Here is a 263,401-nt window from a genome sequence, read left to right as displayed (position 1 = left end):
AAAATTTTTATGATTCGCATAAAGAGGAGCCCCTTCAAAAGACCTGAAGCAGGGATCCCACAACCAATATGATTGTTATTGCTGTGGGAAAACGCGACAATAAAAGGGCAATTGCAGAATAAGCGGGCAATGACTCAATTAAATTCAAGTGGCGCACGAACTCTAACCACTGGTCACTTTCTCTCATTGTAGATTTGGGACACAGCTGGCCAGGAGCGGTATCGGGCGGTGGCGCCCATGTACTACAGGAATGCCAACGCTGCCATTCTGGTCTTCGATCTGACGCAGTACAAGACCTTCACGGAGATCAAGTCGTGGATTCAGGAGCTGCACCGCAATGTTCAGGATCCGATGATACTGACGCTTGTGGGGAACAAGATGGACATGCAGGCGCAGCGAGCGGTTTCCCGGGAGGAGGCATTCGTGTTCGCCACCTCCATTGGGGCAACCTACTTTGAAACCTCCACCGAAACGGATCAGGGACTCGAGCAAGTGTTCATCTCCACTGCCCAGGGACTGGTTCGCCTGGCGGACGAGGGCAAGAGCCCATCGCTGCGCTCCTTTGAGTCGACTGATTCGCTGGCCTACACCAACACCAACACTGCCTTCAGTCACACGGTGGCCGCCCTGGCCAGGAGCTCCGGCAATGCAGCATTTCGTCTGCCCTACGTGGACATTGGCTTGGCGGTGGAGGGCGAGGACGTGAAGACCAATGGCGTGGGGCGGCTGGAGACGGCGCCGTGGAGCATCGAGCACATTGCCCTCGGCGAGGTGGAGCGGCCCAGCTGGTGCTGCTACTAAGATCTATCAGATCCCCAGGATCCATATCTGTGAAAGAACCAATGTGATTTTAACAGAAGCAGACTGCAGTTCGAATATGGGCTCAAGGGCCAACCAGCATCGTTTAAGCAATCAAGCAATCCAACTCCAGAAATGCAAAGACCAAAAGCAGCCGCCGCAACAGCAAGAAGCGAACTTGGCTTGAAGCTATGTATTAATACACTGATTAGGCTAGATCCACGATCCTCTCGATCCACTGACAAGGCGCTGGGATAACCGCTTCATCATAATCTTAGTTCTTAATGACAGCTGTATACAGCAATTGCCGCGTGCATATTATGACTTTATACACTTGTTTCGCTATAAGCCCATTTGACTTACCAATCCTAAGATTAACTCACAAACACAAGGAGCAGCACTCACGAAACACTCACCCACAAGACATTAACACAAACACCAATTCATGTACAAAGCATTTTATACTGCATGCCTATAATAAATGTAAATGTAATAATGTATTTCGGGTGCTTTGTCATTTCGGGGGCGCCACGCCCCCAGTGGCGAATCATCGGGCCAATGGCAGTGCAAGTGCATTAACTTGGCCATTAACGCGGCATCTTAACGTGTAATTGGAATTTAATGCCCTCATAACAATGCCAAGGGTTACAATTGTATTGGCTCCACCGGCCCCTAATGCCTTGGCATTAAGTTTGCCCCCAGAAGCGTGACCCGGTATTTTTATCAACCCTTGTGCGCCACTTTGGGGCTTTGGATGAACGTGCGTTGTGGATTTTAGGAAGCAATTCCCGCGAAGTTCGTTAGTGAAATGCTTCTCTGTGATTTCTGTGAATGAATATGATTTCCTAGAAGAGCGTTTCCAAAACGAGTGAGCATCCCGTTTAATTATGAAATTATTGTTCAAACAAAAATGTAATCTAATATTTTAAGTGATTAAGCAAGGAGTGGCTTTTCTAAAATAAAATCCCGGAATGCGTACATTCGAACGTTCGTATGACAGACTAATTGAAATAAAATCAATATACGCCACTGGGCAGCCCAAGTAAAAACTGAATCCATAATGAAATTCTCCACGGCGCCACTCGCTCCGGAAGCAGGCAATTGATTGCCCATCGGGAGGCCAAATCGAATGGGTAAATGTGGTCGTCAGTTGGCTGGCAAGTTCATAAAGCACCGAAAGCAAGCTAAACGATTAGCTAATATACATAACTTATGGTCAGTTGAGTCCTTATGTATAAATAATATGTGCAATTTAGCGTGAGATGCCGGCGACGAAAGACACCGAAACTCATTCAAGTGTCATCAGGCAGCCGGATGGTTCAGTTTGCGGGTCCTATATAGCCATAGCCACAGCCATACCCATACCCATAGCCATAGTCGTAGTCTTAGTCGAGGCCAGCTGGACTTCCTGGAACTCTGGGACGCGGGCTGTGGCGCAGTCAGCCCATTGATTTGCCATTAGGGAATGGCAAATGAGTTGGCGCTGGCTCGTCTGTATCTGTGTGGGTGCACTCAGCCGGAAGCGATGTGTGTGTGACTGAGTGTGTGTGTTACTGAGTGAGTGTGTGCAGAGATGCCTGGCAGATAAATCCGTGACTTACACCCACACACGCACAACATACGTACCTCAAAATCTGAGCGGCTGCTAATGGTGTTTAGACGGCTTAATGATGTGGAAATGCATCAATGTAATCAAGGTGAGACAGGAGCACAAGCAGCATATACATATATATATATACAGATATATACGAATCCTGAAGATATCCTGCGGGCGTGGCCACACAATCTCGGTCTGTGTGCAGCCGGGTTAACCAAGCAGCCTGTTGTCCGAGCAAATTGCTCACTTCAGTCAGGAGCCTGTCAAGGCGCCTAATAGCCCCATGTGCAACACTAGCCATTAGCATTCTCTGACTTTGATTGCTGCCCCTCACCTGCTGCTGCTGCCATTCACAATCGAGTGAAAATTATATTACTGACTTCTTTGAGCACACATGGTTTCAATCACTCCTTCGAATCATTGAGTTTTCAGCTATATGAAGTGAAAAATTGGGTTATTTAAGGCCTTAAACAGCTGGTGAGGTGAATCCTTTGCCTTGCATAACATATATCACATATATCCTTATAGTTTATAAAGTAAGCAAACACCTTTCAATTGACCAAATCCATTATGGCTCCATTTAGTGTGCCTGCAAATAACTATATTTGAGCTCCGACTTACAAAGAGCTGACAATTTGATCCCGCCTCATATATGCAGATTTCTATTTGCTTTTAATGCCGCCTATGGACATGCAGTTAGGCGGCTATGGCCGATTTTGGATGCCATTTTGGGGCCATATTTTTATATGGAGAGCATGCATATAAATCGAATTACACGTCCTGCTGGCATATTTACGACCCTCCCATGCATATACAGATATAGATATGCGTATATTTTGTCGACGAGCGTTAGAATGTCAAATCTACCAAAGTTCTCAATGCCACATAAATTGCTGCCACACAAACACACTCACCCACATACACACACACACACGCAAATCAAGTATGCAACAGAGAACTGCATGGGTAGCCTTTTTTGCCACCTTAATCACACTCAACAAATTTGGGTATCGGGTGCCACTCACGCCGGTCACGGCGGGTACTTGCAAACACCCGCTCAAAATATTCGGGTGTCTGCAGGCACCCTGGTGTGCGCGCACCCGAATCAATGCGGCACTCTAGGTAGCGGGTACCGATCACACTCGCCACTCGTAACGAAGGGTAGAGAAGGCAAACATGCAGAAAAAGGCAAGTGCCCAAAAAGGGATGAGTGGCAAAAACACTCATTTATTTCTCGGAAACACCCGGGTGTCTCGCCAAACACCCGGGTGTCTGGTAGACACTCGAGTGCCTGTGGTAGCATAATTCCTGAAAAACGATATTATATTATACCCAAAATCTGAAGATAGCCTCTTTTTTTGCATTCTTTTTACAGAAATTTAAACAACACGAAATAGACTTTTCTTTTTTATATATTATATTATTTGCTTTGTTAAAATTTTTAATATCGACTTCCCATATTTATCTTTATAGATGTATAATTTTAAAATAATAATAAAAAAATTGTATAATAAATAAAATTGTATAATAAAAAAACAAGAGAAAAAACAATAGAAATAGAATAGTGTTAATAATGTATAAATATTATTTAATAATATATAAGATTGTTTTTTGTTAAGACATTAGGTAGATCAAAACGCAAAAACATGTGCCCGACCTTTTTCTTGGGTGTTCCCTTTCACCCTTCATTTTTGAGACCGTCTCGCTTCCACCCATACACATTTTATGCATACAGAAAAGTACCTGCGGCCGATCGTTGCTTGCGCGTCACTCACCCTAAAATTTGTTGCACAGCAGACACCCGGGTGTTTTTGTGCAAGTAGCAAAAGACACCCGGGTGGCAAAACACCCGGGTGTTTGTCTTTGCTGAAAATAGAGTGTCTACAAACACCCGGGTGCTGAAATACCCGGTGTTTACCGGGTGCACTTAGGGTGCCGGTGGCTTGCTGCAGTTCTCTGGTATGCAAACGAAGAACGTTTGTGCGACTGTGTGAGGTGTGCGAGCTCCCCTTTGTTCCTTCGTCCTGCCAACTGCACCCTCCATCCTCTATCCTCCATCCTCCATCCTGAATCCTTCGTCCTCCATCCTCCATCCTCCATCCTCCGGCCACCCTTCTACATCCTACTTTCCACATCCAGCATATCCGTTGCCATCGAATTTTGAATATTTATCAAGCGCCTCGCTCGGGGCTCAGTACGTTCACGCTTTTCTGATGCATACTTTATGGCGCCGTGTGCTAGTGTGCTGGTGTGCTGGTGTGCGTGTGGACGAGTATCTGTGTGAGTGGCAACTAGTTGGCATTGTTAGGGATCCAGCTGAACTTCCACTGACCTGCACGGCGCACACATCGTGTGCAGCGGCTTTTGTGCACTAGTTCTCTGGTCCACAGACAGAACAAGCAAATTAAATTCGAGTGGCGAGTAATGAATTCTCGGCGCTTTAACTTTTAATTTATTCGCCATTAAAGTGACATCTAACCACATTCCCTGCAGAAAGCAGTCATTCCTGAAGGGAAAGTTATCATAACTAAATTGAATTTCCTCTGGGATTATGATGCCAATTTAACAATTATTATTAAATGCCTGGCTAGTATGCAATATTTATTAAATGCTTACCTTAAGTTATAATAAAGTCGTACTACATTGATTTTCTTTTCATCATCGCTATAAAAAGTGGATGCATGTTTATTCTGTTTATTCACCCACAATTCAAGCGGCGTCATAACAAATTGATTTTCCCACAACATTATTCGCATTATCGCATACTTTGCTAGCAAATGCGGATCAAGATAGCCCCAAATCCAATTTTCAGCGCTCGAAATCAAAGAGCTTTTCCGGTGGAAATGTGTTTGTTTTCTCTCTGCGCCGGCAAGTGCGGCAAATGAAATTCCGTTTCGATTTGGCATTATGTTTTAAGTACATACCGGAGAAAAGGGTGTTTGCCACATTGACAATTAATCCAGTTAACATGCAATCAGCATTTCAATCGCAGGACTGCAGGCAGTCTTAAAGGCAAACAGACAAGGCGAATTTGCTCCTGGAGATTCCTTAAATGCCAAGATGTCGGGCTGCCTGCCTGCAAAGTTGGTCGCCAGCCAGATGCTGAAAGCAATGCAGCGACATGGAAAATACCACAGCGGCGAATGCACAGACACGCAGGATGTGGATGTGGATGCCAGGACGAGGCTGAAGGATGGTGTGGAAGGATGCGGATCCGGGCCTTCGGGGCTTCTGCGCTCAAGATGACGGCGCTGCGGGCCAGTCGCTTGAGTGGAGTGTCCTCGTCCATGTCCCCAGCCCAAATCCCGAGTGCATAGACAGATGCTGCAGCTCGAGCTCAAGCTCAAGCTCACTGAACAAAAATCAGCAGTTTTTCTACGTAATATATGAGTAATTTATAAGATCGGGTTGTTACTAACCCAAAGTGCTTTATATTCGAGTACAACTAGCACACAAAGAGTGTAGATTTCAATTTGGGTTCACTCACAAGTTTATTTTCAGTGTCTGCGCAAAAAGGCAATCTCAGCCGGGAGCAAGGAAGACAACCTGGAGGGGAGAGGGAGTGGAGTGTGGCTCAGACCAAGGCAATCCAAATGCAATTTAGTGTCATTTTAATTGAGCTGCCCAGGCAGTGTCTTGGGTCTCTAAACGCATTACCCCGAAAAAAGGACGCTCGCACGCAAAGTTGCCACAGAGTTATTTATGGGGACGCATAAAAAAGCAGTTGAATGTCACTTAATTCAATAAGTGCCACAAAAGTGCAATTGTTTGGTCATAAATTGTCCTGGAATCCAAATCGAAGCAGCGTACTTTGCTGCAGGATTTCAAGGATTTTCTTCGTAACAATGTGAGACAATTGAGCAAATGGAGTTCCTGTTTGGTTAGTCCTAATTGAGTTGGGTGCGTTGGTCGTGGGTTAGACTCGAATCTATTTATCATAATTTGCCAGCAAATTACTTTTCGCCCAACACACAGATGGTGTTGTTGCCAACTCATGTTGCCAATTTGGAGTTCCAGGTAGCTGGGCCGCCAGGAAAATGGCTGCTGAGCAAATATGGCAGCCATTATCGAGATAAGCCCACGCCACGCCGCGCACACAGCTGTAGGCGCCCCAAAACCAAAGGATCCTTCTCGCAGGGCTTAAGGACACCATTTGTCTAGACGAACTCCAGCTCGACTTGGATTTACCATACTTTTGCGTTGCTACCCTGCAATCTGTGGTTGGCAGCTTGATGTTCAGAAAAAGCAGCGAGTTACTCAGCAGATATATGAGTAGTTTAAAAATATATTAAAATTTGAAATATTCTTTAAATTAAGCTGAACTATTTCTGTGCACAATGAATCACATTTTCAGTGGTTTATATAAACTCTGTCTGCGGATCATCGCTGTTAGCGGTTGTCCAATTACCGGAATCCTTTTGGCAGGGTATCAACTGAATGTCGAACACAATTGAGATAGCTTCGGCATCCTTTGTCCGCATGCCCCCATATAATTTCCCTGCCACTCGATGTGCTGTCATACGAATTGTGAGACGTCACTGTCACACGAGAGTGAGCCATTTTCCTGCTGTTGTGTGATGCCAACACTTTGGATTGTGTTTGTGCCCCTCTGGGTGTCCTCCTCCATCGGGGTCCCGTATCCAGGATGCTCGCCCCACTCGCCCCCCGCAGAGCCATTTGCCATTTTTAATTGTTTACCAGCAAAACAATAGGCGGACAAAGCTTTTGTTTTCCCCGATTCCGATTCCGATTTCGATTCCGATTCGATGCGAGTCAAGAGTGCTCTGCGACAAAACAAAAACACGGCTAAAAAATCGAGGACGAAAATAAAAATAAGAATAAAAATCGCATGGCCCGCAACAGGTTCGAAACGAACTGAAACGGTGGGCTTTAAGTTTCAAGCGCCCAGGACATACGACCGAGTCCTGAATGACCCCTTGAAATTTTCGAGTTCGCCGATTTTGCGTCGCACATCATTTGTCTGCTGACTGGGCAGCCATGAATCTGCATTAATTTTTCTGTTTCCCGGCTCCACCTCTGGGGAGCCATGTGTGTGCGGGGATATAATTTCGGGTTATGGCGAATCGGTGCACATGGAGGAGCTATTAACAGGCCCACACAGCTCCACACAGACCCCAACTCAGCCCCAAACGCAGGCTGGTACCTTGGCCGACGTCTTTGTCTTCGGACTTAATGTTAATGCTGTGTGCTTGCCGGGGGTTGAGCATCGGGCTCGAAGGACCAAGGACTTCAGCTGCTGGTCAGTGGGTGGTGCTGACGTTTGACATTGACTGGCTGATAATATAAATATCATTGTTGCTTGCACATAATTAAGCCGGACAGTCGACAAAGCCCTTCAACAAACGCACATCTACAGTGGGGTAAACTTAGCAAATTAAAGTTAAAACCAAATATAACCTTTGCATTTTAAATGGTTTTCATGTTCCTTATTAAATGATGAAATCAGTGTATGAAATATGTAAAAATTTAATTATCTTTGTAGCTTTCATACACAACTGAAATCCGAGACAACGTTGCGTATGAGCAATATAATGTTTCATACTTTTGGATAGTGTTAGTTTGCAGTGTTTCGCTGGGCCACCATTCGAGTGCCAGCCACTGTCTAATATTTGATTGTGTTTTTAGTCCTGCTGCCAGTGGCTTTAAGTGTGTTTGTGTGCGTGCCAGGCTGGGGATAAGTGTGTGTGTGTGTGTGCGCTGTGCCCTGGGAAATGGGAAATAATGCGCCTAGTGCCAGCTCCAGTTGGCAGTTTGTTGGCTTTCAGCTTTGGTCGCTAATTAAGCCTGTTTATCGAAGTAAGTTAGCTGTTCAACTTTCGCTCCAGAGCCCCTTGTTCCTTGTCCCTTGCCCCCCCCCGTCCACTGCCAAGATGATCGGCTCAGTTTAGTTTTATCAGCTAACTAAATTAGCTGTCTGGCGCTTGGCATATGTATGCAGTACATGTGAGTGTGAATGTCAGGGTATATAGAGTGCCACAGGGTGTGTCGGTGTGTAGGTGTGTAGTGTCGCCACAACTGAATTGGGAGCGCTTCTAAGTGCAGTAATAAAGCGATTCTGGTAAATGCCGCAAAGCCTTCGAGTTCGGCTCTAATTGAGTAAATTATCGGGGGAAATGAAAACGGTTGGCCAGATGCGAGCAACTTTGTGGCAATGTCTTGCTGATGTGTGATGTGTGGTTCTCCTGTGTCATTTGCCTGCGGAATCAGGCTAAAAAGTGGCTCTGCGGTTTGCTTTGTTTATGACAATTTATTGGCCGCCAACATTAATTAAACGGCAATCAAGGTCAGGAAACCGCAATTAAATTGCGACCAGATAGTTGAGAAAAACCATTCACATGCCAAGTGAAATGTGTGGACTCTGGCCAACCCAATTTTCCGCCCAAAAATGGGTCGTTTGTAAGCCCTGTGAAGTGAACTTCACCTTTGGCCAAAAGTTTGCACACTGCATGCAGTTTATTTGCTTCATTTGAGCTGCTGACTGCATGAATCGAGTTTCGTACTGGCTCTGCCAACTATTTTATCCACTGAAATAAATCGCCGATTAAGCTTAAGTGGAAGCAGCAGCAAGTTTAACTACAGGAAAATTGAACCCATACTCGTATTCTGTTGGAAAAGTCCGTGCCATTTGTATTTTTCCCATGTCTCCAAATTTGCAATTGAGTACGAGCATTGCGAGAAAAAAAAGGCGTAAACATGAAAACAAGGCAAAAAAAAGAAAATGTTGAATGGAACTATTTCCGGTCCATTGGTTGGCAAATATTTGCTACATTTGTTAGTCGTGAAAGCGGAAGAGATATCTACAGAAACTCACGACAATTGTGTCAAGATAAATGTGCCCAGCGAGGCGCGTGATTATTAATATTATTTTCCAATTTTTACCCAAATTGCATACTGAATTTGCTAGATTTTATTCCATTTCAAACCATTGAGTTCCGAAAAGAGCTGCAAACTCGAGCACAAATGGAATTCGAATCTGAGTCCTGGGAGTCGCTGCGCAAACAGAAGGCAATGAATCAAGTTGAGGACCGGAGCCACTGGGCAAACAATCAGTGCCCCTCTGGACAGCTGGCTACTTCTGCTCCTGATCCCACACTGAACTTGATTTGCACTCTGGGGCCTGAGCACTTGCTCCTGTGGATGGACGTTGGACTTGCTTGGTTCCCCCTCTCCCGACAGAACTACTAAACTAATGAGTGGGTGGACTATCACTCCACCCAAAGTCATAATCACATGCACACAGACGAGGAGCAGCAGGTGCATAAGTCATGAGGCTTTTAGGGGATGGGCTGGAGGGTGCCGACTGTAATTTGCTATTAATGGAGCGCACAGCCGAGAGATTATGAGCGAATTTCAGAAATTATAAGCTCTAATGTCAACCAATTAGATGTGCACTGGCAGAACACCAGCCAAGTAATAAATGGCACAATTCACATCATTCTACTGGCATATTCACAAAGGGATGTACTCGTAGAACCCCTTTGAAGCACGATGTTCATGAGTCATGTCTTCAAGTGTGAAACTATGTTGAAAACACAATTCGCTCTTATCGTGGCGCTTGTGGTTACTAATGATGAGCAGTGCTGTCCATTTTTAGACAGATGCGAGTCCGGAAAATACGCCCCCGGCTTGTTTTGCCTCAATGATAAGCGCAAAGTGGTGGTTCAGGCGAATTTCGCTAATTGGCAGGCGATAAGCAAAGTGTCCGAGAAAAGGGGAAATGCATGTAATTGACTCTGCCGCCGCCGGGAGGGCCATAAAAGCAGGTGAGGAGCGGCGGGTTCCGGCCACAGTTAACGTGAATCTCGACCAGCTCGAAGACGATGGACGCGAAGACTTTGATGCTGCTGAGCGCAGCCGTGGCCATATTCGCCTGCCACACGATCGCACAGCCACACTACGTGGAGGAGGATTCGGAGGAGGATTCGGAGGAGTGGTGTCCGCCCGATGGCAACCATACCAACAATAACAACAACACCAATAATAATCCGAATAGAACCGACCACGACTCCGCCCTGTGCGCCAATTTCCAGCACATTCGCGATATGATCAATCAGACGGTGCTGCTCAACCTGATCGAGGTGCACTACAATTGCGACCTGAAGTTCCGCCGCGCCATGCGGTACTACAACACGCCCGGATTCGAGAAGACCACCCAGCAGCTCACGGATACGGCTGCCTACCACACCGTGCTCCGCGAACTGCAGTCGGAGAGCGTGGATGTCGCCGACATCGAGACCGTTGCCGATATCTTCCACTGCATCATCCTGCCCGTTCGCAAGCCCGACCGCAACTGCGACTGCAAGGCTGTGAGGCACCACACCTTCGTCGGCGACCTGCTCGCCATCATGCCGCAGCAGGAGGTGCACGACTACGTGGCAGAGTCGCGGGCGAACCTCACCAACTTTGGCAACTTCACCCGGGCGGTGGTGTCCAAGGAGTTCCAGGCCACGCTGAAGGCCAACATTGTGAGTACTTCTTGTCCTGAGTGTCCTTGCCACTCCACTCGTGCTGCATACAATAGGCTGAATGCAAAGCATTCGCATCATTTTATTCACACGAGCGTGGCAGTGTAGTTTCCACCGCTTGGTTCCTCATTCTTGCCCCCATTATCCTGCAGAACAAACGCGACGTGGTGAAGCCACTGCGCACCCTGCGCAAGAACGGCTGGAACATCCCGGAGCTGCTGCGCGCCATGCTGACCATCTTCCAGTGGTGAGCGGAGTGTGGAGTACTCAGTGTGCCCCCCCATTGTATGTAAGCCCAATAAAGCAACAAGTGAAAGGAAAGCGTTCCGCAGAGGCACTCACGCTTGACACCTGTCCATTTCTGGGTGTGGGGTTGGGAGGTTGGAGGTGGAAGGTGGAAGGTGGGAGTGGGCGGTGCAATTAACACCCGTTGTGCCCGGCAGGACATCAACAAGTTTTCAGAGCGGCCTCTTCGCCTTCAGCGGACTCCAGCGTCCGCTGTAATTGACATCCATTCGTGACTGCAGCGGAAGTGTCGAGGAAGGAAGGATTCGTGTTGGAGATAATCAATCAAAGACTTTTCGCGTTCTTTGTTCTTCTCACCCCATTTCTGCTTCAGCTCATTTTCATTTCCAGGAAAACCTCAAGTTGCCGAGCGTTATCTACAAGTTTCTTGAAGCCACTTTGCATTATTAATTGGGGAGCTCTTGAATGTTTGAAGCAAGTTCTTTGAGTCGCGGAAATCAAAGTACACATTTTGAAAGGCGAATTAAAGACTTCACAGTAGTATTTCCAGCTTATATCTTAAAGCCTAGTAGTCACCGTCCTTACTAACCGTTTTGTAGTTGCGGCCCCCCGTCGACTGCGAGTGCTTTCCCATTGAGGACAACCCTCCTCTGCCACTTGGGTGTCCCAGCTGGGTATTTGATTTGCCATCAGTCTTCCGCATTTTAGGCCAACGTATTTCAGCCATCGACGGCAGTGGCTTATCGGATGGTTATCGGGATTTGTGGGCCGCTCGGCGGCACTTGGCAAACGAATTAAGACTCGTTACACTTTCATAGCTCGCGCTCAATTTGCGAGCTGCCAGCTGGCGGGGGGTGGTCCCCCAGCTCCTTTGGTCCTTCAGCAAGGACCCTACCTATGCAGTCGTGCAATTTGAGCGGCACAAATGCCTGCTCATGGCAATTGATTTATGCCTGCGACGTGACTTCATTTCGGAGCAGGACACGGATTTGGATTCGCATTCGGATGCGGGGCTACAGCACCTGTTGTCGTCCTGGCTTTTATTAAATTAACAAAGTAACAACCTTACTGCCGGGCGCTTGTGTGTGGGCGTGCCTATCCTGTGCAGGCCAAAGCCGATGCCATTATGCATTATAACTGTATAAACAAATCGTGAGCGTGCCACGCCCACCGCCCACGGCCCCCGCCCGAAGTACGTGCCTCGCAGAGCAGCCAAAAAAACCCACTCGAGTCCTCGAATCTGGCAGCTCCAACCTGAAACGTGGAACGTGCACCATGGACCGTCCCCCGGCTCGTGTTTCAATCAAGTTAAATGTTAATGAATTACTCGGCATCGAAACAAGGATATGCTGACAGGACCAAGCAGAGTGGGTCCGCCACTTGTTTTTCTTTCTACACACTCCGGCTTGCCCCCCGCCTCCAGCTGCGGTCGGGCTGTCTAGTGGCGAGGTCCTTGGTGACTTGGGGAGGCTCAGGCCAAGTCAAATAAATAAGTGTTATATGATACCAGAGAAAGTTTATCCTTGACTTGGCTGTTTTCCCCCCATGTATATCATTAATTTTAAACTAATTTAGTAATACTGTTTTCAAAGTAAGGCACTCAAAGGAGTTAAAGGAGTATGCAACAATATGTAATTTTCCATAGCCTACTTTTAGGTGTTTTCAAAGTAAGGCACTCAGAGGAGTATGCAACAATATGTAATTTTTCATAGCCTACTTTTAGGTGGCTTATATGTAAGAGCTGGCTGTTTGACCGCAATCGGTGGTCTTCAGTAGCATTTAAGGGGTATCCAGCCAGTCGAACCTCCACCCTGACCGCAGTCGCTTTCACTGTCATTGCCTTAGCATTGGTCAGAATGGAAAGACGTTCGCCTATCTGCTCGTGAGCCCGCCTGTCCGCGTCCTTCGTCCTCCTGACAGCGAACAGGGGCGAAATAAATCGTTGCATACTTACGTGGGCAAACAATTTGCGCCCTCGTCTTCGCCTGCGAAAATCGAGAATGCGGGCACTACGCGTAGCTACGTGTCATTGAATTCATTACGCCGTCAGCCCTGTTATTTTTTCCATTTCCTCCGGGCGCATGCAGTAGATTAAACGGGCAGAGACCAAAAACACCGGAATAGTGAAGCAAAAAGTGAATAAGAAAAACAACAACGCAGCAGCGATTTGCCTGTTGAAATGAAATAATTAATTAACGCTGTCGTTGCCCGAATCGTGATTTGCTTGCCAAACAACGCCCGTGTGTATCTGCGATGTGTGCACACCAGCGTCACACCAGCAACACCAGTCAAAAGGTCGAACACTATGCAAATGGCAAATGGTGTGTTTATTTGCATTCGTCACTAATAAGGCTGCATTCCGGCTGCATTTTTTGATGCATTCCGACAAGAAGATGCATCTGGCGGATGCTATGGCGATAGACTCGGCAATCGCTTTAAATCAGACCAGTGTAATTAAGCCGTCGGAGGGAAATCCAATTATTGCATCACTTTTAATGAATTATACATCCGCAAAGCGCGAAACAAAAAATGCACTGAAAAGGGAAAATTAATTAGTGAAATGCCCTTTGTGGTGAACCAATATTAGCACTGGAAAAGTATTTAACTCGCGAATAATACACGAAAATAGATTAAAGCGCTTTTTTAATCGCAAATTATAACAGATATTATAATTATATTCGAATTATACAAATAATAATGTGCCATACTAAGCTGCTTGATTTATAAATCAAATTAAATCACACATCTATTCAGTGTATGCCCACATTTTCCGCATTCCCTGCGCCCCTTGGGCCCAAAGAATCGCTGGCAAATTTGCCATTGCCATTGCGCAATTGAAGGAGAATCGTTAGCAATTGTTGGCTTGATTTGTTTTCAAATTTTATTATGGTAACGAACGCAGCTTCGTCCCTGCAGCTCGGCGACAAATGCGATTTGAGTCGATTGATTTGCACCAACAACTCAGCAGCTCGATGGCCAAGTGCAATGTGCAATATGCTGGCTCCTCAGCCTTCCTAGGACTCGGCGCCAAATCGAGTTTGGCGAAAGAGGAGCAGGGCTATTTATATATTCACATATACATTTAATTATTGCATAAAATCGAACTCGCTTTGCAAACTAGCATAAAACAGCAGATAGAATCGCCTGGAATGGCCAATGTCCTGTTTGCTCCTGAGAGCAGCTCCTTTTCTCCTCTTCGAGGGCCATTACTTTCGCTCGCCCTTTGTCTGGTGCCATTGGGAATTGGAGCTGGTCTGAAGTGCGCTAAAATAATGTGTTTCGTTGATAAAATTCTTCCCACTCAGCGCTCTCATAACACTTCGGATTTATGGCCCGTGCTATCGGTGCGGTGCTGCTCCCTCCGACGAATCCGAATCCGTATCCCAATCCGAATCGAATTGGGAAAGTGAAACCGCACGGGCCAGTGGCCATAAATAAATGTGGAGTATCAGCTAGCAAATCTCATTACTTGGACCCCGGCCATCTTGGCCGGCGAGGAATCGATGAAGCTCCCAGCTGCCAGCCAGCCAACCAGCCAACCAGCCAACCCAATCCCGCCCAGAAGCCGCTTATCTGCGGCGGGAGATTGGCCAGCCGGAGTGCATATCCCGGATACGAATTCCCCAGATGAATAATTCGACGCATTGCAAGATTTCGCAGTGGCAATTCGATTCGATCGGCTTGGCACTCTTAACGAGCGTGTTTAAGTGAAATTTGCGGCGGCCAATAATGTATAAATTAATAGCCTTCGTTCGAGTTTCGCGAGTGCGAAAGGACGCAGGACATGGCAGTTGTGATGCACTGATTTTCGCCAAACGTGAATTATTTAATGAGCCAGTGGAAGAGTATGAGGTTTACCTGATGATGCGATACTCTGAGCACTTGACAATGATTTAAGTGAAGAGTAATTTTTGTTGTTGATGAATGTAAATTAATTTAAAGCCCTTTGTGCCCGTTTCTTTTCGCATTCGCATTCCGTGAAATGTGGCAGCCGACATAATAGCCCAGTTTAAATCCATAAATGTTTTACAAGTGAAACAGCTCCTCCAGTTGGCAGCAGGCCAATGCATTTTCCGCAAAAAGAGCCACGAAAAGTGGCAGACAATGGAGAGCAGTGAAAAATGTGAGGAAACTATAAGTCCTCTGCGAACTTTCCGAATAATAATGGAATGGCCATCTTTGGCAAATGCCCTAATTATCAGTTAAAACGCACTCTTGCCACACACATCGGGGCACTGGAATAGTTTTGACCCTGGAATAACTCGGCATGAGATGAGCTCAAGTTTGGCCAACTCCAGCCAGCAGGAATATTATTATTTTTTCTGTTGACTCTTATCTCGGCTACCAACTACTTTCGCCGGCTCTGAGGGGGGAGAGGGGTTTGCCCCCTCCGTAAGCCGGAATCCTTGTGGCCTCCAGAGTGGCCATGCGGGCGTTGCTTTTCTAACCAGCGCAAATATTTTAACCTACAGGCCAGGACAAAAAGCGGAAAAACCGGGCCAAAGGAGACTGCGGGTTTGGCCAAGTAAATAAATGTTTTCGAGATAAACTGGCGCTTTGTGTGCCGATTCACTTGCCCTGCTCCCCACTGTCCTCTGTCCTCTGTCCTCTGTCCTGTTTCGCCTTAAAGCCTTAAAGTGTTCGGAGTCGCAGAGTTTTTGCACTTTGCATGCAAACGCTGAAAATCCGCAGCATGCCAATATGGCAGCTCCGAAAGTCGTCCTTGTGGGAACCCTCGATTGTGTGTCCTGCTGGCTACGTGACTTTGGCACGCGTCGCGTTCCGTCTGCTGACCCACGGCCATTGCCCATTGTTGGTCATTAATTTGAAGGCAAGTGTGTGTGTTTGGGGCTAAGCCGTCGAACGCGCGCCTTTCGTCACCAAAGCCGCACGCGTTTAGTGGTAGTAGTTCGTTTGAACTACAGGGTGATCACCTCAGTGTCTATAATGGGTATCCAAAGGTATGCCTATCGAGTGAGCAGTTACTGATAAATATGCTGATGCTCTAATACCTTTTATGAGCAAACCTATTACTAGAAGTGAGCGCCATGGAGCACCCTGTGCGGGCATATGCTCGGACCACTTTGTCATCCGACTCACGTAGGGGACGCACGTATGGCAGCCCCTGAAAGGATTGTCCGCGCTCCGGTCAAGCCTGGCCCGCCCCGGTCCTTGGCCATCAGCTCGATTAGATGTTGTGGCCTGGCTGCGTCCTTGCGGTCATGTTCTGTGGATTCAACCTAGCTGACCGTCTGGTCTGGCTTTTTCCCTCTCAGGGAGTTTGGCAGTGGGAGTGGGTGGATTGGGATGACGAGCGCTCGAAGGGCTGAGAGGCGTTAAAAAATGTTTTAGCAGCGCATTTTTGAGGTTAACAGCGCGCACGTGCTGGCCAAAAAGGAAAGGGGTTAGCAGGGGTTGGTTAGTGGGGATTTGGCCAAAAGGTGGCGACAATGGCGTCGAGTGCTGAGAAGAGCACTGGGCCAAAAGATTTATCAAGCCTGGCAGTACGTACGTGATGGCAACAATTGTGTCAACCGCCCGAATGCCAGAATTCTGGACCGCCGTGAAATATGAGGAATATGGAGAACATGAGGCATATGTTTGAGTGTGTTTCGCACTGCCAAGTGGGGATGTCTTGTAAATCTCGATTAAATCTCCGGCCGACGTGTGCTCCTCGGAAAGACAAATCAACTGCAATCGTCGGGGCATAAATCCTAATTCCATTTTGATTATCTGCCTCCGGGGGGCCGAGTGGCTTTGGGGCAATCGCTGCAGCTGTCCGGAGGCCCAGCAAATGCCTAATGTGGCTGGGAGCCACTGTTATCTGCATTGCCATCGTATGCTCCTCTTGCAAATCCCAGAGGCAGAGCCGACTCCTCCACTGTCCCCAAGTCCCCATTTCCCATTTCCCAGACGAGCATTAACGAACATTTCCTTTGCCTGCACAGTGAGAAAGGATACCCTTTGTCATGCCAATGAGTTAAATCTATTCAACTTTAAGGTAACTTCAACCGAATTCAATGAGATAAATCTATTCAAGATGGTGCTTCAGTTAAAATCAAGTGAGTATTTACTTGAACGAATTGTAGGTACTTAATTGTTGCAGTGCCAGGTAGCACGATGCAATCGAAACCCTTTGGATAACCGAAAGTCAAGGCAAAACCTGCTCCATTGAATCCGTGCAGCCATTAACATTTACGATTTCGCATCCGGGGGTCACCCTCCCCTCCTCTCCCACTCACACACTCACTAGCAAACCAGATGTTTGCCATCAAGGATTGGATGTGGATGGAATCCAGGTGCAGGTTCGGTTCGCAGATTGGTAGGCGTTTAACTGGCGATGGCAGCTGAAACACATCCTGTGATATGTGAAGTGAGGGAAATGCAGTGCAATTCTGGAAATCGACGAGGACTCTCTATTTGTTTGCAGTTTATCTGGCACCGGGAGTGGAGTGGAGCCCGTTGGTCCGGCGTGATCCCCTTAGTGAGTCAGTGGGCCGGAAAGCGGCCAAAGACTGGCAGCCAGCTGGGGCAGCTTGTGTCTAAAGTTTTGCATTTTAATAGCCTCTTAACTGCCGACCATTTGCACAGTGTTTGCTTATGTTGCCCCACAGGTCGGAGGCAGTGGTGGTGGTGGTGGTGGTGGTGGTGGTGGTGTCCTTGGGCCGAGTCCTTTTGGCCAGGTGTGGCTGGCCCCCTGCCCCCTGAGATTTGCATGCGATTGCATTTTCAACTTGGCCAATTTTCGGTTCATTGTCGGCGCTTAGCCCCGCTTCCCCTGGAGTGAACTTGGATTTGATTTCGACATCGCAACGCATGCATGTCAGTTGGCTTGGGTTTGGGATAGAGTTTGTGGCCAGTAATAGTTTAATTGTTCCTGCAAGCAACTGAGGTTGCATTGCTGAGATGCCCAAGTGAACCACAATCTGGCAGCAGGCCGGCCTTTTGGAAATTATTGTGTACCTTAGCTCAGCCAATCGCTTTAAAGCGATTGGTTTTTGGAGCCCAGGCTGCTGGCCTCATTAAAATAAGCTTACTTAAGCTAATTCGGGCTATCTAGTTATTCTTGTTGCTTAAAAATAGATAAACTACTTAGCTGCATGACATCGGGCTTAAAGTGAATGGATGTCAGGGGGACTTTGCATGGCCTCTGCTGGCTGCTGTTTTAATGACAGCCATTTGGCTTGATGTGTGGCCAACAAGCGGAGTTCCATCATCATCAGGAGCACTGCTGCCAGCGCCAAGTCACGTTCCGGCTTGAATTTTCCTCGCTTTCCTTCAAGTTTTTCCCAGCTTCACCCTGCTCTCCCCACTTTCTAGCCGCTTTTCCCGTGCAAGATTCGTGACGCGACGAGATGCCACGCTAATGCACGCCCTGCAAAGTATGCAATAACTCTGGCGTTGTCTTAGGGGCACCTGTGCATGTGTAGGTGTGTGTGTGTGGGTGGGGGGAAGAGAAAGGATTCACTGTCATCTGTCTATCAGCAGCATTAACAGCTTTTACTTACTACATGGCAGCCGCTTTAACACTTGGCTCAAAAGCAAATGCGACCATCTAGGCCAGGGAATGCCGCGATTTTTCAGGCATGCGACAAAATGTTTGCTTAATAACTTCCTGCCACCACACTTGTGTTTGTTGCCACGCATCCAGCGGATGCCACTACAGCCACCACATGAAAGAAGCCGCCGGGTAAACAAGTAACCCCGCCCCGCCAGTCTGGGGCTTAAATCCTTTCGGCTATGGGTCACCCTTTCCTGTGGTCAGGGGGAATGTGCGAGGAGCCCTTGGGATGCCCGGCACGTTTTGGTTCCTTGGAAACTTCAAACTGCCGCCGGTAAAAATCAAATTGAATTAGCCCAAGTGAAGGGTAAGCGAGAAAGTGGTTTCAGTGCGTTGAACGTATTGATTTGCGGTTTATTCAACACAATTCAGTATTAACTTAGAGCTAGCTTAAAGTTAGTTTCATGTTTCAGTTTCTCAGTTTCACTTAGTTTCAAGTTACAGTTTTAAATATATACATATATGTCCATTTCAGATGATTAATTAGGTGGGCCAGCTCTGATCGTGTTGGGGAACGGTGCCCAGGCTCGCCTTGCAGACGGGGCACGAGTGATGGACCTCGTTGAAGCCGTCGAGGATGCAGGGTATCAGCCAGCATCCCATGCCGCAGGTGGTGAACAGCACGATGCCCGAGGCCACGTAGGCGATCGTTCGCCGCCGCACCTTGGTGGTCGTCTCGATCTCGTCGTGGCACAGTGGACAGATCATCCACGTAGATGTATTCCGCGGGAGCAGCGACGTGGTGCTCTGCGATCTGCGTGGTGCCCAGCCCATGGACTCCTCATACGAAGGCGGGGGTGTGCTGGGCACCAGGGCGTAGGAACTCATGTTTCTCACTCTTTCACAGTCTCAACTTGTTTCCACTTAATGTTTCCACTTAATGTGTTTCACTTAATGGAGCTTAAAGCAAACTAGTTTTCTGTATTAGCGCACTGCTGAGTTCTTGATAAGCGACTAATAATACTTCCAAGAAAAGCTACACCCGGAACAAGTTATATATAATTTTAATAGTTTCATTTGTTCCCAAGAATATGTATTTGACATATTTGAGCTTGTTTAATCACTTTACATATCACTATCACGTTTAAGCCACTAGTTTAAATATTACAAGCACTTTAAATACATTTAAATACATTTAAAGTAAATGCCACTTTAAAACAATTTCTTTAAGCACTAAGTCCGGATTTGCGAAAGGCAACCACTTAAGGCGAAGGCTCGGAGTAAACTGATTTATGCACTTGCATTGCTGAGCTCTTTCCACTTTTGATAAGCAACTTCGCAGAGCGCGAATAATATAATAATTCTGTGAAATCGTTGAAATTGTTTCGACAGATTACATTTTCTAGGTAACGAATGCAAATGCAATGGGAGGAGAAAACATACTGATAACATGCATATTTCGATTATATTACACAACTTTTAAAGAGTATAAGCTACGTAGTGAAGGGTACTATATGTTTCGGATATTTACTATTATTGCTTTTAATTCTTATCGCTCGGGTTTTTAAGAAACTCTTTGCATGACTAATCTGTTAATAGCTATGAAAGTTATGTGGAACAGCTTTAATGGCACAGAGCAACTGAGCCACAGAGCACTACCTATTTTTCATTCATTTTACAACCCTTTGAAGCTGATAATTTACCGCCTTTCTTGGCTATAAATTAAATTCTTAATTTAATTAAAGCCAAGCGAAGGGCGAAAAGCCGAAATGGATTCAATCAGAGGCAAATTGCTGAATCTCAACTGTGCTTTAAAGAGCCCCCAAGCGATAAATTCGATTTGTGCAAATAAACGAGTACACCAATCGGCATTTAGCTATTAAGCCCACGAATTTGCATATGTGCCACAAGACGCACAGTCATCGCTTGGAATTCAGTTGGAATTCAATAAATGCGAGACTCATCCATCACTGTCAACTTGAGCTGCATGCGGGCCGAGCTTTAATGTCGCCTTAAACGCTGCGCTTAAAGCGCCGACAGAATGTCAACTGTGCCGTGTGTTGTGCTAATGAAATATGGACAACACACACACACTCTCACACACACTCACTCACCCACACACACGGGCAAAGAGACACAGACAGACGGCGACTGGGAGCATTGCGTATACGCAGTGGTGAACCGGGTGGAGTTGAGAAAATGTGTGGCAGCAACTTATCGATGCTGTCAATGAATTTCGGAGGCGAGTGCCTGAAATGAAATTTTTCCTAAGGCCAGTTGCACATGCTGGCAGGCAAAATTCAAATTCAAATTTTTCGAAAGCAATTACTCACGAGGCTTTGATGTGGCTGCTCAGTTGCTTTGAACTCCCGCCGCCAAGCCCATAAGATGTATATAAATACTTGTGTGTATATATAGAGCAACAAAGTGGGAATGCCTAGAATGCAGGCACATTTTCGGCAGCTATTCCAATTTTGAATGTCTAGGTCTTCCTAGATAGGTCCTCCTAGGCTACTGGCCGAGGTAACCGAGGAGTCCTGTCGCCAGAGAGCCGCTCCTTTTGCGCCCTTTAAGCGCCTTTATGGCTAATTAAATGAAACTGAACAGATCCGCCTTAATTGCCGGCGTCAGCAGGTGTATTAAGAATTAATAAAAACGTAGAACTGCGTGGCAATGTTCAACGTTCATGGGTTTTTATTGTTTTTTATTGACTGCCATGTTCCAGGGCTTTTAATTAACTTTTCGTATTGCCGTCGCCATGCGAACGGATTTTGCGGCAAAGCTTAGGGGTAGAAGGGTTTAAAGTAGCGCGAATGTGGCGAAATTTAAAATTCTTGTTGTTGCTGTATTTGGGTATTACTGTAATTTGGTATTTGTTTGCGCCGCACCACATGGCGTATGATTAATGCGCCGACCGGGACTCGGCACATTTCATTAAATAAATTGTAATTTATCAAAAGCTATTCGCCCCCGGACCACAACCAACAACCAACAGGCAACGAGCAGGAGCCAAAGCAAATCAAATAAATTACAGACAAGTTGAAAAACTTTGACCATTAAATGCCCCAAACCAAATACGGCCAATGACGACGACTTGTAGTTGTTTTTTTGTTTTTTTCCAATCCGCCGGCCAGTTGTTCTATACGCCCCAGCATTTCATTGCAATTGATTTTTGGTGTCAGCTGCACGCTCACCCGGAGACAGACATGTCCTGCCACCAGGACCTCCAGCCACAGTTCTCTCACTGCCGCCGTCGACAAATGCTGTGATGCTGTGATGCTGTGGTTGCGGCTTAAGTTTGTCGGCAAATTGAAAACTTTGTTGGCTGTGGGCTCTTGGTTAACTTGAGGCTGCGAGGGCAAAAAATAGCCCCAAAGCCCGAGCACATCAATACAACATTTTTCCGTCGTCATCCCCTAACTCAACCCGATTCCTGGCCGATTCCAGCCCATTCCAATTGCCAAATAAACAACCAGGCGAACAAGCCGCCAAAACCAGAGGGCTCGGTCGCCTGTTGTGGCCATCCTGCTGATTGCATTAACCACCCAAGATGGAGTCAAACAATAACGAAAATCGGGGCAATCGCAGGAAGTATCGAAGCGGGAAATACCCTATCGCCATGCGAAGCAGGATGTCCTTTGGGTGGCCAGAGTGTTCCAAACAAACAGGAGTTATATGTAACTTAGAACGCAGTTACTTGCATATATATTTATTTAGCATATTCTTATTGATTAATTAGCAAAAAGCGTATAGAAATAAGGTAACAGATTTAAAAAGAAGTCCTTTGAGCCGTTAAGTGCGTTCGAGGACTCAGCTGCAAAGCTATTTCTAGCCAACCAAAAATAGCGGTTCTTAAGGTGGCCAAAGCAGCTTGCTTTTAATATAAATAAATAAACAGGCGGCTGTCCGAATGGCAGGCAAATCGCAGCTCGAAGCCCAATCCGTTAATAGAAAATGGAAACTGGCTCCAAATCCCCGGCAGAATGGCTAGCCGAAGTCGCCTGCTCCCGCATGGCAGGCGCTGTAGGAGGAGGGGGTTTTGGGCGGAGGATGCAGCTGGACCGAGACGGTCTCCTCGTCCAGCTGGACGTCGGTGCTGGAGAAGGGCGAGGCGCCGGTGATCTGGCCGTAGAGCGGCTGCATCACCCGGATGGTGGCCACCCGCTCGCGCCACGTGTGCCAGAAGTGCTGCTTGAAGAGGTGGCCGCCGAACTCGAAGATCATGGGGTGCTCCAGAATGGCCAGGGGCTTGCCCAGCGGCTGGACAATGTTCAGCATCATGAGGCAGCGCGTCGCCTTGCGGAAGAAGTGGAAGCGGATCAGCTGCAGTGGCAGCATGCTGACCAGCTCGAAGCTCTCGATCTCCGGGTCCTGGCCGCGGTCCAGGAAGCCCGGCTCATCGCCGTACTTGGAGAAGTTGTCGCAGCCGAAGAGCAGGCGGTTGCAGGTGAGGCCTATGTGGTACTGGCGCAGTCCCACGCCGCGGATGTCCACCAGGGTGAAGGGATTCTCCACCAGCACCGGCTCGTAGATCTCCTCGTATTCGGCGAGCAAAACTTTCTGCACTCGGAACATCCCCGCCAGCGACAGCGACAGCGAGTTGGGCCGTAATTTAATTGAAATGTCAATCAAAGTTTCGCCCGTCTATTTGTTTTCTTTGAGTTGTCAACTGCTGTGGATTCCCTGGCCTGCTGCGGCATCGAAAACTATCCGGCCAAGTCGATTATATCGTCGCCATAGCCATCACCATCGCCATTTCCATTGCCGCATCACCGAATGCAAATCACTGGACATCCGATGTCATGGCAGCGTCAAGTCTCAGTCCGCATTTGAATTTAAATTGGCATTCGCAGGAATGGCGATGGTGGCAAGTCACTTAGTATGCCTGATGGACTTAAATGCCTGCATTAGGTGCACTCAGTGGACGGCAAAGCGAAGTCAAAGTGAAGTCCAGGCAACTGGTTACCTTAAAAAATGATGAAACATCAAGGAAAGTATAAGCTTATCCATTTTTGATTCATACCTTTGCATGCTCTTGGAGAACAGCCAACAGCTTCAAAGTGAAAGACTTGCACTTTAATAATTTGAGAACCCCGTTTTACGGCACTGCACCTCATTGAACATCCATTTGCGAGATAATCACTTGTTGGCGCTGCTCGTAAAGTTCACCAATGCCCGACTTAAAGGACATTTCATTTCCGATATTTTCCACCCGGCAAGGATCCAACAAGTTGGCAGTTTTTGCCATCACAGTTCCCTGTTCGACATGGCTACAAGTTCCTGGCCATAATCTTGGCTTATGACTGCCACAGAGCACATCTTTCGCTCTTCTTGTTCTGTCAGGGCAAACACTTTTAAAATATTCTGATTTATGACAAACTTTCACCGCCCGTTTGCAACTTTTCGCAGTTGCCATTTGGCACTTTCCACTTTCAAGTCCATGTCCTTGCGCTCACCATTTCCACCATTTTCCCCGGCTGCCGGCTGGCAATCGGTGGCGGAATATAAAAGAAAACTCCGGTCCTCGCGGGATGCGGGCTGCGGGCTGCTGATGCTGCTCACTTTGTCAGCCATTTAATTTAGCCACGCTTGCAATTGCCATTCCAATTGCACTTGCAGTGGGAAAGCGGGAAAGCGGGAAAGCGGGAAAGTGGGAAAGCGGGTAAAGTGGGAGAAGTGGGGAAAAGCTGGGGAAAGCTGGCGAAAACTGGGGAGTTGGCTGGGGGAAGCTGGCGGAAGAGTTGTAGTGCGAAGTACTGTGTCAAGTGGCATCTTTGCTGTTTCCAAAGTAATTAGTTTGAAGGAAATTACGAGTGCGGATGGCGTCGTGGATCCAGACGTATAGTTAAACATAACTTATGGCTGTCCTGCTCCTCCTGACTTATCGCATTTCCTTTCAGGCATTTCTCCAAATACTGAATACTGAATGCCTTGCTCCTGCTAATTTGGCCAAATGCGACAGGGCATCTCAAATTGCATCGCCTGCTTCGGTAATTCGCCATTGATGAAGTGTGGTGCAGGTCAACGTGGAGCTGTCACAAATCACATAGGACACATGTATCCCTAATGAAATCCTTGCAGTAGCCATCGCATCCAAATGAACAAATGTCGTCAGTGATGGTGGTGGTGTGCTTTGCAATTGGGGAATTAATTACAATTTTCTCGTTTGGCATGTTTATGATGGCACTCTCAATTAATTTCAGGGCTCGTTGAGCAGCCCACAATGTATTGTGGTTGCTTTAGGCCGTTCTATTCGGGTTTACACGTGCAGCAGATTGCAAACTACCAGAGTCACAAGATATCAGTCTTAATAATTAATTCAAATATATTTCGACCATCTAATGATTTGGCTTACCACGCATGAACCTTGTCACGTGTGCTCCAATTAGTTTGGCCTTGTGTGAATTGCTCAAGTTGCTTACCATGTCGTTGGGGCAATTAATGCCGTAAATGTATTTCATTGTCCCGATCATGGAGTTTTCCACTGCCACCAACAGTTTGCCCATTTGCCCATTTGGCCATTCAGTTTAAGTGTCGATAGCGGGGCGCTAATGGTCATTGGCTTAAATAGTGGCCACAAGCTGCAGTTTCCCTTGAATCGCACGAGTATCTGACTCGCTTCCGGTTGGCCAAACACCTGTGTTGCGTTTGAGTGCAGCAATTAGCTAAAAGTAGCGAAAGCACGCACGCCTGCACTGCAAAAAATGTCCTGTAACTTTAAGACACTTAACTCGCTTTGATAAGTAGAAACTTGAGTTCAATTTCCCAGCGGATGTTCTACACATTCTTTGTTACTGACTTCCTGTTCTGAAGCTCGACTGTGTGCTTCGGTTTCTCGCAGTGTACCAACACACACACGCTTGAGGCAAACCAGTGCGTGTGTGTGTGCGTGTGTGCTTCCTTGTTTGCTCGCTTTATTACCGCCTTTGCGCTTTTCATTGCAAACAATTCACGTTTTATTGTTAAATGCGGCGCAGGATAAGCAAAAGCAAAAGCAAAAGCAAAAAGCATAAAGCACGGCAGCCGCTGCTCATGCTTTTGTGGATTTGCGAGTGCGGAGCTTTGCGGAAGCGGAAGTGGCTAGGAACTGTAGTGCGGATGCTGGATGGTGCGGATGTGGCCATGGAACACAGTTTCCAGCCTCTGTGAGGTGTGCCCGCCTTTGGGCTGTGCTTACTTTGTGGCTCAAAATGCGATATTATGCGGCCCAATTTGCGATTTCTACATATGTGGCCGTAAAAACAGAGCATGACAAAAAATTAAGTACACGCACTCGAAGTGACTTAATTTAATGGCTCCATGCCGCCGAGCAATAATTTGTGCTTATGCTGATGGAGCAGTAGTAAAAGCCAAGCCAAACTACACGAAACCCACAAAGGCCGAGCTCAGCGAGTCACTGCAGGACTTAAATCCGGAGCCAACTGGCAGGGACACTCAAAGGTAAGTGAAGCAGTAATTGGCACTCTACTTTCCTCTTCATCCCTGCAGTTAAACTCTCATTTACTGGCATATCCTTTGAGCCGAGGGCCCTCGACGGCGTTTCCCACATGCCAGCAGGTCCACACTTGATGGTGGCTTCAAGAGCGGATTTAACCGATGTATCCGTATCCGTACGAGATACTGTCGGAGTGGACTCGAGAGAAATCGGTAGGGCCGTTGCATATGCCATATGCCGCCAATGAGTCAATGAGCCGGATTTCTTTGAGGCCAGTGACTCGATTTTATACCAAAGATGGCACGGATAGTCAACGAGGAAGGTCATGCCATTCGCACAGCGTTTGTCTCCGGCAACTTTTGATGTCAGCAAAGTTTCGCATTCTTATCTCAATCTACAGCTGCCGACTCACTGGCACAAGCAGCCATTCGTGTCCTTATTCAGGACTCAACCGCCAGGAGCCAGAGCATTTGGCGCTTATCGCACATCTCATCCCGAAAATGGTAACCGACACATTTGCACAATTGCTCCTTGAAACTGACACGTCAAACACGTCCAAACGTAAACGTAAGTAAGCACGGGAACTAAAGTCGAATGGGCCAGGCCATTCCGGGTGCCAGCGAATGGCTGTATATCCGTCCGCCTAGAGATGGAAACTTTGTGGAGCCGGTGAGAATGTATCTGCAGCATCTGCATACCTTTGAGTTGGCCAATAAATACGGCCAATTGGGTAAGTATGCTGGATTTTATATTTACCACACTCGGCGATAAAAATGGCATGTTTTACGGCAAGTTATGAAGGTGTCTGCAAGTATGCAGCAAAGGAATCCATGGAACTTGTTGATTCTCTACCAAAACTAAGGCACCTTTTAAATTGAATTTATGAAGCAAGGGATTTATAAACGTGGTACTTGAAACGTGTCTTATTTTTGGTTGCAATGAATGCATTATGCGGCCTTTTTGTTTTAGTTTACTGGTGCGGTAGAGTTGAGTGAGACTCCACTGCCTGCTGTCGGAGGCACCTAAGTGAATTGGCCCGGAATGAACCAACATTAATTTGATTTGCTAGGCAGACTGGCTGGCTGGCTGGTGGTTAGTCCACTCCAAGGATCACGAGCTCATCCCTAATGCAAATGCCCTGCACGGTCTACACGCTCTGCACCTTGGCATCCTGTCGTTGTCGTTTCCTGTTCCTGTCAGCCGGAGACTGGGATCCTTGCACTTGAGGCAGATTTAGTTTATGCGATGGCAACTTTCTAATGCAATTCACGTGTGCACATAAATGCAATTGTGTGGGTGGTCTGTGCTGGTGTGAGTGTGAGTGCGTGGCTTCAAGTGTCGGTGAGCATATTACACGTATTCAGAACTTGAAAACTTTGCCACTTCATATGCGCAATGCTGGGGCATTAGATTCAATGTCCGTTGGAAGTCCATTTGCGTTGAATAGCTGACTGAGTGGGGGTTTCTTACCGAGCTTAGGACGCATTTCATATGCAATACCAATATTTACACAAGCTCTCTGCCAGCCAAAAATAAAAGCCACACCCACATGTGTGCGAAAGTGTCCTTGGAATATTTGCGAAACATTTTTGCAGCATATGCTAAACGGATTTGGCTGGGCTCTGGGATTAAGTTATAACTGGCCCCAAATATTTGACAGGCCGAGAGTCTAACACAATAAAAAGCAATTAGAATCAACATTTAAGGACAACAATTAGGCTTGCGCCATCTCATTGGGATTTGATATTTGGGGTAAATATTTCAGACTCTGAGCAAACACATGTATTGTTGCCATTTAAGAGCTTTGGGCACTCAATACAATTACTTGATTGAAAAATGCAAACTTTCAATCATGGCTCGCTTATCAAATGTATATTTTTGTAGAAGAACAAACATTCCATCCACTGGTATTGCTTATCAAAGAAGTATATAAAGTTATACCTCGATGACTGTGGCTATTTGCTTCATGTGTATATTTCAACGCTGCTTATCAGCATTTTTTAAGAACTTTGCGGAATGAAATACGTAAATTAGTTTGTTTTCGGCTTTCGGATAAAGCGGTTGCTTACCACTTTGAAATTCAAAAATCTATTGAATCTGTTTCGGTTCTGAAAACATTGGCAAAGTCATACAAGTCGAGATATGAACAAAACGAGTGCAACCACAGTTCCTCCCACTTATGAGGAGGCAATGGGCTGGATTCCATCTAAGGAATGTTCGGAGTTCCAAGAGGTTAGCACCCCGATCCTGATGCCCTCTCCGCCGAACCCCGTAGAGATTAGGAGGAGCACTTGCCCCACCAAATTAATACTTTTGTGTTGTTTTTGTGCACTCTTCTTGACAATATTGTGCTGGATGATCTTGACTAGTATTGCATTGTAGAATAAACAAAAGGAATTGTACGCATGAAACATTTTACAATAATAGACAATGTGGATTGGATTTGGCATGGCGATTTGATTAAAAAATTGAGACATAAAACAAATTCTTTTAATATCCTGTGAGAAGACCATCTGAAATGAAAACAGCCCAATTTGTGTCTAGACTGGAATGGATCTGGCTAATCTTAAATAAATGGCCTACTTTAAGAAGCTTTTTACTTTTACAAACTGTGTGAATTGGCTGTGGATTTTAAAAACAACCAAAACCTTTATCTGGAAAAAGAAAATAATAAACTATTCAACCTGGGATTCATTCAACATTTTTCTTAAAACTATTCAACTTCGGTAAGTTGAACTTCAGGACCAGTGTACCTAGCCAAATGTACGAGCCTCCGGAGAGCCGTATTTTTCGGCTGTTGCTAGACCGTTTAGGCCATTTTGCTGTGGCTCTTACCCCTTGTGTTATTTGGCTCAGAGGCAGCTGCTGTTAATAAGGTGTTGAGCAATTTTATTTTATTGGATTCCAGCACCAGGCGCCCATATCCAACACATATCCCACCGATCCGGAGGAGGCTCCTTTAATTTTAATTGGCTCCACGCCCAGCAGCACGTGTCCTTGCCGGCAGCATGTTACTCAATTGGCAAGTGGCCTCCACCCAACTCCACCCAACTCCCTTTTCCTTGTGGGCTTTGTTTTTGGCACACATATGTGTGTGTGTGTGGAGTTTTCCGCTTTTAGCTGCTTTTTTATTCGCAGGCACTTTTTGAGGGCTTGCCAGGCCGTTAACATGTTCTTATTTAATGCCGAAGAAATTGCCATTGGCATTTATTGCCGTAATTAAGAGATGGAAAAATCCTTGAAACGCTTTAGACCGGGCTCAAAACAATACACTTGGCCATCAAAGACCATCGGCTGTTGAATATATTTCAGCTCCAGTTGGCTTCAGTAACAGCTTCAGCTTCAAGATTGTGCAATTTTCCGGCTGGCAAAAGAAAAGCAATTTGTGTTTTCTGGTAAGTGCCATATTCTTTGTTTGCAAAAGCCAGCCTCCCATTCCCTTCCCCTCACTCCGTCACTCAATTCGCTTTGAAATTTATGAGCCAGTTTCCACTTTTGGGGCAAGTTCCACCTCCGACTTTCTGGCGAGCCTGCTTCTGCAACAGGCGTTTAATTAAACGCCCTTAATGGCACAGCATTTAAAGCATTTAAAGCACTTTAAAGCACTTTAAGTTCAGCATTTTAGTTCGCTAAGCACAGACCACAAAACTATATTCATATTTATAGCGGAACCATTATGGAGAATCACTTGTGTTATTTAATCAAATCAATGGAATCACTTCCAATTTAGTTATCCAGAACTCCATAAATATGCACGCTTAATGCAAAATATCCCATTTTAATTGCACGCATTCGCCGCACATTTCGCAGTAAACGCTCCACGTAATTGCTCCTTGCCACTTGCCACATGCAACGCATTCGCATTTCGAACTGCCATTAAAAAAACACTCGACTGCTTTTGTTTTGCCGGGCAATTAAATGAAAAATAGTGAATGCCCGCCATGCAAAAATGCCCCAAAAAATGGCAAAAAAGTGGCTAGGCGATATTTCGTGTTAATAAAAACAAAAATCTGTTCGGTTGCGAAGCGGAAAGTGCCTCGATTACGTCTGCGCTGATGTCAGCGGGTTTTCCCACTTGCCCCTGAATTTTCCGCTTTAAATCGCGACAGTCATGCCACTGACGCATATGCTGAAAGTTTAATTAATATTGTCACGTGCTGCTGGCACTGCGAAGATGGAATTCGTTTGCAACTTACACCGAACAGTAGCAGCATACATATGTGTATGTGTATATAAATATTTTATGTTTATTCTGGCATATCTGATGAGGTGTAATGATTGAAATTCAATTTAAAGAAACTCGCAAAACGTGCCGCGCCCAATGAATTTTCACTTTTCCTGGGCCAGGAAAACCTGGCTGCGAGTGCTTAACATTCACTGCACGCCGCCTACACACGCATCCTGCTGGGGATGTCCTTTTCGGAGGCTGATGCTCGCAGCACTAAAGTTGTCTGCTGCCTGGCTGCTGAAGTTTAATTTGATACACAAACAAACAGAGAACAAAACAAACCCAAACAAAACGAGGAACAGGGCGGCACAAACAAAACAACATCCGATGGGGCCGTAAAACATTTAAATTAACGTCTCCTTCTAAGCAGCATGCTTGCAAAGGACCAGGACCAAATATGTGTGCCCGAGTTGAAAAGGCATTCCGGAAATGGCAGACATAAATGGCAAAAAGGGTCACACGCAGGCATGTCCATAAAGATAAAAACCATAACGTGCTCATAAAGCGCAAAGAGGCGCCAACACTTTCCCTCTACTGCCCCACAATGATAGATAGATGCACTGCAAAAGATTGGTGGTAAGTCTGACTGTTAATGAAATGAATACACCCAACACCTCTGCAGATTTTGAAGTGATTCAATAGCTGTTATGTTCTGTTTTGTTTCAGTGCAGACTCCTTAGCATACTCACCCCGCAGTGCACGTCGAGTTTGTACCCCGGTGCGTATACTTAATGAAGTTGCTAGGAGATAAACAAATCGTTTTGTGCCGAAATTCCAGAGAAAGAAAGACTGCTCGTAGGTGTACATTCAGTAGAGTCGCCATTTATTGGATTGCTTTAAACAAACGCATTTAATGCACATATTTTCCAACTCAATAACATCAACGCTTAACTACAGTACGTGAATACATGCAATTGTTGTTCCGGCCTTTTCAAGCGACAACGCAGATTTCGCAAATGTCATTTCGGGTGTTTGGTTGTTAAAGTATTAATAATAGTGTAGCTAGGTGTGGGACATCTAATTAATGCTTACTGCTTAACTGTAGCTACAATTATGTACTCACTATATTCGTTTTGGAAGGTATTGTGTGTGTGAGTTCAGAGGAGATATGTGTATTGTACAGCTCACATCAACACATTTTTCATATTACACAGTATATTACAGAGTGGCCATTATGAACACTGGGTGTGTGTGTTGGTGTCTGTGTGTGTGGTTGGGCTACCATTTTGAATAGATCGGCACTTAAACATGGCTTAATAAATATGTATAACAGCAAATGCATTATGAGTGCGCCAATCATTTTCATTGGAAATGACTCGCTGCGATATTCAATTAGTAAGCAATTTAGATTTAATTATCTACACACATGAAATGTAAATTTTATTAATATTCTATCGAAAACACATGACTTTCAGCGAACTCCATCGCATTGTTGACTTTCGCGTCTGCGGTGTGTGCCAAATTCAATAAATTCACAACATTCGGGGCTCATTATAGTTGCAAATCATTTTGCTTAGCAATGCAAATCGCAAAATGCCTGACTCCTCATCACTCCTCTGAAATCACTTTCGCTGAAATCGCGTGTTTTCGTTATCGTTTACTTACTTACGCCTACATTTAGCTAAATCAATCAGTTATCTAGTTAGTTGTACAAATATAATTTAGTAAAGTCTTTGATAATTCAACTGGCCTAAGCTTAAAACATGTTCGATTGCTGCCAGCCAATGCAAAAGCTGTTCGGCAACTTGAAGTCCAAGCCTTCAACAATTTCATTATTTCGGCTGCTGCAACATCTGCAACGCAACTCACATATGTAAGTGTGAAACAGAGTTTGGAATTGGAAATGGGAACAGCTCCGCATGGCTGGCCAGGATTCGCTCTGCATTCTCTCTACACGGAAACCTCTTTGGTGTACTTGGACCGATCGTTCAGATCCAGGACCAACTTGTCCGGCCGCTTGGGACGAGCGGAGGCGCCTCCACTGCCGCTGGTGGAGTTGTTCGAGTTGTTGGACACATTGCCCAGCGAGGGTGCCAGCTGATCGCTCTCCTCGGCTGCACTGGAGTACAGGACTATGTCGTCCGTGGAGTGGGCCGCCTTGGTTCTCGCCTCATCCTTCTCATCCGCCTCGGCGGCTTCTGCGCTTCTGCGGTCCAGGAGCTCGGTGCTGCGGGATTGGCTGGGCAACTGGCCGGCGGGCTGCTGGCCCAGCTGGGGATTCTCCTGGGCCTGGGAGTAGCTGCCGCTGCGGCGGCGGCCAGTTAGCTTGTACTTACTTCTACAGTTATCACAAATTTGATACGAAATGCTGAGCTCGGCCTCCAGCAGATTGCGTGGCGCCCGCTTGCAGCTGGTCGGCGGCGTGTTGGTGGCCGCCGTGCGCACCGTGGGCCGCCGCTGGCGCTGGGCCGCATCCTGGTCGAGGTCCTCCGACTGGGAGCACATGCACTCCAGCTTGATGTTGGCGAAGCTCAGGCTGCCCTCCTCCTTCGGCGAGCCCAGGTGGTCGCAGGCGCTGCGCGGCGGACAGCAGTAGTAGTGCTCCTTGGACGCGTCCAGGCAGCGACTGCAGATGATGTGGCCATCGGCCGTTCGCCGGAGCAGCTGCTCCCGGAAGTCGTCGCCACTGAGCTCCGTGTTCACCGCCCGCTCCTCGTAGGCCGCCGAAGGAGGCGTCGAGCTGGGCGGCGTCTCCAGCACCATGGTGGGTATACTGGCCCTGCCACTGCCCCGCCCATTGGAGTTGTTGTTCTGCTGGCTGTACTTCTGCATCTCCACGTTCAGCGCCAGCAGGGGCAGGGCACTCTGGCGATTGGCGGCCGAGTGGCCATGGGCAGTGGCGCCCGCCGCCGCCGCCACCACCATCAGGCCGCCGGGGGTCTTCAGGCCGTCCAGCAGGCTGGAGATGGTCATCACCGCCACGCCCTTGGGCGGAGCCATCTCCTGGATGCGCTGCAGCTGCATGCTCAGCTGGCGGATCTCCTCCAGCGCCTCCTGGTCGGACAGCTTGGTTTCTGGGCAGAGTGGTTTTAAGGAGAATAGAAGTCTTGTTAGGGATGTAATAACACAATATGGAATATATAACTATTTATATTCTTAGTTTTCTTTGTGGCTTTGTAATTAAAGTTGAGCAGTTAAAGAAAGGTCTGCGATTTGAAGATTTGCGGTCGGAAGTCAGTGGTCTTTTGTGTTGTGGCAGCCCAAGGGCTAACCAGAAATCGCAACAAATGTAGTGGAGATACGATCTGCTGTGGAAGTGAAGGCATGAAGGCATGAAAGAATGAAAGCCTGAAAGGCGCTGTTTTCGTGGCGCGTTAAAAAGCGAGGCGCCTCCTTTCCGCTGCCAACTTTTGCACTAAAAAGTTGCCAGTCCATGTCAAAAGTTTCGCACTCCCCCAACCCCCAAAAGCGACCCCACATTTAAATGCGTAATGTTTGTAGCGACTGCGGAAGTGAATGTGAGAGTGAAAGTGTAGGTGGGGGGAAAGTTGGACGCTGTTGTGGTTTTGAGTTTGGCTTGGAAGAGTGGCAGACTTCCTCGTCGCTGGCGGAATGATAAATGGCCATTCAATTCGGCTGAAAGCCTGTCGGTATGATTTAAGCCAAGTCCACTCCGAAAGATATCAAGTTTCAAATACTAGCGGAAAAACAAACAAAACTTCAAGCGTAGAACTTAGCGGAAAGTACGACGGATTTCAACTGGTTTTGTGACCCTTCTTTCCGTTAAGTGTATTAAAAGCAGACGTTATTTTTTGTTCCCACTGTCCGATGAATTTAGATTTATGGCTGGGAAATTAAGCGAGCGGAGCAGTCGACGCTGGCCAAAATTGAATTTATTATGTGTGCCCCTCTTAGTATGCAACACGACTTTCCTTTTGCGCTCGCGAGTTATTTTAAATTCGCCACACAGACACAGCGCGCATATGTGTGTGTGAGTGTGTGTGTGGGTAGACGGTTGAGTGTTTGCTACTTTGTGATTGTTCAATTTAAATATGCAAATTGAGAGCCGCTTAAAAACACGCCCAGCAAAAAGCAGCAGCAAGGCCAAGCGGCCCAAACCAAAAACAGAAAAAAAAATGTAAATTTAACGCACAATTTACGCAGCCACAAAAATGCGCTACGTTTTGTGTCAAAATAGAAATGCGAGTAATAAAAAATTAAATAAAAACCTCTTCGCCGGCCTGAGAGCCCATAAAGCATTAAAACATAAAGCGAGCCTCCCTGGCAATAAACTCCTGGAATTAAAAAGGTTCGCCATCAAACCGAATAGTCAACATTGCGATAACAAAGGCTGGCCAAATGGCATAATGGCCAAAAGGAGCCAACTCCTGAAGTTGCCAAAAAGAGCCTTCTACTTCTTTTTCCCTGCCATTGAGATTAAATTCCAGTTTATGCCGGGATGTGCATTAATTTATGCAGCTCAAATACAAACATGGATCTTTTTCATTGGGCTTCCTAAATGGAATAATAAATTGCGTGCTCATGACTAGAGCTTCTTTTAAATATTTATCTAAGTCATAAACTCACAAATTCACTATTCAATAGGCGAAAACATGCGTTGATAAGCAAACGCAATAATAATGTTTATTTAAACTTTTTCCAATTAAAACTGGTACTGAATCTTCCAATACTCGTCTATATTCGCAATGCACTTGGCATTGAGCGTTTAATGGAAACCCAGTGAACTTAGTGAACTTAGTAGCTTCAGGTTAGAGTTTAATTTCTAATCAAAAGTTATTGGCCGCGTTGCCGTGGCATCCGTGCAATATCGTAGTTCAATTACAGACTCCTCGCAGCCCCAAAGTTTTTCCCACGCAAATGGAAATTCCCCCGGCGGCCAGAAACGTGAGTCCACCTCTGGGTGGGAATGGCTGGTCTGCTTGGCAGCCTCATGGGTGTGTGTGTGTGTGTGTTCCTGGATGCCAAGCACCCAGGGGAGTTCGCATAGTTGTTTATACATCAAAGCCAGCGAAGCGGTAAACAAATATGGCGTCGGCGGCAACTTGGCGGAAGTTTTGTGCTCCGGAGCTGCTTCCTTCCGTGGGAACACGAGCACACTGCCACACGAACACACTGCCACACTGCCACACTGCCACACTGCCACACTGCCACACACACACACATGAATCGCGGGTTAACCGCAGCCAAGATTGCTCTGAAGAGAAGCTCCACGGCAGCAGCGGCCCATAAATCAGCATCCCGGGCTGTCAACTGGATGTGGCATGGCTCATGTCTAGACAGCTCCGATAAGCGTGCCCCTGACGCCGCCTGTCCCGCTCATTTTTTAATTTGCCAAATAATACGCCATAAATAACCGTCAGCGCGGGAGAAGACTTTATCGACGCTACACTGCGGCAAAAAGTGGCAGTTGCACGAATAAAGTTATCTACAAATCAAGCAAAAGTTTACTTGCAGAATCCCATTTTCATAAATGATGAGGAAACGTGGAAAGCGGAGGAGCATATTGGCAAGAATTAAATGGCGGTAAGTAACTTTGATTTTCTTTCTGTGCACCGCAGTACACTGCTCCCCCTCCGCAGATCGTTTGTCAAGTGGACACTGTCGTTTGTCATAAGCGTCGATACGCAGAACCATTAGGACAAATGGCCCAATTGCCCGCTATCGCACTCCAATTCACTCCACTCCACTCCACTGCAATCCAATCCAGTACAGAGCACTCCAAAGGACTCACCTGCTGACGTGGTGGCCGCCACCGGGGCCGTGGAGGTGGTCACCGAGCTGGGATTGGCGAAGGTGCGCACCTGGGGACGAAAATTGAATTTGGCCCCCGACGCCTTGGTGCCCATGCCAATGTTCTCCTGGTGCGACTTGCCGCTGCGCAGCACGATGTACACCTGCGTCAAAGTGGGGATCTGGTATCACGGCAAGGCCGGAACAGTGGCACTGGGACACACAACTCACCTTGCTGCCGAAGATGAGGGCCAGGAGCAGCGTCACCGTCAGCTGGGTGTGGCAGAAGAAGATGATGTACAGCAGGTCCGGATTCGCCGGCGACTGCAGGAAGAGCCTGGATGTCGAGGAGTAAATCAAAATCAAATAGATGTTTCAATTAGTATGGAATGGCTTATGTTGGGAAATCTCAGCTAATATCCACATATATCTGAGTATGGGGAAACCACTCACATGGACACGTTGAGGAAGCAGGTGAGCAGGAACTCGTTGTAGATGGCCATCGATATGAAGCGGCTCTCGTTGAACTCCGACGGCGCCTTCCGCACCATGATGCACAGGCGGACGCCCCAGGCCAGGAACAGGACCTCCACTGGCAGCGGAAATAGAAATGGAAACGGAAACGAAGCAAAGGGATTAGGTCCATTGTGCACTTTGCAGGCTGCCCCAGCTTCACTTTGAAGTTTAATTACCAAAACCGCAAAACAGCTGGACGCGAGTGCGCGGAATATCATTAGATGTGAAATGGGTGAATATACATTTTCAGGGCTGCCGGGCTTCGCTTTCTATTAGCCGCAACTATGGAAATGCCAAAGTAGTTTTTTTTGGGTTTTTTTTGTTTTTGGACAACTGTTCAACATGCAATTATAAATGTAATACGAGCTTTGGCGTGTAGCCAAGTCAAATGAAGTTACTTAGCAGCTGGCTGCTGCCAAAGTGCGTGATGAACGCGAGAAGCGGCGATAATTGCTGTGCGTGTGTGGCACAAAAAAGAGCAGTTGCACAGTTGTTGCACAGTTGCACAGTTGCACAGATGCAGATAGAAGCACTCCGGGTCCTTTCTGAACTTTTTTAATTAAGCGTCCTGGCAAGTGGAACGCAGTTACATGCAACAAATCCGCCCCTGCGCAGCTCCAACTCAGCATTTGCCACGGATCTGTGACGCCAGTCGGTTGGTTAACGGAAAAATCACTTTTGTGCGCTCTAGGGTGGACCTTATTGCAGCTGAAAGTCACGAATTTGCGCTAGCGAGAAAACCCATTTTAAACGAAGTTTATTACCACTGAAATATGTTCCTTAAATTGAATCATTTCCCCTAGACGATAGCATGACAACAAAGTTACTCACAGATCCATAAATTAAAAAGTGTTTAACTGCTGATTTTAAATTTCTCCGAAATGAAACCATGATAGTTAGCCCTTTGACTGCTGAAAGCAGGGCAAGTGAGTTCCGAAGCCCCAGCAAAAAATGGGGAAATATTGATGTGGCTGCAGAGCTGACAGGAGCAGCAGGTGTTCGACCCACTGTGCCGGTTGGCCAGACAACGATGTCATGCTGCTGCACTTTGCAGTTCGCATTTTCCATTTTGAAGCTGCTCTGGCTTTTAATTTTTTTCACTCATGCATATGTGTTATGAGAGCCTAGTGGCTTTTTACCATCTCCCAGAGACAGAGCTCGCTTTAAGTGGCATTTGCGATGCCAGAGCAACTTAGTTTGAGCCCAGTTCCTTTGGGTATTCCCAACTTACTCGAGGTGAATGTGTAGTCCCACCAGTCGGTCTTGCAGAGGAACGCCTTCAGGTCGTCGGCGGTGCGTCCCACCACCACGTCCGGCGGCGAGACGAGTGTCCTGACCAGCAGGCAGGTGCCGATGGCTCCGCAGATGATGCCCAGTCGCTTGAGCAGGGCGGCGTCCGTGATTTTCACCGCCTTCGCAGAGCGAACTCGGAAAATCACCGATATCCTGCGGTCGGCATAACCAAAAGGATGGGATAAAGACTGGGAAATACAGAAGAGGGGATTGCGCATCCTTACCGCCAGGTCTTCAGCATCAGAGCTCCGTAGGTCAGCGAGAAGCCAATCTCGCGCAGCCAAATGCGCGCCGTGCAGGTGTACAGGTTCGGATTCGGATACATCACAATGTTCTGCGGGGAAAAACATGGATACATTGGCTTAAATCATGGTCTTCTGTCAAAAATGCCCAGGAAATCAATAATTTCGAAAACACAAGTGCAAGCTAGCGTTTGTCATTAAAGTGGCGGTTTACAAAGACCCCAAACTGAAAATCAAGCCACCAAGCCAGCGTGACAATAGGCCAACTTTGATGAAGCGGGCTATCAGGACAATAGGTTATTTGGGGCATCTATATTGGCTTCTATTTTCGGCTATCTTCACGCCTTGCACATATTAAAAAATCATAAAGCAAACTGTGCTGACAGGCACCCTCGTCCTGGCCCTCAGACTCGTCTTCGTCCTTATGCTCAACCTCATTCTCAACCTCATTCTCAACCTCATTCTAAACCTCATCCTGATCCTGATTCCGGGCCTTTGTGTGGTCGTCAAGAGCCACTCATGGTGGCCAAATAAATCTAGCACACATAAATAAATGCTGGGACAGCCACTGGCAGGATGTTCGATGAACTGCCGCTTAAAGTTGTTTATTTGGCCGGCATGCCATTAGAGTTCCCTACGCCGGTCATAAATCAATCAAATTAAATTGTGTAGAAATCGATGGGCTCTGGGTTGAAGTGGTCTGTTTGCCGCACGCTTTTCTATCTCATTTTTCAGCGAATGCAAATTTCGTGGCTATTTATGGCTTCGAGTGCCGAATGGCTCCATCAAGTTGTAATAATGTTCAACAAAGCCGTTTGAAAATGTTTCGAATCGGCTTGCGAATAGAGCGAATGCATTCGCTGACTCTTAATTAATGCGGATTGCAGTGAAAGCGAGCGTTTGCAATCGAAACTGAATTGCTAAATTATTGTGTGTATGCAGTCGATTGACTAATGGAAAAGGCCATCTATTACTTACCGTGCAGTAGATGAAGAATGCTCCCAAGGCGATGACCCGCAACAAAGCCGGACTGGCGGCCCTCACCACCTGGAAAACAGAAAACAGGACATTTCCAATTAAGCACTCGCTGGCAGAAAGTTTGCGAATTTAAATTGAAATCGTTTAATCCGCACGATTGCCCAAGGACGCAGGGAAATCTCCGCAGGACCCGATGTCTCCAACTTGGCCAGGATGTCGGATGTCGAATGGCAGGATGTCGGATGTGGGATGTGGAATGGTGGGTGTCGGGCGGCATGTTTAGCGCCATTTAATTAGTTTGGGCACACACTCACACACACACACACCGACTCGCGCCCATCGGGGACTTCCCCGGAGACACAAATGCGACAGAATCGCATTACGAATGAAAACAGTTTAGTTGGCTAGTTGCCCTGGGAGGCGGACAAGTGGAACGGACTGGGGCTTGGCAATGGGCAAGGGCATTCGAGATGGGGATGGAGATGGGCAAGGGGATTCAAGATGGAGATGGGAATGGTGATGGTGAGATGGGGATGTGGGGATGTGGAGCTGGCGGACAGACAGCACACAAATGTCAGACTGCGACAAGGGAACAGAATAACTCACTTGCCGCACCCAACAAGTATTCACTGGCTACAAAAAATGAATATGAATATAGTTCAAGTATGAATGTGGGACATAAAGATGGAGCATAAATTCAGCAGCTTATAATGCACTTTCATAAATTGCAGAATAAACATGGTTTACCTTATCCAGGAGATTGTTTTCAGTGCATATATATTACAGAAAAATGCGAGTAGCTGAAATCCGAACGGCACAGACAATTGGACGCCGGCAGCTGGACTTGTGCTCTGGTCTAATGAGTGACCGAGCGACACTCAAGTGGAGGCCAGGACCTGCTCCTACTGCTACTCCTACTGCCGCCCACTGTGGGGGACAGGAAGCAGCCGGATGTGGGCGTGGTCGGCTGTGCGAATGTTTGCACTTCCGCTTATGCGCGACAATATCCGCTGTCCTGTTGCCTTGTTGGCCTGTTGCCGCCTGTCATCGGGCTACTGGCTGCCAGCTGCCAGGATGCCCGGCATCCTGAACATCCTGACCATCCTGGCCATCCTGGCCATGCTGCACGTACGAAATTAACTCGATTCTAACAATGGTAAGCCGCTTAGCGGCTGAATGATGACAGCAGCTTAGGTTGGCCCGCCCGGGATCAGCGCTATTTGACAGTGCGCACCGATAGTCGCCACAACAGCCAGTAAGCAAGTGAAAATAAAATATGGATGGAGCGTTTGCGACTGGCCGGGGATAATGCCATTGTAATGGCTTTACAATTTGGTGCGGATTGTAAAAGATTCAGCAAGGCTTTCAATTCCACAACTGTGACTTGCTAAGGAGCTTTGTAGCTGGTAGCTGGTAGCTTGTAGCTTGTGAGTTTTTGCAAGCAGATTAGAATGCTTTCACCTCGTCGGGAAATTCGCATTTTGCTGACCAATTAGTTGAGCAGCAGATTGCGTTTGCAGATGCCAAAGTGAAATGAATTAGATTGCAAGCAAGCAGAGAGAAAACATGGAATCTCCTTTAAAGGCATAAAGCGAATAAATCCCCTTCTTAAAGCACTTAAAAGAGAGTCTTAAAGTCTTGGGACAACTTTAAAAGGAACCTAAAATAGCTAATTGAAACTGGGAAATCTGTTGATATGAAATCAGGCACAACTCGGCTGGCAGCCCAGAGATATCCGACTTAGAGCAGATCTAAGATGGGACTCCGGGGGACTTACCTTAACCTGCTGGTAGCGAAAGGTGAACCAGGCGGCCGGGGGCAGGAGGCCAATCACGATGCAGGCCAGCGCCAGGATGCTGGTGCGCATTGGCCAGTTGAGGGCGGCGATGCAGGGCGAGGAGTCCTCGCAGGAGTCGCAGCCCTCGGCGCAGGGCAGGCACTCGTACTCGCTGTTGCTGTTGTACGTGGAGTTCTTGCCCTAATACATATTTAATGAGAATAAGGCTCTTACGGCGGCACTTCCATTCGCCATCGGCCCTATTTGGCATACGACTGACTTACCAGCATCAGCTTCTCGTACTCCTCCTCCAGCAGGCTGCCGTTGAAGAACTTGTGCTGCGAGACGATGTCCGGGAAGTAGAATCCCTTGCGGCACAGACATTTGTAGGAGCCGCGCCGGAAGCCCAGTCCCATGATGGCCTCGCACTGCGGAATGGAAATGAAAATTAAGTGCTGACTGCGAAGAATTCGGGTGTCTACACAGCGAGGAATTCCTCATTGCATGCTGGCTGGTATTTAAATATGGCAATCAAATTATCTGGAACCTTAAGTGTTCCTAGAAAGTGGTTACCACTGCATACTTTAGCGTACTTGGATGCTACTCGGAAATATTCTGTGGCCTCATCAAAATTCACATTGAGTTGGAACGCGTTAAAAGTATGCAATGTTTTAAATTTAAAGCTCTTAATTTCTCTCTGTGTAGCCCGAGTGACTCTCACCATGGTGGTGCGCTGCTTGCACTTGTCCGTGCCGGCGAAGATGTTCAGCGGTCGCTTGGTGCCCGGCGTGTGGCGCTGCGGACACTGGTCGATGTCCACGCGGCGCAGGTCGATGTCGATGCCAGATGTGCCCCTGCGGGTGGGAGAGGGAGAGGGAGAGAAAGCGTGGAGTCAGCAGAAGGCGCTAGGAGTTTATGTTATTAATTTGTCAGCTTAACAATCGACTGGGCGCCACTTAAGCCAAATGGCGCCATTTATAACTGGATTCAATAAGACCGGTGTACCGACAGCGGCCAATATTTATGGACATGGTCGTCCATGGTGTCCATGGTGTCCAGTTGGTCGGCCCGTCCTCAGCGATAACAAACAATAAATTCCCGCTCTGATTGTGCATATGTCTAGGGCTCAGTAGCTGGTGGGTTTGGTTTTGGATTTCGCACAAAAGGATAAAAGAACATGCGTGTTTGGTTCCGGCTCCCGGAGTACGGAAAAAATAGCAGAAAATTATTTTCTTGCTGTCCTTGACGGCTATGGGAATGGGAATGGGTTGGCCTTGTCGTTTTACAAAGACATAAAGCCATGAAAAGGGTGCACTAAGCCGTCGACCCCTCGCCAGTAGTTGGAGTCCCATGTCCTGCCTCCTCAAAGGTCGCCCTCGGCAATGGGCAGCCACCCAATTACACGCATACCTAAGCAGAATCCTGGCAGGAGGCAGCTGGAGGCAGTTGGAGGCAGTTGGAGGCAGCTGGAGGCTCCCGGCCGGAACACATGTAGAGTTTTACGCATAATCTCGGCCTGCCTACTCGTCCGCATTTTCACGCCGGAGCCGTGGCCATGGTCTCCTCCTTTCGCCTTTCTCCTTTCTCCGGCTGGGGAAAGTTTGCTTGCGGCATTCGCCTTCGGGGTTTTAAAGTTACAGCAATTTCTTATGGGTTTTCAATGAAATAGAAATGGAACATTTAATGTTGCGGCAAAAGTGCAGTATGTCTGCACTTGAATGTGTGGCCATTGAAGTGATGAAAGACTTTCGCATGCTTGCTAGTTTTATCTTTGTTTAAGAAAACATAAATCTTTTGAGGACCGGAACAAAATCAACTTGAATGCCGCCTGCTCGTAACATAGAAACCTGCACAAGCTCACTTTTAAATTGAAAAATATAATGGACCCCAATTATCGAGAAGGGCGGCTTTTCGGGCAGGGTGATTTCCATTTCGTTGGTTCAAAGAGAAAAGTTTCACATGAACTTTCGTCCTCGTTTTCTTTTCAATAACCCGACTTTCAACGAAGGCCACCCACCGTCGACCATAATGTGTTTGTCCCGGCCATATCCGGTGGCCCAGGGATCGGGTAAGGATGGGATTCGAATGGCCGGGATCGAAGTGCCGTGCTGGTGCCTGCTGTCAGTTAATATTGACATATCAGTTTGTATTTATTTGATTGTTTCTGACAACTTATTGATTGCGAAATTCGGGACGAAAAAGGGACCACTGGGAAATGCACAGCGGCGGGACTGGCTGCACAATGGCCATATTACATTATCGTAATGATTATGTTAATTCCCAGGCAGTTGATCCCGACGCCTTTGTATCCTGCAACTGGCCGACTGGCCAGTTTTCCTCGTCCTTTTTGGGCCAAGTTCGGATGGATGTGTGTCCTTGTGTCCGTGTGTTATTCCACATTTCTTATTTGCCTTTGCCCAATGCCATTTATTTGCTGTGGTTTCATTTTCCCTACTCATGCCGTCGCCCTTCGTCTGTCTGTCTGTCTGGCTGGCTTTGTTGTTGACAGTTTTTGAAGATAATTTGTAAACGGATATTAGAAAATAAGCTGATTGAGCCGACCGAACGAGTTTGTCCCGTTTCCGTGCCACAAATAAATAGATATACATACCCATATAGAAATAGAAATAGATATACGTGTGTGTGTCTTATTGATTTATTAGTTTGCGCCTTGGGCTGCTGCCCGATGCCTGGCGATGTGACAATGTTTGCCTATCTGGCGGATACTTGATTTATATGACAAACGCCTTTTCGAAGAACTCGGCCTAATGCCTACAAATGAGCCATAATCGAAAGTTGTCTGAGGCCGAAATTTGCTAATGGCTTCGGCCAGGCCTGTTGAATTCAAATTAACTGTGACATTTTGCTTGCATATTGACTTAGATTGGTACCTCATGTAATGGGCTCTGATTAAATGCTGCTTGGAGTGCACTTTAAGGTTGGGATAACATGAAATCACAGCACTTTTGGCACTGGATTAGGGATGCGGAGGAGTGCAACTTGTGATGCGGAGCACGTGCAACAAACACGCACTACGTGAGTAAGTGAAATGCATCTGTAGAGCTTTTCTTGCCGGGATTCGCCCTAGTCTCCATAGTCTCCCTATTCCCTTCTGTAATATATATCCAACATCCTAATACCCGCCATACATGCACGTGCCAGCTATTTAAAACTGGCGACAGCAGTGTTCCCTGGTTGCTCCATTTGCGAGTTCATAAAGATGGTGGTGTTCAGTGCCGCGTAACCAAAATATGGCATCAACTTTATTGCCACGAACGTAATACGATGTACCATCACAAGCAGCCAAGCCAAAGCCAAAGCCAACAGCAACAGCATCACCAACCAAACCTATCCACCATTACGCATCCCGGTTTGTTGCCAGTTTGTAAACAACTCATCTGCCGTACCAGCGCCACATTACGTATACGCCATGCGTGCCCAATTTTCGGTCGTGGCTGCTAATGCACATAATCAGGTTTGTAGTTTGCACCTCGCTGCCAAAGTGAGCAGTGCTCTGCTGGCAGCATCAGTGCTGGCACATTGCTACTTCAAAAATTATACTTCCAAATCAAGAAGATTTCAAATAGAAGTAATATTTAAAATAAATTTAAACGGAACTACTACCCTATATATTACGTTTTTGTTTAAACTTTTTATATGAATGCTTGACAACTTGACTTGTGGTTGGTAATTAAGCTGCTATACTTTTAGTTTGCACTTGGGGTGATGACTTTGTGTGGTGATTACTTCAATTTGCCACCATGTATTTCAATTACCAAAGATGCAATCGCCTTTTGACTGGCCGGAAAATGGACGTGGTGACAGCTCTGAGCAAAGCTCTTAATCTGCCATATTTGCCAGCCAGCTAGGCGGCCTTCATTTGCAAACTAATTTAAAATACGGCCCGATGACAGGCTACCAAAATGGATGTCAAACCTTTTTGGGCGCACGAGGGGCGTGGCAATATGGCTTAAAGCGAGGCCACATTAAAGCCAACAAATGGTAAAGGCAGTACCTGTATCTACGCAGATCTTTGGAACTGTGGAGCTGTGGAAGTGGGTTGCACATGCAAATCCATAATCAAGCACACATTCAGTGCCTGCCGCCGACTTACAAAGGCTGGCTTATTGCCTGATATTTGATATTTCCGTTTCCGTTTGCATCATTATGCTGAGTCCCCAAGAAATGGGTGGCTAGGGTGGGTGGTGTTTGAGCCATATTGCAGCATAAGTCAAGTAAATACAATGCTGGGATTACAGACCACATTCGTTGCCCGTTGGCCCCGTTTAATATTGAAACTTTGTCGGCGCCCGCAGAGTTGTGAGCGCTAAGCGAAACTTAAATGAAATCAAATAAAATTATTGCCCCAGCAGGAGGTCCTTGGTGGCAGTGGCAGGACTCTCGTGTCCTTTCGCAGCGGGCGCCTAATGTGATTTGTGCCTTTTAGCGCCCGTTTGGCCAAATAATTTATAATAAAATTAACTCTAACTTAATGCGGATACTTATTGTTCGGCTTCGCTTGGCTTTCCTTCTTTTTTTCTTGCTTTTCCGGCATTTCCGGCGACGAGCCTGCATATTTCATGCAATTAAGAAAAATGAGCCAGCTACACACACCGCATAGCAAATGAAATTAATTAGCAAGTTTCCGCCACGCTCCTCGCTTAGTGCTCCTTTATTTTTCGTGCTCCTCGCTGCCGCCGCAGCGTAAACAAATTAATTTCGCCAACTAATGGGAAACTGATAGCAGCACATTATTAACACGAGCCGGACACGGACACGGACACGGACATGGTCACGAGTGTGGCGTCCCGACGACTGCTGCAGCAGGCGGTTGGCGGAGAAGCCCACTTTGCCCGGAGCTACAGCTCAACTTTGCTCCTTCTGCCCCCCAGTTGCCCGCCGTAAGCCGCTGAAACAAATGAGCTTTGTTTGACGTCCTCCGGCTGCCCCACTGCACTGCATTCCATCCGACCAGGCTAACCATTCGCAGTGTGCAGCTGCCACGCGGTGCAAACTAGAATGAACTAACGAACTTTTAACATTTCACATTAATTCAGCACGACCGCTACAGTGGGCTTGGCCCACTGGCCATGTGCTTTTGTTTATGTATTTAGCTAAACTTTTAACAAATAAATAAAAAGGGTGTCTGAAAGAGCGAAAGAGCTGTTTTTGTTGCATACTTCTAGGCGCATTCATACAGCATATAAAATGGCATAGTTAGGTACTATTATATTGGTTAATAGATAAACTCATTCACAAAATTAGTTGATTTTCCTACAACTGCTAGAAATGTCCATAGAATCTGGAGCATTGGCTGTGTTTTCCACTCCGACAACCGGGACAACATCTTCCGGTCGACCCACCGTGCCTCCGTCCACTTGGGCGGCCAAATTTATGTTGCAACTAATTGCAGGCAGTTGCTGGGCTTCCGCCAGCGGCAGACAGCTTCCTTTCCACAGCAGCCGCACAAAGCCAGAATCCTGCGACCTCTGACCCCTGACCCCCTGAATTTTGCCAACGGCTGCGCGTGTGAAATTTATCGAGCGTGGCAAGTCATCGAACACTAAGTAGGCATGTGTGAGGGGGCCAACTTTATAATTGATTGCTTTAATTAAATTTTGAAAAGTCCACCTGCCGCCTGGCAGTGCAAATAGCTCTGGAAAGAGCATGTAGCATCGCTTTCCTCGCCGGCGTGTGTAATTAAATTTTAAACGCTTACTTGAAGCGAAGTGAAGTGCTTGCAACAATTACGGAAGCCATTAGCCAAGGTCCCGAAAGGGGCGGCAAGCTGGGTGAAATATTAGCAAACAGATATGGTCTCCAAGTGGCTCTACATCTCGTTTCTGCTGCTTGCGGGGCTTGCAACCTCGCGGGGCACTTTATTGCGCTCCGAGTCGCCACAACGGCAGTTGAGCTGGTGGCACAAACAGTACTACCAGTCGCTATGTGAGTACATATATATTATTATATATATAAATAAATAACACAGTCATTAGGAGATAATACGTTATAAATTAAAAGTGAAATGGAAAAAATGCGTAACAAATAGCACGAGAAATTGCATTTAATTAAAACATGTTTTGTGTGCTTGTTCAACTGCCCGCAGCCAAACTCATTTCAATTAAATCATTTTGAATGCATATGAATGGCGTTTTCGATTGAGCATCTTAAACAAAATCAAACCAAACATGTAAATAGTAATTGCGTTTTGCAGGGCAACAGAGGCTGCGGTTCACAACCACTCCCCGGCCAGGAGCCACTCCGGAATCGGATGAGACCAGGTTGGTGTATCCCTGCTACTGCTACAAGCCAAATCCCGAGGGCCTGGCCACCGCCAGTCCGGTGGAGCGGCGGATGGTCGAGACCAAGGAAATATTCTTCTTGAACAAATAGCACAGCTCGCAGTGCGGTAATGAAGTGCACAACGAACCATGTACAGTTGAAATAAACCAGGTAAAGTGTTCATTTAGAAAAGTAAATAAACTCGTTTGGGTTTTCCAGTAAATCTGTCTAAGTCCATGACTTTAAATCATTGCTCTGAAAACGCCTGATGACTTTCAAGACAACCAACCAGTCAAAAGCCATTTCGGTTGGTCGAGAAACAAAAGCCACGTAATCCTGGCCACTACCCCTACCGACACTAACTCGGCCACTAAGTGAAAATAGTTTGTTGGCCAAAATGTGCTTTGCTTTTGCTCTGCTTTTACTCTGCTTTTACTGTGCTTTTGCTTTCGCAATCTGCTGGCTGCTGTCTGCTGTCTACTTTGCTGTTGTCTGCTGCCGGCCATTGATTATTGCGAATTATGCATGAAGTAGAGTGGAAGTGCGGACCGACTGCCACGCCCCTTCTGCCCACGGCCACGCCCACCTCCAGTGCGGTGTTTTGTCATAAGTATGAAAGGGTTTCCATAGTTAGCAGCTGTCATTAGTGCGATGGCTGACAGCCATTAGCACTTACTTTCACAACTTTAATTCCAGAAAGCGTTTTAGTGGATCACTTCGTGGCCATTGTGGGTGCACCACTAGTTTTAGCTATGAAATGGGAAAATTGTTTTATTTATCAGTTTTAGATTTGTTGATCGTTCCGAGTTCCGCCAAACCAGATAACTATAACTTTCCTTAACGCGAAATCAATCAATTGCAAAAGTTGCCATTGAGCAAGCAAAAATACGAAACTATTTCTAAGAAATGCAAGATGGGAGGAAATTATTTAAGCCCAGATACTTGAAAGCGTAGAAAGTTTTTCAGAACTCTGTTTTGGGTCGGTGCGTGAGCGGAATGTGCAGCCAGTCAGTCGATTTGGGGAAGAGTGCCGAAGTACCAAAACTTCAACTCGGTTGGTGGCACATTGCACGTGCCACACTGGAACTGGAAGCCCAAAAGCCCGAAATGGGCGCCCAAGAGCAGCCATTCAGCAATTCAATTACATGGTCCGCTCTAGACAAAAGCCAAAAACTGGCACTCGCTCAGTTTTCCCGACTTTTCCGGCTTTCCATTCGCCTGTCGCTGCCAGCGACTGCCAGCGACTGCTCGCTGGGAAATGCTGGGAAAACTGCACTGCTCGGCTGGCACTTAGCGCACCATTGCACTTTTCTTTCAAATTTCCCATGCTGCGAATTATTTATAAAATACTCATCTGGCGGCATCCGTCATGTGCATGTACTTGCAGCACTTGTGCATTGTGCCCCTTGCACAGCCAGCAGAAAAGGAATCGTTAATCCTCGTGTGAGGGATGTGTGAATGGATGTGGGGCAAAGGTTATGCCAGATAGTTTGGAAAACAATATATCTATATAACAATATATAATATCTATACATAGTATATATGGTTTTGGTTTAGAAATGGTGAGATGTCAAATGCCACATTTATAGATACCCCGTGATTATACCAGTGGTTTGATTAGGCAATGATGGCCATACTTACTTGAAGTGGTAGGTGCCGTTCTCATACCCGAAGAACGGCACCGTGTAGGTGAGCATCCAAATGTTGCCGCCTCCGCAGTCGTAATATGGTTTCGACCATCTGCCGTCCTCGTATTTCACGGCCAGCGTGTCGTCCTCGATGCGCTCCTCCGTGCGGTTCGAGTAGAGATGAAAGGCTGCAAGGATACGTAAGGATTTCAATAGCGTTATCCATTATGCAAGCTGTAATTAGAGGACCCAGAAATCGATAGGCAGCTGGCTATTCAGTGCACCCCGAGAAATCAAGGGTAATTTTAATAATCATTGGAAACTGCTGCTTTCAAGTAATAGGTAAAAGCTTCAGCTATTTCGCTGAGTGCTTCACCTTGACTGTTGGCGTTGCCTAAGACAATCCTGCGACTAATGACTTTATAAGTGCAAACACGTTGCCTTGGCTGACTCGGGACTTCTCTGATGAATAAAACAAAAATGACGCGACATTAAAAGCAAATCAAAGGGCCAACACTGCCATATAAGAACCCCTTCAGGCGAATCTCCACTCTAGAAGTAACAAATCCCCCCGGAAAGATGACCAAGTACTTCTTCAAGCGCCTGCAGACGGCGCCACTTGACCAGGAGGTCAGCTCCCTGGATGCCAGTGACTACTTCTACCGCATCACACTCTTCATGGGCTGGACACCGCCGGAGGAGGGTCTGCTCCGCTGGATCTACTCGCTGTGGACGCTGACCACGATGTGGCTGGGCATCGTGTACCTGCCACTTGGACTGTGCCTCACCTACGTGAAGCACTTCGACAGATTCACGCCGACGGAGTTCCTCACCTCGCTGCAGGTGGTCATCAACTGCATCGGGAACGTGATCAAGACGTGTGCGACCTACTCCCAGATGTGGCGTTTCCGCCGCATGAACGCACTCATTTCGTCCTTGGACCAGCGATGTGTTACGCCGTCACAGCGTCGGACTTTCCATAAGATGGTGACACGGGCCAATCTCATAGTGATGCTGTTTCTGTCCACGTACCTGGGCTTTTGCTTTCTCAACCTGTTCACTTCGGTGTTCGCCGGCAAGGCTCCTTGGCAGCTGTACAACCCATTCGTGGACTGGCAGGCTGGCCGCTGGCAGCTGTGGATTGCCTCCATCCTGGAGTACTGCGTGGTCTCCATTGGCACCATGCAGGAGCTGATATCCGACACCTATGCCATAGTGTTCATCTCCTTGTTCCGCTGCCATCTGGCTATTCTCGCCGATCGCATCGCTAATCTGCGCCAGGATGCGGAGCTCAGTGAGAGGCAGAACTACGAGCAGCTGGTGGCCTGCATTCAGGATCATCGCACCATCATACAGTAAGCCCATGTGCTGGCTATTCTTGTTACAATAGACGAACCTTTGCAGGTGCTCACAAATCATTCGACCCATCCTGTCGATCACCATCTTTGCCCAGTTCATGCTGGTCGGCATTGACTTGGGCTTGGCGGCCATCAGCATCCTCTTCTTTCCGAACACCATCTGGACGATAATCGCGAACGTGTCCTTCATCGTGGCCATCTGCACGGAGTCCTTCCCGTTCTGCATGCTCTGCGAGCACCTGATCGAGGACTCCGTCCATGTCAGCAACGCCCTGTTCCACTCCAACTGGATAACTGCGGAGAGGCGCTACAAGTCGGCGGTTCTGTATTTCCTGCACCGGGCTCAGCAACCGATTCAGTTCACAGCCGGCTCCATATTCCCCATTTCGGTGCAGAGCAACATTGCGGTGGCCAAGTTCGCATTCACCATCATCACCATTGTCAACCAAATGAATCTGGGCGAGAAGTTCTTCGGTGACAGCAGCAATGGCGACATAAATCCTTAGATCCTTGGAGTGCACTGCAAAGAAAGGCGCTTAACCCAATATTTGCACCCCACACTTTCACTTTTGTAGTGTTGGCACATCCACTCAGCTTTCCGGAAGTGATTACACACTTGAGTGCCGTGTAGTGATAAGAAGCGAAGCCGGCTCGAAATCTGAACGAATATACGCCGAATTCCCATTACCTTTTGAGTAACTTCACTGTAATCATTTCAGTTTATATAGTTATACCCATAATTTAAAAGTAATACAGCAGTTTAAAGGCGCCCCTTTAAAGGTTCAATTCAATTGGCCTCGCTGATTGGTTTATTAACCGGGGCAGCCAGCAATTAACTATTAAGCCGGTTGACAGTTGACAGGCCTGCTTGCACCTCAATTATAAATCCCCTTAAATACTTAACACCTGACTGCCGTTGGTCTGCAAGTCTAATTACAGACCGCAGACCAGCGATGGGGCGTTCCCGCTGGCCGGGAATGGAGCACCTGCTCCATGGGAGGGCATGGTGTCCGGGTATAAAGTGCAGGTGCTGGCTGCGACCAGGTCAGTGGGCATCATGACGGTGTTCAGGCTGATCCATCCGGCTCCGCTGACGGAGCAAGTGCAGTCCCGCCAGGGGAACATATATCTCTACCGGGCCATGTGGCTCATCGGGTGGATTCCACCCAAGGAGGGAGTGCTGCGGTACGTGTACCTCTTCTGGACCTGCGTGCCCTTCGCCTTCGGGGTGTTCTACCTGCCCGTGGGCTTCATCATCAGCTACGTGCAGGAGTTCAAGAACTTCACGCCCGGCGAGTTCCTCACCTCGCTGCAGGTGTGCATCAATGTGTATGGCGCCTCGGTGAAGTCCACCATCACCTACCTCTTCCTCTGGCGCCTGCGCAAGACGGAGATCCTGCTGGACTCCCTGGACAAGCGGCTGGCCAACGACAGCGATCGCGAGCGGATCCACAACATGGTGGCGCGCTGCAACTACGCCTTTCTGATCTACAGCTTCATCTACTGCGGCTACGCGGGCTCCACTTTCCTGTCCTACGCCCTCAGTGGTCGTCCTCCGTGGTCCGTGTACAATCCCTTCCTCGACTGGCGCGATGGCGTGGGCAGCCTGTGGATCCAGGCCATATTCGAGTACATCACCATGTCCTTTGCCGTGCTGCAGGACCAGCTGTCCGACACCTATCCCCTGATGTTCACCATCATGTTCCGCGCCCACATGGAGGTGCTCAAGGATCACGTGCGCAACTTGCGCATGAATCCCGAGCGCAGTGAGGCGGACAACTACCAGGACCTGGTGAACTGCGTGCTGGACCACAAGACCATACTGAAGTAAATGAATATGAATGTTGAGTGCGTTCCTAAGTTATTATCCGTGTGTTCCAGGTGCTGTGACATGATCCGCCCCATGATATCGCGCACCATCTTCGTGCAGTTCGCGCTGATTGGCTCCGTCTTGGGGCTGACCCTGGTGAACGTGTTCTTCTTCTCGAACTTCTGGAAGGGCGTCGCCTCGCTGCTGTTCGTCATCACCATCCTGCTGCAGACGTTCCCCTTCTGCTACACCTGCAACATGCTGATCGACGATGCCCAGGACCTGGCCAACGAGATCTTCCAGTCCAACTGGGTGGATGCCGAGCCGCGCTACAAGGCCACGCTGGTGCACTTCATGCACCACGTCCAGCAGCCGATTATCTTCATTGCCGGCGGCATCTTTCCCATCTCCATGAACAGCAACATAAGCGTAAGGTTTCCTTCGGCGCTGCTCAACTTTCAACTTGCCCCTTCACATTTGACCCCATTTTAGGTGGCCAAGTTCGCCTTCAGCATCATTACGATAGTGCGACAAATGAATCTGGCCGAGCAGTTCCAGTAAAATTAGCTCACAAAAATGATTCCGAATTACCCTGCGCACCCATGAGCCCCAAAAAAAAGTGAGCCCCCCCCCAGGAATTCTTTATGAGCGTGATTTGCATAAAATGTGTATATGTTGTGGCTTATCTGGCAAGATTTTGGCTGATTTAGTTGCTAAATGGTAATGGCCAGGCCAAAGGATGCGACTGAATTCAGTCGGACTGAATTCGCAAATTGCGTTAGCAGACGGAAATTACAACAGCCAGACGAGTCGACGATTCAAACAACAAGCAGTCTGGGAAAATGGGCTCAGTATATCCTATGGAGAGATGGAGATTTGGAGCCGGAGAAGGAGAAGGAGAAGGAGCAACCACAGGAAGTACATATAAGCGTTTACATATTGTATGCGATTTTTATTTAAATTTTATGTTAAACACGTGACTGCTAGCCGGCGAAAAGGCGGAGCACGAGCATGCTCCCATATAATACCATAATACAAAACGAATCGCCCAGACTGTGGCAAAAGCAAATATTATGACATATTTTTGCGGTTTACTTGCCGCACACGCGTCATCATATCCCCCGCCAGATAGGAGTACATAAACATGTAAAGTGCTTTGGTTGGGGCAAGATGGATGAACCCCGATATGTGTTTGTTTGCACTAGACGCACGGGCATATTTACAAATATGTCGTCCTTACCAACCAACCAACAATGGTGAGGCAAACAAGCCCGAAGGAGTCTTGCTCTTATCAAACTTCCTGGACAGACGAAACGGTCAGAAACTCATGTTCAGCTTAGTTTATTTCGCGGTTTAGCTACAAATACTTAAGTATGGAAAACATATTACATTTATGTGAAACAAAACATGGTTTAATTATATTTTCAGCCTTGAGTGCGGATTGTAGCAATTGGCATAGTCTTGACCTAAACTAAAGTGCTCTCTCAGTAATTACAACCTTTTAATGTGATCGATTCACTTTTTTCGCCTAATTGCAGCTCATGCTTGCACAGCATAAAGCACAGAGCATAAAGCAAATACTCATATTAAATATATCATTGGTATTACACGCACTCAATCAATTGATGACTTTTCAAGCCTGTCTAAACATTGGCGTTCCCATGAGCAATTAGGCTAAATTACTGTATTAAGTGCACTCAAATCGACATTATTAATCATTTTGCGAATTTAACAACCATTAAAGTGATTTTGCTGCAGCTGAAATGGCTATTAAAAGCACTCGATTCGAATTGATTGTGCACTTCTATGGCGGATGTGGCAAAAAATATGATTAATTATGCAATGAAAATGTAATCACTTCGCGAATTGGCTTTTTTCGGCGGCAAATAAAAAGGAGAAACATTTGCCTTGTGCACCGCAAACAAATATTCAAATTAATTGCGCTCGAATAGGCCGCAAATTGGTTGTGGTGTTAGTGACGGCCGCACTCCACTCCACGAGTGTCCTTAATGTCCTTTACAAAGTAAAACATTCTCGACTTTCCAAAGGCCAATGCAAATATGCAAATTGGCAGTACATTCAGCAGCCCATAAATCAAACTTAAAGTTTATGCGCTAGATAAATGACCCGATGTCAAACAGGAACCGCTTTCGCTTATTGTTAGAGTCACAAATATAATTTCGCCAGTTTGCTTTTTTCCACCAGTCTTTTCAATTTGCGAACAAGCGAGTGTGGACCGAGACCGGACTTCTATGCCATCTATCTATGGCAAATAGTTGGCTGCCAGCCTGCAATCAGCTTTTGGCTGTGCCAAAATGCCATTAGTATGCATGGGCCATGTGCTATGACCACCCACATTTGCCACCCGCTCTGCGGAATGTTTGTTTTCGATTCCATTTGTTTTCCCTTGGCCACGGAGGACATGCTGAGTGGGCGAGTGTCACAGCCAAAGTCAGGCCAAGGGGGCAATGGGGCGGGGGAAAGATCGAACACACGGCGTATACGTAACATACACATATTTCAGCGGCATCTCGTGCAATTTCGCCCATGCAATTTGCAGGCCTGAGCCTGCGGCCCACTACGGTTTTCCGGATCTCCGGATACGGGCGAAGAAACGTGTGTGTGTGTGTGTGTATGTGGTCACACGGAGCAAAATACTCACAACGTTATCTTCAAGGTTATGTATTGCCCGGGTGAAAGGCCAGTGCAGCCTGTTTAAAGTGCAGAAACTATCGGCAATCTTTGCATTTTAAATGGAGTGTTGTTCTATGTGCTGCTAGCTGCGGCATTTAAGGGAGAACCATTAACGCAGTTCATCCTTTGTCTACAGGAAAAATATAAATGCAACTTTATGTGCAGTATCTTTAAATGGATATAGAAATTGGAAATCCAATTCGCTCAGTGGATAGGCCGGGGAAGTACAGAAAAGCCCATGTAGTGGCACCACCGCGGCATTTAGTATTAGTTGTAGGCAAGCAAACAAATAATTTGCATGCCACGGTTGCAACGCGTTGCACACGCAAGCCGGAAAATGGGGAAAATGGGAAAACGGGAAAGCCAGCTGATGGGGAATGCGGCTGGCTATGCGACGTGGCGTAACCGTAACCTTTAATTTGCAAATTATTTTGAAATGTTGCGGCGCGCTCGTGTCGAGTGCATTTTCCGAAGTTATGCAAACTGTTGGACAAGTGAGTGCCAAGGATGGGTAGGTTGGGTAGGTTGGGTAGTATGGGATACGGCAACATCATTAAAATTCATTAGTATGCCTTCCATCGCTTCGCCTCAAATATTGCAGATTTAAAGGGCGAACTGCGCGAATGCTGTATATTCCGCGCTTTGAGGACGTTGACAAGAAGCCATCGTGGCGGGTCTTGCATAAAATTAGCTTTCACGCATCACCGCCAAGTACGGACAGGCTTACGGACAGGCTTACGGACAGCCTTGCGGACAGCCAAACGGACAAGCATGCGGACAGTGATGCGGAAGGCCGTGAGAATGGATTAGATGCTCGGCGGAGCAGACGGAATCCAGCTAATTACAAACGGAACTGGTGCATTGACGGGGTGTGGTGGAGGGGGGTCAGGTAATTTCCATTTAAAGTGGAGTTGCCAAGTTAAAGGGAACCCACTGCGACTTCTACTATATATTATAGCTTAATTGTTGCGCTGTCAGGCGACATTTTCGGGCCCTCGGCCGTGATAAAGCCGGGTAAAATATACGCAATTAGGCAGGACCAACAGGATTCGCAGCCAGATGTCTGGGCGGTGACTAATGAAGTCGCAGATTAAGGCTCCCAAAAATAAACATTCAATGCCTGTATGCCTGTGCTATGAGGCGCTGCTATCGGGCTGACCCATAAATCAGGGAAATAAATCAGATGCGGGGGACATGCCCGAAATACTTACACTTGAGATACTGCTCGTTGCGGGCTATCACCTTCTCGGCGTTCTTGCGGGCCAGGAAGAACCACTCGGAGGTGTTGCCCAGATAGTGGTACTCCATGGCCAGATCCTTGGCGAACACCGCTCCCAGATTCGGCGGCGGCAGGCGGTAGGCGAAGGGGCAGAAGAGGCCCGGCTGCGCGGGATGCTCGTTCCAGTCGAAGCAATTTCCGGCCGCGAATATATCATCGTCGAACTCCACCATGGACAGCACGGAGGCGTGCAGCAGGTTGACATCCTCCTGCACGGAGCGGCCGGTGGTCTTGAAGATCCTGCGGAGACAACAAGCGAGGCATACGTCGGATATTAGTTGCAGGCCAGGGAAAAGATGGCAATTTATGGCCCTGGCACAGCCAGGAAATTGCATTCAAAATGCATGCGGTGTTCGGGAAGTGCAAGTACCGAATGCCTAATACCCTCGGCATGGCAGGGAAGCCAATCGGAAATGGAAATTAAACTATTTGCCTCATTAGTATTCAGCCTATCTATATGTATATATAATCTAGGTTTGCCTTACAAATATACAGCTAAATGCTTAGATCCTTTGAGATCCTTTGTTGCTTAATATTTTGAAGAGGTCGTTAACCGATTTGCCACGAAACCATGTGGGCACGTAGCTCGTCTTAAGCCAAACCCCCTTCTGGGTGGCAGGGCATGAATATTATAATGTAATAAGTTTTGAAAGTGGCTCAGTGGACCAGTGAGCCAGTGAACCAGTGAGCCGGTGGAGGGGGAAACCCCCAGAATTGGCTTCCTTTCGTTCTTGTTGGTCCGTCATTTTTATTATATTTATAACCCGGCTGCGGGGGCTGGCGGTTTGGGGGCTGAGTTATGGCCCGCTGGCTGTGGCAAGTGCACACTTACTGTGCGAGTGTAGGCGCGTTCAAGGCGCATTCAACCCGCCTCAAACTGTGCTCAAGTGCGCTCCTGGCTTTCCATTGTCTGCGGCCCGGCGCAGGATGTCCTCCCGCGCATCCTTGGCCCGCCGCCATCCTGCCACTGGCTGCTGCCTCGAAAGTGGGTAAACGAGAAAATTACATTGAAGCTATCTGCTTGGGGGGGGGGGAGGTGAGACCTCTTTGCCTGTCTGTGTAATATTAATTAAATTGTTGCCAGTGCAGACGAGGCGCAGAAAAAACGGGTGCTGCCAAAGAAATTGGCGCAGCATCGACTTCAATTCCATTTTCCAATACATTAGCCAGGAGCAATGCTACTGGAACTCGCGACTGCCGCATGTGACGCACTTGCTAATTGGGCGTGGCTCATTAATTCGCTGGCGGGCCTCATTTGTAAATGTCAAAGGCATTTTGTCAGCCAAACCCCCAACCACCCATCATCCCACCAAATCCATGCGAGTAAGTGTGAGTGTCCAAGGACGTGGCGGGGCTCAAAAGTCGCCTAATGATGATGGTGCCGCAGACATTGTGCGCTGGTGATAATGCTGACTTAGCTGGGAGCTCGACATGGAGTTGACAGCATTTTTCCACCAGGCTCCCATTATTTATGGCCAAAACACACACACACCTACACACACACGCTTCCGACATGGCCAATAATGAGTGTGCTCATATCTCACCGTAAACATTGCATGAGGCAGCATCATAAGCGCATAGATTTAAAAACTGTGTTTACTTACAATTTCTTTATTAATAATAGAATTTTAGTATGCTCTTCGAACTACATATATCACTTTTTTCTGTAGTGAAGATAATTCAGTATCAGCAGGTTGGTATCTCCACTGCATCCTGGCACATTTGTTTACTGTGCAGTCCTGCAAGTCCTCGTTCCCCAATTAACATTCTCCGCAGACAACTTGAGTTGCCGGGGATGCTTAAATAGTTTGGGACGCTTACAGTTGCAGTGTTGCCTGTTTTCCGGCTTTTCCACCCCCCCTCCGCCCCTCCCTTCTTCGAGACTGGAGACTGAGACTGTGTCCTAAAGTGTGCTAAAAACACTTTTCAGCACTTGAGTGCTGGGAAAGAGGTGAAAGCAAGCGCAAAACAAGCTTCAGGTGCCGGTGGCCAGGACGGCGGTGAGAACGGAGGTGAGAACCAGGACATGGGGATGCAGGAGCAGGAGCAGGTAACTCGGTAAGTACTCGAAAGTGCTCCTCCCTTTTGGCCTTTGTGTCCGCTGTGTGCGCTTTTGGAGCGGAGAGGGTTAACTGAGTCGCAGGCTTAAAGGTGCGCTTAAAGGATACGAGCCACGTAGCAACCTCCTATGATGCGGTTGCTTGGGAACTTTTTTTCGGTTAATGCCCACCTGCGTTGGAATTACGCTTACGCAGCAGCTGCATTCGAAAGTCTGACGTTTAATTAAAAATATGTTGGCCATCACTGGGCAGGAAGAAAGTTATTCTTTGCTGCTTGCAGCCCGTCAAAAATGCCCAACTACCGCGATTTCGAGTACCTTAGAGGCTGTTTCGCTTATTTGTTAAGCACATGATGCCAGTGAGCCGTGAATCGCCTTGGAAGTGGAGAAGAAAAGCCGCCTGGCGGCACTTAAGCCGCTTTTTTTCTATTTTTTGTTATTCTACGCGGGAAGGCCGTTGCATGTCGAGGATGGAATTTCCACGTCCATCGTTTTCCCTTTGTGGGCTCATGTTTGGGTTCAAGTCGATGGCAAGGCTCTATTGATTTCGAAAATAATGCAAAACAGCACGCGAGCCGTACAAATAATATAATTGCCCGGCCGTAAACAAGGAAATTGAATTCCTTTGCTGCAGAGTGTGAAGAAAAAATTAATTATGCAGGGCAAATGAAATATAATTTCCAGTTTCGGCACCTGGGGCCACGAACTCTGCGGAGGCGCAAAGGACGCAAAGGACACCAAAAAGTCCTGGAGGGCACTTCAGGCTGCTGGCCGTGTCCTTTTGGCCAAAGCCAAAGCCTCTAGTATCCTTTGCCTTCCGACTCCGACTGCGTGTCGACATCTTAATTGAAAGCGAACTGCTCCGGTTTAATTATTCAAAGCCAGGACACTTTGGCACATCCTTAGAAAAGCAGCCTGACTGACTGGCTGACTGAATGACCAACTGACTGACTGACTGAGTGACTGACTGGCTGAATGGCCGTGATGATGCTGCTTCCCTGGGCGCCTCAGACGACGCCCTTTTCGTCTGAAGTTCGCCTGGGCCACCCACATTTGTTTGCCGGGTGCGCTTTTAATGGCCCATAACGGTCAAGGCTTCTTGCCAATTTTAATTAGGCCATAATTAAATGATCAAACGGTGAGGCAACGGCATAACTGATAAGATACATATTTAGATACGATTCTGTGCTAATTACCTTCCGTGAATTATGTTTTCTTTCTTTCCATGCCTGTGAGAGCTTATAAAATTATGGAAAATTTCTGCTTTCCATCATAGAGCGAATTCCACTGATACAATCTCTTTTGTAGATTAAAACTCGTGCCAAGCTGAGACAAGTGAAGAACTTAAAGAGTTATGTGTCAAATTTGGCATGGAGTGCTGTCAGCCAAGTTGGCATCGAAGACAAAAGATCAAACGAAAATCACTGCCAAACTCACACGACACGACAGTGTTCAGTGTTCAGTGTGTGTGTGTTCAATTAGGAAGCCGGAAAAGGAGTTCAATTAATTAAAAGTTACCCCATGTTGGCCCAGTTTGTGGCACTTTGCTGCTGCCTTTCTGGCTTGTTGGCTTGCGGCTAATTGAACCTACAGGCGACATGTTTGCTGTTGACATGTTTATGCTGGCCAGAGGACCAAGGATCCGCAGGCCCCCTTCTGTACTCTGGGCCATTGTTGAAAAAATGCTTTTTGATTTAGTCCATTAATTGCTTTCAACTTGCTAACTTCTTTTCAACGCACTTTGCCAGCCCGATGATTATTATTATTATTGCAGGCGCAGAGTGCGAGGGCGCAAAGTTGCCAACCAGCCAAACAGCCAAAAATGTTGGCCAAAAAGTTTCCCTTTTCTGATTTCCTGCCGCCGCGCATAATGAGTCGAGTCCTTGTACTCTCCACCAAAAGGACCAACTTTGCCCGCCTGTCTGTGGCTCTGGATTGTGGCTTTCTGGGCTTTGAGCTCTGCCGTCTGCGTTCCGAGTTGCGCGATTCAAATGCTTTTATTGCGCAAAAATAGACTCGGAAAAAAGGAGGCGCTGCAGCGGCTTAAACGTTACGCATTCGCCGCGTGGGCCAGCCACTTGAAAGCGCCGAGGCGAAGGACTTGTTTTCGGGCTACACTCGACAAGTTTGTTAAGCTGTTAAGTTATGGCAACATGTGTTGCACAAAGCGCGCCAATGCGCTGCACTGGCGTAGTTGGCAAAGCCGCCGAAAAGGGGGGCTGAAACATTCACAGACGACCTACCATAAGTTGGACTGCTGCCTCGTGCTCCAAACTCCCGGGCTAAATTGGGCTGAAACAGCGCTTAGCGACTAAACTTGCAACACTTTGATTCAATTACTCGAACTGGAGGCATTCCGAAATGCTCTTTGCAAACTGAAATTGAATGTGAGGCGGTTGGCTAAATAACTATTGCAGCTCTAATGGAATGATGAAATATTATTTTGCCGAAATGCAATCAGAGAAAGAACATTTATTTTAACAAGCTCATAAAGAAGTTCATAATACAACTAAAGAAGTTAAGAGCTAAAAACCTAAGCAAGAGCTAAACAAGCTCATAAAGAAGTTAAGCGTTAAAAAGCCAAAAATACAGAAATCAAATGCTGGCGTGTCTGGTCAGTAAACGGAGGCCCCACTGTAACCTGTGAAATGCGTCAAAAGGGGGAATCACCGCAGCCCGATTCGGATGCAGAACCAGAACCAGAAACAGAACCTGCAGCAGCAGCATTTGCATGCAACATCGCCAGCAGACGACGACGAGTCAGGCGCAGATGTGAGTGGGCTGGAGTAAACCAGCTGGAAAAAGGGCCGCGGCAAAGTGGTGCTGTGGTGCAGTGGTGCCGCGGTGCCGTGGTGCACAGGTTGCAAAGAAACCGAACCACCCTAACCCACCCCATCCGCATTCGCATCCAGGATGCTCCAAATGCCGCCGCTGGCCTACATGGGCATGCATGTCCGCGTCAGTGGCAGCAACATTTTCAGTTGCGGGTTTCCAGGCGGCGGGCGGCGGGGCAAGAATGCACATTAGGATTGTTTTGCACAAAATGAAAACAATTTCCATTTCGGGGGCTAGACAACTGCATTCTGTAGCGGCCAACAATAAAGCTCGGTGGGCGGGTGCAAAGGTCGGTGGGCGTGGCTGGGTGGCAGGTTGCAGGTTGCAGGCCGGCTTGGGGCGCAAGGAGGCAGTGTTATTAGCACCACCCGCTGGGCAAAAGCCGAGTCGAGTAAATCAAGCGGCACAAAGTCGCAAAGCCCTGCACACTGCGAGAAATCAAGTGGCAAGTGCATTGCAGTGACCTCGTTGTCAGCACAGAGAGAAATGTTAGTACTATAACAGAAATATAAGCGGAAATAGAGATACACCAAATATTAATATAAAATTTAAGATGAATTTAAAGGATATTAGTTGTGCATATAAAATGCATATCCTTAAAGCCCCAAGGACATCAGGCATTTTTCTCGGTGCGCAACCGTTTCCTGAACATTGACTTGCATAGATATTTGTTTGCTTCCGTTTGAAGAGAACTTTTGAAGGATGTTGACGATGACGCGGCTCTGGGGAAGGGAAGGGGGGAGTGGGATGGTAGTACTCTCCGTGCAGGATCCGCCTTTTGGGGGTGGGGGTGGGGATGTCCTTGCTGCTGTCGCGTTTTATTGCCGCTGGCAATTGGAAACTGCATCGCTTATGCAGATTTCAATTTCGATTTGTTGTACGAACTGAACGAACTGAACGCAAACGGCACTCGAATTCCAAAGGCATTGCGAGTTGAAACAAGCGACGACTTTGGCAATAAATTATTTGCCAAGTTTATCGCCGAACTTCCGCTGGAAAATAACAAAATCATTGCCTGGCAAATAAGAGAGATGTGCACTTGAACATCTCGAAGTCGCTGAAGCCAAAGCCAATGCAAAGGCAAAAGGAAAAGCCAGAGTTGTAGCAACAAAGGAGGTTGGTTTTTGTTGGCAGAGTACAGGCAACCGGAAACTCAATTTCAGGACATGGAAAAGCAGCAGGTCCTTCGCACGATTCTCACCTTCTCTCTGCGCGACGACAACACATTTAAGTACTTAAAAGTTTTCCGATTCCATCCGCCACATTGCCGCACTGCCACACTGCCACATTGCCACACTTTTCCACTCCATTTTCCCACCTCTTCGGCTTTTGTGCCGTGTGTGCCGAGCTGAAGTCGCTTTTCCTTTCTGTTTGCCGTCTGCACTTTGGCGGCGTGAAGGCAAACTAACGAAAAGTGGCCAAGGCAAGAAAACAATTGAAGCTCGTAATTTCAACTTGAATTGATATTGTTTTTCCTGACAGCCATTTAGCCCGCCCCCCGCCTCCCCGCCCCTGGCTCACCGTCTACCTTCAACCGTTGTTTTCCTTAAATGTTATCCTTGTTTTTGTTTGCGCAACAAAGTGAACGGGAAATGCCCTAACCAAAAAGCGAGCGGCAACACGAAACAGGATCCTTCGCTGGCAGGGGGCGATAACAATGTATCACTAAACAATAACTTCAATTAGTATCTATCTGTGTAGCCTTTTCCCTTCGCTATTCCTTAGCTCCTTTTCTTTCCCCTCCCTTCCTCCGCTTCATTTCTCTTTTCCGGGCGAGGGAAAAGGGAAAAGTTTTCCGGCCACCCTTGATTATGTTAACACAAGCAAAACTGATTAAAGCGGCTCCTGATTAGCCGCCTGCCCCTCCAGAAATTATGAACCCGTATCTCTGGCCATGCCATCAGATTTATGGAAGTCAAGCTGGATAAATCAAGCGACTGGAAGTTCAGTCCCAGCGGCCACATTTCCCATTGAACAGAGAGAACAAATAGAACAAATAATGAAAACAAATGCCTGGCATATGACACTAAATGCAATAATGTTGATCCCTCGCCAGATCCGTGGCCGTTTGCAATTTAATTTATTGACAGTGAGACTTTGACATTTTATTGCTCCCCAGGCCAAGTTACGACATTGTCCGCTTTTCCCATTTTCCTCGCTTTTCCCAGCCTGGCTTTTCCGGCCTTTCCCCTCTGTCACTTAATTTGTCAAGCTGCTCGTCGTTTGGGTTAATTGTTTATTTGTGCGTTTTATTGACAAGCGGCAATTGTTCCTTGGATTCGTCAGCTTGTTGTCCTGTTGTCCTGTCGTCCTTTCTTTCTTTGCGGCTTTTAACAAATGAGTTTTTCGCCAACAAATGGCCTTGATTTCCTGGCTCAATCAGCGCGCAAAAAGTTGTCATCTTAGCTGCAAAATTATGTCATCGGAATTTGGTGACCATCCAATATCCAATGGCCTGTTGCACGAAGCCAAGTTGGCTTCCTTTTTTGCTCACAGAAAGTTTGCTTTTTTGCTGATTTCTCCATTGCTATTTGCCACAAAGACACTCAAGAAAAACAGAAGGACATAAATTCCAGGTCTAATGTCCGCATGGAGCACATCCCCATCGGCATTGACACATACGATGCGTGTATGCAGGCCAGGACATTGGGACATCGGGACATCGGGACACTTGGACTTGGACTTTGGAACACAGGACGCAGCGCAGAGCACACAGGACACAGCACACAGGACTTTGGAGTCCGAAACTTTGGTGCTCGGACTTCATAGCCAGATATGCGAAATCTGATGAAACTTTGTGTTTATTGTGCCTGGCTGCTGGAGAGCAGCAGAAGAAAAGCAGAGCTCAAAAAACATGGCAACTGGCCTGGCATGTCCTTGCGATTGTCACTGGGGCGGTTATCCTGATACACGATATACTGCCAAATCGATGATGGAAGCGGAATGGACACACACACACACACACACCACATCAGGCTGGTCAGTTTGCAAAGCTTGGACAGCTGGAAATTCCAAGAAAAACCAAATGAATTGCCATCGTTTTGGTCGTCCAGGTAAATCAATGTCCACCACCAGCTGGCCTTTCTTTTGGCCACAAGAATGGCGCAAACTTTTTGCCCGGCACGCCTGCCACGCTAAGTAATTGAACTTTTATCAAAAAATTGCACGCAGCCAGGCGGACGGGAAAATCGAAGGAAAATCGCAGGAAAATCGCTGGGAAAGCGACGCTAGTTCTGCCAACTAGGGCCAACAAACGCCGAGAGCCACAGGCAACAAGAAAAGCACATTATGCTCCTTGTTGACAAAGGACACGGGCCAATCTAGATGAGCAGCAAATGGCGAGTATCTGCTGAAAATTGAACCCCGAGCAATGAGCGATGTTCAATGGAAAATGGAAAATGGAAAATGGACTCCAATCCCTACTTTTGTTTTTATTTCCGCATCCAAAGTGGGCTTTAAATATTTCATATTTTCGTATTTTTCTGCTATAACAAACGGCAATAAATTGCACTTCGATGGACATGTCTATTGTGTAGAACATGATAAATACAATTTTAAATGGCAATCAACTATAAATATGTAATGCAAGTGTGACTAAACGATGTTTTGCAACTTATATTCAAATAAATAATTATTAATAAATGCTATCTATTCCATGAACATACGTTCTAAAATGATGAATCACCAATTTCTATTTCATTTAATTTTTAACTGTCAATTTGGCACTTTTCGATTTTGTGTAAAACTTGTGCTGTATAACTGCGAAGGAGCACCCTTTTGGGGGGGAAAGAAGGACCATGCCAGTGATCAAATTGCAGTCCTCGGATGGGAAGATTTTCGACACCGACATCGAGACCGCGAAGTGCTCGAGCACCATTAAAACCCTGCTGGAGGATTGTCCACTGGAGGCGGAGAACGACACCCTCATCCCGCTGCCCAATGTGAACTCGGCGATCCTGAAGAAGGTGCTCACCTGGGCCGAGCACCATCCGGAGGATAGTGAAGAGGAGCACGAGGGCGAGGCAGCCAGACCCATGGTGCAGATCAGTGCCTGGGACGCGGAGTTCCTGGCCATGGATCAGGGCTCGCTGTTCGAGCTCATCCTGGCGGCCAACTACCTGGACATGCGGAATCTGCTGAACGCCGCCTGCATGACGGTGGCCAACATGATCAAGGGCCACACGGCGGAGGAGATTCGCCAGACCTTCCACATAACCAACGACTTCTCGCCCTCCGAGGAGGACTTGCTGCCCGTGGCGACGGAAGTGGCGGAGGAGGAGGAGGACGAGGCCACGTCCACAGTGTATGGCGACATATAAATTAGGAGTGAATATGGCTTAATAACTTTTCGAAGGCTTCAGGACAACTCAGACATCATGAACTGATAAACAATATTACAAATATAATCGGGTATAACGCATTGGGATTGGTTCTCATTCTACCGGGATTTCTAGGATCCTGAATTTAGCTAATATCAGTGTTCTAGTTCCTATAAAAATAACCCTGCAGTTGTATTTCGACCCTCAAATGACCTTCAGGGAAAGGACCCTACTTTCTTGGCCACCACTGTGTAGTGCCAAATCCATTCCCATTTCCATTCCCAATCCCATTCCCATTGCCACTTGCATTCGCCAACCGTCTGGCCGAAAAAACTTTCGATTGGAAAAGTTTGCCATGTGAATATGATGTGGGCAGAGGAACTGGCGAAACTTTGTCCGTGACGTCCACTCACCTGGTCAGCATATTGGCGCGATTGACGGCCACCTCGGCCTCCACCCGGAACCTGTCCTGGGCATAGCGGTCGACCACGCCCTCGCCGAGATTGAGCGAGGTGCCGGCCACGCAGTTGGAGCCCATCAGGTGCTGCTGCTCGATGTACTGCAGGAACTTGGACACCAGATCGATCTTGCTGTCCCGGGCGTTGATCACGTCGGCGGTTATCTGGCTGGACTCCATGTTGTCGCCGCTGTCCTCCTCCACATCGCCAATGACCAGCTGCTTGGTCTTGTCATCGATTTGCGCATCCGGCGGATAGCCGTCGTCCATGGTGACCTCGGAGGTATCCAGTCCGGCCTCGGAATCGGATTCGGAGTCGCCATCGCCATCGCTGTCGCTGTCGAAGCTGATCTGCTTGACCTCTATGCTGGCCGCCTGGGATCTGGCCTCCGCCTCCGGTTCCCGCTGCGCCGCGTCGTCCATCCACTCGGTGGTGCTGAGGCTCTCGTTGAGCGGCAGCAGCTTGCCAAACGGCTGACCCTCCTGCTCCTCCTCATCCGCGTTGTCCTGGGCATTTGCGTCGTAATCCGATTCCGAGGCGGAGTCCCGCGTTATGGTGCCCATGCGCTGCCAAGTGCCATTTACCGGCAGCAGGCGGGTACTGGCGATTTTGGGCTTTTGGGGGGGGGGGGGGGACGTAGGAGCCTCCTCCTCCTCCTCGTCGAGCTCCTCGTCGTCGTCGATAGTGTCTTCATCGTCCTCCTGGTAATTGGCCTCATCACGCACAAATTGGCGCGCCTGCTTGACACCAATATCCGGATCACCTGTTGGGGCCGCCGTAACGAATGAGCTCTCCAGCTCAATCTCATCCGCCAGCTGCATGACCTCGCTGAGAGCCGTGTCCTCGGTGTCCTCGGCATCCTCGCTGGTGGGACGACCCTGCAGGTGCTCGGCCTCGGCCAGGCTGCGGTGGTTCTTGGGCGGATGGCGGAGGCCCAGACTTTTGTCCACACTTTTGCGTATGCTCTCGTTGATTTTCTTCTTGTGCAATTTGCGGATTTTGTGCGTGACGGGAGCCTGGGAGGTGCCACCCACACCCGGCAGCTGTGTGGGCGGGATCAGCAGCAGGCGGGTGGTCCCAATGCCACCTCCACCACCACCTCCTCCTATGCCACTCCCAATGGCGCTGCCACTGTTGTTTGTGCTGGCATGGAGGAAATGCGACCGAGAGCGCCCGTGGCGAATGTTGAAGCTGTCGCCCGTCATCAGGGCATCGGCTTCCGCCTTGATGCGGTTCCGTGGCGGTGGGGCTCCAGGACCCGCTGCTCCTGCTCCTCCTCCTCCTCCTCCTGCTGCTGCTGCTGCTGCACCAACGGCTGCCTCTGGCTGTGAATGCAACTGCGCGTGACCTTGCATCGCCCACAAGCCCATCGCAAACAGCAGCTGCACAGCCTGCGGCATCCGCATCCACATCCGCATCCGCATCCGCATCCTGGGGCTCTGTTTCTTTTTTTTCGGGACGCTTTGAGTGCACCCCTATATCGCTTAGTTGCGCTCGCCTTGATTGGCTGATCAGCACTTTGTGTGTTGCGGTTATCGATTTGCTGCTCAGCTACCTTTTGCCATTTTCAGTTGTCAAAGGCCAGCAGGAGTACATCACGCATCCGCAGCGTGCCCCCGTGCCGCCGCTGATTTGGGCGGATGGTCAGGGCGCTGGCGCCCATTTCCACGCGCCACCCACTCGCTTTCCACGTGCCCGCTTACTGCTTTTCCGGGGAAAACGCTGAAACGGAAGGAGAAAATCCAGTGATTAGCCCCCGACAGTCAGGAATACGATGAATGGTGATGAGCTCGATGGAATGAATTTGGAAATGGCAGCAACCAAAAAAGTGTAGACAAAATACGAATAATCAATGGAAACATCAAAGCTCTTGTGCGCACTATTCAAATCAAATATTTAAATAGTATTTGCGCACTTAACCATTCAGATGTATTAATTATTCAAATATATCAGCTCGATTTTTAGACGCTTTAAACTGTTCAATTATTAACGAGCTCCTGGCAAAACTACAGAGTACTCTGCGTCAATAGTTAGAGTGTATTTATTCTACCGTGTGAGCCGCGGATTCTTATTAAAAATCTGAGATATCCTCCTGGGAAATGAATTTCGCCCTGGTCTTTTATTTATTTTACCCCCCAAACTGCTTTCCCTTTGCTGCTTTTGCGTTGTGCGAGAGCAAGAAAAATGTTTTCTTTGAATAATGTTATTTCTGTGTTGCGTACTTTCCCTTCCACAGAACTGAAGGTCGCGCACTTTATTCCGAAATTCAGAGCAGCGAGTTACGAGTTAGCGTAATCGCACTGCCGGACATGGAGGATTGTTGGCTACAAAGGCAACTGGGGCAACCAGAACAACAACAAGAACAACAAATTGTGCTCTCAAATTTGCTGTAAGTCGGCAATTAAAAATTTCCGCATCTAGGCGGCGGAAAAACAACACAACTATATGATTGTTTTCCCGAGAGTCGTCGAGCAGGGGAACGCGTAAATTGCGCATACGCCGCGTGGCCGCCGCATTGTGGCAGCCGAGTGCCTCTAGCACGCAAATTAAACGCGATTCGCAAGAAGTGCGCTTGATTGTCAACTGGGGAGAATTCCGCGGAAAAAAGCGCGGAAAAAAGGCAGCCAAGTGAACATAAATAAAAGTGAACGGCCACAGCTCGCATAAATATTATGGCGCTAACAAATTATACGCCATTTAAATGTAATACTAATTCTGAAAGGAAAAATCCACTGAAATCCACTTGCCGCCTCCAGATTTCCGTGCGCATTACGATTTCATACTACGCAATGAAGAAGGCACATTTCCTGTGCGGGAACACAAGAATACTATATATTTCAGACACCAGACGACACAGGAAGCAGCAGCAGTTCTAATTTCGAATTTTATGAGCCATAAAAATTTCTCAGAGGCGAGACCAAACGTCAACAGGCACACAACAAACACAATGGACTAGAAGTTGGGAGATGTGAGGCAAGGATCCAGGAACCAGGAGCCAGTATCCTGTGTCCTGTATACAGGGTGGGCTGTGGATGAGGACATAATGGCAGAGCAGCAAGAGTAATTGCCACTCCAGCCACATGGAGGTGTGACTTCCACTTTTGAGCCAGGGATCATGCGCCACTATGCACGATTAGTACGGATTTATGGCAGTTTATGGAAGGCTTTTAGGCTTTAGTTTGTACTGATTTTTATCTAATTGCTTAAGCTCTGATGTGGATAAATGTTTGCTTGAGATGCGAAACACTTATGAGGCTTTAAGATGGCTCTGCTTTAGTTTCTATCTTCATACATACATACTAGTTTCATTGTCAAGTTTATATTTGCGGCTTTATCCTCGCATAAACATGGTTTGCGAGTTCTCTGACAAAAGCTATGAAGAGACCATGAATTTGGCATTTGCAAGTGTCGCGGTTTGGCAGTGCAGGGACCATTCCAATCGAACAATAAATAAACAATTGACGTTCTCCGCGCTCCTTGGGGTGTGAGGATGTGAGACTGTGAGGGTGTGAGGATGATGGCTTCAATTATTCATAAAGGCCACGGCAAGTCAAACGGAAGCCCGACCAGAAAAGGACATCTAAGTCGGGCTCTTTCGCCAGGGGCTTTGCTGTCCGACAGCAGGAAATGGAGTCTCCGGGGGAATAGTCCCATATATAGTCCCACTGTTTGATACCGGGCACGGGTTTTGGTTGGACAGGGCTAATGCATTACGACAAACGGGCGGAATACGAAAAGTGGAGTACGGTGGACTGCAGGGGGTTAATGGTGACACTCTCATGCACTTAACCCGTGACACCCAGCAACCCAACAACCCAACAACCCAACAGACCAACAACCCAGCTCCAACTCAGCATGCGGGCAGCTGTGAACCCGTTGACAGCTGAGCTCCCACTTTTCCAGGAGCCAGCCCTCGTCACAGGTGAGTGGCTGGTGATGCTGGTGACTCTGGTAACACGACCTCCACACGTGGACCCGACTGTTTCAAAACTAACAATCCAATTTCTGGCAAAGAGCAGTTGCATCTGGGAGCACGGGGCGCTTAGTCTGATTAATGCCCACGGCGAGTCCTTTGCCCAGTCGACTCCAAAGGAATTGGATTGTCCGGGCGAAAAGGCAGCCCTTCCACATGGAGATCAAATATCATTCCAGTGTGAACTCAAGCAAGGAAGCTATGATTTATTGTTTCCTTTTTGGATCATTTATAAAGTTATTTGAAAGTTACAAGTTAAAGTAGCTCCGCATACACAGACTTCTTTAGCTAAACTTCAGTATTGTTTCCAACTTTAGTGCACCTTTGATTTCTTTCTGTGTGGCCCCACAACTAAACCTTTCGACATGTCCTTGTTGTTGCTCAGGTTTGCCATAACCATTCACTCAGGACCTAAACACAACCTGCTCTCAGCCTTTTCCTCCTTGCCACTCCTGCAAATTTATGCAAACACATTAACAAACTCAACGCATTCGCTTTGCATGGGCCAAACAGCAAGGAAGTGTGTGGGAGAGTGTCCTTGTTGCTGCCGGTGACAAAGTTGGAGCGTTAAATGAAATTCGGGTAATTTTTCTGTCGTTGGCAACGAAAGAATGAAATGTCTTTTGCCAAAATAGCAAAAGAAGCGGAAGCGGAAGCAAAACCCGTCAAAAGAAGATTCCAGCAACGCAAGGATTCGATTCCACGAATTCGGGATACCCTTCAAGTATATTTACTCTTGTATACAAAAAGATGAAATAGCCAAGAAGGATCATTATATGATTTATGATAATTTTAAGAAACCTTTACATCTTTAAATATTTGTGAGCTCCAGAAGTGTCCTGCTGGAACAGAAAGGACAGAAAGCAACCCTCTGCTGAGAGTATCCGCATCCCTTGGAAAGGGTATTCCGGAGGCGGTAATGGAAATGGCGCCCTCTGCTCCGCTTCATGCCCGTCGTCAACTCATCAGCAGGACCACCTTTGTTAGGTAATTCACATTATGTGTCGGCAATGGCGTCAGAATAAAAAAAAGAAAACAAACGAAAACACAGCGACAAACATGGAGCAGCAGCAGCGTGCCAGGAATACGAAAAAATGACATTTGACTTTTAAATTGGATAATTTTTCTGGCTGCCTGGCGGGTTGCCAATCAACGAGGAGCGTTAAGGATGGGAAGGGATTCTGTCTGGCTGGCAGCGCATCCAAATGATATGGCATGCAATCTAATTGATTTTGATTAGAAGCTGATAAATGCACAGCAGACGAAGAGATGGATTATAAGTTCGATTTCTTGCGAAAACAGTGCCTGCAACACACATGCAACACGGTGGCAACATTCGATGTGTTCTGCCCATTTGCATACAAATGATGCAGTAAACCCACTTCCACGTCGAGCTCAGCTGGGATGTGGAATCGGTGGAGCCACTAGTAAGTACTACGAGTAGCTACAAAAATCACATAAAACGCTGGCAAATTGCTGAGATTATGAGCCACTTGGGCCCCGGCTTCCTCGGCTTTCCTGCGAGCTGGAAAAATCGGGGGGAAAATGCCGTGTGCGCTGCGTTTTTATGAGCTGGCAAACATGCTTTGAGAATTTATGAAAATAAAAATTGCACAAGCAACTCTTGTTTTTTGCTGTTTTGTTGCTGCTTTTCTCGTTGGGCGGCGAAATGCTTCCTTCATTAGCTTCTATTTGTGGACACAACCGGAGGTTTGTTCCAGCTAAATCCGGAAGTATTTATTTATTTATTCGATGTTGTTTTGTGTACTCTGCAGCTGCGAATACTCGTCTTCCATGCAAACACCTACATATGTTTTTGAATCAGGCGAATTTGTTCGCTCTTCTAAAAAATCTCCCCAAAAGGTTATGTGGGCTAAAGTTTGCTGTTTGATAAGCTCGAATGCTTGCTAAGAAAGTTGCCAAGAGTTCTCAACTTGTTTACAAACCCATTTTACCATTTCGTTGGTTAAATACATTTGCATCGAGAGAGTTGGCAGTTGGAAATGCCGAGCAGGTATTTGAAACCTCCAATCATATCTCAATATTAACTGAGCATCAAAGCCCGGTAAATCACACAGTAGTTTGCAGGCCCCTGGGATTAATTTCGCTTTAATCAGATTCGGAACAGACTGCCAGGTCTGCGGAACAGCAATTCGTGTGCCAGCAATATTCCAGCATAATTGTTTTCCTCTGCCGAGCAGCACTCGTGAGTGGAGTGGAGGATTCTCATGCCCCAAATGTGTGTATGTGCTGCTTTTGTTTATCCAGGCCCAGCTCACATAATGGAATCCCCGGAAAATGAATTCGGATTTGCACGCAGCTTTAAGACACGACGATAAGGATGCCAGGATGGCAGGATGCCGCGTACGTGATGGCTGGGTAGCGAGTGCCAAATGGCAGATTATGTCGCCAGACATTAAATCACCTGCGCAGGTAAAATATACACGCGATGCTTAGGCAAAATCAATTCTATTTATACGTGCGGGCATAAATTGCCCGGTAACAGACTTCCACGGAACTCAGACGTGCTCCAGCTGCTCCAGGGGCTATGTGGAGGCACAAAGGATATACTAGTAAACAGTGTATATACTCCCCAACAAAATGGAGCTGTTGTCCTAATCCCGGCTTACAGGGAAAGAGAATACACCTGCGAATCGGAGAAAGTATTTATTTCCAGGGAAATTTATAACCGGAATTATGTGCTCAGGCAATGCAAACCAAACTTTGCACACTTTGCACACTCCCACACGAAATGCGAATTGCCAAAACATTAACTTTAGAGTTCCCAGTCCAAAAATTGCTATACTTTAGAGCTCCCAGTCCAAAAATTGCTATACTCGTACACACACAGTGTCCTTTTCGTTGGCACTCAAAATGGAAAACTTATCGTGCACCGAATTAAGCGGGGATTATGCTAATTATGTGTTTTGATTTTTGCGAGACGTATTTTGAATATGAACACAACCCTTCAAGGGGCTTAAGTTAATTGGGTTTTCGTCAGTCACTCTCATTATGATAACGAATTTAAAATATTCAAAATTATGCAACGAGTTGCTGTTGGTCAGCAGTTAATCTCTGTAAACAGTGGCAGCAAAAGTTTTGGCCACTAATTCATGCCTCAATATTGGAAAGCGAACGCAGTTGACCTTGCCACAGTGGCAGGTCAATAAATTCAGCGGCCAGACTTCGTCTAGCCAGCTGTGGAGAGCAATGCAAAGGAAATGGCAAATTACGCATACGCCATGTGGAACGCGGCTTTAACTTATTTCCATTGTTAATGGACTGGCTTTGCCTTGAAAGTTTGCCCTTTAAGCGGCTTCCTAATGGACAAAGTGTGTGGCCATAAATTGCCGCAAGGACTTCGACTCGGCTGAAAAAATAAAGAGCGCATAAAGTATAAATATAAAATAAATAAAAAGTCAGTAGTGAAAGTCAAGGCAAGGCACAAAGCTCAGTCAAATGGAATTTGCCCTAATTTATGGGCCTCGACAGCATGAGAGCCAATATAAAACATGACGTTGCCCTTTTATTGACCAAACAGACCAAACAGACCAAACCAGACCAGTTCGAAAGGCAAATCATCAGCAGGCCTCGTCAAGCGGAGATGCCCCAAATCCCATTTGCCCCAGCTCCCCGAGCGAATCTCCATCGATGGGAGAATCGCTGGCGTTGCCAAAATCTGAATCGCACTAAAACTATTAACTAAGCTATCGACCAGAGTGGAATCGTAAAGATACCCGGATGACGCCAGCGCGGCGAAAAGTTTAAAGCCGGTCTGCGGAAATAACAAATGTTAAATGCTCATCAATAACACTTCCTCTTACTCGGAAGCTGGCTGAGTGCCTGAATGCCGCCTGCTCCTCGTATTTTTTGTGCTTTGTTGTGCTGTGTAATGTGATTTATGACATCGTTCTTTTTGTGGCCGATCACTGAGCGCTGCTCCTCGATGCTCGCTCATGTATAAGTAATCAAATCCAATTTCGTTAATGGTCTGCGTCGTCGGTCGTCGTTTGGATTGCCAGCTATCCGTTTAACCAGTGTTCCACCGATTTGGTGTGCCGAAAATGCATAAACTTAAAGCCGAGTTGCCGTACAACAGAAAACAGGCAAACCTGTTTTAATTTCCTGCCCGTGTCAATCAATTTCCAAGGACCTTCGCCGTGCAGCGCCTGTCTGCTTGAAAGAGTGAAAGTTGTGGGCGGACTGACGCACACGTGGATGCCACTCCCATTCCCTTCGTGCGAATCCGTGAATGGCCATGTATCTCCATCTGTTACATAACTCTCGGTTTATGCACTTCTATCTCGATCGAAGGCACCGCCCCGCCGCCAAGGGTCATTCTCATTTGGCTTCGCCTTTATCGCAGCTCGTAAATTAATAAAAGCGACGAACAAGTGAGCCGGCAATCAACGCATCAACTTGGCCCAGAACACCGTACACCGTGCTGGGCTGACGACAATGGCGTCATTAAATAATACAGGCCGCACGGCGAAAGGATACTCGTATCCTTACAACGCCAGCCTGAGTGTGTGTGTGTCAGTACTTGAGCACACGCACACACATATGGCCAGGCCTGAAAGAAGGTGTTTTAGGAGCTCCTCCTCTGGATTCGACTTGAAGGTTTCTCTTGGAGGTAGGAAGCTATCTATACTCTGATTTTACAACAAACTTGGAGCATTTTGAGTTGAGCATGTGGATCATTTGACAATTATTTTCAGTTTTAGCTAAATTCGTTTAATGTTGATTTTCTATCCACATTTCTTTCGTCGCACATTTGCTTTTCGTATTTATTATTCAGCATTCTTTGTTATTACGCTCGATGTGTGTTCTTCGGTTCGCTCATTATCGGAAATATCGTTTTTCCATCCCGGGCATATCTGCTTTCATATGTTTTTCCCCCACCCAATAGTTTCACTTCATTGCTCGCATAACATCCTCTGGCGGACGCATACCCAGCATGCCCATTCTGTCGCCAGAGGACTGTGTGTGCTGAAATAACCGTGGGTGCTGAAATAACCGAGCCAAAATGGGGTGTGGGTGTGGCTGGGTGAAAGTTGGAGGCATGGGGGGCATGTGGGGCAGCAGCCACGCCCACACGCACGACTTGTCAGTCAAGTGACGGTGAAATGCTTGTCTTTACTCCGCGCCACCAGCCACCAGCCTCCGTGGCATTGTCCTTTGGACCAGGACGACCGAGGACAGAGCACAGGGGAGGGGGAGGAGGAGGAGGAGGAGGAGGAAAGTCAGGCTGATGGGCTGTGCGGGTCACACACAGATGACAATTTAAGAGGACCGTTTTCGCGAGCGTGTCCTTGCCCCAAAGTCTGCATTCAGCTTTCAACATTCAGCCGGCAACCTTGACACTTGACTGTTGCTCAAGTCGCAGCTTCAATTGTCGTTGTGTGATGGAGGAGGGGGGAGGGGGTGGAAGTTGCAAGTCTGACAAATGATACGATGCCCGTGGTGGCAGAAGTTTCGCAATGCCAAACTCCATCTCCCCAGCTGATTGCAGACGCATCCTTGCCTTTGTCTCCGCGCAGGCAGCTTAAAAGTTCCGCTGACAACTGTCGCCATAATTCACTTTTACAGGACAACCGGGCAGGCAGGCCTTACCGCTCAACCAGAACGAAAACCAGAACGTGAAGTAGAGGGAAAACTAGAGGGAAACTAGAGGAAAACTTGGCAACGACACTTGGCCAAACAAGTTGCAGGGAAGGCGTCCAGGGAGGCGGGCCATAAAACCTGCCACCAACCTCCGCCATCTCAGCCTTCTCCGCTTTTGGCCATTTGTTATTTAGAGAACTGCCGCAATTGTTGCCATTTGCAAGCGCTTCAATCACAGACAGGCAAAGAAACCTCGGCTCAAAGCACCTGCTGCCTTGGGCTGAAACAAAAAAATAATGGAAAAGAAAAGAAAAGTGCCGAGGGAAAGGCACAAATCATCTGCAGGTAGAGCGGGGAAAAGTCGCAGAATGGACTGGCAGCAAAAGCGAGCTAGTCGCCTAGATTGTAACTCAACTTTGGCATTCGATGGCAATTATTCTGTCATTCGTTTCCTACACTGACCGCCAAAGGAGTGCTCCCCGTGGAGGAGTCTAGCATTCAAATGTCCTTTGGTAGAATATCCTTTGGATCGAGTTGACAGTGAAGGACGTTGAGTATTAAATACTAACTTTTGGCTTACAAATGGTGCGTATGAACGTAGCATACGATATTTCTCCATAAACGAGAATCTGACCGAGGGCACTCAATCAAAGCTGGAGAGTAGATGACCTCCTACCTTGCTGACCCCTAATTGATGCTCAAAGGCGTGCAATCGGGCAGATCGGGCCCATCGATACCCATTAATGAGTGGGTGTGCGAAGGCACGAGGGCGTGACTTTAGCAGGCCGTCAATCTGGACAAAGCCTGCATTTCAAATGGCCTAAATAATTGATTTGCTTTGGCCGCACCGCAAACGAGGCGCGTTTAATTAACGTTTAACACGCCACAATCATAACTAATTTAACGTGATTTTGCGGGCGTGTCGGTGGACAAAAAAAAACATCTAAATTGTTAAACAATGTGGCGTGTCAATCGGTGCCCACCAAAGGATCAACGTTCCCCCATTTTGGTGGCCTTTTTAATTGGTCCGCTGCTCTTCGCTCGTTCAATTAGATTGATTGCCCATGGGGCTTTGCGAAATGAGCTGTGAACACAGTTGTCCCACGTTAATTGGTTGCATGTCCACTGACCAACTCAAATACCCAGGTATTTGACTGCAACTTTGTTGCAAAGAACTGCAGCGCCCAAAAGTATGCAACCAAGTTTCGGTTGCAAATGCGCGGGTTGCTCTGCTTCTTTCTTTTTGGGCAAAAGGAGGCATCCTTCGAGCGGAATTAGGGAATGCTCGAACTCGTGCCCCGTACATAATTAATAAGTTGCCACAGTAAATCCGATTTAAGCCGATTTGCCAGGCTTTGGAAAGACACAAGCTTGCAGCTCACACATTCTGAAGTTTAGTCCCTAAAGTTCAGGGAAAATAAGGGTTTAAGTCCTTAGAATACTTAAGCCATTCCCATTCTTAACCTATATTTTAAGTATATGTTTTTGATAACATACTTGACCAGGATCTCCAGCCAAGTCAATCTCGGGAACTATAATTTCTGCAGTGTTAAGATGAAGCGCCCACCTGCAGAGTAACGAGTATCTGATAGTCGAGGCACTCGACTCGAGGCATTATCACTTGATTTTAATTACATTTGCGAGGCTTGTGTAAGTGGTCAAATGCATTAAGGTCTTAGTCAAAATAATAATTAAATGAAACACACATCCACAGCCTGCCCAAATACACTGAGCGCACAGCAGCTACGCTGTCGAAATGTTAAATCCACTTTAAAGCTGCAGTCTTGATTTAATTACACTTTGCTTGTTTTCAATGTACACACAAGTGAATAAATGCAAACATGCCGCCTACGTAATTAAATTTCCGAAAGGCGGATTAAGTAGATGTCCCGCACATTATGCAAGTCCAGTCACCGATGGACCAATGTGGATACATGGGGAAACCACCGGAGGTCCTTAGGAAGTGAAAACCAGATCTGTTTGAGCGCGAATCTCAATGAAATTTGAGCCCAAACACGTGTAGCTTTCTACGGCTTTACTTTGTTGTTTGCCCCAAATCCGTGGCGGCCAAGTCCGCGCCAGGAATATCTGTTGAATTTTAGAAGAGCCTTTAGAAAAAAAAGGACTTTGCAAAGTAAACGCCGCGTAAGTGGAAGGCAAATCAGCTGCCAACGCAGAGCGTTGGGTGTTAGTATCTGCCGCTTTTTCCGAGTTTTGTAGCTATTCGCAGCTTTTTCGGCATTGTGCTGCTTTTGTTGACAGTGAAACACTCGGAGAAAGTGGGAAATACATCATAAACCTCTCCGATTCATCTAATGCAACAAAGGAAACACTTTGAATTAGAAGCGAAACTACAACTATTACTATTTCTATTACTATTATGTAAGCTTAGAAGACAATAGTTTTGTGTGCAGCCAGGGCATGAAGCAGAAACTTAAATTTCCAACTTATATTTCCATGTCTATGCCACTGGAAAAGTTTTTGTTCCGAACTCTTTGCCTGCACATTTCTCCGACTGTATGCAAATAAGTAACTGAAGCTGACAGTGACACCACAGCCTCCTCGCATCCTGCCATCCTCGCATCCTGCCATCCTCCCATCCGAATCCTTCCAGCCCTCGCAGCATGGGTCAATGGCGAACTGCAGGCATCAGCAGGAGGCTGGGCAAATTTGCATTCATAAAGCAGAAGCGCCCAGTTGGACCATTTGTATGCAAAGTAAAGTATTACTGGGCGGCTGAGTGGGGGGCAAGTGAAAGTAAACAGCGGCTAAGAGCGTGCAGGTAAATGCCCAAATTAAAACAATGACTTGGACTTGGACTTGGAGCAGAAGCTCGGGATTTGAGGATGGCAATTAGCGCGAATGAAGCGCATAATAAGTCGTTCGGAACCCCGAACTCTGGCACTCGCACTTTGCCAAGGAAATGTGCTGACATCAAAGAAGCATAATTTCTTCATTTGGCTAAATGGCGGCGAGTTAATTGCTACGCCGAATTTTCGAACCAAACAAAGAGAGACTTTAATTAATTGGCCGAAAATAAAGGTTGGCCGAAAGTAAAGGAGAAGTTCCGAGTAAAAGTCAAGGCACACACGGCGTATGCGTGATTTCGGTGTGCCTTCCAACAGGATTGCTTCATATGGACAGGAGTCCTGGAGTCCTGCGCCTAATTAATTGACTGGCGGAGGCCTCTAGGTGAGCTGTGCACCCACTCGTATTGCTGTACTGCTGTATTTGCAGTCTGAAAATAATCTCCCAGCGGAAGATAATGAAATTTATTATTTACTTTCGCTGGGGCAGCACTCCTGTGCGGCCTTCGAATCCGCTGTCAGCAGTTCATCGACTGGGGGGGTACTACATTTTTATGCTTTTGTTAACTCATTTATAAGCCGCACTTTTTGCTGGCCTGGTTCCACAACGTATGTACGGGTATTCAAGTACTCAACTGCCCCATGAATGCGCACAGCTGCAGGTGTACATTCGAGTCGCACTGAATGCGATTTGCGTAAGCTGTTGTCCGAACAATGGCATTACGTATACGCCCAGTGGACTGCCATTTGGCCCACAACTCTCGCACAGGAGCAGCAGTCAGAGGATCAGGCAAAAGGCACAGATAACCAATTGGTTTTCACAGTTTTCATTTGCTCGGCCGGAAGGCACGGTACTTTGTGGTTAAGCCACAGTTGCCGTTGACTTTGCTAGATTTATATGAGGCTTACACTAGTGAGGATGAAATGAACATGTTTCCTTTCGCCTACATACCTTTTAAAGGCTACTCCGCGTTAAGTTTATTTATAGGTGGATTTTAGTTTATTAGTTTTCCACTCTCACTGCACAAAACTGTCGCTGCCCTTGCCGCAGACTTGTCTTAAACCACTGGGATCACTGCACCAAACACGCGATCTTGGCTCGCTGGAATCGGGATAGTTCTGAAAGTACCTCCTGGAACCCCACGATGCATGCACAACCACGCCGCGACGCGCTTCAGAGCGAACTGCCAGGCGCCGCGCGACATCGGAACTCCAGCCTTAAAGTCGGCTTCGTTCGCACGCGAACTCACCACGCCCCGAAACGAACGGTAAATCCGAGCGCTGGCGACCCGAACCGTTGATTGTGGGTCTGTGGACCAGCAGCAGCAGCTGAGCACCGGAGAAAGTGAAAGCCTGGCCGCCACCTTGGAGATTGAGGCAGGTTAGTGCCCGCTCTCTCTCTCCCTCTCTCAAACTCGGGCGCTCTCTGGTGAGAGCCTTCCAGCGATGTTTCTGATTAGACTGGAAGCGGCGGCTTCGCCTGTGATAAGCCAGACTTTGGCAGCGCACCGTAAACTGTTGCATGCAACTCCGATAAACTCAAATTAGTCATGGGATTTTTATAAAACTTTTATATTATATATTCTTAAAACAAACTAATTAAATATTAAAAGCTCATAAGACTTCTAGGATTAATAAAAATGGTTACGGTTTAATGTACTTTCGATTATCATTAGCAGAAAACATTACTATTACTTTTATCTTACAAGTATTAATGTTAGGAATCTTAAGAATACAAAAGGATTTCCAATCATCTAATGTAGAAATTCATTGTAAATTGTTTTAGCTTTGATTCAATTTCTTCAGGAGCAATCTTACAATAGATTAGACTTCAACTAAGGACCTAGCACATTTCTATGTTTCCTGGACATGCGCAGCGGTGAGGCGCCTGGTGCTCAGCTGTGCGGCATGTCCGGCATTCCAGTGTGGTGAGTTGCGAGTCGGCAGACCGTGCTGATAAGAACGTACTGATAAGAACGCACTGCGGATGCAGCTGCGTCCGCTGCCCGCGAGCAACACGTACCGCCTCCTTCATAAATGGGGTGCAATTGCATAAGACTTTCATCATCGCAATTTGCGGTCCCCCAGCGGATGCAGCGCGGTTTTCTCGAGGGGGGGCAGTCGGGGGGTAACCGCAAAATGCGCAACGCTGCAGACGCAATTAATGCGCACCGTTTTACAATTAGCGACCTGGCCCAATTATGCAGCTGCCACCCCCTGCACCTCCGTCGTGAATCTTGCACGTTGTTTTTTTTGTCACTGCAAACGGCTGTTAATAGGAAATTCATGGCCGCCGTGTCCGGTCGCTGGGTCGATGGGCTCCACGGCACTTTTCCCCCGGCGAGCACGTGGATGGGTGGGTTTTTGGGCTTTTGGTTTTCGGTTTTGGGTTTTCTGTTTTTGGGCGACTGGGGGCTGCCTTTTAATTATGATAATTACATTGTTGTCGTTCTAATTTGCTGACAGCAGCTGGAACGAGGCAAGTATGCTCCCCTAAATGCTCCCCATTTCGTGGCAGCTAATGTTGTATGCAAGTTGCACGTGGCATGCAAATGGGGCTGCTGGCTTCCGATGGGGTGCTGCAACTCAAATTTGTCGAGAAATTTAAACAGCAAATTGAAGTCATTGGGAAATGATTAAATCACAACTAACTTAATATTTTAGCTCTTTATTAGAAAGAAACAAATTGTTCTTTCTAAATTAGATTCATGTTGTTAACTATAGCATTTGCAAAATGTTTATAATATCACTCATTATTTTGGAATTTAATTGAGTTGCTGCCACAATCAGAACAGGCATCACATTTACGCAGCGGAAAGTGAGAAGCAAATCTATTATTTCGAAATGTATACACAATTGGCAATTAGTTGGGAATTTGTCGAAAAGTCAATCAGTGATTCAAGTTTCCGCTTAATTAAGCCCAAATTAACAGATCAAATTTAGCGCCTTACCAAATAGTCAATGCACCCACATGCGACGAGCAACTTGCGGCATGCGCCGTAATTGGGTTATGGCATCCGCATCCACATCCGCACACGTATCCGCATCCACAACTCACACTTGGCAACGAGGGATTTAGCATACAGTAAATGGCAGACAGAGTGTGACAATGTCGCTGGGAATTTTGTGGAAAAATGCAACAATTAAGACCTTAGATTGTGCTCGAACAGCGAGCTGCGATGCATCTAAATGCATACTCCTATGTGCGATGAGGTTGTTTTGCCGCCCCTAACTCCGCACCCCCTTTTCCCGCTTTGCCGCCGCTTTTCCGGATGTTGGTGCTGCCGCTTGGTGCTGCCGCTTGGCCCGCTGCCATTTCGACGTGCATGCAACAATTTATGGGGCTGTCAACAATATGGCAACATGTTTTTTGCTCGGCTGCGTCTGGACATGCTAATTGCATGCACCATGTGGAAATATCAAGTAAGTCCCGGATCGGCACTGCAACTTTTACGTAGCGAATAATTTAATGCGCCATAAATTCGCATGTTCGCTTGTAAAATTGTAAAATTGTAAAATGGTAAAATTGACAGCGAGTGCGCCATAAATTCTGTAGCATACTTTCTAGCGCGCGTTTTGAGCGGCAAAAACCGCTGACAAAAGCAGCAATGCAAAGTGGGTCGAAAACGATAATGGAGATTTATGTGCGCCGGTTTTATTAATTATGAAAGCGACGAAAGCTTTGGCAAACTGCTCACCTGAAACTATGACACGTGTAATTCCGCATTTTAGTTGCCATTGTTGAAATCAGCATGGAGTGCACATTGTTGTACAACAAAGTCGTCACAGTCGCCGCAATTTTTGACAACTTTTCCATTTTACCTTTGTGCGGCATTCATGATTTTTCACTTTTCACATTACAGCGTTTATTTGCCGAACTAGGTTTGCTTTGTTTTTGCACAGCATCGTTTTGCAGCTTTAAAAGTAGGCTATTAAATTTTACTACAAACGAATTATTCTTACCTAAACTTGGATGCAACTAAACTAAGTGGTAAGGGAAGTGAATGGGAAGCCTGAGCTCATCGGCAGGTGGTCTAATTTCTAATTTCTAATTGAGCTGACCACGCAAGCCTAATTACATAATTGGGCAATCGCAGCGATTGAGCCATCACCAAAATGCTACTTAAGTGGGGAGAACCCAAAATTAAGGCCGAGACTTCAAGGAACCATGCCAGAGGTCAAAGTGGACAGTCTGGAGTTCTTCAAGAGCCACTGGACCGCCTGGCGATACCTGGGCGTGGCTCAGCTGCGGGTCGAGAACTGGAGAAACCTATACGTGATGTACAGCATCCTGTCGAATCTGCTCGTGACCCTGTGCTACCCCGTGCACCTGGGCATGTCGCTCTTTCGCAATCGCACCCTCACCGAGGACATCCTCAACCTGACCACCTTCGCCACCTGCACAGCCTGCTCGGTGAAGTGCCTGCTCTACGCCTACAACATCCGCGAAGTGCTCGAGATGGAGCGGCTGCTGAGGCTCTTGGATGAGCGTGTCGCCGGTCCGGTGCAGCGTGGCATCTACGGCCAGGTGAGGGTGCAGCTGCGGAATGTGCTGTACATCTTCATCGGCATCTACATGCCGTGCGCCCTGTTCGCCGAGCTGTCCTTCCTGTTCAAGGAGGAGCGCGGTCTGATGTACCCCGCCTGGTTTCCCTTCGACTGGCTACAGTCCACCAGGAACTATTACATTGCGAACGCCTACCAAATAGTGGGCATCTCGTTCCAGCTGCTCCAGAACTATGTGAGCGACTGCTTTCCGGCGGTGGTGCTGTGCCTGATCTCAGCCCACATCAAGATGCTGTACCAGAGATTCGAGCAGGTGGGGCGGGATCCAGCCAGGTGTGCGGAGAGGGACCTGGAGGCCTGCATCACCGATCACAAGCATCTTCTAGAGTGGGTAGCCTCATTGTAATGCCTTTTTTTTCTATTCAATATCCTTTATCTACTTTTTTCCAGGCTTTTCCGCCGTGTGGAGGCCTTCATTTCGCTGCCCATGCTGATTCAGTTCACAGTGACCGCCCTGAATGTGTGCATCGGCATAGCCGCCTTGGTGTTCTTCGTCAGCGAGCCCATGTCGCGGATGTACTTCATCTTCTACTCCCTGGCCATGCCGCTGCAGATCTTCCCCTCCTGCTACTTCGGCACCGACAACGAGTACTGGTTCGGGCGGCTCCACTACGCGGCCTTCAGTTGCCATTGGCACTCGCAGAACAGGAGCTTCAAGCGCAAAATGATGCTGTTCGTGGAGCAATCGCTGAAGAAGAGCACCGCGGTGGCCGGCGGAATGATGAGAGTCCACCTGGACACGTTCTTCTCCACCCTCAAGGGGGCCTACTCACTGTTCACCATCATTATTCGCATGAGAAAGTAATAGTGCAGTCCACTTTGTGAACTGGGTTTGAAATAAAACCTAATGAGATTATTCAGGAATTTGGCTTTTCATCGAATCTCTTTAAAACAGATTAATTTCCACAATCGTTTTCCACTTTACAATGATTGCAATTGACTTTTCCTCAAAGACCTGACCCTAATCAACGGCATTGGCAGCCGGAAGCCATTTGCCCTGTTCGCATGCAAGATGGCTGCCGCAGTACTTCCGGTCCCTCAAACGAAGCAGCAGAAGTGGACGACAACTCATAAAGGTAATGAAAGGAATGAGGAAGAATAATAGCTCGATTATCTCAATAGATTTTGTGCCTTTTATCCAGTTGCCGGCTTATTAAGTATACGCCACGTGTGCTGCACTGGACGCTTGCTTATTCAGCAGCGAATCCATCAGCGAATTTGCATAAGGCAGTAAACGAACAAATCAATTGCTTAGCCCGGCTAACAGGACTTGATCCGAATGCCATTGCCCGCTTCCTCTTTATTTGCACAACCGATGGGACATTAACAGACTCTGCCCTCCGTTCGAATCCGGATCCGAATCCGGATCCCAGTTCGAGTTCGAGTCCGAGTCCCGGAATCTCCGCCGGAGTCCGTAATGCGCTTAAGTCGGGCCAAAGTCCGCGCTGGATCTGCAAAGTGAACATTGTAAAACGGAAGCCCAAAAGGGACCCAGCAGCTAAAATTTATAGCTGGCAAAAACTAAAGAGCATCCTGGGACAGGACTTTCCAATGTGCGCGTATGCGTGGGTGTGACTTTGTGTTCCAATCGATTTGATGACCATGTAGCCGGGCATCCAAAGTTGATTTGAATTTATTACGGAACGCATTTGCTTGTGCAGGCCGCCTAATTCCCCAAGCCGAGCACGTACCGGAGGTCCTGTCCCAGTCCAACTGACCCAGGACATGCTTAATTTTTAATCAAAACAAACAACAACTCAAGCTGCTAAAATCGTTTTGTTGAAGTTCGCCACGCCGGAGTTCTGTGTACATTAAGCGAACTCAGCTGTTTGCCCTCACCCGGAAATTGTATTTGGTCACTTGGCCCATTTCGTCCATTGCGTCGTGGGTACCTCGTCATCGCCATCATCATTTTCCGTGCTCATCGTTGCTGCCCCACATCAAGCAGCAGTCTGCAAGTCAGGAAAGCGGTTACTTGAGAAGTCCATTGCACTTGGGGGAGATGATTCAAGTGAGCTGGCCAGTTTCCTACACTGCGAGAAGTGCGAGTGCGCTCTTTAAGTATCCTCGAAGGAAAATCCCTCTCTTGCTGAACATTCCCTTTCTGTTCCCCCAAGACAGCGAGCTGATTTCTGGCAGTGCAGAACACTCAGATGAAGTGGCTCATTGCCCACATCCCCCGTCCGAATGTAATTTGTTGCTAAGCAGAATGTTAATGCGGTTGCAACAGCAAGTGGCTGCCGCCCGGGTTGCTGTGACAGCCAGGAGTGGCGAGTGGCAAGTGGATGAGCCTGGGCCACAAGGATGCCCGTGCTGATGGGGATAAAGGGAATCCTTCGCTCTCCGCCATCAAGTGCTTACGCACGTGAGCCACTCGAGCCGCTCGATGAGGAACCACAGAAGCGCAAACAGGTGCGGGCAGAACTTACTGCCCTATCGGTTGGTTGGCCAACTTTTATATTTAATTAGCAACTAAATAAATTCGGCTAAAACTGTATGCCAACTGTAAACAGCCAGCTGCCCTGACTCGAAATTAATAGTTGCCCACATTCGAGTGAGCGGGCGCAGAAGTTTCAAATTCTCGAAAGTAAATCAAAAGAAAAACGGCTCAAACTATCGCGGCGAAAGTTTTGCCAATGGCTTAACTTGGCCAACAGCCACATGCGACCTGAGGAGGGGCCAAAAGGACCAAAAGGACATCTGCAGCGGTGTACTCAAGTAAATTACAAGCTTTCTTAGTGCTGCGATATTTAACCGCAGCTATGTTGGCTTGGCTTTTATCCTGCACTCAAAAGAAATGGGTGTAAGTATGTGTAAAGTAATCAGATCATGGGAAAATAATAGCTTAAAAACATTGGTTTATAAGCTACCATAAAAGTTTTGAGCAGTAAAGGTGATTTTTAAAACTTGCAGTTCTAGTTTTGGGGGTAAATTTTCTTTGAGTGCACGGAAAACATGGATGGATCCATATGGTCCCATATAAAGAGGCAAATTTTACAGCCGACATAAGAAAGTCACTTAACGTGGGCAATGGCACATTAAGTGAGCGATGAGGGGTGATGTGGCGAGTGAAAGTTCATTTTGCTCGGGCCATGTGAGCCGTGGAAAATGTGCAGAGCCAGAGAATCTGCCAAAATTCAAGGATGTGGACGTGGAAGTGGATGTGAATGTGGATGTATAATCTGGAGTGGGCGGCAGGCGTCAGTGAAAACATTTTGCCTAAACTATGCCATTAACATACAAAACTTTCACAGCAGGCGGCCTGTAAGCGACTGCAGCCCTCTCTTTCTAGTGCTTTAGCCCCCTCTCTTTCTCGCCGAGGCACGTAAATACTTGCCCGAAACTTGCACGAATTAACAACAAAAAGTTCGTCCTTGTTGTGTGACGGAAAACTTGGATAGAATAACACAAGACTGCCGCTGGCAAGTGACAATAACACAACAGCAACTATGCTGCCAGTGCGCGAGCGAGACGGCACATGGCGTGCGAGCGAGACGGAGCTATGCAGGCTTACTCGGTTTCAGCACTGGGTGGGGGTGCTCCTTGGGTTCTTGGGGGTTCCTGGGGGTTCTTGGGGGGCCCAGTGCCAAATGTCAAACAATTTGCGGTCTGCTCAGTCAGCAGCCTTCCCCCGTCTCTCACCCTCGAATCCCGAAAATCTGCCCAACTCTTTCACTCCTCGAATTACCACCACCACCCGCCTTCCCGCTTAAAGCCTGGCTCAAAGGCCTTCGGACCAAAGTATTTATAGCTCAAAACTTTATGACTAGCAGGCCATAAAAAGCCGCCCCTCCTCCTTCCGCCCTCATAATTGCCGCTAAAGAGTGTTTGGCGTCCGATGTGGATTGTAGTCCAACTATAACTCATTACGGCTAATGAGCGTTATTTGCGCCCCGACGCCCAGCAAACTTCTACTTCTCCACTCTTCTACTTTTCTACTTTTGAGGCGATGAGGCGATGAGGTCGAAAATTAGTTTGACTTCTGGCAGAGAGAACAGCTCGAAAATGCACAAAGACGGGCGGACTTAACTCAGCCGAAGGGATTACGTTTAATTGACAGCGACAACAAGTGACAGACACTGTCGACAGAGAGAGACGGCAATAGAAGGGGAGACGGCGTCAGAAAGAGAGGCACTGGGCGGACAGAGCAGGACAGCAGCAGGCCAAGCTGCTCACGTGGGCTCGCCGCATTTGCAATGTGCGGGCAGTGAGGGCAAATCCTGTAAACAGTAACTGATTTAATTAAAATCGAATGCATTTTCGCTTACATTAAAGTAATTGGGGTTAGAGTTAGGAGTTCCACCACCCATTATGCTGATTTCCTGGGCCAAGTTCAGCTATATTTCTCGTTTTAGGCCCACGTGATTCCTAGCCTGGCATTCAGATCCAAAAGTGATTAAGATATGAACTTCTTGAGAGCCCAGAATCAGTTTTATGCTCATTAATTTACAAAAAATCCTGTGAAATGTATGTACTTACCCTGCCAAACCTTTCGGATACTATCACATTGCAAAGTTGGAAGCGTGACCCCCAAAGAGCCGCATCAACCCACAATTACGAGTTGAATGATCGCCATGAATCCTCCGGCTGAATGAGCTGGTTACGAGCAGTCCGCGTCCTGCGTCCCGCGTCCTGCGTCCTGCAGTCCCGTTTAATCACAGGTAACTCGGTGCCGTTGAAATGCAAATGGGCCGAATCCGCGCTGTGGCAACAAACGTGGCCAGGAGGCATTGCGGGCCACATATGCGGAAAATGTGGATGAAAACGCGAATAAACAGCGAGTACGTGGTGAACCACGGCAGTGCACCAAGAGAAATATCTACCTAACTTGCCATTCGATCTCTTTAAAGCAAAATTATCGCACTTAAGATAATAAATCCTAAATCTAAATATAATGTGATAGTATCAGTCTAAGTTATTTAGAAACCAAAGATCTTAATAATGTATTTTCCATCGATTTGCCCCACAAACGCTGCTATTTTCTTGCAGTGCCTCTTTGCACAGCGTGCGCAGTGGGCGTAGTGTTGCCGGGGGCGTGGCCGCGCCACGTGCAGCTCTCGACAATTGAATTTTAAAATGCCGCCGAATCGCAATGACAATAATGAGCAGTTAAAGCCGAAAGCTGCTGGGGGATGGTAACAATTATGCTGATGAAACGTGTACCACACCCACCCACATCCTTGATGAGCCCAATCCGATTGCTCAGCCCCATCGGAAAGCAAACAAACAAACAAACAACAAACAATCGCGTGGGGCTTTTATGGCCTTGCTCGACTGATAACAAGTGATTAAATGTATTTTAAGCGCGTTTTAATGCGCGTTTCCGCTTAATGAGCCGTTTCATCTTCAAGTTTCTAGCTCTTCTTGCAAATCGAAGTTATCGAGAAAAATGTATACCAAATTCCTTGAACAGCAAGTAACAGGTAGAAGAAAGCCTTTCTGACCATATAAAGTATTATATACTCGCTTTTTAATGCTAACTTTGTGGCATAAAGTTCAATAGTTATGAAGGAGCATCTGAGCAATTTGTTGAATGCACTTCTACCGAAATGTTTGAGCAAAATCCGCTTGGAACTTTCATTTTCGCAAGTTTATTTATGTTGGTCAATGGCAAAAGTTACAAACTGAGCCAATCTAAGCTGGCATTTCGTATGGGAAACTTCCTCAAGTATCACACAATAATGATTTTATTTTCCAGCGTTTTCCAAACAGTTTTCTTTCTAATAAATAAACAGCAAAACTCAAAAACTCCATGTACACATTCGTGGCGACCTTGACATGTTTTGGTTTGGTGACTTGCCCACGTCCGAACAGATAAACATTTGTTAAAATGACATAAAATTACACGACTGTCGGCTGACAAGGGGCAATTTAAAACTAATTTTGCGATCATCAAATGCCACCACAAGCAAGGCAGATGAAATAATTGCACAGATATGAAGATAAAAGCGGACTCGACATTTCTAAAATGAAGTAGGGATTCAAATGGCCACTAAGTTTATAAGACGAAAGATTTGTATATAAGTACATAACTCATCAAAGTTATTCTTTATAAGCAATGTGAGGTTCTTCTACTTTTTCTTTTAAAATCAATCGGTATTTTCCCGAATTAATGGGCTGTGTCCTAAGTAAAAGCATTGGAATGGCCGGAATTAGTTAATTGATTCTATTGAAGCCCAAAGTGTCATTTTGGCCGACTGCTTTTGCTTGCCCCCAGCAAACACACTTGAGTAAATGCCCCACCAATGCCAAAACCCAACCCAAACCAAGCCAAACCAAAGCAAAACCTGACCCCAACTACACACAGCCCAAGATCAGATGAAGTCGGTGTTTAAGGTCACAGCTGGCTGTGATTAAAAGCTGCGTGCTGTAAAGTACAGTGAACTTGAAGCGTAATGCACGAGATTGGCACAATTGCAGCCGGCGAGGCACTGCAACCAAAAGCAGCTAAAGTTCAACTCAGAGCTCAGCATTACTGGAGTATACTGCCACATAAGCCAATTCGTTGCACTTCAAGTAGAAACTTAACCATATACATAAATCCACAGGGAGCTAGTATAGCACACTGCTTTACAGAGTATCGGTTAGTCGAGATACCCACCCAGTAAAAATACTCATTTTCGGACCGCAATATTCGGGATAAAGATGATGAGCTCGCACTGGAGTGTATTCATTTAAGATAACCTTGCTGATTGAGGCCGCACAACGAGGATGGGGAGCGAAATGGGGAGCCCACGCACAACTGACCATAATTGAGATGCCAAATGGCTTCACGTGTGTGCCGAAATCTCCACCTCCACCCCCCGTCCCATCCCATCCCATGCCAAATGGAATCCATCTGCGTGAGCCATTCAGCACCCGGAATTCTCCGTTTATTCAAACATTTCCGGGAACCACAGGCAGGAACCTACTTCCGCAACAGGATCACGTACGCGTCCAGGACCAATAATTGTCCTGCGCAGCGAAAATTGGGAATGCATAGATTCTGGGTGCGAATTAAAATCGAATTTGATTTCGAGCAAGCCGCCGAATCTCGCCCAGAATCATTAGCGATTGGTTTTTGGTCAAATGGTTTCGTCACACTCTGATTCACACGGCGCATTGGTGGCCAGCAATTTAATCGCTGGTTCAATAAATATCAATAAATTTCGCCAGTAATTTCCCCATTTTGGCATAAATAACAATACTCTCGCCCGTGTGAATGCCAGTTGAGTGGATTTCGTGGACCAAGTGACAGGTCAAATAACTATACTGTTCGCCGGCAGTCAAGTCAAGTGTGAATCCATTGCAAACACGTACGTATACTCCTCACACCCACCTCGGAACGGGCCACGCGGCGTATGAGTGATGCAGCTGACTCATCCGCCCCGTAGACCAGGTGAAAGTGGTGTGCTCCAACCTGCAACTGTGGTTTCCGCGACTCGCGTTGCATGGCAAATTGATTGCCGCATATGCGGAAAGGAAAGCTCCCAGCCGGCAGCCAAACTCAAACAAACGTCAATGCCCCCCAGTCGATAACCAACCAGCCCACCACTGCGAGTACTTGCTTATAAAATTGATTTACTCGCGGGGCAGGGGCAGCTTCGCTTATAGCCAAACAGCAAACGGCAAATAGCCAAAGACAACTAATCAGTCAGTCAGCTTGGCACAAGTGTTGCCTTTTCGCACCACTCGACCGCAGTGAGCGAAAGCGTATTGAGACAAAACCAATGCACCGACTGGTGGATGCCCTAACTTGAACTTTGAGAAACTTAACCTTTCAGGTATTTCTACTTATTCGAAGCTATAGCTTCATATATATTCTGTGAGCTTTTGTATGTTAATCAAGCTGTTAGCATTAGAACCCATAGAACACACTTTGTGTGGGGTATCTTTGCCAGTGTAACTACACTGTGCACTCCACTTGCGAAAGGGTTTGATCTGCGCACGCGCAACGCGCACGAAGAACAGCTGAGCTAACCTCCTCCCCTCCCCAGAAAGCAGCTCCCCCAGCTGCAGCCCCCCACTTCCCAAGCAAGATACCTCCACCCTTCCGAGAGACCAGAGCAAACACGTTAGGCGCCAACGAAGCCGAGAAACTCGCCTGGCAACCCTCTCGCCGCTGAGAAGAAGCAGAACACAAAAAACAAAAAACAGAAAACAAAAAACAGAAAAAATCGAATACAATAAGAAGAAAACAAAACGTGAGACGCTTCGTTGCCGGCTTGAATTGGCCAGAGCTTCGCGAGCCAGGCTTGTGTATTGTGGCTCGGAACGCTGATCCGTGGCTGGGGGTGCGGTGTGCGGGGTGCGGGGTGCGGGGTGCGGTGTCTGGTATGTGGTGTGTGGTGTCTGGTGTGTGGAGTATGGGGTCTCTAGTGGCGGGTAAGAGTCTCTTAAGTGCTCGGCTCGGCTCAGCTCAGTTGCGAATTTCATACAACACGAGACGGTTGCCTCCGAGCGGTCGGCGTTCTACACTCGATCACTCGACACTCGAACACTCGAAAACTTCACTTCGATTCCGCAACTGAATTGGCCAGAAACAAAGTCACAAATAAAAGCAAAAGTGCGCAGAGAAAAGAAGCTTCGCGATTAGGCGGAAATTAGTCGAGCAAATAGTTAGTTATTTCAGTCGCGAGTGGAAAGTGGCTGGAATACCTCGCATCGGCAGAGTGTCAATTGAATTGAATTGAGTGGCCAAGATGATTGAGCGGCGCAGTCAGCTGGATAAGGTAATGGCCACTTGCAACACCGCGTACTTGTCGAAATTCTATTAAATGAAATGGCTTGCGGTCTGCCTAATATGGCTGAAATTACAAGAAACTTCTCCCTTTGTCCGGCGCTATTTACGCAACCTTTTTGCATGCGAGACTCGGTTGTTGTCTGTGAAAGTTGCACAAATTCAAACTTTAAACAAAACCTGTGAGTTTTTTGCGAATCTCGTAGTTGCAAAACTTAATAAATTCCTAAAAACAATATGTAAGCAAAGTCGGCTAGCAGTTCTTAACGTAAATACAACTATGGTAAACTAACTTTGGGGCTAACAACTTTGTGGAATGCAAATGGGGGGATAGAAAATTATTTGAAAATAAATTCAGCACTTGAAGAGGTATGCTGATATATATATATATTTACAAGCGAATCATTTGTAAACATAGCATTTCTTTAGTGGGCTAATATATTGCTGTTCCTGCAAAGCAAACACTTGAATATTGTATGCTCAGCTATTAGATTCGGATAATTAGTATAATTTATTAAATTATATTTCAATTAGAAGCTTGGCCAGAGCTTGTGTGATATAATATGTGCCATCAGGTTTCGGTGACTCTATTAATTGGTTCCCCAAACAATTCGATTGTATCATCGGGCAGCAGGGTATCCAAAATCCAAAGCCAATCCAAACCCATGTTACTCAAGCTGTGTGATATATGATCCCAACGATACAAGACACAGAACGTATTTATTTTCCTGATTGCGATCATCGCAGAGGGTTTAAGTGGATTCGCATAGTGGTCGAAGCTCCGATTCAGGTTTTATTCTGGGCCCAGCACTCTGATTAATCAGCCATGTGCGAGTTTTCCTTTCAGGTTCTAAGCTTCTGCCAGATACGAGATACGAGCTCCGCCGAGTATCTGTATCTGTATCTTTATCTCTATAAGTATCTGAATCTGCGTCTGCTGATATTCTGAATATTCGCAAAAGCGAGTGAGTCGCTCGTACTCACACACTTGGGAAGTGACTCAGTCGCAGGCTCATTTGCATTTGTTTGGAGTTAAGAACTTTTGCTTTTGTTTGGCCGCCAGTCGGGGCTGCGAAAAATGTTTGGGCTCCAAATTAATTATGTGCGTGTCGAATTACGTAAGATGTTTTGTCTGCGAAGCGAAAGCAGCCGCTCAGCTGTCTAATTTATGCGGATTCCCATCGATCGCTTCGCTTACAAAGTATTCAAAGGTATTTAAAGCGCCGCACGTCACCGAGATCGCCAGTATGCAGCGGAAATGGCTAAGTATTTTTGGCCAACTGAACGATATTAAGCTATATATATGTAGCTATATATAGCTGCACGTCAGTGGATCTGCGTCACTGCGCACGCCCAGCTGCATTCATATGGAGCTTTAAGTCGGCTCTGAATGAATCGCGATTAGTTCTACATTCTTCGCCGTGGTCCGCGTCACGTAGACTTCGATTCTAAGCCAATCTAAGTACTCGTACTTATACTCATACTCTCACTCATACTTATAGATGAATACTTTGGGAACCCCGTGGCTTAGTTTCTGGGAAAAACGCGGAGAAGATCAAGTTATATTATTAATGAGGCTCCCAAAATCCAAATGAGCAATTGTCTAATTTCGAGTGTAAGGCACACTAATGACTTTGGTTCCCAGCGGGTTGCAAATTACTTGAAAAAAAACATACAATACAAAGTTTGTAGAATGGAAGGCTTTCAGTTGTTTCTTCATCTTTTAAATTTGAAAATCCAAAGTGCTGGCTTAAAACTGACGTTAAAGCCATCAAGCAATAATTTGCTAATTTCATTATGACATAAAAATGAAGGTATTTTTGAATGTAAATTGCGTCAAGTTATTAAAAAGTTTTATTATGATACTCGTACTAAATTGTATTCTATAGAAGCCAAGGGGTCAACACACGTGCGCCCAATTAAATTATACGCCGAATTAAAATTAATAAACGCAGTCAATTAACGCCTTAGTGCACTCCCTTTTGGTAGATTTAATTAAATGTAAAGTGCGAATGCATTTAAAATGATTTCATTTTATGAATCACTTAAATTCCATTTCCATGTCTGCAGCCAAACTCATAGTGACCATAGTGGCCATCGTAGAATGCAAATGGGATTCGTTCTAAGGAGAATGTACATTTACATGTGAATAAGTAAACATATCGCCTTTTGCCAGGCAATCGAAACAAAGCGAATTAATTAAACCGATTTCATTGGCGTCGAGTGTGTGCGATACTCTACTCCTGTGGGTTTATTCGATTCCGCTGCGAAGGTGGCTGCTTTTGGCTTTAATTAGCCGCCTGATTAACGATAGTTGGATTGGATGATGCCACCCCCTCTCCGCCCCCTTGCCACTCGTTGAGCCCTCTTTAATTGCAGCTAAACTCTGCGAATGAACCTTGTTCATTTCTCCAGAGCACTTGGCGTATTATCTCAATTACGGGTTTGCTAACCGCCGCCACTCGAAACAATAACAAACTTGGCCCGTAATTAAATCAAATCCGCCCAGAAGGGGCGGCAAACGTTAGCATGGCAAATACTATTACTCTAGTGCCTATGTACATATGTATCTATGTACATACATATGTATCTATATACAAGTGCGAACATAAACAACAAACGCCGAAGCCGCCAAGCAAATAATCAAAGTGGAAAGCGAGAATATGTGGTTATTGCTATGAGTATCTCTACTAACGTTTATCTGCACGTGTACGCTTCTTATTTTATTTTTTACCGAGGGGGGTTGGGGGGGAGAAGATGAAACGCTAAAAATATAAAAAATATCAACCGATTCTTTCCGCCAAAAGGTCACGTACGAAAACAATATCGAAACCCACGCCAAAAGCCGAAAGCCGAAAGCCGAAAGTCAAGAGCTGCGCTCCAAACAAACAGCGAAAGCAAGAAAAACGCGTAATGAAATTAAAGCAAAATCCGGCAATCGAGCTTACAGAACGGTAGTGTTTTTTTATGGGTGTGTGTGTAAGTGTGTAAGTGTGTAAGTGTGTGAGTGTCGGTAACCCCGGGCGAAGTCAGGGCCCTCTCTCTCGTTGATTAGCATCGGGTGGTACTGTTACTCCGTGACCCTGAGCAATGTCAGCCAGGGGCTCGCAAAAAGGGGGACACCTTATATGCTAACTTCCCAAATAATTGAAGCAAATTGTGTCTTTAACTCACCTTTTTCTATAATAATTGAAGCCAATTGTGTCTTTTACTTACCTTTTTCTATAATTAATCTTTGCTATTAAAGGGTATTTTGGGTTCCGAATATTATGGTACTACTTTCACTTGCATGTTTTGTTATTAAAGCTTGTTTTTTTGTGATTTCAATTTTGTTTGCAATCATTTTAAGCCAGCTTTAAACATACGTTCAATTAAATTAATTAATTTACCAAAACCCCCCTTGTATTAAGCTCTTCTCGAGCCCCTGCTGCGAACAGCTGACACCCATTTAAACTTAAAGTCCGACTTAAATTTGAAACACATTCATACGTACGTATGTAAGTAAGTAAGTAAGTGTGGCCAGCCATAAAAGAGGTGCATGAATCGTTGAGCGCCAAATTTGATTGTTGCTTTGTTGTGTTGTTGCTTTGTTGCGTTGTTGTTGCCGAGCATCGTTGTTTGGCTATTCAAATTTTATGCATTGTCAGCGGACAACAACAAATGGTGCTTCAAAATATGTGAGGGGGGATGTGGGGGGTGGGTGTTGGCGGTTGGGGGCTGGTCATACAGTTCAATTTAACGCTTTGCGAGCCGCTCGGCCATTTGGTTTTCTAGTTCAAGTTGAGGGTCAATAGCTGCTGCGGGCCTGCATTTGGCTGTTTGTTTGCAATTTGTAAAATTGGCAGACAAATATTGATTGGCCGGGCCAAAAAGGCGCATGTCTGCTTATCGACTGTGCGAAAATCTGCCAGTTGCTGCCCCTTTCCCCCTCCACAAAATCCCCACCTTCAAGTGCCCCACCTCAAATGTTTGTATTTAGCCAGTGCAAACCGTACAGGCAGCTCGAGGTGAGGTGTTCCTAAGGGCGAAGTCGGTTCAGCGTGATTCACGACCAGGTTCAATGCATCATCGCCGAGCTAGCTACACAGAAACAACAAACTAAGTGAGAACTAATAGTTTTAAACCTAATTCTGAAGTGTTTCATTTCAACTTGGAATTTATGTTAAATTTGGTTGGCTTGAGTACAGAACATCTTTCGTTACATTTATTTGCACAATTAAGGTGCGATTTCTGGCAGTGCAGCGACTTAATTCAGTTTTCCAAAGCGGCGGGAAGGTTACGTCCACAAAAGGGGCACTCGAGTCTCGAGAACGGCCTACGGAATGGGAAATAAATTAAACAGTGGCGGGGGAAAGGGGGGGTCGAAGTGGGGGCTACACGTGACTTGCTGTGCTGTGCGGCAGATTAGTAATTTATGCACAAGTAGACCGACCAGCAAACAATTATTCGGATGACTGACACACAGTCATTCCACACGGGGCAAAGGTCCTACCGCCCTTCTGCCAGGCATTGCATTATTAATTGGCCAATTGAAACTATCGCTGAGCAAGTGATTTGTGGTCCGCCGTCAAATCGCTTTTTATTGGGGTAGATCAAGGCATAATCGAAACAGGTTTAGCTCAAGAGATAAACAATCGCTAGATCTTCGACTTGGGCTGTAAGTTTATTTCCCTATTAGCTAAATTTGCTAAATGATTGATTGCGCTGGAATAAATATTATTTATGGGTAAGCCTCTAATCGCAGAACGCAAATTATACGTATTGATGCAGATTTATGCAAATTAGCCTTGGTAGATACAGTTTCTTGCCGAATTCACTGAACTTGTTTTACGCTGGATTCTATTTTTGGCCACATTCGTTAGTGTGGATTCCAATCTAAAGATCACTCTTCCACATCCGTCATATAGTTAAGGATCTATTAAGCCGAGCTCAATTAGTATTCGTTATTCCAATACTTTATGGCTTTACGTGTTCCTTGTTGGCAACCAGATCTGCATATATTCTCCATATCCGGTTATCCGGTTCTCGGAGGGAGTGGAGTTCAAGGCGGTTCCGGTGGCTCCCAGGTGCAGTTTCGTTGTGCACCCAACGCCGCTCCGGCTGAAAGCCATATAAGTTTGATGGCCGAAACGGCGGAGCAATGAAACCTGGTCTGGGATCGAAACTCGGTCAGACAGTTGAGGTGAGCCACTTGCCACTGATCCGCATCCATTGAAACCGGGGACTAAGTACACATAGGTGGGCACGGGTTCACTGAACTGCCCTCGCTGAACGCCTATTGCTTGGCATTGGGTGCGAGCGAGAGGGCGCGAGTATGTGGGTCAGGCCGACAATTACACTGAAAGTAGGCGGTCAACTTTTCCCCGAACCCGTTTACAGTTAGCGGCGGCAGATGCTGAGAAAGCTGCGCACAGAAAGAAATTCACAACTCTCTTTCGCTCTCTTCGCGCGATTTGCACAGTTTCACATTGTCGGATTAGCAGTAATGTTATACTCTCTTTTAGTCCAGTGAAGTTAAACTTGTCTGCCTCTCACTTGAACAAGGAAATAAAGTTATTTCTTTGGTTGTTTTCAAGCATTATAAGCCATTCAGACCTCTGTGTAGAAAGTAGTTATTGCTCTCGCCTTTCTCTTTGGCATCAGCCAACGTACGTACACATTGCAATTTTGGAAATAGCTGATATTGTAACAGCTCGCGAGATCTCTTACTCTGTTACATGAGCAGCGGGAAAGCAGAGAGTGAAAGAAGTGCACTATCTCCCTCGCGCCCCCATGGCACAATGCATTGCAGTCGCTTGCACATGCAAGCTGTCCAGCTCGCACTCAAGTGCAAACTTTTACATTGCAGTGCTGGAGAGCAGATGTGCTGTTGCTCTCTTCTTGTAACGGAGGCACGCGTGCTATAAAAGCGGCGCATGCGCTGCGCGTTTTCCCCAGTCGCGCAGCTGCACTCGAAAAGAACACCTCGTCCGGTGATAAGTTCTGCCGTTCTGCCTTAAAAGGGGAAACCGTCTCGAAATCACTGCCAATTTGACGATGCGAACCACAACGACGACGCCGCAGCGCGGCCTCTACATCACAAACGAGGTGAGTTCCTGCTTCGCCAAAAAAATTAGCCAAAGTCAGCAGTACAGATGGAATGCGAACATTATGAGTCTACTTCTGATTCTGACTCTGATGCTGACTCTGATGCTGATGCTGAACTCGATGAGTGGCACTTCCAAACTGGCTGCTAATTAGTGCTGGCTCATTAAAAGCGAACCCGGGCCAAACAAGCCCAGCTATTGCTCGCCACTCGAGACCGCTCTTCAGAAAAGCGGGAAAGTCAAAAGCCAGCAGGGGAACCGAAGAGCAGCGGCGAAAAGTCGAGCAAACAAATCTGGATCTGAATGCCCGGCTGCCCCGTAATTGCGAAACAAAAGCCCCATTTACGCCAGGTCAGATTTGCCGTCCGGAGCGCGAATATCCAAATTAATAATCAATGAAAACAATTAGGGCGCCGAGTGCTTTCCGGGGGAAAACTCGTTGCTGCTGTTGGATAAGGGCTTGCAGCACCCAGAAGAATCTGGCGCAATATTGGATTTGAGATGATTAGAATAAATTAGTATTCATTTTGGCGGGCAAACAGCTGGCGGGCAAAAGCTTAAAGAAAGCAACAGTAAAACGCAAACAACAAATACACAGATTTGTTGAGCCGCCCTGCGGGCAACACGAATGAGAATGAGAAACGAAACAGAGGCTGAAACAAAATCAAATGCAAATTATAAAGAAATAATAATAATAATGTGGCTAATTATGAGTGAAATTTCAGGAAATCAAATAAAAGCAAGAAGAACAAAACGCGAAAACCGGTCAGTGGCAGTGGCAGTGGAGTGGAAAACAGACTGGAAAACGCTAAAGTGGTCAAAACGAAGAGAAGCAAATGAAATTATTCAATTTATGCGGGCTTTGTTCTCCAAAAACTTAAGCAATAAACATCAGCCCAAGCTTAAGGGTTAGTTCTTTACACGAACCAAATAAGAATGATTTAATAATACCGCTTTAACCATATACCATATATCATATACATGTACATAGTGGCCAATTAGGAAACGCGGCGAGCTCCTTGCGGCTTTCCATACAAATCACTCAGGTGGCCGAGCGGGCTGCTGCGGTTACCTCATTAGCAAAGTTAAATGAGATGGTGTAATGCCCTCGCCCACTAATATGCAACCGAAACTATAATTAAGCTCGAGTGGCGACGAGGAAGACTCCAATTGCCACCTACCATACCTCTGCATCTGCAACCTGCCACCCCCACGGGTTGCAGCCCACTTTGTTGGCAAAGTAATTAACGCTTATTGGCTGCGGACAAACAAGAAGTTGGTGGACTGCCAGCCCCAAGTACACTCTGCTTATTTTCGTAAATTCAATCTTCTTTTCGCATATCTGTATATGCATATGTGTGTGTGTCCTGCCATTCGGCCACGCCCCCGCCAAATGTGCGCCTTTGTTTGCTTGCCGCGCGCTTAGACTTCTGTTTGCCCGCGCCCAATATTTGCACGACAATTTTTGAGTAAGAATAACAAAAAGATTTTGCGCGCCCAAGTCAACAGCGATTCGGTGGCACAGCGAGTCGAGAAATGCCCACAGATTTGTGTGCCGCGCTGCGCTATCGATGGCAACAATTACCAGACATCGGGGCGTATGCGTGATACAGCTTGTCGACATATCACGCATACGCCACGTATCTCATATCTTATAGCTCGTACCTCGTACCAAACGTATGCAAACGGAAACGTCTCGGCGAGCCAGTGCTTTTTCTATTTTGGCCAAGTCTGCAGAGCTGGCTGAGCGTAATTCAACTCGGCCAGCTGCAAACAAATTCAATTTGCATTGCGAAATGTAAATGCATTGGTCAGAATAAAATCGCATATTCAGGTCTGGCTTCGAACCACTCTCCCTACGCCCACGTTTCGTGTGTCCTTTATTTTGTGGATTTGTTCGGTTTTTGTCATGCAAATGCCAGCTCACATTCTTACGCACAATTCACCAAGTGAGTGGGTGTATTCGTTGGCTGGAATGAATCAAAAAGGACACTGCTCGAGTCTTTGAGCTCTGGCCCTGTAATTTATATTTGCTGGGAATAGTTTTTACGTTATTTTAATTGCACGTACGTTACTGTGCCGAAAATCTCTCAATTTGTTGGCAGAAACTGGCAGAATTTTCGTTTTGTAAGCCTAAACCTATTTGCATTTTAAATGGTCGCAAAAATGTGGTAATTGTATGGAATATCTAAGCAATTTTCAATACATTTTCCCCGGCACTTTTGGCATAAATTTGCGAGCATTTAAAGAGTAAATAAATAAATGTATGACAAATATCAGCTCCAATTGATATGCGCATGATTATGCCAACGGAATGAAATATTCCCCCTTTTTTTTTGTTTATGGTCTCTGCAAAAATAAAAACTCTATTTTTCTATTTTTCTTGTTCGAGTCCAGCGAACACGAAAGCCGCATTATCGATGTGCTCAAGTGCAAAAGTACAAAGCCAACAGAATCTTGTGGCCAGCTGGGGTCACGGCTGAGATTTGTTTAATTATTTGTTTAATTAGGCGGCTGCATTTGTGTCAGGGCTGCCGCAGAATCTCCGCTTCGCCTAAATGCCATTTGAGCAACAATTAGACAATAGCAACTGCAGGGTTAACTGCTCGAGCCCCTCCTTGCCACACATTCATGGAGTGTCATGGCCCGGTGGACTTGCTTTCGACCTGCTCTGCACTGGCTGCTTTTATGTTGCCATTTTTGATTGCTGTTTCACGAATTGCTGCCCAGCCAGACAACTCAAAAGCAAACACAGCCAGCCAGCCATTGATGGCTCTATTTTCGTAACTAAATGCGGGCTGTGTTTGGATTTGGATTTAACCTTTCGCCTTGGACGGACGACTTTCGAAATGCTTGGGGGGGGCGGCGTGGAAATTCACTCACTGCCAAGTGGAAAAACTCGATGCATCAAACTGGTTGCCCGGCCTTGGTCTAATCCACATCTCAGAACCTCCAGCCAACCAACCAACCAGCCAGCCAGTCAGTGAGCCAGTGAGCAACAGGCAGCAGATTCTGTCGCGGATCTCGACTGCGGTTTCCAAACTTGATACGCGACTCATTGGCCTACGTTGCAGCCATGGCTGCTGGCCAGAGTGAAAATCTCGCCGCTGCATTCGTGCAACTTGACTTTGCAGTCACAACGTTCTCGTCCGCGGCGCACCAAACAAGTGCCGTTCAAGTGCGCGGACTGCCAAGATCAATGTGTCGCCAGCATGAGCTTCAACAATGATGTGGGCTGCACATGGCGATGACTCGGCTGGATCTGCTTTTCTGACGCTTTCCCCGCTTTCATCTGCTTTCAGATACTCATCACCGCCATGGACCGCTTCGTCTGGTTTGTCCTGCTCGTGGTCATGTCCCACCTGGTCACCGAGTTCACCCGCGTCTCCGGATATGCGCGTGGCCAGCGCCACGAGCTGGTGCTGCTGAACGATGTAAGTAGCGAAACCTGATCTCGGGCCATTAAAATGCGCACTAACTGGCACGCAGACGAAAATGTGCGGAATGCTCATCCAAAAATGTGTGCGGTTTCAATGGGATTCACAAAAAGAGTTGCTATGTTGAAATATTGAAATTAATAAAGTGAATACTTGCAGACGCTGCTGCAGCCCATGCCCGTCCAGAACATGGTGCTCTACCCCAGCCAGGAGTACGGCCAGTACCAGCAGCGACCCTCCTCCGCCGCCTCCTCCATGGGAGCCATGAGCAGCCTGCAGCAGAACGCCGCCTTCCTGCTGAGCAGCTTGGCGGCGGGCGTGAGTCCGGGAAATGGAGCAGCTGCAGCAGGAGCAGCGGTGCCCGGCAGCAATGCGGCCATTTTGTCCCTCGGCGACAGTCAACCGGCTCACACGGCCGAGAGCACATATCCCATGTTCAGCCTGCGCCCCCTGATCGACAGCATTTTCGAGGTGAGTTCAGCTGCTCCGACCATGTCCATAAACGCTCATCCGCATCCTCCGCAGATTCCGATTTCGACGCTGCGGGCTGTCAACAATCTGGTGGGTCGCCTGACCGGCGGATATCGCCAGGCGCCAACGGAAGTGGCGCAGAAATCCGTGGCAGCTGGAACGGCGCTGCCATCGGGCAGACCAAACCCCACGCTGAGTGCCCATCCCAGTGGGCCACAGATGCGCGAGGAGCTGGCGTAATCTTGGGCGCCACTTTAGCCAGTAGTTGTGCGTGAATGTTGTAGTTTCTGTCAGTGTATGTTTCGTGTGTATTGTGACCCTTGTGATATATGTATGTGACTTTGCTGTAAGCCTAGACTAAGGATATTTATGTCCAGCCCACAAGAAAATCCCAAAACAAAAGTATAAGAATATAGAATAAATGTTATTTCTAAACGTAAAATACTTTTTTTTTGGTATAAAAGAGGTGTAAGTAAATGTTATTGCAAATGCTGAACTAAGAAGTATATTAAAATACATATATTAGTTTTTAAGCTCCATAACAGCAGACAATTGTTTACAATCCAAAATGAATTGAATACAGCCCAAGGGCGCTCTATGAAATATTAACGTTGTTGGGATTTTTTGCCATCGAGTATTGTGAAAACGTTGCATACTTTTAGTCCGGGCAGCAAAATGTTTAATCTCTTCATTGGCGATTTGCATAGGTCGATGAAAAAATGATATCAGTTATTTCATTGATGCAATACTGCCTGTTCAATGGCACTCAATTAAAAAAATTGTTTTTTCGGCATTTGGCAAATATTATGACCGATGGCGAGTCAACAAACGCATATCAGCATCAGCACTTCCCCATCGATTGAGCATTATGAAAAGGTTATCAACGCGGAGCAATGGCACTTCCTCGAATTGCATTTAATCAGCTCACCTACGCAGCGGCAGTAAATGAATTCAATTATTTTTAATGAAATTTCAATTAGGCACAAAAAAAAATAAAAACGCTCGCGTAATTAATGGGGAAAAAGCAGATGATGAAAAGAACATCGAGTGATTTTCTTTTTTGCCAAACTAATCATGCGTGTTGCAAGGGACTGCCGATGAATTGGATTTAATTATATTTCAGCTCGGACCCTTTTCGTTGCCATTTGATTTTGGCCATCGCCTCGCATCGCATTCTAAATTATCCAGCACGTGCGGATTTGGATTTGGATTTGGCCAGAAGTGGGAGCCAGTCCGGCGGAATCACATTAAACAGGCGGCTCTGTTTGTCATTTGAATACCTAATGAACAAAGGCGGGTTATATGGGAAATGGTTGGACAGCGGAGTCCGAAATCAGCGAGGCGAACTGGAGAAAACCCCAGAAGAGGAGCACATGCCACAGCTCTAATGGAATCTCTGGCAGAAGCCAGATACCAAAAGCCCGACCATTCAGCTCTTATTAATTTATCCGGCTGCAATTGGCAAACCCAATTTGCCTGCAGCTCCGCTGAAGCGTGAAGCGAAATAAAAGCAAACACACCGCACTTATGGCCCAAATTCAGTCAATTGCACACCGCTTTAAAGGCAAACAAAAAGGGGGCGCAGGGGCGTGGCAGCCCCGAAACCGGTTCGCAAATATTGGCCAAATCGACTGCACTTCAGTGCGGCCCATGAGTAATGTAGTAGTTTTCCAGCCACTGTTTGTTTGTGTAATAATTGCGTTTGGCGTGGAAAATCTAAAGTGGATTTAGCTCTGATTATCTCCGAAGTTTAATTGATTGTGCATGACAGTGAACTTAATTTTATAAGCGAACGCATGAGAATTTCTTTTCAGTCTTTGCCTAAACCTTACATTTAAATTCGCTTTCTAATTTATGCCTTTTCGCCAAGATCTTTGCCACCTCATTGTCTGCTTGGGATATAAAGATAAATACAAGTTTAAGATCACTCAGGAGTTTGACATGAAAATCTTAAAACTTGGCTGTTCTTCTTACAAAACAGTTCGTCGTGCCTGAGTTGTTGCCAAATTCTCACCGAGTTGTTAGCACAGGTGCCGGCCAGGTGCTAATAGGTCGCCGAAACAAAGTGTGGCTGGAAGTTTCCGAAAATCTTGCATCATCGCAGCACTGCAGCGTCCAGAGTTCCCTCGCTGCCAGAGATAATGGCATATCAACATACTATATGCCATGCAGGGGCAAGAGGAAGCAGCCAGAATCCTATATAAATAGACCCTGCCCACTTGATTGCGACACATTTCCAGTTTTGCGAGCCATTACAAGTCTCCAGCTCTCCTCGCCCCGCGCCAGAATTCAAGTTTAAGCCCGACTCAAGCCACTCGACCACTCAGTTCACAGCGGAATCGCGTCGCGACCACAACGGACAACAACGGACAGCAGCTCGGACTCGCCAAGTGAAGTCAAAAGTGTCTCAGAAACAATAACAACGGAAGGCGTCTAGGAAAGGTACGGCAGAAGCCACTGGCTTGTTGTTAATTAAACAGCCAAGTCGAGTTCGCATGTGAAAGCCGCACAATTATGCTGGGCCGCTCCCTGCAAAAGTGCGAGCAAGAATGCGAAACCAAACGCGACTGGCATACAAATGGGAACATTCCCAGAACTGATTCCGAGTTCGCATCTTGTCTTCCAGGTGCGCAGTATGTTCGTCCTACTCGGAGCCCTCTGTCTGCTGCAGACGGCCAGCTTGGTGCCGGCACAGGTGAGTTTCGAAAATTAATTAAGGCTCTAACCGCCTGACACCTGCCATCTGCCACATGCCACCTGCCATCTGCCAACTGCCACCAAAATCCAAATTCGAGTTGCATTGTTGGCCAAGTGCGGTTCGAAATTAATGCAATTACCCGGCAGTCAGTCGGTTATCGGGTGACCAGCCTCCGGAATACCCGAACACACAGCCCATTGGCCAGCTAACCAGTGTCTCAATAATATTCCAACCACAGACAGTGAATTCATTAACTTTATTAATAGATCACTCGGTGAATTGCATATTTTGCAGAGAAAGAAATAATCAGTTTTCATCACAAACTAAGGGAATATATCATGTGATTTAGTGGGGCTTTTTTAAAGAAGTGAAGGCAGAGCCACATTTTATTTACAATAACTTCCCACTATTAATACTTTTAGTAATTTCTGGATATTTAAAAACGCTGAGTGTTGAGTGTTGTATAGTCACAACCTTGATTTGCGAAAGTGAAGGCCTGGAAATGTGATTTTCCTGCCGGCTTTCAACGAGATTACTCGCAACTAGAATAGCTGTCCATCTGCGTCCGAGTGCGAAAATCAATGCCATTTGCATTGGCATGATTTCGACGATGATTTTGTTTTGCAGCTTGTGGTCAGTCGCAAATGGAGGGAAAAGGTTAAAGTGCAACATTCGGTTTCGGCGTGAACTTTGCCACATTGCCCAAACCGCAATTAAGAATTTTTAGTGCCTGTAATTGCGGGCCAAGGCGAGGTTTTCTTACCTGTTTGTATTACCTGAAATTACATGGTAAGTTGAGCTGAGTACAACTCAACACCATTCGCTTATCATTAGTATCGGCCTCTACTACTATGCATCATTTTAATAACCACGAAATCGTTACCGCTTTAGTGGCCACCTTGAACTTTGCTGGCCCGCGCTAACTAACTAACTAATATCAATTTAATTGCACTTTTCACCAGCCATTACTCATACGCAGTGTTGCACGCGCTGTGAAACAGCGGCGGTATTTTATGGTAAATGGTAATTAAAGGCTTAAGCCGGAAAATCATGGCTATATTGTGTTCAATGGTTTCTATTTCATTAGTTCGCGAGCTCATTGAACAGGTAATCGAGAATACATACGATTCTTGCTTAAATGTTTGTGCTAAACTGACTTGATTTAGTTGAGGCAAAATGTTTCTAGTTGTTTAGTGCTTTTCCCTCTTGGGAAACTCTGTTGGCCAAAGGAATTTCCACACCTTGTGGCTCACACATAATATTTCAAGTCGCCTTCATCTTTTGTTCGCTTTCGTGGAGATTTTTTGTGCCCGAAAAGTTTATTTCTATTTGCGGCCCGAGGGCAACAAGAATTTAGATTTTAATCAACGCATGCATGAAATTTGCATTTGCCAGCTAAGTGGAAAATGGGGAAAATGCCGGGAAAACTGTTGTTTATGTGCTGTGCAGGTCGTGGGAATCGAAATTAAGAGCACACGTAAAAAGTCTTGAGAAGGGTTTTCCCGCCAGCCAGCGAAGGATACAATTCGAGGCGGCCTTTCCCTGGAATTCATGCAAATTACTGGCCATTCATTCCATATCGCAGGTTCCCTTAAGAAATCCTTTCACTGCCTCCTTTGCTTATTATCCTTGGGGGTCATGAACCGAGCTTATGAATTTTGGAAACTCCGGCCAATCTTTAATCTGCCAACCGCACAAGAGCACCATTACTGTCAACTTGAATTAGCCGAACACAATTGCGGTGTTTTACTGCCAATTGCGATTTTTATCCGAGCCATGAATGGCCAGCAAATATGGCGAGTAAATACATTTACTAACTGCACAAATTTCACAGTGTTTCACAGAATGATTTGAATGGCAAACAAAAGAGCTGCATACACACGGACATACATACGATTAATTTACATTTACATGTTGTTTACAGAACAATAAAATAAGTCAATTAATTTACGCACACATTTCGCAACTCATTTCGCTCATAGCAGCGAAACACAGACATGATTTGCAATTCATGTTTTGTGCTGAGTGAATGTTTATTATAACGTCCGACTGGCTGGTCTTATTACATTTTAATTAAATAAATTTAAATGGTGGAAAAGCAGTGGAAAAATGGCATTTTTTTAAGGTGCACAGCAAGGCAAATAGTTGCATAGTTACATAGTTACCAACTTACATAGTTGTCTGCCTCATTTCCATGAGATTATAAAAACCCGACAGCCTTTAAGCGACATCCAAACTTCACAACTTTCAACTTTAAATACTATTACGTTGTTCAGTGCCAGTTACAAAGTTTTCAGCGCAAAGAGCGGATAAAGAAGCTGAAACCCATCATTACTATAGCGACAGTAAGTCGTAGGAAGTGAAAACAATCCGAAGAGGTCGATTCCACTCGAGATGGCTTTGAATACAGTTCAGTTTGTACTTCAAATAAAGCTATCTGCTACTTACTCATATTTTACATACAGTTACAAGTAAAAGGAATTTGAAATTTGTTTACTTAAAATATATGAATTCAAGCTACTATTTGTGCTTGTTATAACTGGAAGACATGTGGCTTGCACAGCTGAAACTTCTCCATTGAAAGTTCCAATTGATATTTACAACAAATGGCTTGGGATTATAGCCAACAGCCTACAGGTCCACTCCGTAGATGGACACCTCGAGATGAGCCGCTTGTGGCCGCTCCTCGGAGTCCCGAAGTCGCCGGCAGTGAAGCACCACAAACTGCTGGCCAATGCCGCCAGCCGTGAGAACCGCCTCCGCTTCAGCCGCGCCGAGATCCTCCACATGCACGGCCGTAATCCGGTAGTTATCGCTGGCATTCTGCCGGAGATTCCCAAGGAGATTAAGCAATTTGCCGGCCAAGTGCCTCGGCTGTATAGCTCACCTGCGAGCCGTAGGCCACATCTCGACCGGTGGCACCCGGCGCCAGGTAAACATCTTCGGTGTGCAGCACGCTGGCGTATTTGTTGACATGACCCCAGGTGACCGAGGCGGCGTTGCCGAGCAGCACCTGCCCAGGTAGCAAACAGAGCAGCCACATCACCCACACCAGCCACCTCCACTCCCACACCCACGACCTTGTCAACATGGCAACATGTGTCCGCCCACGATTCTCTGCTCCTTTCGGTTTCTGCTGCGCTTCTGTGCTGATGATTCGATGCTGACTCTGGCTGACTCTGGCCACCACCTCCGCCGCCTCCTGCTCCTCCTCTAGTCGGCGTGTGAAACTCAAATGAGCTGCCGTCGGAGGTTAAATATTGTCACTGTGTCGCCTGGAAAAACTCTTATCGGCGGCAGGTGCGGTGGGCTCTCTTTCTCTCATTGACGATTGTCACACTTCTGATACTCTAACTAACTAACTAACTATGGCGGGGTATATCAGACTGCTAAGCGCATATGTTACTTACTTGCTAACATACTTTGATAGGATTATTCACACCTTCATAAATGATCTTACCTTGCAGGCAACTTGACACATTTCCTACATATAAGATACATTTACATATATATATATGGATAGCATAGAAGTTAGTGTATTATATAGAGTTAGGGTGTTCATAGTTCCACATAGCACTAGTGATACTTCACAGCACCTATGTGTTTGCTTAGCTCTGTTGTGCTGCCTGTTAACTGCCACAATTATTGATAACTTCTTTGGACTCCGCTCATTCGCTGTGCTCATTACCTGTGTGCTCCACTATCCACTATCCACGCAACAGCACTCGCCCAAGTTCTGCGTTATCAGTGGATCGGTGTTTTGTAGCTTGGTGTAATGCCAGCTTATCTGTAGTTCCCTACGCTCTCTGTGATGACTGGCGAACGGGCTGTGCAAATGTTTATCAATGTTTTGGAGCTGTACAAATATCTGCGCTGCAGAACCTTCAACCTTCACCGATTTGAGAAATTCGGGCGCTGGGAAATTCCGCTTAAATTGATTAACACAGAGCGGCACAAGAAATGTTTACAAACTCGGTTAAGCGGGCACAAAGGGTGTTAGCCCGCTTTTCCGGGGCCGGCCAAAGTTGGGCAACAACTTTGCAACTATTAGTGAAAAGGCGGACAAAACATCTTGGGCCTGAAAAGTTGGCCGGGGGCGCAACGCGAAGGTCGTGGCCAACTTTGAATAGCATTAAGTATACGCAACGTGGCCAGAACTTTTGTGCTAAAGCTCTCACATTTTCCGCCCCGCAGCTGTTTACGCTGCGCGATGGCAAGGTGGGCGTGAACTTCGCAGGATATCACGCAGATGCAGGACTCGGCGGACTCCTCACCGGCAACTCTGCCCACGGCGGACTCAGCGCCTCGGCCGGAACTCCGTGGGGCTCCCGGGCAGCCGCCGGGCTGGGCGGCAATCTGGACGGTGGGTTCCACTGCCAATTGATTCGATTTACATGCCGGATAACCCGCCCCCTTCCTCTTCTCACCCGCAGGACGAGCAGCCGGCGTGGGCTACGCCGCCGCCCAGGCCAATCCCTCGGTGGGCGCCAGTGCCCTTCTGGGCGGCAGCGCCGGCGAACACGGCTACATTGGCGCCGAGGCCCACAGTCCTGGCCGCACTCTGATTTCCTCCTCGCAGCACACAGTGCAGCCCGCATATCCTGCTGATCCTGTGCCCGCCTCGCCCGCCTCTCCCACCTCCGGTCCGGTGGTCACCAGCTACATCCAGAAGGTCAAGCCGCCCAAGAAGTACGCACAAGATGTAAGTAGTCGCAGACATTCTTATTAAAAATATATAAGAATCGTGCATTATTATCTCCATGGATTATAAATTGAACCTTTCTTTATTATGCATTTCCATAACATTCAATACAATTTTGAAATGAAATCAGGACCGTGCCTAGTTGCTTTTGCCGAGCTAAATACATATTTAAAATTATTTCATGTTAATACTTGGTAATTAGGGCAGTAATTTTAATGAGATTCCCCCTGTTTTCCAATCCACCCATCAATATGGTTCAGCCAGCTTACGTTTTATTCCCGAGATAACTTTAACAACAAGTTTGGAAGTATGGTAATCGACATTTCAGCAAGATGTTTACACGGCTTCCGAAAGTATTAAAAGTGTTTTGCTCGAAAGTTTTGCGCATCCTTTCGACTCGAAAAGAGCTTAAAAGATTTCCCACAAAAATTAAAGCTACATCATTTCGCTAGTAAAAATTAAAGTGGCGAATTCGGTGCTTTACGGCTTTTCAATTGCGAAATTCCTGGCAATAAATCGCCGACTAGTATTTAACTAGGGCGTGCGGTTAAATATTGATCAACGCCCCCGTGTCGGCCAACCAAAAACAAGCAATCAATCCAATCCAATCGAATCGAATCCAAACCAATCCAATCCAACCCAACCAAATCCACCCGCCATTGATGTTTTAGCCGGACCGCAGTGAAATCATTGAAAATCATGTTAAAGCGGCCGCAGATGCCGATGCGGTGGATAAACACCCGCTCTCCCGCCCCACTGCCACGCCCACCGCCCTGATAATTGTCAAGCGACCACGCGCACATGCAAAGCGCCAGCGACAGCGGCAACGTGTCGTATACGTGATGCAGCAGCAGCAGCAGGAGCAAGAGCAGCAGGAGCAGCTGGAGCAGCAAATTCCGGATGAGGAAGCCCAAAAGGACGAGCCGCAGTCGACCGTTGAGGTAACACCAAATGCGGTGCGGACATAGATACACAGATACAAATACGGATGCGGATACAGATACAGATACTCGTACACCGGCACACAGCTACCCGCTCACACACACGCACGCACACACACACTGCGGCACTCTTAAACGCAAACAAATTGTTTGGCTTTTCGGTGGAGCTGGCTGCCAAAACTTTAGCTTTGTGGCAGTAATTTTATTTGAAAACATTTGCGGACACTGTGGGCGTAGAAATTGGAGGTGGAGGAGTAGGGGTCAGCTGCTACCCAGCATTATTATTTCCGTGAAATATATTTTAATACAATTTTCATTTACAACCCCCCCACGCACCTGCTGCATGTCCTGCCCTCGTCCTTTGAAAGTAACTGCCCCCCCAACTCACGCACACCCCTCCATTCGCAGGCGAGAAGCGATGCCAAGGTGGTCCAGGCGCACAAGTACAAGGCTGTCCAGCGACCCCTCGCCGTGAACAATCGCTTCCTGGCACCGCAGGCCCAAGGACCCGTGGGACTGGCCCTCGATGTGAGTATGAAATCGTGCAGGACACTGCTTATCCTGGCTCGAGACAGAGTCACCAAGTCAAGCAAGCTACATTTAAATAGAAAACCTGCTTAATAGCTAACTTGTAATGAAAGCAGCTGAATACTTCATAGCCTAGTGAAGAAAAGTATTTTGTTTTTAAATATCTAGAGGGTTTCAGAAACGTTTTAGAGGGTAACTTATAATAGGCAAATTCTAAAATATGATTATAAGGTTAAGTTCATGGATATATAATACATTGAATAATATGGCTTTACTCCACACTTAGATTCCCATTGGCATCCTGCGCTCCCTGCAGCAATCCTTGGGCGCCCTGACCGGAGGAGCAGCTCATCAGCAGCCGGCGGCTGCAGTTGCAGTGGCAGGTGCCCAGGCCAACGCCCACAATCACTAGAGATAGGAGATATAGTTTGGTTTGCCATTAGTCACTACCCAAAATCAACCTGCGAGCTGGGAAAGCACAGTAAACACACGTATTCAGGGAATCGAAACGAAAAATGAAAATGGAAAATGACAAATTCAGTATGATGCAAACCTTTAATAATCACTTACATTGCTAGTCTACACATAAGTTGTTTGATTGCGAATAAATACTTTTAAGGGTATTCCACTTGTTTCACTTACTTAACTAATGTGTACTTGGACTAACATGTTATAATTTATACTCTCAAGATTGCATCAGAAATTTAGAATAAGTTCGCTTTTGGACTGTCCATGAGCTGAGCCATTTACCTCCGGCTTATCTGTCCATTATAAAGCTGGTCAGAGCACTCAGCTGCTGGCTTTCAAGTGTTTGCTTGGTGATTACCCAACAACTAGAATTTGGGGGTGATTAAAAGGGTGCTGCCTGCCGCCATTAAATCAAGTGCCGCAACATAATGCAGGCAAATGAATCGAAAAGGCAGCCCCACATGGCGAGGCGCCACATTTCGCTGGAAATTCGCTGGAAAATCAAGCTGGTCGCTCCGGAAAATGGCGAGGCACAGGCCGCCATCCTGTTTATTTAGGAAATGTGTGAGCATGTGGAAGATGCAGACCCCAGACAAGATATGGCACACCCACTAAGTGTGGGCCAGCAAAATATTTCACACTCTGCAACCGCAGGCACTCGGCTGCCCCAAATTTAGATGGCGTGTGGGGCACAAACTGTGTGGAGCACAAACTGTGTGTGGCTCGCACCTAAACGAATGCACGACACTACTGGGTATATGTATGTAAATAGTGTACATGCATTGTGTGAGTGTGCTTAAATACTCGCAGGACTTTTATGCTCTTAACCCTCGAAAGTCATGGCTTTCATGGCGGTCACGGGGGTCAGTTTGCTCAGGTCCTGGCCGGTGGTTTAGTTGCCGCTATTTAAATTTCTTAATTACTGCCTGGCCGAGAATTTATTGGCCGTTAGTCGGTGTACTAAGCTCTCAATGGGCTTCCTCCTTTGCTCCTTGTAATGCCCTTGTGATGGGCACATGACTGTGCAACAGGCTTGCAGCTTGCTGGCAGTTTGCTGCATGAACAGGACACGTTAAATTAAATGAAAACAGGAGGAAACAAGCCATTGTTGCTTGCCATAAAACATGAAAGGGGATTTTTTATGCCTCAGCTTTGGCCGGATTAGAGAAAGCCCATCGGATAGACTTCAATTTAGATTTCGAAGGCTGTTTCAGCTAGAGCGCATTAAAGGCTAATCAGAAACTGTTTCAGTGGGCCTCTCACAGAACTAAAAATAATTTCTGATATTAAAGTGGCGCTACATCAAATAAAGCTATAAATACCTGGTTTAATTTCCTTAAAGTTGCCTGCTTTTTAATTTTTACTTTAAATAAACAATATTTTTATTAAACCCATGCGCTGAGAGGAGAGCACTAATGGCTTTTTCGCGAAACCGAACTTTACAATGCTAATTTACCAAGAGCAACAAGCGTGAATAAATACATTTTTTGTAGCTGCTGCTTACCTGGAAACCGTATTTCCAATTAGCCCAGAAATGAGCAGCCATACATCACTGTAATCATAAGTAATATCCTTGCCAACTTTGCAGGCGCTCGAGTGAGGATACCACGCACATAACTTAAATTTCTTTAAAAGCCACAAGGCCCCGCAGATATATGGCCTATAATGTTATGCATATAGACACACTCACATAGTTGGTTTTTTATGTGTGGTGGCCCAAAATCAACAGGACGTTTTCTGCGATTTTCGCTGCTCTTTTTTCCCGGGGAAAAGCAGCCGCAAGAAACGAAGCGGTGAAAAACCAAGAGCCCGGGGTCAAAGGCGTCCGAAATCGAGCTTGATTCGTGGGTCGCGGTTGCCTCATTAAATTTAACGCACGTGCCGCACAAATTATGTTTACCCACACACACACAGATGGGCACTCACACACTGGCCAACAGCGACCACATTTAAACATTTTCCTAATTTGGAGTTCGGCACAAAGAAAAACGTTAGTGGAGAATTGAAAAGGTTCTTTCGGTTTTTATTTTGTCTACAATTTACGTGGGCCAGCAGAACGAATGAATAGGTGGCAGGTTAAATCATTCAACAAATGTGCTCACCCACATCCACACACACACGCACACAACACACACACGAGCAGAGAAACCGCACACACTTGTGCTTATTAAGTTGCCTTCTTTTAAGCGCCCGAAGGTAGGCAACATAAAATTTGTGTAATTTGCTGGCAAGGACCGTACTCCAAATTGAGCTGTGGACTTTAAGTTGCCGAGGAATCGAATTTCCCCAGCATATTGGTTCGTCACGCAGCTTAATTACAGAGAATCAAGTTACCTGCTCATATGTTTTGATTAAGTTACTGACACGAAAGTCCACGTTTAATTGAACGTAAATGAATCATTTTGCAATTGAATAAGGATATAATTCGAGTTTACAGCAGTGGAATTCATTTATAAAGCTACTTTTCGAGTAACGAAGCTCTCCCCGATTAGTTATGCCCGTAATCATGTTTAAAATAAATTTGACTATGCACATTAAGTAGTCCAAACAGATTGGAAGCTGCGAAGCCGTAAGAAAATCGTTGCCGGGACAACGCTGCGTATGCTTGCTATTTAACTTCATCGCCAGGCAGGTAACTGGTAACTAACTGCGGCAGCCATAAATATTCAGTGGCCCGGCTTACGCAGATCGAGTGCATAACTGCTGGAGCATAAATATTCATAAATTCCACAGGACCTGCTGCGCCAGCTCCAAAATGGAAGCAATGCCGAACTTCGAGTCGCCGCCGTCGCTTTTGATTAAAGTTTACCGTACCTAAGCGGCACAACTGGCTGTCCAACCAACAAGCAAACGTGCCACCCGAGTTCATGCGAGTACATTGTACACTGTACATGGCATCCAAGTATGCGCTGTCTGCATTATTAATGAGTTGACTCCATTTAATTGAAGCAATGTGATTGCGGCCATTGCGACAGCTGGCAAGGGGGCGGTGGCTGCGTGGGCGTGGCCCGATCCGGACGGACTGACTGAACCCCTGTCTTTTCGGGGCATATGCAAATTCGGCTTGCCACGTGCCCCGGGGCACCAGACTCTCCGCCCCCGCCACCGCCCCCGCTTTCCGCGGAAGTCCACACCGTGCTACAAATGTCAACATTCAGTTGTATAGTGAGCGCGAGTTATATCCTGTGGATGCATGTGGCTCCACCGCAAAACAATTAAAGTTTCCGCAGGAGAAATGTGAATTTAAACTGCATGCTAAATGGAGAATTTTATTTCATTAGCACACCATGCGCTGAATAAGCGACTGTCAAGGGTATTGATTCATAGATAAGTGTATCTTTACTACTTCAGAAAAATCTTTGGGTATGCAGAGCTGCACTCGTTCAATTTACATTTGTAACTTTGAATATAGCTATACAACTTTAAAACTATTTTATATGTAAACCTTATTTGCACACACATTTAAGGGTATTACCCTCTTCGATATTCATCGCCCAAGGCACTTTAAATATTTTATGTTGAAACGTAAATAACCTCAACCGAAGGGTGTTCTGGGAACTTTTGTTTTCTGCTGATGGGGCAGTGAATAAAAGGTGAGGTTTCGCCAAAAGTACAGCCCAATAATTCGTGTGCGGAACTGGAAATCGTAAACCCTCTTGAGCTCCAGCCAACCGCAAGTTCTGAGAACTCTGTCAACAGGTCCTTGCTGCAATCATTTGCTTCCTTTGCTTTCTTAGCTTCCTTGAAATGGCGTTTAATGTGCCATATTTTTCATCGGAATATTGTATTGAATGTTGTGTTCGAAAGCGAGCGATGGAAATTATGGAGAGCCCCGCGATAAACCGCAAACCCAAACCACAAAATCCCTCCGGGGCTCAAAAGACAGTGATTTAAATCCGAGCCAAATAATTTAAGGCTGCGGCTAGCGAAGCGATTGAATTGCAACAGCTTTTGGTGTGCGGCACCTCGGAGAAAAAATAAACTCCGGCGTCGAGTTACGCTGAAAAACACGCCGAAATCGTGGGGCAAAAAGTGTTTCCGTTTCCGTTGTGCAGTGCCTTTCGGTAATAAAATCATAAATCCCCAGGCGCAAAGTGGGCATACAGCAGGTGGAGCAGAAGGGGAGCGGAAGGAGCGGAAGGAGCTGCCGAAAATACGGAGCTCGGGTCAGGAAGCGGAAATTATGTTGGCCCGTCTTGGACTTAACCTTTGTCTTCCCCGCTCTTTGTGCCCGGGGTTGCGAGGATTCGCGGCCATGAATGATTGCAGTTTAAACTCGGCCAAGCTCCCTGTAGCACTTTCGCGGAGTTTTCCTTGTGGAAGCCTCATTTGTGATGCTCCTTTCGGCTTGGCAACATTTTTATAGCTGCAACGGCGGCATAATTAATTTCATTTTACGGCGGGGCGAGTTGGCAAAAATGCATAAAGTCAATTAACTGAAAAGGCAGCAGGCGAGAAAACAAGAGCTCCCCGCTCCTTGCTTCTGGCTCCTGGCTCCAGGCCAATCCTGGGCAGGGAAGCATCCCGGAGTAGCGAGGCGAAATGATGAGCTTGTAGTGGCTTAACAGGGCATGCCGTAAATATCTCAACGGGTCAAAATCACTGGTTCCTCGGCGAGAGAAGTCCATTATCCCAATGATAACTTGCGTACTCCGAGTTCACAGAGGCTGCCGAGCGCAGCTAATGAAATCCAATTGAAACGAATTGTTTCCTGGACGGGTTCAGTTTTAAAATGGTTTTAATTACGTTTTAATTGGAGGTGGCTTTACGCATTCCTTGAGTTGTTAGCATTTTAAGTGCCATAACGCAAATTTCATAAGCGACCATAACTGCAAAAGGAATCTTTACAAATAAAACATAGATTTGTAGTTACTTGCAGAATGACCTAATAAATATTACATAGGTAAGGCCTCGATAAATTATAATCCAATAATAATATGTATATTGTTAATAATTCGATCATAAATACATTCCGATACATTTAAAAGTGTTTTTCGATGTAGTTAATACTAATAAGACCTTTTATTCAAGTAATTTATCATAACATTTGTTTAAGTTATCTTTAAGGTGGGAATTCAAATTTTGAAATTCAACTCAGTGAAACCGTTACAGCACGCAGCGTTGCCACCCTGCAAAAGCCCAAGCTCACGGCTGGCCACTCTAACAGCTGACTGTTAACAACAAAGGAAAACAATACGCGACCGGCTTTTCATTTTGCACGCATTCTACGAATTTCCCTGCTGAAACAGCCCCTCGAGTGGAAAACAAGCAAAGCTACTGACCTGCCACATCCTGCAGCCTTCGCATGAAATGAGCCAACACGAAACGACTAAGGGAAAGCGGTAAACAAGGAAAATGTGAGTAGGTGGCGGGGGTGAAAAGCGCCGGAAAACGCGGCAACGTTCAAACCGCTTCGGATTTTCCACTCCATTCGAGTGGCAGCCGAGCAGCAGAAAGGACACGCGCCGCGCACCGCTGGGCCAGCAAATCCTAAGACCCAAACAAACAATAAATCGCAGCGCCTCGAGAAAAAACGCCAGCTAACGTCAAGTTGTGTTTGCTATTTCAGCGCCATGGAGGACTTTGCCAGCATAAAGCCGCACAGTTCGGTGGTCAAACTGGCTTCCTGCCTGGAGAAGATCTACGCCAAGGTGGTGGAGAGCCGGGAGAAGCAGGTGCCCGAGCACCAAATCAAGGAAATCGAGTTCCTCAAGGCGCAGTGCAAGCACGACCACATGCAGCTCAGCCTGATGAGCTGTCAGACGCTGGTGCGCCTGGTGGATGAGGGCGTCCTGGAGGCCAACGGAGTGCAGAACAGCCTGCTCTCCATGCTGGCGAGCGCGAGGTGAGGACAACGGAACGGCCATCTGGCCAGAGAACCCGCCCACGACCCACATACACACACATACTCACGTGTGTGGCTCGATTCCGCAGGGCGCACCTTTGAACTTCCGGAGCAGCGGTCTGCAGCAGGCGGGAGGTGGAACAGCGAACAGCAGGACGGCTGGCGTGCTGGTCTATCAGGCTAAGTGGAGCGCAGCGATTCCAATTGCGAAATTGCCCACTAAGGTGCATAAATTAGCCAGGCAGAGTCTGCCCGACTGCGTGGATGCAAACAGCGTGGATTCCCCAGTGCAGGCAGTTAATTAACGCGCCATTTAACGCCTGCCACTGCCACTGCCACCGCCAGCAAGTGCCTCCAACATTGTTGACCCTCCTTCCGGCCGTCGACGCACGCAATCCCTCGCATTTCCGCTGGACGCGTGCCCCAAAATTAATTGCCCAGCACTTGGCACGTCATGTAGCAAATGCGCAAATGAATTATGGCTCCGAGTTGATCCAAAATCCCAGTTGATTGGCATTGACTCGGTTTCCGCTTGGCCGCAATCCGCAGTCGTCCATCTTGTGGATCAACAGCGATTATGCCTGGGCCGCCGTAAAAACTATTAGCATTAGCCATTTCCCGCCACGCAGCGCTACACCCACATATCATATCCTGCAGCCTTGACTGGCAAATATTTGATGTATGCAAAGCCAGTGAAAAGTCTGGCATTGAACTTGAAATGTTTGCGGTGCGACGAAGGACGAACAGGCGGTCATGTAATACCGGAATTAACCTTGATAAGCCAGTCCGGTCCGGTCGAGCTGCAAGTGCAGGCAAAAAGGATTGCATATTAATTGGCCTGCAATTAGAGGCCAAGCCCAGGCGACTTGTGGCCACAGCGTGAATTGTAATTACCTCGTCAAACGCAAAGCGACTTGCTCCACCTCCGTCCTTGACTGCTGATTTGCAGCTGCTACTCCGGAAGTGACTGCTAATCGGCTGACACAGTCGTTCCATCTTAATGGTTGCAGGCATTGTAAACGCCTAAAAGTGTCACTTCTAGTTTAAGTATCTTAACCTGTAATCTTAATCCTATTTGAAGTGGCTACCTTACACCAGAACTTCCTGATCCCTTTGCTTCCAGTCCAATGCGCTTCGCCATCATCACGGAGAGCATCTTGGGTCTGCAGCTTTTAGGCCTGAAGCGCAGGACCTCGTCCCTCAAGGACCAGGAGTCCTATCAGTGCTCTTATGGCCTGAAGACGCAGCTCCATCCGCTGATCTCGCTGCTTCAGCACTCCAGTGCCAACATGCACGATGTGGCCAACAAGATCATTGGCATTTGCCAGCACCACGACAAAGGGTGAGTTTAACCTAGCTGCGGGATTAGCAAAGCGTGAATTAAATATCTCAACTACATTTTCAGCATTCGGGACTACAGCATAGAATACCTGAGACCCGTGTTTCTCTACGTGCTCTGCAATCCCCAAACGCTGCACGACGTAAAGCCCATTTGGACTTGTGTGCTCAACCTTAGTGGAAAGCAGCCGGAGGCGCGAGCTCTGATGCAGGAGCTGCTGGCGTGGAGCAAGTTCAACAACGCGAACACTTGCCTGTGCACCAGCATTCTGGTCATCGAGGCCATCGACCACTTTCTGCAGCGAGAGGACCACGCGCAGTCCATCGATTTGGGAATCTATCAAGCCTGTCTCATCAAGCAGCTTGCCAATTACGGAATCGATCCGCGACCCAGTCTGCAGTGCCTGCTTCGAGTGCTCCATGCCACGCGGGAGCACACGAAGGACCACTACCATGTGCTGCTGGTTCTTCTTGCCGAGGTTTTGCACGTTCTGTCGCCTTTCTACCTGGCGGATCTGCTGCGCATCATCGTGTTCGTGGTGGTGCAGGAGCGCTGTGGCCATGAATACATTCTGAACATGTGTCTGGACGGAATTATTCAGTGGATGTCTCAGACTGCATTCATACCCGCAGAGGGCTTGGCTTTGGCCCATCAGATAGTCGAAAGGGTGCTGGACACCGAGAGATCTGACCAGGAGGCAGAGTTGATCTCCACCAAGCAACTGAAGCCCGCCCATATGCGCAACTATCACCCGGACATTGCGATCGCCTTCGACTTGGCCACATTGGTGGAGTCCTTCGACGCCTCCGACAACCAGGATGTATTCGCCTTTGTGGACGCCCTGAATGTCAAGGCCAATTCGGTATTCTGCCAGCGCCTGCACCTCTTTCTGCGCGCGCTTTTCCTATCGAAGAAGCCGCCTGTGGATTGCTGGTTCAAGATCTACGAGGTCATATTGCAGATCATTAAGGTCAACGAAGACATCGCCTATGATTTCCTTATGACATACATCTTCAAGCTCGCCCACGAAAGCAATCCCGAGTTGCAGCTGGAGCTGCTCAGAGGATTGGCCAGCTTTGCCGTCTGCAAGGTAAGAGGTGCCACATATACTCCTTATAATTTAATTAAATATATTGTATTAAGGACAATGTACCCATGATACTCAACACCATACGAAATCTCTCCACCGAGAACGGCACATTCTGCGTGGATCTATATGTGCGCCTGTGGCGGGTGGAGACGCGTACTTATCCCTTCCTGCTGAAGCAGATTGCCCAACCACTGCCGGACAATGACAAGCGCTGGGAGCTGCAGATAGCCCGCACCCATGCCATGCGGGAGATCTGCCAAGAGAAGTAGCTTTGAAATTACCCCAATCCTAAGGCTTTGCTGATCGACTAACACTCATTTCCAGGCCCACTTTACATGGCTCGGAGCTGCTGCCGCATCTCAGCAACACCCTCAACCATTCCTCCGATGAGGCGGGTGATCTGGCCACGTCCTTGGCCTTGGATGCCATATACGCGTTGTGTGACAGTCACACCGTGAACATTGCTTCCACCTGGCAGGCACTGGGCAGTAAATTCCGAAACGAGCTGCGGCCGCAGACGCTGAAATCGCTGTACAGGCTCTTCGGTCTCGTGCCACTGCTGCAGACCCCCACCCTGGAGTACGAGAAGCTGGCGGATGATGCGCTGGAGCAGCTGTGGCAAGCCATTAGCCGGCCGGGCACGGATGCTGCCCAGGTGCGGAATGCCCTCGTTGCACTCAAAAACTACGAACCGGGAGTTACCTTGAACCTACGCCACATTCCAGCACAATTTCGCTTTGAAATCGTTGGAGGCGGAGTGGGAGCTGGAGGTCCCGGCGGTCGAGAAGTTGTGGATCTGCAGCAGGAGACGGTGCCCGGCGAGGTGTGGGTGCAGCTGCTGCAAAAGATACGTCCGGAGTGCGGAGATGCCGCGGCGGACTTGATATCCCATCACATTGGCAATGAGATTGGCGCGTTTCGCAGCGGAGTCTACCGCCTGCCCGAGGGTAAGCCGGAGCCACGGAAGCTGGTGGGCTTGTTTGCCACCAGTCCACTCCGGGCTGTGACCAACTATCTGGTGAGCCAAGCGCGCTTTGGAGATTACGTCCCAGAACCGTATGCCGTCACTTTCGCCCTGCGGTCGCTGTCGAAAAAGTTTCCCAAGCCCATTCCGCCGCTGGACTGGAGTTGCCTCACCAGCTTCTTCCACTTGTCCTTCGATGCGCGAAAATATTGCATCATAATTGCCAAGAATCAGGCCGTTAACTCGGGAACCGCCAAGCGTCTCCTGGAAAACTTCCTGATCGACTTCGAGCCCAATTGCTTTGAGGAGGATCTGTTGCTCCTCTTTTCATTGCTGCCAGAGATTGCGAACAGCGTGAGCCTCCAGATTCTGAAGAACTTTGCAGAGAAGGTGGCTGTCTACTGCTTTAAGGAATCGCAGATAAATGACTTTGTTGAAGGTATGTTCGCTTTGATTTGAATGAAACATTTACTGAAGCTTTTAACGTCTTCCCAGGATGCTTGTTCGAAAAGTTCTTGGAAAGCGTCAAGTACATCTTCACCGGCAAATGCGACATACCCGAGGTGCTGGACGTTTTCACGTTGATTGTTGAGCGGTACATGGACTCGATGAATCTGGACTCAAGGCTCTTCGAACGCTATACCGAAGTGGTGGCCACACTGCATCCGAATGCCATTGATGGTCTAACGACGCCCGCCAATTGGTGGGAGACGCCGGTGGGCAAGCTGAAGAAGGCGACCATCATTCGATGCTATTTGGTTTTGTACAACGAGAAGCTTCCAAATCCTCTCAAGTGGCTCACCCCCATAATTGATGCCTATGAGAAGCGAGCGGAGGAGCGGCCCTTCTTCTACCGCCACCTGGTAGCCACTCTGTACGCTTTTGCCAGCGATGAGCACTCCAGCAACTGGATAGCGGAGATGTTCCTGGAGATCCAAATGCTCTTGGCCGAGGGCTCCAACAAGGAGAAGGTGAACAGGGCGCTGTACCTGCTGGACATCTTCATCCTAGCCGTGGACGTGCTCTCGGGCTGTGCCGTGCTGTTGGGCAGCGTGGATGTGGTAGCCACGGACGATAAGCAGCGCCTGTCGCTCTTCCCGGAGAGCTTGCAGTACCTGTGCGATCACATCTTTTGGAAGGATCAGGAGGCTAAGGTTTGAAACACTCCCGTTGTTATTCCCTACAAAATACCAATGAGAATCCTTGCAGATATACGAATTCCTCTTCAATCTCTATAAGCACACGACCATGCCCTCTTCCTATGCCGATGTCTTCAGGGAGGCCATCGTCTGCTCCCGAAACAAGCCCTATTTCGATAGCAAGGGCGTCTGGACCAAATACGTAGGACTACGTAAATGAACACGACGACCACTCACCGCATTTAGACCCTCTCCGCCCACGCCTGAAGTGCACTTGAATGGCTAGAACCAACCGCCTACCGTCAATGTTAGTCAATTTTTGATAGCCATCGCGTTTGTTACTTGTATGTGTTTGAACTTTAACGTACATTAAATGCATTTTTGCGCACAACATTTGAATCTGCCAAGTGCTGCCAGATGGGCGCAAAGTGTGGCCACTGATACCCGTCGAAAGTCGATAGCTTCGGGGGCAGCACACCTATCGACTGCAGCACACCCCTAGTTCGTACAATCGCTTAGAAGAATTTATTATTATTCCGGAATAATTACAAAAAAAATGCAATAAAACAGCAAACACGAGTGCATTTCTACCAAACTAACGGGTATCCCTTGCCTGATCTTGTGAACCGGTTGTCGAATCAGTGCAAAGTGACTTTGTTACTCGTTTTCAGCCGAGGCAACAGGAAAACCCAATCAAAACGTAAACAATGGACGAAATAAAGCTCGCCAAGGTTAGTTATCAGCTTAATCAATGCGATAGGGTAAAATGCAGCCAGGGTCATCACTCGGCGACCACTGTGAAGCACCTGGCCGGGACGCCGCGAAGGTGCAGTGAGTCATCCAACTGGGGGGCTGGCCACACGGAAATCGATGGAGTGGGTGCTCCACCTGCGCCCTTTCCGTGGGAAAGGCACCGGCTACTCCGCCCACACAGGTGGGAGCTCCTCCCCGGGAAGGTGTGAGCACTCCCAGATATTCACGTCCATTAATATGGAACCAAAACATGCGCATAGAATGCAAAAGTAAATAAGCCACCACCCGCTCTCTCTTCCCAGCAAAGTCAGTCAAAAACCGCCCACACAGCCTCCATTTTTAACCGTGAAAAGTCGTTTATCTAAATCAGTGGCAAGTTCTCTCGCCGTCCAGAGGGAAGGTTACATACACTTCTGCCCTTCGACGTGGCCTATTTAACTCGGTTCGTGTTGTGGCCGAAGTTGATGGGAATCCCGCCTCCCCGAAATGGGTTACTTATTAGGGCAAGTCTATAAACATATTTGGAACTTCGCCCAAATTTGCATGCCAACACCGACTATAAACATAAATACCCCTTTGAAGTAATGTAAACATTATAATTAAAGCGAAACATTAGTTCTTGCAAGGAAACATCTCGTATAGGTAATGTGGTTTTTCTACAAAATGTAGTTTTAAAGTTACACAAACTACTTATTAAAGAGCTGTTTTTGTGGCTTATAATAAACCATTAACTTGTTACATAATCATTAGGTATTCAAGTTGAATATGCTAAGACTTTGCTTAGAATCAACCCAATCCTTACAGGGTATTTCAAAGTAACAAACTGCCCAATTTGTTCTCTCTCCGTTCGAGAGAGAATTTCCCCTGGCAAATTTCCCCAACACAAATCGTAGCGCGCTTTTAAGCGCGCGCATTCGTCGCTGGCAATTGAGTTGCAATCCATCGCTCGACGGGAGCACTTCGTGCCGCGCCAACCAAACTACACACACTCATATTCGTGTGGGAAAATCGCAAGAAAAAGGGAAAATCGCACAGCAAATCGCAGTGTATAGCGCGAGCTTCGCGCTCGTGAGGCAGGCGAAAAGTGAAAGTCCCAAGCCCTTCGATTCCACCCATACAAACTCGGTTTGATTCCAATCGAGTTGCCAGCACACGATTGCTGCTGATTCAAAATCAATAAAGCGGCCATCCCATAATGGACTTCACCCGCTTCATGAACAAGTTCAACGAGATCGAGCGCCAACTGTCCCCCACCTCCGCGCTGCGCCTCAGCTTCGACAACATTTCGCCGGAGACGGAGGAGCCGCCGGACGGCAACAAGAGGCTGTGGGGCGTGCCCGTGCCGCCCTTCGTCTCAGAGAAGGTGGTCTCCTGGATCGAGGAGGAGTTCAACGAGGCGCCGCTCTTCTACAACGGCAACAGTGTGCTCAAGAAGGTAACCCGCACGCTTACTATGCAAATCCTGGCGAGAAAATCGTGCTAATTTTCCCATTTCACCGGCTACTGCCCGGAAAATATGCAAGTCAGCATCGAGCACACAGGCAATATGCTCGGGGCTGCCAAAAGCTGTCTTCGCCCCCTTCCCGAAACCCCTTTTCCGATTTGGGTCATGTGTGGGAGCAGCTCCTGGCCATCCCGACTGCATCCGGGCTTCGACTGCACGTGCGTCACCACAATCACTCCTTGGGGCAGCCACAAGTCTGACAGATTGTTGCAGTGTCAGCGGGACACTCGGGTCCGGAGCTCGGTCAATTAATGGGATGGCTTTTCCATCAAAGTCGCAAATGCAACTGCCATCGGCTGGCAAATTGCACTCGTACATCAAGTGCAGGCCACCGGAATGGCAATTGTCAAGGTTTCCCCTGTTGACTACCAAGGGATTTGGAATTAATTAAATTGAATTAATATCGGCTGGTTTGTTCTTATTTGTGTGTGTCTAATAATTTACATTTGAAGTATAACTTGAAATACCATTAAAAGTTTTTTATTGATTCTCTTTGCATTGGTTTTATGGCTCAGTTTGTTTGATAATCAGAACTTCCGGCGTACATTAAGTATGCGCCACGTTGCCAGCGAACTGATGGCCATAATTAAGCTTCTGCACTTCTGCATGTGCCACACAACTATAGTAAATCGAATAAAATTCGCGTGCATGGGTGCAAAAACATAAATGAAAGGAGGCTTAAATCATTATCCTAAATCCATAGACCGTTTCAATATATGATAAGTTTGCTTGAGCGACATATCCTGCTGATATGCAAGCTTTAAAAGGTCGTGCCTTTCAGCGACCTTAAAGTTCAAACCATCTACCATCTATGAGCTCAGTTGGGTAAATTGGTTTAGCTTATAGCCAGGCTTCAATTTGCATGTTCAGCTGGCTGCCCGCTGGGCGGGAGTAATGAACTCCCACTGGCTAAATCAGGCAATTAACTAACCTTATCTATCCCGACAATGGACCCGGCTCAAACAAAGGCCTCAATCTAAGTGACATGAAAGGAAATTAGTCCGATGATGAACGGCTCTCGGGAAATGGAATATGTTGGCCTCCTGGGCAATAAAAGCCGGCGCAGACAAAACGGAAAAAGGGAAGCGGTGGCATGGCCTGGAATGAAATGAAGTGAGGGGAATGGGCGGGGGAATCGAGCCTCTGGCCTGGAGGACCATCAAAGGAATTAATGGGCCGCTGGTCGGTTGCGAAGCAACTAACCGCAAGGGGCACTACATGTGCCTATACTTGGTTGGTGCTTTAAAGTTGACATATCCTCGGCTTTGATGAATGCTTGATGAAGCCTCCTTTCACTTCAGCCGGGGATTCGCTGAAAAGTTGATTGAAAAAGTTTGCTCCTTTCTTCATACAGTTTATTCTTTATACGTACGAGTGGGTTTCCACAAAACTATATGGATTCCGCTGACGTCAGCGGGCTTAGCTGAAGTGAAGCGTTCAGATTTAAATTGTAACCAATTGTAACCATTTCCATTCTCTCTCTCTCTGTCGCGCTCTCTGTTTGTTCAGGTGGAAAATGTGCGGATGATAGATCGCTACAATACCAAAAATCCCACGGTGGGCACCCTCTATCTGACGGCCACCCATCTGATATTCGTGGAGCCCGACAGCAACAAGGAGACCTGGGTAAGTAACCCCTAATGACATCATCAATGTAGCTGAATCCAACTGAAAATCGCGTCGTTTGCGAACTTCTTCGAACTTCTGCGACTGGAGTGGCAAGTGTGGACTTGCGTGGCCCACAGAACGTTTATGTGAGTCACCACTGTGCTTGCAAATAAGTCTGCCGCTGCTGGCGAACGTGCTCAAATGGGGTTCTTTTCGGTTTAGCACCGACCTCGCAGCTGTCAAAAAGTTTACAGCCCCTCTGGATGTCTACTGATGTCTTAGGTCCGCTGCATTTCCTCTTGCGCCTTCGCGTCGAGAGGAAAACGGCGCTTGAGTGGGAAAAAGTTCGCTTTAAACAAGACTGCAGCATGTGTCGTGCGCTTCAAGCTTCTTGTTTGCCCAGGAATTTAATTCGCCTCCTGCAATCTGGCACACAGCGGAATGTTTGCACAAGCGTGTTGCGTATACGCCCCATTGGACGCATACAAATTGAAATTCGTTCAGCGTGGCTGTCGCTGCAGGAAACATCTCTTTAAAGTCGCCACAAATGGGTTGAAAAGCTGTTGCAGCTCAGTGCTCGTGCGTTGTGTTGGCGAAAGCGATTTTTGTCAGCGAAATTGAAAGGATAAAGTGACAATAAGCCGCCTGAATAGTCGCGAAAATCCCTGGCTTAGCGTTATATTGCACAATGAGTGCCCGACAAGCTCATATCCTTTGACACACCGCCGGTGTCCTTTGCTGCTCGAATCACAGCACAGGCGAGTGCCACTAAATGCGTTTAATAATTCCATCCGTGTAAGTTGCCCACTGCGTATACGTAACGAGGTTTCCGGCCGAGAGCAGGCAAGCATTGCATTTTAATTGCCACGCCAAAATTGTATTAATTATGCACTCCCCGGAGCAAGTTGGCGGATCCGAGTGCCACAAGTGGCCCAGGAGCGTAGGTGTCGGGACTCCGCACTCGGCACTCGCACTTGCGGGGGCCGCGCAAAGTGGTTAATTAAAAGTGAAAACACTTAGGATCGTAGTAAGCGAGCCGCCGCCGCGAGGGGGCGAAAAGCAGGCGGCTATCGATTTTCTGCGCCATTGAAAACTGGTTGCTTAGTTCCTCATAATCCGGCAGCTGCTCCCCGCTCGCATTCCGCCCCTGACTCAGCTGACTCAACTGCCTCAACTGACTCTGCTTGTTTTAGTGCCCGCCACTGGGGCGCATCAATTATTTAGTGGCGAAAGCAGTTCTGCCCAGGCACGTAGCTGGGATGTCCAAAGGGGGAGTTGTGGCGAGCGTTGCATAAGAGCAGCCTTGGGCGAAGTCACGGTCGCAAGTTGGTTTCTTGAATGTTTCGCTCACAAAGGGGAGCAAGCCATAAGCAGCAATCATCCGAGTAGCTGGAAGAATGAGCCAACGCAACCCATTTTCCATTATTCCAGATTTATTAACCACACCGGACTTTGTATCCTTGTATTTACGCTGTGCTGCCTTTTCAGATCCTGCACATGCACGTGGCCAGCATTGAGAAGCTGCCCCTAAGCACGACAGGATCTCCGCTGCTCATCCGCTGCAAGACCTTTCTATCCGTAACTTTCGTCATTCCCAAGGACTCCGAGTGCCACGATGTCTACACCTCGCTGCTGAAACTGTTCCAGCCGGGTAAGAAGAATTCACAATACACAAGACTGCGACCGTCATTCATAGGACGACCTTCCCGTCCCGCGGGCAGTGTCCATCAACAAATTGTATTGCTTCAACTACCAGCCGAACAAGGATGACTTCCCCAAGAACGCCGGCTGGGACTACTTCAAGCTGGAGGCCGAGTTCAAGCACATGCTGGTGCCCAACGAGGCCTGGACCCTGTGCTCCATGAACGAGAAGTACGAGCTGTGCGACACCTATCCGCGCCAGATCTACGTGCCCAAGGAGGCCACCACGCTGATGCTCATCAGCAGCTCGCGGTTCCGCTCCAAAGGCCGCCTCCCAGCGCTCACCTATCTGCACAACAACAAGGTATTGCTAGAATATAACTCCTATTATCAGCATAAAGAGCAGACATAAACGACTTCGAACCACTTAGGCCTCCATCTGTCGCTGCAGTCAGCCGCTGTCCGGATTCAGTGCCCGGTGTCTGGAGGATGAGCAAATGCTGGAGGCCATACGCAAGACGAATTCCAACACGGACTACATGTATGTGGTGGACACACGACCGCGGGTGAGAGAGTGACGGGGGAATCCCCCGGGGCGAGCATATGCAAATAATCCATTTACGCCATTTGCAGATTAATGCCATGGCCAACAGAGCCGCCGGCAAGGGATACGAGAACGAGGCGTTCTACGAGAACATCAAATTCCACTTCCTCGGCATCGAGAACATCCACGTGCAGCGCGCCAGTCTGCAAAAGGTACTGGAGGCCTGCGAACAGAAGTCGCCCACGATGAGCGCCTTCATAAATGCCCTCGAGTCATCCGGCTGGCTGAAGCACATTCGCTCCATATTGGACACGTCGAGGTGAGCTAACAGACAGGCGCCTCTCACAATGCCATTGAGGTCTGAGTTATAAACATCCCTTTCGTGACCCTTCAGCTTCATCGCCAACGCCGTGGACAAAGGCGTCTCGGTGGTGGTCCACTGCTCCGACGGCTGGGACCGCACTGCCCAGGTCTGTTCGCTGGCGCAGCTGATGCTGAACCCCTACTACCGGACCATCAAGGGCTTCCAGGCGCTGATCGAGAAGGACTGGCTGGCCTTCGGGCACAAGTTCAGCGAGCGCTGCGGTCATATCCAGACAGATGCCCGCGAGGTGTCGCCGATCTTCACTCAGTTCCTGGACTGCACCTGGCAGCTAATGTCGCAGCGCAGCGAGGCCTTCGAGTTCAACGAGCGATTCCTGCTGATCCTGCACGACCATGTGCACTCATGTCAATTCGGCACCTTCGTGGGCAACTGCGAGAAGGACCGCTTGGACCTGAAGCTGGCCGAGCGCACCTTCTCACTGTGGGGCTTTATGGCCAACCACCTGAACGAGTATATCAACCCGCTGTACAAACCCAATGTGGACGAGGCCATTAAGGCCAACCTGGCACCGCAGTGCATCAAGTGAGTACTTCCTAGAGTGAACCAAATCGTATATAAACTATGCCCTTCTCACGCAGATTCTGGCGCGGCATGTACAGTCGCTTCGAGAGCGGCATTCATCCGCGGGAGCCACTGGGCGACCTGCTGCTCGATAGCAAGGAGCACTGCAACTCACTGGAGGACCACGTGCAGCATCTGACCAAGCGCATAGCCAGCTTCAAGAACTACATCTCCAAGTCGGCCAAGAAACTGCAAGACGCCACCAGCGCCCCTAGCAAAGTTAGCAAGGAGCTCTCCAGCAACGAGATCAATGACAACAAGTGGGAATTGAGCCTATATAAATGAGTTCAGGACGCATCTTATGTAATCCATCCATTGTTGCAGATACAACTACGATAAGAAGCTAAGCGAACTGTCTGCAGCCGATGACGACCATCCGCTCAAGGCCAGCAACATGTCCTTTGCCAGCCTGTCGCTGAGCGCGGAACAATCCAGTCCGCCGCAGGCGTTGCCCGAGGAAATCAACTCCGTGGCCGTAGACTGGAAGCCCATGCGCAATGTGACAACCTGCTCCTGCTCCACGCCCTTCGATCAGTTCAGCAAAAAGGTGGGTAGCTCCACGTACTCAAGCAAGACTTCCAATGCTTATCCAATCCTCGAATAGACACACTGCTGGCGCTGCGGGGACATCTTCTGCGAGCGCTGCATCGACAAGAACGTGGCTCTGCCAGGACACGACAGTGGAAAGCCGGTTCCAGTGTGCCGGGGCTGCTTCCGGCAAATGCAAAAGCAGAGCCCGTAGAGGAAATGAGGAATGAGGACAGGATTAAGGAACCGATGTGGTTGGGTGATGAGCGGAGCTAGGATGTGCGATCGATATGGAAAGAAACGCTATTAATTATATTGTGTGTATTTATTGTTGCATTTGTAGCTTTAGCTGCTTGTAGAAGCGCATTCAAGTTGTTGCAAATGGAAATCAAAAGAGTAAACCAAATCAATCCACCAGCGATTGGCTTCCAGGCATCGTCCTAGTCTTTAAGCCGGGCACAAAACTGTATTTTGTTGTTAGAATCTAGAGCTACTAATTTGCCAGTCCCAGCCCCCACAAGAAGAGTACAATTAGTTGTCAGAGCACCTTTGCTCCTGGTCAAAATATATATAATTTCGGAAGAGCTCGGCGGTCTCCGGATGTACAGACACTTGGGCGTAGCCCTCCTTCGCAGCAGCGGTCCCTGGCATCCAGAATATTCCACTAGCATTAACGCGCAGACACCCGAAAATTATGAAAACTATGCAATCTTGTTTGTCGATTTGATCAAAGTGTAATAAAAATTATTTATTCAACAACTGCGAGTTTCTACTGAGCGATCGATGAAGTCTGATTAGTAGCCAATGTCTGGCTTGATGCGGAGAATGACCGGAACACTGGTGCAGGGCAGGATGGCCACCTCGGTGACCACGGCACTCACCAGCTCCGGCGGAGTAATGTCGTAGCTGAGGTTGAGCGGCAACAGCTTCCCCTTGGCCGCCCAGTTGCTTAGCTGGCACTTATCCCCGCGCACCAGTTGGTTGGGGTCGCTCAGCTCGTTGTAGACGATGGCGTCCGTCTGGAAGCGCTCGCTGAACTTGTGCGTCTCGCAGCACACGAGGACCGGCACGTTGTGAGCATTGGCCACCAGGGCCACCTGAGCGGTACCCGTGCGCGCCATCACGTATCCGTTGGCCAGCAGGGCGTGTGCTCCCAGCAGCACCTTCGTCGCCTCCGCCATCACATAGCCCACGGCGTTGATCAGCACGTAGGTGCACGGGATTCCGTTGGCGTGCAGTCGGCGCAGCAGCTCCTGGCCTTCGCATCCGGGTCGGGAATCGACGACAATCACCCGGAAGGCCACCTGGCGCCGCTTCGCCTCCTCACAGATGAACTGTATGAGGGAGGAACAGGCAAAGGTCAGCAGTACGTCGCCATCGGTGATCTTTTCCTGCAGGAAGCCGCTGATCGCTTGGGCCGCCTTGCCGATTTGATTTTCAATGTAAGTATCGATGAAGTGGACGAGCAGCTCCTTTAGCTGTTGAATAAATGCATTTTACCCATTGGATTTATATTCTTATATGAACTAACGTACCTCCGTTTCGGGAACATCCGCTGGTAACTGGGTCAGTTGGTTCTTGAATTGTTTGTAGGCATTGGACACGGACACAGCCAGCGGTCTGCACTTGTGGAGGTGGTCTACGTGGTGCTTCACAGCGGCGTCGAGGCTGCGACCGAACTCCTTCTTGGCGGGCGTCTCGAAGTCGTGGACAACCTGGCGCAGCGCGTGCAAAAAGGCAATGCACCGAGCATTGGACCCGACCACAGTGCGCCTGGCGTACTGGACACCCAAGCGCGCAATGCTCGGATGGACGAGTGGATCGTTGATGAACTGGCTGTCTTCCTTGGCGCACACCAGGTGGTTGAACAGCTTCACCCGGCAGTCTCCATTGGCCGTGCTTGCTGGACATTTGCTGGGGGAACTGCTTGCGGCTGCCTTGGTGGGCGAAACGTTCTCTCGCTTCGGTTCCTTGGAAACAACGGTGGGTGGAGCCTTGCCTGCAGGCTGAGCCTTTTTAGTCTGTCCCTGGGCCTTGGCTGCTCGTTGGGCTTCCTGGATAGCTCGACGCTCCGCTTTGCTGAGTGCAGGCTTCTTCTGTGCAAGAGGTGTAGAGGAATGTAGTTGAAGCAACAAAAGTTGAAGTTAGGGGGCTATTACCTTTTCCTGATCCGCTTCTGTTGACGCAAGTGCAGCATTGGCTGGCACTGGAACTTGTTCTGCCACTTTCAGGTCAGCCAACTGTTGTGAGACGCCCTCCACCTTGGCTCCTCCGCCTTTGCCGGCTTTCTTGGCCGCCTTCTTAGCCTCGCGTTCAATTTTGATCTGCTCGCGTGATCTTTCACCCGCCTCCGCATCCTTGCCATTTACCGCAGCTGGCTGAGTTGTCTTTGAAGCCACTGCATCCTGCACCTTCGTTGTGGTGGTGGTCGTCAGCTTGGTGGTTATGGTCGTCTGCTCGACCTCGGTGATGATTTTGGTGGCCGGAGTAGCGGGCGTGGCCGAAACAGTAGTCGAAACAGTGGGAGTGGCAGGGGCGGCGGCAGTAGGAGTCGTAGCGTTTTTCTGTTTCTTGGCCTGCTTGGCCAGCTTCTTCGCCTCCCGCTCGGCCATTACCTGGTCACGAGTCTTCTCCGTGGCCACTGCATCCTGCTTTCCGGGCATTGCACTCGCGGCGTCGGTGGCTGAGGTCTCTGGGGTCGTTGGATGGCTGTCTTCCAGGCGATTTCGTTTGTTACGCGGTCGATTGCGTTGCCTTAGCTTCTTGTGCTTGCTCTTCAACGTCTGGGCGTCAGTCTGCAGATAAGGGAATACGGAATTAGTTTTTGATGTGACAACATTTAAGTCTATCAATCTGTTTGGATCCAATACAAAATCAAATCGGCAGACATGCTAAATCAAAACTAAATTTGGGGTACTCGGTACTGGGTAGGTAAGTTACTAAGACTCAAGCTAGCTACCTGTGGCACCTGTTCGCTAGTTAAAACCATTTTGCAAGCTTGAAAAGAGAGAGACATGGCAATTAAGGTGCAAAAGGATGTGAAAGGTTAAAGGTTCAGACTCCTGCGGTGGTGTATTGAGTTCCAAGCGGGACCTTGCGGCTCTTGATAAGCATGAAGCTGGCTTAGAATGGTTGACAACCTAAGCAGTGCGCTCGCTGTTTTTACCTTACGATTCTTTATTCTTATTCAAGAAAAAGAGACTTGAAAGTTTTGCTCACGATGGCAAAAAACCGTCCACCAGCTGATAGTGCTGCAAGTGAATCGATAGGCGTTTCGATTGGCTGTGGTAAACACCTGGACGGCGTTGCCAGATGTGCCAGCAGCCAGTGTCATATTTGGTGCTTTCCTCGCCGCACAAGTTGGCATTCCCATAGCTGTCTTTTATTTGTGAGGTTCGTATGTTCGCCTGCCACTGCCGAAAATTACATAATTTTTGCGTAAATTGAATTCGTTTAAATCGACCCTCCGCAGCTGCGAATTCCACGACTACCATGGCCGACAAAGCTGCTGCCGAGAAACCCGCCGGACGCCCCATGCGCTACCCGTACACCTTCTCCGCGAAGATAGCCCAATTCCCCATCAAGCACTACATCAAGAACCAGTGGATCTGGCGCTACTACTTCATTGCGGCCGTGGCCTGCGTGCCCGTGTTCTACAAGATCAGCAAACTGGGTGCGTAACACTCGCTTAGCGCCCTGTGGGCTCCTATTTATGCATTATTCCCTCCATCTCACTTGCAGCCAACTCGCCCGAAAACAAGAAGGCATGGGCCGAGTCCCAGGCCAAGGAGCACGCCGAGCACCACTAGGCGGCCAGTAAATTAGTCTTAATTGTCGCATCAACATTTCAGAGCTGTTTGTGTTGGACCTAACGTGAAATCGGCGAATAAATGATTTGAAACGAGGTTAAACTTGATTCTTATTGGAGAGTGCACTCAAAACGCAAATACGGTCCTACTATGCGGCTATGACACTACTTATGGGCTGCCACTCATGGGATCGGTCCTATTATTGATTTGTTAAATGAAATACTAACTTAGTTGCTTGTCACTATTAAAATTTTTAACTAGTAGCATTAAATAAGAGTCAGTTAAGCCGCCTAGTTTTATTTAATTTGCGCAACTGCTAGATACGGAAGTCGATGAATATTCGATAACATCGATCCCTGCATTTGGTAGGGTTAAACAAGAAGCCAAGCGGATGAAAATATTCAAACTTAATTCAAAAATTCCCGCAGTTAAGTAGTTTGCGCCAAGCAATGCATCACAAGATAAAAACTCATCGCGCCCATTCTTGGAAATTCCAATTCTAAGATTGTGCGTAAAAAACCCATACATACATAAAAGTATTTAACGCACGGAAATACTATTCTATAATATGAACACTGATTCATGGATCCGTTGAATATACATATATTCATGTTTCATTATCAGCACTTCAAAATGAACTTCCTCTAAAATAATTTCAAGCGAGTAATATTCGACAGTCGCTCCATTACCGCGAAAAGATGAGGTTCATCACAACAGGACTTGCTCTGCTAGCCTACTCAATCCATCTGGCTGACGGAGGAGGATTTGGCCAGCTGCTGGACCCCGATTGTGGTACGTCGAAGGAGGGGCCTGCCGGAAGGATCACCCGGGGCACGAGCGCAGACCCGTTATCAAATCCATGGATGGCACTTGTGATTGACGTGATTAGAGAGAAGATGTGTGGTGGCTCGCTGATCACCAGACGTACGTACTCAAATCTAGCAAATGAATGAGTTGTTCGTCTAGTCACCTGCCAATATTTCTAGGTTTCGTTCTCACGGCAGCACACTGCATCGTGAGTTCCAAAATGTGAGTGCGACAGCTTATCCCTTCCCCGAACATTTAACTATTCCCATTTCCGTAGGATCGTGCGCTTGGGCGAGTACGATGTCCGAAATCCCAGACCTGACTGCGGTGGTGGGGTCTGCGTGCCAAGGGCCTATACCGTTGAATTGGATATGAAATTTGTACATAGCGGCTATAGGAGCATATTCAAATATGACATCGGTCTGCTGCGCATGAAGACTGCGGTCCAGTACTCAGGTAATGACATGGATTTAGCAGCCAGGGCTCCTTAAGCAGTGGGGATCTGTTTCAGACTATGTGCGGCCGATCTGTTTCCTGGTTAATGGACACTTGGAGAACCGTACCGAATTCAATATCACCGGCTGGGGTCTTACCGACAATGGCCAACCAAGTCAGACGCTCCAAACAGCCACGGTGTTCAACGTCGATCTCGACTATTGCAGCAAAAAGTTTACGGGGGGGACAGTGGATGAATCGCACATTTGTGCTAGCAACTCGAAGGGAGATGCATGTCACGGGGACTCGGGAGGCCCGCTAAGTGCACAGATTGTTCGTGACGGCAGCTCATTGACCTTCCAGTACGGAATTATTAGCTATGGATCCGAGAAATGCAATTCCCACGGCGTTTACACCAATGTAACGCACTATAGGGAGTGGATATTGAGCACCATCGAAGCGGCCTCGTTGCTGGAGGAGAACTGTGGAACAGTGGCGCGCAGCCGCAGAGTTCGGCGGTTAGTTGGAGGCCATGATGCCGGGGGGCTTTCACATCCATGGATGGTTATGGTGCCCATAGATTATCGTAGTTTTTGCGGCGGTTCGCTTATCACCTCCCGTACGTAGCCCAAGTGAATGTATTTGGAAGAGCTATGTGCTTAATTGCCAACTTTTGCAGGTTTTGTGCTGACATCAGCGAGCTGTGTCTATTCCTGGATGATTATGTATGCACTCGACTGCTGTATTAGCAGCTTATTTAAAGACTTTCTTTTGCAGGAAAGTGTTTCTCGGCGGGCATGACATGGATTTGCCGCAAACATTCCTGGAGGTCCAAATCGATCGAAAAATCCTGCACCCACAGTTCGGTCTGCAGAATCCCTTTAAACACAACATAGCTTTGCTTCGAATGAAGCAAGAAGTTCCATTCTCAGGTAACGAAATAGTGCCAGGACTGCCACAGATCCACTAAGTGACCTATTTGCTTCCAAGACCGCATCAGGCCCATCTGTCTTTCCATCAATCAGCCCTTGGCGAGACTTCAGAAGTACACCCTCACTGGCTGGGGTGATACCGGCGACGGTAGGGAGAGCCGCATCCTCCAAGAGAATACTTTGTTTGGCGTCGATCCTTCACTTTGCAATAGCACGTTTTACGGTCAAGTCGATCGTTCGCACATATGCACCACTGGCATGAACGGTAATATGTGCAATAAGGATGGTGGAGGCCCATTGAGCGCGCAGCTTCCCTACAAGGGCACTAATCGGACTTTCCTGCTGGGAGTCATCAGCTTTGGCGAATTAACCTGTAGAGGCTATGGGTTGTCCACAAATGTGGCGCACTACTTGGACTGGATCAAGAACATGATTGAAGAAAACTCAATTACATTCATTTAGAGTCCAAATGATTTCAGAAAGATGAGAAACCATTCATCTATTGGTCGTTGCAAAACTGCAATTGAAACCAAGATTAAATAAACAACAAAAGAAACTTAGTTGAGACCATTTCTTTATTTGAAAGTGATGAACGCTATCGATTACTATCGGAGGCAATGCAGCTATCGCAAGTCCAAATATTCGATAGACTAAGCCGATTGTGCTCGATCTGCCGCGAAGGTATTATTTAAGGGTGCGCCTACGGTCACTCTTCAGAAAACTTTTGTCGTCGCAAAAAAAGTAAGTAAAGTTCAACCGCGCCGCATTTTTCCGGCATTAAATCGAATATGTACATTGAGTATTCGTGTATATATTCACATATTATTTATGCAAACAACAAACAAAGAATCGGCTATAAATAGCGGCGCATTCATTGCGACTTGGTTGTTTGAAAAGTTGAATGCACTTCGCTTTTTAAGGGGACAGCTTTACAGTTACTTTGCGGAGCTTCTTTTCGCATTGGAGTTCACTTAATAAATTGTATTTTCTATGCTTCTCTTGCAGCTTAACTAACTAAGAATCAAACAGAATGTTCGTCGTACGTCGTAGCGCATCTCGCCTGTATCCCGCTGGAGTCCAGTGAGTTTCTACCCACATTTGACCCTCGTACATAACTACCTGCTAATTGGCTTACAAGAAGTAACACAGCACTCATATCTCATTCGCCATATTCAAAGTGTTATGTATGCCCCGCACTTACACTTTCCTCAATGTGCGATAAGATAAACAATTTCGATCCCATCGAAATCGCTTTCACCCTGCGCGCATGTGTGTGTGCGGCCTATGCTGACTTCACTCCACTGTTGCGTAACACCACTAAACCAGAAGATTCTAATTGCTCCCCCTTCTTTTTCCGCTCCGCAGGCTGGCCAAGATGAGCGGCAGCCAGGTGGGCGACCTCGGCAGTGGCGCCGGCAAGGGGGGCGGCGGCGGTGGCTCCATCCGCGAGGCTGGAGGAGCCTTCGGCAAGCTGGAGGCTGCCCGCGAGGAGGAGTACTTCTACAAGAAGGTGAGTGACCCAGAGACGGACTCATTTTATCATTGGCTCTTAGCTTTATTGAGCAGCAATAGAAAGCGACTTAATAGCAAGGCCTGCCGCTGAGCAGCTCCTGAACCCCGCACTTTTGTATGCGAAAGTTGATCTCCTTGTAGTCCAGACCCGCTCCGAAGGCTTTCTGCAGCCGATTCGACAGCACCCACAGCTCCTCTTTGCCCTCGTGATTCCGCACTATCTTCAGGCCGCTGGCGAACTGCAGGCGCTGCTCATCCTCCACCAGCATGACCAGATTCTGATGGCTGTAGCTGGTGCGGATGTTCCAGGCCAAAATGCTGGCCGGCTGAACCAGGCCGCAAATCAGAAAGCCGGACTCGCTCATGGCCGCCGCAACGCATTGACTTCCCCGCTTGCCCAGCAACTGGAACTGATCCAGCGCAGCGCTCACATCGTTTAGGCGCCAGTTGCTGCCGTTGTTAACCACATCCAGCGGAATGGCCATTTGCCACTCGCTGGACAGCGAGTGGAAGTACATCATCCGCCGGCCCTCCAAACCGTGGGGCGTTAGAGTGGTGGACACCGTGCCATCCCACAGCTGGAAGCTCTCGCCTGCTATCATGAATGTGCCGAAGTCTGGATGGGGATACGTAAACTTGTTCTCAATCCGCCATGACTGCTGGGCTGCCACGTCATACACCACAATGCCATCTCCGATGGAGTCCGCCATATACACGAATCCCACATCGCAGTTGTGCGGATCCAGCTCCACGGTGGGCGTGACAAAGCGACTAACGCCCTCCTTGTACAATCGCTTTGGCATCTTGTACTGATGCACAACTTTACCGCTCTCCAAGTCAATGGCGTACAGCTGCGGCGGGCAGTGTTGAATGAAGTCGATCTCCCCGCTGTCCAGGATCCACATGCGCCCGCACTCGTCTATCTGGGTGCGGTAGACCGAAGTCAAGCCATTGCAATCGGCTCCATGGGATTTGTGCCACTCGTAGCTGGGATACGCCTGGAGGAGAGTTCCGTTCGGTCGCATTTCGTTTGTGACATAGGCCAGAGAGTATGGAACGCCCTTGGCGAAACGCGGAATGGTCACAAATATCGAGGGCGTGGCATCGCCATCTAAAGGAGAGCAAATGAAGCAAGCTTTTGTGCTAAACGGGAGAACTCTCACGCTTGTAGTAGACGTCCACATCGATGGGGATTACGCTGCCAGGATCGTATAGCCCCTCCTTCAGCGCTCGCTCCCTTTCCTGAGGAGATGGAAACTCCAGCTCCAGGTTATAGGCTGAGAAGACACTATCCAAGGCCTGTGCGGATGCTGCCAGCCACAAGCAACAGCAGACACCGAAGACAATCCAACGCTCCATGTCGTAATCCTTTCACTTTCGCGACAACTGCTCCACTTAAAGACCAAGCGGATACTGCACAAGCGCGCCGAACTGCGGGTCCATGTCTTTCTAATCCAGCCAGCCACTCAGCAGGCTAAGCGGGTCAGCTTTTGTAACTGGTTTAATTGCACACCCAAAACTCTGTGCACTGAAATTCTGGTCGAACCATGGCAGTTTGTTTACTGTTTACTGGTGTCCACCTCGGAAAACAAGTTGCTGGTGGTGTTGGCTAATTATGCACGCCACCCATTCGGACCGTTTGCTCGGTTCGTCGCCCTATTAAGTGTGATCAGTTATCCAGTCAGTACAATTTAGTCCGCAATCCAGTTCCAATCGTTGCTGCCGATGCCCGAAACGGTTAAGGTCACTTGATGGCGCGGAATCAGGTCTAATCTCAAACCACTGAGGCTTCTACTGGCCTGCGGGATTCGTGCGTGACTAGACTGTTGCTGCTTGGGCGTACAGGCTTGTGGCGATAACAAGTGACCCTGAACTTTGCCACAAATTAATGCCGCAAGAAATTTGAATATCAACAAGTAAAGTACAGTAAAGCCTAAGACGAATGTAAACTCCATTTTTTGTACAATGCAAGTTTATTTGAATTTCCATGTCTTGCAATAACTCTTATTAAGTAGTCAATTTGTGAGTTTGAAAGCTTTCCACTTTCTCAAACCAATTTGATCGTTTTTATGTGCATTTATATGACTTTTTGGGCAAAGTAAATTTAAATATTTTGCAGTCATAAAATGTAAATTATTCAAGAAAATTAGTAGCACACGATGATAAATATTTACACGTCATTCACATTTCTTAGGTTTGGCGGAATCTTTACAATTCAAGATAGGCTGTTATTAGCACTTACGCGGAATTTGCGACGATCCCCCAGTAAACTGCACAACAAAAATAATATTTACATACATCAATTTAGTGGATTTACGAAATAGCTAGCTAAACACCAGGCGATTGGTTAGATCTTCGTCGTTGGAGAAGAAGACGCCGCCCTGCACATCATCCAACTTGCGGCGCAGTATGCGGAAGTTGACCTCCTTGGAGTTCAGCGTACCGGCGGCGATTTTCTAGAGGAACAATCATCAGTTTAAGTGGCACACTAAAGCCTAGTCAAGCACAAACCTGGTAGCGATTGGAGAGCATCCAGAGTTCCTCCTGCCCTTCGCGGTTCCGCACGACCTTCATGCCGCTGACGAACTGAAGCTCATCGGACTTGGCCGGCAGATTACCAAAGTTTCGCGAATTATACTGCATGTTCACGTTCCACACAAAGAGCTTGACGGGATTGAAGGTGACGCAGTAGACGTTGTTCCTGCTATCGATGGCGGATGCGGCGCACTCGCTCCGCCGCCTGCCCAGCAGCTTGAATTCCTCCGGCAGAGCCTCCGGCCCATTGGCCCAGTTCTCCTGCCGGTTCAAAGCACTCAAAGGCACGGAGTACTCACTTGCACTGGCCAGCGGATGGAAGTACAGATTTCGCTTGTCATTGTTCAGCGCAAACATGCCGTCCATCAGGTAGAAGCTCTCGCCCGCTATGGTGTGCTTGCCGTAATCCGGATCGGGATACATGAAGCGGTTCTCCGCCCGCCAGGATGTCTGCGCCTGGTGGTCGTAAACCACCAAACCATGGTAGCTCACATCGGCCACATAGATCATGGTGCGACTGCAAGTTCCCCGCGGCGGAGGATCCTGGACGAGCACATTTGGTGTGATGAAGAGGGATCCACTCGGGATGTATGTGTCGTTTGCAAAGCGGAAGCGATGCAGCAGGCGATCGGTGGCCAGGTCAAACTGCAGCAGCTGCGGCGGACATCGCTGAGTGGTTCCAATTACACCCGAATCGATCACCCACATCTGGTTGCACTCGGTGATCTGGAAGGGATTCAATGTGGGAATAGCTCAGCTGTCTGACAATTTCGCACTTACAGCCACTCTGAAGGCGGAAGTTATCTGATCGCAGTCCTCGCCGTTGGCATTGTGCCAGGCGTAGTTGGGATACGGCTGCAGCAGAGGGCCATTCCTGCCCTGCGTCGACGAAACGGTGGCCAGCGTGTAGGGAATGCCCGTGACGAAGCGTGGAATGGTGGTGAACAGCCTGATCTGGCCATTGGCCATATACTGTGGCTGCACATCGATGGGAGTGCCGTTCTCGGGCACCAGATTACCCGCCGCCTGCGCGTTCTCCCGATCCTGGGCCGTGGGAAATCCGAACTCCAGCTGGCCCCACTGGGTCAGCGTTTCCACAGTGCGCACGGGACGCGGTCCGATGGCACCGGCGCCATAGCCCTGGGCCAGTGCCAGCGAGAAGGCGATAAGTAGGATTCGAAGGGGCACCATTCCGCAGCAGAGTTGGATGGTAAATGTTCTGCTCGAACTAAGGGCAGCCGCTTATCAAGCGAGTTGGTTCCTGAGGCGTTGATAAGTGGCAGAGAGGCACGGTAGCTGGCGGAGATCGAAGAGAGTGGAGCGCGGCCTGGCTTTGTCTGCTTGTTGACGACCAATTAAGAGCAAGGGTCTGTTGATATTTGGCCAGATGCGGCCTAACAACGCGTTATAATTTAATAAGGTGACCCCGATCTGACGACACTTTCTTCGACGTCTCACTTCGGTAGCCAACTATCAACTGAAAACAGGCTTCGAGGCCCGAAGACGAGCAGGCAGAACGACTGTCAATGCTGGGGTATCGATGCTGATTCAGGTTCATTGGCAGGTGGTGTGGTTTTCCCCTGGTCTTTTTCGCACTCTTTACAGACCTCCACCGACTGTTTGTCTTGGTCACCCAGGCGATATCCGAACTTTTTGTCGGCGGCTCGAGTGTCGGGTTCGTGCTGAAAATTGTTAACCAAATATTGGCTCTTGGAGTAAGCCTCTTATATGGCTGGCAGCTAATGATGACAGTACATTATTGATGGGAAGCTCCAAGAGTGGGCGGGCTTAGCTAACCAGTAATTAGCTTTTTACGACTTAGAACCACTAATTGTATTTTGCACCGGCTAATCGGGAATCTCTGTTTGCTTTGTTGCAGCAAAGGGAGCAGCTGGATCGCCTCAAGAACGACCAGATCCACCAGGCTGAGTTCCACCACCAGCAGATCAAGGAGCACGAGGAGGCCATCCAGCGCCACAAGGAGTTCCTCAACAACCTCAACAAGTGAGCGGTGATCCGCCGGAAGAAGGCGACCTCACAGAAGGATGAACTCGAGACATTTACTAAAATGCATTTCACTCTCTTTTGTATGTTCCCAAGTGCTTACTACCCACTAACTTAAAAAATGATCTGTGTATTTGAAAAGTGCGTAAATAAACTGTCTTTATTTTGAATGCTTTAATACGACTGTGTTTATGGGTCGGAAGACTTTAGCTCGTGCTGGAAACAGGTTATTAAAGTTTATAGACGTGTATTCCAAATGGATCGGTTACAGAACCGAAGCCATAAAGTTCTGTGATGTATTTCTTTTTAGAATTAACTTTTTAATAGCTCTTCTGCTATAACCAGAACCTTATCGACTGAAAACTAATTAACTTATAAGGAAAGAAAACTTATGAATAATAACATTTTTAAAGAAGATTGTGTTTCTCTTATGGATGATTTGGAAATAAAACTTATAAGAAAATACACTTATAAGAACTACTTATTGCGCATTAAGATAATACTTACTACTTAAACTTATTAAAGATTATTTTTGAGAAATGTCTTTTTTTTAGAAACTTGAACTTTGTATCCTAAAGTACTACTACTAGAAGCAAAAATTAAACATATGCTGCATAATTTTTGTATAAAAACAACCTTAAGTAAGCTATTCTCCCCACAACATGTGGATTCCCCAAGCACGAGCGGCTACTTAAAATGCAAAATCATTGCCTGATTAGCAAACCTGACCAGCTTTCATTCAGTTTTTAGCGTGTAAACAGTTCATTATAATAGTATTGTTAAAAAAAACTAGAAAACACACACCTACGGACTTTCTATAGATGATATTTAGAGAACTTAAAGGGCGACCAACAGGTTTCCAAAGATTTTTAAAGAACACGTACGCCACCTGTTGAAAATATCTTGAACCGCGGAAGGCAAGATGGTGTCAAATAACAGGGAATATTTTTTAAAGCATATTTGTTTACTTATTAGGTATTATAGATTGTTAATTTTTATATAATATACAAAAATGCCATAAGTTTATTTATCAAAATTGTTCGTCACGTTTATGAACTTGATGACCCGCAAGTGCATTCGTCTCTAGTAAAACCTCCGTTTGTCATCGATAACTTCCGAGTGTATCGGCAGTGTGACCGTTGAATGAACATCTGCAGACACGTATTTATTTAGATGTTTTTTAATTACAAATTAAATAGTGCTTAAACCAGGTAGCGCAGCCAGTTGAAAAAGAGCGCAGCAGGCCCTCGAAATGTTTGCCAACCTGAAGAACAAGCTGATCGAGGAGGTGAAGGCGTCGCCATCGAAGTTCCAGCAATTTGCGAATGCTGCACAGGTATTTTTGGGTGCGGGGGCGGGGCGGGTTGCCGATGAAAAATGCAAATTGAGGAAAACATACGCACACAGACACGAAATTGCATGGGTGTGGGTGAACTGGGAACGGGGTCGCCAATAGTGCGATTGTAACCCATTTCTGGCTGCACAAGTGAAGTGACCAGCTGCTCATGATTCTTCCTTGCCCTTTTTTCCCAGGCCGCCGTGAGCTCATCGTCGAGCACAACACCCAATTCGGAAACGAACACCAGCAACAATGAGAACTTCTTCAGCATCACGGAGGAGGGTGAGTACTCAATGAGTCACCTGCGGTTCCTAATCTCACCTACCACGCATATTTTCACCGAGCAGACACGCCTCAGAACTCGCCTTATCGCATCCAAAAGCTGCCGGCCACAAGTGCATCCGCGCTGCGCGGACGCTCGACCCAATCCCTAAACGGCTCCACCAACAGGTCGCGCAAGCTCTCCAACTCGTCCATGGCCAGCGACGTGTCCTTCCGCCTGCCCACCTATGAAGCGCCAGCCGTAAGTGATCGAAAAGCAGCCGAAATTACAAATAATTATGCGGTTTTCTCCAGGTGTACCACTTGCAATCGGATCTGGACGAGACGAGCAGCGAGTTCGACGACTCCGCCTCAACAGCCCGGCTGGATGTGATCACCAAGGACCAGCTGTACGATGCGTACAAGAAGTCTCTTGATCGTTACCACAAGTACCGCTGTCGGTACACGGATCTGGCCAAAAAGTACAAGGAACTGGAACGTGACAGCTCTAAGGCGCGGGTATCTATCTGCCTATCTAATCGGTCCGATTGATAAGCTTGTGTAACTTATGTTTCCGATAATATCGCTTTGCAGTCTGTGCTGGTGGAAACGCAAGACAAGGCGCTGCGCCGGATCAGCGAGCTGAGGGAGCAGTGCACACTGGAGCAGCAGGCCAAGGCGCATTTGGAGGAGGCACTGCGCGTTGAGATGGACGACATGAGCTGCAAAATGCAGGCTTACCAAACAAAGCTCCAGTTGCTGGGTGAAAATCCTGAGAATATTACGGCGGCTTTGGAGCGAAGCGGCCACCAACTGGAGACGGAGCAGCTCATCGACCTGGAGGAGTCGGCCGGAAAGTCGCCGCCGTCCGCCAATGGTAGCTCCAGTGTGCCTGACTTACAGAGATTACTTAAAGAGCGAGAGGAGCAGCTTATGACCGAAAAAGACGACGCTTTGCGCAAGCAGGAGGAGGAGAACTTTCTGCTTTTGGCCCAGACAAAGCAGGCCATCCATACGGAACTGGAACTGAAGGACACCGAGGTGCGTCAGCTTCAGGAGAAACTCAAGCAGTTGGAATCTCAACGAGAGTCCCACAACAACGAAGCCAAGGAGCAGCTTAAAAAGCTCCAGGCCACGAAGCAGGAAGTCGATGCCAAACTTATGGCTACAGAGCACCTGCTGAACACGCTGAAAGGAAGCTATGCGACCAAGGAGCAACAGGTGGCCACACTCGAAGCGCAACTGGAAACCATCAAAATGGAAAACGAGCAGAAAATAAAAGAACTGCAGCAACAAAACGAGGATAGAAATAACCAAGCAAGCGATTTAAGTGAGCAACTGAAGAAGCTTCAAGCAGCCGTTCAAGATGCGGAGTCTCAGCTTCTGTCCAAGGATCAGCTTTTGGAATCTCTCCGAAGCGAACACGCAGACAAGGAGAAGCAGCTGAAGGATCTGGAAGAGCAGTTGGGTAAATTAAAACAAGAAAACGAAAATATCTTGGATAAACTGCGCGAAAACAAGGAAAGTAACGATTCTCAAACTAACGAGGCACAGGATCAGCAAAAGAAACTACAAGCAGCCAAGGACGAAGCCGAGTCGAAGCTTTTGGCCACGGAAGACATTTTGCACTCTGTCAGGAATGATTACAAAGCACAGGAGGAGCAAGTCGCTAAGTTGGAGGACAAACTGAAAACACTTACCAAGGAAAACGAAGTGAATCTGGAAAAATTGCGCCACATTAATGAACAACGCGAAGCTCAAAGTACTGATTCTCAGGAAAAGATAAATGAACTACGTGCAGCTAAGGACGAAGCCGAAGCCAAACTTCTTTCCACAGAACTCAGTCTCAACGCACTTCAGGCCGCACTTTCAGCCAAAGAAGAACAAGCCGCGTCCTTGGAGCAGAGTTTGAATGCGCTTAAAACCGAAAGTGAGCACAGTCTGCAGGACCTGCGCCTGCACAATGATCAGTTGCTTGAGATTGTCCAGCGGCATCAACAAAACGACTGGGAGGCTCAGCTCGGTCAGGCAAGAGAAGAATTGGCAGCTATTCAATCGCAACGGGAGCTACATGCTCTCGAGCTCGAGAAGAGTCTGGAAATGGAGCGCGAGTCTGTGGCCGCATTAAGTTCCGAGAAAGTCTCCCAGGAGGAACAGCATAGGCTTAAGCTGGAACAGCTACAGCGAGAGATTCAAATACTGCAGGATCAGCACGCGAACTCGGAGAGCGAAACTGTGGCTGCTCTAAAAGTGCAGTTGGAGGCTCTTAGCCAGGACTTGGCCACCAGCCAGGCCAGTCTATTGGCCAAGGAAAAGGAACTCAAAGCCAGCGGCAACAAGTTAAACAAGGTAAAGAAGCAACACGAGCAGCACCAGGCGAAATCAAGCGAGCAAAACGCTCGTCTCGAAGCTCTGCAAAATGAGTTGGCCGATCGATTGAGTCACTCCCGCCAGGTAGAGAGCGAGAAGGAGGAGTTGCAGGCACGCGTCACCGGAATTCTTGAGGAGATTGGCACCATGCAGACGCAAATGCAACAGGTGCAGGACTCACACAGCGAACTGGAACGGGAAAAGCGCAAACTGGAATCCCGCATCGAGTCACTGCAGCAGGAGCAAGTGGACAGCAGTGCCCAGGACGAAAGAACCTCAGCTAAGCTGGAGGAGATCCAGAGCGAAAACACCAAGCTGGCCGAACGCAACTGTCTGCTGGAGGAGCAGACGAATCATTTGGAGTCCCAACTACAAGCGAAACAAGACGAGATCGGCAAGATTCAGGTGAAGTTGCAACAGGTTCTGGACGAGCACTCGAAGCTGCAAAATGCCCAGGAACTAATGGATCATGACCATCGGACGCTGCAGGATAAATGCGATGCCTACGAGAAGGATAAGCTGCTGACCAAAGATACTCTGGACTGCCTGCAGTCGGCCAGTGAGGAACTGCAGCGGGTTAAGGCCAATTTAGATCGAGATCTGGAAGAGCAGCAACAACAACTGCTAGAGCTAAGAGAACGACAAAGGGAACAGGAGCAGCAGCTGAAAGACCAGGCCGAGCGATGCGCGGAATTGGAGGCCCAAAACACAGAAAGTGAGACCCAGCTGCAGGCCACGATCAGCAATCTTCGCGAGCAACTTGACGCTTATAAGCAGACAGAACAGGGCATCCAGGAGAAGTTGCAAGCCACCAATTCGTCCTACACTACGCAAATTGCCACATTAGAAGCTCGCTGGAGCGCCGCCAATTCCGACGTTGAGCGTCTTCACGAAGCCAATGATGCCCTGCAGCTGGAGATGGAACAGTTGAAGATTAAGCACGGCCAGGAACGCGAGGAAGTGAAGGAGTCCATAGCCCAGAAAAATCGACAGGTGGTGGAGCTCCAAGAAGCCATGGCTATAAGGGATCGTCAGTTGCAGGAGAAGGTGGAGGCCTCTGACAAATTGGCTAAATTCGATGAGATCCTGATCGAGAACGAGTATTTGAATAAGCACACCAAGCAACTGGAGGCGGAGTTGGCTGAAAGTGCAGAGCTTAAGGATAAACTGAAATCCCTGCAATGTGAATTGTACGTTCTGCAAGAAAAGGCCGAGCAGCATGCCGTCCAAATGTCCGAAAAGGAAACGCAGAGTGCGACGGCAACGGCAGAGGTGTCCGAACTGAAAAAGGCCATCGAGGAACAGGCGGTAGAGTTGACCCGCCAGAAGGAGCACGCAAGCTTTGTCACCGAGCAGAGTGATGCGGTCCACAAGGATCTTCTTCAAGCCCAGCAGCAACTCCACGATAAGGAAATCGAACTAACAAAGAGCCATGATGAACAGGCCAGTCTGGAGGCTGCAGTCGAAAGCCTAAAGCAAGAGGTAACTAGTCTTAAGGACTGGTCCTCCTCCTCGGACTCCGACGGCCTGCGCAGCCTCAACGAGCGACTGCAGCGGGAACTGGAGGATCTTAAGCACAAGAGCGCTGGTGCGGAGTCCAATATGCAGCAGGAGATCGAGGAGCTGCAGGCTAACAACCAACAGATGGCAGAGCGCATCAACGAGCTGGAAACTCTGCGAGCCGGCATCCAAGCCCAGCAACTCCTCGCCAGCATGGCGCCCAAAAACGTCCAGGAGGCGGCCGCTGCTGACGAAAAGGCTGAACTGGAGACTAAACTCAAAGAGATTATGAACGAGGTGCAGGACGTGACGAATCGGAACCTGTTCTTGGAGCAAAAATGTGAAAACTTTCTGATACTCGAACAGTCCAACGAGCGACTTAAGCTGCAGAATGCGAAACTCTCGCGGCAACTGGATGAAACCCTGGTGAGTTTATAGCAGCGGCTTACCCTTCGATTCCATTGCTGATTTCTTTCTTTTGCCGGCAGGTATCCATGCAACACAGCGAGGCTGTTCCGGCTAACACGGAATTCGAATACTTGCGCAACATCATGTTCCAGGTAAGGAATCGAACTAGATAATGTCCAAGTAAACACCACTAACTGATATCTTAAATTCCAGTACCTAACTGGGAACACGAACAACGAGACGCTTGTCAAGGTGATATCGGCAGTGCTCAAATTCTCGCCGCAGCAGGCCCAAGTTGCCCTGGAAAAGGAGCATCAGCGGAGATCTCTGGTAGGGACGACTAAATGAGTTTCATACCAAATCGTTAAATAACTCAATACACTTGCAGCTGAACAAACTGATCTAGCATGAACTCATGGCTCTCTACGGCGGAGACTGGAACTGGGAGCCCTGCCCGGTGACGCTTCTAGATCGCAATTGAAGTCGGAGTGATTGGCCCGAGATCACAAGTACCTTATACCTCACCTTAGCGCATGAGATGGGTGGTTCCGGCTGATTCTGCAGGCATTTCGAGTAGTAGAAGCGGCTGATGTGTGTGTATACCCCATACTAGATCAATGTTATTGTACAGTCCACGAATTAACTTTAGCTACTTCTGTCCAAACCCATGCTAAGCACTTTTGTACATTTTGATTACGCTTTCCTTTGTTTCCGGCATTCACTTGCTTGCGATCCATGTCCCATGTCCCCCACTTAACCCCAACCTAACCTAAGTGCAATCGTTTTCTGTATTTTAGTTGTAAGTTACAATTTGTAAAGATCCGCAGCGCAGTTGGCATTTAGTTTAATTCAAAATCTATACAAATACATACATAAATAAATAGTTGCAATTCATACAAGGGAATTTCTAATCTCTCGACGCCTTCCCAGTGGCCGCTACGTGACGAAAGTGCCTCCTTCGTTCCGCAAAGCATCGAAGCATGGCCCGCGTTAACGGGTCGAGCTCATAGTTGGGCCTGTAGTCCTTCAGGGCATCAAGAGTGTACTTGAATCCGAATCTCTGCAGACGTAGGCTGGCCTGCACGGCCGCCAGTTGAACTTCAGATCGTGGCACTGCCACGAGAAGGCGCTTCAGGAAGCCCACGAAGGCGGAGATATCTGTATCCAGGGGCAGTGGTTTCAGAACCAAAGAGATGCAGTGGAGCAGCAGCACAAGCCGGGCATCGTACGACTTATTTTGAGCAGCGAGATCACAGTAACTGGTGGCGAGCGGCATCAGGTGTTCCGCCACCACGCTCTCTACCACTTTGAGATGCGGCGATTGGCGGCAGAAGAGCGCAAAGGCGTAACCCAGCTCCTCCTCACGGCCGGCCTTCAGCTTCCCCACCAGGTTTTCCAACACCTGCTGTTTGGTGGGCTCAAATGGCTGGAAGTGGTATTCAAAGCGCAGCTTGGATAGCAGCAGTCGTTCGGCGCCGTTCGGATCCACCATGTCGTACTGCCGGCTCATCAACAGGTGCTTGATTACTGTGATCAGGGCATCCGAGTTGTCGTACTCCCGCTGCTCGCGGTGGGGAAGCACAGTGGGAAAATGACGCAGCACCTCCAGCACTAGCGGCGGCATATCCCGGTCGAATTTATACAGAATCTTGGCCAACAGTAGTCGCACCGGATGCGCACACCCGGCTGACATGGTCGCCTGTAGAGCAGCTGCCTTCAAGTAGAGCCGGACGTAGTTGAGAGCCAGCTCGGTGGCTGGTCGCTCTTTGGGGTTGCGGAATAGTCGCTCCTCCAGTTCAGCCAAAAATCTCTGCGAGAAGTTCAAATACTTCAATGCATTCAGTAGACGTTCCACTGGACCATCATCCACGCCGATCTTGCAGATTACTGTTATCAAAGCATTCACGATTACAGCCTCACTCTTGGTCACCTTGTAGATCTCCAAGGCCAAGTCACTGCAGCTGGATTCCAGCTGCATGCTCTCCTGAAGATATTTGCCTATTGAGGCGCACAATTGGGGTTGCGACTTTCCCAAAGTTTTCCTATTCGCTTTCTTAAGCTGGTCCAGACCCTTGTCCATCTTAAGCACATGTTGTACGATCGACATGGGTTGGTCATCTTCCCGAGTGCAAGTAGCTTGCTCCAGAGGGATTTCGATGGGCTGATGGTCAAGCTCGTCCATTGACTCCGAAGCTGGGGAGGCTGGCGACTCTTCGCTAAATGTACAGGACAGCTTTAAAGGCTCTAGATTTACATCTGGCTGCGTGGGTTTCAGCTCTTCGTGCTCTAGTGGTTTCAAATTAGGAGTCGAATCCGTTCTCAAAGGCTCCGATCTAGTAATTGCTTGCTTAAGCTGATTCCTTATTTGTTCTACGAGCGAAATACCCTTTTCTGGACCGGTTTTCTGTTCAACTAGGAGTTGCTTCGCTCTCTGACGAGTCAAACGAACTTCCGCCGAGGGCGAAGAGGTTTTCATCTCACTTTGCGTTCTCCTTCGTTTTGCGGCTACGGGAACGGGCGAAGGTGGTTCCTCAGGCTGCCTAGTGGAGATTTGTTCGTCGATAACTAGACCTTGCTCATCTTCGGATTCATCTGTGGAGTTTGGCGTGGCACAACTACTTGTGTGCTGCGCATTGTTTAAAGATTTAACTATTGGATCCGGATTATCAACGATCAAAGGCTGCTTAATGGTTAGTAAATCCGCTTTAGCTAATAAGGGTTCTTCATATGATTCTGGGGGAACCGCAGCCGATGACTTCTGTTCTGATTCCTTCTCTCCTAGCTTTTCTTCTGCTTCGGTAATAGCAGCTTCCATCCCACGTTCCTCGTTTTCTTCCGATTCTGATTCGCTGCCGAACAAGGAATTATTTTTTCGGTTTTTGGTGTTGCTTGGCTCATCTGCAGATATGCACTCCTCTTCGTTATCATCAAATTCTTCCGAATCACTTAGCTCGGAAGCCATCTGCTCTACACTGGATTCGGATTCCATATCTGAATCACTACCGAATAGACCCATTATTGAAGTCGGTAACATTTCGCCATTCTTTTTGCTGAAAAAGCTTTTGGGCTCTTTGAAGGGTATCAACTCCATGACTGTTCCATCCAGGTTGTTAATTGAATCTCTCTCCGAATTTGAAACACCTTTATCCAAGTGTGATTCGGAGTCTTCTGAAGCATTTACCTCAATTTCGTTTGGTTCACTTGAGGAGTCTATTCTATCCTCTGCCAAAGAAAATGGATAGGATGAAATATCTTTATTTGGAGCCACTTTTGTTAAGCTCCCAGTATTTTCTTTTATCTCAAATGTTCTCTTATGCAACAGCTCTTCAATTTCCTCAATTTTATCAGGTTCCTCGTCATATTCTTTTAAAGACGAATCTGTTTCTTTTTGGACTGCAGGCAAATGATTTTGATTCTTATTTTCTGACAGCAGGAATTTAGAATTCTGCGCAGGGCTTTCCAAGTCTTCAGTAGCCTGGGCCCTACAAGTTTCTTCATTGTCTTTCTTTTCCGCGTTGGACGTCAACTGAAGCAAAAAAAGTTCTTCCTCGTCCAGTTCCATTTCGAGATTATCACAGTTGGCCATGTTAAAAGTTTCCAAATTGCTTAAGAATTGGATTGCCGTTTCCGGCATTTGTTCACGCTCTACTTCTAATGTTTTACTTGTTTCCAGATGTACTGTCTCCATCTCCAGACAGCTTCGCTTGGCTATCGACTTCGGTATAGTAGACGCTTTGCGCTTCTTGGATTTCCGCTTTCGTTCTTTGGGCTTGGAGGGCAGGCGAATTGGAGTTACATGTCCTCCGTGGCTGATGTTTGGCGACTCAATGATGGGATCCGTTCCAGCATCCATGCACTCAGTGCTAGTGGCGAAATCTAAAAAGAATGTGGACGTAATTAATCCCCTTACTGATGCGTTTTGAAGGGGGGTACCTCTCTTTTTGGTGCTTCCGCTGGAGGTCTGCTCCGTCTGTTTCTGAGTGCCCTCATAGAGCTCATACAACCAGTTGGCGAAATCCGCCTGGCTGACGCTGGGTGGCATATCAACGGACGCATTGGAGCGCCTCTGCAGCAGGGCTAGCACCATTTGGCCAAACACCTGCCACAGCTCCTCGAAGGCCTGCGGCGGCATATTGGTCAGGCAGCTTTGGTTTTGAGGTAGAAAGTTGAGCAACTCCTTGGCGAGCTCCCTGGAGGACCTGGCCTCCTCCTTCATACTATCCAGCATTGTTCGTGAGGGCGGCCTCGAGGCGGACACCTTGATTTGTGTCGGCAGGTCGGCAATGAAGTCAATCTCGCGGTGTATATCACACAGAGTGGTGCAGGTCGCCACACTTGCTTTGACTGGTATGTCCTCCAACTCTAACTCCTGCTGCAGATCGCTCAGCGGACTCATGGGTTCAATAACAATATCAGCCCGCCACGACAGCATTTCATCAAGTATCTGCCGGATATTTGGCAGGGGCTTGGGCTCGGGAAAGCAGGTGCCCACATCCTGATGTTTAATGAAGGAGGCTGTAGTGGTTCCCCGGGTGGTGGTAGTGTTCTTGTGCTGCGTGCCCTGGTTGCGGGTCTCTATCAGACCCTCCACCTGCACAGCAACGGAACAAAGTACGGGCTTGACCTTGGCGGCTTCCTCGTCGGTTTGCGTGGACTGGTTGACTCCGGGCTGATGGCCTTTTCGTTTGTTCCGCGGATTGGGACTCTTTGGCGTGGGCACACTTACGTCTATCGTTTTGCAGTGCTCCTTTAGCTTCTTCATGATGTTCTGATCACGCCGCAAGAGCCCACAATCGTCGCCCAGTCGCTGGGCCAGCTGCATGAGTATGGACAGCACATCCTTCGCATCCACGGGCAGTCCTCGCATCTGTAGCTGCTCCTGCAGATTTTCGCAGTTCCCAACCTGTGCGTCCAACTCCTTTTCCAGCTGCCCGCATCGCTCGCCGATCTGCTTGGCGCGCTTCTCCAGCTCGCTCCTCTGCTGTTTTTCCTTCTGGTACAGATCCGTCACCTCTTGGGCGGTGCGCTGCAGGTCCGCCAGCTGTTTGTTTTGGGCCTGGAGCTGTTTCACCTGGCGGATCAGCTCGTCGTTCTGGGCAATCCGCTCGGCCAGCCGGCTTCGCTTGGCGCGCACATCTTGGTTGATCCTGGGCAGCGGTACCTGCTTGTACGGCGCCACCAGGCCATCTTGCAACGGGCCGGTTGGGCCCAGAAGTTGATCTATATTGAAGTCCGAGAACTCGTCCAAATTCATGTTCCCGCAGACTTGTTGTTGCTGGATTTCACGTGGTTGCGTTTTCAAACGCCACTGCGATTCTAGGACTTACAGAAAGCAGTGAAAGATCTCATTATCAACACATTTCGCTTGTCGGGCTCTGGTTGGACAATATTCGGGTTCGAATCTGGGGATTTAATACACAAAACAGAGAAATAAAACAAAATCCGCGTTTTTCTCTGCAGCCGGTCACCAAAACATTTCCCTTAACGATAACCCAGCACGAGACTATCGATATACATGTGGTATATTCTTATGCCAGCCTGTTCTCACTACTACGTTTTGGCTCGGTCACACTTTACCTAAAATTCCAGTTTCTATTGACAAAAGTTAGTTAAGTTTGAATTATTTTTAGAAGTTAATTTTGAACTGATGATAACTATACATCATAAAATTTGTATCCATTGAAGGGAAACGAACATACACTAAATCATTGTTTTTTCCTGCATAAGTATGAACCCTATGGTTTGTATGGATTTTTTACTCACAATTTTGGAAAAAAAAATATTCTGATTAAAAATCCAAAAATTTCCAAAAATGAGGAAAAAATTCAATTAAGTTTCAAAAATAAGCCATATGTGACGTTAATTTGTGATTTATTGCTTTCCCCGAATTACTTAACTGAGAAAATCTTAGTTTTTTGATAAGATTTAACTTCCAAAATGTTCTTCCGCATGCCGTGTAGAGTACCCCTACCAAAGGCAGTGAGAGCAATCGATGGTATCGAGTATTCATCGATTTCAGTTCCATCCCTAGCAGTCGCGGAAAATAAATAAAACTACCAGACTATAGACGATTTTGCTGAAAAGACACAAATTAAGCACACAACATGGCCGATGTAGACGACGGGTCCGAGCTGCTGTTCTTCGACACTTTCTCGCACGAAGAAGTGACGGTAAGTGACTAGAGAAGCGTCTACGCGGAGCACTCGCTAACCCCCACTACCGTCTGCTCATAGGACATCAATTTAGATTTGGTGCAGTTTCCCAAGCCGGTCTTCATCACACAGGTGCGAATCATTCCCCTGGGCGCCCGGGTCCAGGCGGACTTTCCCGGTGGCGTTCGCCTGGGCGCCACCAATCCTTCTAAGTTCGATCTGGAGTTCTTCGTGAACGACCTGGGAATGCCGGCTGCGTCGGCATTCGAGAACCTCGGCCTGCTGCGGTACAACCAGAACGACTGCATTCATCTGGACTGCTCGCAGGAGAAGATCGTCACCGACGGCCTGGTGCTGCGCGGCTGGTACAGTACCATCACACTGGCCATCTACGGCATCTTCACCAACTCGGTGACGGAGCCAATTGCCAGTCCGACGCTGCCCTGCGAGCCCGTGGGTCCGGAGATAACCAACCTGAGTGGCGACGTGCTCCTACAGGAGGATGTGCTGAAGGACGAGTGGCAGGAGCCGATGCCGGCCGAACTGCTGACCGCTCACAAGGGCAATGTCAGCGATTACGATCCGGAGGACATGGAGTACGGCATGTCGCGGGATCATTATCACCAGCACGCCGAGGAGCAGGAGCAGCGAGAGATGCGACGACTGCGGCGGTCGACACACTCCACGGATCATTCACCGCCACCGCCCAGAAGATCGCACACGCATTCGGAGAGCAACGACAGGGAGTACATCAGGTGGTAAGTGGTTAACTTTTCGTTATATTAAATTCATTCTTATCACAAACCTTTCATTGCAGTTCCCGCGACAAGGGCTCCAGGGATTGGTCGCGTTCACCGGAATACTCCAACCATCGGTCGCGCCGCAAGCGCTCGGAGAGATCCCGCTCCGATGTGGACGAGCACAGGGGGCCCAGACCCCCGCCTGCATCGATAGACTCACCGACACGTCCGCGTTCGCCTGACACGATGGACTACGATGACGAGGACTCGCGCTCCCACTACAAGATGCAGTCATCGCACTACAGGCACTCCTCTGAGTCACTGCACCGTGGTGATCGGGATCGCGACGATGAGGACCGATCATGCACGCCGCAAGAGCAGTTTGAGCCCATTCTCAGCGACGACGAGATCATCGGCGACGACGAGGAGGACGATGCAGTGGATGCGGCTGCCATTGCGGAGTACGAGCGGGAGTTGGAGGCAGCTGCAGCCGCTGCTCCTCCGGCCATTGATGCTTTTGAGCCATGGCAGAAGCCACTGTTGGTCTTTGAAGGGGACATGGCTGCCCACTTCAGTAAGGAGCTGGAAACTCTGAAGCTGCTCTTTAAGAAGCTGGTGCTGCAAACCCGTTGTGAGAATGTTGCTGCCTTCAGCGAGGAACATGGCGCTAGTGTGGACGAAAGGGAGCAATTTGTGTACTTGGGTGAGCAACTGAACAACCAATTGGGTTACTTAGCCCAGCACTACAAAAGGCGGAACTTTGTTCTGCAGCAGTTCTTCGGAAACGATGAGGTACATCTGCGCCAGGCGGCTAATGTGCTGCAGATTGCCCTGAGTTTCCAGGCGGCATGCATGCAGCCACAGCCTGCTTTTAAGATCCGTCATATTAAGCTGGGTGCCCGAATGGCAGAACTTCTGGGCAGTAGCGAGGATCTCTTCCAGCACTTGTTGAAAGAACACAAATTTGATACCTTCGAGGCGGTATTCCGGCTGTATCACGAACCGTACATGGCTCTGTCCATCAAGCTTCAGCTTCTCAAAGCCGTCTACGCCCTGCTGGACACCAGGATGGGCATTGAACACTTTATGGGAGCGAAAAACAACGGCTATCAGATGATTGTAGAAGCCATCAAGACAGCCAAGCTCACAAGGACGAAGTACGCACTGCAGGCGATCCTAAAGAAACTACATTTGTGGGAAGGCCTGGAGAGTATACAGATCTGGTGCCGTCGTCTCTTTGTGGACCGAATAATCATACCTGGTAATCGCGACCAAATGGAGGACACAGTGATAACTTGCCAGCAAATTGAGTTCACCTTCGAGATGCTGATGGACGCATTGTTTTCCAGCCAGTTGAGCTATTTGCAGCCGCGCCGTTTTCTGCCCGTGTCCAAGAAGTTCGAGGTGGTGACCGACCCCACGGCGCAGCGCAGCTTCGGAAATGCCCTTCAGTCCTACTTGGGACAAAACTCATTGGCGGAATCTCTGCTGGTCATGTTGGGAAACTGCAAAGAGTTGCCGGCCACAACATATCTAAGCATGCTAGATTTGATGCATACCCTTTTGCGCTCGCATGTCGGCATTGATTACTTCGTGGATGATGCTTTTCCTGTAACGCAGACGATCGTGGCCATACTACTGGGCCTAGATGAGGTTCCTCGGAACCCAGAGGAGAAGGAGGAGAAGCCCGAGAAGTCGGATTCAGAAGATAAGGTAATGGAGGTCGAAAATGAAGCTGTGGAGGCTGGAGGCGAGAAGCCAACTCCACCAACAGCAGACGAGGAGGGAAAGCCAGTTCCAGCCTCGATTCCCGTTCCTGCTCCAGCCGCTGCTCCTCAAGTGCGACCCAGACCGATCCTTCGCCCAGTGCTGCCACGCCTTGCCAGATTGGGTATCGAAATGTCGTACAAGGTGCAGACGCGGTACCACCTGGATGCCATTGCTTACGCTGCCGCGGCTCCCGAATACGATGCCGTCAAGTTGGCCACTCATATGCATGCTATTTACTCGCAAACGTGCGATCCTGCTGGACGGCAGCACACCGTGGAGGTGCTGGGCTTGAATAACAATCTGAAGATCTTCATGGATCTGATCAAGAAGGAGCAGCGCCTTCAGACGCAACGCCAGCTGAGCTCACCGGGCACGAAGTACAAGAGCCCGGTGTTGAGCTATGCCGTGGACATGGTGGACTCTTGCGTCCGCTATTGCGAGCAGTTGGACTACCTTATCGAACATGGAGGTGTGATCCTGGAGCTGGCCAAGAATCACGAGACCTTCGAGCCCTCGGTGTCGGCCGTCTTGCAGGAGATGTACGTGTACATGAAACCGCTTGAGGCTATCAATGTTTTCGTATATGATGACATAATGCCACTTGTGGAGGTGATAGGCCGCTCGTTGGATTACCTGACCACATTCCCTGGAGACCTGATTATGGCCCTGCGGATTCTGCGATATCTCTCCATAAGCAAGCCGCTTGCCGGTCAAAAAGCTCCTCCTGTGACCGAGGAGCTGAAACATAGGTTCGTGGCCCTGCAGCTGTACGCGGCGGATGGTGTCCAGCTTTGTATTCAGATCATGGAGCGATTAGGCGCATACTTTGAGCAGCCGGGTGCACATGCTCCCGCTCTGATGACCATCCAGGGCGTCCATTGCTGTCAGATCATGCTGCCCACGCTGCAGATCCTCCGGGAGCTGCTCTCCTACGCGATTCTGTGCAGAGATGGCACCTACAAAGACCTCACAGCCATAGATCACCTGGTGAAAGTGTACTACTTGCTCTACTACTTCCCCACGCGCTGTCAGGCCGGTCCCGAGGTGGAACAGTGCAAGATGGAGGTGGTCCAGACCCTGCTGGCCTACACCCAGCCGAATGAACAAGACGAGGAGTCGCTGCACAAGTCACTTTGGACCCTGATGATCAGAGAGGTGCTTAAGAATGTCGATGGTCCCGCGCACTTCATTCCTGGTAAGCTAGACTATCAATAATATGCACACCATCTAATGACTTATTTTCTGCAGGACTAAAACTTTTGGCGGAGCTGCTTCCGCTCCCGCTGCCGATGCCCCAGCCACTTTGCGACCAGTTGCAGCAACAGCACAAGCAGCGTCTGATCACCGAGCGCAAGTTGTGGTCCGCCCACTTGCATCCACAAAGCGGACAGATCGCCAAGCTGGTGGAGGCACTTGCTCCGTCCAGTTTCCCGCAGCTGTCCGAACTACTGCAGCGAGTTTGCATGCAACTGTCTGACTTGGCGCCCAACATGACGCTGCTAATCGCGAAGACGATCACGGAACTGCTGTGCAATGAGTACCAGACATCCAACTGCATTCCGACCACCAACCTGGAACGGCTGCTTCGTTTCTCCACTCGCTTGTGTGCTTTTGCTCCATTGAAGAGTTCCATGCTGTCCATACTTTCCGGAAAGTTCTGGGAACTCTTCCAGTCGCTGCTGGCACTGAACGAGTTTAACGACGTGGTTTCCAACTGCCAGGAGGCTGTCCATCGCATTCTGGACAGTTTCCTAGACTCCGGTATTTCGCTGATCTCGCACAAGAGTATGGCTGCGCCCCCTTTGAATCTGGCTGCCGCGCTGCCACCCAAGGAACTCATTCCGCGAATCATCGATGCAGTCTTTAGCAACTTAACAAGCGTGGAGGTCACCCATGGGATTTCAATTCTAGCGGTGCGCAATCTGGTCATCCTCACAGAGCACGAGTAAGTTCTGAGTATGACTGCGGTTTAAAGTTTATAATATTTAATATAATCTATTTCGCCAGCTTCACCTTTTACCATCTGGCGCAGTTGCTGAAGCAAAAGATCACCGAGTTCCAGGCGTGGATGGAGCGCGTGATCCTTCACAACGAAACGGTGGAGTACAATGCCAACATCGAATCTCTGATCCTGCTGCTGCGTTCTCTGACCCAAATAGAACCGCCGCCCGCCATGTCGGCCATGCCACACCGCACTCTGAAACTGGGGGCCACAGAGCTCGCCCAGCTGGTGGAGTTCCAGGACATTGAGCTGGCCAAGCCACCGGTGCTAAGCCGCATTCTCACCGTCATGGAGAAGCATAAGGCAGTGGCCAATGAGGCGGCGCTGAGCGACCTTAAGCAACTGATTCTCCTGCAGGCCTCCAAGCAGGAGGTTCTGGCCGGAATCAGTACAGAGACGCCACCAGAGCCAGAGGGCGAAGCCAATCCATCTGCCAGCAGCTGCAGTGGCTCTCTGACTGTGGAACCCTACCTGCCACAGGCCGAGGGCATTGTCACCCAGTACGAGGCGCGTCCGATCTTTACGCGATTCTGTGCCACCGCCGAGAATGCCCAACTTACGGCTCGCTACTGGCTGGACCCGCTGCCCATTGAACTGATCGAAGACATGAACGAGCCGATCTACGAGCGCATTGCCTGCGATCTCACGGATCTGGCAAATGTGTGCCTCAATCCGGACTTGAATGTGGCTGGCGACAGCAAGCGGGTCATGAATTTATCCGGCTCACCCCAATCCAATCGGGAAATGACGCCGACGGCGCCTTGTTTCCGCACGCGCCGAGTGGAAGTGGAACCCGCGACTGGTCGACCCGAAAAGAAGATGTTTGTTTCGTCAGTAAGGGGTCGTGGCTTTGCTCGGCCACCACCTTCCAGGGGAGATCTGTTCCGCTCCCGGCCGCCCAACACCTCACGACCGCCATCCCTACACGTGGATGACTTCCTGGCCCTGGAAACTTGTGGCGCCCAGCCCACAGGACCCACCGGCTACAACAAGATACCCTCCATGCTAAGAGGCTCCCGGGTCGGACGCAATCGGGGATCTCGCATCTCGGCAGCAGCTGCCTTCAGGTAAAGTGCACAACTACCACTTTGTGGGCTGACGCTAATGGACTATTTTACTCGTTCAACAGGCAGAAGAAGCTAATGCGCATTGGTTCGCCCTCTAACTGGGCAGAGTCCTCCGGATCCTATCGGTCTGCCGCGGACTCGCACTTTAGCAGCAGCGATTCGCACTATTCGTCGCCCCACTACAGTGGACGGCCGCGTGGACGAGGTCTGCGTTCCAGGCCATCCTACCTGAGATAGGAGGACGTTGCAGCCCATCCCGGTTCTCGATTACACTTCCCGTACACTCAGCAAACGAACTAGATCCTAAGAACCAGATGGAGGCTGGCTGGGCAGTTGAATTCCATTACTTATTAACGTACTGATTGTGCTGACTTTGTATTAGTTCGTTGTATTTTTCCACTTTGCATGTAAGCTCAAAGTTAATGTTCCGTAATTACACTGTGCAAACGGACGTCGTGCGACTCCATGGGCAGCTCCTCGTTGCTGACTATCTGCTCGTTGAGCGACAGCGCCATCAGCGAGATCTTCTTGTGCGGATACTTCTCCGCGTGCTGCTTGAGGAACTTGTCGTAGTACCCCATTCCATGGCCCATCCGAGCTCCACAACGGGTGAAGGCTACTCCGGGCACGATGAAGAGATCGATGCCGTGCCCTGCGGAAAACGAGTATCTATTTAAAAGGAGCTTTGGGCTAGTTTCCAGCTACACTCACCATTGGTCATGGCATCTTCGCGCGCCTCCTTGAAGTCCGGCTGCTTGATGTTCCACTTGGTCAGGGGCAGGTTCTCGTACTCGTCCATGCCGCGCAGTCGCACCATCTTCATCCTGCTGCCCTCGTAGGTGGGCACGAAGACCATCTTCTCCAGGCGGAACATCTCCGAAATCAGCGCCGTGGTGTCCAACTCGGAGGCGGTGCTCAGGTAAATGCTCACCCGCTGCGCCTGCCGGAAGACCTCGCTTTGCAGCACCTGTGCGATCCGAGATTAGTGATAACCGATTGCAGATAAGTGATAACCTTGAAGGGCCAGCCAAATGTTACCTTGGAAGTGACGGCCTGCGACTGCCTGGCGATGGCCTCCGCGTCGATGCCCTTCAGTGCATCCTTAATGCGCTTTCGCAGCGCCACCTTCAGGCTGTTTTGGATCGTGGCTGCCATTCCCGCCGCTGGATCATCCACTGCACACTCGTGCGAACCGGTGCGAACTGTTTCCATCTGCCTGCGCGGTCCAGGCATCTGTAGGTCGCCTCTCCGCTGCCCGTTATCAGCTGCGCTTACACTGCCACGCTCTTATCAGTTGGCTGCTCCGCTTTGCAGCCCTTTTCGTAAACAAATGGAAGTGGAGCGTTCTGGGGAAAGTTTGGAATTCCAGTGGGTGACCCTAGGGGTGATCAGCTGATCAGGGATGGGAGTTATCATGCAACCAATACAAAGCCAGTGGCCAACTAAACTTAATGCGTGCGCTATATTTGGAGTACCATTCCCATTAAATACAATTCAGACAATGCAGTCATGTAATAGTTAAGCTAGTGGAGTTCCAGACTCCTGGTTGGGCTCACTTCTTGGGAGCCTCTGGTGCCTTGGGTTCCGCCTTCGTCTTCAGGTTCTTCAGCTGCTCCCTTTGCTGCAGTGAAACTTGTTAGCCTTAGTTTCTGTGGAAAGTAGTGTAGTAAGTACCTGCTTATGGAAGAACTCCTCCTCGCGAGCAGCCTCCATTTTGCCAAAGGATCCGCCCGCCTCCCGAATGGATCCCCCGCCACCGCCCCCCTTGCCGGCTCCACTGCCCAGTTCTCCGATCTGCGACATTTTCAAGTGCCTGCAATGGGATTCGAAAACGGTTCTAGAATCTTACGCAACTGCGCTCCAATTCGCGAAACCTACTGAATCTGCTTGGGATACCAGCGCTGACTGAATCGGCGCAGTGTAAACATGTTTGCCTTTATAGAATCGGTTTATATAGTATAGTTAAGCTATATATAAGGGATGATTTGCCACTGCGATTTCGCCGACTTGTGAAAAAAAACTGCGGAAAATTGGACATGAGCGCAGCTATAAATACTCAGTGGGGACGGAAATAGAAACAATCACTTCTTCTTGGGGGCAAAAAACTTTAATTTTAATTCGGACATCCCAATGTGTTTTTATTGCTTAAAGAAGGAAGCTTAAACTAGAAATTATATTTTGTTAAATGTGTTTAAACTTTGCAACTAACAATTTTATTGAGCCGTGCCATGTGGATAAGTTTGATGATGATGCGCCTGAAGGAATTAGTGGATGGCAATTAACATAAACAATTAACTATTTGGTGTTCTGGGGATTTGATTTATGTTCCAGTTCTGTGGCATTTTTGAGGTCTTTGGGGTCTTCTTGAGCACGGTCGTGTAGTACTTTGAAATCGTCTGCGGTCTGAAAGTAAAGATAGTGTATCTGAAATTGGAAAGCAATTCCATTCATCGGACTTTAGGTACCTCGTTCAGGAAGAAGGCCTCCTCGAGCAAGTTCTTGTGCTTGTTCAAGGAGGTGGTGCTGCCCAGAGAGGCGTGGTCCAGGGTCTTTTGGAACTCATCCCAGTTGGGCAAGTAGTCGCCGTGGTCCTTCTTGTCCCGCATCTTGTCCATGAGGTTCTGGGTTAACGAAATGAAGTACTCCTCCTCCTTGAGACCGCCCTGCAGCTTGCCGAGTCCGCCGCCCCACAGGAAAACACTCGGGGGCTTCTTCTCCTCAGAGTAGAATTTCTTGGGCGTCCAGCCGAGTCTTCGGGGATTTCAGATTGGAAGTTATAGAAACGTGTTATTGGCAAACGCAACTCACTTTTGAGTCAGACCCACGCTCAGTCTACGCTGCAGTATTCCGGCACAAAACATTTTTGCACTTGAGAGTATGAAACTCATACGAAAAGTTACAGATTTTTCGAAAAAGCTGGAAAAATTACAGGATATCAACGGCTGAGTCCAGACTGATAGCTTCAGATGGAATATGACACGGTTGCTTTCTAAAATATTTGTCTTTGATATTCGACACATTTCGTTTAGTCATTTTATTAATGTCGTCAATTTATTAAATTTTATTTGTATCGTCGCATTAAGTGATACAACGACCTCTACAAGTTAGTTTTATAAAGAATAAATAAATATTTGAAAAAACGTTGAAAAATGAATATCTGGCAACTCTGCGCATTAGTGTGACCACTATTGGGTGAGCTGATAAGGAGTGTGGTATTTCCAGCTACCCTCCGCAAGCCACACTAATCGGATTGTTTTGTTTTGTCGGCCGATTTCAGCCGTATATATCTGCGTATATATCGTTCGATTCCGGGTGAAGTACGCACCATGGCCTTCCTGTACCTACTGGGCTGGGTCTCGATGGGCATACAGATCGTGTTCCTGACCCTATCAATTGGTGAGCTGTCGCCCCGTAGTTGGACTTGCCAAACTGCAACGTCTGCAATTGTTTTTTTTTCAGTGGCTGGTCTATATTATCTGGCGGAATTGGCCGAGGAGTACACGACGGCGGCGAGGAAGTGCATCCTCTTCCTGATCAGCTTCACGATCTTCGTCTACATCCTGCTGATTCTCTTCGAGGACCTGCCGTGGAGCCTTATAATCTGCGGATTCGTGGCGCAGGGCTTCCACCTGGGCATCATGGGTGGATTCCCCTTTGTGCGCCTGCTCTCGCTGCCGCTGCTGGGCTCCTTGGCCATGCTGGTGGTCAATCACTTCCTGGCATTCCAGCACTTCACCACTGTCTATGTGCCTTTCACGCAGGTGAGCCCATCCCCTTATGTATTGCATAAATCATTAGTCATGGAAAGCACACTCGCTGCGTATATTATATTGCTTGGGCTTGTTTCGATGTATTCATGTTTTTGGCTCTTGCTCACAGAACATAATATATTGCTATGATATAAAGTGCATTGTACTGTATTGCTTGCAAAGGTTTATACTTCAGAGCTTAAGTTCATTTGGTACTTGCAGGTGCTGGCTTACTTCACCATCTGCCTGTGGATCGTGCCCTTCGCCCTGTTCGTCTCGCTGAGTGCGAATGACAGTGTCCTGCCCACCACCGTCAGCGATCAGAGCCGGCGCAGTCCGGATGTGGTCAGCAATTACTTCTCGCGGAACAAGAAGCAGGGCCTGCTGTCCCTGTTCCAGTATCTGAAAGAGGCCCTGCTCCCTGGGCGGACCAAGAAGGCCTTCTAGGTGTAGTTTATTTAATGTTTATTTATTTTTGTGGCCGCATTCGAGACAAAAGTATACAAAGCGCATGTGAACTACGTTTACGCCTTGGCATTCGCCATCGACTTATTTGTAGTGGAACCTATCGAAGTTAAGGGCTAAACGAATAGGAGGGTTTGAGTAAGAACGCAGATTATTGAAATGATATGTCGTTATCTATATGTGCGTGATTTCAGTTTTATAGGTCACCTTTTGGGGAACTTTTGACGAATTTCGATTTTGTACGCGCATTGAAGAAACTGAATAAATCACTACATGAAACATTTATCATGTACTAATTAGATATTAATAAAGTCATCGTTTTTGTTGGGTAATAAGTCCATATGTATTTAAATTCTTTTTAAATGGCAAACAATAAATTTAAGGAACAATTCGGTGAAAGATAAATGCAAAAAGCGATCCCCCAACTCCGCTCAAGAAACCCTACTGCATCTACTTATTCTGGACCTTGACCTGGCCATCGGCCAGGCCGTAGTAGCACTTGGTGGCCATGTTCACGAACAGACCCGTCTCCAGGACGCCCGGAATCAGGGTGATGGTGCGGTTAACCTCATCCCAGTCGTACTCCCGGTTGGCGATGAACTTCCAGTCCAGCAGGAAGTTGCCATTATCCGTGACGATGGGTCCCGCCTTCACCTTGGCCATCCGCAGAGAGGCCTCCCCGCCGAAGAGCGCCTCGATTTGCAACTTGACGGGCACGTACGCCATGGGGGCCACCTCGATGGGCACTCCGCGGCACCACTGCTCCCCCAGACGGAGGGAGTTCTTTGTGTAGTCGGCCACCACGATGAAGTGCTTGGCGCAGGAGGCCACCACCTTCTCCTGCAGCAAACAGCCGCCGCCGCCCTTTATGAGCACCATGTGTCGGTCGACCTCATCGGCCCCGTCGATGGCCACGTCTATGTTGGGATTCCTGTCCAGATCGCCCAGGTTGAGGTTATAGTCGAGGATCAGATGGCGCGCCTGGTAGGACGACGGCACGCAGATGAGGTCCGTCAGCTCACCCTCCTTCCACACGCGCTCCGCGATCCGCTGCACGGCGTACACCACGGTGGACCCACTGCCAATGCCCAGAATCTTTGTGTCCTCCGTCACCCACTGATCCACCGCCGTGCGGGCCGCCGTCTTCTTGGCCGCGTCCAGAGCAATGTCGTCCATCTTGCGTATCTGGGAGTGAAGTGCCGCTGCGCCGCGTAAGAGATCTTCGCCGAGATGCTGAGTGAACCGTGCTGGTTGGACGCCTCGTCGCAATAACCCAGATAACATGTGGTTAACAGCTTCGGTTTCAATCGCAACTTCAATGTCACAGAGATCAAGCCGCCGACTGTGGGATTTGTGGTGTGGCGCTAGGGATTTCCCGCTGTTGCGCCGCTGCCAGGCTAACAGAGCTGTTAACAGCGCGCGAACTGTTAGCTATTCGAATTGCTACGCGTGAAATAGTTGAATAATTTTATCTCTACACTCAAAAGCACAAATGGTTGCTAGATTGAAATCCGAATTTAAAATTAAAATCTGTTCTGTTTGCGCATTTTATTATATATGGCCTCACAACGAGATGAGCTTTAAAAAAACGATTTTGTATAAACCATATGAGTTCTTAGTCTAGTTTTGAATGGTAAAATGATCAAATTATAGATTTTCACGAGGGTCCAGCAATTTCTTGGACAAATCGTATGTCACTACCTTGGGGGCAAAGAAGCCGCCGTAGCCGGGACGTCCCTTGTAGTAGATTCCCAGCCCGGCCAGGGGCACTGCCTGTTGGGGTACCACGTCCTGCACATCCACGAAGGGAAAAGTGTTCTGGGCCGCATCCTTCAGTTGGCTGGAGCTGACGAACTCCATGTACTGGTTGTCCTGGGACAGCGGCAGCGATGGCAACTCCGAGGCAGTGGGCAAGTCGCTCTCCTTCAAAATCAATCGCTTGCGCTTACCCTCGAGATGCGAGTTCTGATTGCCCAGCCAAGAGCTCTTCGTCTGCGGTTCGATTAGGCGACCGGTGGAGAAGTTGAAGGAACTGAAACGCACCTCCAGGTTCAGGTGTTTCTTGAAGACACGGAACCGGAATCCTGTAACCACCTGGTCCGTTGTGTTGACGGAAATCTCATCCAGGTCCATGGCTCGGCTATCCACGCTCAAGGTGTGGTAGTCGTAGGCATCACGTATGTCCACATCAGTCACGTTGTACTCTTCCACGGGCAGCCATTCCAACGAGCTGTTCCTGATGACGCCTCCGGGCAGCAGCTCACCCTGCTGCAGCTGCAAGTGGAAGACCCGCTGGCGCTTCACAAACCGGACACCAGTCACAACTTTGTTCTGCTTGAAGTCCGACATGGAGTCGCGAAGGTTGAAAAAGCGATCGGAGTTGGGTCCCGGCTCATCGCAAAGGCAAAAACAGTAGTGGCAGCGCCAGAAGATCAATCTTGACCAGGAGGAGGGCTTCCTCACCGTGGACTCGCAAACCGGGCTGGTATCATCCCATGTGATGTACTCATACCGCCTGGCAGAAGAGGCGTTCGTGGACAAGCAGACCGAGATGTCGGACTCGATGGTGTTGCAGTTGTAGAGCCTTCCCTTGCAGGCGGGCTGCTGGCCACAGAACTCCTCCTCCGGCTGGTAGCAGCCGCTCGAGCGGGTGTCATGGTAGTCTGGGCAGCTGCTACGGCAGTTCTGGTCCGGATTCAGGTTGATCTCGTTCTCCACAAAGCCCTGCAGCAGACGAGTGACACGGGCATAGGTCTTGCCCTCCACATGCTCGTTCCTGCCGGGATCGCAGCGCCAGTACAGCCGGCTGCTGTCAGACATGACCTGCTGGAGAACCCGCTGTGCATGCTGGATGCGCTTCTGGTGGTTCTGTCGCATTAAATGCATTTCGGCGGTGTAGTTTCCGCGACCGGCTTGGCGCAGCAGCATCCAAGAGAGCTCCATCAAGCTGTAGCCCTTCAGCTGCGTGAAGGTGGCCTTGGAGAAGAGCTGATAGGCGAACTGTTGGGCGGACTGCCTGGCCAGACACATTTGGTCCGGGGACTCCTCAAAACAGGTTGTCAATGCCGCGAGCAAAGATTGCGTGTAGTCCAGTTCGGGGCCAATGGAGTCACCGGAGTAGAGGCTGTCGTGGTGAGCTTTCAACAGCCCGGAGAGCGAGGAGGAGCTGGGTTGAACGCACCAGTTTGCGAACTGGACGAGAGTGGTGGCCTCCAGCGAATCCTTGTTGCGTTCGTAGTCGGCCAGCTGATCGTATCGAAAATCGATGAACTTGGTCAAGTCTTTCCACTGGTTAAGCCGATGCTGCAACTGGTTCTTGTCCAGCAACCTCCGCAACAGAGTCTCAATGGTCAGAACGGTGTTCGTCGCCTGCTGCTCCTCCAGATTCCGGATATTCCCGGAAACCTCCTCGAGCTTGCTTATTATCTGGCGCTGTTTGGGCTAGATCAGGGCTCCGGCGGTGACCTCCGCCACCGGGATCTTCTCGATCAGATCCCACGTCTTGAGGATGGAGTGTGTAACATCCTGGATCAGCCGGATGATGTCCAGGGTTTCCCGAACAGCCCCTCCGGAGCCGCGTGGCGTCACCACGCAAAGTGCGCAGCAAAGCAGCAACCACTTCATGGTCTACAGGAAGTACAAAAAAAGTTCGTAGCGTGGATTAAATCCGTGTCAGCACTTTTAATAAGGAATCGCCTTTCCCAGCAAAATGCCTCGCCAGCTGAAAATGTTTATAATAACTCACTTTTAAATAAACTTTGGACCTATCGCCTCCTCCAGAGGATTGCTAGTACTTGCGACCGATCACTTCAAATGACTTCCTGAAACTGAAAAGTTCCAGATTCGCTACACTTGTATCACTTGGTGCGCCTTTAAACCGAAAATCCGGGAGTCAGTATTAATAAGCACTTTTGAAAAATCTAGTATTATGCCAAATACAACATTTATTTAAAATAGAGATAAAAAGATAAATTTAAATATTACTAAATATTAGGTATTAAAGAGTACTTCCTAACAAGTAGGCCCACCCAACTATTTTTTGTATAGCGAACAAAATGTATTAAAACGATTTTCTTAAAAATATGGAGCTACTAAGGCAAAACAGAATGCCAGGGAAATTGCGTCTTTCAAACCAAATCCTTGACCACAAAAATACCATAAAACGCACAGAAGCACAGAATACTTTTCAAAAGTGACTTGCACTCGGTCAGTGTGCACAGTATGTGGAAAAAAGGGGAATTCCCCACAAGCAAAATGGACAAACAAAAACAAACACACATGTACCGAGAATATTTGAAGAAATTTAATACTTTTAGTGCACAAAGCGAAAAACTGTTGAATGCCGAGCGATAGAGCTGAAAAGCAGAACACAATCACAAAGGTGATTGCAATTTTCCTCTAGCCAGGCAGCAGCGGAAAAGCTGGAAAGCTGGTGAGCGGAAAAGCTGGAGAGCGGAAAACCGGAACATAAGAGCCACGTGAATGGTTTGACCAAGACATAAAGATATGGAAAAGGGAGAAAGGAGAAAGGAGGGGGAGGGGGAGGCGAAAGGATAGTGGGCCAAAGAATTTGTGTTAATGGATTTCACTTTTTAAGAAATAAATTACTATCTCCGGCCGGAGGGGAGAAGCCGCAAACAAAGTCCCAAGCAGTTTGCATGATTGGATGGGATTTCGAGTCATTAGCAAAAAAGATGCCGCCTCAAAGGCAGCCGGAATGCAGGAATGTGGGATAATCCCCAGATGGGGATTACAAGGTGCTCAAAAGGGGGGATTGAGTCCTGCATCGACAGCTGCCACTCCGCCAAGTGGAATCGCCGAACATGGAGCTCTATTATTGCAAGTGGGCGTGCCACAAAAGCCGCCCCAAGTAAACACCAATTAAAAGCAACACAGAGGGCTCAGCAAAAAATCGGCGAAACACGGCAAATGCAAATTGTTAATTAAAGAAATGGGCATTGTTTAATGCGCCCCATGTGAAATGTTCCGCGGCCAACACCTGCACACCCGCCTCCTATGCACTCACATACCCCTGCCCCACCTCCCCGCCCTTCTCGATTACTCGTGGAAAAACATTATACATGAATTAAAAAACATATACATATGTATGTGCATACGCCCTTTTTGGGTGCCTGAAACTGGGGATACCCTCTACTTTGTGTAGTCCATTCAAAAACTCATCAGTATGAGTGACTTTAAGAGGCGTTTGAAACTGAAGTAAGCTCCGAAACATTTCGGAAACTTGTAGGCCTGCAGACATAATCGATTATAATATTTAAGCTGTCCGCCCAATCGAAGACATCTTCATTATTCCCAAAAGGGGCAGAGGGTGCGCGGATACAACAAAAAGGTTCCGAGGAGTGCAAATGGACCGACCCAGCTGCACTTGCCCCGACATCCATTATGGTGGCGCCACAGCACCTCGATTGGGCGCAGAAAAAGTGCCGCAGATGTGGTGGATGGGGTGGGAAATGAAGCGTAGAGACGTAGAAAAATGTAGGATGGCTTTCCCTTTGTGCGAGTTATGATTGCCCGGGCTGATGATGACAATGTCGACTCCATGGATGGGCCATGGATGGCATCGAACGACTTTGCAATGGGCACGATTTATAATTTGATTAGCGCATCGCTGAGTGCACACGGAAAAGAAAATCACGCTCAAAAGTCAGGCGGGAAGTGCAGCCGAGTGCACTGAGCGAAACCGGGGGGCTCAGCCCCAGCACCGCCTCTTATCTCATCTATTGCGAAATGGAGCGGCCATCACACTCCGTTAGCTGACAATGACAAATGATGATGGAGGAGCGGTCGCAGGACCAATCCGCACCCGAAATTAATCCCCAACTGTGAAGTGAGCAAAAAGCCTGCCTTTCGCTTTAGGCCTTCCGCATTCTACTCTCCACTTTCCACTTTCCGCTTTCGGCTTTCAATTAATCCGGCCAAGTGGCCTGCCGCCATAATCAGTTGTGTTTTGTGTTCCCCGCAAGACAAAAAAGCGGGAACAGCCCATATCGCCGGAAAAAACACGATCCGCCCAAAAAGGGTTTTATCTCGAAACAAAGGCGCCGAAATTTGCCTGCCATTCACTAAACAATGAACAGCACAGCCAGCTGGGGGCGTGGCCCTCTGCCCGGGAAATAGATTAATGGCCGCAGACAAGGCCCGCCGAATCAATTTATTACACGGCCGACAGTTGACCGCATGGCCAGGGGAAGAGCAGCACCTTTTCCACAACAAATAAATAAATAAATAAATTTGCAAAGAATTGCGGTGGGCTTTCTAATCGGAAGAGTATGCTGCAATATATGGCCTGCTTTCAATGTGTATCTTAAGCCACACTTTCATCCGATTTTCCAGAAAGGCAGCAGGTTCTCTAACGTAAGGATTTAATTGTCGCAGACATAACAGAAGCACAACACAGTTTGGCCTAGAACTTGGCCTTGGAGCACTCGAAGGGAGTGCAGCAGGGATAGCAGTCCGGAGCCTTGATGCAGCTCAGTCCGAAGCGGGACAACTCGGCGGCCTCCCAGGCGCGATCCTCCTGAAAGAGCGCCATCATCCGCTGGCGCCTGGCGCCCGTGATCAGCTTGTCCGCCGTGTTCATCTCCACGCTCATGGGCTTCACCAGGAAGTTCACGATGGAGTTCCCGGACGGAGTCTTCAGCAGGTCGCGATTGTTGAGCAGTGAGAGACTAAGGCGATGGGAAAGGGAATTAAGTGATCGAAGTGCGAAATCCTCTGGGGATTCTGGGCTTACAAGTCCCCGGACTTCTTCATCTTGCGGTCGACTGAGTGGCACACAAAGCAGCGTGCCTAATGTGAGGAGATTGAAACACTAATGTAACCCAGCCGACAGCCTTCTCCGGGCCAGGTTCGATTCTCCCCAATTAGTTTCCCACCCAGTCGTCCAAGCACCAGGACTGGCCGGACGGAGGTGGAAATTGGGCGGAGTGCCTCGCCTGACTGACACCCAACACCATTTGCCACTCATGGAAGGTCACTCAGGCCACCTGGAACTCAAAAGGCAGACGCAGGAGGAGATGTTGTGCATCCGGGGTGAACGGAATATCCACATCCGATAACAAGGGCGCTATTAACTTCGGGGCCTGAGTGCAAATGTAAGTAAACTTGCAGTTTGGATTGCTGACTAGCTGCTTTAGCTTTGAATAGGAACCAATTGATGCTTGCCTTAGGTAATTTACATCTGCTAGAAATCCCCAGAGTTTTTAGGTACCGAAAAAGGAGTTTAAATTCTTTCTGCAATATTAACATTGCAGTTATAAAGTGCGTGGTAGTATGGACTTGAATAGTTTCGACATTAAGCCACTGCCATAAAGAGGACTTCAATTAACCCCGTGCCCATTCGGTGGTCTTCTTATTGCCTGTCTCTCACTTACCCGACGTCTCCCTCCCGACTTAAGCCACAAACAAACCCCCCAAATTGTGGAGCGCGTCGCACAAACGATAAACAGACTAAGTAGTGGTGGTGGGGGTGGCGCCAACAAAGAAAGCGGATTGCAAAACAAGGCAAAACCAACACAAATCGTCGCTCGGCCACTTCGGCCAGCCCCACAGCTGGCCCCAAGTATAACTACAGACCAGGCACCACTCCTTCCTCCGCAGACATAAAGTCAGGTTCAAAATTGGGGCGGTGGGGGGCGGTAAACAGTCAGGTGTGTAATTGCAATCCGAATTGGTCAAGTGTAACAATGCAAAGACGCAGCTCCCATCTCACACCTGCTGCTGCCGAGCGGGGAATCAATTTGATCCTTGAACTTAGGCAACAAGCCGAATCTGAATCTGCAACTTGCTACCTGCTACCTGCAACCTGCAACCTGCAACCTGCTGGCGATGGGATCCAGACCTCCACACCCATCCGTTGCCTCCCCCCAGGGAACAAAATCAAATTGCAAATTGCATCCGAATGTCACGTGCATCGACACATTTTTCGGAGCCAACTGTCTGAGGGTTCCTTTGGCCCGAAAACCGAAGCTGAGTTGTCGTGACATGGTCGACATGGGCAAAGGTTATTGCAATCGCCGCCAGAGCAATCAGTGGACACCAGACACGAATGGATGCCACCAAAGCCGTGGTGCTGCTCTCAGCTAGAGGTGCTCTCAGGTGCAAAGTCTTGGCGAGTGAAAGAAAGTAGGTAACTCATGAAAGATATAAATGGAGGATTAATGCCAAATCTGTAGTATTTCTAGAAAATATATGTACTATATCGTTTTTCTTACCTTTAAAAAGAAGAAACCTCTAAATTCTAAATGAAATTTTCTTTTTTAATGCAAAAATGGCAAAATATCTGTAAAACAGTCAGGCTGGCAGCACTCGTTGTGCGCGAAGGACTCGCCGTCTGCACCTGCAACATGCTGCACTCTTTATCCCAAAGGAGCAGCGGGGGCTGGGGGGCGTGGCTTGGGGCCAGGAGGAGCGGGTGGCCGCCCCGTTCATTATGTTGACCACGCTGTCGCATTTGCTACGTGACATTGTGCTAACTGCCCTGAAAATGCAGCCAGACCTCATCTCGCCTCGCACGGGCCATTGTCGGCGCAGCTCATGACCCTATGGCCAGATCAACGCTCCAAGCACCCTGAGTTTCACTTCAAATAGGTAATAACTCAATAAACTTCTTTACTAAACTTCTTTTAAAAACAGTTATAAAGATGATTAAAAGTCAGCTACAAACGAAATGCATTGTATCCTATTTGTAGTTACCATTGTAAACAATTTCATGTTAGTGCTATGCGTTTATAGCATTTCCATGGACTGTAGGCTTTAGGTTTTACTTTAAAATCTTTTCCCAAAAAAGGGGTAAATTGAGTTCGAGCATCTTCAAGTTATTGCGAAAAGCTTGTTACCCCTCCTTTCGCTTGCTACCCTTTTAGAAAACCATGCCGATAAATGTGACACCCCCAGCTCAGAATTAGATTGCAGTTAGTGAACAGCCACTGCTGGGGGTCAACCTAATCCATTCACATCCTCGTCAGCTAGTAATATGCCCATTGGGTACGTGATTGCAGCGATTCCATTCAGTGGGGCCAACTGCATCACTGCATCACTGGATCCCTGCATCACTGCGCCACCTTGACCGCCTGTGAGACTTGGCCAAATTGACTTGGGCTCGCAGCTTTGTCTTGCAATTGGAGCTCCCACTAACTGGCCTCGATCCCCCGTGATGGTGATGGGTGCAGTTCGTCCTGCTGCCAAATTCATGCAATTGCATTGCCATTACACTATACAAAGTTATGGCAATCTCTCTCCGGAGAATCATCGCCAGCGGAGCGCCAGGCAACAATGCGGGGCGTATCCTCGGATTGAAACTATCGAGATTGCCCGCTTCGAATTGCAAGTAAATAAAGCGTCTGGGAAGCAACACCTCCGGCACATCCTCGCACAAGCGCATCCTAGCAGTAGGAACAGGATGAGGAGCAGCAGAAGGAACAGGAGCAGGAGCAGTGGCTGCAGCAGGAGTTGAGTTATGAACGTGCTGGGAGCAACAAAGCGAGCGAACACAACACCCGCAATCCAGGAGCAGGAGCAGGAACTCAAAGGAGGGCAGCCCGGCAAAGTAAATGTGCAAACATTTATTTATGTGGCCTGCCAAGGAGCACTTTAAGCACTGCAATCGCCCTGATTTCGGGAGGGGATTGCCGCTGGTTTATGTGGACTCCTCGAACTGGACTCGGCAACACAAATGATTTGTGAAGGAGCACTGCGGAAACTGCGGCGCGCAAAGAGCACTGGATATGAATGCTACTTTTAATGTTATGTAGGTTGAAGTTATTGCTTTAATAGTATGAATCAATATAGTTTATTACCTAGCTTAAGGAGATGCAACTCATTTATACACTAACTAATAGAGGAACACATTTATTTACTAATTAATGGAGGAACACATTTATAAACAAATTAATAGAGATCCCATTTATACACATCTTATTAGAGAACACCCAACTAATTTACACAGTTACCTATCAAATTTCCACGTGTAGAGGGAAGCCAACTATCCTGTTTGAAAAAGAACATGGAATGGCATTGAAAGCGAAGCATCATTGTTTGGCACACATTTGGCATGTTCCTGCAGTCGCATTTCAATTTTAATGAGCACTTGAGAGTTTCATGTTTTTAGCCGTCACTTTAATTAACAACAAAAGTCATGGTCTTGGCCTGGCCAAAAAGTGGGAACAAAGCGGGGGAAGCGAGGGAAGCGAGGGCTTAATTTGTACGAGCCAGGGAGGCGAAATAAAAAGACACATGAGGCCCGGAAAATTTCAAATGGAACTGCTGGCAGTGCTTCCTTCGCCTCGGAGGAACTGGGGCCACATAAAAAGTCGTCGGCAAGTAGTTTTTACTCCTCCCTTCTTCTTCTTGTGTGCTCCCTGGTCCTGGAAAATGTGTTGTTTTTCGCATTCGCATTTTCCCTCTGCTTTTTTGGGGGCCATGGGCAGAGGGATAAGGGGCACGGATATAAATACGTATACGGGCGAAGTTGCTGCTGTTGGCGTTAAAAAAGCGGAAAATCGCAGCACATTTTTGCTTTTTAATTAAGCCCTCAATTTTTTACGTTCCATTCGAAAGCGACACGCCGTGATTTCCCAGCCCCCCTTGGCTGCGGAGTGGGGCAGATGCCCCAGCATCCTTGGACTCCGGCTGCCCGTAGTTAATAGTTAACTCTCACACCATCTGGAGTGTAAATGTGCGTACACGGACTAAAAGCTCGCAGCTTGACAAATTATCCGTACTGCGCCGCGGCTGGAACTAAAAGGCTGCCTGCAGTTGCAGTTTTAATTATCAGAACCAAGTAGTAGTAAGCTGAGCTGAAATCATGTACTTCCAAAAAAGCTGCTTCATTTTATTCATTATTAGTATCACTCAGGGAAAAAAACGTTCTAAAACGTGTCTTTAAAGTCTTAAGAGTAGCTTTATACCATTTGGTATCATTATAATGGTATATTATGGTATCATTTTAGGAACGGATTTGTAATACCGCTGTTCTAACACTACGAACATACTTAAGAATAACACTCCTAAGACCAATACGGTCGCATTTGAATATCCATGTGCTCTCATATAAGAAAGAACAAATTTGTCTCAAAGTGATATTAGTGATATTATTTATGGCACGTGTGGCTGAATATATGACCTATATTTCTCAGCTACTAATTGTAGACTATCATATCTCGCGTTTTTAGCAAGACACACTGACACACATTTATTGAAATACTCGAAGCAATTTAAAAATCACAGTGCTGGCAAGTCTCTCCATGCCATAAGTATGCCAGGCTGCCTTCCCAGCGGATCAGTTTACTGCGGACCGGAGTCGAGCGACGATCGGTGGATTGTGGGTTCCAAATAATGCTAATGCCTATAACGAGGGATCGATGAACCGGAGAACGGCACGTGACTGAAATTATTCGAGTGCCTCAATAACAACACCTTCAGAACGGCGACTTAGTGAGAGTTACTTCGGCTGAACCGGTTTCAGAAAGTCAATAACGCGAAGGTTCAGTGTTTTGGGACTGAAGCTGATCAGCTTGAAGCGGTGCACCTTGTAGGAGTCCACCAGCCAGCCGCTCTCCTGATCCTCACCCTCGACATCCCGCGGATCCGGGGCATCCAACTGGGTGTGGCCCAGTTCCTTGGAGAAGGTGAGCACTAGTTCGGCGATTGCCAGGCGGCAGTTGTTCGCATCGAACTGATCGTCGATCCGGGAATCCACTAGAACACTCTGAATGCGCTGGAGCATTTGCTCCTTCTCCTGCTCGGTGCCGAGATCCAGGAGGTTGCGCAGGCCGACAAAGAGCATGTCCACCAGCACGTAATAGCGACCATCGATCCAGCGACGTACCACTCGCAGGGGAAGAGCATGGCGCAGGTGCTCCCTTTGGAAGCGAACCAAGCTCCAGTAGGGACTCCTCATCTGCGACATGCCGTAGATGTCGGCCGATCCCCGCTCCGTGCAGCAACTCCGGATGCAGGGCCAGTCCGCTTGGCGCACTGCCTCGATCATGGTGACTGCCGCCTGGCGAGTGCCCTCCTGGAATCCGCCCTCGTCGAAGGCCACGCCCAGCAGGCGGCGCAGGCGCCACAGGCAGTATCGATGCCGCAGGCCACTGAGCAACTGCATCACGGCGACTTTCCAGCGCAGCCGACTCCCTGTTAAGTGACTTAGGTGGCGGTGTGCCTGAAGTTGGGTTGGGTTTGACATACAGCCGCCACCCCGCACTAAACACATAATTTGGGTGGTGGACGAACCACGGAAAAACCTCGAAAACATATTCCTAACAAATCACTTTTATCTAAATAATTTGGGAAACTAATATTGTATAAGTAAAAGCCTACCTACATCTCAGATGTGAAATTTGGGACTAAAATCCCTTATTTCCACTGCCTAATTAGGGTTATCCCAAGTAGTCCTACAAGATGTCCTGTCCTTTTAAGGAATCCACTCCAATCCGTAGTAATCTCTTTTCCTTCATAGCATCTCATCATGTGGCAGTTACAGCCAAGTTTCTGGATCTTCTTGGTTTTGGTGGTTCCTTCCATCAGAGCTGCCTACGAGGACTATCGTTTGCCCAGATCCGTGGAACCCCTGCACTACAACCTGCGAATTCTCACACACCTAAGTGGCACAGAGCAAAGTTTCGAGGGATCGGTTAAAATAGATCTCCTGGCCCGGGAGAGCACCAAGAACATCACCTTACATGCCGCGTACCTGAAGATAGACGAAAATCGAACATCAGTTGGTGCTGGACAGGAAAAGTTTGGAGTTAATCGCATTGAAGTGAATGAGCTGCATAACTTCTACTTCCTGCACTTGGATCAGGAACTAGAGAAGGATCAGATCTACCAGTTGGAAATGCACTTTGAAGCCGGCTTGAATGACTCCCAAAGTGGCTACTACAAAAGCAACTACACGGATGTAGTTACCCAGGAAGTTCAGTGAGTTATCTAATTCCAATTTCACGGGTCAAATGAATAACTTTTGTGGTGCTTCAGTCACCTGGCAGTCACTCAGTTCTCACCCACCTTTGCCAGGCAGGCGTTTCCCTGCTTCGACGAACCCTCCTGGAAGGCCACCTTTAACATAACCCTGGGCTACCATAAGAACTACACGGGATTGAGTGGCATGCCTGTTCTCGGTTGTCAAGATCAGTAAGTATTGAAGGATTCTATTATAAAGGATTCCAACTGTCCCTTCATACTTGCTTTGACATTATTACTAAATTTATTACAGTGAGAGTCTTACAAACTATGTATGGTGCGATCACGACACACTCCTAAGGACCTCGACCTATTTGGTGGCCTTTGCTGTCCATGATCTGGAGAATGCCGCCACCGAGGAGAGTGACACCCGCAACAGGGTGATCTTTCGCAACTGGATGCAGCCCAAGTTGTTGGGTCAGGAAATGATTTCCATGGAAATGGCCCCGAAGCTGCTACCCTTCTACGAGAATTTGTTCCAAGTTAACTTTCCGCTGGCGAAAGTCGATCAGCTGACGGTGCCCACTCACAGGTTTACGGCAATGGAGAACTGGGGTCTGGTCACCTACAATGAGGAGAGATTGCCCCAAAACCAGGGCGATTATCAGGCGCAGAAGGATGGTTTTGCCCGCACGGTGGCCCACGAATACGCCCATCAGTGGTTCGGAAATCTGGTCACCATGAAGTGGTGGAATGATCTCTGGTTGAAGGAAGGTCCATCCACCTACTTCGGCTACCTGGCCCTCGATGCTTTGGAGCCCGAATGGTCAAGAGGAGAGCGCTTTATATCGCGGGACTTGGCGAACTTCTTCAGCAAGGACTCGAATGCAACGGTGCCTGCCATCTCCAAGGACGTAAAGGATCCTGCCGAGGTTCTCGGCCAGTTCACGGAGTATGTGTACGAGAAGGGATCGCTGACCACCCGCATGCTGCACAAACTTGTCGGAGACGAGGCCTTTCTCCAGGGAATTCGATCTTTCCTGGGAAGCTACTCATTCACAAATGTTGCCCAAGCTGATCTTTGGAAATCCCTGCAAAAGGCTGCTCTGCAAAACGAGGTTATTTCCTCCGACTTCAACCTGAGTAGGGCCATGGATTCTTGGACCCTGCAGGGTGGCTATCCCTTGGTAACCCTCATTCGGAACTACGAAACTGGTGAGCTGACCCTCAACCAGAGCAGGTTCCTCCAGGAGGAGGTGGTGGATAAGGATTCAGCCTGTTGGTGGGTTCCTCTGAGGTTCGTTAGGCAAAAGCTACCTGACTTTGATCAAACTACCCCACAGTTTTGGTTGGAGTGTCCTCTGAGCACAACAGTTCTCAACTTACCCCATCTGACATCCCCTGACGAGTGGATCTTACTGAATCCCCAAGTAGCCACCATCTTCAGAGTTAACTATGATGACCACAACTGGCGCTTGATAATAGAAAGTCTGAGGAATGATCCCCAATCTGGTGGCATTCACAAGTTAAACAGAGCTCAGTTGCTGGATGATCTCTTGGCTTTGGCTGCGGTCAAATTACAAAAGTACGATAAAGCTTTCGATTTGCTGGAATATCTGGAGAAAGAGCAGGACTTTTTGCCTTGGCACAGGGCCATTGGTATCCTCAATCGCCTGGGAGCATTGCTGCGTGTTGAGCAGGCAAACAAATTTAAGGTGAGCTTAATTTAAGGTTTATTATTTGTTATTTAAACTCAATTCCATGTTGCAGAACTACATGCAGAAGCTACTTTTGCCATTGTACAGCCGCTTTCCCAAGTTATCGGACATAGCTGAGTCTAAGCTGGCCATCAAGGACATTCCATTCGCCAACTTTGCATACTCACAGGCCTGTCGTTACCACGTGGCTGATTGCACGGAGCAGGCCAGGATGCTGGCTATAACCCACAGAAATGGAGGTCACTTGGAGCTGCCCTCCGATATCCAAAAGGTAGCCTACTGCTCGCTGCTGGAAGAAGGCGGCGATGCTGAGTTCCTGGAGATATTCGAACTGTTCCAGAACTCCACCAATGGATCTCAGAGAAGGATACTGGCATCTGCCCTCGGTTGCATTCGAAACTTCCAGAACTTCGAACTGTTTCTAAACTATACACTGAAATCGGACGAGAAGCTTTTCAGTGACTGCCATATGTTAGCAGTGACAACCGCCCTAGATAGGGAACATTTGGTATCGCAGACAGAGAACTATATTCTCAGCCATACAAAGATACTGGGGTGAGTTACAAATAGTTTGGAATAGTACAAATAACCTACGAAAAACTTCCATTTGTAGTGAAAAATTCAAGAAGAAAGAGCTCACGGGACTGTTGCTCAATTTGGCTGCGAATCTTCAGAGCTCAGAGGAAATCGATCTACTTGAAGCGCATTTAAAAGACCTCAAAGAGTTTAACGAGCCTCTTCAGAAAGCGCTATATCAGAGCAAAATGAACCAGAAATGGCGGATGGATTGCACCAGCGATTTTATCGCGGCTATAGAGAAGCACTTGTAAGCAGCTTCCCACTTAGTCTTGAACTGATTTTTAGCTTTTAGTTTAGTTTATCAAGATTTTTAATAAAAGCATCTATTACAAGAGGTGTGTGATGACATGAATATGTTTTTCTTATAATTCACAATTTCTTATGTTTTAGTTATAATTTAGTTAGTTTAGTAGCCTACTTTTGACCACCTGTGTCAACCTATTCTGGCCAAGACTCGGCGCGCTGTCAGGCTCCACGTTCTGGGTATTAATTAAGCCAATGGCGATGAAATCTTGGAGCCAGCACTGAAAGGAATGCGATTTGGGTCGGCAGGACAGGTCAGGGCAGAGGAAGAGGAGGAGGAGGAGGAGGAGGAGGAGGATGAGGAAGGGGTAGAGGCTCAAGGAGGCCGGCTGTCAGAAACGGGTGCTGTCAGGACTTTGACTGGTGGATTGCCTGACACGGGACACACACCGACACCATTCGGCCATGCGGCAGCTCCTTTGTTTTGGCGGAGCTGCTTGGTCCTTTCTGACATTTGACGTTTACACGGGTACGTCAAAATATGTACTTCTCACTGCCACTGCCATTGCCCCTGCCACATCCACATCCACATACACATCCGCATCCACCGATGATGACATGTGGAAAGAACATGGAAATGGCGGCCCAGCATTAGGTTGTCCCTTTGTTCGCCGCTTCCAGCTGTTTGTCATCGGAGAGCACTGGGAAAAGGAGTATGGTTCAGGATCGGGATCCGCAACTAGCTGCCAATTAGATAAATTAATCGTCTGTAATTGATGTGCCGTGGGCCAAATGGATTGCATTGCAAAAGTGAGACTTAGGGCGTCAATCAGGCGAAAGTATCTGTCAATTGCGACCAATTTGATGGCTTACTCAGTCGTGTATGATGATGCTCTCTCTTGCAGCTCCCAACCAACACGGATTAAGCTACTTGTTTGTTGACTCCTTGGACAAACAATAAGGAATATTCAGCAGGACTTAGCTGCCAGTTGCCCGGAGATGATGAAAGCTAATCCGATTGTGAGTTAAGCACGTTGGAGCATGCTAAATTGAAATTAAAACAATTAATAGAAAATACTATTAATTTCGGATGAATGGCAGCACGAATATATATTGATATTGCAATTGGGGAAAAGGACAAAGTAAATGGATCAATATCCTTTATTCCCAACTACACTGCAGCATGCATATCGGGAGTCACGAAAAAATGGGCGCAATTAATGGACAGCACGGTTTATTGGAGTTACAATTGCGCTGAATCAATCATCTGATGAGCTGTGGGTCAGCATGGAAACCACCATGTGCTGCCTCATATTATATTGCTGGGAAATGCATACATAAATGCAAATGCGAATGCCAATGAAAATGAAAATGAAAAGTGGCCCTGTCAGAAAAATTAACGCTATTAATGCTTGTTAAAAGCGGTTATTAAATTAATTAAATGCGATGCCCAGCTTGACGTGCGTGTAGAACACAAGCCGAACGAACAGAAACAGAGCTGAACAATTTGGTGCGTTTTTCGACATATTTCACGTTAAATATTTACGGCGGACATCGGAATTTAGCGCGGCTCTTAACTTATTTATTTATCACAAATTAATTGAATCCGAACGCCGGCAGTGGGAAACGCCGATCGAAATATCAAATTAAATGCCCGATTGAAGTGTCCTCAACGCGCAGTGGAATGTGGCATCCAATTAAATGGGGGGTCGGTGTCTAAAGACATTTTTTCGTGCCTCATTGTTCCTTTCTGTAATCGGAATATTTATCCGCATTTTAAAGCGAATGCATGTTTTAATTCGGCAGTGAAGAGTTGAAGCATATAATCTGCTTTCCAATCCGAAATGGAGGAGTTTGTATCTTGAGGTCAAACTTGAGGCTAGTGCCCCAGCAAGTGAGTTCTTGAGTTCCTGAGGCCTGGGGATAGTTCTGGATTTAAGCTGGCACATAACCTGCATGCAGCAGTAGTTGAATCCTTCGGATGCGCCAGTTTGGCACACAATCGAGTTGTGAACCCTAATTAATATGCATTCAGTGTCTGGCAGGGCAGGGATCAAATTATGTAATAGCCGCATTCAAATTAAATTTCTCGATGCGTGCCGTTTTGAGGGGGAGTTCGCCTGCGAGTGCATATCGAATATACATATAGACATGGACTTGGGCTTCTGTACACGTGGCAGTGACACAGGCGGGCAGCGCCATTCGCTGACCATTGGAAATGGAAAATGGCAAATGGCAAATGGTCTAATTGCCCCTAATTGAATAGGACAAGCTACCGACCACCGGCCACCGGCCACCGCGTCACCCCCTCTTGAGGGGGACAAATTATTTGTGTGTAACTGCAATTGCAATTCAATTGGAGTGTTTAGATTATCAATTCCTGACTTCGATTGTCGATTATGCTCTGTGGCCGGCAATCGGGTCAATTGCTGCTCCCAAGGAGTTGCAAACGTGATTACCATTGTGTTTGCTGCCTGGCGCTGTGGCTTTCATAAATTGATGGGCTTTGGTTTTATCACGCTCGAAACTGCTTGCCGTTGTTCTCGATGGATTTGTGCGATAACGATTATTTCGATATATACATACCTATATGAAGAAGTAATTAGGTGTAAATGGCTCACATTTGTTTTATGTGCGCGCCATTGAATGGTTTTGTATAGCTTCTTTCTTGGGAACGAAGTCTTTCATAACTTCCTGAATACATCACCTTAGAATGCATTTTAAAGCCCCCAATACAGCTGGGAGCCCTTTCATGGCACTGACCTTTTCACCTGCCAAGTTTTCTTTGAAATTAAGCCCGTGACTGGGGAAATATATTTCAATTAGTGCAGTTTTTTGCTGTGGAAGCTTTGTAGCTTCATTGTTCTTGGGCTTTCCGATTTTCCATTTGCCATTTTCCATTTTCGTGCTGTGCAGCTTGTTTGTTTGCTTTCGATGGGAGATGTCGATGCTTTTTATTGTCTAACTTGTGTATTACATTTTGTTGATGTCGTAAATTAAGGCAGATCGGGAGTTGGGTGGGTGGCATTGTGGCATTGTTCGTTGTTTTAATGCCGCCAAGGGAAAATAAATTCATTAAAAACTTTTGGCCAATGTGAAAATCCTTTTTATTGACTTTGGCCGGGCCGGTTGGTTCGGTGGTTGCGTGTGCAAATATTTATGCAAATATGCACTGGCTAGCATGTTTTGATTGTGCGGGGTCTGTTGCATATTCACAATCCGAATTGAATCGATTTGCTGACCAAATGCGAGTGTTTCAGCCCACCGCCGCCCACCGGCCGCCTGCTCTTGTCTTCTCATAATCAGAGTGAAAAGTTTTCTTACTTCACTTTACATTTATTGCTTCCTTCCCCGGGCCTCGGTGCTTTTGTTTGAGTTCAGTTGGATTCTGGGCGAAAGAAATAGAACGTGAAAACTATTCCTTGCTGGCGCCTTCAGGCTGCGAGACATTCAAGAAAGTTGCCACAAAAGTGGAAACGGGACCAGAAGCCCAAAAACTTCCCCTTGTCCGGCCAACAGAGAGGCGGACGGACGGACGAACGGACGGACGGCCGACATACAGAGCCGGAGGGAAAGCAGAGGGACACTGAGATGGCAAGTTACAAATTTAGATTACGAGGCAAGCACAATTGCCACACATGTTTGCACAAATGCTGGCAGGATTGTTTAATTTCGTTTAATTAAATTGCAAATATTTTATTGCTGCACTTGCAGCAGAAATTCGCCTTGTAGAGTTTAAATTTGTGTGGCGCCATCTGGCACAGGCAACCTGCACTAGAAACTGTGTGTGCTGCAATCTGTGGAGTGCGTAAAAGCATTAGAAAGTACTTTAAAGTTTCGAGTACTTGAGATAGCAATTTATTGGAGTTAATATTAAAATCGAGACTTAGGAGATTTCTCTACAACTGGAAGTTACGTTTTTTGGAAATAAGATCTATATAGATAGACAGTAGCTTTATTTTTGTTGAGCTAATTGAGCAAATGTTGTTTCTTGAAAACACATTATAATGCCCGTATTTTACTTCACTTGACTGGATAATTGTTGTGATGGTTAATTTCCATTAAATCGATAAGCAATCATCGAAATGGAATCACTCGACACCTCAATAAATATTGAGAGTGTCAGCCACTTGATGCTAATGCAAATTCGACTTGCCTAAGTCATGTAACCCATGTCCATGCCCATTCCCATGCCCAATAATTCACTTGACCACCTCAACGAGCACTTGATTGGCCCCATCTCGAGTGGGTTGTGACCTTGGCAGTGCAAAACGGCAAAACGGCAGCCACTCAGGACAACGTTGGCAACAAAAACAGAAGAGAATCGAGTGGCCGAGTTCCCTACTCCTCGGATCACGTGCTCCTCCTCTTTCCAGCCACTTTCCACTGCTCTTCTACGTGTTTCTTTTAAGTGCTCCTTATAGTTGATGCCGTTGTTGTTGTCGAGTTTCTGTTTGCCCCCCAAGACAACACAAGTAAAGCGTCTGAGGAAAAACACTTTTAGCACGCATTGAAGGAAAACCAATAGAGAACCAACAGCCGGGCTTCAAAGTCCAAGCACATGAACTGGAAGACCAACTCTCCCTTTCCACACCTTCCCTCTGGATAGACTTGAATGGAAACCATTCAGATTTTTACCATGTTAAGGGTCACAGATTGATTTAATTCGATAGCCCCAATTAATTAGAAACCCTTAATTAAGTATAGCGAAACTATGCTTATTTAAGTTTCTGTTGCAACTCAAATTACGACCTGCCACATCAGGCATGCCAGAGTGACTGTAATTCTCTGGGATTTTCCATATACTTGCCACACCCATTCGGCATCAGCTTTCACCACATGATACTGGTGTACAATCGGACTAATCTAGCTGCAATTTTCGTTTGCGAAAACTCCGCTGAACAATGGATCCAGCAAATATCCTTTTCGGCTACCATTAATCCCCCATGACAACTCGTAAAATTTTAAAGCATATTTACGGGCGGCTGCTCATTATTTTGATGCGCTTTGGCAAATCCATGCATACACAGCGCGAAAAGGATGAGTGCTTGGGTTTGGCTATTATGGTGGGGTGGTGTGGTGTGGGGTTGGGTGTGCGGAATGACACGAAAACTGGAACCTAAACTGGGACTGCGATGCATATATGCATATTAAACAGACCGCTTTCATTCGCCGGCACATTCTGACATCAAATTTGATTGTCTGCATACAGCTCCCCTCCCTATTCTATATCCCGGAACACCCACTCCCCCCGCTTTTTTCATCCCCAATGGCCCGATGCCCCATCGTGAATGCATATGCATGAAACGGCATTATTTCGATGCTGCAAACAATAGAGCAAAAGATCCAAATCTCTGCTGTTCCTGCTCCTGCTCCTGCTCCTCCTCCTGGTCCTGTTCCTGCTGTCGCTTTTGCGTGTGCTCCAGCTCCCGCTGCAAATGGGACCAAACAACGCATCCTCCTGCCACGCTGGCTGCACTGCGAGAAAATCACAAGCAAGTGAGGAAATTAGGCTGCGAATACATTCATCATGAACAGGCGTAATCGTTCGCTGTTGCCATCATTAGCTGCGGCATCAAAGGCTACATAAATGTAAGGACCTAATTGGTTTCTTTCAGCGTACAACGCCCGCTGGGTGGTCCTGCCACCTTCCACCCAAACAGGATGTTGCTGGTGGGGAGGAGGTGGCCACAATTCATGCGGCTGCATTCGCCTAAGCGCCAAATATTAATGACGCTCCGTCGACGATGACGAGGTCTGAAATATCATCAGCAGCGCTGGGTGTTGATTTTAATGAGAGACTGAAACTCAACTGAAACTCAACTGAAACTGAACTGAAACTGGGGAGATCGTGGATGGGTGGGGGGCACTCAGCTCGTCAACGCCATCAGTTCTCTTCCTGTTGGTCCTCGAAATTAGGGGTGTTTATTATTTTTGATGGCCGGCACGCGTTTGGGGAGCTGCGCTCAAAAAACAATAAAAACAATAAAAAATGGAAAGAGGAAAGCGGAAAGCAGTAGACAAATAGCCCGTAGAAGGGCTAAAAAGTGGCATTGTTTGGGCCTCAAATTGATAGCGCGTGTGCAAATTTCTGGCTTTTGTTTCTTGACTGCTTTGCTTTTTGCTTATTGCCTAATGACTCGCTTCTCGTCGCTTCTGGTGTCCGTCTTTCGAGTCCTTTGTTTTTGCTCAGGGATACCCCTGTTTCGCACAGGACAAAGAGTTGGCCAGAGTTGGGTGTGAAAAGCCAAACAGACACGCTGCACAAATTGATTTGGCACCCTGCGACATCCGCTTGCAGCAACAACTTCAAAAAAAGGAGTTATGTTGCACAGAGAGAAATGTGATGGTACTTTCTTATAGAAGGGTTAAAAAAGATGCTAAAGAAAGGTAATACTTTAATTTAGTAATGCAGCTAATATTTTGATAAGTAGTTAGATACTTTATAAGTACAATAGAGCTACAAATTAAGTTTCAGTATTACAGTGTTCTTGGAAAACAGTTTCAGTGCTGCGACTTTCTGGCCAAATGGCACGTTCTGCTTCCCGTTTCGAGTGGGTTGAATGCCGCGGAGGAGTTGCTGTCGAAGGTGGAAGTTCAGCAGTGCAGCAGGGCAGCAGTACAGGGGGTCCTGCAGTTGAGTCCTCCCACTAAAGGACGCAATTAGCGCAAATCAGGCGACGTCGGATGGTCCTCGGGGTCCCAATTTGGCGCTTAACTTGCAATTGAGTGACACATGCTCACCAGCTGGGCTAATGGAGGAATGAGCGGAGCCACTGGGATGAAAATTTATGAAAATGGAGGAGTCACAACACAAACAAACAGAAGGAGGGGCACTTGCCACACGCTTCGATTGCCAAATGGCTGCGGGGCAAAGGGGAATAATGGAAACCTGTTGATGTTTTTATAGTTGAAACCAAAGAGGCCCCAAAGTATGCTATGCAAACTGCTGTTGGAATGAAGGGCTCCCCCTTTAATAATGCTATCTATGTAAGTGTTTAATTCATCTGCTTTTCTGTGGCGACCACCGTTTGGAGCTCCAGTGCTTAGCAATACTGAGAAAGCATTACTCCCTCTTCATTGTGGGCTTACTTCCTCCAGGATCCTGCTCCTGCTGCTCCTTCTGCCGCTGCTGTTAAGCATTCTTATCGCCGTTGGTAGCATTTCCGTTCCTTCTTACTCGTGCATTTTTCATTTCCGCTCCTGCGTCGCGGCATTTCCCTTCATTTTTCACACATTCAGCGCCCCGCCCCGCCCCGCCCGCTCCACAGCCGTATATATTTCGCATTTATATTATTTTGTAATGTTTATTTCACTTTGAGAAAACGCTCGGGAAAGTCCTCCCACTCCACAGCATCCACTTTTCCTGGCTTTGACACTTTGGCTAAGCCTTTAAGGAATTGAGTCTGCTTGGCAAGGAACTTGTGGCTTAAAGTGCGGATAGTCGTGCATTCACTTGGCGTTATTTGAAAACATAATATCCCGAATAGTTTAGAAGTATTTTTACGCTGAAACTTTAAGAGTAAAGTGCCTGGCAGTATGCATATACCCATTCCACCAACTTTTCTCCACAGCCCGTCTGTCCATTATGATTGTTGTCGTGTGGAAAATATTGTCTGGTCGACAATTTGGAGGAACATTGTTGTTGGGCGCCATTTCGCAGACCGCAGACAACGAGGGAATAAATTGGGAATGGGAATGAAAATGATGCCCATTGTCATTAGAGGAGGCCTTCGCAGTCAGAAATCTCTGGCAACGGCTATGCGAATGGCTATTTCCAGAAGTTGACTATGGCAGCCAAAATGGCAATTCCAGAAATTACTATTTGCATTATTTTCACGACAATGCCACGGCCAATTCATGGCAAATAGAACGGAAGCGAGTCCAGGCGAAGAAAATAAGCGAAATAAGGGAAAATGTGCGGGAAAGCGGATGGCAGCGGATGGAAGCAGCTGCTACAATTGACGGCGTCTGGGGAAAGATGAAAATTGATTTTAATGCCAGAAATTATGTTATTTGCGCATGTTATGGACATGCGGCAAAAAAAGGCTCATAAAGGGAATCCGTGGCGCAAACTCCGTCGCCAGCAACTCCGCACAGCACTTGGCCATAAGCCCCACTTTCCCCACTTACCCCACACCCACCGCCCGCACACCCCATAATTATTATGATTATGAACTCGACCAAATTACAAACGACTTACGTGTGAATGCGTTGCGACCCCATCCCAGCTCATTTCATCATCATCCCCATGGGGATTGGGGAGCTCTGGTGCGCCACCGGAAGAGGCGTCTCTGGAGTCGGAGTGCGACAATCATTGACTGGCTGATGGCGGAAATTGGCGACTCGAGTTTATCGATTGCTAATGGGTATGTGATAAATCGAGTGGATTGGGTAAATAATTTTGTATTTAAGAAGGTAGCTTCAAGAGGTTTAACTCTGCACTTGAAGGGATTCAAAGTAACATTTATTTTTAAATATTTAAGGAGTACGTATTTGATATGTAAGAGCTTACAAAACCACTCACGCCACGGGGCATATCGCTTACCGGCTTTGTCAACAATTTATTTGGCCAATTCGCTGGTCAAACAATTCCCAAGTTGATGCAATTAAGGCAAATGCATAAAAAAATGGCGCAAAGTGAGAGCGAAGGAATCGCAGGACGAAGGCGACGCGCAAATAAGCCGGGCTAAGAACCAACTTTTGCTGGCCGCATCATAAAAGCGGCGGTCGCAATCTGCTGCGTCTTCATTTCTGCGGCGCCACCACCCGGAAAAACCATCCAGGCCACCAAGCACACCACCCCATCCGTGCGGAAGAACTTTGCAACTTGCGACGTCCAATTGCATTCGACTCTGTGTTTAATTTGTGTGATTTATTTGTTCAGCCTGCTGGCCAAGTTTTTGGCTTTTGGTTTCGGCTGCTTTTTTTTGGCCTTTACTTATCTGGCCGACTGACGATGACTCTTGATTTCTGGCCGGGAATGGAAGCGGATAGCGGGGAGTGGCAGCTGGCTGGTGATCTTGGGAGTTGTCCTATGCGCTTTCCTGATTCCGGGCCATAAATCAAAATAAAACTTTGTCACTTGAGCTTTTGACTTGCGAAACTTGTAGTTCTGCCTCAGTTCGCCACCGCCCCCCGCCCCACGTCCCTGGCCCCCTAATCGATTTCAAGTTTATGTTGCCGAAACAATAACAATAAAAATTGACAATGCCGAGGCGACGGCGGCTCATAAAATTTTATTACAAAAGGAAACGAACGCCATTGACATACGTAAACTGATTCGCACCGCACGCCCCCCCTCCTCCCTCCCCCGGGGGGAATCCCCAAACTCCGGTCTCCAAACGGCGGCTCCGAATGCCAAATGCGAAATCAATGTCGTGGTTCCTTTGATACCCCCGTCGGCTCCCGCTCCGCTCCCCATTTCATCCTCCATTCACGACATTCAGCATTCCCCATTCCAACGCTCCTCCTCCTGCTGCCCTGCACCATTTATTCTATTTGCATGTTGCATTGGTGTTCCCTGACTTGGGGAAGGTACATTCCTCGACGGGCCTTCTTTGTAGAATGGATAAAGCAGTTAGATGAGTCAGATATACATATAGTGTGATATAAAGAAGAATTTCCCTTACCCCAAAGTTTTCTTTGCAATAGTTTCTATTGCATAATTCGGAACAACTTCCTTTTATCTCATGTCCATCTGTGTTAAAGGGTATCTGGGCTTCGTTGCATGCTGACCGCCACTGAACTTGCGTTGTTTTGTTTCATATGTTGTTGTTGCCGCACATGATTTGCCTTTCACCCGAGCAGAGAGCGTGCCCTCGCATCCTTGCTCCCTCTTCAGCCCCCCCAGCTCCACCATCCGGCATCCCCCATTCCGCTCAAGCCGCAGGGCACATTGCTCCAAAAATGTCAAAGTGCCGCCGCTGACACCGCTGGGCCTTTGTGGCGGGAGACGCGGGTGCGGGGTGGTGGCTAGTGGGTCGAGTCGGGAGTGGGTGGTGGGTGGAGGCCATGACAAGGGCGCGAGGATGTTTAACATGTGCGCAAAAAGGAGCAGGAGAGGTGTATATGTGAGTGTGCGTGTGTGTGTGTGTGTGACACCCGCGAGAAATGCCTCGCATTTTTCCTCTTTTTGACCCACTTTGCTTTGTCGTCAGCAATGTGGCTCCTGTCGCAACTCCGTCTCCTGTCTCCCATCTCCCATCTCCCAATCTCCCATTTCCCATCTCCTATCTGCGCGTCTCCAGCTCGCAACGAGTCCTGCGTCCTGTGTCCTGCGTCCTGTGTGCCAGTGGTCCCTTCCCCAGTCTCGCATCTCGCAGCCCGGCATGTGTCACTCGGCAAGCGTTTAAATTGGGCTCCTCCCTGGCCACAAACTATATTCCGGAATATATGTACAGATGTACATATGTACATATGTGTGCCAGTATGTCGGGTTCGCCTTGTTTTGCCGGTCGCCTTTGTGCCATATTTTCACAAATTGAATTGGCCATGTCAGAAATGAAAGGATGCAGCTATGAAAATTCTGCATTCAAATTTTTCAACCAAAACTATTTTCGCAAAAAAGTTTGCCGCATGTGCCACGGGAGCTTAGAGCAAAGCAGTACAGTTGGACATCAATAGATCGAACTTGAGCACATACAGTCAGCATCTTACCCATCAATATGGTAATCATACTTCTACGATTCTGGTTCTATTATCCCTTCTCTCATTTGCAGATGGCACAGTGCGGTCCATAAAGGGTCGAGTGGATTTATCCGGGTGTCCACTGCCCGATACCCAACCCCCTCCACCACTTGGAGCCCATCTGCACCGTAATAAAGTTATTATGCATTCGGGGCAAGGCGAACACGACTAGACTGAGCCACTTCTCCTGCTCGAATGTGTGTGTGTGGTGCTTGGGAGTGGGACAGACCACTTCTGGTCTGGAGTGGGCTAAAATCCGACGTCGCTCCGACAAAACGACAACTCGACAACCCGACACATGGCACTTGAGCAAATTTGCATAATAGAAATTAAAATGGATTTTAACATTTCTGTTTTAGATTATGCTCAGTGGCCGCCTGGAGATGGACGGCGGCGGGCCAGTAGCCTTGGAAACAGATTGTTATTTTCGCCAGTGGTGCATGGCAGTATTTGGTCCAGTGGGTCACGCCCGTGTGGCATCCACCAGCTAGCAACCAAATATGGAGAGTGTGCAAAAAACGCTGAAAACCACCAGCGCAAACATTGAAGAAAAACATCACGTATGATGATCTTAAATGTAAAAGTGTATTTCATAACTACTATTTACCAACTAAGAAAATGCACTCAATCTCAATCTCCTGCACCTCATGGCCATGTTCTCCGGTGGCGACCTACTGCTCCACGGAAGTCCTCCTGGCGGAATTGGGTCTCATTTGCGTAGGCCTTTCTCCGTGGGAAACTTTCTCCGCCGCCGTCGTCGCACATCCCCAATGGTTTGCTCCACTTTCGCTGGCAAGTTAAAGCAACTTTTAAATAATGCAGGAGCACACTCGCAGAAATTCCGGCTTAAATGCCTTGATTTGGACTCGCATCCGAGGCAGGGAAGCCGAAAATTGGGGGTCAGAGGCCACTTGGGGGTGGATTCCGCTCGGTGGCACACATATTTGCTTAAACTTTGGCATATTGTCCTTTAGCATTTTTAGCCATATTTGCTGCTGCGGTTCTTGGCCTTGTATTATTTTGTGGCCAAATATTTTCAGCGCTTGGACACAGGCCAAAACTGAAAAATAGAAGCGGATGGGGTACAAAAATGTGTGGAATAAATAAGCTCTTAAATTCTTTTGTCATATGTGTGGCTGTGTGGCAGCCGGGGTTTTTGTGGGGCTGAAAGCCACTTTTAAAATAATTTACCAGCAAATTTGTTAGTTGAGTGTTGATTATGGCTCATAATGCTGCATAATTTCAAAGGAATGTTAAGCTCCAATTTAATATTTTCAATGGCAGCTCACTTTGCTCAGTCTGCTCAGTTTGCTCAGTTTAGTTAAATACGTACTTCATAAACATGCTTGAAATGTAAACTATTAGGAACCAAGCTCACATAAACATTGAGAAATGCTACTCAAAACCCCAAAAAAATGTTTACTTCCTTATCGTTCTGGGATAATGGGAAAGCTGGGAAGAAATCCTTACTCGATGTTGCTCTTTTTTCCAGCAGTTTGAGCCGCTTAGAGAACATTGCTGCTGCTGCCACTCGAAAATGCTACGAAAGTAGTTGCTGCGGATCTGGATGTTGCTGCGGATCTGGATGTTGCTGCTGTTGCTGTTGATGCTGCGTCTGTTGCTGCTGCTGCCATTGTCCTGATGCTGCCGCTGGACATGTGGCACAGTGGCTCTTCGAGGACTCGGGCACTCAAGGAGCTTATGCATGGGAGGGCGTATCCTCTGGTAAATCGATGTCCCTTATTACGGCTGGATGGAGCAGAGTGCCAGCTGGCCAGAGTGGGTAACCTTGAACTTCAAAGGACTGACCTCGGCCAATGGAGGAGGAGGCCAGCGGAGGTCTTGCTGTGTTTTCACTCGCTTTTCACAGGCAATTTCAGGCCGTAAATTAGTTTTATGTTGCTCGATTTTGCTTTTATTAAATTACCTTTTTCATGATTACTTGCAAACTTCATTTGGAAAAATGCCTGCCGACGGAAATAGCCAACGAGGTCGAGTCTGTGCCGCAATAATTTTCGCCATTTTGTAATTTCAGTGCGCTCCCTGCTCCTTGCTCCTTGCGCCTTGGTCCTTGCTTCTTGGTCGATGCTCCTCCGTCGTTTTCGCTTCCGCTGCTGTGGGTCGAACACCTAATAAAGTGCTTGGGAAAAACCATCGAGACTCCAACTTTCCCGCTTTCCCGCTCCCGATCCTGCAAATGCGGAGCCCCACAGGTTAATTATCTTTGGTGTAATTTAGTGGTCCGTCTGCCGAAAAGGCTTTTCGCTTTAATTTATTTGGCCAGCAAAAGGATTAGATTAGATTCCCTGATAAATGGCCGTCAACTTGCTGGCTAAATAGCAAAATCATTCGGGGCGCTAATTGAGTTTATTCCAAAAACGCCCTAAATTGCAAACCCAATTATCATATTTTTCGGTGAAAGTGCGCTCTCTTAAAGACAAGTCGATAAGCACTTTTCAAATTTCCTGAAATCAATACATGTCCATTTACTAAGAAACCCGTCAAAGTAAAAGAACATGCCACTTGTCAGTCCGACGCACGTAGATATATTTCGTCTTTATGTTATAAATTATGTGATATAAACTGTGTGATCTTCTCTCGACTTTATTGTTGATTGGGATTGAGCAACAGGTTGTCACTTGTTTTTAATTAAGTTCTTGTAGATAACAGCCAATGTAGCCAATGAATTAGATTTGGCAATAAGAAGCGGACTCAAATTGTTTTCAAGTACTTTTCGGAGGAAACCAGAATATCAAACTCATGCATCAGTCCTCTGTCAAATACTGTTTACTCTACAATTATTTTAATTGGCAGTAATTTATTAGAACTTGCCACACAGCTTCTTAGCCACTTGATCGTGAGTCAAATAAAAATCCAACTTCATATGTCTTAAATTTCACTTTCTCCGAGAGAATCACATTCGATGCAACTAAACCTGTTTGGTTTTATACCCGTTCCTCGTAAATTAATGGAAGTAAGTTCTGTCAGGCCCCAAAAAAATACAATATCCGAAAGTTCCTAAGAAGGGCATGTTTTCCACAGTCGATGGACTAGTTTTCCCAATAATCATTTCGTTTTCATTGTGTGGCAAGATAGAATGTATCTTGTCCGTGATAGCGCTGCGTAGGTGTTACAGATACTTCTCTATCTTCGCCACTATCGATTTAGGCCATCAGATGGGTTGCATTTACAACTCCAGGCGGCCCTATATAAACGCATCGCTGTATTGCCCTAGCCAACAGTACGCTTTCATCTCTTCACCAAAAAACAACCTCTAAAATGTACCTCTTCGGCGTTTTCCTGCTCTTGGTCGGCACTCACGTCTGCTTCATCGATGCGAACTTCGGCAGCAGCGAGGGAAATGACTACACCTACGGCACCCAGGCAACCACGGATACCCTCATCGCCAGCGAGACCATAACCAAGTCCAAGGCCTTGCTGGGCACCACCACGAAGACGTACACTCTAACGCAGGCGGGCACCGCCAAGACCATTACCTACATCAAAATCACGGATCTGAAGAAGATGCGGGGAGCCACGGCCGAGATCACCTCCGGCGGAGTGGGAGCCACCACGGTCACCATCAAGTTCACCTCCGCACGGGGAGCTGGCATCAAGTCGCAGGTGGTGATATACGGCTCCTAAGTGCACTCTCTATCTCTATTATTTATTTACCAAGGAATTGTGTTCATGTAACTAGTTGAAGATGTTCATCGGTGCCACATTCATGAAATAAAGATCTTTAAACTAGAGTTCAACTTGAAGGGGTTCTTCAGTGATAGATCTGTGTGATATAAATAGTTCCTATTGCCTAGTCAGAGGAAGGGAAAAGGAACTGTTATCGCTGCATTAGCCAAATGGAATAGAGGCGCTGCATAAGTAAATGCCATTAAGACACAATAGCGTACGTATAGGTACATATTTACACATATATATTATATGCACGGCAGTATAAATCAACTGCGGCACAGCCATTCCACCGAAATGCGAAATCCGACTGCTGACAAGTGTCACCGGGAGATGCTATGACAAAGTGTCAAAAGAATGTTTGACATCTGACTGGCTGTCGCCGTCTCTTTCGCTCGCGTAGCCCCCTCTCTTTCGCTCGGCCGTGCGGGGACAGCGTGTGTAGCCTGTCCAAATGTACATTTCTCATATCTCTTCTTCCCTTGCCCATTTCTGCAGGGCTTTCATATTGCCGCCCTTTTTTTCTTCATATATTTATCCATATATTGCCTGGTTCCAATGGGATGCGGGATAGCCAGGTAGGGATACGTTCGCAGGTGTGGGGCAAGTTGGTTGGTTGGAGGAAGGGAGGGAAGTAGGGAGGGAGTGCCTCTGACAGTCTCACACGTCTCCTTCTCGTCCCCCTGGCGATCCTTTTAGCACCTGGCCCAGTCCCTCGGTGTATAATTTCATCTGCCAACTGATTGAGTGTCGCAGTTTTACTTGTGTGAGAAACGAACAATATTTTTAACTAGAAATCGGGAATAGAGCGCGGAATGTTTACCGTGAATTGCAAAGTGAAGTTCTGGCCCCATTGACATATCGACAAGATCAAAGGGAATCTTAGGGATCTCAGCTACGTGTGATATGCATAAAAGTATCACTCATGTCAGTAATTTCTAGGCTAAGTATGGCAAAAGAGTGGGTAAATGAAAGATATGATATAGTTTAATGATTAATCCCTGGTATCTGCTTTTCATTTCTTTCCCAAACTCTGTGCTTTGAGACAAGCAAAGTTCCCAAGCTTGGGGTTGAAGGTCAACATGCGAACTAGGTGATACCCCAAGATGAATCCCCACCATTCGCAAGTGTGTCAGTGGAGTGACCCACTCGCAGGACCATTCCCCCAAGAGCCCGACAGCAGACTGAAGAGGCGCCCCAAGATGTGGCCCAGACCTGCTGCGATTGCCACCCAATTTGCAGCTTTTTGTGGCAGGTAAGTTAACAGCGAGAGCAAGGAGGTCTCAGTAAATCAGCGTGCGCTCATTTGTGGATCCAAAGCTAACAGCGGCAGAGAGCCACAGGATTTCCCCTCATGCGTGTGGAACGCAACTTAACAGAGTGGCTTAGAACAGGATTTCGATTTAACTTTTTGGTAAATCCAACTTGTTGACTGCCCAAATGAAAGCCCTGCAAATATTTGCCCAAAAATGATGCATATTGTGTGTCCTAACAAAACTTTTATGCTAACGAAATATTTTGCCACTCTAAAATAGCAAACGTCAGCGGTTGACCATAAATATTTTCCGGCCCTCAGCTCGATGAGACTTTTAAATACGTTCACCGGAAAAAAGGACTGTTTGCATGGGTCCTGGAATTAGATTAACCTACGAGGCTAGCTTCAGGATGGAGGAAAAGCATTCGCCCAAAGGACCGCACTCAAGCCACCCACACAAAATGTATGGAAATACATTCGTGGCCGGTACCACTTGCATAATTAACTGAATTTGTTTGCTGCCCCAACCGCATTTGTGGATTGACTTTTCCGCTCGGACTGAGGTGGCAATCCCACAAGTTTTCATAAGCTAAATATACCAGATAAATATTATCGCACAGGGCAACCCAGAGTGTGGAAAATGACAGCTGAATAAAAGTGATGCCCTTCGGGTTTTCAGCATTGCGTTCAAGCTGTCAAAAGGATAGAAACTAAAATAGAATTTTCCGATAGTCGAGATTTCTACTGGAATGGCTGGAAAACAAGAAACCAATTCCTCGCCGGAAATGAATGCCTGCAAGGTGATTATCAAGAGGCTGTTCTCCAATACCTACAAGAATATTGCCTGGGTGTTCTACGAGCCACTGGACGCCCAGCTGCTGGGCCTCCACGACTACCACGAGATCGTCCGAGAACCCATGGATCTGTCCACCGTAAGACATCGCTTGAATACGGCCTGCTATCTCTCTGCCGCGGATTTCGCCAAGGACATGAGACTGATTTTCTACAACACCTATCTGTACACGAATCCCGGCCACCTGTGCTACCACATGGCCAAGCAGCTGCAGATCATCTTCGAGGAGATGTACGCCCAGGTGCAGCTGTTCATCTGCTCCGGCAAGAAAGCGCGTGCCGAGGAGGAGAGCTCCTCCAGCTCCTCGGATGAATCGGACTCGTCATCGACGGACGCGGAGGTGAGCGGCTCAGAGGTTCCTTCCTACATTATGGATGCGGCGCCCGAGTGGGCACCGCCAGCACTCTTGGCCCCTTCGGAGCAGCAGGAGCCGTTCACCACCGAGGAGGATCTTGATCTGCACGCCAAGATTCAGCAGCTGGACGGCGAGGTGCTGCTCCACGTGATCCACTTGATCCAGCGCATGGAGAAGGCCGAGTACTGCAACAAGGAGCTGGAGTTCGACATCTGCCAACTGAAGGTGCACACCAAGCGCTGCATCCTGGAGTATTTGGCCAGCAAGGGGTTCACCGGCAAGAGAGTGGCCCGCACCAAGCCCAAATACAACTGAGTTCCATCCAGATTGAAATGGGTTCTACTTTATTGTAATCTAGTCCTTCTTGCCCAAAAGCCGCTCCTGCTCCTTCCGCTTGTCGCGCATGGAGCGGTAGTTCCGGAATTCCCCGTTCCACATCTTGTTACGCATGATCTCCTGCGGATTGGAGGCTATGTACGCGAAGAAGGTCCTGCGAGGAGGTCCGCCGGGCACCAGGTAGTTGCCCATGGCGTACCAGGCGGAGCTCATGTTGGCCAGGTAGCTGGCATTCAGCTGATCGTGATACGCTTGCTTAGCCAGGGCAGCCTGAAAAACAGAAATAATGAAGATGGTTTCAGAATAGTAACATATATCGAATGCACCCACCGTAGTCTTGACCTGCTTGTAGTAGTTGAAGTTCTCCTTGGACCTGGGCAAGCGATCGATGCCCATGAGATCGGGGCTGGTGCAACTGTTCTGGAGGATGGTGACCAGCTCGAATATCCGGTTCGACTCGGTTAGATTGTCCTCGAGCTCCTTCTGGCTGTAGGTCTTGCCGTACCGCCTCTTGATCCACTCCCGCAGCACCGGCAGCTTGTGGGCATCCGGCAGACAGGCGAGCACATAGCGGGGTTCCTTCCGGAGCACCCGCATGCCATCCTTGAGCAACTGGTCCATCTGGGCGTCGTCGTTGGGATCGAACGATTGCGTATCCCTGTGGGTCATTGCCTTGCGCGGCGTCAACCTGCCCATGCGCTCCATCTCCGCCCGCTTGATCAGGGTGCGCTTCTGCCAAACGGCCTTGGCACATCTCACCACAGCGTCCACGATCTCCGCCTTGTAGTTCATGTGGCTGCGGCCACTGTGGTTGCTCGAGCGATCCAACGTCTCCCGACTATCGGGCGACTTGCTCAGCTCCAGGTCATTGAAGATTTCCAACTGTGGCTGGGTATCCTGAATCGTTTGCTTCTCCGTCTCGGCGTCGGGATTGCCTTCAGACTTGGTATCCGGCGGCGCCTCATCCTCAATCACCATCTCCGTCAGGAGATCCTTTAAGTCCACTTCGTCCACTTCGTCCTCATCCGACTTATCCAGCGCCTTCACAAACGACTTGGTCACAATATGACCCAGATCGAAGGGTTTCGGTTGGCCACATTGGAAGACCCGATGGTACTTGAACTGGTAGGGTTTGTTCGAACGTGGTCCCCGGAAGAACTTGGGCTTCACCTGCCTGTGGTTGGGCATGCGCATGTCGCACTTATGAGCCTTTCCCTCCAGCTTTCCCTTGGCCAGGAGAAATGATACGGCCGACTTCTTGGGAGCCGGCGGAACCTCGCACTCCACAGGGCCAATCACTGGCTTACACACCGGCGAGTTCTCCTCGAAGTCGACGTTGTGCATCCGGAAGGGGGGGCTAAAGAGTTTGCGGGGCGGTGGCTTGTAGGGCGTTACCTTCACCGGTTTCGGAGGTTCTGGCTCCGGTGGCGCTACTTTCGCTTTTTTCTCCTTCTTCCCCTTTTTGTCATTTTTCTTCTATAGAGAAGGATTATTAGAAAAGTATATCTTTTTCGTGATTTTCGACTTACTGGCTTTCCGCCACCACCCTCCAGTCTTTTTCCAATGGCAGCGGTTTGGTCTAATGTGCGATCCTTAATTTTCTTTAATAGAAAAAGATTATTAGGAAAGTATATCTATCTTGTAACCTTCAACTTACTGGCTTATCTCCACCACTCTCTAGTCTTTTTCCGCGGCAAGTATTGATGGCAGCCGTTTGTACTACTTTGCCATCCTTATTTTGCTTTAAGAAGATAAAGATTATTGAAAATATATATATATTTGGTAAGTTTCAACTTACCTGCTTGACTCCATCACCCTTCTTTCCCTTTTTGCAGCCAGTATCGATGGGAGCCGTGTGGAGTACTGTGTGATCCTTATTACTCTTCTGTAGCAAAGTTATCTTAGAAAGACGGAATATCTTAGGTAATTTCCAACCTACCTTCTCCGCACCACCCTCCAGTCTTTTGCCGCGGTAAGTATCCAGTGCAGCCGTATGGGCTAGGACGCAGTCCTCGCCCACCAGGGCACGACCAACCTGATCCATGGGCTCGGGCCAGGGCTGCGATACCAGCATCTGCTGGCAGAGGACGCAGTCGAAGTTCTCGATGGTCAGCACCTTGGTCTGGTCGCAGTGCATGGCGTTCCGGTGGCGTGCCATGATGACATCGATGTCGTGCTCCAACTGGGCCACGATGCGGGCCTTTCGCAGTTTGGCGTACGGCTCGTTCACATCGAGGAGCTCCAGGCAGCGATCCCGCGCCTTGACCGCCAGCTCATCCCTCAGCAGCTGGGCCTCCAACACCTGACCCTCGTGCACCAAGCACATGTTGGCCTCGGGCTCCCGACTTTGTGGGGTGTCCTCCTGCTCCTCCTGCTTGCCCTCCACTACGGCCAGTTTGAAGTAGCGCTCCAGGGTCTCGGAGAGGGTTTTCTTGATCAGCCGCTGGCCGGGATTCAGTCGGTACACCGCATACCAAGGCTCCTCGTCGTCCTTGCCATAGTCGGGCGGACCATCGATGGGCCAAAAGCTGAATGATACGACAAAATCGGGAATCTTCGCTGTCAGCCGTGAGATCCTTGGAACGGGTCTCGGTTGCTTTAGGAAGTAGGGCGACTTCTTGGAGGGTTTCTTTGGTGGACGCTCCGTTTGGGTGAGGGAAGCTAACGATTGCGATTGGGGATCCGGTATTTTAACCGGAGGCCGGGGCAGCACATTGTCCAGAGCTCGAATGGTGGGCAACATGTCGATCTTGGCTATGGCATTCATCAGCAGCTGCTCGTTGATGCTGTAGACTCCGTCCTTTTGCTTCGTCTTGTAGTAGCCCTCCATCACGAAGTAGAGGAAGGCCAGTATGTTGTTCCTGCTCAACTGCACGATCCGGCTGATCTTCTTCTTGGATATCACCGGCTGGAGGCCCAGGGCTATCAGCATCTTGAACATCTTCTCCCCGGTTCCCTGCTCGAAGTCATCCCGCAGGCTCTCCGGCATGGTGAACATCGTGTCCTCCTGCTGCGCCGATATACCCATGTACCACTTGGCCAAGTCCAAGTTCCTGGTGAAGTCATCCAGCTTCTTCTGCGAATTCATGGCAATTCGCTCTGTGCCGCAATTTTGTACTCTATAATTTTTCTACAAAAAGGTATTTAAATAAAAAACAAGCTCTCAGCTTGGCATGTGTTCACAAAAAACTGGATTTCGTGTGGAGTGGTTAGAACTAATTCTGATGTCAAAGGTATATATGATTAGGTATTTTGTAAAATTCTGGAACTTAAAAAAATAAAAGGAAACAAATTAAAGCGATTTCTATATAGCCAGTAATTCTTAAAAAAAATGTCTAAATTCCTTACTCCGTAATAATCATAGATAGATGTAGTTCAACTTTAATGTTCATATTTAGCTAAAGATGTATTCAATTAACTAACAAAGTATGCCTTGTTCCTAGAAAACAATAACAACCATTTCGATGTTTCAATGAACAAATTGTGTGTGCTGGGTGCCTAGAATCCTATTTGAACGTTGTTCGATGCTTTCTAGTCCGGAATTGTTATTCAAATCCTGGGATTCAGGACGATGGACTACAGAGCGATGAATGAACCCTGCCAATGTCCACGGTGTCGCTGTGAACATCGTTTGCCGAATCAGCCGATGCCCTGCCAACAGAAATGTTTCCCGGATAAATATGTGATGTGTGGTGCGGAGCAACGTCCTGGCTGGCAGAAGAGACCAGATCCTCAGGAAGTTTTTCAGAATTTTTCCCAACGAAATCCTCAAACACTTTCTCGGGAATCTGCTCAGAGTTGGAGTTTCCAGCCTCCTCCAAACTGTTTCTGTGGCCAGCAACCTCCGACGAGAGCTCAGCCCAACTATTCTCAGCAATTTTCCAAAGAATACTCCCAGCAATTTTTACACAATTCTACTCACCAGTGTTCCCAGAAATCTCCTTATAATACTTGTTGTGGCCAACAAAATCGGCAGAACTGCTTTCAGCCACCTTGTGCAAAGTGGCAAAGACCATGTTGTTGCATCACCCACGAAGTTGGCGTTCAAACGGACGAGGTGGAGTGCGTGATCGAGCCCAAGCCGGAGTACATCGCGGTCACCGACATCACCACAAAGGAGGTGGAGGTGAAGCACCGCACTGGGAAGACGGAGACGATCATCGAAACGGTTCAGTCGGTCACCCATTTCCCAGTGACGGATTCTCAGTACCTTTGGGATAGTGACAACGCCACAGAAGATGATGTAGTGCCCAATCGAGCCATGCGGAACTCCGAGCTACACCCCATGCTGGAGTCGATGAGGGCGAAGGTGCCAAAATCTGAACGTAAGAGTACAATGGAGGAGCTCGTCTACCATGAGTATGCGAAGAGCGAGCGCGACTTCAATGACTCTCAGGCGACGGTTGAAAAGACCATCTTCAAGGACTTGCCCGAACCCCAATCGAAATCCAAGCCGCCCAGCTATACACCACCTCCCTCCCGACAGCCCAGCGGGGAAACATCCCACCCAAGGTTAGTAAGTGAGAAGATCGAACGCGACTCCGATGAGCCTAAAGCGACGATAGGGAAGGCAAAGTTCAAGGACAAAACCCCGTTGAACTCGCCTGAATCGACCCAATCGCCCCAATCGAAATCCAGATCGTCCAGTTATGTCCAGCCTCCTTCCCGACTGCACAACGAGGAGCTGTCCCAGCCACCACTACCAAGAGCCATTTCTTCGATTTCGCAGGAAGACCCATCACTGGTCAAGGATGAAGGTGAAGATGAAAGGTAGGTGACCCGAAGTTTTGCGCCAAGGAACACTTAAGTCCTTCTAAGATGTAAAGTTTAATTCATAAATCTTCTTCCGCTATTACTTGGCCAATCCAATGTTTCTTATTCATCTTTATGAATTCAGAAAAGCTTCACTTCTTAAGACGCTCTAACTGAAAGATATTATATTCGTAGCAAACCCTTTATACTTTTCAGTAGTGACAGCAGTTCGACAGATATCGATGCACATGAACATAAGGAGTTCATAGAGAAGGAGAAGGTAGTTGTACCCGCCGATTCTGACAACGTGAGTACCGTGCACGTGAAGGTCTCGAATAGAAAGGAGGCGTCCGTGAAGCATCATCATGACCGGGAGCCCAAGAAAACGGCGATCTTCGAGAGCAGCGTGTCCCAGGTGCTGGTAAAGAAAAAACCGGAAGAAAAAAAGCCTGAAGAAAAAAAGCCAGAAGAAAAAAAGCCAGAAGAAAAAAAACCTGAAGAAAAAAAACTGAAGCGCCCACCTCCCAAAGTGGAACTGAAGCTGGGCTATCCGCCAAACGACTTGGTCTGCAGATACGCCAATCCTCCGGTATGCAGAACCACCTGCGCCAGCAGCAGATGTCCTCGTCCGCCGTCCATCTCCTGCAATAAATGTCCTTCCTGTCCTGCCTGTCCTTCCTGTCCGCCCAGCACCAGACAATGCGATCCCATCTACGGTTTTGGCAGCACGTGTGTCGGATACTATTGTCTATGAAACAGATCCAAATAACTAGAACAAGTGCCCAACTAACTCTCCTTACCAACAATAAAATATTTCAAAAACCCATATCCATATAAGTTAGTTCTCTAGTCCTTTAATAAATGGGCAAAACGGAAATCCTGGTAAAATAATTTGCGGTAAGCAAAGCCACAGCTCGTAAATGAAGCAATTTCGAAATGGATTTTGGCCCTGAAACGCAGTTTATGGTCAAAAACGGATTGCTTGAATGCAATAGCAGGGCAATAACTATAATTGACCGTAGACCCTAACGATCAAATGATTATAATATTCAGTTTGCCCACTCAATTGCCTGCTTGCGATATTCATTGACGAAGTCAAAAGCCCCGGCCAGCATTTCATTTCATTATTATTTCCATGCCGTCGTCGTCGTTGTCGTCGTCTCCAAGCAGCTGAATCCCTGCTGTCGCTCACTTCACTTGGTTATTTCCCAGGTCTGTCGTCGGGGGGAAATTGAATATTTTATCTACGGATATTAAGTGCCAGAGATGCAGCCACAGTTCTCCGACTGCTTACAGTCCGATTCAGCTCGATAAAATGTTTGTCATTTAATTTTTAGTTGACCCTTCGATTGGCTGGTTCAGGAATAATTCAGCCATTTGCGCCCAAGTAAACAAAGGAAAATTCAACACTGCCAACAGCAGGAGGCTCGGCTCAACGGCAGGATGTTCACTTTTGGCCACTAAAAGTTCTCCTTTCTTCCTCCGCCTCGGGCCGTCATTTTATTTCGTTTCATGTTTTATTCACCACTTCCGCCGGAAATAGACATGCGCATGTGTGTGTGTGCGAGTGTGTGTGTGAGTTGGCCTAAACATTTGTCTCGTTTGGCACGCCGATGGATGGATGCCATGGATTTTTTTCGGGCGTCTGGCCAACAAAGTAGAAACTGTATTCCCAAACAAATCCCACATAAATGCTCAATTTATAACAGACCGGAAGTTAAACTTAATCAAGCGTACTTTTTGGCTTATTGTTTAGTTTTTCCCCAACCCCTCCTCCTCCCCCCTTCGTATTTACTTAACATATTTTATTGCGATACTTCTCGTTCTGTTTTCCCCCTACTTTCCCGGGGATTACACGGGGATTTTGTGTGTCCAAATGCCTGGAATATCATCTCCATTCGTTGTGTCCCCTGCCATTTTCAGCATTTCAGCATTTATTCATACTCCAACTCCATTGTCGTAGGTTCATTCCGTTTCGGTCATTTGATATTTCGTTTGATAAATCTACGGCATCAAAAATGGATGGACCCAGTATTTTCGTGCTCTGAATTAGTCAAAGCGTCCGTAGGCATCAAACTGAAACGGTTTAACCAGGGATTTGCATACACGCCGAGGCAACTGTACTTCCGAAAGGCTCAAAGGTTAGTTGGTAGGTCCAAAGCCTTGCTGTGAGTATCAATAAAAAATAGTTTATCAAACAAAGGCCTCAGCTAGTGAGGCTTTCAACTCTAGCACTCGTAGTTATGGATTATTCGGACATGAACTACAAGTCAAATGTTTTGGGGCAACTGTACTGCTGGCTCAGAAGCAAGTACCTTGTGCAACAGCCTTTCATTTGATTATCCCGAAAACATTTGCATATTTTGCAGACGGCTGCCTCGAATCGAAATCAATTGTCAAGCAATTAACCCGATGTAGAAGCCGGTGGGCGGATGCCCCTTGCCACATGGCAGATGGGCGCCATCCTGGTCGCCATTGTCTGTTTCCTTCGCCCGATCCGGGATAAGCGAACGCCTGGGCAAACAAGTGCGGGTGGCTCAGGTGGTCGAAGGTGGAGGAAGGTGGCTCCAGGTGAGAGGAGCACTCTGCGTTTCCTAATGCATTCGATAATTGCATGCTGTCGAATCAATGGAGCCACTTCTCCTGCGGGAGTCGGTTGGGATGTGGGTAGGGTCTTGGTCTCCGTCTCAGGCGGATTGAATTCCCTTCCATGTTGGCCTAATTAGGAGCGTATTGTTGTTTTGCCAATACGAGGGGTTACACTAATACATTGGGATGTTATGTTCGCATTTTATTGCTCTACTACAAGACTGAGCATCTTGAGTATATCCAAGCAGAAGATGCCTTTAGTATGGAATATATTGCCAGTTGGGAACCCTTTTTTCCAGTGCATACCAGCAGTATGCAGGATGAACTCAAGTGGCAAGTGGCTATCACTCAGCCCGAGCATTCAATGCCAAGTGCTGACGCTCGCATGTATTCCGTTCCATTTGAATATTCCGGCTCCGTAAATTGACAAAATTCAAAACAAATTAAACTATGGAATGATGAGTATGCACCGGCTGCTGATGAACAAGTGCACCCGCTACGGTCATGTGCTGCGGCCTTCGATCTGGTTTCCCCGGCGGAGGCGGACTGCGTCCTCATCGGGACATCACCTGAGTGCTCCCATCCAGGTGCGACATGGCTCCCAGGCGCCTCGAAAGGATGTGCCCATGCTGCAAATAAGTCCCGGCAAGAAACTGGACATCGAGGTGGACTTTATTGTGGCCAAGGACCAGCCGCACCAAGTGTCCCTGCCCACGATGATCTACTTCTACAGCCCACTGAGCCGCCTGACCACCAAGTTGGCTCTCCTGCGGCTGAAGCTCCTCTGGGACTGGGACTTCTCCGAGCAGAAGTTCATTGAGAATTCGCGCCAGGCAGCCGCCGTTTTCACGGACTTCGTAAGGCGTCGCCGCAACCGGAACGTGGAGCGATGCAGTACGCCCATGGGCTTCAAGCAGATCAAGCACGACCTGCTGGATGATCCGCCCGACTGGCGGCTCAAGATGATGCGCTTCGGGAAGGAGCACTTCCGGCGGGCCATTCCGCTCAAGGTGCAGCTGCTGCGGCACTACGACCATCGCTTCGCCTTCCTGGACGTGGTTTTTGTGGCGCTGCGCAGATCCAACGACTTCCGGTCGCCGGCGGAACTCAAAGAGATGACAGAGCTGCTGAAGGAGTATGTAGATCCCGCTCAGCTGAGGGTGCCACATCCGCTGATCTTCGCCGAGGTGTTCATGCGCTTCCGGCGCGACTATTCCGTGGAAACCACGAAGATGGGCAATGTGCGGGACAACAATCGCTGCATGGGCCAGTGGCTCGTCTCCACGTACAAGGTGGTGCGCTTCGACATCCTCAACCAGCACCCGCTGTTCGACATTCCCGAGTTCCAGGAGTGGATGCCTCCGGTGCTGCCCCGGATGGGTCGCAGCTTTGAATAGTTGGCGTCTGATTGAAGAGAAATCCTCGTGCTGTAAGATTCTGGTATGCAATTGTAAAATTATGGGTAAGCCCGTCTCCATGCGGACTAAGATGTAATTAACCTGTTGGGAATATATACAATAAAATCCGTTCATGTGATACTCCCCACTAACAATGTTGAAACTGCCAGAAACAGGCCTTCGCCAGTGTGGTTGATAGGGAAAACGAGCACATTTTCCCACGCAGAAATTGCCATAAATTTGTAATTAGCATTGCTGCCCCTGTCGCCGACAAGATTCATGGGCGAAGTGATGCCGATACTGCCAGTTCTCAGCTGGGAAATCTTTGCCAGGATAGTTGATGCCGCAAAGGAGGTGGGGAGGAGAGGAGGAAAGCAGGGGCACAGGTGCAACTCACTCACCTGCTCGCTTATCGGAACACGTTCCTCTCTGCAAGCCTGTCAATAAGTTGAATTTACTATGCGCGTGAGGCGAAAAACCACAGACTGCCGGCTGCAACTGGGAAAATGAGGTGGTGGGTGTTTGGGAAAGGTCTGGGAAAGCCCTCGACTCTCTTTTCTTTGGCAGTCGCGCCAAGTCGGACTTGGCGCGATATGCTGCGGCTTCTGTTGCTGCCACTTTGCCACTTGCCACTTTTCACTTTGCCGCTGCACTCAAATTTAAAGCGTGCAATGTTATGCTTTTAATTTTCCGCTCAATAAAATCCTGTGGCTTTGGCTCCCAGAAATTACACTGTTGGGAGCCATTGCCATTACGTTGCTCCCCCCTCGGCTCCTCCCGTTTTGGCCCTTTCATCATTACGATGCAATAATGAGTTTCTGCAACATTTGCTGCAAGGTTATTGTCCCTTAATCAAAAATGCGGGCCATCGTTGTGCTGCGGAGAATCCCTATTTAATGATTAACAAATTTCTTTGGGTAGTTTAGCTGGAAAAGCTATTTAAACTATACATTCATACCCTGCTTTGCGGATTGCAAACTTTATTCGAGTATTGCTCAATTAATAAACTTCTCGAGTGCGTGAAGTAGGTATGTTTGTCCTGATACACGTGTAGCCCAGTTACTAAGAGCTGGAAAGTTATTACTGGGCGCCTTTTAAGTTGAAGAATTGAAATTATTTGCGAAATTGCTCTGTCACGTGAGCTGCGAAAACAAAAACTTTGCCAACCCAACCTAACCAGCCAAAACATGGATACGGAGGCCACAACCGAAGGATACCCTAGCATCGCAGCTACAATGGAGTGGGAGGTGAAGTGGAGTGGGGACCAGGACACAGGACACTCCGACTGCTTGGTGGAGCGGCTGGCTTGGCACATACTTCAGCTCCAATTGGAGTGGAGCTGCTCACCCGAGGACCACTTGCCCCGGGAGCCATGACAATTTTGTTTTCCACTCGGGACACTGACCGTAATGGCCAACAAAACAAATGACGGTGCCATTGACAGGACAGTTAAAGAAGTTGGCTGGGAGTTGGGGAGCTGGGGGGTGGGAGCGGGGTTTTTGGGAGCCACTATATCCTGCGATGACAATGACTTTTTAAATTGTTTCATGAATGTGTCAGTTTGGGTCAGAAAGTTCACCAGCGAAGCGCAGATGCAGGAAAATAAATGGCAGAAGATTGCGCCCCCGCCAGAAAGAGATGGGTAGAGTGGTGTGGGAGTGAGAGGGGGCTATACGCTGTGCAGCGATCCACTTGGTTAACATCATCATTATCGTGAGCATGACGATTACACGATATCGCTACGTGATAATGAGCATGAACGGGCGAAATCAGACTTTATGACTTCATTTCCCATCCAACAAACCACCCACCCATCCACACACACAAACACATGCAGACACACACCGGTGAATGTGTGTAAGAGCGACTCAAATTGCAGGTGTGGCAGCCACACCGCAGACTCGCAGTTGCAACACCTGCGACTTGCAGCGAAAAGCCACCAACTGTGCCACCCGTTTGGCACATTTCTAGCCAGATCCGATAGATAATAAAATCATAATAAACTTCTTTATCTATAATAAAATACAGTATAGTAAGTGCTTTTCTATCTCTAGTTTAAAGTTACCCTTTAAAGTGTTCCAAGGATAATTAGGTTTGCAATTTAGAGCTTTGAGTCCTGCATTAACTATTATTTTAGCAGGCATTCATCTGAGGCATGCAGCACTGGCCATCAGGATGCCGTGTCAGTTAACTGGACCCTGGGCTAAAGTGCATTTGATGCTGCCGCCGCCCGGCAAACCAACCACCCACCTGCCACCACCCACCTTCCACCGCCCATCTGTAAAGTGGGTGGCGTCGAAGCATCGAGATGCGGACACCGTTGCAGACACAATTAAATAGACATTCGCCGGCTTTGATAGCGCCATTTGGGAGCCGGGGGGTGGTGGAGCCAGGTGTGGCAAATGGGTGGGCGGAATGGGCGGAGTGGGTGGGAAAAGCTATTCGTGCGCCCATGAAGACCATGAAGAGAGCTACAAAACTTTATGCATGACATTGTGGCGCAGTCAGCTCGCTAAATCAAATTGTTGCTTATCCCCCGCAAAATCTGCGGCAATTTTTCATGGTTTCTTGCGGAAATTTCATTGGGAAAACTAATTCACATGCCCGCTTTTCCCGCTAAGAAGGAGAACGCAAACATGCAACTCAACTCGAATTCAAATTGATAAAGCACATTGAAACGAGAGAAGTAAACAATTTGGCATGCAAATTGGGGAAACATGCACTTCACGACTGACTGCACTGCGAGGGCAGTTCCTGCACTTCCCGATAACAACTGGCCACATAATGCGATTAAGTCATATAAATCTCGTTTATTTTGTGCAGAACCTTTTGAATTAAGTTGACTTTTAAATGTAAATTCTTTGGTATTTCTGATTCATCTGAGCAAGTTGGGAGATAGGGCCTAACACCAAAGTTATCAGCGGCAAACTTTACAATTTCCCCCGGCTTGGGTGACATTTTCCACATATGCATTTTCCGAGGAGCATCGCCCTCGAAATGCGAATATCTCCCAGTTTCACCAGCCCACTTTTCACGTTAATGCGTATGCATAAAACTTTTGCAGCACATGACTGGGGATAAGTATGGGAAATATTTAAAAGAAAAGTTTCGACTTGGAGAAACACTTGAACAGCTGACGACGCCGACGACATTGGGGTAAGCGGGAAAATGGGAATTGGGGAATGGGGGGAAAGTGCGGAAAACTCTGGCGCCAGACTACCGAGCAAATAATTTCAAATTTACCCCTAAAAACATGGCAAACATTTCACATTTCACAATTTCATTTTTTATAGTGCCACATTTAAGACTGTGCAACTGGTTTGAAACACTTTTAATGAGCACTTGAATGGCTGCCGAGGGGGCGGCGGCGGCAAATTTATTTTACTTTACCCCGGTCGCTGATGAAAAATTACTTTCATTTTAATTAGGAACTGCATCAAAGCGCAAAGTAGGAGCGAGTGTGTGCGAAAAGACGAAAAATTAAATTAAAAACACTTTTGTGCATTTAAGCAAATAAAGAGAGCGTGCCCCACGCACACACACATGCTGCACACCCCCTCCCAAGTGGGTGGTCTTATGTGCTTGTGGTGGCAGAGGTGGAGGGGAGATGGGGGAGGTGGGATTTTCCCAGCACTGTTTTTCCTTGTACGTGCCGAGCGGAGTTTTATTTTTTAATTAAGCTGTTTACATTTAGTCGTAATGTCCTTGCAGCGTCCCTTTATGGCAAGCGCGGTTTTTGTCGCCTTACCTTCCACCTTTCACCTCTCACCTGTGACCACCCACCAGCACCCAGCACCACCCACTTTCGCCCACAATTGCAGTGGCCGCACCTTTGTGGGTCAAGTGAGCAGCCAAGTTCTTGCAGCTGTCGGCAGCACAATTAAAAATGTGCAAACTTGCATTATTAAAATAAAGAATTTCATTTCATTTCGCCCGACACTTTTCCACGACGGATTTTCCCCCCCTCCAAAACGCCAAAAAAAAAAGGAAAAACAGACAAGAATCGGAAAAACCTGGAAAATGGCTTTAATCAGCTGAACGACCGCAGCTTAAATGGCAAAGCATTTATATTTTTTACAATTCGATTAATGGCCGAAGGCCAAAAACGCGGCCTAGTTGCAGCCTAAATGTTGCACATCCTTTGGCAAAGGGGCAGCAACAAATATTAATTAAATTGAGCATGCAAAGTCAATTAATTGCCACGCTTTTGGTTAATTAAAGTCATTGAAATATTTACATACATTACGTACATGCATATCGATTGTGTATATCGGCATACACGATTCAATAAATTAACATTTTTTGCCCTTGCAGACGACGCTTTCTACCTTTTGCCAGGATAATTGGCCTCAGGTGCGACAGTTGGTAATTAAAGCGAAAGCAAAAAGTTGGCAGCCCAAAAAAAAAGAATTTTCAATTATGTAATTGCAAATATCGATAACACATTGTCAAGGCAATTCGGCGACTTGCAACACTGCCAGCGAAAGAATTGCATTCCACTAAACATTCCCATCTTCCCAGGCAAAACTTCCGAGGCAAATCTTCCAAGGCGTATTTTCCAAGGCGAATCTTCCAAGGCAAATCTTTCCAGACGAGTCTTGCCAATCAAACAGGTGAGTTTCCTTATAATCAGCGATGTGCATTCGTCTTTAACTGCGATTCCTCGACTGATTGACACTAAAATCAAGCGATGCAGCGCCATTAAATCCCACTGCAGTGCGCTTCGTTACGCGTTTCCTGGATGAGATGACTTCCTCAATCGAGGAACATGTCATTGCCTCGATAATCAGAGCAGATTCACCGAATTACGAAGCGGAATCTCGTTCAGTTCTCCCACAGAATCGTAGTCCATCGATTGTGGCAAGAAGCCTTGGCCCCAAACGCAGAGGCGTGCACACAAAGTGGCATCCACATTAGCAGCTCTTCTGCTCATTACCACTTTTCTCTGCTGCCACGGAGTTGCAATGGACGCGTGCCTGTTTGTTGGTCAACAACAATCAAAGTGCATTTGCGTTGTTTGGCGGCATAAAAGCCAGAGGAGTGGCACTTTCGGGGGAAGGGAAAGGGAGGATGCAGCGGCGGACATTCCAGGGGATTCAAAGTCAACGACCCAGTGTTACCAGAGTCGTAAATTTCCGCAGCGTGGCAAGGGGTGCCGTTATAGAAAAGTATACTTAATAATACTGTTTAACTTTCTTGTAGAAAATGGACAGCAACGGATTCACTCGCGGACTGCAGGCTGAAAAAATACTCTCTGCTTTTACGGATGCAAGTGGCACCACGATGTTCAACATCAAGTTCAAGGACTCGCCAGTGGTGGAGCAGCTGGCCGCCTGCGATGCCAACAGGCGCATTCCACACATTGTCATCGAGTTCTACTGGGACCACCTATCCCTGCCCCTCGAACCCGAGAAGGGGGAAGACGCGAAGGGGGAGAGCCAGCGAGGATGATTATTAATTAAATTCAATTATGCAGCAAGCGAAACGATGTGTTTGGATGCTCAACGGCAGGGCGGAGTTTTCTTTTAGCGCCTTGCCGCGCGAATCGATCATGAAAATTTACGAGGCTGGCGGCCATAAAAGCCAAGCAGGGAAAACTAAGACAGATATCAAATTCGGATTAATGGCTCTCAAAGAACCATAAAATCCTGGGGCGCAACAATTAGGAGCTGGATATCGCCGGATATGTGAGAGTTGCCAATTGCCATGGAATGCCGGCAAATATGTTGTGTCAACCATAAAAGCCAACTCGAATGCCTTCGGCACTTTGGCCATGAAAACCAATGCAAAGTCGTTAGTCGTTAAAGCCTACAAGAAGTTCTGCCCCTCAAAGATGTCGATGCCAATGTCGAATGGAACGAGATGATGAAAAAGTTCGAGTTTGTTTTATGGCCGCACTTCGGGAATTACTTTCCATTTATAAATTTATAATCTCGCCCATAAATAAGCATTGCATCGCGTACTTCTGGCCCTGCTAATGGACTGTTCTCTGGCCAAAGTTTTCGATTTAATGCATCATCGTAAAAGCTGTACCACTAGTTTGGTTTGTCCTGGTTGGAAACTGACTCTGATTTTGGCGGATCTCCAAGCTGTCAGCCAACGTGACCTAACAAGCAAAAGTATCAATGTGACTTTGTTCCCAAGCAGCACAATATGGAAACTTTCAATAGCTTCCTTTAGAGTTTATAGTTCGATTTATAGAGTCACCGAAAAGAGCGTTTTAATGACCTTTGACGACCTGCTAGCATTCCTTCGCCGACCCAGTCCATTTGACAGGCCTTTTTCAATTAAAACAAATTAAATGCAAATGTCAAAACTGCTTTCGGGGAATCCCCCGCCGCCGACTGTCGCTCCGTCATCTTTGGGGCAGCTTGGGGTTTTGACAGCTCCGCGGCACAGATGATGAACTACAAATTGGACCGCGGTGGTTGGGTGCTTCAATGGATCGGTGGTTTGGTGGCTTGGTGGGTGGTATGGGTGGTGGGTGTTGGGTGGCTGAGTATGGTATTCATGGGAAAGTTTTGCGTTATTTTGGGAGCAAGCAAGTCTGGTTGGGCGCCTTAAGCGAGCTTAAAAGTTGCCGGCAACAAAGTTGGGGGCTGAGTTGGCGAACAATAAGCAGTAAAACAACGGATTTGAGGGATTTTGAAACAATAATGCTAAGCGGCCAAAGTAAATAAAACGAAAGTGAAATAAAATATTCGCCGGCAAAAGTCCCTAAAACCGTTTCCTTTTTTTTTTTGTTTTTGCTTACGTGCGCCTTAGTTGAATTTTATTTTAACAATTCCCGGCGGAGTTTTGTTTTTGTAAATCGAGAGCTTAAAAAGAACTCTTTCGAAAGATTCGGGGCATATGCCTAAGCTTGTCAACAAGGTGGTTTATTTTTTATTACCCAACAAAGCTGACTAAGTGGATTGAGTGCAAAGTTACTCAATGTTTAGTGTCTATTAAGTTGTGTTCTTAGCTTAAGTTTAATTTTAAATAATTAAGCACTATGCACCGAATAAAATGCAATTACTTTTGCTCTCAAGTTCATCCGATGCCACAAAATCTCTTGCCACTTCAGCGCTGCAACAATTCGCAGACGGGAAGCTCAAGTTTGGCCTAATCTCTTATTCGCTCCTGACTTGGCGTCATTTTAGTCATTAAAACAGGTTCAGACCGAGTAATTTGCCAGCCACTTCGGGCCGAAAGGCGAAGGGAATGGGCAGATTCTTCCACGCCGCTGCCTTAGTTAGTTGCCCTCTAATAAACTGGCAGCGGAAATTTTTAACAAGTTGTTGCCAGTGCACCAAGCTGGGCTGTAATTAACGCAGGACAGATGCTGGAAGAGAAAATGGGGGAAATGGGGATACGGGGAATGCTGGATGGGATGCTGGATGCTGGCCAGGAGGAGCTGGTGGAGTAGCGTCGTCTGGTGGGATAGACGAGATTTTGCATATCAGATTGCTGCCCCGGCTCCAGTTTGTCCCTGCCCTGTGATTTAATAATCAGAGCTGGCAGTCAAAACTATCCAGCAACTGCGGAGCTGCGAAAAACTGACATGGTCGTTGGTAAAGTGTATACACTATAGCTATCTAAAATCTATATAGTAAATATATAAAATATGTACTAAAAACCTTATACCAATTAGGTATATAAGTGGGCTGGTTTGGAAGAAGACTCAAGAAACAAATAATTAACAATGAAACATCAGTAAGTTATTTCACGTACTCATAGTTAGGGTATTTTTAGATGAAGGGCTAAGCCAGCTCGCCTCTTTTTCCTCGATTTTTCTTCTCCAGGCCGCCTCCGAATTCTGCCAATTCCCACCGCCCCCCGCCCACTGCAGTTTTCCAGGCAATGCAAGCTGCAATGAAAAGCGCGTGCAAAAATGAATTGTGCCAATGCGGCGGATGGGTGATGCGAGATGGGGAGATGGGGAATGGGAACTGGGAAATGGAAAATGGGATTCGGCGGAGGATTGGGGAATGCGGAGGCCAAGTCCTTGGCAATTTGCATAAATTTAGATCAGTGACACATGGCGTCCGCTAATGGAGGCAGTGGGAGCAGAGCAGTCGGAGTAGCTGCCACTGGGAGTGGACATATATCAGGGAGCAGGGAGCTGGGAGCAGGGAGCCCACTCGATCCGCGGACTCAAACAGTTTGGCAAACATTGCCAATTGGCGTTTAATTAGCGGCTAATCCGTTTGCCACTGCCTGCGAGTGGGCGTGGTCAGTGCGAAAGTGGCACCTTCTATGCCATTCCCCATTCGTTTTTGGCTCCAATTTCGCATCTCCGCAGGTGGCGATGATGACCCTGCCCGGCAGTCCAATTAAAATGTCGTGTATCTCTGCGGTGGCGCCACTGCTACGGCCACTGCCACTGCAACTGCCCACAGAAGGTCCATTGCATTCCACTTGGGTGGCCGGCGAAAGTGGCCGCAGCCACTCTCACCCACTAACCATGGAATGCCAATGGAATCGGAGACTGGCCTTGTCCATTGGAGCGAAACTTTCAGCGGAACGCCAGAGTTTGATGGGAACTAGGTGGCCAGGTAACTAATCTCTGGATTTACTTTTCAACATCCCCTAGACACTTAACTCCACAATCATTCAAGCTCGTTTAGCTTGCTCCACATTACACTATATAATTTTCTCGAATTTATTCAACATTTTGCAGCCATAATGGCCCTGGAGGCGATTTGTGGCATGAATAAGTTGCCCTTCATGCGGCGCTTCGATGATGTGCAGTCCGAGTGGCAGAAGGAGCAGCTGCGCGAGGCCACCAGTAATTTTGCCAATCCCTACGAGCTGATGGCGCCTCCCTTCGAAAGCGTAAGTACAAGTGAAGCATTCCTTAGAATCCATCTAAGATCAAAGCTTTCCTCAGCCCGCCGAGAATCTGCCCAAAATCCTGGCGCATTGTGGCATTCGCATGGACTTCGACCACGGCACCACCACACTGGGCTTCAAGTACCGCGGCGGAGTGATCCTGTGTGCCGACTCCAGAGCCACCTCTGGCCAGTACATTGGGTCCCAGACGATGCGCAAGATAGTGGAGCTGAATGACTACATGCTGGGCACCCTGGCCGGAGGAGCCGCGGACTGCGTCTACTGGGATCGGGTGCTGGCCAAGGAGTGCCGGCTGCACCAGCTGCGCTATCGGAAACGCATGACCGTGGACACGGCGGCGCGGATCATCTGCAACATCTCCACGGAGTACAAGGGCATGGGTCTGGTGATGGGCATGATGCTGGCCGGCTTCGATGACGAGGGTCCCAAGCTGATTTACGTGGACTCGGATGGCATGCGGTCCCATGGTCAGGTCTTCTCCGTGGGCAGCGGCTCGCCATATGCCCTCGGCGTCCTGGACACCGGCTACCGGCATGACCTCTCCGATCAGGAGGCCTACGACCTGGCCAGACGAGCCATCTACCATGCCACCAGCAAGGATGCCTATTCCGGCGGCATCGTGCGTCTGTACCACATCCATTCGGAGGGCTGGCGAAATATCTGCAACACGGACTGCTCCGATCTCCACGATTCGTATTGCGCATTTGGTTGTCCGGGAAACGAGAAGGATGACCAAAACGCAGGCGGTCCTGGCCAGGATTTGCCCTGCTCCAGTGGCTGGACGAAGAAGAATCTCACAGAAGACAATTTGCAGACCAAGCTGGCAACGGTTTGAAAATTTAGGAATTATTAAAGCATCATTAGGAACGAATTATGAAAATTACTGTGGTAGTAAAACTTCTCTCTAGCAAACGTATGAATTTCAGTGTTTATGGTAATGGGAATTGGTGGCAGTAAAGAAGTCCGGAATTTGCCGAACCGTATGTTGGATTGTTCTACTCGTATCTAATCCTCTTCAGATAATGAAAACAGGAGCTGCATACATACATGCCTCATGCCCCACACTTGCCACATTTTAAAAGCTGTGCTTCTATCTAATTTTTCCACTCCCCAAACTCCCTTCCATTCCACTCCCTCCTCCCACTGCTCCTTCGCACTGCGGAAAATATACGAGCAACTTTCGCTCGCTAAGCGAACTTTTCCTATAAATCAAAATAATAACTTCTAAGCTGGCCATGACTTTCCCCAAATGGGCGTGCCGCACACAAAATACGGCCAGCGAAATGTTACCCGAAATGTTGCATTCGGTGTCTTTGGGTTGTCATCAACAAATGTTGCAGATGCCACTGCCTGGAGACTCCGGCCGGGGGATCTGCCCCATCCCCGCCGGAAAAGCGCAACCACAGACATTAGCAGGCGTAGGTCATCCACTCGCACCCACTGGGTGGTGACCCTCATCCCCATGCTCATCAGGATCTTCCTGCTCCTGCCTTCCACGACTGTTGAGGCGCTCTGAGCTTGCGATAAATTTAATAAATTACAAACCAAATCCGCAAATTTGTTGAATTCCAAAAGGAGCAGTGAGAGCACCAAATGACTACATGCGGAAATATAAATATAAATTTTATATTATTAATATAAGCCAAAAAAAAATACCAGCAAATAGCAAGAGCTTTTTAAAAAAGTTCTTCCCCAGTGTATATTTTATATTTCTATCACGCAGTACACTTTTTCTCTCAGTGCTCAAGGAGTTGGTGGCAGCATTTGCACGGCGTTTTGGGCACATGTGAGTTGCAGCACGTGTGTGAAGCGGCAGCATTGGGGTGGTGGGCTACAGCGGGGGGGCAGAAGGCGTTTTGTGGCAAAAAGTTTTACTGTAAATTGCTTTTAATCTAATGAACGTCGCCAGCAGCAGGAGGAGCAGCAGCAGGAGGAGAAAAACTGGGGGATGGAGACAACTTGGCAGTTCCCGAGAGTCATTTTTCCTCTGTGGTGTCATTAGAAAATTACTTAAAGCCAAAGCCAGAGCCGTGCGGCCCAAGTTCGGAGAATCCTCATTGCGGGTAAGTGGAGTAAAAGTGGCGGAAAAAATGCAACACCCCGGGTTAATGGGTCAAAACTATTTTGCGGCAGCAAACGAGGTTGCACTGGATTTGTGTAGTCATTTCAATGGTGGCAAGAAGTGGCTACGCACAAATTTGTACATACAAATTTGTGGAACAACAAAATATTATATTTACTGGTCCTTCAAGCGAACAAATGCTTAGAGGATTATGCCATTAAAATATTATTATACCAAAACACCAGCAGACTGCACTCTTTAAAGAGCGAACTTAAAATTGCAATTTTTATGAAAATTTCCCTGCCTACAAACTGCATTGAAATTTGCTGTGCAAAATATTAGCATACAATAATGAAGTGGTTGTTTTCAAAACAACGCAAAACTAATTGCCACTATCGATTTTCGCCAAATTAGCTGCTCTCCGTCTCCATTACAAAATTCGCCCAGCCTTCAGCTAATATGGCATAAAAAGCTGGTCGAAAAAAAGTATAAAAAAAAACGCAACAACCATAATTTAAATTAATTTGCAAACAACAAGAGCAGCGGCAACAACAAGTTGCAACACCTGCCATGTTGTTGCTGCTGCAGTTGTTGCGTTGCTGCTGCGTTGTTGCTGCTGCAGTTGTTGCGCTGTTGTGTTGCTGCTGCTGCTGCTGCCATTCCACTTTTGTCAACGAGCTCAAATTCAATGAAATTTCACACTTTGTCGTTAAAAGCGCGCCGCTTTTGCCAAAGGTGGAAAGTCGGTAGGGGGGAAGGGGGGCGTTAACTGTCAGGCATAAGGATGCAAATATGCAAATGGATTTTGCCACGGCGCAGCGGGGGGTGGAGTAGGAGGCGGAGTAAGAGGAGGAGGAGGAGGTGCATCCGAAGCCGGCGGAGATCGTAAGAGTCTGCCAGAGTGTTTGACAAGCAAGCGTGACTGCTCGCTGGGCGGCGACTGGGGGGGTGGGTAGTGGGGATGTTGCATGCTGGCGATGATGATGATGATGTTGCCCCTGTCACAGGCCGAAGCTGCAGCAGCAACACTTGGCCGAGAGCTGCATAGATGGCGGCTCGGGAGACAGCGGATGTGGCAGCGTTGCCTCGTTTGGCAGTTTCATTAACCGACTGCGGCGTTGTGGCCAGGGGGAAGGGGGGAGGGGGCTACACGACACCAGGCCAACTGCAACTGCAACAAGAACAGCAGCAGACGAAGCAGACGCAGCAGCAGCAGCAGCAGCAAATGCAAATGCAACATCATCACCCATATTAGGAGCAGCAGCTACAACAAAATTGCTGCACAGCGAAAAATGCAAGAGGAAATTTAGATATAATATATGCTATTTAATGCTATTTCAATATAAAGTACTTCTTCATAACAAATATAATTTCACTTGCTAGTACAAGTGTAGAGGGTGTTTTTTGCAGTGCAACAGCGACAACATCTTCTCCGCCAGCAGCGTCAAATGCACTTCCAATTTATCAGCTCTGGGCTGCCAGTTTTCCTTGCCTTCAGGAGTCCCCCGAGTCCCCAAAAACCCCCTTCACATGCTGCTTGTGCAACATGAGGCAACATCAAAGTGCAGATGTTGTTGATGCGCCGCTGCTGTTGCTGATGTCGCTGCTGCGGAGCGATGTTGCAGCTAGATGTTGCCGTTGTGTGTTCCCCATTATTGCTACTTTGGCGGCAACTGCACATTAGTCGCATATCTGTTGAAATTCACGGCAATTAGTTGGCGGCCCAGTGAAAAAAGCAATTATGGAAATCAGCTATCAAAGCGAGTTAATTATGGGCCATGGAAATGGGTTCAATTATGGTACATCAGTGGAGAGAATAGAACAAGAAAGCGGATATGTGGCCATTTCAAGCAATTTGAACGATTCAAGGAGCATTTCTGTTATTAATTTATGACTTTGACTTGCGTTTCATTGATTGTAAGCGGAGTTTGACCATCGATATTGCAATAGGAACTGCAAGCACCTCGTTATGATTCCCATTCATTGATTCTGCATCGTTAATCTTCTGCGAATGCGAAATGCGAATCCTTTTTCGAGTGCTTCAAGTGCCGCCAGTTAAACTGTGTCACAGTTATATACCATTATTCGCTTATTTCGCTGAAGACAAAAGGATTCATTCCACTTTTCCTTCGTCCTTCTTTTTTTTTTGCCGGCAATTGCATTTTATGTAGCGACAACGGCTCATTGCAGGCATTTTTGCGCAAATCCTTGTGATTGCAATGAATAATATTTTTAATGCAAATAACCAGAGGACAACAGGGGACTAGGGGCTCCTCCTGCTCCTCCTCCATCCGGCTGGGCGCTGGATGAGATGACAGTCGCGCTGACAGGCGCCAAGAATGGCAATGAGGCGGACGCCAAGTGGGGCGGGACTCCAGCGGGAGCTCAGCCGAGTAAGCTGTTCCCTGGGTACTCCTGCTCCTGCTCCTTGCTCTGCTCCTTGCTCTGCTCCTCTCGAGCTCCTGCTCCTCCGCGCGACGCATTTCATTCATTTTCTTTTCAATTTCAATTCCCGTCAAGATTGCTGCACCTCCTCCGCCAAGTGCCACCCACTCAATGCTACCCCTTTTCTTCGGCATCCCATCTCTGTAGTGGAAATCGTCGTCGCATCGTCCGGTAATGAAATTTTACTCATTGTTTCCCAGTTTGGCACTGGCGCATTGCCCTGGGTGTTCCCAAAAGTATCGAAAACGGTGGATTTTCCATTTTACTGCGCTATAGAAACAGTTCAGAGTGATTGTTTTTCTTGATTTTTGAAAACTTATCAGAACAACCCAGTTGATACCCCCACTCGTTCGTATCTGTTATGTTCATCGGCTTGTCAGCATTGTCAGCATTGTCATCGTCGACGTCGCTCCGCTGCACTTCTATCATTATCATCATCTGATATTCATTACAGTTGCGACATAAGAAGATTGGGGCAGGGGCAGGGGAAGGGGAAGGGGAAGGGGGGGAGTGCTTATTATTATTCATGACTAGTAATTTGTTATCTTCAGTTGCTCGCATTGTTGTGTTCCTTTTCGGATATTTAATGAAATTGCATATTGCACTTTTGCGTGTGTTGCATGTGTTGCATGCTGTGCGAATGTAGGTCAAATACGCCCACTTCTTCGCTTTTTCTTGCAATTTAATGCGCAGTTACTAAGGACACGTAGACAAAGTGTATTTAGTTTATTTTATTTTCCGAAACATTGGCGCCGTAACCTAATTTGCCCAGCTTTCCGACTCCTGCGACTCCTGCGACCCCTTTGGCCAGCGAGCCATGTCTAATTTATGCAAAAATCGACCCTGGCAAGTCAACTGGCCATATTTCAGCCATTTAGGCCAGACACAAACAGCCGAATTCCAGCCAGCAAATATCCACACACGTACGCATATCCATATATACAGTATATTCATATATGTATATATACTCGTAAGTATATATTTGCGTTTTCGGACATATCCGAGTGTAATAACTGGCATATTGTATGCAAATGGGACAATGAATAGATTTTTGCCCCGGGCAAGGCCACTCCCTCCGATCCACGGTTCATTCAATTAGAAAGACAATAAGTTATAATGGAAATTATGGCTGCTGATGAAGCGGCTGGGGAAACATGAAATATAATCAGGTTTAAAGGCCGCACAACTAACATTAATTGGGAATGAAATTGTGGGCAGCCAGCTGAATTATTCGGTAAACTATGGCCATACATATACATATATAGCCATAGCCCAGAGTTTTCAAATGTAATTCCAGGCTCGCTTTAAAAGTCGTTTATTTAAACATGAACAAGGCAACAACCCATTCTAAGTATTTGCCCAGTTCTCAAGTCAAACACAAACAAACACGTAAGCAGTCAAGAGCAATTGAAGCATTTGATTGCTGTTAAGTTTTTAAGTTGCAATTAAAAAGCCAGAAGCCAGTCATTCGTTAAAGCGTTTGCCAATAAAATTCCCTGAATGCAATTAATTTCCGGACGCACAATAAATAATAGCAGCGACCTGGGCCTTTGGCCCAAAAATATGAATGCAATTAAACCGGAATGCAGTGCGCTTCTGCTCAAGGACATGCGAGCATCCTTCGGAAAATGCGGGAAAATCCACTCCGAGTACCACATGGAGACATGGAGATGCCAGGTGCGGTGGCTCAAGGTTACGGGCTCCAGCTGGCCGTGTGGAATGCTCTTGGGACCTGACCAGGTTTAGTTTAATTGAATGTCAACCTGATGGGCTGATACATAGGCACGACGTATCCTTGAAGCTGCCTGCGTCTGTGGACTTGGGCCTCCGGCCTCCCCAGTGGGATATTTATGGAGCACATCGAACGGGAAACGAATGGAAGCACTTCAATGAAATTTATGTAATACAAAGACTAAATATATTGTTACATTCTCTGCGGCTCGGAGAAGGGCAGACATGCAAAGCGACACGTGGGAAATATGCTAAAGAACCATTCATACCCGCGCATTTTCCAACGCAAGAGGTATCATGTGCCAGCCGATTATCCAATGCATAATGCATAATATAAATTAGAAATAAATACACATTTTAAATATATATGTTAACCATAAGTCCAAGCACTTTTCAGATATTTTTAATGTACTTAAGTGGGTGTTGTTGGTTTAAGTGCTAAATAAACACTTGAATTAAGCCAAGTGGCGTTTATTTGTTGCAAGCGGTACTCCCGCGTCGAGCATGCCCCACTTCAGCTGCTGCTCATTTGCAGGGCCAAAGCAGCGACATGCGATACGAGCACGCTCCACGCTCCACATTTCACATATCCTTTCCCCAGGGATGCAGTGCGGCAGTCTGGGTGCCCACTGGGTGTGTGTGTGTGTGTGTGTGGAGAGCAGGTAAACTGCAGCAAATTTCATACTATTGAGTGGTTTTTGAGTGCATTTGAAATAAATGTTATCAATGAAGTTGCATACTTTATGGCCGCAATGCCCGACACCCGCCCCAATCAACCCCGAACCCAAGCCCAAACCCAATACCAACCCCAATCCCAAACCCGAACCACATGCCGACCTCAAAGTCCCCGGAGACGTGGAGTGGACTGGAGTGGAGGAGTGGAGGAGGTGTGGGGGCGTGGCCGTATAAAATGGAACGTTTTTAAGTTAAGTGCAGTCAAGAGAATCGACTGACTGACTAACTGACTAAATGACTAGCCGACTGAATGACTAGCTGACTGAATGACTGAATGACTAGCCGAGTGACTGAGCGACTGAGCGAGTGAGTGTTTCAATTTGTTTGATGGAAAACCAATTGTGGACAAGAGCTCGTCAAACTGAGACTTGAAATTCATTTAAATGCCGCACCATTAAAGCGAAGCCCAGTTGCATTTTACCAATTTCCGTTGCGGACCTTGCCCATTGATTAAAGTTCGGATTTTAATTAAAACAAAAACAGGCAGATGGGCAGATAGTTCGACCAAATATCAAGTGCCGCCCATTGCAATTGCAATTTTTGAGCTGCCTGCCGAAAAGCATCGAATAAATCACAAAAGCGAGCTAAATGCCCAGAAAAAATCTTCTCCGGGCCAAGTTGGTGTGAAAACATTTTGCTGGCAACAAACAAAAAGTGAGGTAAATCACAACCAGAGGTTGAAATCGAAACAAAAATAAAAACAATAACAAAAGGCGCATTCAAAGCCGGCAAAAACTCGACCGAAACCAGAATCCGGGCTTCGCTGCAAGCCATTCCGCTCCCCAAAATACCAACACCGCTCCCATCGCCATCTCCATCACCAAACCCATCACCATCTCCATGCCCATCCCCATCCCCATCCCCATCCTCATCCGCATCCCGCTGCAGTCAGTCCTCCGCCGGTTCCATTTCGATGGTACACTTTTGTCTGCTGATTGAAATGCCGTTTCAATTTTGATGTTTCGTCCTTTGTTGCCGTTTTATCCTATTTTTATTTATCGATTTCGTCCTGTCGCATCCCCTCTTTATAAATAAATGTTTCAATTCGACCATAAAAAGTGCGAGGAATATGCAAATTCCATTTCTCCGCCAGCTTTGCTTTTTCCGTTGCTGTTGGCTTCCAAACTGAGTTTTTCAGAGCCCAAAACGAATGATTAAGCCAAAGTCCATGTCATTTGCCAGTCAAGTGGAGTTGATACTGGACATGTCACTAGAAAATTGCCTGACACCTAAACTCTGTTTATATACATTTACTGACATTTATGTTGATCAAATAACCCATAAAACCTACATTTTCCCATACATTATAGAGTGCATCAGCATTCAGCTCGAATGCAACAAAATCACACAATTTTATTTAACAAGATTTTAGGCGTTCGATTGTTGCATCGATTTAAGTTCTTTCAGAGTGGAAAATGGAAATTTGTTAGCTTCAATGTACTAATGGATTTTCCGAATAATGGATTACATATTTTCTGCACTTTCTGCACTGTCGCAGTTGAAATAAGACTGCTGAATTCCCCGCTCACATTTATCCGCGGAGAACTCAATTAAGCCGGACTCGAAGGCGTCCCACAACTTTTTGCTGTCTAAACCACAGCGATCCGGCTTAATTGAAGGCAATTATGCGCTTATCAAAGCCCCGCCCCTCGGCCCAAGGAATGCCCATGCGATTGTTCCTATCACTCGGCCATAATTAAAATGTTTTCTGCCCGCCGAGCCGGAATCCGCAAAAAGTGGCTTGAATGCCCGTTGCCGCCAAAGTGGGCCCAATTAAGAGGAGCCAGTCGAAGCTGTGAGATGCGGACGACAGCCCGAGCTGGACATCTGGACAACTGGCCATGTGGACAACTGGCCAACTGGACATGTGGACAACTCCACCTGTGGCTGCTGGAAAGAGGCATTAAATCAATTCCGTTGTCAGCTCGCGCAATCCTCAAACGGGGGCATGTGTATGAGTATATGGGTATCTGTGTATAGACCAAAAGGCGGGAGACACGTCCAGATGGACGGCATGCATCGGTGGCCACAGCTAGATGCTTTGTCCCTGGGTCTCCATTCCCGATTTGCGATGCCCGATCCCAGCGATTCCAGCAATTTAACACACAGCGAAACGCCAAGAAATGCCTGCGATTCGCCCGACAATGAGAAACGCGTCGAGGTTACGCTCAATCAATCTCGCCCAGCGACAAATGTGCGTCCTTTTTTTCGGCTTCTGGTTCTCGTTCTGGACAGTGGACACTGGACAGTGGACAAGGAGAAGGGGACACCAAGGAGGCTCACGTGCCTCTGGCTCGCCGCTTATGGGCTCATTCATTTCATTTAGCTGCCCATGATTTATTCATGATAATTACCTCATGCGCTTAATTAAGTGCTGACTTCTTGTTGGCCACGTTGAAGTTGAACGGAAACGGAGGCTTCACTTTAAATATTCAAAGTCCGTCTAAAATTCGAAGTACTAAGCTTTCGCGACGTTTTTGAGGGATTATAAATTATAGCTTACTGTTTCAAACAAGTGCACTCGCATCCATGTATCATCCATTAGGAAACTGAATGCTCCTTTGTTATATAGTGCAGCACTCCACTTGGTAGTCTACATTGGCAGTGATTAGCTGGAGCATTAGCCCCCCTTTTGGCCAATTCTGCTCCACTTCAGCACTCATCTCCGCGCTCATTTCCGCCTTTGCTAATTCGCCAAAGAAAGTAATTAAGTGGACTTTTTTTGCTGCACTTCCGATTTGATTCTCGCAAGGGGAGCTGGGAACTGGGAGCTGGGAACTGGGAGTTGGCATGGAAGCGGACGGACATCATTCACACTTTTAGCACATCATTCGCATTGACTGGACTGACTGACTATCATCTAATTAGGATACCATTAGTAGCCTCCCCGTGCGGAATCACCTGGCTTTCAGCCCGCCGCCAGCTCATTGTTTTAGCCGCTTTGGCTGCTCCGGCTTCGCCTGTCTAATTAAAACTCGTTTAGCAGCAATTTCAATTGCGTTTCAAGAACCTGTTGCCAAGACTTTCCGCAGCAGAACTCCACCTCACTCCACTCCACTCCACCTCACCCGCCTGTCCCATCATCATTTCGCATTTTTAATTCCCTCACTTGCTACAAAAAACTTAAATATCTTTACACTTAAATCTTGAAAATGCTACAAAAATCTACACAAAATATAGAGTATAAATCGTTATGGCAGGGTATGCAGTCTTCGAGCCACTTGCACGACGCAGACTCGCTTTTTTTCCAGTGCAGTGTAACAGGGTTTCCATTTCCATTTTCTTCCTTGCGCTGCTGCTTTTTGCTGATTGTGTAATTTTAATGTAATTCGCTTTTATTGTTTTTCATTCGTCTCCTCTCTCTGTCGCTGTCTCTGTCTTTGTCGCGGTCGCCGTCTCTTTCTCCTTTCGCTCGTTGTCGTCGGTGTGTCTGACATTAATTGCAAGTGCAAAAAACAAAAGCGCTTGTGTGTGTGTGTGTGGCAAAAACACAATAAATTATAATCGCAAAAGTTGTACTTTTTGCGAGCGGCCTTTATTGATTCAATTTGGCGAAAAGCGAAACTGCACGCCGAATGGGTAACCTGTCTGCCGGCACTAAGCACCTAGAGCCCATAAATCAAATAAATCGGTTTAAGGACCTCCACCAACCAGGCAACCAACCAACCAAGCAGCCAACCCATCGATCCTCCCACCATCAGCCCTGTGGAGCAATTAAAGTTTTTCAAGGGCCATCCGCAACTGCAATTATGATTCAACGAGTGCCGGTACTTTTCCGTGGCCAAAGACAAGAGGTAATTGAGTGCGGGGTGCGGGGGTTCGGGGGTCCGGGTCCTGATTCCGGCATAACAGCCGGATACGGACCCTTCTGGCCTCTCGCACAAAATCTACATTACCATGATAATTTATGGCGTCTGTTTTGGGGATCAGGAAAATGCCGGGGGGAAAAGCCCAGACACAAAGCCCTGCTCTACTTCAGTTTTTTTCTTGCGATTTAATCATTTTCGTTGAACTTGAATACTTCTTGCCAACTAACAGGGAAGAATGCTAGAGCATATGTATGTAATATGCAGGGCAACAAGGTAGTGGCATGCACTGACAAAAATCTAGTAAGGATCTTAAATACTTATAAAGTGGTATGGAAATATTCCAGGTTCAAATTCGAATCAGTTACCAGCTGAGAATATGAATTTACTTACTGAAATTTTCCTCAGCGTGTGCTTAAACATTTGCGGCAATCGCATTACTCCAGCAAAATACAGCAGAAAGGACGCAGGCCAGGGGCGTCGGCAAAAGGGGGCGGCAAACACGAGGGGCAAACAGGAGGAAAACGTAGAGTTCATCAAAAAGGGATTTTGAAATACAAATGAATTTTCGGCATTCGCTCGAAGGACGTCAGAGACAGAGGGCTTCGGCTTCAACCAGTCCAAATAGGCGCCCACAAAGGCAATGAGCCGGGGGTAATGGGGCTGGGGGGTTGCGGGGGGTTGGGGGACCCCACAGATGAAAGCAGATAGAGAGATGTACCCGGCCAAGCCTCGCAATCAGCCAAAAAATGAAACACTTGCCTATGTGTCGAGTGCTGCACTGAGAGAAAGTGCTCTTCAGACTAACCTTTCTTTTTAAACACATACATATATATTACCTTTTAAGTGAAAGTTACTGGTACCCAAAATGGCCTCCAATACTTTGGGTATTTGCCTTTATTTGGTTTTCCCCAAGTGATTCCCGTTTGTTTGAGTGTGAGTGGGTGGGTGTCTGCCAGGGAGGTGTTGGCGCCCCACTGAAACAAAGAAAGGGGGGCAAAAAAATATATAGAGAGGCTGGGAAAAACTTTTGCTTACTCTGCGAGAAATGCCAATCAACCCTTTCCTCCGCTGGCATGTGGAAAATGCACGAGCGCGGCTCGGAAAAGCGGGGGCTTTTCGGGGAAAAACAGGGAAAGCGAAAACAAAGGGTGAGAGCGACTGTCAACAGCAGCATTCTTCAGGGGCGGCCGTAAAAACGACGACTCATTTGTATTTCCTTGTCAGCTCCTCTGATCTGCTCTGCTCAGCTTTACTCAACTCTGCTTGGTTGTTGTAATTTTCCAAATCATTTCAGCGGCTCAGTTGGAAAACTTTTCAAACGTTTAACTAGCCAGCCTCCGCCGAAAACCCCCTTGGTTTTCTCTCCTTCGAGTTCCGCTGGCTAGAGGGGATGAAATGAAATGCCAAAGTAAAAGGCAGCGACGCGGATTTAAAAGTTTAAATAACTTTTATGTATCTCATTACTCAGAAGTGACGGGGTCACCAGGCAGTGTTCAGTGCTCCTCTTTGGCACTCCGCCAAGCGGAGGGAGCTTGGGAAATAATCACAATGAAATCGCATAATTCAATTACAAGCCTCGTTAAGCCGGCTCAAGCGATTTTGTCACACTATGCCCGGGCAACTACAGAAAGGAATCACAAACAAAGGGCTCGAGTAGCGCGAGTTACAGTCGTACTTCGTGTGGAAAGTCCAGACGCATTGCAACTATTTGCTCGTTAAAAAAGAGCCAAGTTCATTCATCAGTCACAGCATTAAAGAGCTGGTTTGACCGAGCTAAACTACTCTGTGCTATCCAGTTACCCATTAACGGGTTATAGCCACTTAGGGAAGCTGCACTGTACCGCAGCAGACATTAAGTATCCGCCCCATCGGATGGACAACACCGATTCCGACTGGAAACGGGGAATCACGGTGATTTGTGCCGGCTTAGATGAGGCGATTATCGGTCATATCGACGGATAAGTGGACGAATGCGATAAGAGGCTTTTCCGAAAAGGGTTTCCCAATGCCCACTGTACCTATGTCAGCTGAGATCACAGCCAAGTCGGCCAGTTGCTAACATTTAAATCACTTAACGTGGCTCTTTCATTGTCCGAGTCTGGGGCCTGCTGTTTTGCACCTTTGAGCTTTTGACTTAATTGAGGTGCTACGGAAACTCAGATGGGTCCACCACCCGAATGCTGCTCCCCGCAATTAACAAGGATTGCAAAGCTTCCAGCTCCCCATTCCGTTTTTCCTCCGAGGAAATTGCAGCCCCCAGCAGTTGGGACCTGTCATTGGGCGCTGCGGTCAGGGTCCACCCCAAAAGCATTTTCATTTTCCAACTTGATTTTCTTACACCTTTACTATTTCATTTCCCAGCATCATCGCTTTGCTTTGCGGGGGCTTCCTGGCGCATTCGTTTTGCATTTTTAGTTTGTTTTAAGTGAATCCTAAATGCTTTTACTACCAACAGTTGGCTTTTCCCTGTGTCTGTAGTTTTTCACCATTATCACTGGCAGCGTTTTACTTGCCAGAATCATGAAATCGTTTTCTCTCTCTCTCTTTAGTTCTCCAGCGTTTTTCCAGCATTTCCATTTCGCTTTTTGTGATGTGTAAATAGCATTTGCAGGTCGGTTACTCACTGCGAAAAAGGGGCTTTCCTTGAAGTCGAAGTGAGATAAAAACGCTTGGCATTGCAGTGCGTTTCATTTTCGACTCGTCTCGTTTCGTTTGTTTTCATTACCTTTTATCGCTGACCCCCAGACTCCTTCCTCAACTGACCTCTGACCCCCGACCCCTGACTCCTGACCCTCCGTGGCCAAGTTAACGAAGTCAGCCATCCCCAGCGACTCTTGTAATTTGGGCAAGACAGAGGAAGGCGTCGCCGTGGAACAGTGTTCATTCATTATGAAGTACGCGCCCCCGAGGAGTTTCCATTCCGTTGCCCGAAAAGCGCATAAAATGTTATCATTCTATTTTTAAATATATACGTATTCGAGAATTCCCAATGTTTTCGTTTTCGCTTTCGCTTTCCGTTTAGTTTGATTCCTTTGACAATTTCCGGTTTGTTGACTCCTTTCTGCTCCTTTGCCTGGGCCACTGTCCCTTTGTTTTGCCGTCTTTTATGGTTTCTTATTTAAAAGCCATAAAATTCAGCACATGTCTTCAATTTGGGTGTCTCGGCTGTCAAATTGGACATTTCCTTCGGGACGCCAAAGGGACCAACCAAACAGAAGAAAAGGGAATAAAACGGAAGCTTGCGTAAAGTTTTGCGGCCCATAAAAAGTGGACTCCATGACCGAAAAGGGGCGGCATGGAAAGTAACTGGGATATGGACATGGACCAGAAGGATATCTATCCTGGCCATTGGCCAAATCAACAGGGAGGAACTGGCAGGAACTGGGAGGGATCGCAGCTTTGATTGCGCTGTCAATTCTGATTTGAGTGTCTTACTTAAGTCGCTCTAATGGGCTGGCTAGGAAAGATACAAAGTTCTCTTTTGGGCTTCCCATATCCATTGACCATCGATAATCATTTGTCGTAGTTTTGGGTCACATTTACTTAAGCCATCCATTTGGCTTGGCTATGTGTTGATATCCAAGGAATGGTCAGTTGGAAAACTGGTTAAGATCCATTGAAAAACTGATTTTAGCTGCTCAATAGATGGAAAAATATTGAAATTTAAGTCTCTCCTTAAGTTTCGTTTCGAATAAAAGCAATTAAAATGTTCGCCACAAAGTGAAAGGGCAACAAACAGCAACAAAAACCAACTAGAGGGCGGCCCAAATGTGCTGTTTTTAAAATTGCGCCCAGTTGAATGCACTTTACGATGCCACGCCCCCCAAAACAAAACAAACTTTCAGCATGGCGCAGCTGTAGGGGGGCAGGGGGAGTGGCAGGAGCTCCGCAGGATATGCAAATTTTTCATTAGTTGAAGGAGCCAACTATCGCCGACGTCATCGTCATCGTCATCGCAATGCCGCCGAGGAACCCTTGGGGCGCCTTTGTGGTCAGCTCCTCGTGGCGATGATTGTGCGATTTTTTAATCAAATCGTCGGCCGATTATGTTGAAACTATAATTTCACGGAGGGGGTGGGGGGAGGGGGAAGGTTTTGGAGAGGGGCCCGCAATTTGTTCGCTAAAACAAACTTGCGCTAAAAAAGAGCTCAGTTTAACACATTTCATATGTAAATACCTCAAAGTACAACACGGCGAGGCATCCCAGTGGATCGCGCCCCTTTGCCACTCCCCTCGGGCAGTAAATTACCACAACACGCAGGTCCCATCCCGACACCCATTGCTATACTCAAGCCATACATATACCCATTCCCAAACCCAAACCCCAACCCAAACCCATTCCCATTCCCGATGCCGTTCTCAGTTCCCAGACGAGTGCAAACTCGTTCGAACCAGGCCATAATAATCGCCTTTAATAAATTATCAGCTTGCGCGGCGCGAAAAACGCGAGGAGCCCCAAACAAGCTGAAGAGGGGGGCTGGTCAAGGGGGGGCGAGGAAATGGAAGGGCGGTTGGGGATGGGCATGGGGAAATGGAAATGGAAGGGAACCTGCATCACTCAGCGGTCAACAATGCAAAAACGGGAGCATGTCCAATGGCCAGACACTAAAAGAAATACTCATTCCAATTTAGAACAGTCTTATACAATGCTTCCGACGACGTTCTTGATTCACCCTATGCATTCAGATACCTGAAAATCTCTGGGTTTTCTGTTAAGATAGCTTTATTATATAGATAAATAATATCATCTTATTTATTGCTATTTTTACAAAGAGAGTATACAATTGTAAACTCCGAACAGACTTTACATTCAACCTTCTACCGAAACAGAACTTTAATTTCTACTCCAATTCAATTTATATGTTGAAATGCCAAATATGTCATTACACCCCTATTAACTGCGATTTTTCTCGCCGTGCAGCTCAAGCGAGTGCTCAGGCGATGGCCGACATTTAAATTGCTTTGCATGTGTTGCACTCCCTTTGGCTGCCACTCCCCCTTTTCGATGCTCCCCTTTTGGCCCCCACTTAGGGGCAACTCCTTCTCGTGTGCTCAACTTGCGTGAAATTTCAATTCCTCGCACTGGGAGCTGGGCTTCAATGGGGCAATTGCTGTAATGAAGTGCTTGAATGCCAATCAGCGGGAATGGAGCGGCCAGGACGCAGTGGGTTAACCTTAACCCATGCAGCCGGGCAGGGGGACAGCAGGGGAGCGGGGCCATTGGCGCTGCAATTTTGACATAATTTTTGATAAGTTGTTAACAAAAAGGTTGCCAAATTGTTGAGCAAATAAGAGTGGATGTTGACTCGACTTCGACCAGGTCACGTAAGCTGCTCCTTTCCAGCTGTCCTTTCAAGCTCTCCTTCCCCCCAAAACCCCCACCACCACCACCCATCATAATTGCTGCCGTTCACGTAGCTGCAAATTTATGAGGTGATTTTTCATAAAACGTTTTCTCCGCACCGCTCGTATGTATCTCGCTCATATTTCCCGCATGTCCAAATTAATTTATGAATTATTTTCTTTAAAATACCGAGAATAAACAACATGGAAGCGAGCAATTAACTCCGCACTCCGACTGGCGCCTCCGGGCGCCACTCGAACTCGAACTCGCTTCTCTTAAATAAATTCGCCAAAGTTTTTAATAGTCAAGTGTTGAAAATTGAGCGGCTGGGTGTTGACTGATTTATACACGATAATGGGCCGGGGAGGAGTGAACATCGCCGCCGGTCAAATGGCCGCCAATTAAGCGGCTTTCTGTTGGTTAAAGCCAAACGTGCCAACTCCACTGTCTGCTGCCAGGATCCTTGGGCCTTCCTTGCCTCCTTTTGCACGTGCAAAGTCCTTCGCATAGTGCACTTTGCAGGGCTTATGTTGGCATAGGTCAGGTGGAAACGGAAATAATGTTTTTAATTGCGCAGAATGTGCCTATGGCAATGGGTTTTAATCAATAACAATACAGGTGTAAGGTAGAAACGGAGAAAATCATACCTCGAATGATCTATGTTAAGTTAAATATTGCGCATACGCCTAGTTGTACACAGTTCATCTGAAGCCTAACTAGTCAACTTGCCTCTAACTTCCTTGACTCGTCCATGAATCATCCGTGTAACCAATCATCTTCGGAGTCATCTGAGAACCCAATGAAAACATCCCCAGCCACAATTGTAATCTGTGACGCAGCTGGGGACAAAACTATCAACAAATTGCCGATCGGTTTCACTTCATTGGCGGCACTAAATTGCAGCGTAACTCATTTTCTCTTCATGTAATCAATGTGCAAATTACATTTTGGCTAAAAGATTGACTCGAATGTGCAGAGAAGATGGCACAATCGGAGGGGGAGGCGGTAGGTGGGGGGTGGCAGTCGTTCAATGTGCTGCGTCAATCAAGAGAACTTCACTTGACCTCCATTTAAATCATTGACGAGTGCCAGCCCGCATCCGACGATGGCGTTTGTCGGTCCCACTGCTGCACTCAGAAAAATCATATTATAAAACAAGTTGAAATATTTGTAATATCCTATAGCTGGGGAATATACCTTATATTCGATTTAATGTACTATATTCCTTTATAAGGATTATGCTCATGCCATGCAGTATATGTGGTGAAGTATTTGAAGACTTCGACTTATTTGCTGAGTGTGTGAAATGGAAGCGGCTTGGAGCCGGGCAATCGGAGACCCAGACCCGGCCAGATGGCAACGGAAGATCCAGCAAGTGTCCCATGTCCAGGGCCACAAAGGAGGAGAGGAAACGCATTGCGAACGTAATCAAGTAATCAAAAGTCCAAATCACGGCTGTGACAGACCCAAATAATTTGCAATGCGGCTGGTGGCCAGAGGCGCCCGTAGAGAGGGGCGCCCCTGCGATCTGCATTGCGTGCCTGCCCCATGGGACGGGCACGTTGAAGGGGCACAGGGATCTGGTCCTCGATGGACACATGCAAAGATGGCACTTAACGAAAGCAGTCAACCGACAAGTGATTGAAGTGAAACAAACCGACGAACACTCAGCAGCTCATGGGCTCCAAAGGGCCAAAGGGGGGGCACCATCCCCCGCAACAAATCAAAGGTGGAGGAGCAGTGGATGGTCAGTGGATACGGTGGTCAGGCTGACTTACATGTGCAACGACATTAACAGACGGGGGTGGGGAAGTGGGAGGCACTGACTCATGACAAATGCCGAACTACGACTTATTGAATGGGCCGATTTCTCTGGGACGACAATCGATGCGGAGCCATAGAAATGTAGGAAAAAAATGCATTTCAAAGCCCAGAGTTCAGACGGAAATGCAATGAACTTCTGACATTTTAAGTGCTGAAAGGTTGGACTTGATTCACACAACGCAGAGGTATTTAAATCGAAAGGTTGAGCGACACAGTAATCACTGCGATATTTAAAGTGCCGATGGAGATGTCCAGAGGTATGCAAGAAAATAGTACGGTTCAGTTCATATCTAAGATAGAACACAAAGTGAATAACTCCACAGATCTACAACTACATAGATCGATTATATCGGGTTTCATTGTATGACGATATTCCAGCCAATTCATATCAATTTGTCAACTGCGACAAATAATCTATATATACCACCCAATGCAGTGACCCCCAATGACCTTGCCCACAGGATATGCCATGGCACTCTGAACTTGTAAGCAGATCAAGGCACGTAGACGAACCTGAGCACACATGGCCACATGCCCACATGTCCAGCCCGAAATCAGGGGGAAAGGGGTAAGATTGGATGGCTACTTCTGCGGCAGTCAGCAAAACTATTGCTCAACTCGTGCGGACAGAGCAAATGGAGGAGTGTGGAGCTTGGAGCTTAGAGCTGGGGGCACGGAGCAGGATGAGGCACCAGACGCGGAGACATTTTTTATGGACGCCTTGGATTGGCGGACGTGACGTTGATTTGCTGGAGGTGACACCCACCCAGGACTGAGGACGAGAGCGACAAGGACTTGGAGTCCGACTCGAAGGCAGACTGGAGGTCCTCAGGAGCAGACGTCATAAAATGTCGCAAGATTTGGCTAACAGAAAAATAAATTGCCAGCTGTCCTGGCCCAGTTCGATTGCAGCTGTCACGGCCATTTAGCTGTTAGCTGTTCAGCTGTTTAGCGCCGCAAAATCTGGGCAAATCCTTGAGAGACCCACTCTGCCATCTAATTGCGAATGCAGCCAGCCAGCCAGCCAGTCAGCTGGGACTGCAGCTGGGTGGCATGGAACGTGAATCGCTTTGGATTCGCTGGCCAACGCCATCGATTTGCGGCCAAAACGGCGGGGCACGTTCCACGTTGCACGGATCGCATCATTTGTGCGGCTCCCCGGGCAAATCAAAGTCGCAGTCGAGGGGGCAGATTGGGTATATTCAGTCAGTTGGTTTGGTAAAACACTCCGTGCTATGCAAATATACAGCTAAGTCACTTTGAGCGGAATCCCGGGATCAGACTACAGCTCACGAGCCACTTTAAAGCCACCGAAATGCGCCCTTTTGGCCCTAATTCGCGACCCATTGGCATTGGCCGAATTCTGTCTTTTAAATTCCCCTTTTTTGGGGCTCTTTCGCGTGGCCCTCAGGTGCTAATGAATTCATAATGGAAGTGGGCACTGGGACTGGCCATAAATTATGGACCGCTGCGATGGGGATATACTTTTAAGGTAATGTCGAAAATAATGGAGAAAAGGGGCAGCCGGAATATTTTGCCCGTCGGCTGTTGTCAGTTGAGCCGGCGGAAGGGAAATTGTATATAAATCTGAATTTGAGTTGGGATTTAAAGGGGAAGTGTACAGCCGCACTTGCGGTCTCACAAAAGATTCACATTTTTATTTTTATTGCGCTTAAATTGCCTCTCAATATTCCTAAAACCAAACAGTTTTGATTACGCTTCCTGCAGATTTATTTGCACTGCTAATCCATGGAGAAACTGACGTTTGATTATCAATTTCAATTTGAGTCGCTAAGAAATTCATGTGCAGTGGCCTCAGCTCGACTTCTTCATCTATTTGCTGTAGCTTCTATGCCAATGTAGATGTCAGCTCGTTATGGATGTTTGCCTTCGGAATCTTTTATTAATTGAATGAGGAAAAATGCATTTTCCGACGGGGCCTAAATCAAATAAATGTTTGTTTGAGCGCGTACCGCAAAAACCAATTTGATTGGAATTAAAATTCGAAATAGAATAAACAAATGTCGGCGGCGAACCCTTCTTCGGACCCACTTTCCGTGCTGGGCAGGAGGGCATCTCTAACTGGAGGCCCAAGCACAGATACACCAATACCACTACCACTACCAGGACCAGGACCAATACCAATCCAAAGTCTGGGCAGATGCTGATGCCAAAGCTGATCCTTAGCTTGTGTTGTAACAAGTTAATTGAATTTGCACTCAGCCAAGCGTCATGCATTGGGGCATCATGAGCTTACGAGTGCACAGTGCGAAAATGCGGTGTAAGTTGACCAATTTATACATCTGACTGGGAAGACAAAGACTCAAAATACTCTGTATTCTATCCTCTGTAGATAGTGATTAAACCAGCTGAAATAGCAGCCTGCAATTCAAAGTTTTTAATTTATTAGTGCGCATCAATTTCAGCAATTTCCAATATAAAAGTTAGATAAACGACTTTGCCACGCTGTTGCCAAACTTTTTCTCCAGGTGGAAAATGAGCTGGGAAAAGCGGAGCTGCTGCTGCTGATACAAGTTGCTTATTTTATGGCCAACTCTAATGGAGGACTCGATTCTGATTCCGGCTTCTACTTCGCTTGGCATTTGGCTTGCCGGTTACCCGGTTACACGGCCTCGGCAGTGCCTTCTCGTTGCCTCGTTTCGCCTCGATTTTTCCAATTTTGTGATTTGCACAGATTTCAACCTGACGTCCTGGGCTTCGCATCCTGCGCATCCTTCGAATCCTGCGCTTCCGCCGGGTCCTTGGAGCCGGGTTAGTTTGTTGCCAGTGCTTTGCGTCCGTGCTTATCCAGCAACATTGTCGAAGGTGAGATGGTGAGATGGTGAGATGGTGGCACCCCCGGCTTCCAAGTGCATTAAGCGCATGTGAACGGGTGCCAAACAATGACGCCTCCAAAAGCCACTCCCGCGGACCCCCTGCAGCCACCCACTGATCCTGGCAGACAAATGACTCACCCGAAGGATTCAGGAGGTAGTGTGCTTTTAGCAGATTAGTTTTCATCATCTTAACATTCCTAATTAATGAGGCCTTTGTCGCCGCTGCACAGCTCCTCCTCCAAGGTGTTAAATCAAAGACCTTAGCCCGGCGTGCATGTCTGATGAGTAATGGGTAATGAGGAGTGCGGGCAAAGTTCGTCCTTGTTTTCCCACTTTCTCCACTTTCCTCTACTTTCTTGCAGATTCCCCGTAATGAGCAATGCAAATTTCCAGGCACCTTGTTAAATGCGCAACAATGGTGTAGTGTTCACTAGATGTTGCCACTCGCTGCATTCATTTTCAGCGCAAAACACACGTTTGCTACTCAGGAATCAGGAATCAGCATTCAATTTCCTTCTCGACATGACATGGCCATCGAAAATCATCAAAAAATATCACAAAATCATAAAATCACATTTCATAAATAACATTTCACAATTATTTGCGTTTGCCATTTTGATACTTTTTATTGAAAGCGATGCGTTGCAGTCATTAACACGCATCCATGGCACTTAATTAGGCCTGGAAAATGGGAAATGTTTGCAGTAATTCAAATGGACATCAACACTTCACTCGATGAATGGCATTTCCTCATTTGTGTTTGATATTCGAGTGCTAATAGTGGTAATAATGCCGCATAATGAGAGCCGAGGCCAACAATGAAAGCCAACTTTTAGTTAAAAGTCAGCGAATCCAAAACAGTGCGAAATGCAAAAACCCAAAGTTTGTAAAACTAATTTCCTCCAACTGATGGCTGAATTTCGGGTGATGGGTGAGGGTGAGAGGGTGAGAGGGTGGCGGACGTCTGAGGGGAAACGTCAAAATGTTTTTGACAAGTCCAATTTTGAAATTTTCAAATTTCGCCGTAATTAACTTTCTGGCAAAGGCAATTAGCGACCGCACACAAACTCATTTATATTGTGTTGCCGGATTACAAAATCCTCGTATACATAGAAATATGGAATTAGCAATTTATACATATATATATATGTATATATATTGAAAGTTTCGCTGTCGCCATCCAATGCGGTTCACCCCATTTAGCATGCTGCTCACGAAGTCTAACAATATCGTAAATAATGGAGTCAATTGCATTTTGCATAATAATTACAGTGTAAATATGCTTACACGGGAGCGGTTCGCAAGTCCTTCAATGTCAATTAGGTAAGGCAAATATAGTTACACCCATTCTCCATTATAAATAATTCTGTCAGTCTCGCAATAATCCTAAAATATATATGTATGTAGTAACATGCACTTGTGTAAAAGGTCTTTGCCAGCTGGGGCGCCATACCCCAACCCACCTGTTCCGCTCCTGGGCGCCTCCTGAGTGGCTAAGTAGTGGAGAGGGCCGGATAACTGGGTAACTGGGGAGCGTGTTAGCAGCCAGCGAGTGAGTGATGAAGCGTGTCACGTCGGCGGCAGAAACAGCAGGAGGAGCAGGAGAAGCAGGAGGAGCTGGAGCAGCAGGAGGAGCAGGAGGAAGGAGGAGGAGCTGGCACAGCGGGATGGTTGCCAATGGGAGCCTCGTGGAGATGCCAATGAGAGTGGCAGCCGCGGTTGGCTGACATTACACTTGTCAACGGGTATAATTGCGTTAACACTCCTCCTTCCTCCCACTCACCAACAGAGATGGCAGCCATGAAGGCAGAGGAATAGCTAGGAACCTAGCCATACAAACTGGATCCATTGTTTAATAAAAATGTTTCAAATTTTTATTGAAAAAGTAGTATTCTTGGCCAAAACCATCATTTAAATGGTCCAAATCTTGAATGTTGCCCCTTGTTAAACTCGTATTTGCATTCCCAATCGATTGGCATTCAAGTTTGAACATTTTAATTTTTGTCGATTTTTTGCAAATTTTGATGATGGTACCCCTTACAAAAAATGCAAAAATTGGCAAAAATCAAATTTACAAAAACCCGCAGGATGGTGACTTGGGTCATTAGTTTGGATCATTAGCTGTACAAAAAAGTCATTTACTAAGGTTTGTGACACTTTTTGGTCGAGTTATGAAGAAAAGTCTCCTATTTTCTAACCAAAAATTCAGTATTTTAGCCAAAACCAGCGATAAAATGGTCAAAATCTTGAATGTTATGAATTTTTAAGCTCGCAATTGCATTCCCAATCGATTGGTATTCCAATTTGAAAATTTACATTTTTGTCGATTTTTCGCAAATTTTGATGATGGTACCCCTTACAAAAAATGCAAAAAATGGCGAATTTTTTTTTCTTGAAAATCGGCTAGAAGTTGATATAAATTGTTAGTATGGATTAGTAGTTGTCCAAAAAACTTATTTTCTTGGGTGTGTGGCTCTTTTTGGCCGAGCTATGATGGCCAAGTATTCAAGTGCCCAAGTGAATTGAATTTGAGTATTTAACATTTTACATTCTCGACCTCCAAAAATGCCAACACTACCTTTCAATGATGAATGCAAACTGCGATGAGTGCGACTGTTCCATGACCATGTCTATGAGTATGGCAAATGCCGTTGACTCGGAGCACAATACACAATAATTGCCAAGTGACGGCAACTTGGGGGCGCATCAATAACGAGTGCTTGTCACCCGGTGAGCCCACCGCCATCCGCCATCCGCCTGCCCCACCACCCATCAATCCACATCCAGGCAGTGCACCTCGGATCCACTGGAACACCGCCGGGAGCGAAATCACACCCATTTGTCAGGGAAAAGAAGTCGGGCGGCAAACGGCGAACAACGAACAAAGTCCACGGTGGCAGCGGCGGCGGCTAATTGCAGTTCATGCGAAAAACATCGTTAATCACTCATTGACAGTTTGTTATTTGTTAAACAAAGCTAATGACTTAATGGCATAAATGGTGTGGCAACTGCACCACGGCCCAAAGGATATCGAAAGTCGAGCCCGTTCGGAGCAGCAGAATAAATGACACGACAGCTCAGGGCAGCCGTCCTCTGTTCCCTGTTCTGTTCCCTGTACTCTGGTCTCTGTTCGCCGTGTTCCGTAGTTATGTAGATAAACAATAAGCTGACAAGCCGGGGCAAAATTAATTGTGCTGGACAGCTTGGGTGGGCGGCCAGACTGGAGGAGGGGCGTGGCCTTGTGGATGATCACGATATGCCCATGGGGCACTAGGGCGAAGCAACTAGTTAGGAGTAGCAGAGGAATCCCTCGTCTCGCGGGATATGTGGATTGGCAACTAGCAAAGATTAGGACTCCTGGGCTTTCTGTAAACGAGTTGTTTAACCTATTTCTTTAATAAGTATTGCACCTATGTATATTTCACAAGAAATACCCATCGTTACTGAAACGGATCCGCATACAAGTCATCCATATCCATGCAGCTGGATAAGGGCCTCTCCCTTCCTCTTCTGTAGACTTGCCTCACCTCAGATCGACTTGGTGTGGATCATTCCCAGCTTCCCCATCCGGCACCGAAACATGGGTCTGTATTAGGGTTCTCCTGTTGTCAACCGCCACGCGGCGGGCGTCCTCCACATTCCGCATGTGCATGACCACCGTTTCCGGCAGATGGAGCACCTTCCGCCGGACAGGATGTTGCAGGAGCGGCACAGAGGGGGCGAGACTGATGGTGCGGGAGGGGCACTGGGTGGCCAGGTCGCACTGATAGCGTCTCATGGCTCTCGTATGGATCTTGTACCTGCAGCAGTTGTCGTGGAGCACCTCAGATTTCTGAGTTCTCGGGCGAGGATGACGGCTTGAGTGGATGTGGGCGTGGTGATGCCTTGTGGGCGGCTTTACTTTAGTTTTCTGTGGAGGATGGCCCTTCCGTTGCACTTTGACTTTCCTTCTGGTCCTGTGGCCTTTGTGTCCCATTTACTCGCTGTGATAACAACTGATTTTGTAACAACTTAATACGCTGATTTCTCTGACATTGTTGATCATTTCATTTTCCAAGGCCTTTGCGATGAAAAAAGTACGCTAAAATCTGAATCCTTGGCAATCATAGTAGGTTTTTTCCCTGCAATGTCAGAAGTCTGGGAAGTTTGCCATTCCATAACTCATTCGTATTTATTTCATCGTAGGATTCAGATCTATTGGTAGAAAGTAAAACAAAAAAAAAATTCTAAAAATTCAAGTTCTATACAAATTTGGAGTGACTTATTTTTAAAACACTTTCGGAATATCCCGAGTTTCTCCACACATTGATAATGAATTTTTGCTCAGTGCCCTACGAAGCTGATTACGGCATGTACGCCGATTCCAAGGTACAAATAGATGCATTGTTCTTCTAGTTTTGGAATACAACGCCCTGTTTTCCCCATGTTTCAGATGAAAAGCGTGCCACAGTACCCCCTGGGCATGGGTGCCAGTCAGGGTCAAGGACAGTCCATGGCCATGCAGCCCCTGAATCCGCCGCAGATGAATCTGCAGATGCAGATGCCCGTGTGCCAGTCGGGCGCCTCGTCGTACCCCATGCAGGGTATGCCGCTGGGCATGATGCAGGGGGGCAATCAGATGACTCCCATGTCCACGATGAGCACCCAGCTGCCGATTGGAGCGGTGACGCCCCTGAACAGCATGACCATGATGCCCATGATGGGCAATCCCATGGGCGCCATCGACGCCCCCGGCATCAATGCAGTGCTGCCCGACCTGCAGCCCATGAGCTCCATGAGCTCCATGGGTCAGATGCAGCCGCTGCAGCAGTACACTCCGACGGGATCTTCCACCCAAATGCATCAGGGTCGTCTGACGGGCGGCTGCAGTACGGGAATGGCCGCGGCCTGTCCGTCGTCGCCCACGAACCCGGGCAACTGGAGCTCCAGTCCCAGCGCCAACCAGATGTGGCAATACAGCCAGCCCATGCAGAGTCACCAGCCGCAGTACCAACAGCTGCCGCACTTCCAGCAGCAGCAGAGCCCATCCCAGCAGCAGGTCAGCCGGATGAAACCCTCCTACGACGCACCCATGTACCGGGACATGCGCAACGGTCTGAAGTGAGTTAATCTCGCCCAGGGGCTGGCTCGGCATCCTAATTCGATCTGTAGCAATCCTTTTTAATCCTTAGCACACCATCCATGCACGATTCTTCGAAGTACAGCAAAGGCAATCAATCATTCAATTGTGGTGAGTACGCGGAAGTTTTAATACAAAAAGGTTGTCCGCTCAAGGGAGCGTCCGTATAGACACCAATGAAATACAATGTTTTGCTTTCAGGAAAAGCGGTTACCAAGGTCCCCCATTGGCGTTGACGAACCCCTTGAGCCCATCATTAGTTGTTTTTGTACTTTTGCATGATTGGTGTCTCTTTATTTGCACAACTTGTTCCAAGACTTCCCCTACGCAAGCAAACACAGATACTCAGCCCACAAGAAACACAGACATGGTCGCAAACATGTTGGTGTGGAATAAATAGTTTATATGTTATGGCCGAAAACGAATTATTCATTTGTAGTTTTTCATCCGGCGACTTTAAACGCCCTGATTTATGGCCATCAGACATCAAAATTGGCAACATGTTCGTGGGAAGCGGAGAGTGGGGAGGGGGCTCAGCGAAGGAAAATTGGACGAGGGAAAGCTGAACTGGCGATGAAAAATTTATGCTGACCGCATGATGAACGCATAAAAAATGTTGCCAACTTATGGCCAGAATGCAATCCACAACCCAGTCGCTGTGCGGAGTATAAACAATGGCTTTATCGGCCAAAGGCATCAGTTGGTTGGCTCACTCCCTTCTACCCCCTTTCCTCCCTCTGTTCCAAGTCCCAAAATCCCTTTCCTGCGTCCCTCCAGAGTCGTTAGATTCTGGCCAAGCCGGGCCAAGGTGTGAATATTTTATGTGGCACTATTTTGATACCATAAATCTTTTAGTAGTTGATTCAGCAAAGTTCTGCGTGTTACCGCATTTCCTTCTGTGGTTTCAGCCCAGTTCGACTCGCTGCGTTTCTTCAATTTCTGCATTTTGTGGCCTGGCTTTTGATTGATTAAGTTGGGTATTTAATTTAGATTGCATATCAGTTTTGGTTCACCCCTTTGGCCTAAACTTTCTTCTTTAAAACCCAAAAGGGGCAATCATCTGTGCCCATTGGGAGCACAATGCGCAAATCCCATAAGATGCACATACTCGAAATTGTTTTTAGCTTTTAACATTTTTCAGAACGCATCATTAAAATTAAAAGAATGTAAAATGAGGAAAAAAAGGAAAAAAAAAGGAAGCCACAAAAACAGACAGCTGAATGGACGTTGAATGGACAATTTGAAAAGTTTTGGGCAAGGAAACGGCAGCCCTGGACAATGCGAATGTTCCAGCTCCGGGTGAGAAGTTGTCCGTAGTGGAGGCGGAGCTGTGGGCGGTGGGGAAATTGTCAAAAGTTTTCGGAGGAGCCGTACATAGTTCTCCATGCGCTCCTCGCTGCAGCTGCCCTCTGGATGCAAAATTTTATTCATGACGGAAGCAATACTCAAATTTCGTCTATTAATATCTGGGAAAAGGGTTTCTGGGGGCGCTGGACGGACGATTCCTGGGTGCAGCTGTCAGCCGGAGCCGGGACCAACTTCCAGGATCTCTGCGTACACCAACATCTGTCCAAGTGCCAGTCCAACTGTCTGTTTGCCTGGCTGACACACACACACACACACACACACATACCGTCGCTCATCTAAACAAATGCGCATACAGATGTGGTCAAATGCGGTTGGTGGTGCGATGCACTCGAAGAAATAACTGACCAGCTTTGGTCTGCAAAACCTGCTATAGCCCATCCATCCATCAAACACGTTGCCACAATTAGCAGCTATGTATGCATATTCTTTCATTTACTAAGACTGCCAGACATGGACCTTTTTTTTTCCAGTGCCAGTTAGCCCGGTTACCCATTGCTAACGTAACCTCAAATTGCATTCCTAATTCCTATTCTACTCCATCTCATCCCAGTTCGCCGGGGGAGCACTTTCTGCAAAATGTGCAATTTCCGCTTGAAAGGCTGGATAGCTGGCTGGCTGGATGGCTGGATGGCTGGCTACAATCCATCCACGAATTCCTGGGAATATTTTGCAAAGCAGAAATTTATTATAGCCATTTTATTATTTTGCGGCCAACTTCATGTTGGCCCCAACATGCATGCGTCATATTATTGTCCAAAGTGGAGCGGAACGGAAGTCATTCAGTCAACCAGTCAGTCAGTCAGTCATCCAGTCAGTCAGTCAGTCAGTCAGTAAGTCAGGTGAGGTGGCAGAAACACTTTCCATCCGAAGAAGCCAGGCGCTAAAATATTCTAGCCACTTACATAGCGCAAATGTTTTGTTTCGGATTGGTGAGTGAAACGAGAGCTTTTTGTTTTGCAAATTTGAATAATTAAAATAGTTGGCAGTAGATGAGCTTAGCTTTTCGCAGACTTGGTAGATTTACTGAAATGTGTACATAAAACTGGCTTGTTTATCCATGCAATTACCTAAGATGAGTCTTAAATGGCTCTGCATTTAAGTTTGCATAGCAGCACTTCGCGGAAGCCACGAAAATTTGGCTTTAAAGTTGCAAAGGTGCATAAAAGTATGCTATAAATCATGTATACTATGTACTTTTACTAGAATCTTGGGACTTAAGAAACAAATTCTTGAATGCAATATTATTTGAGATGCATTCACTTATCCCCGGCTTACCGACATTCAGAACACTTAAAATCGCTCGAAAATACTTAAGCTGCTGTTTGTCAATTACCATTTACACTGCCAGCTTGTTGGTTTGATGTCGAGCAACGTTGTGTTTTAACCCCAGCAAAGGCAAACTTGTGGCATCTACAATGAACATGAATTTTAACTTGTCGTTTGTTGCATTTGTCAACTGCTGTTGTTTTTGCCGGCACTTCCTGTGGCTCCTGTCCATGTGCCACTCCTCGCTATTGACAGAGATCCGAGGGCTAAACTCATTCGCACTCGGACGGAAATGTTTGAGTCCCCTCAGTGTGCGTTCACTCTCCCATCTCTCTCTTCCCCCCACTGGCCATCTCTTTCATCGCCGTTCAAGGCGTCTCTTTCGCACGCTGCAGCGCAGTGGACAAAGTTCGTGTGCCTTGTTTTAGAATTTGCAGTCAGCAGTCTGCTCTTCGGATTGTTGGCCCCAAGCCGCCCAGCCGCCTCTTCTATGTGGGCCAAACTTTTGAAACTGTGCCAACTTTTGGCTTGTTTTTGCCCGATAACTTCATCATCGTGGACGTCCTCTCGTCATCCTCATTCTCATTCTGATTCTCATTCGAGTAGAACCAAAATGGAAAAAAAGAGAGCAAAAAAGCCAGCTAACAAAGAAAATGAAAACTCGTTGGCCAAATGTTTTGTCATGATTTTCCCCTTCCACATTTCCAGTGCGCCTCATGGACTCCTGTCTCTCTGTCAATGGAAAATCTGCAAGTTGACTGGCCAAGCACATCACTTGGCCAGATTATCGAACATTCAAGTCGCAGCGACAGAATCCTAACTCAAAACTGGTTTCAGTATGTTGTCAGACATGCAGTAAATCCAGAAATGGATAATGGCAATCTGTTATGGAATTATTATTTTATATTTCATTTACCAGTGGCATCGAAACTATTCGCATGATAAAATTTCCCTGTGTAGTGCATAAATTGCGAGAGATGAGAGTGTAGAGCCATAAAGTTGGTTCGCATCGGAGAAATGCGAGATATGAAAGTTCATCCATGGACCATTTTCCACCTGAGCTAATGGCCCTTTGTTTTTGCACATTTTGTAGCTTTGAGTAATTAAATTTATGGATGCATAAAATGGCAACCTGTTCGAACTTCGGTCCCTCCTCTCCTCTTCAAATGTCGGACTTTTTCGGCCATGTCCATAAATGTCCGGCCGCAGTGCCGACTGTCCGTTTGGGCCACATCCATTCCACGTCCAATGAGCGGCTTATGGGCGCCCGATGCTGCTTTGCTGGCTATTAATTTCGAGTGGTTCGGTTCACTTTCGGGCCCATGTGTACACATGTTTGGCTTGTAAAAATGTCATGTTAATTTGTGGACTGTGCGACCGAAATGGAGCACCGAATGAGAGCCAAACCCGGGCGAAGGCATGCAAATAAATGTCTCGCACAAGCCACCCACTCACGGCCAGATGCACCTGGAGAAAAAGCACAGCAACTCTGTGCAGATATATTACTTAATAATAATGTATTCTAAAAAAGGTGCGGAGACCTTTAGAAGCAGTAAACTACTTTCCTTTTAGGTGTCTAAGTAGTCACAAAAGGGAAACTTTGATTCTACGCCCTACAATTCTTTCCAGTGCATTTCGGCCTCACACAGATACTCTCCCCCGCACACAGACACACCCGCCCACGCACCGCCGAGGAGCGAAAGAGACGGCAATCTCGGCTTTGGAGACGGGCTTTTTGCAGATTTATGAGTGAATCTGATAAGTGCTGCCAATAAATTTTCGGACAACAATTTACAATGTTCAGTCCATGTTCTTTACCCTACGTTTTCCATGGGGGAATCGACTGAAATTGGGATTGGCTGGGCAGCGTATTTTCGTTTATTTTCGGTTATTTTATTGCAATCTACTGTTCGAAAGTAGGCTGAATGAAGATGTCGGAGTGGCGAGTATCTAAAAATATGTAATAATAATATTAGCCAGTCAGCAAAAGTGATATTGTATATACCCAGAAGCATAAACATTTATTTCAATTTATTTTAGTAATTAAGATGTGTTTTTATGGTAGTAGTTTTTCCAGCTGCTACGTATAGATAAATTTCAATAAGTTATTTCTATGTGCATGCATGAAAAATATTCCATGGCTTAACCTCATGTCCACCATTTATTTGTAATCCATCCAATTACTATATTTCTCGAGGACTTATCACAAAGTTGCTGCAGTTCGCCAAATGAACAAGTGCCCGTACATTGCGCATACGTACGTATACGTAATGTAATCACAAGCATTGCCACACTCGCAGTTACACTCACACACACACACTCACACACACACATGCACACACCCAGGAGCATCAACAAAAAGCCAACAATGGCAACAAAACCACAGAGAAATCAGTGAATTATACAACATTTAAGCAAACACAGAGTGCCAGCGCTCGCTGCCTCGTTCGAGAATGCATAGAAACCCAGCAGAATTAAGTTAAGGCGCTTCCGACATCCTTTCAGGATCCTCCTCCGGCCCCCTGGAAAACACAATGGAGCTGGTGCCACGACGGAGAGCCCAAGTTGGCCAAAAACTTTGCACACTGCCAGCTGAACGGGTTGAGGCCTACACTGATAAAAACAGCATGCAGTTGAGCATATCAATAATCAGCATTGAATGGGGCTAGTCATCAATTTGCATATTGCTTTCCTCAATTTCAAATTGGAAAGTCTTTCTTTTTGAAAAATACAGCTTCCCTTCCATTTTTGATATATTAAATATCTATTAATAGCGAAGGAATCGAATTGATCTGGATTTCTTTGTCTGCATAGTGACTGAAAGAAACCATCGCAGCAGAAGTGAAATAAAGTTGAATGTAAGCAAACAAGTTGAACCAACAAACCAAGTCTCTAATTGTATTTGTGTGCGTACGTGTGTGTGTGTGGTGGGTGGGTGGTTAGGTGTAGGGGGGCGTGGCAGTGTGTTTTATGCGGCAAACCGGAACGCACCACTTTGGTGGTACAAAATATGAAGAAGCCAAATCAGCGGGAGAGCTGACGAGGACGACGATGAGGACGAGGACGAGGAGACCCGTGGCAAGTCCGAGTCCAACAAGACGTGAAATGCAACTTTTTCGGCACAACGCTCGAGCACAAAAGCCTGGACAAAAACACACTGCCACAAAACACACTACCAACCATCCAACGAACCAACCAGCCATCCAGCCGAACACAACAAGGAAGCCAACAGAAAGCCGTGCAAATGCACAAAAGCCAAACAAGAATGCCAAACGAAAGGAGTGCTGCGCAAGAAGGCTTCGCATTCCTCGCATATCCTCGCCCTTAAGGACCCTCCATTCGAGGCGGAGTTTTGCGGCACGTTGAGGTGAAGCATTCCGGGATCGCAGCCTAAGCCTCGCCAGCTGCTCCCGAATCCGGATGTCGTCCGTCGAGGCACAAAACAGAGCCAACGAAATAAGCCATAGGCTAGGATCGCAAGAGGCGCCTTCGAGATACCTTTTAAGGGATTTCGATACGTTCGATGAGGATTTTAAGATAGTTTATTCATATACACATCTTTAAACTAGAGTTATTAGCTGATAGGCATATGTGTTCATTTTATAATGTACTTACAAGTCGATCTGCCATGTAATACTCCCTAAGAAGGGAGTATCAAATGTAGATAATCACATGGGTTATCTACGCGTGTCACCCAAAAGCGACAGTATACCTCTGCCAGGACAAAGGACGAAGTACCGCCTTCCGGAAATATGGCAACGAAAATGGAACAATCGAAGTGAAAGGCACTTGGGGAGTGGGAAACGGGGGACTGGCTCCAGAGAAAGGAGCTGCGACATGAGTACATTTGTTTATGTGGAGCCCCAAAAGATGGAGCAACCACATCCGCATCCACAGTCTGCTACTCCTCCGTCGCCTGCTCCTCCTCCCAGAGGAGGAGGACTTCTTCGGCTGGCAAGCGTTGAAATGGAACAAATGAACTAAGTCGAGAATTGCCAACTGCACACTTGAGTCGCACAACGAAGTGAGCCCCACAAAAAGGAGCAGCCCGAACAAATGATTTCACAAGAAAAGTTAAACTTGTAAATTCAAATTTCACATTTGTCTGGAATTCGCAATTACACTTTGCCAACAACAATGAAATATGTCCGCCTGGCACATCGCTACACCTGCCCAAAAATCGCTGGATTTGGTCGGCGCTTCCCCCAAACATTGCCCCTCTAATCCCAGAGCACCTCGCAGCCCCATCTTCACGGCTCATTGTTCGGCCTGGCAAATGGAGCATGCTTGTGGTTGTGGAGCCAACGGGGAGCCGGGTTAATGGGGAGCGGGGTTAATGGAGAGGAGTTGCCTCCAGTTGCCTCCTAAAGCATATTGTAATAATCCAAATGAAATTAAATGTACCGTAAACATTTCGAATTGCGATTGCTTCAAGGATCTGGCATTCCGAGCTTGGGTTGACCGACTAATGGATACCCTCTACCTATGCATTCGAAACAATATCAATACAGTACATGAAGAATACTCTAAAATGTTGATATGATGCAAGTATTGTTATAAGCTTTATGCCATATTTGGTAAGTATGCTAGAGCTAGGACCATATCATTTACAGAAAGTAATGTAACCACTACTGCATACCCTGCACAGACACAGGCAATGTCAGGTGCAAGCGCTGCTCCCACGGGTGAGCCAATAAAAATGCTGGTAATTACAGATGCGAAGCATGGCCAGAATCCGGATGCGGATTGGCAATGGAAGAATAGAATGTGGCCATAGGCTGGGAGGGGGATGCACATTAGCTGGTTGAATGCTGAATGCAAGTGGTGCAATTATGAGGGTTTTTCTCTTAAAATATCTTCGTACATAGCTGCAAGGCCAATTTTACAGATTGAACCTGAAATGACTCGAAGAAATACCAAAGTGGACTGGTGATGGCGTATTGATATTGAAATGTAGAGTGAATGGTTATATTTAAGGAACTTAAACTGTTAATGATATAATGCTAATCATTTTCAGCTCATAATTTATTTGAAATTCCTCAGTAAACTGCCATCAAATTAGGCTGCTCAACAACCCGCCATCATCATCATCATCTTCATCACTCGCAAACATGGCAAATTGCCACCCACAGCCACGTAAATCACCATAACCATATTTCAATCGCTCCCCAGCGATCTGAATCCGCCAGCGATTTGTGCAACTATTCAATTGGCCCGACTGGATGGCAAAGAGGCATTAAATTAGCGAAATCAGGCAGGTAAAAATAAAGAAAACGATCGACTTAACTAAAAGCCGGCCGCCAAATTGCACATTTTACAAGTTTACGAACCACTAAGCGGTGCGGAGCGGAGCCAGCAGGATCGCCTTTTTGGCGAATTTATTTCTAAAACAACTCTATCGCGATCACCTGGCGACGCAGTGCGGCCCATAAAGCCAACGATTTATTGGCCAAGTCGGCAACAATTTGACAAGCAAATTGCTATAATTTCTGGACATTGCAAGTGGGGGCAATCCCCCAATCCACGATTCCTCTTCCGCAAGAATGCTGTGTGGACATGAGCAGCGCTTTTTTCGCGCTTTTATCTGCGCAAATTTATGCTGGCGATAAAGCCCCAACGACTACTGGACTGGACTGGAACCGCATCTCCGCTCTGCATCTCTGGAGAGGAGGATCCCCAGTTGGAGGAATCACGTGGCCCAAGGCTGGCATCTAATTGCATGGCCATTCGGTTGGATCGGCGCTGTCCGTTGAATTGCCATCATTTCGCCGGCCTTACGAGCTGCCAAGGATTCGGAATCTCCTCCACATCTCTCGAGATATGTGTGGTCATATACATACATCAGAATCAGAAGAGTCGAGTGCCATTCGCTGTACCAAAGTTTTTGGCGATCACTTGGACTATTAAATCGCAATTAAATGCGTGACGTGTGGTCCCCAGGTCGCCAGTTCCCCAGTGCATAAATGCCAGGGAAGAAAATACAGCAATGGCAATCATCATTAAAAATGCAAAAGACATAAAATTGGCCAGAAAGCCCAGAAATATAAATGATTTCCTTGGGCCTCATCAGAGGCGGCGATAAGGAAATGTTCTCCTTTTCCCTTTCCTTCGAGTCGTAAAATATGCAGCGAAAACTCTGCCGACAGCGTCATAAAAATTAAAAGAAAATCACAATCTCGGTTTGTTTCTGTCGCCTTTGTTTGCCGCGTCCCAAAATTTAACATCGTCTCAAACTCATACTGGCCAACAAAATAGGGCTCTTTGAAAAGGGAGCTGGTCGGAGTTTCGGACTAATTGTTGCTCAGTGCGTGCATTTGGGAATTACGACAGTTGGGCTTTTGATGGCACTTAGAAAGCCGTTAATCCTAATTTTATGCACCCAGTCTGTTGGCCTGGCCGAGCCAATTTAATGGCTCACTTCCCATGGCTCATAATAATGTTGATTCCTTGCTGATTCATAAATTTGCGTTAGGTTCGCTCACAGGTCCCCAAAGCAACAAATTAGTGGACTGGGACCAGCTGGATGGTCAAGATTCCTTGTTCAAGTTGTCGAAACAAGCAAAATGTGTCAGACTCAACCATCATTTCAAATTGCCTTCAAACAAATACCGGAATTTGAAAGAACATTGCCCAACACTGACTTACAGAGTCGATGTAATCAATCATCGATTGCTGCCCTATCGATAGTTGGATGGACCTGTCAAAGCACTTACCTACACTGCAGAACGCCAAAAAGTTTTCGAGTGAAACCAATGATTGCAAATTGTTGTTAGAAATGTGCGGAGATAATACGCTAAATAAAAACCACACAATTAAATTTATCACAGTGAGTTGTATTCATATCGAGAGCAGGATGAACCGATTAAAAGGAATTATTCCATCAGTTGAAAATCAACAATTGCCTGGGCTGCGATGGAGTGGAAATCAACTTCTCGAAAGCGGACAATGTGCACATGATCATCTACAGTTTGCTCCAGGATCTGCCCAAGGATCTAGCGGCCGTCACGCCCGTGGCCCAGGCCATCCTACTCCTCTGCTCCCTCACCTATCCGGATGCGGAGAGTCTGGAGACGATTCCGCAGCTGGAAATCGGCAAGGGAAGTGTCGCCATGAGCTTCGAAATGCATCCCATGGCTAAGGACAAGGCCACGGCGCAAGCTCAGGAGCCGGAGAGCGACCTGGACGACGGGCCCTCCACCTCGAGGCAGGCCATGGAGCGACTGGAGCAGCGGGCGGAGCGCAAGGCCAAGGAGGCGACCACTAGGAACCTGCATGCCCAAGTCACCCACGTGACCGTCGAGCGCAGATTCGACGTCTACTCCCTGGACACCGTCTCCTATCAGATCGACGGCGGCAAGCGGCAAACGTGCCGCCTCCCGGAGTTCCACGCCAAGTTCTTTGTGCGGCCCCAGCACTCGATCAATCTGCTGAGGCAGCTGCACGAGAAGTGCTCCGGCAACTGGCTGAAGGTCATCCAAAGCGACGGCGAAGGTGACGCCTTCAGAAAGTTTAGGTAACTCGAACTACTCCGAAAGCTTTCCCATTTATTAAGGACTAACCAACATGCTTATTGCAGAGATCCCGACAGCCCCTTCGAGACCTTTGTGAAGCTATTCGATTCCAAGCCGATGCCGCCAAACGATGTAATCAGCAAGCTGGTCAAGACATGCCTGCACATCGATGAGGCAGTGCGTCTGTCGGAGCGGGAATTCATACTGGAGGTCTTCAACCAGGTGCGCCACATCTTCGAGTACATCACGGCCCAGGAGTACACCGTATGGTTTCTGGTCCCCTGCCTAGGTGACGACGACGAGCAGCGTTCCCCGGTGAGCACACCATATTGGACTACGTCATGAGTTACCTAGTTTTTGCATTTCCACTAGACCCTCGAGGATTTCGATCTGACCAAAGTGAGAACCTCTATTCGACCAGCCGGCGACAACAGCAACATTTGGTGGGATCATACGGATCACAACATCAAGGATATTCTGCTGGTGGCCTTTCAGTTGGACCTGGCCACGCATGTCAACCAGTCGGTTCTCGTCATCAGCCATTTGGAAACGGTTTGTACAATATTTAACATTAATAACTAAAGGCTCATTTAAACTGTATATATTGTACTTAAACAGCTGGCAGAGTTTTCCACCATGCAATATGTGACGGCCTTCTTTATGAACGACTTCTACGCCAAAAAAGACTCGGATCCCGTAGGTTACTCACTTATAATGAAACTAAATAAATACTTTGTATAATTGGCCCTTAGAAATGGATCTGCCACCGCTACTTGGAGCGCATCGTTGATGTGGCCTTGTTCCTGGGCGTAATCGTCATCATCGAGTACCCCAGTGCGTTCACTCTACTGCAGGAGGGTCGCCACTTGATCAAGTGCTTCCAGAAGGAAAATCGTCAATCCTCGGGCGCCATGCAATGGGAGATATTCGAAGATGTGGTGAAGGAAAGCGAGTCCGACCTCGAGTTCCTCAAGGAGGCCGTGGGCCAAGACCAGCCGAACATGTAGCCATCAAAAGAGTGCACTAGGTGAGTCATATTATGGCGCAAACATGGCACATATCCAAAACCAACTGACTTGCGTGCAATTTCAGCTTCGCCTCGAACAAATTTCATTCATCTGCCGTCTGCGGCTTTCACACGCAAATATTTCCATGCTCATTTTCTAATTACGCCCGAGCTCACGATCCAAACTTCACTGCGGCGGGAAAACCCATTCTTCAGCTCCATTTCAATTAGGGTTTTGCCGGCTGTCAGTTCGAGTGCCACTGGTGTGGAGCAGTCGAGGGTCCTTGCACCACCATCACCACCATCTGCAGCACCGCCGACAAACCGCCCACAAACAGCAACTACAATGGCTGTCAGACGAGAAGCACGCGTCATTTGCCGGCGAAATGCATTTGCGCTAACCAAGACCATTTTTAGCCAAAATCACCCGGTGACCCAGTTGGAAAGCCAGGAGCCCGGAGATACATCCTGATGGAATGCTGACTGACTGCCTAACTGACTGACTGACGGACGGACTTGAGTGATTGGCGGTTGTTGGGGCAATTATTTCGGACGCTGATGGGGGACATCATCCTTTGGCAAACACAATCTTTAGTTATACATTCTCTGCATTCTTTAAAACAGTAGTAGGCGAGGCGAATATTTTCCATCCTAAGGTATCTATTGCACTGTGAAGGTATTCTATAAATGTTTAGGTTTATTCATGCTCATTTATTCTTCTCAAATTCGGTTATGTTTAGTTTGTATTACTTAGAAATAAAGAGATGTCAAAAGAAAGTATCATTGCTGCTGCATGTTTTTAAGGCAGACGTCGTATTATTTATTGAAAAATATTACAAATTTATCAGTATCGGGACCTAAGGATCTTCTACCGAGAACTCCAAGGACGCAATACTTTTGCCCAACCAGGGTTGAATACCCCGCACCAAGGCATCACTCGAAGTGGATGGACCGGGGATCTCTGCTCCGGCTCCTGCTGCTGCTCCTCCTGTTCCTCCTCCTGCTCCTGGTGGGCTGGTACTCCGCTGGCTGATGCGCGCATCCGAAAGTTTGGGGGACTGCTTCCCGGACAACTTGGGTGTTTCGAGGTTTTCAAAATCCAGTTTGTAGCACCAACCGCACATCTGGCTCTCGATTATGAGCTCATCCTTCCTCCGCTTGGCGAAGTGCACCATGTACTCATTCGGATCTAGCACCTCGTGGTCCAAGACGGTGCAGAAGCGTGACCTCAAGGTCGGCTTCCCAGGTTCGTTGGCCATCTGCCACGGATTAATCTTATATTCCACTTTTCAGAGCCTCAAATGCGCTACTTACTGGGCTTCTTGTGTTCTGTGCAAAATGTGCGAAAGGGTGAGACCGTGGCTCGATTAATCAATTATACCAGATATAAAAACTCGTAATTATAGCATTGTTAACACTGAAGCAGGAAGTTCCCCTAATATAAATAGTTCCTATATACATATATGGAAATATATCTCAACTAATTTGCATCTATATATACAATTTGAAGCGCGACATATTAAACAGGTTCGATAAAGGAAAGTTTTATTTAATAGTAATTCTATCTTCAGTTTATCTTTGGGAGCTCCTTCTACCTATAAAAACTAATCCATACTGACAGCTATTCTAAAATGATATCTTTTTGGCCATCTCTGCGTGTGAAAGCCATTAGTTTGCCCACGATTTCTTGGCTGCAAACCATCGACGTGGCAAAAGGATATGTTTCCAGTATCTTCGCCGACTTTTTGACCCAATCTCTGACCCACGACCCCCACTCACTGACCGCTGGCAGCTGCTAAAAGCGCCGGCGAGTATTAAAAACTCGTTTCGACTAAATATTTAAACAGTTTATTATGCCGGTGCCCCGATGCCAAAGCATGCCACACATGTGGGCGTGGCAGTGCCGCCCACTTGCCACCCACCCAGCATGTAAAATGGCGCGTGCATTGCGCCAAAAGGAAATTCAAATTTGAATTAATTATGATGCCACGCCTGGATGCAGGTCCCCGTGTCCTCGTTCCCGTGTCCTGCCAGATATTGCAATTTGTTGCTGTTTTTGCCACTGCTGTCGCTATGGTTCTGCGGGTCCTCTCCTCCCTGCTCCCAGCTCCCAGCTCCATGCTCCCAGTTCCCAGTTCCCTGCTCCATGCTCCATGCTCCATGGTCCCTTGCACATGGGCGGGGCATTTGTTGCATTTACCAAACAACAAATAATAGCACTTACCGCCCCTCGGGACGCGAGTGAGTGTGTGTGCGTGTGTGTTATTTAATTTTTTGTTTAACAAAATGCAAACAACATAAGCAGCTTGACGGTGGTTTAAGGTCTCCGGCCGCGTGAAGTGAAATGTTTTGGAAAATTTGGCCAGCAAACAAGAGCTTAACCCGTAGTGGCCTTTAAATTAAATGTTAGTAGGCAGCGGAAATTAGAAAGTTTATTTTTTAATACTTTTAGGTTCAGTGCGATGTTATAAATGTTTTAAAGCCATTACCCGCTTAAATATATTGCCCGATGTTGATTCATTTGCCAGCCACTTTCCACGCATTTGCGCCTTAAACGAAAAAACTCCACTTTCGGTGGAGATGCGCCCCCCAAAAGTCATTAACATTTAACCGATCAAAGCGCCGAGGTGAGCGAAACAGGTGAAATCAGCCATTCAATGCCTCCACCCGCAATCGGAGCCACAAAAACAGCCGGGAAGAGCAACAATCGGTGGCGCCAAAAAAGAGAAGAGCGGAATATCAAATTGCAACGCAAAAGTGCCGGCTTTAATGCCACAGTCGCGGAAACACGCGCTTTATCAGATACCCTGTAAGTACCAACCAGTAGTAGCAAATATTGCATAGATTTCTAAATTTTGACCAGATATCATTTAGTTTCAACAAAAGGGCGAGCTTTATTGCCACAGTCGCGGAAACACGCGCTCTATCAGATACCCTGTAAGTACCAGTAGCAAATATCGCATATACCATAGTATATTTAAACTTTGACCAGATTGCATTAAGTTTCCCCTTTACAGCTCAACATGTATCGTGAATCTTAAAAGAAAGGGTATGAGATAGTGTTGTTAAGAGCGGCGTTTGGTTCCTGCATTTGCGTTTAATTACGGAATAATCCAAAGCGATTGCGGAACAGGAAAATCGATATGGAGTGGTAATGGTGGATGGGCGGCAGTTCCTGGCGGCTGTGGGCATCCGTGTCAGTCCCAATGATCCAGCGGCGGACAGGCCGTTGACGCTGCTAACCCAATTAAACTGTCGCCCGACTGAGCAGACAGCATCCCCCTCATGGAGTCTATGGAGTCCACCCCCTGCTCCTCCGACACCCCCACTGCATTGGCGCCGTGGACCACATCCACCGAGTAGCAACTGTTGGGTCTGCCGTGCACTGGCACTGTGCCCAAATAAACCGCAGGAGCAAAAGCCACCGCTCCTCCATGGCCAGCAACTCCTGCTCATCGCCCTGCTCATTCGCTTCGTGGCGCTTCAATAGCAATTTGGTTAAACTCCTTTTTAAATTCAGCCGCACTTCCGACTCACCGGAGTGGAGACTCCTTGGAGTGGAGACAGACTCTGAGATGTCCTGAGATTCGGAATATAAGTGCTTCTATAATATCTGAGCGGAATATAAAAGTATGCTTTAAATCGAAAAGTTTAACGGTCGTAATTGCAGTATGCATCCCATGACATCCATTTTAAAAAGCTAATTCGAAATAGCAAGCTTCACTCCGCTGATATCCTTTCTCATTTTCATTTTCCGTTTCTTTTTACAGCTGCGACCTGAAATTGAATCGAATGTTTTGTTTTGCTTTAGTCCTTGAAAAGTTCCCCCCACTGCCCGAATATCCTGTGGATTCCTGCGGCAGGACAATTTTCAGCGTCGTAAACGGGCAAATTTCATTAGCATCTCGGGCTAGACATCATCTGCCGAACAAAAGACGGCGAAAAGAAATCTCCGGAATGAAACCATTTCACTCAGTCTGTCTGGGCGTAATAAAATTTGGCTAAATGTGCGCAGCGTGTCCTGAAAATGTTGGGGCAACAAACGAAAAAAGGCGTCCTGGAAAATCCCTCTCAATTTGAAGCTCCTTTTTAATTGTATTGTTTGGCGGCGTTTGTGCCATATTTGTAATGTGCAAATATGCGAATATTGTTCCTCCCTTTCTTCCATATATATACAGTATATATCTGTATTAGCAACTTTCCCTGTTGACTCTCAGCATTTTGTGTTGACTTTTATCAGCGGCCTTCAGCGGGTTGAAGACACTTCCTCTTGAGTTTGCCAGCCGGCTTTGTTGAACTTCTTCAAAGTTGGGCAAACAAATGCATTTCTCTTGTGCTCATGCAATTCCGAGGCAAATTCCGAGGAAAATTCATCCATTTCCAGCCTTGTTTTTCCTGCCAATCGAACAAATTCCCTTTGGCCGGCCAAATGCTAGTACAGCATTTTTAATTAGTGCGATTTGGGGTTTCACTTTGCTGCTTAATTGAAATCGATCGTTTGTATCGGCTGCATAAGCGAACACAAACATAGGGTCAATAAATATTTTGATTTAATTAATAATGCTTTCAAAAACTGCTGCATTAATTCGCTTAAATGCGAAGCCATTTTCCTTAAAAATAACGCATGTAAATAAATATTTTTTGTAAAGCTTTAGCTTTTTCAGTTCCCTTAAAAAATTTCACGTGCATTTATAGTTTTCCTCCAGCGAGTTGCGTAATATAATATTTATTAAGTGTAAATAGGATTGCTCTGAATTATGTTGCACATTTGGGAATTTAATTATCCGCTTTTTGCTGCGCTGCGCTGGCGTTGAATTTTCTCATTTGTACTTAATTTGATGAAAAAGTAGAAAAACAACAATTGGCAATTATCAAAACAACAATTATGGCCAAATGAGTTAAATAAGTTAAGCGTGAAATGGCAAAAAATTCAATTTAAATAGTTCGCTTGCCACTTTCCACTTGCCCCTGAAACAAAAAATGTCTTTTATTCGCCGACGCCATTTGTTTGATGCGAGACAAACATCAGGAATTAGAGCCTCCGGCGAAGCATTCGTTTCATCACGGTTCCTGGATGGAAAGCTGGCAGAGCTGGGAAAGCTGGGAAAAGGGGGAAAACTGGGAAAGGGGGAAAAGGTAGGTGGGACATGGCGCAGCATGCTGTTTCCTCCAGGCCCAAAGGAGCATCCTTTGTTTGTAATTAATTTCAATATAGCAAGGCATTACAAGGGAAACTCAGTAAATTTCAAAGTATGCTGCGAAGCCAATAAACTCGGGCGAACAGCTTCCACGGCAAAGGGGGAGGTACTAGGTGGTTGTGGGTGGTACTAGGTGGTTGTGGGTGGCTCTAGGTGGTTGTGGGTGGTGCGTGGTGGTGCAAACACTCGCAAACACATGGTGTGTAAAATAGATTGTGAATATTGCACACGAGACGCGTGAGATGAAAGAAAATACTGAAATTTAAACGTGATACACGTGGAGAATGGGCAAAGTTCAGTTGGCGTCGGTGGGTGGAGTTTTCCACCCAGCAGCGGCGCATTACTTTGCCCATAAAAGTAGTTAAATTATGTTGACTGAAAAACAGCGCCCTCGCATGAGTGTGTTAGTGTGCGTGCGTGGGCGTGGCACTAGGGGGGCGGTGGGTTGGGTGGGGGCTGTGGGTGCGGCTTGCCAAGGTTGTTGCCACACAGACACAAATACCGATTCGTATTTTTGCGCCAAAGCAGATAAAAGTAACTCGCACTCGCCATTTTAGTTAAAATATTTGCACGTTCGCTGGGATTCCCGGTCCATGGGCCACAGAAAAGAGGGGGCCACTGTTTGGCTTGCTGTTCATTTTATTGGAATTCTCGTTGGCATATTGGCCAATGGGTGAATTGTTTCGATGGCCACCCAACGGCAAAGCCCCCACAGCGTTTGATTAAACTTGCACAGAAGTCGGGATAACAGCGAGCATTAAGAGCTGCATGTTTGCATACGCTTTTAAGATTACAACACTCACTTTAATCTGTATATCTGTATAGCTGTGAATGTGACCTGCCAAACGTCAAAAGTGATTCGTAGCCTAATCACAGCAAAGCTGGAACTCCAAACATGGAGCTGGAACTCCAACAGGATTAAGAACTGCCCGCACCGCCAAGCGATTCCATATCAGCCCTGGAGTTCGTGCCACGATCGAGTGGCTGGAACGCCATCTGCGCCGGCAGCTGGGACAACACCGTGCGCATCTGGGAGGTGCAGTCGGACAGGGTGGTGCCCAAGGTGATGAAGTCCCTGGAGGGCATACCGTTGGACATCGCCTGGAACGACTCGGGCAGCAAGGTGTACCTGGGCGACTCCAACGGCTTGGTGTCCGAGTGGGACTTGGAGTCCAACCAGCTGCGGAAGGTGGGCGCTCACGCGCGAGCAGCGCGCACTTGCCATCGGGTGGACACGGGCAACTACCTGGCCACCACCTCCTGGGACAAGAGCATCAGGGTGGGTAGCTATACTTCTACATCCAGATACTAGCTGTTATCCTTACAGTTCTGGGACCCGCGCGCTGCCATGGAACTGACCCGCAAGGAGCTGCCGGATCGCAGCTACGCCGCCGATGTCCTCAACGAGGTGGCGGTGGTGGCCTGCGGCGATGGCTCCATCCTGGTCTACAGCCTGCAGGGCGGACCCGTGGAGCAGGGGCGGCTGCAGAGCCCGGGAGCGGGCAACACCCAAGTGCGATCGCTGGCGCTCCACCGGAACAGAGAGCTGACCAGCTGGCTGATTGCCACGACGAATGGCATGGTGTTCCAGCAGAGCCTGGCCCAACGTACGGGCAGTTCCCCCATCCGGTGCCATAGCCATCGCCATCACCAGGAGGGCACCGGCGGCAGCGGCATCCTGGACGTCTATGCGGTGCACGAGGTGAAGGTCAACAGGGTGACGCAGTGCATTGCCACGGCGGGCTCGGGTGGGGTGTTCTGCTTCTGGGACAGCCAGATGCGCTCCACGCTGCTGGAGAGCAAGGTGCATCCGCAGCCGATCACCAAGTGCGCCATCAGCGGCGATGGCAAGCTGTTTGCCTACGCCCTGGGCTACGATTGGTCCCAGGGACACGAGTACTTGGATTGCGGCAAGAAGTCACAGATATTCCTGCGTCCGTTTTGAAATGTCGAACTATCAGCAGTGCTAGTATAGTTATATCCAGATTAAAGACCATTTTCTAATTGCAATTAGGTGAGCTGCTCCGTCGACTCGAGTTTGATTGAAATATTGCAGCCAATTTCGCATGCAGCTCAAGTTGGCTTCCTGTGCTCCTTGGGCTGCAAAGCGGCTCCTTCTGCTGTTATCCTGCGCTTCCCGTTTGGCGACAATTAACAAACCGTCAACTAATGCTCATAATGAGCTTGCATGCGATTAATTTTCCACTTGAGCTGTTGAATTTCACGCAGCTCCTCGGCCTCGTTGCTTGCCCCATCTCGAGTGCACTCCATAAATCATATTCCATTGTCGCTGGCAGTCTCGAATGGATTGCAGTGTGTAGTGTAGTGGAGGGGCATGGAGCAGGAGATGGGTCTTATCTGGTTGGAGAATTAGGAGGTGGCAATCGCCGCCATCTCCAAGAGCCGCACTTAATGCCGCTTCCCTGCTCGCCGGCTCTGCATATCAGAGACTCACGTCAGATGTCACTAATCTAAATTTATGCAAATTGCCAACTGTCTGAGTTGGCTCACATGCGATTTCCTCCACCGCCACCGGCGGATTCCAGATGCAGATCCGCAGCGCAGAGCTAGGAGAGCTGAAGACTGTGCAACTGGGAAACTGGCAACTGAAAGCGACTTTGCAACAGTTGTAAAAATGCAGCTAAATTCAAATTTGACATGCAGCATCGTCCGACTTGCAGCCCAAGTTGGCGGTGGAGGTGAAGGTGGATGTGGATATCCGCGGACTCTTTTTCCACTGCGCTCATTTGGGATGCAGAGCAGCTACCAGTTACCATTTCAGTTACCAGTTACCAGTTGAATCAGCATCAGTTCGCCTGCCAAGCTCTTATTAAATTAAAACGAAGGCGTTTAAGTGCCGCCCGGAGCCACCATGCCACCATGCCACCGTGCCCCATGCCAAGATGCAGAGACTCAATCTGATATGCAAAACATTTTTGAAATAACTCAGCCGTAAACAGTTTCAGCTGGAGTTCCAGTCGACGGTGGCTCCATGTCCCAGCCAAGCTCAGAACTCAGAACTTCTCTCAAGCTTGGCCAAATTAATTGAAAAAGTTACACGCATCGCTAGCTCCTCTTATCCACCACGGCTCCTTGTCCCTCCTAATCCCTCCTTGCCCCTCCTTCCTCATCCTCCAGATGGGCAGCTCGCCAAAGGAGTCGGCGGCATTCCAGCTGGTCGAAGGATTCGCACTCGATAAGTCGCCCGTTTGGGATTGCAATAGCAAGTTATGCATACAATTTTCATTCCAAATGTATCTCGCAAAAGATATATCTCGGCATATATAAGTTAGTTTTAGATCAAATTATAGCTTTTATTATTAATATTTTCAGATATTTCAGATGGCGATTTGGTTTATGGGAACCACCCACCTTCTCAGCGCTCCAATCTGCCGGATTGTAGATGGCTTTGTGCGCATTGCCTTTCGGTTTCATTATCGCGAATGCGGCACGCGATGCCAGAATCGTCGGGCCAACAGAACCAGGCCAAATGCGAGCTGCGATGCACAGAGCCAAAGTTGCTTTACAAGTCGGCGCGTTTGTAATCGCTTGCAGCTCCATGTGCCACAACCCGCCCCCTCTGCCCCCCTGGCCCCTTTGGCCAGCTGCCACTTACGTGCCCATATGCAAAGCGACAAAGTGTGAAATTTCAGCGAGAATCGCAGGAGTTGGAGCTGCAGGATGGGGATCTGCAATCACACGCGTGTGTCTGCAGGGCAGGATTCCAGCTGACCAGTTGACCAGCTGCCCAGCTGGCCATGTTTGCCTAAGCCCCAAATAGCCACGGACCAAGTTCTGATGCTCTGCGGGCTAATTAATGCTGCTCCGGGGATTTTCCAGCTTAAAGGTTAGACTGGTAGACTGCTATAGCCTAAAATGGCTTTGCATGGATATATGTATGTATTTGAGGTAAGTTGCTTTCCATATCTTTAATGTTTGCAGCGAAGTAAGCAGATCTTGGGAAGACTTCAAGAGCAGCGATAAATTCATTTCGGGCGTATCGCCGGCTGCACAAAGGGGCTTCCTCTGTTGGCCAACATTTGTCAGCGGCTTGCGCCCTTATTTTATTTGCACTTGTCTTCAACTACTACCCCCCATCATCCCCCTTTCCCCGACCAAGATGTAACAATTTCAACCTATAATTTATTCAGCTAAATCCTTTGCCGCCACGAGCCAAGCAAAACGAAGCGGAGCAGTGAAAATAAATTAAATGGAAATCATTTGTCTTGCTCAACAAAATATCACGCAAATGGGCAAAAAAGGAGACTGGGCCAGAGTAGGGAATATAGAATAGGGAATAGGGAATATAGAATAGGGAATATGGAATAGGTGGGGTTCTCCCTGCCCCTCCAACAAGTGGCAGCTCCCTGGGAAATTTGCATAAAGAAATAATATTCATTGTGCGACGGAGGGGATTCCTTGTGCAAAAAGGATTTGAACATGTCAAAATTGTCCTTGACGGACGCCCAAGTGGATAGGAGGATGTCGTGTGGCTCCCACAGCCCCGTTTTGGCCACGTTAAAGACTCCGTGCTCTTGGCCAGATCCATGGCTCTGCGTTAAAGACGCCCGCAAGTGTGCAACAATTTTGCTGGTTTCTTCTTTTCCGCCGCCGTTTGTGGTCAGCTGCTAAACCTCTGGGCTTATCACAACTTAACAATGTATCTGCTTCGTTTCGGGGCAATTTTCGTGCGCCACGCCCACTTAGGCCGCCGCCACGCCCTCAAACGTCGAAACTATCTGAAAATCTCAGACGGGCCAGAAAGGGGCGATTAACAAGATTAAAAGCGCCATTAAATGCTTTGATTTCGTACAGGCCAAGACCACGCAACCGCAGATACGCAAATGTACGTAGCGGATGTGTGGATGTGTGGATGTGTGGATGTGCAGATACAAAGATACTTCGGCAGCGGGGCGGTGGAGTTGGATTTGCAGAAGGCGCACCCAATAATTTATCCCCGTACCAGTGCCAGTGAGCGAGTCCGCCCCCAGAAATCTGTTCTTGCTCAAGGGAACACATGTTTGCGGCTGAAGCCCCAGCTGCTGGCCAAATGTATCTCGGCATCCCTCGGATACGAAGATACGGGGATACAGATACAGATACAGGGCCTCGCCTGGAATGCCATCTGCTCCTGGGTCAGGACGTAAATTACGCAAAATTTGCTGTTAAGTAGTTTAGCGCCAGCGGCAGATACACACGCACACTAACACACACACACATCGCATCCCCAAATGCCGCAATCCTTTGGACGGATTGATTTAGGTGCCGGTTAAGCTCAACACTTGATCCCAACTCGAATGGGAATGAAATTATATATTTGGGCAGAAACTTCTCGGGTTCTGAAGCGGTTAAGCGAAGAGTTGGCCAACTGCATACATACGAGATGTAGCATTTTTATGCGAGTTAAATGCAATGCAAGGCAACAATGCAAAGAGCGATGCAAAACCATTTTAATTGTTAACACATTTGTTTGTAATTTTAATATGCTTATGCTCAGTAATTTGCAAATGCCATGCAAAATGTGTGATAAGTTCGGAGGTGAACAATATTTAGAAACGAAATGAAACCCCATTTTAAATGCAAACATAAAGAGATTTAGTTTTATGTTTGAGCTGGCAGTGCGTTTCGAGAGTGTAAAAATATTAGTTAATAATTAAAAATAATATTCACATAAATATAAATTCTTAACAATTTAGGAAAAGTTCCTTTGCCACTTTGCCATTTTTCTGGTCTTTTATTTTGTATTTTTTGATAGTTTGCGACTTAAAGTTTCGTCTTTCGCTGCATCTAAAACATACAATGTTTAAGTGAAATTTATTGGCTTTTTGCAGCCGTTAGCCGGAATTTAGTAATAAATGGAATTCAACAATGGAGCGCGCCAGGCCAAATTGCATTACGTTCGCCGGCAAAGGGCAGTGGCAAGTGGCACAGTGGCAAAGTGGCAAGTGGCATAAGTGAGCAAAAATAATTTAATGGCGAATTGCAATGGCAGCGGGCGGTGGGCGGCAACTAATTTAAATTGAAATTAAAATTGATTGTTTTTTAAACGCGTCACGTAGGCCATTCCCCGCTTTCAGGGGGGAGGGGGGAGTGGGGCAGCTGGGAAGTGGGTGGCTGGGCGGCAGTTAAGTGCGTGTCAGTGCGAAGCGGAAGGTGCACCATGCGGCTGCCACGTCATTTGCAACAATGCCGGGCAAACAAACAATGGCGCTGCCAAAGTGCGGAACGCTCAGAATGTTCAACAAGCAAACAAATTCGTTAACAAATGTTCGAAATTGCAACGGCCAGAAAGGGGGCGGGGCAGCAACAAAGCCGGCAACAATGTTTAAAACAAAGCCAAAACAAAAATTGAAATTGGCCAGCTATGGAAAAAGCGTTCAACGGGCCAAATAATGAAACAATGCCCAAACAGCAACAGCAGCAGAAGCGACTATCGGCATGCCCTTCTGTTCCGCGTGTCACATGTATTATTCAGTTCGTATTAATTCCTGAACGAAAGTACACAGGCAGAAATTGCGTGTGCTGTGTGATATGGGTAATTTAAATAAAACTTATAAACAGGCGAGGATTTTAAGCACACAATTAATCACATTTCTATATATTTGATATATATAAATTATACTATAGTCTTGCATTGGTTGTTTAAATAGTTAGTTCGTTGGTCAGCGCGAGTGCATTTTCCAGCGGCGGAAAATTCAGGCGGCTCCACTAAGCCCACTTTCGCATTTTCCCAGCACGTGCCGTCTGCCGTCGTGCTGTCTCTTTCGCGGCCGAGTATAGCGCGCTCTGTCGCACCGCCCACATTTGGCATCCACTCAATTATATTGCGTGGCTGTTGACGCTTTTGTTTGTTGTTGCGGGCGGCTTTTCAGAGGCGCGGAGGGGGAGTGGCGTTGGGCCTCGCGAAATGTATTTTTGGGAAATTGTTGCTAATTTTTTGCGCATAGCCAAATTGAAATTCGCAGCTGCCCCACGTTGCATGGCTTCTGCGCTAGCCGCACGTGCAGCTGACCAGGCGGTGCCACAGCAGAGCCCACAACACGCCAGGCAGCAGCACCGAAAAGGAAAACCTCTGGAAAACCCCCCTCCCCCCACCCACCACATGGCCACCACGTATAATTGCCGCCATCATCGCGGGCTCTTATATGGCTTGGCCCTCTTGGCCCGCTTTTCTTGCATATTATTTCGCTTTATTTTGGCCCCGGCCACTTGGATACTTGGCTGCTGCCCAATTAGCCGCCTTGATGTTGGCTTTTTATTTCTGTGTTTAGCGGCTAATTTGGGTAAACGTTGTCAGTGCAGCGCGCACTCGTTTTATTATATTCCCGGCTAATTGCCGCACCGGAGCAGCGAAACGTGCCGCTGTGCAACACAACAAAGCCATCAAAGACTCATCGATTCGCCGGGGCAGTGGGGCCTCGCTAAACGCCACACTAGCTGCAGATGCTGGCAAATAAGTGCCACTTTTCTATGATAATTTAACATAAAATAAATAGAGAACAACGCTGATTAAAATGCTTTAGTATTCAGAGTGATAGTTAGCATTCGCGTACTTGATTGATCTCAGAAGTTTCACTGTAAACGCCCATCGCCCCGCCTCCTGCCCCCGATCAATCAGTTGCTGGTTAACTTCGAAAAAAGCTTTTTAAAGTCGAAACTTTTCCGGCGAGAGCGGTGCCAATGAGAAAAGTTCGTCTGCTGTTTAGTTTTTCAGCTTTGCCCTTTTTTGCAGCTGCAAGTTCCGTGCCATCAATAGTTTTTTAATAATTAAAACAGCGCCAAAGCAATTAATTTTAAATTTTAAAAAGGTTACCCGCACACACACACACGCACACACCAACACCAGCGCGCCTCCAAAGTGGCTGCGCTACTGGCCGGCAGGGGGCGCTGCTGCGGCGAAGGCGACTGCGGTTAGAAAATATGAGACATGGAGCAGAATGTCTGGCAAATGTCATCTGAAAAATTTAAAAGCTCCGCAGACCCCCCAGCGAAACGGGGGGGGGGGGGGGGTGAGAGGTGTGCATTTGGGACGCTAGGTGGGCATGGTTGTGGGTAGTGGGCGGTCGCGCAATGGGGCGTATGCTCGATGTTGGCAAAGGCGAAACTTAATTAATTTGAGTAACTTGGCAGTCGTCCGATCTGGATGCCCCCACCTCCCGCTCCACCCCATCCATCCATTCCCGCCCAGCCGTGGGCGTCTTTGTGGAACTTTGGGTGTGGCATGAATTCTTAATAACTGCTGCCAAAGGGGCGGCCACCCGGTGGGCCGTGGGGCCGGGGGGCGTGGCTGTCGCAGAAATACAAAAAAAGTACAGGAGAGCTGGGGGAAAATACTGCACCGCCCCTCATTTTAATAAAAGGGTTTCAAAGTAAGAAATTACGGAAACTGACTATGTCAACATAATTAACTCTGAAGTGAGAAAGGGGAATAGGACGGCGGCGGCAAAAACTGGCCAAAAGGACCTCGCCCCGGCACATATGGATTCATTTCGCTCAGCTGGCTGCCAAAAAGCGCGGCTGCAAAAAAGATGATGGCCACCACACACCATCACATCACCATTGCGCCACCAAATCTGGCAAATGGCGTCGAGTGTTTCCCATAATTAATTTTAATGTGTTTTTTAGCGCCTTTCCGCTTTTCCGCCTTTCTACTCCACCGAGTTACG

General features: G+C 47.6%; 45 protein-coding genes and 2 long non-coding RNA genes across 62 annotated transcripts in view; 29 read left to right on the top strand and 18 right to left on the bottom strand.

Annotated features, from left to right (window-relative positions):
• Positions 1-1,298, top strand: part of LOC122615248 (ras-related protein RABF2a) — a 3,914-nt gene extending 2,616 nt beyond the window's left edge. For all 3 annotated transcript variants that reach the window (XM_043790211.1, XM_043790214.1, XM_043790212.1), the window contains one exon: positions 193-1,298. In XM_043790211.1, coding sequence (XP_043646146.1) covers positions 193-801 — 609 coding nt within the window. In that variant the 3' untranslated portion in view covers positions 802-1,298. The remainder of the gene's footprint in view (positions 1-192) is intronic.
• An 8,901-nt stretch (positions 1,299-10,199) lies between these two features.
• LOC122614085 lies at positions 10,200-11,222 on the top strand. Its single transcript, XM_043788557.1, has 2 exons — positions 10,200-10,881; positions 11,034-11,222. Exons 1-2 carry the CDS (start codon positions 10,237-10,239, stop codon positions 11,130-11,132), a joined length of 744 nt encoding a protein of 247 aa, XP_043644492.1. The 5' UTR covers positions 10,200-10,236; the 3' UTR covers positions 11,133-11,222.
• Positions 11,223-19,066: 7,844 nt separating this feature from the next.
• On the bottom strand, positions 19,067-19,839 carry LOC122614250 (cell death-inducing p53-target protein 1). Of its 2 annotated transcripts, XM_043788784.1 has the most exons (2): positions 19,512-19,830; positions 19,071-19,468 (listed from the first exon to the last, which is right to left on the bottom strand). In XM_043788784.1, exon 2 carries the CDS (start codon positions 19,460-19,462, stop codon positions 19,172-19,174), a length of 291 nt encoding a protein of 96 aa, XP_043644719.1. In that variant the 5' UTR covers positions 19,463-19,468; positions 19,512-19,830; the 3' UTR covers positions 19,071-19,171. The 2 variants fall into 2 exon arrangements, with proteins under 2 accessions (XP_043644718.1, XP_043644719.1); XM_043788783.1 differs by having other exon boundaries at positions 19,067-19,839.
• A 2,587-nt stretch (positions 19,840-22,426) lies between these two features.
• On the bottom strand, positions 22,427-23,306 carry LOC122614312. Its single transcript, XM_043788867.1, has one exon. It carries the CDS (start codon positions 23,201-23,203, stop codon positions 22,616-22,618), a length of 588 nt encoding a protein of 195 aa, XP_043644802.1. The 5' UTR covers positions 23,204-23,306; the 3' UTR covers positions 22,427-22,615.
• A 3,359-nt stretch (positions 23,307-26,665) lies between these two features.
• LOC122614742 lies at positions 26,666-27,301 on the top strand. Its single transcript, XR_006325761.1, has 3 exons — positions 26,666-26,793; positions 26,857-26,970; positions 27,033-27,301. It is a non-coding gene; the product is annotated as an uncharacterized LOC122614742 (long non-coding RNA).
• Positions 27,302-32,181: 4,880 nt separating this feature from the next.
• On the bottom strand, positions 32,182-66,928 carry LOC122613015. Its single transcript, XM_043786972.1, has 13 exons — positions 65,466-66,928; positions 55,772-56,079; positions 48,712-48,886; positions 41,510-41,642; positions 41,073-41,216; positions 40,789-40,989; positions 39,012-39,080; positions 38,016-38,125; positions 37,730-37,944; positions 36,436-36,574; positions 36,214-36,319; positions 35,984-36,146; positions 32,182-33,305 (listed from the first exon to the last, which is right to left on the bottom strand). The coding sequence occupies exons 1-13, from the start codon at positions 66,926-66,928 to the stop codon at positions 32,182-32,184; spliced, it is 4,350 nt and encodes a 1,449-aa protein (XP_043642907.1).
• Positions 46,577-47,293, top strand: LOC122613019. The gene is made up of 2 exons (XM_043786977.1): positions 46,577-46,734; positions 47,003-47,293. Exons 1-2 carry the CDS (start codon positions 46,602-46,604, stop codon positions 47,179-47,181), a joined length of 312 nt encoding a protein of 103 aa, XP_043642912.1. The 5' UTR covers positions 46,577-46,601; the 3' UTR covers positions 47,182-47,293.
• On the top strand, positions 47,432-50,847 carry LOC122613017 (putative odorant receptor 59c). The gene is made up of 2 exons (XM_043786975.1): positions 47,432-50,053; positions 50,103-50,847. Exons 1-2 carry the CDS (start codon positions 49,278-49,280, stop codon positions 50,560-50,562), a joined length of 1,236 nt encoding a protein of 411 aa, XP_043642910.1. The 5' UTR covers positions 47,432-49,277; the 3' UTR covers positions 50,563-50,847.
• LOC122613016 (odorant receptor 59b) lies at positions 50,985-52,935 on the top strand. Its single transcript, XM_043786973.1, has 3 exons — positions 50,985-51,883; positions 51,938-52,295; positions 52,359-52,935. Exons 1-3 carry the CDS (start codon positions 51,060-51,062, stop codon positions 52,425-52,427), a joined length of 1,251 nt encoding a protein of 416 aa, XP_043642908.1. The 5' UTR covers positions 50,985-51,059; the 3' UTR covers positions 52,428-52,935.
• LOC122613018 (S-phase kinase-associated protein 1) lies at positions 64,439-65,099 on the top strand. Its single transcript, XM_043786976.1, has one exon. It carries the CDS (start codon positions 64,531-64,533, stop codon positions 65,050-65,052), a length of 522 nt encoding a protein of 173 aa, XP_043642911.1. The 5' UTR covers positions 64,439-64,530; the 3' UTR covers positions 65,053-65,099.
• A 14,974-nt stretch (positions 66,929-81,902) lies between the features above and the next one.
• LOC122613380 (odorant receptor 59a) lies at positions 81,903-83,265 on the top strand. The gene is made up of 2 exons (XM_043787530.1): positions 81,903-82,787; positions 82,851-83,265. Exons 1-2 carry the CDS (start codon positions 82,063-82,065, stop codon positions 83,263-83,265), a joined length of 1,140 nt encoding a protein of 379 aa, XP_043643465.1. The 5' UTR covers positions 81,903-82,062.
• A 7,617-nt stretch (positions 83,266-90,882) lies between these two features.
• On the top strand, positions 90,883-101,615 carry LOC122613435. 2 transcript variants are annotated; one of them, XM_043787616.1, is made up of 4 exons: positions 90,883-91,171; positions 100,568-100,699; positions 100,862-101,173; positions 101,228-101,615. In XM_043787616.1, the coding sequence occupies exons 1-4, from the start codon at positions 91,142-91,144 to the stop codon at positions 101,411-101,413; spliced, it is 660 nt and encodes a 219-aa protein (XP_043643551.1). In that variant the 5' UTR covers positions 90,883-91,141; the 3' UTR covers positions 101,414-101,615. The 2 variants fall into 2 exon arrangements, with proteins under 2 accessions (XP_043643551.1, XP_043643550.1); XM_043787615.1 differs by lacking the exon at positions 90,883-91,171 and adding an exon at positions 97,131-97,266.
• Positions 101,616-103,418: 1,803 nt separating this feature from the next.
• Positions 103,419-110,665, top strand: LOC122612549 (PE-PGRS family protein PE_PGRS26). 3 transcript variants are annotated; one of them, XM_043786252.1, is made up of 7 exons: positions 103,419-103,615; positions 103,800-103,868; positions 108,066-108,234; positions 108,305-108,573; positions 109,245-109,514; positions 109,923-110,042; positions 110,329-110,665. In XM_043786252.1, exons 2-7 carry the CDS (start codon positions 103,809-103,811, stop codon positions 110,452-110,454), a joined length of 1,014 nt encoding a protein of 337 aa, XP_043642187.1. In that variant the 5' UTR covers positions 103,419-103,615; positions 103,800-103,808; the 3' UTR covers positions 110,455-110,665. The 3 variants fall into 3 exon arrangements, with proteins under 3 accessions (XP_043642187.1, XP_043642184.1, XP_043642185.1); XM_043786249.1 differs by lacking the exon at positions 109,245-109,514; XM_043786250.1 differs by lacking the exons at positions 109,923-110,042; positions 110,329-110,665 and having other exon boundaries at positions 108,704-109,396.
• Positions 104,214-107,366, bottom strand: LOC122612550. The gene is made up of 2 exons (XM_043786253.1): positions 106,759-107,366; positions 104,214-106,694 (listed from the first exon to the last, which is right to left on the bottom strand). Exons 1-2 carry the CDS (start codon positions 106,960-106,962, stop codon positions 106,503-106,505), a joined length of 396 nt encoding a protein of 131 aa, XP_043642188.1. The 5' UTR covers positions 106,963-107,366; the 3' UTR covers positions 104,214-106,502.
• A 5,022-nt stretch (positions 110,666-115,687) lies between the features above and the next one.
• On the top strand, positions 115,688-121,280 carry LOC122615131 (focadhesin). Its single transcript, XM_043790031.1, has 8 exons — positions 115,688-115,867; positions 116,080-116,355; positions 117,479-117,697; positions 117,761-118,784; positions 118,838-119,049; positions 119,109-120,187; positions 120,244-120,902; positions 120,958-121,280. The coding sequence occupies exons 2-8, from the start codon at positions 116,084-116,086 to the stop codon at positions 121,105-121,107; spliced, it is 3,615 nt and encodes a 1,204-aa protein (XP_043645966.1). The 5' UTR covers positions 115,688-115,867; positions 116,080-116,083; the 3' UTR covers positions 121,108-121,280.
• Positions 121,281-121,390: 110 nt separating this feature from the next.
• On the top strand, positions 121,391-129,167 carry LOC122615132 (myotubularin-related protein 6). Of its 2 annotated transcripts, none has more exons than XM_043790032.1 (10): positions 121,391-121,618; positions 124,654-124,770; positions 126,241-126,403; positions 126,474-126,757; positions 126,825-126,959; positions 127,027-127,256; positions 127,332-127,844; positions 127,901-128,143; positions 128,208-128,430; positions 128,488-129,167. In XM_043790032.1, the coding sequence occupies exons 1-10, from the start codon at positions 121,595-121,597 to the stop codon at positions 128,623-128,625; spliced, it is 2,070 nt and encodes a 689-aa protein (XP_043645967.1). In that variant the 5' UTR covers positions 121,391-121,594; the 3' UTR covers positions 128,626-129,167. The 2 variants fall into 2 exon arrangements, with proteins under 2 accessions (XP_043645967.1, XP_043645968.1); XM_043790033.1 differs by lacking the exon at positions 121,391-121,618 and adding an exon at positions 122,720-123,075.
• On the bottom strand, positions 129,145-131,688 carry LOC122615133 (translation initiation factor eIF-2B subunit delta). 3 transcript variants are annotated; one of them, XM_043790036.1, is made up of 4 exons: positions 131,578-131,688; positions 130,571-131,206; positions 129,947-130,507; positions 129,145-129,889 (listed from the first exon to the last, which is right to left on the bottom strand). In XM_043790036.1, exons 2-4 carry the CDS (start codon positions 131,072-131,074, stop codon positions 129,206-129,208), a joined length of 1,749 nt encoding a protein of 582 aa, XP_043645971.1. In that variant the 5' UTR covers positions 131,075-131,206; positions 131,578-131,688; the 3' UTR covers positions 129,145-129,205. The 3 variants fall into 3 exon arrangements, with proteins under 3 accessions (XP_043645971.1, XP_043645970.1, XP_043645969.1); XM_043790035.1 differs by lacking the exon at positions 131,578-131,688 and adding an exon at positions 131,371-131,523 and having other exon boundaries at positions 129,947-130,504; XM_043790034.1 differs by lacking the exon at positions 131,578-131,688 and adding an exon at positions 131,371-131,522.
• On the top strand, positions 131,663-132,316 carry LOC122615139. The gene is made up of 3 exons (XM_043790043.1): positions 131,663-131,804; positions 131,884-132,084; positions 132,153-132,316. Exons 2-3 carry the CDS (start codon positions 131,904-131,906, stop codon positions 132,218-132,220), a joined length of 249 nt encoding a protein of 82 aa, XP_043645978.1. The 5' UTR covers positions 131,663-131,804; positions 131,884-131,903; the 3' UTR covers positions 132,221-132,316.
• Positions 132,317-132,468: 152 nt separating this feature from the next.
• LOC122615135 (chymotrypsin-like elastase family member 2A) lies at positions 132,469-134,929 on the top strand. 2 transcript variants are annotated; one of them, XM_043790037.1, is made up of 8 exons: positions 132,469-132,727; positions 132,845-133,144; positions 133,207-133,249; positions 133,305-133,483; positions 133,539-134,081; positions 134,142-134,187; positions 134,240-134,394; positions 134,453-134,929. In XM_043790037.1, exons 2-8 carry the CDS (start codon positions 132,919-132,921, stop codon positions 134,854-134,856), a joined length of 1,596 nt encoding a protein of 531 aa, XP_043645972.1. In that variant the 5' UTR covers positions 132,469-132,727; positions 132,845-132,918; the 3' UTR covers positions 134,857-134,929. The 2 variants fall into 2 exon arrangements, with proteins under 2 accessions (XP_043645972.1, XP_043645973.1); XM_043790038.1 differs by having other exon boundaries at positions 132,898-133,249.
• Positions 134,930-135,060: 131 nt separating this feature from the next.
• Positions 135,061-140,623, top strand: LOC122615138 (ATPase inhibitor A, mitochondrial). The gene is made up of 4 exons (XM_043790042.1): positions 135,061-135,135; positions 135,400-135,474; positions 135,760-135,904; positions 140,321-140,623. The coding sequence occupies exons 2-4, from the start codon at positions 135,425-135,427 to the stop codon at positions 140,447-140,449; spliced, it is 324 nt and encodes a 107-aa protein (XP_043645977.1). The 5' UTR covers positions 135,061-135,135; positions 135,400-135,424; the 3' UTR covers positions 140,450-140,623.
• On the bottom strand, positions 135,924-137,732 carry LOC122615137 (protein yellow). Its single transcript, XM_043790041.1, has 2 exons — positions 137,070-137,732; positions 135,924-137,017 (listed from the first exon to the last, which is right to left on the bottom strand). The coding sequence occupies exons 1-2, from the start codon at positions 137,263-137,265 to the stop codon at positions 135,975-135,977; spliced, it is 1,239 nt and encodes a 412-aa protein (XP_043645976.1). The 5' UTR covers positions 137,266-137,732; the 3' UTR covers positions 135,924-135,974.
• LOC122615136 (major royal jelly protein 1) lies at positions 137,917-140,116 on the bottom strand. The gene is made up of 3 exons (XM_043790040.1): positions 139,222-140,116; positions 138,418-139,167; positions 137,917-138,362 (listed from the first exon to the last, which is right to left on the bottom strand). Exons 1-3 carry the CDS (start codon positions 139,630-139,632, stop codon positions 138,231-138,233), a joined length of 1,293 nt encoding a protein of 430 aa, XP_043645975.1. The 5' UTR covers positions 139,633-140,116; the 3' UTR covers positions 137,917-138,230.
• A 946-nt stretch (positions 140,624-141,569) lies between the features above and the next one.
• On the top strand, positions 141,570-147,217 carry LOC122615129 (myosin-9). The gene is made up of 8 exons (XM_043790029.1): positions 141,570-141,781; positions 141,979-142,066; positions 142,132-142,307; positions 142,361-142,564; positions 142,640-146,341; positions 146,404-146,475; positions 146,537-146,653; positions 146,712-147,217. The coding sequence occupies exons 1-8, from the start codon at positions 141,698-141,700 to the stop codon at positions 146,727-146,729; spliced, it is 4,461 nt and encodes a 1,486-aa protein (XP_043645964.1). The 5' UTR covers positions 141,570-141,697; the 3' UTR covers positions 146,730-147,217.
• Positions 147,132-151,910, bottom strand: LOC122615130 (little elongation complex subunit 1). The gene is made up of 2 exons (XM_043790030.1): positions 150,257-151,910; positions 147,132-150,199 (listed from the first exon to the last, which is right to left on the bottom strand). The coding sequence occupies exons 1-2, from the start codon at positions 151,575-151,577 to the stop codon at positions 147,231-147,233; spliced, it is 4,290 nt and encodes a 1,429-aa protein (XP_043645965.1). The 5' UTR covers positions 151,578-151,910; the 3' UTR covers positions 147,132-147,230.
• A 435-nt stretch (positions 151,911-152,345) lies between these two features.
• Positions 152,346-158,437, top strand: LOC122613081 (protein virilizer). Its single transcript, XM_043787069.1, has 6 exons — positions 152,346-152,493; positions 152,557-153,233; positions 153,293-156,180; positions 156,234-156,930; positions 156,993-158,054; positions 158,117-158,437. The coding sequence occupies exons 1-6, from the start codon at positions 152,428-152,430 to the stop codon at positions 158,289-158,291; spliced, it is 5,565 nt and encodes a 1,854-aa protein (XP_043643004.1). The 5' UTR covers positions 152,346-152,427; the 3' UTR covers positions 158,292-158,437.
• Positions 158,423-159,431, bottom strand: LOC122613082 (5-formyltetrahydrofolate cyclo-ligase). The gene is made up of 3 exons (XM_043787070.1): positions 159,093-159,431; positions 158,766-159,021; positions 158,423-158,706 (listed from the first exon to the last, which is right to left on the bottom strand). Exons 1-3 carry the CDS (start codon positions 159,285-159,287, stop codon positions 158,474-158,476), a joined length of 684 nt encoding a protein of 227 aa, XP_043643005.1. The 5' UTR covers positions 159,288-159,431; the 3' UTR covers positions 158,423-158,473.
• Positions 159,432-159,497: 66 nt separating this feature from the next.
• On the bottom strand, positions 159,498-160,071 carry LOC122613083 (ATPase inhibitor A, mitochondrial). The gene is made up of 3 exons (XM_043787071.1): positions 159,933-160,071; positions 159,729-159,867; positions 159,498-159,675 (listed from the first exon to the last, which is right to left on the bottom strand). Exons 1-3 carry the CDS (start codon positions 159,980-159,982, stop codon positions 159,607-159,609), a joined length of 258 nt encoding a protein of 85 aa, XP_043643006.1. The 5' UTR covers positions 159,983-160,071; the 3' UTR covers positions 159,498-159,606.
• A 173-nt stretch (positions 160,072-160,244) lies between these two features.
• Positions 160,245-161,038, bottom strand: LOC122613953. The gene is made up of 3 exons (XM_043788391.1): positions 160,863-161,038; positions 160,520-160,805; positions 160,245-160,457 (listed from the first exon to the last, which is right to left on the bottom strand). Exons 1-3 carry the CDS (start codon positions 160,940-160,942, stop codon positions 160,350-160,352), a joined length of 474 nt encoding a protein of 157 aa, XP_043644326.1. The 5' UTR covers positions 160,943-161,038; the 3' UTR covers positions 160,245-160,349.
• Positions 161,039-161,278: 240 nt separating this feature from the next.
• Positions 161,279-162,337, top strand: LOC122613954 (protein TEX261). Its single transcript, XM_043788393.1, has 3 exons — positions 161,279-161,450; positions 161,514-161,815; positions 162,026-162,337. Exons 1-3 carry the CDS (start codon positions 161,381-161,383, stop codon positions 162,248-162,250), a joined length of 597 nt encoding a protein of 198 aa, XP_043644328.1. The 5' UTR covers positions 161,279-161,380; the 3' UTR covers positions 162,251-162,337.
• A 249-nt stretch (positions 162,338-162,586) lies between these two features.
• On the bottom strand, positions 162,587-163,668 carry LOC122613952 (ribose-5-phosphate isomerase). Its single transcript, XM_043788390.1, has one exon. The coding sequence runs from the start codon at positions 163,550-163,552 to the stop codon at positions 162,719-162,721; it is 834 nt and encodes a 277-aa protein (XP_043644325.1). The 5' UTR covers positions 163,553-163,668; the 3' UTR covers positions 162,587-162,718.
• Positions 163,669-163,867: 199 nt separating this feature from the next.
• On the bottom strand, positions 163,868-165,298 carry LOC122613951. The gene has a single exon (XM_043788389.1). The coding sequence runs from the start codon at positions 165,296-165,298 to the stop codon at positions 163,916-163,918; it is 1,383 nt and encodes a 460-aa protein (XP_043644324.1). The 3' UTR covers positions 163,868-163,915.
• A 3,336-nt stretch (positions 165,299-168,634) lies between these two features.
• Positions 168,635-169,181, bottom strand: LOC122614364. The gene is made up of 2 exons (XM_043788934.1): positions 169,023-169,181; positions 168,635-168,957 (listed from the first exon to the last, which is right to left on the bottom strand). The coding sequence occupies exons 1-2, from the start codon at positions 169,040-169,042 to the stop codon at positions 168,693-168,695; spliced, it is 285 nt and encodes a 94-aa protein (XP_043644869.1). The 5' UTR covers positions 169,043-169,181; the 3' UTR covers positions 168,635-168,692.
• A 4,103-nt stretch (positions 169,182-173,284) lies between these two features.
• LOC122615331 lies at positions 173,285-174,626 on the bottom strand. The gene has a single exon (XM_043790375.1). It carries the CDS (start codon positions 174,543-174,545, stop codon positions 173,730-173,732), a length of 816 nt encoding a protein of 271 aa, XP_043646310.1. The 5' UTR covers positions 174,546-174,626; the 3' UTR covers positions 173,285-173,729.
• Positions 173,778-177,841, top strand: LOC122615330 (aminopeptidase N). The gene is made up of 6 exons (XM_043790374.1): positions 173,778-173,916; positions 174,750-175,210; positions 175,268-175,423; positions 175,506-176,907; positions 176,963-177,465; positions 177,524-177,841. The coding sequence occupies exons 2-6, from the start codon at positions 174,759-174,761 to the stop codon at positions 177,738-177,740; spliced, it is 2,730 nt and encodes a 909-aa protein (XP_043646309.1). The 5' UTR covers positions 173,778-173,916; positions 174,750-174,758; the 3' UTR covers positions 177,741-177,841.
• A 13,838-nt stretch (positions 177,842-191,679) lies between these two features.
• Positions 191,680-192,066, top strand: LOC122614710. The gene has a single exon (XM_043789342.1). The coding sequence runs from the start codon at positions 191,701-191,703 to the stop codon at positions 192,064-192,066; it is 366 nt and encodes a 121-aa protein (XP_043645277.1). The 5' UTR covers positions 191,680-191,700.
• A 1,967-nt stretch (positions 192,067-194,033) lies between these two features.
• LOC122613059 (bromodomain testis-specific protein) lies at positions 194,034-194,902 on the top strand. Its single transcript, XM_043787032.1, has one exon. The coding sequence runs from the start codon at positions 194,113-194,115 to the stop codon at positions 194,884-194,886; it is 774 nt and encodes a 257-aa protein (XP_043642967.1). The 5' UTR covers positions 194,034-194,112; the 3' UTR covers positions 194,887-194,902.
• LOC122613057 lies at positions 194,888-198,110 on the bottom strand. The gene is made up of 6 exons (XM_043787030.1): positions 196,847-198,110; positions 196,706-196,795; positions 196,565-196,648; positions 196,437-196,508; positions 195,238-196,383; positions 194,888-195,177 (listed from the first exon to the last, which is right to left on the bottom strand). Exons 1-6 carry the CDS (start codon positions 197,993-197,995, stop codon positions 194,926-194,928), a joined length of 2,793 nt encoding a protein of 930 aa, XP_043642965.1. The 5' UTR covers positions 197,996-198,110; the 3' UTR covers positions 194,888-194,925.
• A 225-nt stretch (positions 198,111-198,335) lies between these two features.
• Positions 198,336-200,485, top strand: LOC122613826 (histone-lysine N-methyltransferase SETDB1-A). 2 transcript variants are annotated; one of them, XM_043788220.1, is made up of 2 exons: positions 198,336-199,677; positions 199,879-200,485. In XM_043788220.1, the coding sequence occupies exons 1-2, from the start codon at positions 198,479-198,481 to the stop codon at positions 200,411-200,413; spliced, it is 1,734 nt and encodes a 577-aa protein (XP_043644155.1). In that variant the 5' UTR covers positions 198,336-198,478; the 3' UTR covers positions 200,414-200,485. The 2 variants fall into 2 exon arrangements, with proteins under 2 accessions (XP_043644155.1, XP_043644154.1); XM_043788219.1 differs by having other exon boundaries at positions 199,876-200,485.
• Positions 200,486-202,608: 2,123 nt separating this feature from the next.
• LOC122614092 lies at positions 202,609-203,797 on the top strand. Its single transcript, XM_043788566.1, has one exon. It carries the CDS (start codon positions 202,704-202,706, stop codon positions 203,643-203,645), a length of 942 nt encoding a protein of 313 aa, XP_043644501.1. The 5' UTR covers positions 202,609-202,703; the 3' UTR covers positions 203,646-203,797.
• Positions 203,798-208,108: 4,311 nt separating this feature from the next.
• Positions 208,109-209,116, top strand: LOC122614650 (heterochromatin protein 1). The gene is made up of 2 exons (XM_043789266.1): positions 208,109-208,258; positions 208,848-209,116. The coding sequence occupies exon 2, from the start codon at positions 208,851-208,853 to the stop codon at positions 209,094-209,096; it is 246 nt and encodes an 81-aa protein (XP_043645201.1). The 5' UTR covers positions 208,109-208,258; positions 208,848-208,850; the 3' UTR covers positions 209,097-209,116.
• Positions 209,117-212,221: 3,105 nt separating this feature from the next.
• Positions 212,222-213,396, top strand: LOC122613924 (proteasome subunit beta type-5). The gene is made up of 2 exons (XM_043788344.1): positions 212,222-212,462; positions 212,518-213,396. Exons 1-2 carry the CDS (start codon positions 212,313-212,315, stop codon positions 213,313-213,315), a joined length of 948 nt encoding a protein of 315 aa, XP_043644279.1. The 5' UTR covers positions 212,222-212,312; the 3' UTR covers positions 213,316-213,396.
• Positions 213,397-236,204: 22,808 nt separating this feature from the next.
• Positions 236,205-237,338, bottom strand: LOC122613433. 2 transcript variants are annotated; one of them, XM_043787612.1, is made up of 2 exons: positions 236,702-237,338; positions 236,205-236,653 (listed from the first exon to the last, which is right to left on the bottom strand). In XM_043787612.1, exon 1 carries the CDS (start codon positions 237,241-237,243, stop codon positions 236,791-236,793), a length of 453 nt encoding a protein of 150 aa, XP_043643547.1. In that variant the 5' UTR covers positions 237,244-237,338; the 3' UTR covers positions 236,205-236,653; positions 236,702-236,790. The 2 variants fall into 2 exon arrangements, with proteins under 2 accessions (XP_043643547.1, XP_043643548.1); XM_043787613.1 differs by having other exon boundaries at positions 236,205-236,633.
• A 104-nt stretch (positions 237,339-237,442) lies between these two features.
• On the top strand, positions 237,443-238,811 carry LOC122613432. 2 transcript variants are annotated; one of them, XR_006325688.1, is made up of 4 exons: positions 237,443-237,635; positions 237,700-238,367; positions 238,419-238,497; positions 238,588-238,811. XR_006325688.1 is itself a non-coding variant. In XM_043787610.1 (4 exons), the coding sequence occupies exons 1-4, from the start codon at positions 237,579-237,581 to the stop codon at positions 238,620-238,622; spliced, it is 819 nt and encodes a 272-aa protein (XP_043643545.1). In that variant the 5' UTR covers positions 237,443-237,578; the 3' UTR covers positions 238,623-238,811. The 2 variants fall into 2 exon arrangements, 1 of the variants encoding a protein (XP_043643545.1); XM_043787610.1 differs by having other exon boundaries at positions 238,439-238,497.
• Positions 238,812-247,590: 8,779 nt separating this feature from the next.
• Positions 247,591-250,314, top strand: LOC122613452 (protein ORD). Its single transcript, XM_043787640.1, has 7 exons — positions 247,591-247,846; positions 247,905-248,533; positions 248,597-248,846; positions 248,904-249,083; positions 249,150-249,227; positions 249,284-249,558; positions 249,624-250,314. The coding sequence occupies exons 1-6, from the start codon at positions 247,712-247,714 to the stop codon at positions 249,536-249,538; spliced, it is 1,527 nt and encodes a 508-aa protein (XP_043643575.1). The 5' UTR covers positions 247,591-247,711; the 3' UTR covers positions 249,539-249,558; positions 249,624-250,314.
• On the bottom strand, positions 250,248-250,972 carry LOC122613454. The gene is made up of 2 exons (XM_043787641.1): positions 250,852-250,972; positions 250,248-250,796 (listed from the first exon to the last, which is right to left on the bottom strand). The coding sequence occupies exon 2, from the start codon at positions 250,794-250,796 to the stop codon at positions 250,395-250,397; it is 402 nt and encodes a 133-aa protein (XP_043643576.1). The 5' UTR covers positions 250,852-250,972; the 3' UTR covers positions 250,248-250,394.
• Positions 250,973-251,932: 960 nt separating this feature from the next.
• Positions 251,933-253,519, top strand: LOC122614293. Of its 3 annotated transcripts, none has more exons than XR_006325734.1 (4): positions 251,933-252,346; positions 252,412-252,474; positions 252,555-253,167; positions 253,308-253,519. It is a non-coding gene; the product is annotated as an uncharacterized LOC122614293 (long non-coding RNA). The 3 variants fall into 3 exon arrangements; XR_006325735.1 differs by having other exon boundaries at positions 252,401-252,474; XR_006325736.1 differs by lacking the exon at positions 252,412-252,474.
• A 2,069-nt stretch (positions 253,520-255,588) lies between these two features.
• LOC122614237 (protein Rae1) lies at positions 255,589-256,726 on the top strand. Its single transcript, XM_043788769.1, has 2 exons — positions 255,589-256,014; positions 256,063-256,726. Exons 1-2 carry the CDS (start codon positions 255,802-255,804, stop codon positions 256,678-256,680), a joined length of 831 nt encoding a protein of 276 aa, XP_043644704.1. The 5' UTR covers positions 255,589-255,801; the 3' UTR covers positions 256,681-256,726.
• The last annotated feature ends 6,675 nt before the right edge of the window (positions 256,727-263,401 follow it).

This window comes from Drosophila teissieri, chromosome 2R, assembly GCF_016746235.2.
Source record: "Drosophila teissieri strain GT53w chromosome 2R, Prin_Dtei_1.1, whole genome shotgun sequence".
NCBI lineage: Eukaryota > Metazoa > Arthropoda > Insecta > Diptera > Drosophilidae > Drosophila > Drosophila teissieri.
Note: the sequence above shows the minus strand (reverse complement) of the source record. Positions and strands in the feature narration are given on the sequence as shown.

What these genes read in the sequence shown, in the direction of transcription:
- LOC122613951 (XM_043788389.1), bottom strand. Translation starts at nt 165,298, where the DNA reads ATGTGTCTGGCCAGGCAGTCCGCCCAACAGTTCGCCTATCAGCTCTTC.
- LOC122613083 (XM_043787071.1), bottom strand. Translation starts at nt 159,982, where the DNA reads ATGTTTACACTGCGCCGATTCAGTCAGCGCTGGTATCCCAAGCAGATT. An exon ending in TGGTATCCCAAGCAGATTCA is followed by an intron (nt 159,868 to 159,932) that starts GTAGGTTTCGCG and finishes ATCCCATTGCAG; the next exon opens with GCACTTGAAAATGTCGCAGA. An exon ending in AGGAGTTCTTCCATAAGCAG is followed by an intron (nt 159,676 to 159,728) that starts GTACTTACTACA and finishes GTTTCACTGCAG; the next exon opens with CAAAGGGAGCAGCTGAAGAA.
- LOC122614237 (XM_043788769.1), top strand. Translation starts at nt 255,802, where the DNA reads ATGAAGTCCCTGGAGGGCATACCGTTGGACATCGCCTGGAACGACTCG. An exon ending in CCTGGGACAAGAGCATCAGG is followed by an intron (nt 256,015 to 256,062) that starts GTGGGTAGCTAT and finishes TTATCCTTACAG; the next exon opens with TTCTGGGACCCGCGCGCTGC.
- LOC122613452 (XM_043787640.1), top strand. Translation starts at nt 247,712, where the DNA reads ATGGACCTGTCAAAGCACTTACCTACACTGCAGAACGCCAAAAAGTTT. An exon ending in ACGACGAGCAGCGTTCCCCG is followed by an intron (nt 248,847 to 248,903) that starts GTGAGCACACCA and finishes CATTTCCACTAG; the next exon opens with ACCCTCGAGGATTTCGATCT. An exon ending in CCAAAAAAGACTCGGATCCC is followed by an intron (nt 249,228 to 249,283) that starts GTAGGTTACTCA and finishes ATTGGCCCTTAG; the next exon opens with AAATGGATCTGCCACCGCTA.
- LOC122615331 (XM_043790375.1), bottom strand. Translation starts at nt 174,545, where the DNA reads ATGTTTTCGAGGTTTTTCCGTGGTTCGTCCACCACCCAAATTATGTGT.
- LOC122613380 (XM_043787530.1), top strand. Translation starts at nt 82,063, where the DNA reads ATGCCAGAGGTCAAAGTGGACAGTCTGGAGTTCTTCAAGAGCCACTGG. An exon ending in GATCACAAGCATCTTCTAGA is followed by an intron (nt 82,788 to 82,850) that starts GTGGGTAGCCTC and finishes ACTTTTTTCCAG; the next exon opens with GCTTTTCCGCCGTGTGGAGG.
- LOC122615136 (XM_043790040.1), bottom strand. Translation starts at nt 139,632, where the DNA reads ATGGTGCCCCTTCGAATCCTACTTATCGCCTTCTCGCTGGCACTGGCC. An exon ending in CTTCCGCCTTCAGAGTGGCT is followed by an intron (nt 139,168 to 139,221) that starts GTAAGTGCGAAA and finishes AATCCCTTCCAG; the next exon opens with ATCACCGAGTGCAACCAGAT. An exon ending in TGCTCTCCAATCGCTACCAG is followed by an intron (nt 138,363 to 138,417) that starts GTTTGTGCTTGA and finishes TTGTTCCTCTAG; the next exon opens with AAAATCGCCGCCGGTACGCT.
- LOC122612549 (XM_043786252.1), top strand. Translation starts at nt 103,809, where the DNA reads ATGTTCGTCCTACTCGGAGCCCTCTGTCTGCTGCAGACGGCCAGCTTG. An exon ending in CCAGCTTGGTGCCGGCACAG is followed by an intron (nt 103,869 to 108,065) that starts GTGAGTTTCGAA and finishes TCCGCCCCGCAG; the next exon opens with CTGTTTACGCTGCGCGATGG. An exon ending in CCAAGAAGTACGCACAAGAT is followed by an intron (nt 108,574 to 109,244) that starts GTAAGTAGTCGC and finishes TTGATGTTTTAG; the next exon opens with CCGGACCGCAGTGAAATCAT.
- LOC122614364 (XM_043788934.1), bottom strand. Translation starts at nt 169,042, where the DNA reads ATGAAGAAGTCCGGGGACTT. An exon ending in ATGAAGAAGTCCGGGGACTT is followed by an intron (nt 168,958 to 169,022) that starts GTAAGCCCAGAA and finishes CCATCGCCTTAG; the next exon opens with TCTCTCACTGCTCAACAATC.
- LOC122615139 (XM_043790043.1), top strand. Translation starts at nt 131,904, where the DNA reads ATGGCCGACAAAGCTGCTGCCGAGAAACCCGCCGGACGCCCCATGCGC. An exon ending in CTACAAGATCAGCAAACTGG is followed by an intron (nt 132,085 to 132,152) that starts GTGCGTAACACT and finishes TCTCACTTGCAG; the next exon opens with CCAACTCGCCCGAAAACAAG.
- LOC122614250 (XM_043788783.1), bottom strand. Translation starts at nt 19,516, where the DNA reads ATGAGTTCCTACGCCCTGGTGCCCAGCACACCCCCGCCTTCGTATGAG.
- LOC122613435 (XM_043787615.1), top strand. Translation starts at nt 97,216, where the DNA reads ATGCGAACCACAACGACGACGCCGCAGCGCGGCCTCTACATCACAAAC. An exon ending in GCCTCTACATCACAAACGAG is followed by an intron (nt 97,267 to 100,567) that starts GTGAGTTCCTGC and finishes ATCTGCTTTCAG; the next exon opens with ATACTCATCACCGCCATGGA. An exon ending in TGATCGACAGCATTTTCGAG is followed by an intron (nt 101,174 to 101,227) that starts GTGAGTTCAGCT and finishes CATCCTCCGCAG; the next exon opens with ATTCCGATTTCGACGCTGCG.
- LOC122614312 (XM_043788867.1), bottom strand. Translation starts at nt 23,203, where the DNA reads ATGTTCCGAGTGCAGAAAGTTTTGCTCGCCGAATACGAGGAGATCTAC.
- LOC122613059 (XM_043787032.1), top strand. Translation starts at nt 194,113, where the DNA reads ATGGCTGGAAAACAAGAAACCAATTCCTCGCCGGAAATGAATGCCTGC.
- LOC122615133 (XM_043790034.1), bottom strand. Translation starts at nt 131,427, where the DNA reads ATGTCTCTCTCTTTTCAAGCTTGCAAAATGGTTTTAACTAGCGAACAG. An exon ending in CTAGCGAACAGGTGCCACAG is followed by an intron (nt 131,207 to 131,370) that starts GTAGCTAGCTTG and finishes CCTTATCTGCAG; the next exon opens with ACTGACGCCCAGACGTTGAA. An exon ending in CGGATGTTCCCGAAACGGAG is followed by an intron (nt 129,890 to 129,946) that starts GTACGTTAGTTC and finishes TTTATTCAACAG; the next exon opens with CTAAAGGAGCTGCTCGTCCA.
- LOC122614650 (XM_043789266.1), top strand. Translation starts at nt 208,851, where the DNA reads ATGGACAGCAACGGATTCACTCGCGGACTGCAGGCTGAAAAAATACTC.
- LOC122615137 (XM_043790041.1), bottom strand. Translation starts at nt 137,265, where the DNA reads ATGGAGCGTTGGATTGTCTTCGGTGTCTGCTGTTGCTTGTGGCTGGCA. An exon ending in TGTGGACGTCTACTACAAGC is followed by an intron (nt 137,018 to 137,069) that starts GTGAGAGTTCTC and finishes GCTCTCCTTTAG; the next exon opens with ATGGCGATGCCACGCCCTCG.
- LOC122612550 (XM_043786253.1), bottom strand. Translation starts at nt 106,962, where the DNA reads ATGTTGACAAGGTCGTGGGTGTGGGAGTGGAGGTGGCTGGTGTGGGTG. An exon ending in ATGTGGCCTACGGCTCGCAG is followed by an intron (nt 106,695 to 106,758) that starts GTGAGCTATACA and finishes AATCTCCGGCAG; the next exon opens with AATGCCAGCGATAACTACCG.
- LOC122615330 (XM_043790374.1), top strand. Translation starts at nt 174,759, where the DNA reads ATGTGGCAGTTACAGCCAAGTTTCTGGATCTTCTTGGTTTTGGTGGTT. An exon ending in GTTCTCGGTTGTCAAGATCA is followed by an intron (nt 175,424 to 175,505) that starts GTAAGTATTGAA and finishes AATTTATTACAG; the next exon opens with TGAGAGTCTTACAAACTATG. An exon ending in AGCAGGCAAACAAATTTAAG is followed by an intron (nt 176,908 to 176,962) that starts GTGAGCTTAATT and finishes TCCATGTTGCAG; the next exon opens with AACTACATGCAGAAGCTACT.
- LOC122613826 (XM_043788219.1), top strand. Translation starts at nt 198,479, where the DNA reads ATGGACTACAGAGCGATGAATGAACCCTGCCAATGTCCACGGTGTCGC. An exon ending in GATGAAGGTGAAGATGAAAG is followed by an intron (nt 199,678 to 199,875) that starts GTAGGTGACCCG and finishes TATACTTTTCAG; the next exon opens with TAGTGACAGCAGTTCGACAG.
- LOC122613953 (XM_043788391.1), bottom strand. Translation starts at nt 160,942, where the DNA reads ATGAGTTTCATACTCTCAAGTGCAAAAATGTTTTGTGCCGGAATACTG. An exon ending in AGCGTGGGTCTGACTCAAAA is followed by an intron (nt 160,806 to 160,862) that starts GTGAGTTGCGTT and finishes AAATCCCCGAAG; the next exon opens with ACTCGGCTGGACGCCCAAGA. An exon ending in AGGCCTTCTTCCTGAACGAG is followed by an intron (nt 160,458 to 160,519) that starts GTACCTAAAGTC and finishes CTTTACTTTCAG; the next exon opens with ACCGCAGACGATTTCAAAGT.
- LOC122613015 (XM_043786972.1), bottom strand. Translation starts at nt 66,928, where the DNA reads ATGCGGATGTGGATGCGGATGCCGCAGGCTGTGCAGCTGCTGTTTGCG. An exon ending in CAACGAGCAGTATCTCAAGT is followed by an intron (nt 48,887 to 55,771) that starts GTAAGTATTTCG and finishes GTATCCTTGCAG; the next exon opens with CCTTTCATCTCTACTCGAAC. An exon ending in TGCTTCCTCAACGTGTCCAT is followed by an intron (nt 36,320 to 36,435) that starts GTGAGTGGTTTC and finishes CTCGACATCCAG; the next exon opens with GCTCTTCCTGCAGTCGCCGG.
- LOC122615135 (XM_043790037.1), top strand. Translation starts at nt 132,919, where the DNA reads ATGAGGTTCATCACAACAGGACTTGCTCTGCTAGCCTACTCAATCCAT. An exon ending in GACTGCGGTCCAGTACTCAG is followed by an intron (nt 133,484 to 133,538) that starts GTAATGACATGG and finishes GATCTGTTTCAG; the next exon opens with ACTATGTGCGGCCGATCTGT. An exon ending in GCAAGAAGTTCCATTCTCAG is followed by an intron (nt 134,395 to 134,452) that starts GTAACGAAATAG and finishes TTTGCTTCCAAG; the next exon opens with ACCGCATCAGGCCCATCTGT.
- LOC122613057 (XM_043787030.1), bottom strand. Translation starts at nt 197,995, where the DNA reads ATGAATTCGCAGAAGAAGCTGGATGACTTCACCAGGAACTTGGACTTG. An exon ending in TGGAGGGTGGTGCGGAGAAG is followed by an intron (nt 196,796 to 196,846) that starts GTAGGTTGGAAA and finishes ATAACTTTGCTA; the next exon opens with CAGAAGAGTAATAAGGATCA. An exon ending in AGGGTGATGGAGTCAAGCAG is followed by an intron (nt 196,649 to 196,705) that starts GTAAGTTGAAAC and finishes ATCTTCTTAAAG; the next exon opens with CAAAATAAGGATGGCAAAGT.
- LOC122615131 (XM_043790031.1), top strand. Translation starts at nt 116,084, where the DNA reads ATGGAGGACTTTGCCAGCATAAAGCCGCACAGTTCGGTGGTCAAACTG. An exon ending in CCAGCTTTGCCGTCTGCAAG is followed by an intron (nt 118,785 to 118,837) that starts GTAAGAGGTGCC and finishes TATTGTATTAAG; the next exon opens with GACAATGTACCCATGATACT. An exon ending in GGAAGGATCAGGAGGCTAAG is followed by an intron (nt 120,903 to 120,957) that starts GTTTGAAACACT and finishes GAATCCTTGCAG; the next exon opens with ATATACGAATTCCTCTTCAA.
- LOC122615132 (XM_043790033.1), top strand. Translation starts at nt 122,836, where the DNA reads ATGGACTTCACCCGCTTCATGAACAAGTTCAACGAGATCGAGCGCCAA. An exon ending in GCAACAGTGTGCTCAAGAAG is followed by an intron (nt 123,076 to 124,653) that starts GTAACCCGCACG and finishes CTGTTTGTTCAG; the next exon opens with GTGGAAAATGTGCGGATGAT. An exon ending in TCGATCAGTTCAGCAAAAAG is followed by an intron (nt 128,431 to 128,487) that starts GTGGGTAGCTCC and finishes ATCCTCGAATAG; the next exon opens with ACACACTGCTGGCGCTGCGG.
- LOC122613016 (XM_043786973.1), top strand. Translation starts at nt 51,060, where the DNA reads ATGGTGTCCGGGTATAAAGTGCAGGTGCTGGCTGCGACCAGGTCAGTG. An exon ending in GACCACAAGACCATACTGAA is followed by an intron (nt 51,884 to 51,937) that starts GTAAATGAATAT and finishes CGTGTGTTCCAG; the next exon opens with GTGCTGTGACATGATCCGCC. An exon ending in CCATGAACAGCAACATAAGC is followed by an intron (nt 52,296 to 52,358) that starts GTAAGGTTTCCT and finishes ACCCCATTTTAG; the next exon opens with GTGGCCAAGTTCGCCTTCAG.
- LOC122613017 (XM_043786975.1), top strand. Translation starts at nt 49,278, where the DNA reads ATGACCAAGTACTTCTTCAAGCGCCTGCAGACGGCGCCACTTGACCAG. An exon ending in GATCATCGCACCATCATACA is followed by an intron (nt 50,054 to 50,102) that starts GTAAGCCCATGT and finishes GAACCTTTGCAG; the next exon opens with GTGCTCACAAATCATTCGAC.
- LOC122613432 (XM_043787610.1), top strand. Translation starts at nt 237,579, where the DNA reads ATGAATTTTTGCTCAGTGCCCTACGAAGCTGATTACGGCATGTACGCC. An exon ending in GCATGTACGCCGATTCCAAG is followed by an intron (nt 237,636 to 237,699) that starts GTACAAATAGAT and finishes CCCATGTTTCAG; the next exon opens with ATGAAAAGCGTGCCACAGTA. An exon ending in GACATGCGCAACGGTCTGAA is followed by an intron (nt 238,368 to 238,438) that starts GTGAGTTAATCT and finishes TTTAATCCTTAG; the next exon opens with CACACCATCCATGCACGATT.
- LOC122613454 (XM_043787641.1), bottom strand. Translation starts at nt 250,796, where the DNA reads ATGGCCAACGAACCTGGGAAGCCGACCTTGAGGTCACGCTTCTGCACC.
- LOC122613924 (XM_043788344.1), top strand. Translation starts at nt 212,313, where the DNA reads ATGGCCCTGGAGGCGATTTGTGGCATGAATAAGTTGCCCTTCATGCGG. An exon ending in TGGCGCCTCCCTTCGAAAGC is followed by an intron (nt 212,463 to 212,517) that starts GTAAGTACAAGT and finishes AGCTTTCCTCAG; the next exon opens with CCCGCCGAGAATCTGCCCAA.
- LOC122613018 (XM_043786976.1), top strand. Translation starts at nt 64,531, where the DNA reads ATGCCAGTGATCAAATTGCAGTCCTCGGATGGGAAGATTTTCGACACC.
- LOC122615130 (XM_043790030.1), bottom strand. Translation starts at nt 151,577, where the DNA reads ATGAATTTGGACGAGTTCTCGGACTTCAATATAGATCAACTTCTGGGC. An exon ending in CGGAAGCACCAAAAAGAGAG is followed by an intron (nt 150,200 to 150,256) that starts GTACCCCCCTTC and finishes CATTCTTTTTAG; the next exon opens with ATTTCGCCACTAGCACTGAG.
- LOC122614092 (XM_043788566.1), top strand. Translation starts at nt 202,704, where the DNA reads ATGATGAGTATGCACCGGCTGCTGATGAACAAGTGCACCCGCTACGGT.
- LOC122613081 (XM_043787069.1), top strand. Translation starts at nt 152,428, where the DNA reads ATGGCCGATGTAGACGACGGGTCCGAGCTGCTGTTCTTCGACACTTTC. An exon ending in GACAGGGAGTACATCAGGTG is followed by an intron (nt 153,234 to 153,292) that starts GTAAGTGGTTAA and finishes CTTTCATTGCAG; the next exon opens with TTCCCGCGACAAGGGCTCCA. An exon ending in TCGGCAGCAGCTGCCTTCAG is followed by an intron (nt 158,055 to 158,116) that starts GTAAAGTGCACA and finishes CTCGTTCAACAG; the next exon opens with GCAGAAGAAGCTAATGCGCA.
- LOC122614710 (XM_043789342.1), top strand. Translation starts at nt 191,701, where the DNA reads ATGTACCTCTTCGGCGTTTTCCTGCTCTTGGTCGGCACTCACGTCTGC.
- LOC122613019 (XM_043786977.1), top strand. Translation starts at nt 46,602, where the DNA reads ATGGTCTCCAAGTGGCTCTACATCTCGTTTCTGCTGCTTGCGGGGCTT. An exon ending in ACAGTACTACCAGTCGCTAT is followed by an intron (nt 46,735 to 47,002) that starts GTGAGTACATAT and finishes TGCGTTTTGCAG; the next exon opens with GGCAACAGAGGCTGCGGTTC.
- LOC122614085 (XM_043788557.1), top strand. Translation starts at nt 10,237, where the DNA reads ATGGACGCGAAGACTTTGATGCTGCTGAGCGCAGCCGTGGCCATATTC. An exon ending in CCACGCTGAAGGCCAACATT is followed by an intron (nt 10,882 to 11,033) that starts GTGAGTACTTCT and finishes ATTATCCTGCAG; the next exon opens with AACAAACGCGACGTGGTGAA.
- LOC122613082 (XM_043787070.1), bottom strand. Translation starts at nt 159,287, where the DNA reads ATGCCTGGACCGCGCAGGCAGATGGAAACAGTTCGCACCGGTTCGCAC. An exon ending in CGCAGGCCGTCACTTCCAAG is followed by an intron (nt 159,022 to 159,092) that starts GTAACATTTGGC and finishes CGGATCGCACAG; the next exon opens with GTGCTGCAAAGCGAGGTCTT. An exon ending in CGAAGATGCCATGACCAATG is followed by an intron (nt 158,707 to 158,765) that starts GTGAGTGTAGCT and finishes CGTTTTCCGCAG; the next exon opens with GGCACGGCATCGATCTCTTC.
- LOC122613952 (XM_043788390.1), bottom strand. Translation starts at nt 163,552, where the DNA reads ATGTTATCTGGGTTATTGCGACGAGGCGTCCAACCAGCACGGTTCACT.
- LOC122613954 (XM_043788393.1), top strand. Translation starts at nt 161,381, where the DNA reads ATGGCCTTCCTGTACCTACTGGGCTGGGTCTCGATGGGCATACAGATC. An exon ending in GTTCCTGACCCTATCAATTG is followed by an intron (nt 161,451 to 161,513) that starts GTGAGCTGTCGC and finishes TTTTTTTTTCAG; the next exon opens with TGGCTGGTCTATATTATCTG. An exon ending in TCTATGTGCCTTTCACGCAG is followed by an intron (nt 161,816 to 162,025) that starts GTGAGCCCATCC and finishes TGGTACTTGCAG; the next exon opens with GTGCTGGCTTACTTCACCAT.
- LOC122615138 (XM_043790042.1), top strand. Translation starts at nt 135,425, where the DNA reads ATGTTCGTCGTACGTCGTAGCGCATCTCGCCTGTATCCCGCTGGAGTC. An exon ending in CTGTATCCCGCTGGAGTCCA is followed by an intron (nt 135,475 to 135,759) that starts GTGAGTTTCTAC and finishes TCCGCTCCGCAG; the next exon opens with GCTGGCCAAGATGAGCGGCA. An exon ending in AGGAGTACTTCTACAAGAAG is followed by an intron (nt 135,905 to 140,320) that starts GTGAGTGACCCA and finishes GCTTTGTTGCAG; the next exon opens with CAAAGGGAGCAGCTGGATCG.
- LOC122615129 (XM_043790029.1), top strand. Translation starts at nt 141,698, where the DNA reads ATGTTTGCCAACCTGAAGAACAAGCTGATCGAGGAGGTGAAGGCGTCG. An exon ending in CTTCAGCATCACGGAGGAGG is followed by an intron (nt 142,067 to 142,131) that starts GTGAGTACTCAA and finishes TTCACCGAGCAG; the next exon opens with ACACGCCTCAGAACTCGCCT. An exon ending in TGCGCAACATCATGTTCCAG is followed by an intron (nt 146,476 to 146,536) that starts GTAAGGAATCGA and finishes CTTAAATTCCAG; the next exon opens with TACCTAACTGGGAACACGAA.
- LOC122613433 (XM_043787612.1), bottom strand. Translation starts at nt 237,243, where the DNA reads ATGGGACACAAAGGCCACAGGACCAGAAGGAAAGTCAAAGTGCAACGG.